The sequence below is a fragment of the Podarcis muralis genome, chromosome 9 (assembly GCF_964188315.1).
Source record: "Podarcis muralis chromosome 9, rPodMur119.hap1.1, whole genome shotgun sequence".
Taxonomy (NCBI): Eukaryota; Metazoa; Chordata; class Lepidosauria; order Squamata; family Lacertidae; genus Podarcis; species Podarcis muralis.
Genome location: NC_135663.1, coordinates 29,595,879 through 29,878,050, shown reverse-complemented (window position 1 = coordinate 29,878,050; position 282,172 = coordinate 29,595,879). Strand labels below are relative to the sequence as shown.

At 41.6% G+C, this 282,172-nt stretch overlaps 4 protein-coding genes and 1 non-coding gene across 12 annotated transcripts; 1 reads left to right on the top strand and 4 right to left on the bottom strand.

The window, feature by feature from the left end:
• Positions 1 to 56,704: 56,704 nt before the first annotated feature.
• Positions 56,705 to 64,655, bottom strand: SPRY1 (sprouty RTK signaling antagonist 1). 4 transcript variants are annotated; one of them, XM_077934019.1, is made up of 3 exons: positions 64,490 to 64,653; positions 63,121 to 63,919; positions 56,705 to 59,012 (listed from the first exon to the last, which is right to left on the bottom strand). In XM_077934019.1, exon 3 carries the CDS (start codon positions 58,955 to 58,957, stop codon positions 57,995 to 57,997), a length of 963 nt encoding a protein of 320 aa, XP_077790145.1. In that variant the 5' UTR covers positions 58,958 to 59,012; positions 63,121 to 63,919; positions 64,490 to 64,653; the 3' UTR covers positions 56,705 to 57,994. The 4 variants fall into 4 exon arrangements, with proteins under 4 accessions (XP_077790145.1, XP_077790146.1, XP_077790147.1 ...); XM_077934020.1 differs by lacking the exon at positions 63,121 to 63,919 and having other exon boundaries at positions 64,490 to 64,655; XM_077934021.1 differs by lacking the exons at positions 63,121 to 63,919; positions 64,490 to 64,653 and adding an exon at positions 59,555 to 59,706.
• Positions 64,656 to 71,129: 6,474 nt separating this feature from the next.
• Positions 71,130 to 219,797, bottom strand: AFG2A (AAA ATPase AFG2A). 5 transcript variants are annotated; one of them, XM_028744673.2, is made up of 16 exons: positions 219,665 to 219,797; positions 217,020 to 217,144; positions 215,335 to 215,492; positions 214,205 to 214,263; positions 212,685 to 213,326; positions 210,647 to 210,776; positions 210,288 to 210,344; positions 208,243 to 208,366; positions 207,596 to 207,851; positions 196,646 to 196,800; positions 194,666 to 194,875; positions 191,466 to 191,519; positions 189,158 to 189,237; positions 175,297 to 175,423; positions 101,371 to 101,535; positions 71,130 to 73,863 (listed from the first exon to the last, which is right to left on the bottom strand). In XM_028744673.2, the coding sequence occupies exons 1-16, from the start codon at positions 219,666 to 219,668 to the stop codon at positions 73,687 to 73,689; spliced, it is 2,523 nt and encodes an 840-aa protein (XP_028600506.2). In that variant the 5' UTR covers positions 219,669 to 219,797; the 3' UTR covers positions 71,130 to 73,686. The 5 variants fall into 5 exon arrangements, with proteins under 5 accessions (XP_028600506.2, XP_028600507.2, XP_028600503.2 ...); XM_028744674.2 differs by having other exon boundaries at positions 219,675 to 219,760; XM_028744670.2 differs by lacking the exon at positions 219,665 to 219,797 and adding an exon at positions 218,189 to 218,679.
• TRNAA-UGC (transfer RNA alanine (anticodon UGC)) lies at positions 164,941 to 165,011 on the bottom strand. Its single transcript has one exon. It is a non-coding gene; the product is annotated as a tRNA-Ala (tRNA).
• On the top strand, positions 219,754 to 232,407 carry NUDT6 (nudix hydrolase 6). The gene is given in 6 exon segments (XM_028744678.2): positions 219,754 to 220,006; positions 220,655 to 220,679; positions 220,681 to 220,853; positions 222,897 to 222,952; positions 229,675 to 229,729; positions 232,011 to 232,407. Coding segments are annotated over 6 exon segments (954 nt in total). The 3' UTR covers positions 232,403 to 232,407.
• FGF2 (fibroblast growth factor 2) lies at positions 229,101 to 254,120 on the bottom strand. Its single transcript, XM_028744681.2, has 3 exons — positions 253,485 to 254,120; positions 234,525 to 234,628; positions 229,101 to 233,046 (listed from the first exon to the last, which is right to left on the bottom strand). Exons 1-3 carry the CDS (start codon positions 253,669 to 253,671, stop codon positions 232,861 to 232,863), a joined length of 477 nt encoding a protein of 158 aa, XP_028600514.1. The 5' UTR covers positions 253,672 to 254,120; the 3' UTR covers positions 229,101 to 232,860.
• Positions 254,121 to 282,172: the final 28,052 nt, after the last annotated feature.

The window sequence follows — 282,172 nt, the reverse complement described above, 5'->3', positions numbered from 1 at the left end:
TTTCATTGCCCAGGAGACAGCTGTTTTCAAGGCCTTTCTAAAGTGGGGGAGGGGGGTTGTAAACAACTCCAAGGCCTAGACAGGGGCACACAAACATTACCAGGCTCATCATCCTCATCCGCCACAGAGGGAAACAGCCAGAGCCTTCTCAATACACTTTAGGGAAACCAAAGATTTAAAAGAATCACAGAACTCGAAGCAGAGAAGAGTCAAAAGGACAACAGAATAAACTCTCATTGATTTTAGAAGCAGAGTTGGCCATATATTGACATTCTCTCTTCCTTTTTTTTTGTAGAGTCATTAATACACTTTGGCTCGTTATTGTCCAATAATGGCTGCTTCTTATGATCAAGGATAACAAAATTAGATACACAGCTTTCAAAACAACAACAAGAACAACTAGCTTTCTAAAACTGCAATCTGTCAGGATCAGACAGCTCCCCAGATTTTCTTCTTTTTCTGGGCACAAGAGAAATAGACAAGATGTTTTTGAATCATGGAATAGTAGAGTTGGAAAGGACCACGAGGGCCAACTAGTCCAACGCCTTGCAATGAAGGAATCTTTTGCCCAACGTGGGGCTCAAACAACCCTGAGATTAAGAGGCACATTCTCATTGTCATGAATGGCTCCGTGCCAAAATATTCCACCTGGAAAACAATCCGCTTCCTTTATTATATCATTTGCAAATGTAAATGTTTACTGATAACTACAGGTTATCAGTGCTGACATGGAAATTTTCATATTGGAGAAAATGAAGTATTGGCATTTCTTATGGCTCCATGCTTTACATCAATGGCCTTTGCAAACAAAATATATTGTTTTTATGAAATTTGCTGATGATACAAAGCTGAGATGCCGTATCATCAATATAGACGAAGATCTGGAAGTTTTTAACACATTAACTGGATGACATTATGGACTAATGGAACTGGGGCGAAATGTAGTACTGATGTCAATTTAAGAACTAGCAATGAGAACTGTTGATATGGAAAGGCTCAACAACTGAACCACAGAAGATGAAAGAGTCCTGGAAGTCTCTGGAATACTTTAGATATTCAAAAGATGGAATAAGAGGAGAATCACATGTGACTTCCACTTCCCAGATATCCAGTTTTATCTTAGGAAAAAGTGCATTTTACCCATTGAGATACATATGTTCTCTTCTTGCATTGAAATAATGCATATGGCTCTAATGCAACTATGGATGGTGGTGGTGATGATGACTATGTTATGCCTTCACAGTTGGAGGCAGTGATGCTTCTGAATGCCAGTTCCTAGAGGCTTCAGGAGGAGAGAATGGTCTTGTGCTCAGGCTCTGCCTGCAAGTTTCCCACAAGGATTTGTTTAGCTACTGTGTGAACAGGATGCTGGGTTATAGAAGGGCTGCCGGCCTGATCCAGCAGGCTCTTCTTATGTTCTTAGCATTCTAGTAAGAAGAAATGTCCAATCACTAGGGAAGTCATCAGCTTCAACATCCTCCCCCAAAACATTTGGGAGGACAGACAACTTTACTCAGAGAACCACCACATATCTGTTTTATGAAGGGGCCAAAACAGACACGATGGCAAATGTTCAATTCATAATTGCTTGGGTTTGTTTGGTTTTTAAAAATAAAATAAAAAAGCTGGTTTGGGACCGAGACAGGAAGAACTTAATGTTTCCCCACCACCACAGTCCTAATCCACATCAAAGGGCCCCCACAGCTGCTATTTGCATCCTGAGAAAAGCTCCCATTGGCACCCTTGCTTCTTTTCCATTGACATGCTCATTTTAAAGTTTTTTTTATGAAGAGGATTCTTGGAAGGATATCTTTTAATGGTTTTATGTGTTTCCCCGTTGATGTATGTTGAGTGAATCTCTGGCTGCATTCAGATAGCACTTGATTCCGTTTCCCCAACATTTCCTTGCTTGATGCTTTCTGTGTTTTATGTGCTCTTTTATCAGGCATAAAAGTCACTTCTGGCCATGGCCTGTGGTCCAGCCTTTTTGGATGAACGTTCAAATTTCTGAACATCTCAGAAATTGGCACCATCGTCAGAGCTGTGATTCAACCCAGTTCTGCCCCATGCCTTTTAACTGGTTTAAAGGGAACAATCCATCTATTTTTCTGAAACCTCTTGTAACGCTCTTGCTGCCTGATTGGTGGCTGATCAAGGACTATCACCCCTGGCAGTTTAGAAAGCTCTTCACAAAGCCCTTCTGAAAAACTCAGTCAGTATCTCAAAGTTCTTTGGGGAGATGCAGAGCTGGAAGACGTTCACACTGTTTGGTGGACTTTTATCATTTATTTGAATAAACAGCTTGAAAAGAACTTTATCTTTCCTAGATATGATTTTTTTTCTGGAAATATTTGTGACCCTGAACCCCTTCTTTCTGTTTCAAAGTCTTGGCATAATGAACCACCCTTCAATCTTTCTTTAAGGGACCCTTTATTCTGTTGTAACGGCCTTATGTTGTAACTTTTACCTGTACCAGTGAATTAATTCATGGTTGGTTGGTTTTGTTGTTGTTATACTATAAACATTAATAAAATATCATTTTAAGAGCACAGCTGCTCAGCTGGGGAAATAGTATTTTCCAAGGAATTGTTAATTTCATTTCATTCTTCTAAAACATTTCTCTTTCTAAGTCAGGAAATTGCAAAACCAAACATTCCCTCCATTCTGGAAGATGCCTCCTGATGCGTCCTTCCCCTCACCCACAATCAAAAGAGCTGCAACTCTGGAACAGTATTGTAAAATTGCACTTTAATTAAAAGGAAAGGTAAAATCTCTTAAAAGTTCATAGTTTATTTTGGGATTAGATGCTCACTATCAAGTTGTGGCACATTCTAAACTCTGCTAACACAGAGCTGGGGAAAGTATATAAAACAAAGGATTTGAGAACTCTCTCTTCCTTTGAAAGAAAAAACCTTCCAAGCTTCAAAACTCTTCCTGAGGCCTCTGCATTTGACATGTAGCAATAGATCGCTGCTCTGAATCCTGTATGTCTGAGCCAATGTCATAAATACAGTATATGCTTCCTCCTTGCAAGTGAAAGAATGAAATCTAATCCATTGCAAATGACTTCACAGGGATATGAGGAGAAGTGTCATTTCAAACAAAAAGTCAGGCCTGTTGCATATTACATTGGTTCTGAGCACACTGCAGTTTGTCTTTTACCTGCTCATAGCTTTTTCATGGACAGCATTGGTGCAGGGCCAAATGCTTTCGCCAGTTGTCTGGTATCTATCCAGAATAGCTTCACTGAAAGCTAATCAATTCACAGTGGTTTAAGAGGCAGCACAATCTTGCCCATAGACTGCTGATCATTTCAACTCCCAGAACAAATTTGTAAAGGATAGGAAACACATTAGCAGTGCAAAGTAAATAACTAGGGTACAATTCCAGCACAAAGAATTACGTTGCCTTCTTACAGCATGTGCACAGCTTGAAGTGGATGCAGTATTTTCTTTATATGCCCATTAAGAGCAAAAAGTTGCTGTGACTGCATTTCAGTTGGCGATGAAGTCATTCCTGTGCAAGGTCTACCTGTTGTGAGGGCAGTTTGAGAAGCCAAGAGTTCCTGTGTTGAGGGGAGGAAATCCTTTGGCCATTCAAAGAAGAGGCTTACCAATAGCTCTTGAGTAACATCTACTTTTGCTGCAATTTAGGGTCCTCGCTTTCACATGAGGGAAACAATTTGCAAGTACAGTATATTACACTCTCTTTCATTCTTATAGTGGCATTATGAAATTAGCCATTACTCATATCAAAGTTGGGACACGGGTGGCACTGTGGGTTAAACCACAGAGCCTAGGACTTGCCGATCAGAAGGTCGGCGGTTCAAATCCCCGCGATGGGGTGAGCTCCCATTGCTCGGTCCCAGCTCCTGCCAACCTAGCAGTTCGAAAGCACGTCAAAGTGCAAGTAGATAAATAGGTACCGCTCCGGCGGGAAGGTAAACGGCATTTCCGTGCGCTGCTCTGGTTTGCCAGAAGCGGCTTAGTCATGCTGGCCACATGACCCGGAAGCTGTACGCCGGCTCCCTCGGCTTTGTTACATGCTGAGTTACAGCATGGCATGAGAACTAGGGTTTGTGCCAAAGGATGAATGAAAAAGTAGGTTATCCGGGGATTTTTCTGGTTTGAATCCACTGGAACACACCAGCTGCCTATGATTTATTACTATATGGAAACTCACTTAACAACTTGCTAAAATACAAAAACAGAATAAAACTATTAAGGATAGCTGGGCAGGGTTGACCTAACATCCTCCTCCATCACAGCCCACTGCAATATATTCTACATATATCCAGCATGACTTTTGGTCAGGCCCAGTAGCTCTCCTTTTAAAAACTGACCACTAGTCTCACTTTGTATTTTTATCAACCCCATAGACAGAACACAATTTCTGCTAACCACACAACATCTTAGGGCCCCATGGGAACATACTGTTCCAAAGTATACTTAACTGAAATCAATGGACGTAAACCAGCATAGAAGTCACTGGATATTGAAATCAGCCTCCGCTCATTCAGTATTTTAAAATAAAAAGATGTGAGACGAGCTGCATTTTGATGAGTCAGCCATATAATTAAGAGATTTTGAGGCGGACTTAATAGATCCTGCTACTAATTGCAATAACTCAACTCAATACCATTGGGTAGTTGAGTTTTACAAAATACTGCTAGTCCAGCAAACTGTTTTGCTGACTGCGCTGCAGGCTTCATTAACTGAACTGCAAAGCCTTTGATAAGAAACATGTACTCTGCTAATCACGCAGTACAGCCTTGTTCCCTGACCTCTAAAAGGAAATTGTTGCTTTTGTGAATATGTGGCACGCGCGCACACACACACAATTCACACTGTCAAGATACTGTACAAAATAAGCCTTCATAAATTTAAAAGTCAATGCATAAGACCTACAGTGCAATCATTTAGTTCCCTTCATTACTTGCCATGCAAACTTCTATTTTCTAGATGCAAAAACTGAAGGGAACTAAAATCAGTGCAAAAGAAGAAGAATGCACAGCAATTTTAAGCAAGTTTACTCAGACATAAATTCCACCGAGCTCAGATGGTTACAGCTATAATCCTATACTCACCCACTTATCCTTACTTCAGAGAAGTTATGTATAAGATTGCACTGTATTTTTTTTTCAGACTTTGGTTGCAAGGTACTGTGTATACTACCATACAGGCAACCTCATTTGGCCCCCAATCCTGAAGTTCGCCTACTCCTGACACAGGACACGGGGCTGGGAAGAAAGAAATGGAAGCCTAAACCCATGGATCCTCAGTCAGTGGTTCTTTAGTAAAGGTAAGTGTACCCCTGACCATTAGGTCCAGTCGCGGATAACTCTGGGGTTGTGCGCTCATCTCACTCTATAGGCTAAGGGAGCCAATGTTTGTCCACAGGCAGCTTCCGGGTCATGTGGCCAGCATGACTAAGCCGCTTCTGGTGAACCAGAGCAGCGCACGGAAATGCCGTTTACCTTCCCACTGGAGCGGTACCTATTTATCTGCTTGCACTTTGACATGCTTTCAAACTGCTAGGTGGGCAGGACCAGGGACCGAGCAACAGGAGCTCACCCTGTTGTGGGGATTCAAACTGCCGACCTTCCGATCAGCAAGCCCTAGGCTCTGTGGTTTAGAACACAGCACCACCCGCATCCTGGTTCTTTAGTAGCAGCCAGTTATTTTTATCTATTTGTTTATTTCATTTGTATCCCAACCTTTATCACTAAAAAAATGATCCCAGAGTGATTACATACATAAAATATAATAAAGTGATAACAAACAAACTTATTTATTTATATCCTGCCTTTCCTCCAGGGAACTTAAGGTGGCATACATGGTTTTCCCTCTCATTTCCTCCCTGTTTTATCCTCACAGCAACCCTGTGAGGAAATTTAGGCAAAGAGACAGTGACTGGCCCATAGTCACTCAATGAGCTTCATAGCGGAGTGGGAATTTGTACCCCCGTCTCCTAGGTCCTAGTGCAGCACTCTAACCACTACACCATACTGTCTCTCAAACAAGTAGAATATTAAGCAGTCTAAAATTCATAAATATCACAGCCTCACTATCTGCATACAAATATGAGTGGTCTATCTGATTTTATCACAATTGTAAGTCTCTCAGGAAATAATATGCATATGCATCTGACAGCCCCTCCAAACTACCAGCAATACAAACGTTGCCAATTTACTCTAATTAAAGCTATGCTGTGTCATATGTGCTTAAATGGTCGATCTGTCTTGAGGTAATTATACCTCTGTGTAGCCTTCTGTCAGAATTAAACTCAGATGGAAGACTCAGGGAACAGTCCACATTTGTTAACAATTAGACACTATCACATCTCCCCCCCCCCTCCCATATTCAGATAGAGCAAAAGATGTTTGGGTAGAGATGCTGATGAATTTGTAGAAGAGGAAACCAGATGGCACAACCACAACCACTCATCAATATGACTTTTTTTTCTATTTAGTGGTGCAGCGGCGTAATTTTAGACTCTAGACTTAATGGGCCTAGGACGGCCCCCATTTAGACAGCCATGTGTATTGCTTCAGTTGCGAAGCCCACAACATTTCTCTTCTCCATCCCCCACTGACAATCCATGTTTTACAACTGCTTCTACATTCCTGAGACGTCAAGCTTACAGGTCAAGCTGCTGCTTCTTTTTTACTTTTTACTACAACTCCAAGACTTACCGACTGGAAACAGGTACAAAAGCCATACACTTAAATAAAAGAATCCTGTGTTTTCCAGAAACTAGTTTTCTGAGCCCAGGAATTTGTCCTGACTATTTTCAGGACTGAGAGGTTTATTGGGTTTTCTGCTTCAGGAACTCAGGCGGGAACAAACTTGATGGACTTTTATTTCATAGCCGTTCTTGAGAATCACCAATTCCATTCAAAAGACCCACCTGATTAAATGAATTACATGAGTAGTCAGAACTGTCAAGGCTCCCTGAAGCCTTAGCCAGCATGGCCAATGGTCAAGGCGGATGGGAGTTGTTCCCAACTTAATAAGCTCCAGATCCATGTTCCTTAACAGGTGACCTTTTCAGTTTCTATGGCCAGCCCATTTTGCCCATTCTTAATGTCATAGCCTTGTGTGAGCCTTACTAAATCTGGCAGGTGGCTGTTCGTGCTTTAGTCACAGCAGCCGTAAATAATTATTCCTTCCAGCACTGAATGCACACACATAGCATAGAAAGGCAAGATTATAGCTGACACTGGCTTATGTTAAAATTGATGGCTTCTGTCGTAGAGGAGCTGCCCAACCATTTCATTCTTTTTGTACTAATTTAGGAGCTCATTGCTGAGAAGATATTACCTGCATCTTTGTCATTGGAAGGCATATCATCTGGTTTAAAGACTCTTGCAGATGACCCTTGAGGCTCTGCAAGTCTGTTTATTCAGATCTCATCCTTGCCCTGATCCATTTTGGAGTTATCATATAAACTGAACAACATTTCACTTTCCCACACCGCTGATACTCCACAATTCTATTGCATTATATGGCTGTTGGATTGGCCTTTTGGAACATTATAGTCCAGCAAAGGACTTAAATTCAGAGTTTGGTCCACAGAGCTTGCTAGAGCTGTTGTTGGCATCCGTATGTCTCAACAGATGATGGAGTGCACCTGTGGGGTTGAAGTCGAACCGCTATGTTAGCAGCACCAAAGTGACCTTCCCAAGGTGCAAGCCTGGGCAGTGTGTATGGAGGCCCTGGGATGCCTGGAATACAAATCCCTCTCAGCGCCTTGCTGATGTGGTCCAAAGGAAAGCAGAGCAATACATTTGGCACCATCTTGGCTCCAGGAGTTGCCGAAAGGAGGCATTCAAGGCACCACCCAACTATTTTGGGGTAAATCTAGCATGTAGGAGATGATCGTGGTGGTTTTATTTTCTTTTTGACAAAGTGAACTCATTGTTTGAAAGCAGCTCTTTAAGGCAAATCTGCATTCATGGCAACCAACTGATGTATTGCTTTAGTTTGATTCATTCGTTTCATTAAATTATCCTGAGTTACCTGCAATAACTACGAGCAGGAGAGAGAAGTATATTTCAGCAGAAAAATCTACAAGTCTGGTAAATGTTATCAGGCCTTTTGTTTTGTCTCTCAAAGCATTCTCAACTTTGCTTTTCACGCCACATGAATGTTTTCAGTCTGCTCAACAACTATATTACTGGTCGTTCCAGTCAGTTGTTTTCCTACAAAACTGTGCTTCAGTCTTGGTTAATGTTTGCCCAGAAATATGTAATTGCGGACTTCCTCCTCATAAACCGTTCCAGAGTGCAGGCTGCCATCCTCCCATGCTATTATTATCTTGTGCCTCCCGGCTAATGTAGGGTGTGCTTTCGCACCTAGATGAAAGATAACCCTTTCATTCCCACATCCCCGAGCCTGTAGGATTACTTCCTACCTACTGCAGCTGCATCTAAACCTGCTGAATTGCAAAGATTAGAAGTGCATTTCTCATACCCTAGAATGAACATGATTCAGTGCTAGCATTACCCACATAAACAGGTGGCTAAATAGCTCAGTTGTGTGGTTCTGTTCTCCCTCTTTGAACTACCATATTTTTCGCTCTATAAGACACACCAGACCACAAGACACACCTCGTTTTTGAAGGAGGAAAACAAGAAAAAAAATATTCTGAATCTCAGAAGCCAGAACAACAAGAGGGATCTCTGCGCAGTGAAAGCAGTGATCCCTCTTGCTGTTCTGGCTTCTGGGATAGCTGCGCAGCCTGCATTCGCCCCATAAGACGCACACACATTTCCCCTTACTTTTTAGGAGGGAAAAAGTGAGTCTTATAGAGCAAAAAATACGGTATTTATGACTGGACTTAAGTCCTTCTGCAAGAAGTTGTTGCAACATTTGGCATCGTTCTGGAGGCCAGACTTACCACCTCCATTTCCACTTTCCAATACTGGTGCTAATATTGCCATTGGTGCTGCTTTGCCTCTTCGATTGACCCAGTGTTTACATTAGCAGCCATGCCACACAAGGCATTTGCATTACTCTATATCAGTCTTCACTAACCTGGTACTCTCCAGTTCTTTTGGACTTGAATTCTCATCAGTTCAAGCCAGCATGCCAAAGGGCACCAGGTTGGCAAAAGAAGCTACAGAGCAGTGTTTTTCAACCTTGGGTTCCCAGAGGTTGTTGGGCTATAATTCTGATCACCCTTAACCATGGAGAGGATTCAAAGTTGAAGATCGCTACCATGGAAGACCAAGGTCCTCTCCTGCCTTTTATCTCACAGAGATTATGAGTGTTATGAATCCATATTACAGCAAAAACTTGAAATTGTTTCTGACAGGAAGATTTTCTGGTGGAACAGGGCAAAGTCAATGCTGCTGTAACACAAGCCGATAAATAGGTTCAATTGGCTTTGGGAAGGAACCCAAATATTTTATCTGTAGTAAGGGATCTACCAAGTTTTTAAGTGCATCAAGAACAAGAATAACATAAAAGGTCCAACAAAAGAGTTTAGTAATTATAATATGAAAAGATTGCAGTGACGCCTTCCACCTTTAAACATACCTCCTATGTTTTGACCAGCAAGCTGTTTCATCCCTTTAAAAAATGTCAGTTTAAAGACGTTGAAATGGGTGTAGAAAAATCATATTAAAGGATTAAGCATCAAATGCTGGTGTGTTGATGTGCAGAAGAAATTCTTCACAGAAGAAATCATTGACTTTGCATTCCTAAGAGGATCTTTTCCCCTATAATAAAGTGTTCCGTTGTCAACAGCAGTTCTAAGTTTCATACGACTCTTGACCAAAGTCACAATTCAAAGAGAATGTCTCCTGAGCAAGGATTTGTGCAAGGGACGCTCCCTACCCCTTCGCAACGAAGTGGGAAGACTTTGCAAGAAACACTTTCTCATTGGCTATGCTCTCACACAGATCATGAGGCAAAAGTAAGCTCACTTAATAATACACTAGACGAACATAGATACTCGTTCTTGTAACACATGGGCTGTGTCCATATAATTATACAGGAAATTGTTTTTGAATAGCAAATGAGATCATGTCATCAATGGTGATGCAGGTAGTCATCAGTCTACTGCCTTTCTTTAATGTGCATAGTTATTAGAATTTGAAAAACATTGACTTTGAAGTTTTTTCCACACCTTAGAACAAGATGGCTTATCTGCTCAGTAGCAAAAAGTTTCACATCAGGCGCTGTCACTAAGTCACTAAGGTCTAACTGACGTGATACAATATACCTGTGTTGGGGCATGCAATTTATAATACCTCAGCTCCCAAACACTTCTGTTGTCGTATGTTTTGGCTTACAAACACCAAAAACCCGGAAGTAACTTTGATTTTCAGAAACCAAATGTGCTACGGGACTTCCGTTTTGAGTTTCCCTATTGTATTAAGGCTTCCGCTTTCAGTTTTCAGACATTTTGGAAGTCAAACGGTCTTCCGGAATGGATTACATTCAAAAACCAAGGTTCCACTGTATAAGCATTTCATAATATTTTTAAAACATATGAGCTAACTATGCTGAACAGGCAAACGTGAGCAGTGAAGGCTCCCAAAGTTCAGAAAATGGAAACATGACCCTTATTGGCAGGTTTAAATGCCAAGATCCCATTCATAATCAATGCTTGGGTGGCAGTTGGCTGAAAAGGAGGCAGTTGGCGAGATGGGCCAAGAAGTTGCAACAGCAGCAAAACAACAGTTCTGTGGGAAACCTTGTAAATAACCGTAAATAAATTTCCATTGTTAATGTTTTAGTAGCCTCCCTTTGCTATTTGGATAGGTGGAGGAATTCAGGAGCAATCTTCTTGTTGTGCGAGACAATTCCTATTTAAGCTGGAGGCAGCACTCTCAAGCCATATGAGGTAATTTTCCTTTCCTAACTAGTCCAGTCTTGCTCAGGTTCTACCAACCTGTGTTTATGGGCTTTTCTGAAGCAAAACCATCAAAGACTCCGTCATGTGGGTCCTCGGGCTGGACTGGCACCATGAGAGAGGTGAGATAAGTGCTAACAATCTACCCCTTAATTCAAACAACAGCTTTCTTCTCTTATTAATTACACTTCATGTCCTCTCCAACCTTCCCTCATTGGACTGGTTACTTGCTAGAGGGACCATATCTTATTGGCTGAGCATATGCTCTGTGTGCAGAAGGTCCCTGATTCATTCCCTGACATCTCCAGTTAAAGGGATCCGGTGTGAAAGATTTCTGACTGTAAAAGCACTGCCAGTCAGAGTCAATACTGGGTTAAGTGAACAAAGTGTCTGACCTGATAAAAGACAACTTCCTTTGTCCCAGTATGATCCACTTGTAAATCCACAGCAGAGCATTACACATTACAGTTTTGGCCTCAGTGTTCTACCTGCAAAATGGGAACAACAGTGGCATTGTGAGGGGAAATGAGATACAGGTTCTAAAACCCTTGAAAGTTTTTTTGGTTTTTTAAAGCACTTTAGGAGAGGTGGAGAACCCGTAACCCTATATATGGTACATGGTTAGCTCTGGATTTTTCTTCTCCCCTGCTACCAGCACACATCAGCTGTTTGGCCGCGAGAAGCTAAGAGGGGGAAAGGTTTTGATATCGTGAAAAGGGTGCAGCTGTAGCTCCTTTCTCTGCAAGAATATCAAAGCAGAGGAGAAAACATTTAAGCAGCGATGTACTAGATTTGTATTTCTTCAAAAAGTGTTGATGTTTTTCCATTGCATGCATGTAGCACTTTGGCGATACAATTGCATTTTGAAGTTTGAAGCTCTGAAGAACTGCAAGGTGGGGCTTGAGCCCAGCTCTGCATTCATGGTATTTGTGTTCTTCTACAGGGATTACCAAATTCTTTTGCACAGTCAGGACTTCACAGTCTGTGAAGAAAATGTGTTAAACTTGAGTGGGGTCACGAACGATTGAATATATGCCTTTGTTTCCACGAGAAACAGCTTTCTTTGCATGTATATGTGATTGTGTTTGTGTGTCTGGTGTGTCCCACCCACTTTTGGATCTGATCCCACCCACTACAGGAATTTGTCCTCAATACTTTTGCACTTGAGTAATGCATCCCTTGTCCTGAAAAGTTCCTCAACCCTGCACTATAGGAATGATTACTACTGTTGCCACTTCTTATCAACAAACTTATTATCAATCAATGCCAACATCTGCCTAAAAGTACTCTACACAATTGCAAGTGCTTTCATCACTTTGTAGCATTTCTGTTTAATTATCATGAAAATACAGGCAAAATTAAGAAACTCCAATTAAGTTTTAAAAGCTGAATTCTCACACTGAGGTCAGCAGATTTCCTTTGACTAGAAGATTATGCCATTCCCCCCCCCCCCTTTTGTTTATGTCCTGTTAGATCTCATGGAACAAAACAAGCTCAGCCTTCTTGATTGGAGTGCAGTTGGTTCATTACAGCATGGCATAACAACAACAACAACAACAACAACACCCTGGCCATCTGGCTGGGTTTTCCCAGACACTCTGGGCAGCTCCCAGCAGAGGACTAAAAACAGAATAAAACTTCAAACATTAAAAACTTCCCTAAACAGGGCTGCCTTCATATGTCTTCTAAAAGTCAGATAGTGGTTTTGATACCACAGGAGGTTGTGGTTTAGACAACTTGTACAGTCAGCCTCTGCAGGATGATTCACTCACTAGATGAAATACAGTGGTACCTCAGGTTACATACGCTTCAGGTTACAGACTCCACTAACCCAGAAATAGTGCTTCAGGTTAAGAACTTTGCTTCAGGATGAGAACAGAAATCGTGCTCTGGCGGCGCGGCAGCAGCAGGAGGCCCCATTAGCTAAAGTGGTGCTTCAGGTTAAGAACAGTTTCAGGTTAAGAACGGACCTCCGAAACGAATTAAGTACTTAACCTGAGGTACCACTGTATTCAACAGGTTGTGGGCTTCTTTTTCAAATTCTTCAGACCCTATTGACCAGTTCCTAAATTGGTGGTCTCACAACAGATGCAGTGTTTTAATGTCCAGTCTGAGCAATAAACCTCTTCTTTCAACACCAGCATGAAAAATATTGGCAAATGCATTTCAAAAAGAGAGTCTGATGCTTCTTGATTAAGTTATGTAGCTGAATGTGAGGTAGCATGGCTGTGTCTTTGACACTTTTTGTTCCCAACTTGGTTTCCATCAATGTGATTTTGGTGCACATGAAATTGGCATGGTACATACACAACAATGATGGCACAATTAACTATTAATATGCCAAAGGTGGGGGAGACAGGTGGTGGTGGCTGGTAGCAGTAGGGGTAGTTGAGAGGTGAAGAAAACACCACAAGGATGAAAGTGGGGTGCAGACAGTGCCAGCATGATATCCAGAGGAAATTGGGGCGCAGGAGATACAGGTGCATTTACATGGAAGTTTATTCTGTTTCCCCAATATTTCCCTAACTATTAATTTCTGTATTATATTTGAGCTTTCTAACAACTTAACAATCACTTCTGGAAAGTCAGCAGAACATAGTGGAAGTTTAGCAGTCATTTCTGTGTTAATTGGTTCCCAAAATAATAGGTTTGCAATGTCATTAACCCAGAAAATCGCAAGAGTAAAATGACAAAATTCGGGGCCGTATACCAGCAAGCTGTTCCTTCCTGCAGTTCTTATGACTGAATCATGGGTGAACTGAACCACACATGCGCAGAAAGAGTGAGGGAGTAGTGACATTGTCCAACGACATTCATTGTTGGGCCATACCACACTCACTGGTATAAATGAAATTTAGCGTGGCATGCCAGTACTGTATATTGCTCAAAAAGCAACAGTTCCATGACATAATGAAGTCTGCAGTGTGAAAGGAACATTAGAAAATGGGACAGAACTGCTAGCATTATAATCTGGAAAGCTAATGCAATACCCCACACCTGAATGCAGCAACAGACACACCCAAACACAGCCCCTTAAAATCCCCCACTTTTATTTTTGTATCTATCACAATGCTCATCCTAGTTCACAGCCAAGCCCAAAATAATTTGCATAAAGAACCAAAACCCAAACCTCATTAATGAGGTATTAGTACCATAAGAAAAAACATGTTCAGGATAAATTATTGTTATGAGTGTGGCAGGGAGGACATAGGCTGTATGTGAGATCCTTCTAACCCCTGGATCTGGAAAGTGTTAAAATATAAGCCAGAGTAGTTTCCTATGTAGAGGTGATAGCCTGGGTGATGGGCCATTACGGGAAACAAAGGTAAGGGGCTCTGTGTGAGAAGAAAAGCCTCAAGGTGGAGATAGAGTCAGAGAAACAGTTGAGAACAATGTTTGATTGCTGTTCGAATCCAAGGCTGCAGCTATGGGAGAAATAAGACCCAGGGCAGAAGTCTTGTTAGAATAAAAGTATAAACTCATACCAAAAAGCAGCCACCTCCACCTAAGGATCACGTTGTATATTGTGTAAACAAATCATATATCATAAAGACACCACCCTGAGTAAGAGCCTAGAACCCCTGGAACCTCTCACTCCTCGGAGATTGGGGTGACACGCAACATTATAAATACAGCATTGCTAGTGAAGTATTGCAGCATCTATAGAACGTTATACACCTAATGTCCCAACCAGTAAATCAATAAAATTGTTTGCTGGTTGCATAAGAACAGTCACACATTGTTTGCACAGGGAAATAATCAACATGAATTGCATCCAAGTATGAGACTTACAAAGGCACAAGACAGGATGTGAAGGGAGAGCCTGGGGCAGGGCAGAAGGGAAAAAAGAAAACATCAGTGGCTCTGAGGTAACACCAGTTTTCCAACTCGCAAAGTCCCTCAGCAGCCTTCATTCACATCTTGAGAAATGACAGAAATCAGGAAACATGACTTTGGGTCAAATGCTTTTGTCCTGGTCTATCAAAAACAAAAAACAAAAACCAGAATAATACCAGAAAATTACTGGAAACTGCACATTGAACTTTGCCACTGGCAAGGATCCCAGTCAAACAGAAATGTTAAAGTTCTTTTCCTACATGGGGCCTCCTGTATTGGGGTGTCCCTACAGACCTATAGGTGGTTGCAACAGGTTGGAGTAGGGGCCTTTTGCCAGAAAAACAAGCCCTGGCCAGTATTATTTCCTATTGCCTATCTTGTTTATTAAAGACCTATTTTAATTTATTTTTTGTCATGGCATGCCTGGCTTTGTTGAAATATGCTGAAGTCCCGTGGAAGGTGGGGGTGGGACCCTCCATAATTACCATGTTTACCCTTGTTTACTTCCAAGAATTTTGTTAAGTATTTAACTACTTTGAAAGAGGAGTAGGTCTCCCTGGCATACACATGCCTAATTAAATAAATAAAGATTAACTCTCCATCTGCAGAACAGCATAAAGCATGTAAACAAGAATTAGAAGTGGCCAGTTCCATTGCTAAGCGAAAGGTCTGGTTTCAAAGAATAGCTTGTGAATTCTGACACTGTTTCTACCATAGACAAGAGAAAAAGTTTGTCACCCAAACTTTTCTTAAAGAATAGCAATCAGAAACAAAGCATGCAGGAGAAGTAACGTAATATTATTAGCCTGTTCTAGAGTGCTCACTGAGTGCAGAATGGCAGTGGAGATTTTGCACTTCCAGATGAGAAATGATCAAAAGGCTGGCCCCTTTACAAGTCTGTTGTGTTTCTGTCTAAGAAAACACAATTTGCACACAAGCAAATAAACTGTTTCATTATAAAACTAAAGGATCGATGTGAACCAGATAAACTCCAAGTTAGACTGCTGAGGAAACAAACTTGCAGCTAAGTCTCAACACAGGTTAACCTCCTAGACCGAATCAGTAAATCACTCTGGATCCGCATCTTCCATGGTGGGAGTGGGAGAGGAAAGATTTACTTGATACAATTTTAAGGGCAAGTAGCTCATGCCATACAGTCTGCCACCTTTCACTGTTAGGACAATTAGGAAAATACAGTACTCAAAACTATCATCTGAAAACAAGCAAAGCAATACACTACTACCAGTTTTTATTACTCTTTTAAAATGAAAGCAATTCAGGGAAAATATACACTGCATGATCTTCCGATATACATTTTGGCAATGTTAGTTCTGCAGCAATGCTACCCTATGTCTATTTAAAAGCAGATCCCATTGAGTTCAGTGGGGTTCCCTTCCAGTAAAGTGGAAAGGATTGCACTCTAAGAGAGAGCTGAATTTCCCAAGTAGGAAAGCGGGGGACCTGGAGAGAGAAAATAAAACAAAGACCTAAAAGAACATAGGACTATATGTGTGAATGTTTTCACACTATTTATCTACCCTCAAAGCATGGCTGTAACCTTATCCATTTTGCTCCTGCTACATTCCAGCATCTACCATGATCAATACCACATTTTATTGGAATATAAGTTTCCCCCCCCCACTCACAATTTCCCCATTTGTAAGCAATATCATTTGTCAAGCTTATGACTGCTTCAAAGACAGTTTCAGCAAAAGTTCTAAAGATGGATCGCGTTTGTAGTATACTAGCATTGCAAGAGGCAGGTAAAAGCAACATAATTAATAACAGCAATTATTTTCAAGCTTTTTCTACAAAAACTGTGCTTGAACAATCTTTGTGTTTCTGTAGGGAAGCAATAAATACAATTTTGGCAAACATCAGGAATAGTTTTGGGTCGCCAGTATACTTTTAAATGCATTCTGAGGATCTATCCTTCCTTCCATTTGAGATGGACTATTTTCAGATTGTTAGATGGAGAGATGGTTCAAAGGCAATAGTTTTGCTGCCTGACCCTGTGCCTGTTTTTGAAATCTCTTTCTGCTTTTGAAATATTGGGGACCACTTATCCAATGACGAGTGAGATCTAAAGCAATATCTTCCGTTCTAAATAGAGACAGTCCTGTCACAAGGCTATTCTCTCTCTTTCTCCCACCCCCCTCACAACCCAATACAGTGGTACCCCAGGTTACATACGCTTCAGGTTACAGACTCCACTAACCCAGAAATAGTGCTTCAGGTTAAGAACTTTGCTTCAGGTTGAGAACAGAAATCGTGCTCCGGCAGTGCGGCAGCAGCAGGAGGCCCCATTAGCTAAAGTGGTGCTTCAGGTTAAGAACAGTTTCAGGTTAAGTCCGGACCTCTGGAATGAATTAAGTACTTAACCCGAGGTACCACTGTAGCAGGGAATCAGTGCTGTTACCCTATGGGGGAAAATTCAGCTGAGACCTAACAGAAGCAACATTCAGGGTTGGTTTTTATCCACTTTGCACGCTACTGGCAAGCCAAAGATTAGATAATGAAAGTGCCAAAAGATTAGCTTCATAAGGAAAGGAGAAGTATTTGCAGTTCTTCTTCCTAACATGCATGGCTATGAAGTGAAAGGCATGCCACAGCTGCCAATGCACTCTACAACTTCAAATGTGGTGCCTGGTCCAATTGCCCATGCAGGGGGGCAGCTGGGTACACATGCCCTGGGCCTCAGAGGCCTAAGATGGTCAGGAGGTTTTGGCAGGAAGTGGCTGCTTTTTGGTATGAGGTTCATACCTGTATTCTAACAAAACTTCTGCCCGGGGCCTCAGACAAGCTCTGCATGAGCTTGATTGCTGTTCCTCTCTCTGAGCAGTTGGATTACAGCTAGCACCTTTTACAAATTCATGTAATAAAACTTAAAGGGGAATGGGAAATGATTTAGCTTCCAAAGGTCGGAGAGTAAAAATGCAAACCACTATTAGTAGCAGTATTCTTGTTATTATTTTTATGTGTGTAATAGGTGTTCGCTAAACATAAGAAATCAAACTGGACTGGACTAGACTGGTATCATTGGTAAGCAGTTTTCACGGGCAGGGACCCACCTTCAAGCAGGCAGCCTTACAGAAGGGCCATAGCTCAGTGGTAGAATATTTACTTTGCATGCAGAAGGTTCCAGGTACAATCTCTGGAATCTCCAGGTAGGACTGGGGAAAATTCCGTCCTGAAACCCTGGACAGCTGCTGCCTGTCAGTGTAGACAGTGTTGAGCTAGATGGCCATTGGTCTGACTTTATATAAGGCAGCTTCCTATACTCTTAGGCAAGGGACGCGGGTGGCGCTGTGGGTTAAACCACAGAGCCTAGGACTTTCTGATCAGAAGGTTGGCGGTTCGAATCCCCGCCACGGGGTGAGCTCCCGTTGCTCGGTCCCTGCTCCTGCCAACCTAGCAGTTCGAAAGCATGTCCGGCGGGAAGGTAAACGGCGTTTCCGTGCGCTGCTCTGGTTCACCAGAAGCGGCTTAGTCATGCTGGCCACATGACTCGGAAGCTGTCTGTGGACAAAAGCTGGCTCCCATGGCCAATAAAGCAAGATGAGCGCCGCAACCCCAGAGTCGGTCACGACTGGACCTAATGGTCAGGGGTCCCTTTACCTTTACCTATACTCATAGTCACAGTAAGCAATATCCTCACTGTTCTTCCACCATATTTTATGTGCAATTGCTTCTAATGCATTTATTCATTGAGAACTGCAAAATTGATATGAAATACAGCGGTACCTCGGGTTAAGTACTTAATTCGTTCCGGAGGTCCGTACTTAACCTGAAACTGTTCTTGACCTGAAGCACCACTTTAGCTGATGGGGCCTCCTGCTGCTGCCGCGCTGCCGGAGCACGATTTCTGTTCTCATCCTGAAGCAAAGTTCTTAACCCGAGGTAATATTTCTGAGTTAGCGGAGTCTATAACCTGAAGCGTATGTAACCCAAGGTACCACTGTATACTATCTCCTCCATTATGCGCATATAAGGGGATTTTTTGAAAGACCTTTCCCTTTACGGCATTGGTTATTCTGCCAATATAATTTAGAAGATTTAGCAGATTGAGATTCTGTAGCCCATCTTAACTTTCCATTCCCGATTATCAAAGTGACCCCAAACACATGCAAAATGAGCATTTGGTCAGCATACCTTTTATTTTTTGCCAAAAAGCAATGGAAAATATAAGCATCTCTCTCACTTATCTTCCTAATTTCCTGAGTATGATATATATTTCCCCACATTGAGTCACATGGCCGGGCAACCAGGGAATCTCAGTTTCAGGGGCCTGCTCTAGCCTGTCAAAAGAATCAAATTACAAGGAATGTTGATGTACTTCTACACTAAGGAGAAATGGAGGGAAGAATGAAGAGGTTTTGTAAGACTTTCGTAGAGAGCACTTGCCCCAAACGTTGAAAAGAAGCCTTGCTGGCTCTTGTATCACCAGAAACAGAACTAAAATGTTTGATCCATTTTATATGCATGGATCCAAATATATTTTACTTAGGAATTGCATATCTCATATTTTATTTAGATTGAAAAAACCTACAGCACATGTAGCTAATTTTCTGCATTAACAGGCTGATATCCTGAAAGACTAATCCAGTATTTAAAGCAATGTCAGAACAGGAAAGGGTAGAAATAAAAAAAAGAATTAATCATAAAGACATAATACATGTTAAGAAATGTCTCTTGCTGGGAAATACAAAAAAATTCAAGGAATGAAAGGGTGCAAGCCAAATGAGGCATGTTGGAGCATCCTGTCATTAACCCATCTTACATATAACAACTTCAATATACACGTTTTCCTCAATTGCAGAATACTATTTATTTAGCTGCTATCATCTCAGTTTAATATATACTGGTAAGTATGGAACATCAATCTTTCAAATAGGTCAAACAATATTATAATGAACTAGGCACAGTTGATAGGCAAGTTCTAGTGAAAGTAGGGACGCGGGTGGCGCTGTGGTCTAAACAACTGAGCCTCTTGGGCTTGCTGATCGGAAGGTCGGCGGTTTGAATCCCTGCGACAGGGTGAGCTCCCGTTGCTCTGTCCCAGCTCCTGCCAACCTAGCAGTTTGAAAGCACACCAGTGCAAGTAGATAAATAGGTACCGCTGCAGCGGGAAGGTAAACGGCGTTTCCATGTGCTCTGGTTTCCGTTACAGTGTTCCATTGTGCCAAAAGCAGTTTAGTCATGCTGGCCACATGACCCGGAAAGCTGTGTGTGGACAAACGGTGGCTCCCTTGGCCTGAAAGCAAGATGAGCGCCGTAACCCGTCACCTTTGACTAGACTTAACAGTCCAGGGGTCCTGTACCTTTACCTCTAGTGAAAGTACAATTTCAGAGAGTACCAGCGATCTGTACTAAGGCAACTGCAGGTTATTGTGTCCTGTCTTAATATATACCGTATTTTTCACTCCATAGGGCGCACCGGACCATAGGGCGCACCTAGTTTTTAGGGGGGGAAATAAAGAAGAAAAAATTTATTCCCCTCCCCCCCAGCCCCAAAGATCAAAGAAGCCAAGACAGCCAGCAGGATCCATCGCGCTCGCTGTCTTGGCTTCGTTTTTAGCCACGGAGCTGGGGCGGGATACCCACCTGGATGACGTGGTGCCCACCACACATAAAGAAACAGTGGTACATCAGCTCCTTAAAAAGCCCACCCTGGATGCAATGGTGTGTATTAACTACTGACTAATACCCATTTTAGTGGGGGAGATGGGGGTGGCAGAGACTGTGGTCCATGAGCTTCATTTAGATGATCCGCAGCATGTGTATAAAGAACATTTAGATATTGAATTCTATGGAATTCAAACTGTAATACAGTAAAACACAATAATAAATAAATAAAGCAATAAAATACAATTAAAAGTCATACAGCATCTACCACAGTGCATTGCAATGGCTGCAACAAGCTGAAAAATCGTAAAAAGGTCCATCAAGACAATCAGCAATTTTCAAGTGGTCTATAGGAGCAGGAAGTTTTGGAAACACTGCCACGGGTCTTTCTGGTGCCATCTTAACAGAAGAGAAGGCAAACAGCAGCAATCTACCCTGCAGCCAGGCAACAGGTGATTGGGTTTGATTTTGCTTTGCTTTTCAGATTTTCCCAGCACTGGCAAAACAGGAAGCCACTCTAAAAAATGGGAGGGGTGGATTCTGGTTGAGGGAAACATCATGTGAATGATGTCCAGAAATTCTTGACTCAAAATTCATAGTAAAGCCCAGTGTGAACAAGCCCCTATTTTATATTCTGCTGATCCATGACCTACGGTAGTAAGGGGAAGGCTGGAGGGAGATTTGAATTAGGAATGTGTCAGGTTGCACCACACACTCTTAGCAACTATGCCAAACCATGCAGATAGCAAAAGTCAGTATAGCTTTAAAATCAAATACAGCATGAAAAAGTCCCATATCAATATCATAGATGGAGGGGGAGGCGGGAGAGTAGCCTTGCTACTTAATAAATAGGGTATTTTGTCTTTAGGATGGAAATGTTAGAGACCCATTTCTAAAGCACAGTTCTATGCACACTTGTTAGCAATTGACGTGTTCCCAACTAGCAATTTGCAATCAATTGTTGCTTAATGGTGATGGAACAAAAAGAGAGGGGGGGAGAGAATTTGAAAAGTGTGTATATATTTTCTTGCTCTCCTATACCCAAATACCTTGAGTTTTTCCATGCCAATGGCATTTGGCAATTATAATCACACAGTAAAATACCTAAGGTTAATGAGTAACCTCAAAAGGAAGTTACTTCACATAATGACAGCAATTTCTCTGAACTAAATGTTAATAATAAGGCCTGTAATACGGTAAGAAGGAAATGGTGGCAACTGGTAAATGGAACCCCGTTGCCTAGTAACAAGTCCTTAAGGTATGAGCTTTTCCCCTTCTTTCTTTATCTCTCTCTCTCTCTCTTTCTTTAAAAGCAGCAAGCAAAACATTTCCAGCCTGAGCTGATTGTGGAAGGTACACATTTTATAACTCCGGCAAAGTTCTCCTAAGCAGGAAAACAGTAGGAATGGCCTTCGTTTTATTAACAGCCAGCCCCAGACACTAGAAAAAAATTTAGTTAACAGTACAGTTTAAAGGCCCGCCTTAGTGTGTGATAATCAGTTTTAAAAAGACATGGTAGGAGACAAAGAAAAATAATAATTAGATCGCAAAAGTCATTTGAAGCCACTCTTCATGCAGCACTTTTGTGTTAAAAGCATTAAATAACCAAGCAAAGATGCAAAGGGCTGGATCGCACCCTTTTCAGAGAGACAACCAAAGGGTTGTGCAACCACCTGCACGTCAGTAAAATTTCAGGAGGCTGTCTCACTCGAGTCAGACAAACAATGCCCTCCAGCCACGAGAAGCGTGCGCTAAACAAGAAGCCACACTTTCCCCAAACTGAGTGCTTTTTAACCCTGCCAGCTGCTTAGTAGTGGCAAAGTGTTTGGGGTTTCAGGTGATACTGGGTGCTTCCAGATGTGTGGGATCTGTGCTCCTGAATCATTCCATTATTTTGCAGCGTCTCCATGATGTCATTGGCATCAAGACACCAGCCCATTCCACCACTTCCCTCTGCCCATTTCTGGGGAGGAGGGTGAATCTGAGAAGTAAAAAAAACCAAAAACCACCTGCTGGCAATAACCCATTCACAGTATGTTAACAATCAATTCACAGGTTTAGCTCTGTCTGGAAGCGATCTAGTCTGAAACCTTATACTAAGGCTTCACATTTTAGGGTTTGTTTTTTCCTTCTATCATGTCCTTCTACATTGCCCTAAGTTAGAAGATCTGGCATTCATGGAAAGACAATGGGTTGCCCGTGCAGAAGTCCAGCTCTTGGTAAATGGTTCAATGTGTTTCAGTGCCTGGTATCAGGGTGATGGGAGAAAGGTGAGACTAATTGTTGTTGTCGTTTAGTCGTGTCCAACTCTTCGTGACCCCATGGACCAGAGCATGCCAGGCACTCCTGTCTTCCACTGTCTCCCGCAGTTTGGTCAGACTCATGTTTGTGGCTTCGAGAACACTGTCCAACCATCTTGTTCCTCTGTCATCCCCTTCTCCTAGTGCCCTCCATCTTTCCCAATATCAGGGTCTTTTCCAGGGAGTCTTCTATTCTCATGAGGTGGCCAAAGTATTGGAGCCCCAGCTTCAGGATCTGTCCTTCCAGTGAGCACTCTGGGCTGATTTCCTTGAGAATGGAGAGGTTTGATCTTCTTGAATGCATATATTGCTTGTTTATACCCTAAAGACACAAGCCAGTCAATTCATACTGCAGAAAGGGCTACAAGGGTATCACATGACAGCAACTGTCCATTCACGCCTCTTTCTCCAACTGACCCTTAGAAAGGGACAAGCAAGACAGAATGCAGATAGCCATCTACTGTACCAAACATCTGCTACTCAGAGCTATGCTGCCTCTGAACATATGGCTACTGATTGACCTAACCGGCATAAGCATAGGCCAAGCACTGAGCTACATTTTGAAAAGTCACATTATGGTATCCTTCCTAGGCAGTATCAGTTAAAACCAAAAGTGGGGGAGGGAAAACATTTTTTTAACACCTCCCCTGTAAAAACAAAAATTCCCTGCATGTAGAAAACCAGCACACCAGGAAGAGGACTGTGTGAAGGAAGCCTTAGTGAGAGGTGGCGGTAAGCCCAATGAAGACAGTAGGTCGGACTTACTTCTGAGTAGATGTACATAGGTTTGCAGTGTTGGCATATGTGGAGTCTGTGCAGAATCTACTGTCAGTCATTGAATTGGATGGCCCTGGGTTCTATTTCTTAGAGTGAGCAATTATTCCCATTCACTGTCTCTACACTGTTGTTGTTTTGTTTAGTTTTATTTATGATTTGCTTCCCATGAGGCATTCCGACTTACAAAATAAGAAGAAAACTGCTAGATATGTTTTTAAAAAGTTAAAATAACTGCTTATATAAAACATTTTTAAAAATTATATACACACAAACATATATATACGCACAGAGTTTAAAACAATAATAGCACATATACATTCAAATCCAATACAGTGGTACCTCAGGTTAAGTACTTCATTCATTCCGGAGGTCTGTTCTTAACCTGAAACTGTTCTTAACCTGAAGCACCACTTTAGCTAATGGGGCCTCCTGCTGCTGCCGTGCCGCCAGAGCACAATTTCTGTTCTCATTCTGAAGCAACGTTCTTATCCCGAGGTACTATTTCTGGGTTAGTGGAGTCTGTAACCTGAAGCGTATGTAACCCGAGGTACCACTGTACAGATAGATATCTCCAATTAGAAGGCTTCTTGAAAGAGGAACCTCTTTAGCAGGCATCCCCTCCCCAAATAAAAACAATAGAGAAGGTGCCTGTCTGATTTATTACTGCAGAAGGTTTCAAAGGTAGGGGTTGTCACACTAAAGGCTCAATTCTGACATCTTGAGGAACGGACCTCTTGATGGGATGGTACCTGCTCCGGCCGAACACAGCGATTGGTTGGCATTGTATGTACAGTGATGTTACTTTTTTAAGTGTCTGTTTATATCTTTCGAACATCATTCCCTTTAATTAACCTGTTTCAAAATTCCATTGACTCCACATCTTCAGCATTCTTTTTCTTCTTACTAAAACAAGATGTTCAAATCCCTTTATCATTTTAGTTTTCCAGCTCTTTGATAATCTCTGGAAAACAAGCTAGTACAGTATGCACTACAAAACGCAATTTTCTAAAAGTTGGTGGTGTCTTTTTATCTAATGGCATTATGATACTTGCCCCCCCCCTCCATTTTAACCTTCAATCCCTTCCTAATTATTTCTGACAGTGAATTTGATTCTTGTTTCCCCCCCACCCCACCCCAACTGCTGAAGTGCCCCAAGCTGTGATTTTCAGTAAGCTGCCACTATCATAAGCTGTGCAGTGTTATGTCTACAGGAAGAATGTGTAGTTTCTCACATGTCTGTGTTTACAGGAAGTGGTTGAGTGTATAAGGGTTAAAAATATCACAAGAATACAACATTCTCATTGCTCGGGAATGAAAAGCAATAGATAACTTCCTGCATAAAAGTACATGAGAGTCAAGAAAAGCAGTGCAGATTTCACTCGATCAGCTTCCAATTTGGGGATTATTTTCCACCTTGAGGTAACCCAATGGTTTGGGCAGGGGTTCCTAAAATGTGGTCCATGGACCACCAGCAATCCACAAGCTACATACTGGTGTTCCAAGTAATGCGTCTGTGGATTTGTGGTTGAAGACAAGAGATGGCACATCCATTGCATTAAGTATCCATATTGATATTTAGTAGTCTTGCTAGAAGAAGAAGAAGAAGAAGAAGAAGAAGAAGAAGAAGAAGAAGAAGAAGAAGAAGAAGAAGAAGAGTAGTAGTAGTAGTAGTAGTAGTAGTAGTAGTTTGGATTTGATATCCTGCCTTTCACTCCCTTTAAGGAGTCTCAAAGCGGCTAACATTCTCCTTTCCCTTCCTCCCCCACAACAAACACTCTGTGAGGTGAGTGGGGCTGAGAGACTTCAGAGAAGTGTGACTGGCCCAAGGTCACCCAGCAGCTGCATGTGGAGGAGGGGAGACGCGAACCCGGTTCCCCAGATTACGAGACTACCGCTCTTAAGCACTACACCACACTGGCTATTGTTTCTTTTATTTCTTATATTGCCTCATGTTGTATTACAGTCTAAATAATATGGAATTCATCTTGTAATACAAGAAAATACAATGTATGAAAAAAGAAAAGGAGAAATAAAAAGACAATGTAGCACAGGACAGCACATTTGCTACGACAGGCTGAAAAATCATTAAGTGGTCTGCCAACACCCTCAGCAATTTTCAGGTGGTCTGTGTTCTGGAGAAAGTTGGGAACAACTGGTCTGGGGAATCAGAGTTTTGGGATAATCCACTCTCAGCATTAAGGCTCATTGGGTGACCATGGACCAGTGACTCCCTCCCAGCCTAAGCCATCTTATATGGCTCTTAAGAGGATAATGCGGTAGGAAGAGAAAAATCCCAACCCAGCCCTGAGTAACTGGAGGTGGTTGAGGAATAAATGAAACAAAGTGTTCTTAACTTTCTGCTCAGCCTGTGATGTGCAAGAGGCTGCATCATGTCATAATAGCACACCAAGGTTGCTTCATTGAGGGCCTCAGTTCCCATTCCTGTGAGTGACATCATGTTAGCTGCAGAACTTGGGAGCCGCAGAATCTAGAGAAGGTATGAACGTAAATACAGCTTACATGAAAAACTTCCAATTTAAACGTCTTAAGTAAGTACAGGTGTTTTGTGGTTGCTACTTGCTGATCTGGCAGCAGTTGTTAGTCATTTGATCAGAAGGCCCATCTGCAAAGATCTAAAAGATAAAAGCTTTGATTGTCTGGCCTTTATATTTGTCTGGCTCCTCTTCACTCATTCTTGCGAACTGACAAAGCTTCCAAGAGGCAAGAGAAACCTACCCAACCCGTGCTGCTTAACAGATGTGCAAAAACTGAGCTGCCGCAATACGTAGCTGATAGTTTGATTAACTGTTCCTGATGGAAATCACAGACTTCATACTCCTTACAGTTACAGGGTATAATTTCAAGAGGGGTTGTGTTTTTTTAAAGTTTGTCACAAGCTTTTCTCTGCGTGAGACTTGAGTTAGCTTACAAACAAACGAACACACTCCCCCTAGCCATCTTCCTGGCTGGGTGGAATATTCTTCTCCATATCTGGGGTGTGTTAAGGGTCTGGATGTGTGCAATGCCAGCTGTTGTCAGAGAAGGTATGGGTGGTCCTAGGACATCCAGGATCTGCACTGATCTCATCCCAACAGGAGGAGGAAAGCGTCTGAGGGGATTTAAACAGGTTTGCACTGCACATACTGTAGGATTCATTTTCTGAAAAAGTTAGGGACTCAAGAATCATGAGTCTAGATTAGAAGAAGCACACAGCCAATGCTGGAGAAAGGAGCACATGGTAGTTCTAAGAATCCATATGTCGGCACAGGTTCAAAAACCATGACCATCCTTGGAGTCCAGAAGGAAACCAAGTTAATAAGCTGCATACAATATGGTGCTATCTAGAACAGGTATGTCTAACATTGCACCACAAACAATGAATGACAAGTTGCTTTTGCAAACAGAGGAAGATGTGGCATTCACTCCTATTTCCCAGACAGCTGAGTGGATCAAGAAGTTAGTTCTCCCAATGGAAAGGTGTATAAATTGATATCCCCAAGGGTGTTGGGACCTGCGGTTTCATGAACATGTTAAAAAGTCAAATATGTGGGTGATACAAATGTGGTTAAAAGAAAAAGGAGCTGCAACAGAACTCCAAAAGGATCTTTCTGAACTGAGTGAATGGGGGATAAAATGGGAAACTGATGTGCATTGTAGAAATAAATAAATAAATAAATAAATAAATAAGGTATATACGCTCATGAGATTTGAACAGACAGTGACTGACCAAGCAGACACCTCAGGGTCCTATTGGAGAGACAAATGAAGATGTCAACCCAGTGTGTAGCAGCTATGAAGATGGCAAATGCCATAGGAGGGATCGCTAGGAAAGGGGGTTGACAATTAAATTCCCAATATCATAATGCTCTTATGCAAATCTGTTGTGCGACTTCACTTCAGAGACTGTGTACAGTTCTGGGTGCCTCAGCTCAGAAAGGATTTTGTAGAGTTGGAAAAGGTTCAGAAAAGGGCAACCGGAATGATCAAGGGGTTGGACAACACCCCTATGAGGAAAGGTTACAACCACTTAGACTCTTGGAGATTTGGAAAATATTATGCAGCTTAGTAATGTAAATAAACAAACCAACTAATGTTTGGGGATTTTCAGATGGGGGGGGAGAGAGATGAAAAAGGGGAGACATACATGATAGAGGATGTGTAAAATTATGCATGTTGTGGAGAAAGAAGGTAAAGGAAAGTCCCACTTCCTCTCTCATAATACCAGAACCTAGAACCATCAATGGAAGTTGAATGTTGGGAGTTTCAGGGTAGACAAAGGGTAGACTCAGCACATAGTCAAGTTATGGAATTAACTCCTACTAGATGTAGTGATAGCCTTATATTCTACGAATTTGACTAGTCTTCTTTTAAGGCCATCCAAATAGATGGTTGTCAATGGCCACTAGACACAACAGCTTTGCTCTTGGAGGGAACATGACTCTGAATACCAGTTCCTGGGAACTGCCAAGTGAGGAAATCACTAGAGGGCTTGCCATGGGCATCTGGTTGGCGACCGTGAGAAAAGGATGCTGCACTTAGGTTCAGTCCACGGGCAGTGAAGTTGCCTGCCTTCATGTGGATTGCAGAAAGAAGATACTGACCATCCTTGGTGGCACCGTCCAATAATAAAGTACTTTTATATAAAACCAGATATTTGGACCACCTCTAATGATCTCAAAATGTACAATTTGGTCCTATGACAACTCTACTGGGATACTTACAGTGGTGACTGGTCCCATTTGGAGTGGTGGAGTGCCAGGCATGGAGGCCAACAGTAGGTGGCGCCGGAGGCAGAACTGACTAATTCTACTTTTGCCCCCATCCTCATCTCTGTCAAGTTCCACAGTGGCAGCAATGTGAGAAATGCCACCCCTCCCTTGGACTGAAAGTAAGAAGGTAGGCCAGTGGTGGAGTGAGTTTGGTGGGGCAGTGCCCCATTTGCCCTAGTGGACCATTCTTCACAGGATACTTCTAGGAATCAAATGAACCCTAATAGCAAAGAGCTAACGGGGAACTTGTAAACAGCAGCATGGATGCTGATAGCACAAAAAGGTGGGATTGTGCTCCCTCAACGTTGAAAGAGTGGTTGGTAAAGTTTTGGATTTTTTAAAGAAATGGCCAAACTCATGAAATTTGTGTGGAGAATTTCAGGAATAACTGGATCTCATTTACTAAATTCATAAAAACTAGATACAATCTGGTTATTGACAAATGCATAGGGTATGTCTCTGTGGTAAATAAAAACCACCAGGATAACTGCAGGCTTTTTATTTAACTTTATTTAAGTGGTTTCCTTGTTATAAAAAATGAGTATCTATGTTTATATAAATACTGTATACTATGTACATTGTATTTATTCATTATTCAAAGTTTTATTACTCTGCTACTGCCCAATATTTATGGAATTTGCTTTCAAATACTTTTTTTTAATTAAAAAAAAATACACTATTCTTCAGATTATTTTGCCTTTTAAATAGTATACTCTTTTAATCACCACCTCTCTTTTGAGTATTGGTGGAAAGTTAATGTTTGACTAGGCTAGGCTTGGGCTCTATTTTCTCTCTGCATTGCTAACAATTCTTTTGAGTGACATCGAGTCTAAGCATAGTCATGGTTAAATGCATTCAACAACAGCTAGGAAAATGGGTCACTTGTTGACAGCTGACTAACCCCATTTCAGAGTGAAAGCACAGGATGTGTTCCAATGGCTCGACATCCGAAGGGATTTTTTTCCCCTTTCTTTCTTAAATAACTTACAATGCTTTCTCTAGGGAATGACAAATTTCTCATTTCCAGGACTTGTTAAAGCAGCCGAAAGAGCCACTTCTAGGAAATTCTCATCAGGCTTCAAGAACCAGCGGCCCTGTCTATTTTCACACACACAAATGCACAAATACTCTTTTTTAAAAAAGAGCCATTTTGATAAAGTATACTTGAATAAGAGTCCCTTGTAAGCTGAATCGACACCATTTCTGAATCAGCCCTCAAAAAGAGTCAGCAGAAAGCATTGGGAAGCTATCCCTTCCCCTCCACCTTACGTTAAGCATGCAACATCCTTAGTCAGTGACAGAAACAAAAGTGTTTATTGCACACCAATAAAACATACCCAGGCTCAAAACACGCATAGAAAGTGGGTGGAGAGGACCATTTCCTTCTTACTTTGCCCAATAATTGGGGGTCTAGGTGCTCATTTCCTTCCTGGAGGCCTCCTGTGGTCCCAGGCAGAAATTTAGCAGGTAACACTATTCTGAAAACCGCAACTTAATGCCAGGCAAAGCTCCACCAACTTGTTGTGTGTGCAGGTTTGCCAGGTTAAAACGCACACTGCAGATTTACTCCCGGCGGGTAAGGGGTGAGGAGCGGGGACAGAATGTGGTCCAGTCCAGAAATAAAACTTCTCGCTTATCAAGTTGGCCAATGAATTGTCTGCCCATCTCTCAGACAAAGACGTGGGTAAGGAAAGAATTCAAGGAGAAGGCTACCTTAAATGGTTGAAAGAAGACAAAATACCCCCCCTTCCTCATTTAAGACAAAAACAAAGGGGTTTTTTGCACCATCTGTCCATGTCTGTGCTCCCTCTTGCTCCACACTGAGAGGATTTGTGAGGGATTGAAGTGCACCTTATAGACTAAAAAAATCATTGGCGGCTGCTTAAGCCCTGTTTCCCAGACAATCCCCTTCCTCCTTCGTCCCTGCCTTCCTTCCTGTTGAGTGTTCTGCCTGACTAAACAAACTAAATGTGCCTAACTCCCCTCTTGCAGCAAGTGGACTTGACCGGAGCTAAAACCAACAAAGACGGATTCTGATGGGAGCTGCCCAAGCGCTGGGCACAGAGTCAACAAGCAGGTCTCATTGAAATGCTAATGAGGCCATGTACTCCACAGCACCTCCAGTGTCCTTAACTTTTCAACCCCCCCACCCCAGCCAACAGCAAGCGATTTACAAGCTGCTCTAATGACTCACTAGGCTAAGCCCAGTGGCCTAGACTCAACAGCTGAAAGGGTTTGCAGGGTTATCACATTCAGCAGGATTTCACAGCAAATCCTCCTCATCTGCCGTTATTTTGTTGTTGTTGTTTATTGATATACTGCTATATAATAAAAAATATACCAAAGCAGGTTACAGAAGGCTCTATTTGCAATCGCTTACTGCTCTCGCAAAGTGCCTAGATTTACTGAAAGGGTAAAAAAGTTAAAGGTAAAGGACCCCTGACAGTTAAGTCCAGTCACGGATGACTCTGGGGTTGCAGTACTCATCTCGCTTTACTGGCCAAGGGAGCCAATGTTTGTCCACAGACAGTTTTTCCAGGTCATGTGGCCAGCGTGACTAAACCGCTTCTGGTGAAACCAGAGCAGCACAAGGAAACGCCGTTTACCTTCCCGCCAGAGTGGTACCTATTTATCTACTTGCACTTTGACATGTTTTTGAACTGCTAGGTATCTTTTTGCAAACTGCTTCATGGCTGGGTCTTTTTTTAAAAAAGCAATCAAGGGGTGTATACATTTTATAAAATAAATAAATATATTTAAAATTGTGCTTCGGAAAAAGAAGGCATTCAGACACACAAAATAATCAGTTGTTTCTGGTGCCCTTCCATTTACCATCAAATCTCTCTGCATCTCTTGCAAATATGGTGAAATTTACCTCCCAAAGACACTGTGAAAAAATCCCGTTGCCATTCACAGGGACATTGTAGAGGGATTCAGCATATGCATGCAGCCAAATGCCCAGAAGTACGGATGTGTTGATTTCTTCTTTAAGGCAGTGGTGATACACTGGGCTAAGGACTTTGGATATAATATCCAACTTTCATCCTGGGAAAAGTTATGGAAAGAGGAAATAAAATTTACTGCATGCTGTTCATTGAAAGAAAATTATATGAAAATAATGCATTGCTGGTATCTAACACCGAGTAAAATTGCTAAAATGTACTAAACAAGTTCCAAACCATGTTGGAAATGTAAAGAGAAAGAGGGTACTTTTTACCATATGTGGTAGACATGTAAATTGGTAAAGGCTTTCTGGGAAATGATCTATAATGAGTTAAAAAAAATGTTTAAGAATACATTTGTTAAAAAACCAGAAGCCTTTTTACTAGGCTACTAGCCCAGAGATGGCAGGAAGGAGAAATACCAACAAAAGAATGGCAGATGAAACTGATGGACTATGCGGAAATGGCAAAACTGACAAGGAAGTTCGGAAACCAGGAAGATCAAGTATTTTCTAAAGACAGGAATACATACGTAATTTACTTAAAAGACCACTATAAATAGTTAAAATCTTTGGCAGGGATTTAAAGACACTTGTAATGTGGAATTGATTTAATCATAATTATGGTTATATAATAGCTAGATAAGGGTAAAAGATGCAGTAAATTTAATCTTAAAGATGGAACCCGTGGAGGGATGGAAGGAGGTGTAAGAGTTTGAAAGAACTCTGTATTTTAATGTTTGAAATCACTATGTTTTATATGTATAAAAACTTTTCAAAAACTTAATAAAAAAATTATAAAAAGGAAGAAGTGTGGATGTGGTTCAGTTGTGGATGCCCAATCATTGTACCTTAAGAAAGTTTTGAACCAAGAAGGTGCTGAATTCAAGACAGTTCAGTCCAGAAGGTACACACTTTGATTTAAAACAGCTATTCAAAAGTTGGTTTCTCATCCTGTCATGATGGGTTTGTTTTATTTTTTGTGCTTAGACATGTGACTGCACTCTGTAGCATCAAAGACCTCATGCATCCTTCTGTTTCTACCTCTTCCCCTCCTAAAGCTTGATCTTACTAGCTTTTGCATAGTTAGGTTTTTGCTACTGCTCTCAGGGAGGCTGCAAAAGACTTGGTTTGTTTTCAGGCAATAAATGGCAGCAGAATTTTTGCCCCACTCCTGCTATAGGACAACTGTGTTTGTTTTTAGCTATTGTAAATAAAGGTTTTTTTTTAATATTGTTTGTATGTGTGTGCTTTTAATAAAGGGAGAGAGGGAAGGAAAGATTTCTTATCTGTCTGGGTAAAAAGCATGGGGCTCATAGTAAGAATAGAGGTGGTAAAAAAAAAGTACAAAACTGGATCCTATCCAACAGGACATAAACCCAGAAGAATTGCTTGGTCTTGTGATATAAATAGATGTTATATAATAATTGTTATCTTCTCCAAAGGTTTACAGTCATACTCAGCAGCACTGCTCCAAAGTCTGAATGTAATGAGTTGTTGCTCTCACTTTCAGTGCAGGCTCAGTTGGGCGGCAATTCAATGCTCAAAGAGCCCCATGCTTTATGGAGTACCAATCTTTGTAAAGTCGTACCTTGGAAGTCGAGCAGAATCCATTCCAAAAGTCTGTTCGACTCCCAAAACATTCAGAAACCAGAGCAGCTTCTGATTGGCTGCAGCTCCCTGCAGCCAATCAGAAACCGCAGGAGCCCCGTTGGACATTTGGGTTCCAAAGAACGTTCACAAACAGGATCAATCGCTTCCGGGTTTGCGGTGTTCGGGAGCCAAAATGTCCAAGTACCAAGGCGTTCAGGATCCAAGGTACAACTGTATTCCTCAAGGAAAGATGTCAAATGGCTTTACCATTTGAACTTGGAGGTTGTTGCAGTTTCACAGCTATACAGGATTTAAGATGGCTATCATATGACTTTGCAGCACAATGGTATACTTTTATTTATCATGCATTTGATGACTCATAAGTATAACATGTTGGATACAATCCTTTGTTGTCATTTTCTTCTAAGAGACTCTCAGGACTACTCCTCTCAAAATAGTTAAAGGTAAAGGTAAAGGTACCCCTGCCCGTACGGGCCAGTCGTGTCCGACTCTAGGGTTGTGCACTCATCTCACTTAAGAGGCCGGGAGCCAGCGCTGTCCGCAGACACTTCTGGGTCACGTGGCCAGTGTGAGAAAGCTGCTCTGGCGAGCCGGCACCAGCGCAGCACACAGAAACGCCGTTTACCTTCCCGCTATAAAGCAGTACCTATTTATCTACTTGCACTTCAGGGTGCTTTCGAACTGCTAGGTGGGCAGGAGCTGGGACCGAAAGAAGGGAGCTCACCCCGCCGCGGGGATTCGAACCGCCGACCATACAATCGGCAAGTCCTAGGCACTGAGGTTTTACCCACAGCGCCACCCGCGTCCCTCTCAAAACAGTTACCCTTCCGAAAAGAGAGAGAGAAATTCCAGCGTACTCACAATAAGGAACAGATCACAGGTATCAGAATAAAGACTGGAAGCTTCATGAAACATTTTAAACAAAGGGGAGATGAGAAAGAGAGAGAAAGTCACACTTTCCCATGTAAATTACTTCACAACACTTTTAAACTACTGCCCTCCCCACATCCAAAACTGAACCCCCAGGCATTTGAAGGAAATGCCAGGGTCTCATTTGAAGGAAGGAGATGCAACAAATCCCCGGGGGGGGGGGGGACATGTGTTCTTTCATCACAGGGGGATAAAATCACATCTCCCGGAGATGTCCATCTTTCACTTCCTGTGAAACCCAGAAGCAAGGGTCACTTGCATTTCAACTCTTCCCTCTTTGTTTGAGCATCCAAAGAGGCCCTAAGCTTCTTCCAGAAGTGGAATTTACCCATAAATGTTACTGTACAATAGCTTTTACCTGACCCAAAACCCTTTAGATAGGTCAGGCTGTAAATCTCGTTAGCATAAGCAAAAGCAGGAAACGACGCTCCTAGCTGGAGCAATCCAGGAGGAAAAACAGCTCTGCCTCCGGATGTTTTATGGTGTGGCCTCTTATACCTTAACACACCACTATTAGCATATTGCTGCAATCACCAATGGCACTTTCCCCTTTAACTTCCCCTTGAATTGCCATCGAAACTCATCAAATGCTTCCAATAAAAGGAAGCTAGCCTTTGCTTTTACTACAGTGCTCGGCAATGCAGATAAATTCTGGGGCTCAGACACATTCTCTCTGCTGGCCCCCACTATCAAGAAGGGAAGAAAAGTCAGTGTGATTTTTATAGAAAGTGTACTCTATTGGTGGAAATACAATAAGGTTATTAGTTTGGGGGATTTGTTTGAAATGAATATACCGTAATATGAAATCTAGTAATATGTTGGGGGGAATTGGGGGAAAAGATCATATTTGCCAAGCAAACCAACTTATCTTATATCAAATGTCTTGCGCTGAAGGGAATTCTACCAAGTCCATCCTAACAAGAATCCCAGCATGGGAAGATCAGCCATGCTTCAACTGGAGATATATAGATGATATAGATAAAGATATGTACCAATTAGCAACTGTGCCTTTTGTTCTGGCATGATGAAACTGATCTCCCTGATATTCTTGCCTTGTGTGTCTTGTCTTTTAGACTGCAGGGACATCTTATATTTATTTATGAACAGGGCCTAGTTAATGCAGGCATCCTAGAAATAATTAACAACTATCACCATGGTGTTTTGCTTTTGTTTCTGTCAATCATATACAAGCAGAAGTGTTGAAAAGGGCCCCACCGCTGCCACCTGAAACTTTGGGCTAGATGAAGAAGGGGGTCAGAGCTACTGGTATAGTCCCCATGTTTAGGGAGGGTGTGCATCCTGTTTTACGAAGGATACTGCTCTGTTTGAAGGGCTGGCAGAGGGCCATCCTCTTTCTCAACCTCTTTTACAGGTGTGGGAAACCTTCTCCAGATGTTATTGAACTACAACTCCCATCATCTCTGACCATTACCCATGTAGCTGATGGGAATTATAGTTCAGCAACTTCTGGGGGGCCAATGTTTCCCTGTTCCTGTTTTATTTGAAGGGTGGTTTAGTAGAACTCCAGTTTAAATATTTTTTAAAAGAAGGGGGCCTTGAAGTTGCCCATACCTGGACCTGGACAGCAGGCTGAGAAAGTACCCATGGTCACTTTCCCACTGCGATGAGATGTATTTAGAAAGAAATTATGCAGCCCACACTTCCTCCCAAGGAGCCCATGGTGGAAAATATGTCAATGCTAAAACAATGTAATTAAAACTTCTAAAACCAGTTAAAACCAACCTCCTAAAAGGAATCACTTATTCTCAAAACTAAAGATTTCACGGTTACCAAGGACAGACCTTTCGGCCATCAAATCCCTGGGTAAACAGGAAAGTTTTTTTTTAATTTCCCTAAATATTAAGAATGAAGCAGAATGATGGGAGGGCATTCCACAAATGGGGAACCACCATAAGGCCCTGTTACGGGTCAGTCACTACCAACTGGGCAACCCCCAATGGCAGCACCAGGAGGCTGGAGAGAGGCAATTGGCTGGGAGAGGAAGAGTGGGGAGAGGAAGACTGGCTAGCACTCAACCCCCTGCCCTCTTGAAGAAGCTACCATCTCTAAGCTCATGTTTCTGGGAAGCATTTACCTCAGGATTAGGTTCCGCTGAGGTTGTAAGCCAAGCATAGGCAAACTCGGCCCTCCAGATGTTTTGGGACTACAACTCCCATCATCCCTAGCTAACAAGACCAGTGGTCAGGGATGATGGGAGTTGTAGTCCCAAAACATCTGGAGGGCCAAGTTAGCCTATGTCTATTGTAGGTCATCTGCCTGAGTGGCTGCAGCTGTTCAGGATACTCCCCGAGCCAGTGCACCTTCCACTGGTGCTGGGGAAAGGAGGGTATAAGGACAGCCTGATGGGGATAGTGGGGGTGAGGTATGAGGGGTAGGATTAAGATTATTAAAATGCCTTTTACTGGAAATGGTTTCGTGTGTGGCATGGTGTCCTTTCTCGGGGGAGCTGTTGTGTTTTCCTTTAGGCCGTTTCCAGGGTGAGAGACTGAATGTGGTCCAAGTGAAAAGTGGTTTCATGTGCCTTGAGTGAGAGTCCACCCCACCATGGGAAAATGCCCTTCTTGGGTGAGAGGCAGGAAGGAGTGTTTAGTCTGTGTCCCAGGTGAGAGCATTTGTTCTGGCTCAGTATTGTCTAGTGTAACTCTTCAGCATTTCACTGAAAGGATGCCTACACTTTGCCAGTGTGCTACATGCAACCCCATAGAGAGGGATTTCCCACAGGGCCAAGCTGACACCCTGCTATGGAAGCGGGGCAGGGGGAGGTGTTTTCTTAAAGGCTGCGTAATCCCCGCAATAATACAAAACACGCTGCCCTGCTCTCAAGCAGCTCCCATACATTCCAGTCAGATTGCACCCGCAGTTAATTATAAACATGCAAGATGAGGGAAGCCCTGCTCTTTAACTCAGCTTTCTCATAAACACACCACTGTTTCTTAAAGGCTTTTTAATAAAATGAAATTTTAAAAATCAAATGCACTCAATGATTATTATCATTATTATTATTATTATTCTTGAGTACTTGGACATTGGTGTTTTTCTTGAATCTCCTGCGGAGGAAGATGAGGCACTGCAGTGGCAGCAGGTGCAGTTTGATTCACAACCGAGCTGACCTTCTGTAGGAGCATGGCAGGAATTTCAAATAGGATTAGCCACCCCAGACAAGAAAAAGGTCACAGGACATTTCCACTGGAAATTCTCATGCAAATAGGCCTTTTGATACGCATGACGTTTTTTTTCCACACACATCTAATAGCTATGCATACAGAAAAAAGGAAATACTGAAACATGATGGCTAATGTATGTTAATCTTGTGAAGGTGTTGACTTCCCAGAAAAAAAGTCAGGCTGCCAAAGGATAAGGGCATCACAGACCCTGCCTAGAAGAGAGTCCTAGCAATATTAGGACCTTGCAGAGCTGTGCAAAGGAGCAGGGCTTGTGTATTTTGATTTTGATTTGTGTTAAGGTTTAAATTTTGGGGAGGGGGGGAATCCGTTTGCCTTAGTTTGAGCACTGTTGGAGGTCAGGTACTTGCTTTAAGATCTCAAACATTGCAGCAGTTACTCGGTGGTAAGGGAAAGAACTCAAAACATGCTGAGAGGCACTATCCTCTTTACTATTGTGTTGAAAGTAGAGTCCTGGGCGATTCTTGCTTTCTTCATCTCCAACAAGAACATGAGCCTTATTGGATAAGGCCAATCAAGTCCAACATCCTGTTGTCACAGTGGCCAGCCAGATGCGTATGGAAAGCCCACAAGCAGGACCTGGGTATAATTGCACTCTCCCTGCTTGTGATTCACAGCAACTGTTATTCAGAGACATATGGCTTCCAAAGGTGGAGACAGAGCAGAGCCATCATGGCTACTGGCCGTGTTTGCTAATGGGCAATGTTTCTGAGGAGAGCAACTGTGGCATTCTCAAGGCGAGGCAGCTCAACTTCTCTATCCAGTGACTGAATGGTGCCAAACCAAGCTAGAAGCAGGCCACTCCCAACAAAATGTCACTGGAATCTATTCTTTTAGATTAATTATGAGGTTGTATTGGTGTCGTGTTTGAGCGAGAGCACAATTACAGACACTTAATGTAAGTTTGAGGTAACTTGCCACAGCATGTACATGAGAGCTTGGTAAACCGAAGGCCTCAACTCCTCTTTGGGGGAATGGGGTGAAACTGGTAGTAGTCCATCCTTTATAAATGTTCATCCTTTACACCCCATTTGCTGTCTAGAACCCAAGCTATGCTGCCATCATATCAACTGTGTCTCCTTGGGATGAAGTATATTGGGTTTACCATGTTCTTGGGTTTAGGAGAGGACACCTACCAGAGGACACATTTCCTCTGAGAAATGCTGTGGGTTGAATCCCAGCTCCTCCCACTATCTATCCAAGGAAGGTCAGTAGCAAGTATGGAATTGGGCATGAGAAAAATGGTAGATACACCGAACATGTTTAGATAAACTACGTTTCCGAATCCCACCCACCCAGAAAAGTTCATGGCTGAACCTGAAGCTCCCTGAAGAGAGTGCCATATTCTTAGAAGGGTAAACCAATGAGTTTCAGTCTTTCAGATAAAGGCCTCACTCTCCCTCATCCCAGATGGATGTGTGCCTGAATGAATTAGTAATAGTGTGAAAGGAAGGCCTTTTTGCCACTTTGCCCTGGTACAAATTAAGCCACGACAGGGATGGTGTTTTATTAAACAAAGACTTTTAAAAAATAGTTAGGACTACTGTTAAAATTATGTCAGTTTGGAGTATGTTAGAAATTATTTTAAAAGCTATCATTGAAGATTACTGTTTTTCAATTCAAAAGCCAGTTAAAAGTAGGTCACATGATATAGGTTGGGAGAAGATCTCTGGTATGGAAAGATGAAATAGCATTGACTTAAACGGTATTGGCTTCTTTGCTCTGGCTACATCAAGGGAGATATTGGGGAGGGGGGAGACGCCTGTTGTCCAGTGTTAATTTGAGGACTCTATTTTTTAGGATGGAAGGAGGCCCTTCTCAACATGAATGAAAACATTAGCACAGGAAAATTTCAGAAGGGCAACTCCCTCTGAGAAAAGTCAGCCTTGGAAAGAAATGTGTACCATTTGAATTCACAAAACACTTGAAAGGTAATGATTCTTAAATTAAAATGGCAAATTATGTACCGGGACAAAAAGCTTTTTCCACCCTGATGGGTCTTAACAAGAGCAATAAACCATGTCTAACTGCACCAATATATAGCTACCATCAGCATATTGCTAAGCTACTGCACTTCTGGCTAAATCGGTTTCCTCTTAATTTGCCCTCATTGCTGAAACAGAGGGGGGAAATGCAACATAGTTTTTACAAAGCCTACAAATATGAAAGGGTGAAAAGAGCTGAGGGATGCAAAAGGGCGGGAGCTTATCCCTTCTGTACACATTTACTTATTTCACTGGGACATTCCCTATATTTCAAAATAAGGAAAAGAGCAAGCATTGCAGTAAAAGTTTGCTGCTTAGAGTACTATGTATCTCAGCCACTCTGCTTACTTTGTTTCCATACAAGGGTGTTTTTGGCAAAATATAAACTTGCAAGAGATTTCCAAAATCCACAGTTGGGCAATATACTGTATTAGAATTAACCAGAATGCAACAATATCATGGCAAGCTTTTGTGTTTTCCAGAATTTTTCATCAGGCAAGATATGGCACAGGGCAATGCAGTGGCATTCATTTTCTTAATTTGACAAGGAACAATACATTTGTTTACAGAGTTTTGTCTTATGTGACAGCTGAATTTCTCAACTTGGTGCTATTTGACACCTCCTGAGTTCACCAAATTACCAAGGATAATGGTTCAGTCTGGACCAGTCATTATTTTTTTATTTAAGTAAGCAGATTGCCTCTTTAAAGCCAGCTAATGCCATTTAAGCAGATGGTAATCTGCTTCCAGTTTGTAGAACATTTATTGAAGGGCAGTGGTATCCCTTTTGGGGGCTTGTTTGTTTGGCATAAACTAGACACAATCATTTGATTTAAAATCTGTTTTATAATGAGGCATCTGCTTTCACTTTATAAACATTAAGTCTTTGCTACAGGGACTGCAATAGACCAGGATGTGCCTTCCCCATCCTAGTACCCTTCCAGATGTTTTGCACTACAACTCCCATAAGTCTTAGCCAGCATGGCCAGTGACAAAAGCTGAAGTCCAAAACATCTAGAGGGCACTAGGTTGGGGAAGGCTAAACTATACTTATCACTTAAGGCTTGAGAGGACAGTAAAGAGCCTGTAGGCCAGACCTGTGACCCTCCAGATAACGTTGGACTACAACTTCCATCAGTACTAGCTACCATGGCCAGTAGTTAGAGGTGATGGGATTTGTAGTCCAGCAATGGAGGGACACAGATTCTCCATCCATGCTGCAGATGTCACAGTTTGTATTGATCTGGATGCAGGTATTACTGGTGAGGGGGTTAATGGAAGATAATCCAAAATTGGATGAAGATGAGAAATTAATCAATTGTTATGGAAGGACTGGGGAAATAGAAGAACAGAAGGAGAGAAGCAGATTTCAGAATGAAATAGGCACATTGATATTTATGTGCTTGAAGTACTTGTATTCCTGCCCTCTGCCTGGCCCTACCAGTCCCATGGCAGACCAGCCACCATCTTTACCATTAGTCCATGAAGACACCTCTGCACTCTCTTTTTACTTTACGAATTTGTCTTTTTCAAGCAAACCCAAAAGGGAGAGGAGAAGAGAAAAAGGGTTCAACTAAGCCAGATCTTTCCAAAGCACACTTACTTGGAATTTAGATCCACTGAAATTAATGAGACTTGCTTACGAGTAAATATGCAAACTGATTCTAAGTACGTTCTCTTCATTTTCCTTGCAGATTTTTTTTATTAGAACTCCTAACTCTTCAGAAAGGTGGAAAAGGCAATCTACTAGGAGGTCGCCATATATCTCCAAGCATGTGATTTTACTTTGCGATGTACCATTCTTTAACTCGCACGCATGATTTATCGTGGCCCACAAAAGCTGCTCTGCAATATTCCAGCATCTCTCTCCACCCCTTGCCATCCCACATGGAGCCTTAGCTGAACTAAAATTTTGCAAACCTTTACATTGTTCTTCCTGACACCGGATCAGCAAAGACAAAAAGCAACTGCCAGCTCAAAAGCAACCCGGTGATAGAGCCTGGTGCTATCTAATCAAGGGCAAAAGGTCACTTCCGAACAACTGGGCAATAAAAGATTATTTCCAGCCACAAAACAGAAAGACTCCATGGTGGATGCTTGAAAGAGGAGGGGTGGAAGGAGGGCAAAAGGGCTCCCGTCTGTGGGAGGAAGTGCATTGAATAAAGCCAGCAGACAGGAACCATCTGGCTCTGAGCGTGGTCTGTTCTTAAGAAGACAGAGAAAGCCCCCTCAGAGGGGCCAGTGACTCCATGCAATGATTCAAACTTTTGTTGTAATTTAAAAGCTGCTTTCCCAGGCACCAAGAAATTGAAAAAGACAACTTTCCCAACACAGGGTCTGAGGGACACGTCTTATCGCATGCTGACTGCAAGACACATCCCTCATTTTATATACAGCTCTTATTAAAAAGGTTGGATCCTGAGAAGTCAGTAAATTGGAATTCCTGACTGTTAAGAATCGGATAAGCATGAACACACATTATATTTTAAATTCAGGGATGGTCTCTTTGCCTTTCTCGCTAAAATACCCTTCCTGGTTAGGTGGCCTCACCAGATGAAAGCAAGAAAATGAAAGGAAAGATTAGCTAACTAGTTGCCTACAAAACAGCAGAATGGGAAGTATTTCCACACAAATAGCACTGAAAGTTCAGTAGAGACATATATAGTCACTTTACCTTGCTAAACAGTCTGGAAGTTCTAATCAGTTCAGACAGACAAATATTCATTCTTGAGGGCCCAAATATTCACAAGACCAAAAGTCAAAACCTTCACACCGTGATGGATGACTGTTCCCCCTACCTACTCCTACATGCACAGTTTGGGAAAGGAGATGGAAAGTCACTTAACCATTCTTTACATTGACAGTCACCATTGGATAGCAACAGAGGAAAGTTCAACTCAGAAGCTCAGCTTGATATGCATTCATTTCAACATAGGAACAGCTTCAGTGCAAGTCATGGCAAGCTTGAAGATTGGTTGGGGCCTAAACAAGAGTTACCTGCTGTCAGCAGGTGGATATTTTCTATATCTTTCTGTTGTGAAGCGGTACATCACATGGCAAGATGAGAGGGCTCCAACTTTAAGCACACGCTAAATGAGGCCTGAGGGGAATTTGTGACCCTCCTGATTTGTTAGACTCCAGACACCATCATCCCAGACCATTGGTCATTCTGGCTGGTGTGGATTTATTAAACAATATCTAGAGGGACACAGGTTCCCCAACCAGGGCTGCCTCTCTCCGTGTGAACCTACCTCTCATCATCTTCTGAGGTCCTTCTTCAGGTGCCTCCTCCACAAGACATCCAGAGAGTGGCAACATGCAAATGTACCTTTTTTTGCAGTGGCTCGACATTTGTGGAATGCTCTCCCCAAGGAGGGTTGTCTGGCACCTTCATTATACACTTTTGGGTGCCAGGCAAAATGGTCCTCTTCAGCTGATTGACATCTGATGCCCTTTTAAATGTGTGGTGGTGGAAGGGTTGTTTTTGTTCTTATTTTTATTATGCACTTTGTGTTTTTATATTGTCATTTTGTGTTGTGAACTGCTCTGAGATCTATGGATGAAGGGCGCTATACAAGTTTTAATTAATAATAATAATAATAATAATAATAATAATAATAATAATAATAATGACCAAGTCCTACTTCTCAGCAAACACATTTACAAAAAAGCTACAGTAAAAAATAAAATAAAACCCAGTTCCCTATGCACCAAAGGACATAAGCCAGTCACAGGATATCAAAGGGACATGGAAGACTTTCCAAATGTGAAAAGGGGGTGTTTTATTCTCTACCAACTTTTGGAAGAGGTGAATCAAAGAAAGGAGTTTTGGTCTCAGTTAGAACCTGTGGACAATGCCAGAAAGGGTATTCTGTCTTCAACTATACTATAATTGTATTGCAATACTTCCCAAAAAGTCCCCTTACACATGGCTACCGATTTATTGATTCCACTGAAAATCATTCTTTTTGAGGTGTTGTGAGGTCCTATGAAAGTTCTGCCTGTGGCAATGGCACATTCACACATCTGATGCTGCAGTCACCAGGCCATGGACACAAGGATGCCACAATGCCACATAAATTGTGACCAACCACACTGCCAGAATAAAGTACGAAGCAGGCTAGACTCATCTCACCAGAAGACGTCACCTTTATTCTTGAGAGCGCAGTTTCCATGGAAGAAGAACTTTGGGGCCTAAAACTCTGACAACATCCTTTCCAATTTTCTTTTCCCCCAGTCAAGCCAAAAACAATTTTGTTGTCATCTTATTTTTGACCAGGTTTTTACTGGGTGCTGTTTAAAAATTATAGATTGCCTAGCTTCTAACTCATTTGCTACTTCTTTTCGCCTTTCGGTCCTTGTAAATGGCAACTATTTTCTTATAAAGGGATGTGAGCCCTTGTAAGCTGTGGGACCCAGGCAATTGGCTCAGTGCAGCAGAGCTAAGTTATGAAACAGGAAACTGTGATGTCATGTCTAGTAAAGCATCAAAAAGCACCTTGTTTAAAATAGAAATATCAGATGAGATCATTACTTTTTTTCTTAACATATTCTAATTTTTGGCATAACACCCACCTATCTGAGAGTCATTGTAAAAAGAACACTGTAAAGACTACCCAGAATCCAACCACGGTGTCAAATATTCCTATGAGCATCACTTGTTTTGGCAAATGAGGTTTCATTGGAAAACATGAAAGGAACATCAGTTTTACATATAAGGAGCATATGCAACTCTCAGGAAGAACAAATGGTCTGAATTAGGATGGGCATTTGAGAGAAACCGAAAATCCTACCATACATTTAGAATTTTATTCAACTCGTATGTGGCCAATTTTATCATTGCCATATTTGAGGGTGGCGTGGGAAGAGAGACTAGCAGGCTTGACACTGATGGACCATGATTCTGATCTAGTCAAAGTGAAGCAGCATTGATTTCAACAGGAAGAAGTCTAGCGAGTGTTTAACTTTCCCAACACAATCAGCAGACCTTAAATATTGATTTCATTGGAAAAGTAAAACATTCCGGTTTACACCATTCATTGGATAACTGAAAGTTCTGTCCCTGGCAACCCTGAAATTGTTAGCTTGAGAGTAGATTATTGCTTTTATGAGTTTTAAACTGCTAAAAGGTTGCTTTAGCCAGGTATCTTCGGAAATGTATTTTGGAACATGCAGGTTAAAAATTGAATACATAAATAAAATATGGAAAGCTATGGGGTGGATCATAATCATGGTCCATCTGTATTGGTCATGTGATAAGCCCTCTCCCTTCAACTCTAACAAATTGTGTCAGCTGGTTGATGAACTGATGTCAGGAAGAACTCAACAAAGCACTGGATACCCAAATTATCCTGATTGGGGCCACAACTCTGCCTCACAAATTCTTCCAACATAGTCCTCAGTGAAAATGTATTCCCTAGTCAAGTGGTCTAAGGGAAACATTACAAGACAGGCTTTTTAAAAAGAGACTTGAAGTTTAGCTCCAACACCAACAGTCTTTGGAAGTTTGGTCTACACAGTTTGAATCTTGGAATCAAGTAGCTATGTGTGGGCACGTCACTTGCTAAAATATTGGTTTACTCTTTAATGCTATGGCTGAATTCAGCACACAGTTCTCCATTATCCTATGGCTCAGACTATGATAATCATCAATACTTTGTTTACTAAAGAATAATTAAGATAATTTGGAGAAGAAACCTATTTCATAAATTTGAGAATATTATTTTCTCTCTCTAATAGATTTCATGTAACATTTTTAAAATGTAAAATATTATCTCCCGCTTTTCTGCTAAAGCAACATTTGAAGTTTTATTTGGTTAGAGTATTTTAGGAACTTTGGTTTGGAAGCCCAAGTAAAAGAAGAAGTTAGGACTTCTATAGATTTGTTTGGATAGTATCACTTTAGGTTGCTTGCATACTGACAAGTTATATGAAGAAAAAAGATCACCATAGGCCAGATAAAATGTGGGCAACTAGGTTTTCACTTACCAGCACTGCACCATAGGTTGCCTAATGGGTGCACATGCCAAACAACAACACCTGGAAACTCTCTCTCTCTCTCTCTCTCTCTCTCTCTCTCATAGAAGGCTCAGGGGAGAAGTTTGCTTTCCCTGCCGAAACTGGAGGATTTATTGCTGTTATGCAGGTGCAGGAGGTCACAGTTGTGTCCTAAGAAGGAATAGGCTTCTGGGTGAAAGGACATTTACAGCTGCATATTTGGCACCAGCCCGGTCCCATTTTCCCCACACCAGAAAACAGCTCTTGTTTCCAAGAAATGCAGATGGTTTTTGAAGAACCAGTGCAGTCCAGTTCACAAAGTTATGGCTGATTCATACATGCATGTACATTATTGATTTTTTTTGGGGGGGGGTCACTTTTACTTCTGCAGAAATGACAGCTGGCATGTACTGATGCAATCAGAAAGTACTGTGATTGAGGTGATGTGCAAGTGCTGAGCGGGCCCATACACAGGTCAGAACTTGATGCTGCAGTCATTCCATGATGAAGATACATGCTAGTGGATCCCAAGATCTGGATTTGGTTGACCACGGTGCCACTTTTGCTGTGGACTCAATATGTAGCTTTGAACAACTCACTACCTGTTGTTATAACCCCTCCCTGTTGACATGGGGTGCTACTAGTAATTTAATACGTTTCTTTGAGGAACACAGTGAAGATTCGAAAACACTTTCTAAATACCTGTCTACAAGAAATGAGTGAAAAACTATTTCCATAGTACATAATTTCAACACCAGTTCACAGTGCTGTAAAAGTTCATCTGCTAACATAAAAAATATTCTCATAAGTGATAGGATTGTAAAGCATGTAACATGGTTCGTCTTCAGTAGACACAATAGCCAAAGGAACATAATGCTCAGTATCAGTCAACAGATTCTAAAAAAACCACATAAATCCTATCCACATTTTGTTTGAAATAAACAATACCCCACATCTCTTCCATCCCACTGTCATTAATACGAATGCTAGACATCATCATCGTGTCTAGAAGTCAACTTCCTTCATTTCAGAATACAAAGGTTTCCCAACCCCTAACAAAAAATACAACAAACCAAAACGTCATTTAAAAAACTAATTGAACAAAACCCTACCCTTACACGTATGTTTTTCTCCCTGAGAAGGTAAAGCAAGAGAAGAAATAAATCACATAAATCACATCTGACAGAAGTTAGTTATGCCACTTAGCACATGATAGGAAGGCACTCATAACCTGGTGATGTGAGCGTGGAAAAGATAGAGAATAGATGGACAGCAAAATCTACAGACCAGGGCCAGTGTTACAATCCAGAGCTTTTTGCCTTGATTTGGGTTCCCTTCCTTCAAGTTAATTTAAGAGAAAAGCTACTAAGGATGCAAGCCTAACTCCACTTACCCTGGGAGTGAGCCTCATTGAATTCAACTTTGAGTAGACATGGTTTGGATTGTGCAATTAGGAGTGTTCACTTCATTCTTTGCTACCTCTTTAAACTGAATAGCGTGCTCAAGTTTAAAACTAAGATTTACATCGACCTTTGTTGTGAAGCTGACACCACAGCTCTTGTCTCGTGAAGATGCAATAAAATTGCACGGAAAAGATAGGAGGATATTGAAAGAAAACATGATGGTGAGGAAAACATAGCAAAAGGAAAAAGGTGTTCAGCTTCAGGTTGCTGAGGTTGTTGATGCTGCAATGCAGGCCAAATTTTGTTTGTACTGTGCATGTCACAAATGGACAAACTTCTTCAAGCAGCACGTAGTTAAACCATGGAATTCACTCCCACGGGAGGAAGTGATGGCCAAGAGGATTGGACAAATTCTTGGGGGACAGGGCTACTAGCATCTGTCTTGGCCACTGTGGGAACAGGCTGGTGGAATAGATGAGGCATTAGCCTGCTCCAGCAGATTCTTCGTATGTTCTTATGACACTATAAAGGTAAAGGGACCCCTGACCGTTAGGTCCATCGCAGACAACTCTGGGGTTGCAGCGCTCATCTCGCTTTACTGGCCAAGGGAGCGGGCGTTTGTCCGCAGACAGCTTCCGGGTCATGTGGCCAGCATGACTAAGCAGCTTCTGGCGACCAGAGCAGTGCATGGAAACGCCGTTTACCTTCCTGCCGGAGCAGTACCTATTTATCTACTTGAACTTTGATGTGCTTTCAAACTGCTAGGTTGGCAGGAGCTGGGACCAAGTAACAGGAGCTCACACCATAGCGGGGATTCGAACCGTGACCATCTGATCAGCAAGCCCTAGGCTCTGTGGTTTAGACCACAGTGCCACCTGCATCCCTTGTCTATAAATTTTGGGTTTTATTCATCTAAGTGACTCATTGCGTAGCCTTGGGTCAGCCACCATGCCTAGCTCACCTCACAGGGCAGTTGTGTGGATAGAATTGTGAGAGGCAGAGGAGAACTATGCCATTTTATATCTTTCAGCTCCATGGAAGAGCAACAGGATGCAGAAAATAAACCACTTAAATACCCAGGACCAGTGGCTTTACCATTCAGTTCAACTTCAACAGAGGCAGCTGTGCAGGAACTCTTACACTCCAGTAGCATAGATGGAAGCCTGGTGTGCTGCGAATCTGTAGAGCCACAGAGGGCTAGAGATTGCTATCAACTCTTTAAAGCAGGGTCAGTGCTCAAGGGAGCAGGATTCTGGCAACCCTACCATTTGACAATCTCTTTGCTCCTTTTTTCAGAGGGTTACAAAGGACCACAAGTTGACCACAACTGGTGGATTTCAGAGTGTGAGGCTTCTCCCACCCTAACCATTTGACCACTGATCAGAAATACATTTTTTCATTAAGTTTTCAATATAATACCCAGTTATCTATGCAATGCTTAACAGTATCCAGCAACTATAAATAAAGTATATGTAAAAACCCCTATTAATGAATATACAGAATAGTAAATACTTTCTTCCCATACCTGATCAGCAAACAATTAAAAATGGGGAGTGGAATAACAGAGCACTCGAAAAAAGATATCAGATCAATGAACAAAGTTGCACTGCGTATCACTTTCTCTAATAGTGAATGCAGGTGATGAAAGCTGACTGAAATGCAGACCATACAGGGCTAAAGAGAAACAAAAGACAGATATTCACATGCTTGGAGAACCTCCCCTCCTCCAATGGAGATTCAGCATACCAATGAGAAACAGAAAATTAGAATTTAGCATTTTGGAGGAGTGTATGACTGGCAGACATTCTGAATAGGAACACTTCTGTTGAGTAAACGCATACTGCAACACCTTGTTGCAGGCCCCAATTGTTTAAGTATAAATTAGCATGTTTCAAGAACTTTTAAAAAGCAAACAAAAAAGGCTGATCGATCTCTTGCAGTTGTGTTGCGTTTTCCAACAAACTGCTTCACTCTCGCTTTTGCATTTGGGGTGTGCAAAATTCTATCCAACCTATGCTCCAGCCAGATCCGAGAGCCACATTTACTAAGGCAAAGACAGTGACAGCAGGAACTTACTGCAGCTTTTGAACTGGCATATAGAAGAGTCTTTCAAGCTTTTATCAGCTCTAAAAAAAAGGAGGGGGAGAAGGGAAGCAAACATTATCTATTGTTAATTACCTGTAAAGTAGGGCTTTAGCCACTTCCCCTGTTCCTAAGAGCTCTGAAGTGAAACCTGAAAGAAGCCACCCATTGTTTTCTATTGTGCAAGCGCCAGAAGCAAATAGGGCTCAGATTGCAGCTCTGAAAAGCAACAGGAAATTGGCGCACAGCTAATCTGCCCTGAACTATTCATAGTAACAAAAGGCTACATTCCTGCTAAAACATTCCCCATTAGAAATCCAAGGCAGATCTTGGAAGAACGACCGCAGAATAAATTTGTGGAAATAAAAGGTTTTTAATTAAAAGACTGGGATCCGGGCATAAGTTGCTCACCATGAAAGTAACATGTATTATGTATCCCCCCCCCCTCCAGCAGGGCTAGTCTGTTGCAGCAAAAACAACAAAGGAGTCCCGTGGCAACTTAAAGACTAACACATTTATTTATATGGCATAAGCTTTTGTGGACTAAAGCCCAGGTTGTCAGACACTTGTCGTTAACAATTGTCAAAGTCTTCTAAGATGCCACAGAAGGCTTTGATGCATTATGTATGCCTCATCGTCTTACAACCCCCTCCCCAAAAGCCAAATGTTCAGGAGCATTGTTATCTTGCAGGAGATTCTGAAGGCCAGACGAGCTGTGGCTCTCATAACTCCACCTTTTGGAGCCATCTAATAGGGCCAAGTAAGGGACGCGGGTAAAACCTCAGCGCCTAGGACTTGCCAATCACATGGTCGGCGGTTCGAATCCCTGCGGCGGGGTGCGCTCCCGTTGCTCGGTCCCAGCGCCTGCCAACCTAGCAGTTCGAAAGCACCCCTGGGTGCAAGTAGATAAATAGGGACCGCTTACTAGCGGGAAGGTAAACGGCGTTTCCGTGTGCGGCTCTGGCTCGCCAGATGCAGCTTGTCACGCTGGCCACGTGACCCGGAAGTGTCTCTGGACAGCGCTGGCCCCCGGCCTCTTAAGTGAGATGGGCGCACAACCCTAGAGTCTGTCAAGACTGGCCCGTACGGGCAGGGGTACCTTTACCTTTAATAGGGCCAAGTTCAAGCAATACAGAGAACAATTAGCGTATTGTTCAGTTATTCAATAATGAAACATATAGGTACAGTCTAGGTAGAGTCTTCCTTTCAGAAGCACCTAAGACGAGCCTGCCGCATTAGGCCTACGCCTCATATAGTCTAGCATCCTGTTCTCACAGTGGCCAACTCCATTTCCCACATGACAATCTGGCTGTTTTGCTCTCTCCCTGCAAAAGGGACGGGGAGATTGTGGGTATCTGGATGTTGCTGAACTACAACTCCCATCATCTCTGACCACTGGCCATGCAGCCTGATGGGGGCTGGGATTCCAGCAACACCTGAAGGAAGGGTCCATAGGATCCCCATCTCTTCTCTACAAGTGGAGGACGTAAGGTGAAGCCCAGTCTTCTATTTGCACAAAGGGAAACATTGGTCATAAAACACTCCGCTCTATGGGGATGATCAGGAACTTACCTCTCAAAAACTTTCAATGACAAGATGTATTTGCAATTGCAGGGCCAGTACATTGCTTAATTATCTAACTTGGACTGCAATCATGAGCACATTTACTTGGGGCATTTCCCATTTAACACAATGGAATTTTTGAGTTAGGCATGAATAGGATCAAGCTGCTAGCACTTCTAGCAATGCTTAATTGCAGCTGGCTAAACTATGTAGCCCAGGTAACTTTGAATCAATGCAGAATGTTTTATTACTTTCTGCAGCGCTCCAGCACCTTAACTTTCATCAGGTTCTACTTCTACACGTGAATGAGCAAAGCTTCGTGTGTCTCCATTTAATGTTCCTCTAATTTAGTGTGTCTTTGTTTTAGAAGGCTGGAGATTATTTATATATATATATATATATATATATATATATATATATATATATATAATCAGTGTTTTGCTAACTATACTTCTTGTTGGATTCATAACTTCATTACCGGACTCTTAAGGTTAAAGCAAAATGCATATATTTTACTATTTTAATGTGAATAAAGCTGTAGAAATGTGGCTCTAGAAGTCAAATGAACTGGCATTTATAAATCCTTTAGTTCATGTGAGCAAGCAATGTTCTGTTCATGGATAGCCATTTTTACCATTAACTTAGAACGCAGCATCTCATCCCAAGACGTGTCCTCTCAGAGAGTAGATTTATAAGAGAAAAGTATTCATTTGTGGAAATACATAATGTGGATCATTCTGTCACTATGACAAGATGTGGAAAATTAACTGGCAAAAATGAAGTATCTGATGGGAGAGCCTCTGTAAGCTTCAACTCTTCTCTTTGGGAGATAACTGGTGTCCCCATCTTCAGAACTGTAGCATTTTGGCTCGTTAAGAATTGTTCAAATGTTCACCACAGATATTTTAGCTGGGCAATCTTGAATAAGAACTCATCACATCTTGTCAGAGATCTCTAAAGGGATTTTCAAGCCATTTCTGTCAGGCCTCTATACACATTTCTTCAATTCCGCATTAATACCATTGTTATTAAAAAAAACCCACAGCAATTAGCCATACAATTTAAACCAATGCATTGTTGCATGAAATATATTAAGAAATCAAAAGAAAATACTTTTTATAAAAGGAAAAGGAAGAACCTAACAGCTTGGTTGCCTTTCATTCAGTGATCTCCACAGCTGGAAGGCAGCACCTATAAATCACAGCCAATAAGTTGATTCCGTGCATTATCTTCAGTCACTGAGCCTCAGGATGAATTCACACATCAGTTCTGAGAAAGTGATTTAGATGGATCTATGCAGAGTCAAGTACCTCCTGCAGCCTTCCTGTTATTGCTTCACCAGATACCCAGAGCGCAGCTCACCTCAAACCAATTATGCCACTGTGTTGCAAACTCTGTTAATACGCTCAGACCACATTCTCAACATGCTAACTTGGGTGTGTGAAAAAGCCTACAGTAAAAAGGAAATATATCTGTTCCATGTGGCTATTTCAAATGCCAGTTAATTAAAAAGTTGGCTAGGGCAGTTGTTCATTTCAGGAGAACTATTTTGCAAATCAGAACATTAATCTGTCAACCATATAAAGAGATTTCATTCCCATATCCGGCACCTGTCCTAGCAAGCTCATCTTACAGCTCTGTCTTTTCTTCAGACAGACAAAAATGCTAGCATTTAAAGCAGCAATGTGGAGAACCTGTAGTCAGGGACGATGGGTCCAGCAACTTTTGGAGAGCCTCAAGTTACCAACCTCTGATTGGTACAGCTAGTAAAACCATAAATTGACAATAAATAAATAAAATCCTAAATTATTTGCCTTTTGATAGACCTGAAAACCAGTTTGCAACCACCTTTTTTAAAAAAAACCAACATTATAGTAATACCAGTTTTGGTTCAAACTAAAAAGATCCAATCCACTGATTTAAATAGATGAAAGAATTCCCAATATTGTCAAAATATGAAAACTCACTAGCTTGGTTATTATCCACATTACCAGCATTTCATTTAACTTAGACCCATTGCAAAGTGTTGAAACAAGCTTCTTGGCAAAAATATCTCTTGCATGGGCTTTCTAAATAACATGCAAGTGATCAACAGTTATCAAGTTTTGATACTTACTGTTAACATGTGTTCAAGCCAAAGTGGGTTTCAGCAGCCCACCACCTCTGTATGGTTGCTGGAAAACCCAAGGAAGGAAGCAGGTGCTCATGCTAGCCTTGTTATCACTCGCTTGGAGGCTACAGACACCCTTTTCCTACAGGTGCCATGAATCAGCCTCTCAAAATTGGCTTCTCTCACCCACCTGAATCTATTTACTGATTTTACTTGCAAAGAATGTCTGTAACCACCAACACTAAGGAAAAAAATTATTGTGGCAGTGAAAGGCATAAATCAACAATTACATTCATAAAACAAGTGCAAAATTTAATCTAACCACTGTTTTATAGGGCTAGAAATCAGGTTTAAGTCCAATTCACATGACAGAAGAATTTCTTTCATATCCATCTTTTAATTAAGCTGAAAAATGCATAGAAGGCTGTATACATAACATTCCCATTCATGGGAACCTACACCATCTTAACCAGATATTGTGCTGTTGGCACTGGGAAAGGACTTTGAATACCACGATCACGTAACACCTTGTTTGTACTCTTCTTTCTTCTCACAAAATGTACTCATGGAGTCTGGTTCAAATTTACATTTACACACAGGAATCTGACTTCTACAAAATCAGACCATTTATCCATCCAATTCAGTATTTTCTGCACTACAAGTACCATTCTTGTAGCATCAGAATCTCTGTCATTCAAAAAACAAAACTCGATCCAAGACGTAGTTACACAGTGTCTCATTACCTACACTGTCAGAATACTTCAGTCTCTATTTTGTACCTAGTGGCAACATCCTTTGAATTATTTCCTTAATGAGACTTTGAGGCGAAGCCATATGATTAGTCCAACTGCCTGACATTTTAGTATTGACCAGCAGTGCTGTAAATAAACCCAATGGGCCACAGGAACGAGCTTGATATCGTTCCTCAAATGTTCATATCGTTATCTTGGGAAGGACTGAAAAAGGTTCCAAGTGAGTCTAAGGCTGGGGTAGCCGGGGTGACTGCCAGATGCTGTTGAATCACACACTGCTACATTTGATCTCAGGCATTAGCATTCTTGGTAGACACCTTAACTATACCACACAGAGCTAAGACACCTGCAGAACTCCCCAATAAATTCCCCAAGTAACCAACAGGGTATTTCATTACCCTCATGAAAATATGTGGGAGCATGCAAGATCTAAATGAATACAGAACTCATCATTAGACAGAAGAGCAGTGTAACTGATCCCCCAGCAGTGTGGTTTAGACTAAACATACTGCAAAGTATTATATTGTGCATACGAGGAGCTGGTTGAAAATTATATATAGCAACTACAGTGTTTGCACGTTATGTATAACACATAACAGTATCCCATTTGGGAGAAGTGCTAGTTCCCTGCCTGTGACAAAACAGTCATGTGCAACTTCAGCCATGTGCTGATTCCACCATTCAGCATGCATTAACATGTACAAGCTTCTAAAGGTAAAGGTACCCCTGCCCGTTAGGGCCAGTCATGTCCGACTCTAGGGTTGCGCGCTCATCTCGCTCAAGAGGCCGGGAGTCAGCGCTGTCCGAAGACACTTCTGGGTCACGTGGCCAGCGTGACAAAGCTGCTCTGGCGAGCCAGCACCAGCGCCGCACATGGAAATGCCGTTTTACCTTCCCGCTAGAAAGCAGTCCCTATTTATCTACTTGCACTTAGGGGTGCTTTCAAACTGCTAGGTGGGCAGGAGCTGGGACCGAACGACGGGAGCTCACCCCGCCGCAGGGATTCGAACTGCCGACCTTTCGATCAGCAAGTCCTAGGCTCTGTGGTTTACCCACAGCGCCACCCGCGTCCCTGTGCCAGCTTCTGGTGCTCCTTAAAAGCAGAGGCTGAAATAAGTGTCTGATTGTAGGCAAAGATCCATGCTACTTAGGCTTCTCTAGTTGCTTTTCCTGCTGCTTCCCACGTTCAATTGTTGTGAATAGCTCTAAGAACAGATCTAGTAAAACAGCTACAAACAAACATGCCACTTTAATAAAAAAAAACAAAATCAAACCAGGATCGATCACTGAATGCTAGGAATAAATTACCCAATTTGTCTTGGGTTAGTGGCTTGCTTGTTTTTAATAGTCTCTACAGTATTAGTTGTGCAGGAAATAAAAGGCAAACAGTCCATTGACCAAGTTACATAATCTGAAAACAATTGTGGCTCCAGTGTTCACATATGAATGTTCTGTTTTAGCCTAGCCTGTGCCTTTAAAAAGAAATAGAAGAAAGCCTGAAAACTAGCAGGTCCAATCCAAATTATAAGCAAATGAATAAAAAAGCAATGCTCTTAAAAACTGGTATATCACATAACTGGCATTGCTCAAAGTTCAATTCGCAACTGCAGTCATACCTTGGGTTACAGATGCTTCAGTTTGTGCATTTTCGGGTTGCGCACCACGCCAAACCTAGAAGTACTGGAACGTGTTACTTCCGGGTTTTGGCGCTTGTGCATGCTCAATCGCGCTTTGCACATGCGCAGAAGCGCCGAATTGCGACCCATGCATGGGTTGCGAATGTGCCTCCCACACGGATCACGTTCACAACCCGAGTGTCCACTGTACTATCCTAAATGCAACTTTTCACATCTATCATAGCACTCTCAAACTACATTTTACAATATTCATCATATGCACAAAGTACGGCATCTTGTGCATTTTGAACAGATACAGACAGGAGCAATAGCAACACAAAAGCAATCTGTATGAAATACCGTACTCCATTTCACAGACGAAACATACTGTGAGTATTGTGAAAACATATTCCAAAATGAGAAGTACTATCACAAGGGGGCACTGAGTGCAACAGTGAAAAATAGATGTGCAAGAAATGGATCATATCAAAAGATACTAAGAAAAAATATTACATCCTCCTCCTTTTCCTTGTGAAAGATAGATGATTTTATGAAAAGCAATTGGAGAATGGGGAAATGAGATGCTGTTTATTAGCCAAGTACCTTGATAAATTATGAGGATTATGGAGATTGTATTATGTTGCTGTTTTCAGAGATCTCTCCTCTTTCTATTCACCACCAAACAGATGATCAGTGCTAAAAGGAAGAGTAGATTTGGTCTCCTATACAAAAACCAAATGTGCTGTGGTGGCTGACTATGCTTATGTGGTTTTCAATGTTGGGGTTTTTCTCATCACCACAATCTCTTGTACATGCAGGGTCATATCTGTTTCCGAAACAGAAAACCACACACAAAATCCTGTATCTGCACTTACACCTGCTAAATTAGGATGCTTGTACAAAATGACAAGATGACATCAACCCAAAACTTTTAAGAAAATATCCATACTTTTACTAGATAAACTGCTCTTTTTCCCTTGCAAAAGGTGCAACTTTTAAGGTCAAGTACTGACATTACAGTGAGCCTTCTTACACAAACATTTTTAATAATCCAACAAAGAAAGAACACACTGAATGTGTCACTGTTGCTTCAGTCGCAAGAGCTGGACTCACTTGAATCTTCTACAAGACCGAAGATGGCAATGATCAAGATTTTGGAAACCACTGCTTAGCAACATATGCTTCCTTGAGAAACTTAAAATGAGGAGGGTTGTTTGTATCTATGGGCACTGCAGTTCCCACTAAACCTCAAAAGGTACAATACGACGTCCCAACTCCAGCTGTGGACAACAGATTAGAACAGTGCCAAGAGATAGACCGGCAGAGCAAATTCTGTATTAAAATTTATGTGGAACCATCTGGCAGCTAATAGCGGTGAACGAACAGGCCCCATTGGGCCACAAGAATTAGGGAAGCCCAGAAGCTCCTTCAACTACTGGACTTTATTAACACAAAGTACTTTTGTTATTCTGATTCTTAATTTTTTATTCAGATGCAAACTTGAAAATAGATGCATTTTCTTCAGCTGATATGCAATTCAATCAACTAACACGTTGCTGCTAAAATGGCACGATTGGCATTTCAGGAAAAGAAAGCACTTAAACTGCTGATGGTAAATGGAAGTTTCCATAATGTCTTCTGAGGAAGTGAAACAGAAGACTCCAGTTGCCATACCAAAAAATAGTAGAAAAGAGATTCAGCACCATAGGTCATTTTGAAAGCAAGGGTGGGGAACCTGTGACTCCCCTCCTCCTATCAGTCCCAGCCAATGGCCAAGGATGATGTGAGTTGTAGTCCATCATCATCTGGGGGGCCACTGGCTGCCCACCTGTGTTGTAAATACCAATGAGTGGGATGGATACAAGTCATTTGCACATTTCATGAAATTAGCAGATGCCAAATTGTGATTGGTTCGGAAGCTGTTCTTATTTTGTAGTACACTTATGGCCTGTAGGTTAAGTCAAACTTTTTTGGGGGGTGGGGAGCTGAATCACGATGGTCCTTCACAGACATAGGGCAATTTTTGCGATCCCATTTTCACACTTGGAGCCATGAGGACTACAAACTTTTAAAGACAATGCAAGAATTTGTAAGGAGTCCACAGAAACATCAAATGGGGTCCACATGTTCTCCACCCCAAACAAAATATATGAATGCTGTGAAATATCTCAAGAGTTAAAAACTTTTCTGAATTTTTTTTTAAAAAGTGATTAAATAAAACTAGAATACTAGCAGTGGTTTCACAGTCATGGAAAATAAAAGCAGCAGTACTCTTACTTACTAATACTGCTATTAACAACTTATTGTTATATTAAAAAATAAAGAACCCAAGAGACGTTTTCATTAATTATTATATTTTCTGCATTATAGTTTAACATATGTACTTTCTTCGTGTCATCCTTATTTTCGTTAAGTATTGGTATTTTGTTATATTCAGACAGGAGTACATTTTTGGAACAGTCCTTTGTAATAAATATCATAAAATAATAGAAATTCACATAATAAATATTATTTACAATAAAAAAGTTTTAACAGACCTTTGTCTTAAAAATAGTCAGAATTCAACTTTGTGTTTTTACATAAAATATACAAAAAGCACCACAATTTGTGGCTAAGGCAATAAAAACAGAGGATTAAAGTTATCGAGCACAGAGTAGAGTTAAATGTCATTAAACCACAGAAATAATAGAAGTGTTAAGAGATCCAAGAATGTTTACACAACTTAAAACTGTATACCTGAAGAGTATTACTCAGATGTGCAGAAATCAACAACTTTAGCATCAAAAGTAGAGAAAAAGAGGGGGGGGGGAGTGAAAACTTAGGACCTTGTACAAATCTGAAAGCTATAGAAACCAATGAAGGAAGCTGTAGTCATAGAATCATAGAATTGTAGAGTTGGAAGGGACCGCAAGGGTTATCTAGTCCAACCCCTGCAATTCAAGGAATCTAAGCTAGAGCATCACAATATTCTCATAGCATTTCTAGTGAAGATGGTGTGTGTGTTTTTGTGTGTTTGAAATCCAAGCTAGATAAGGCTTTGCAATACGGATCACGAAATTCTAAAAGAACTGTCGAGATGGGAGCAAAAGCCAGGATGGTTGCAATCTATAGACAGCAGGACTAGGTTTGCTAAGTTTTAACCCAACTATTTAAAAAATGCTTTCTTTTCTTTAAAGCTTCATAATTCAGTTCTTTCACACACACACACACACACAAATACTTTGAAATAATCACTTGGAAGCCACTAAAAATCAGTTAAAAATTGTTATGGAGGACAAACAAAAACAGCATCTTTGGAAAGTTGCTTGCAGAGCAGGCGGCTTCAGAAAAACCCAATTCCCTCATTACTTCTTTCAGGAATGGATTACTCACAAACCTAAAGACGACTTGCCATATTGGGAGATTAGATGCAAGTACATGGGCTACACTTACCCAAAGACCAAGGGGGGGGGGGGGAATCCCAATTTGCCTTTTGCTGAGAGAAGCTATGGTGTGAGAGGAGGATCATTTGTGCATGTAAGTAAGGGGGGAAAGATAAGGGGGAGCAGGGGGGGGCAAAGACAGAAAAGCCAGCCACAACCTGAACGACAGTCTGAGGAACTCAAGCTTCCCCCGCACCCCCATAAATCAGGAGGGCTTGCCTTGACCCCTGGAGGGGCAACTTTCCAGCTTACAATAAACTGTGTTGGAGTTCTTGCACCTGCAACCTGGGCGATTGATCCGGTCGTAACACCCTCTGCACAGTTTCAGGCATCCTTTTGCCGGAGGATAGCAGAGCAGGCAAGGCAAAACCAAGGCCATGGCTCCCATGCACAAGTACCTAGTCCAGCAATGCGACTGGGAACAAGAGCAAGGATTATCTGCGTAGGAGTCCCCTTCATCGTCGTTGGAACAGTGGTAGAAGATCCCTTTGACCAGGCACATGCAGGTGCTGTATTCCACCATGCTCTCCGCAGAGCACAAGCACTGCCGGTTGCAGGCCAGGCAAGAAGGCAAGGCCCTGGGTGCCGTGCACTCCCCACACTTGCACTTCCCGCACTGTTCACAGATAAACTTGTGCTGGGCCAGGTCCTCTTTCAAAGGACTCTTCAGGTCCTCCACGACCAGAGACGATGGCTTGGGCTGCGTCCAGATGGGCCTTTCCAATCTGTGGCCCGGCCCTGGCCTGCACGGGGGCGACCTCAGGAGCAGGCCCTGCTCCGAGGAAGCGCTGCTGTTACTTCCAGAACTGGCTGCGCTGCCGGTGCTGGTCGACCTGCTGAGCACAGGAGCCCTGGCGTTGTGTTGATGCAGCGCATGCCCTGGGTGGCTGGGCCGGTGCTCGTAATTATTATTCACATTAATCGGTATGTTTTCATGAGTCCTTTCGTGCTTCTCTTGCCTGGGAGCTGTCCGTGGGGCAGACTTCTTCACCACAGATGGGCCCTCCGTGTATTCGTTGCTGCCCCTGATAGTCTTGATCTGTTCTAGAGACAAGATCGTGGGGGGCTGGAGCTCTCTCTCATAGTCCACCCTTTGCCGGCTGTCCAAAGAAGGCTGCTGAAGGACCACTAATGAACTGCCACTTCCATGCTGACCTTGGGACTCCATCTGTCGAGATCTCTACTTCTGGCATTCACCAGGAACCTGGCATGCATCGGAAATCCTAAAAGAGAGGCAGAGAGAAAAACAGGAGTTGAAAAGGGAGAAGTAAGCTGCTTCTCCTAAAACGAAAACACACACACACACACACACACACACACAGCAGCAGCAGCAGCAAAAAATAAAAGACGCCACCCAAACAAATAAAAACATTTTACAGCAAGCCACAAATTGGCCTAACTACCTATTAACAATATCCCAGGGATGGAATTACACTGGCCTCGAGTAAAAGGGCACATAGCAGTTTAAAACAAATACGTATGTGTTATATGAGAGTAGATATTGTAAATAAAGCACACCGAAGATTAACTTACAGTTTAAGGAACGAAACAAAAAAATTTCATGTTTGCATAGCTTTTCTTTCCAAGCGTGAAGTTATGAGCGTTATGCATGCACATTTTATTCTTATAGTTATTTCATGCTACATCAAACATAGCTGAAGCTGCTTCAGGTACATTCCCCCTTACGTCTAACCACCGACTGCAACATAAAATGTGCTTCAAAGCCACATTACAGAATCACATTCATGCCCCCAAACTGCAGGACCTGTAAGAAGTTCTTGCCCGTTTTCGCTGTCAAAGCCACATTCCAATACCAAGCCTGATTCTAAACTCAAATTCAGCATAGCTGCCCTTTTAACTGCTATTCCATGACGCCTGAAGCATATTAGCAATGGGGAAAGCATGTGAAGAATTTTTTTCTTTTCTGGGAGTAAATATCTCTTTCCAAAAAAAAATTTAAAAAATCAAAACAATCTAGCACGCTCATTAAAGCAAAACACCAGATGTAAACATCCTGTTACACAATAGGCTTCCAAGTATTCTTGGACCATAAGGCAGGGTGTGAAAGGAGGTGGTGGAGGCAGGAAAGGGTTGCAGCAGAAAAGATAAGACAAATAAAGTATGGCATTTAATCAGTTGTTTGGGAAGATTATGTGCACCTTCACTTGTAAGTGAAAAGTATGTTATCTGCTGCATAAAATAAGAGGGAGGGGAGGAATAGTTAGGCAGGATTCAAAATGGCGTATATGAGACCAGATAAGACATAAATGTGTGTTTTTTTCGTTTGAACCATCTTGGATCTCTTGGGACCACTATTGCAAGACACTACTGAAGTGGTCATCTGTTAATTTCTGGGGAAGCCTTTTTTTAAAAGTGACAATTTGCTGTTCAAAATATTGTTTCAAAAAGAGTGAAACACTTGATTTGAAAAATGTCCCGCACATTCCTCCCCTGAACAACACAAAGGGTTAATGTAATGTTACATGTAGTTCTATGTAACACACTGGGTATTTTAGCAGCAGTTTTACAGATCATACCAGCATGCGAGGTCAGCAGGACAAGTCCATTTTAGGCATAATGCAGCAAAGACTGAGTCTCCTGAAGGAGTTCATAACTGCGGAAAATTTGAGCCAGATAGCAGCTCACATGCTTAAGCGCTCCACACACCAGATGCCTTAGTTTTAAGATACTGCTTCCATTCCTTTATGGAGGTTGATTAAGGTGGGCCTCCAATATAGAACCTTAAATGCCATCTATTCCGACCCCCAATCAAAATAATAGTGGTGTTTATAAATAAATGTGGATCTGTCATTCAGTAATTAGACAAAAGGAAGTAAGGAAGCAACCAACATTTGGTTTCCAACAGCAAATGTCATGAAAACTGTACTGCCTCACAGATGAAGGACCACAACACCTCCCCACCTGTGTTCTTTTCGAAGGCATTTTAAAAACACCCCAAAAGAAATCATGCAGTAATTTAAAAGAGGGAAGAAAAAGTTTCTTTAATCATTACATTTGGGGAGGGGGAAGCAACGGGACTGCTCAGGTTCACCCCACCCCACCTATCACCTGTTCAAGACAAAGAGCTCTGCTCAACTCAATCACACCTTATCTGCCTCACACAAGTTCTCCTTTTCATAGGCTTTTATAAAGAGCACAAGAGAATTCTTTCTATTGTTGTCCTTTTTGAAGAGTCAGTAGCTTTGAGCCATTCTTTGAACCAGACTAGGGTTCTTGGGATGTTAAAATGTAGGGTGGGAACTGCTACAGAGCTTCTTAGGAGGAGGGTGGGATAGAACTGTTTGCAGCAAAAGTCACACACAAAAAACCTGCCAGGTATCCTATCAGTATTTCTTCCTAAGCAAATCCCAAAGTGTTCATGGAGCCTTACTCCAGAACAAGCAAGTTTAGGATTGCAGCCTTAATTATTCCAACAAAATATAAAGGCTGGACGCAGACAACACAAGCAGCAGTTCAGTACAATCCTATGGCTACAAAGAAATAAATCTTACACAGGGCTTACACCCAGGTAAAGTATACACAGGACTGCGGTCTGTGACAGCTATCTATATCTATCATCTATCTATCTAATATTCTTAACTCCCCACCCAAAAAAGGCTTCCTTGTAAGACATCAGCCCTGCGTTTCTATCAGCAGCCTTCTAACAGCAGACTTCCCATTTGAAAGGGGGGGGGGCGGGGAGGAGAGAGAAATGCTGTAGAAACTCCGCACTGAATGGACTCTCAAAGAGAAAATGAGAAAGCACCAAGGGCAGCACTGCCCACTCTGCAACCCGATCTCAACGGAGGCGATGAATGCAGAGCTGACAGAGAGGAAGAGGAAAAAGTTATGAATGAAAACAAGGGATTATTCCCCCCCCCCAGCCGCCTCCCCACCCACCCATTTGCAGGAGGAGGGGAAATGGCTGAGGTTACCATTACCTCAGGGGGACGGACTTTCCAGTACTTAAAGCTGCACTGCACACTCCTTTCTCTACCTTTCAAGACCAATACGAAAGTTGTGTGTGCTAGTTTGAGCATGCAGGGATTTTTCCCCCTCTCCCCCCTGGTGCTTTCTGAGGAGGCGGAGTGGAAGGACGGGGGAAGCCTTTTTATCTTTGTCTTACCCACCATTTCCTCCTTGCAGCCTCCACGCCTTTCTACTGACCTGCTAAAATCTCACTGAGACTCAAAAGGGGAAATCCCTGCCTTGCGGACTACGTTCAATGAAGCGCACACTCACACCACGAAGCAACAGCAATAGGGAATCATCTCACTACGCTCCAACCACCAGTTGCAGCTACCAGAGACAAACAATATTTTTGAACGCTTGCTGAAAAAACTGCAGATAATAATACTAAGGATAGCCGGAATTTCCACCTGCCTCTAGCACATTAAGAGAGACCATCTCTGCCTTGCAAGTGCGCTAGACCTCAGACCTTTTATATATATATAAAATAAAAATAACTATTTCACACAGATCCCTGAAAACTCCCACGAACTTGCACTGGCTAAGATGCAGCAGAGCTCCCTCCAGATACAGGGTGTTAAGAGGCACCTAATCCACATTAAACAACTTGAGAATGGGCAAGCAACCCCAGGTGGAATCTAAGCCCTTTGCGCACTAAGCGAAGGTGCAAATGAATGTCGATCACGTGGGATTCAAAAGCAAGCATAAATTCCAACCCATGCCTACACAATCCTCGAGTTAGACAATGCAGCCATAATTCAAGTCACCCAAGCCACACACTGATCACTTCTTTCTGTGTAAACAAGCCCGCAGATAATGTCAAATAGGTTTCATGTCATTGAAACGAACACCCATGGAAAGCAATGGATGTGTCAGCTGCCTCAGTGGGAGAATGCATGTAAAAAACAACACACGCACACACAGGGTCTCGCACCTTAAGCCAGAGGTTTTGAGGAAGCTAGTTCTCCCGCCAGAAGCACCTGGCAGCAGAGGTCGGTCCTCCCCCCTCTCCCCTGCTTTGATCCACCCGTGTCCTCGTCCCCTCTGGGCTTTCCGCAGAGTCCGAGCTTATTCCTTGCCCGCAGCAACAAGTTCAGAAATCTCGCCTGCGCGCGTTGCCGTTCAGCAGAAAGCCAGCCGAGCGGCGCCCCCCCCCCCCAAGCGCCTGGGGAAAGAGGACGTGCGTCGTGTGGGAAACAGCCTTGGCCGCCGCCGCCAGCCCCCCACCCCACCCCACCGCGAGGGGAAGAGGAGCCAGCAGGGCACCTGCTAACCCCTCGGGCTCCCCCGGCGCGAAACCAGGCGGCGGCGGCAAGATCCATATTGCGAAGTGGAGGCAGAAGAGGACGGGCGCAAACTTACGTCTTCCAAGGGCCGATCCGCGCGAAAGCACTGCCCTGCTAGGTTAGATCCATAGGGCAGCGGGGCTCCGGCAAGTCTCCACGCGCCCAGGCGCCGCAATCCTCGCTGGTGGCCCCCGAGACCCGCTTCTTCGGCGCCCGCCTTTCCTGCTGCCGAGGCTACGGAGCGGCCGCGACGCCCTCGCGCGTAAGGAAATCCGCCTCGCCGGCCCGCCAAACACCTCTCCAGCCGAAGCACGCACATTCAAGGGGGTGCCCTACACGCGCCCCTCCTCGAGCTGGTCGTCCATGAGCCGAGCAGGCTTTTCTCCCAGGAGCAGCGACAGGCGATCCGGTGCGGGAGGGGGGTGGAGGCTGGAGGGGGGGAGAAGAGGCGTCTCCGGCTGCCAGGTAAAAAAGGAGACCGAGCTGCTTTTGCAACGGCTGTCGCTCGCTCTGCAGCAATGCAAAGGCGCGCAGCTTGGAGAGGGTCGCCTGGAAGCAGCGGAGGAGGTGGGAGCGAAGAGTGTTTGCGAAGCGAGCTTGCTGCTGCTGCGGCGGCTGCCCTCCTGCTTTCCTCCAAGTTGGAGCTTTCTTCCCCCTTTTTTCCTCTCTCTCTCTTTCTTTCTCCCCCTCCCTCTCTCCTTTGGAGGCGCACGATTTCCCCTCCCAAGTAAAGCGCGCGTGCAGGCGAGCGAGTCCAACTGCTTCCTCGACTCCGAGCTCTTTTTCACCACATGGTCCTTCGCCCGCAGCAGCTCCCCTCTCCTCTTAGGCTAGCCGGGGAGAGGGAGAGAGAAGAGAACGTGCAGCGGGAACGCCTGGGAGAATAACAATAAAAAATAATAATTTTTTTAAAAAAACACACGATCTGAGCAAGGAGTTAAGAAAAGAAAGCACTGCAGGCACGAGAAGAGTGGATTCCATATGTAAGGGAAAGGGGGAGGGAGGCAATGGATTCTGCAAAAGCTGCCATGTGCTTGCTGGTGCAGACTGGTTGACAGTCTTGTTACACCACCAGCATGGCGGGGCGGGACGGGGGACAGACCCCGCGGACATAATGCAAATCGGGGGTACGCACGCACACACACGATCTTTGCACGAGGAGCAAACGATCCCCTTGCATGGGGCGGGGTGGGGGACTGCGGATTGCCGCGTCTTCTTCGCTCGAGGCTACTCGGAAGGTTCGCGGTGCACAACGCATTTAAGTCGCTGCATCGGACACCAGATCGCAGTGAAATGATACGAGGACGTGTTTTTGAAAGCGCCTTTTAAGCGAGCGGTGGGCTGCCTAGCTCAGCCGGTATGCACGGGGCAGCCAGCAGCACCTGAGCTACTTCCGAAATGCCTCGCGCAAAAAATAAGGGGGGAGCCCTCCAGATCACGCTTACCGAACGAACAGGTTCAGAGTCCTTTTGCAAAGCCCAATCGCGGCAGCTGGAGGTAAATCCAAGGACGCCTGCCGTTGTTGCCGCCGCCGCCTGCTGCTGCTATCCCTTCGCCAACTGCTCTGCGCTTTCGCGTTGCTGTTTCAGAATGAGCCGAACTGCACGGCAGCCTTGCAGCGCCGAGCCCCCACCTCAGCCTCGCGTCACGCCTCCAATGATGTCAATCTGTCACTCAGGAAGCGGACGGGAAAACCTGGGCTGGATTTCTCTCTCTTCCTCCCCCCCCCCCCCCACGTTTATACGTCTTGCTTATTCTTTCCCATTCATTCATGCGTTTACCAGTGTTTGTTTACCAGCCTTCTGCCTTTCTTTTGCATACCGCGAAAAAAGCGACGCAGACGGTCTTCCCCTATGGCGTTAGTCATTCACAGACTGTGGAAGGTTTATGAGTACAAAACGCAAACCCAAATCCTAAAGTACCTATTAAGATGACTTCACCCCAAACAGTTCTTTCTTGCTTATTCCAGTGACCTCTGTGTACTCACGAGTGGGGGGGTGTTCACCCTTTCCGTCAACAGAGCATACACGCCTATATTAAGAAATGTACTCCATTGAGTTGAGGCACATTTAAATCCAGGTAACTGGGTATAGGATTGCAGCCTTAATTATTGTGATTATAGAACCAGAACCTGGTCGTTCTTTCGAATTAATTTATCTAGAAAGAGCATGCAATTTATTTATTTATTTTATTTAAACACTTTATCTACTCCTTAACTACAACAGTCTCCAAGTGGTTTACAGAAATTGTGCTCTTATAGAACAATCATGTGCATGTTTACTCAGAAGTAAGCTGCACTATATTCCCTAGTAAATGTGCATGCAGACTTCTTGACATTTAATCCTAACCTTAAGGTAAAGGATCAAAATTGATACTGCTAATTTAAACAATAAATGTAAGTCCAATTAAATTATGTGAATATAATTTTGACTCATGAATGCTTTGCATGACAGTGCTTATTTTATTTATTAACTTTTTCCATGCCCTGGAATTGTACAGTTGTGTAAAATAGAATTAGATTTAGTCAAATAAAATTTGCTGCTCACAAATGCAGTAAAAAAAAAAAGCTGAGGTAAAAGTAAATTACCTGTCCAGCTTCTATATAATTGGAATAAGCACCATTTTGTTCTTCTACCCAGATAGCAAAATGTCTTGGGCCTGTCATAAACATCTAGCAATCCCTCTCAACTTCAATAAAAATCAAGCCCAGCCCTATTAGCTTCCTGTCAAATTTGATTGATATCAACGCAGTTTTAAAAAGATATAATTTTGAATCAAGATGGTGGATTCAGTCTTAAGAGGGGTCCAAATGCTTGCAGTTTGGAACAGTTCAGTGAACCATCTTCATTCAAAATGGCATCTGACGGTATCCAAACACAGGCCCAAAGTCGCTGCTCAATCTTCAGAACTGACATGCCAAATTGGGTGACAATATCTTCTAAGGTGTCCAAATCAGTTCAGTTTGGAATGGTTCAGTCTGCCGACTTGATTCAAAATGGTGCCCAACAGTATACAGTTATAGACCAAAATCTGCTCCTCCATATTAGCATAGTTTGGAATGTTTCGGTCCACTATCTTGATTCAATATGGGGTCCAATGGTATCCAAACATAGACAAAATCTGGCTCCTCCATCTTGGGAAATGTCATGCCCAATCGCGTGATGATATTACAAGAGATTTTTGGGTGCATAGAGGACAGACGGACAAGCAACCTTCCAAAATACAGTAATTGTGCTGCTGCTACTACTACCAAAGTCAGGGGTCACACTTTCTAGGGCTATAGAAATTTGTGACACGTTTAAGGACTGTAGATTTGACTGTACTTGTATTCGCTGGGAGAATGATGAAAGGTGGCTGCTCTAATTATAGTTGATAAAGGCACCAGAGGAAATCTATCATGACTGATAAATAGCACATCACTTCAAAAACAACCGAGGTAGAAATCTTGCCCATTTTTCCTCAAGCAGAAGCCACTCCCTGGGTGTGGAGTAAATTATCAAAGGAAGTGGGAGAGCTTTGCACTAATTTAAATAGATTGCTTTGTGTATGTTTATATTGTCCATTCGCTAGTGAAGACCTGGGATCTTTCTAATGAGGCTGTCTGGAACAAATCAGTTTACGGACTCTTATAACATGCCCTGCATCTCTTAGAACTGGAATGTCCATTATCCTTTAGGTGGTGTAATATGTCACTGTCAGTTGAGCAAAATCTCAAGGGTACCTCAGTGCTGTGCGTCTGTCTGTAGAGAGAATCAGGTTTGCTATTTTGGCACACCCCAAATTTGCCAATCCTTCTGATATTCTTTACTAATCCAAACAGCCAACAGAAGGTTAGCCCTTTCATTGTAGGTGCCACAATCCACAGAAGTCTCCTTCGTGTGCTTCTGCACTTGGAACAAGTCCTTGTCTGATGGTGATATAATAAATTTATTAATCAGGGATAGAAAACCAAGGCTGTTTTCTGTGGGCAAGTCCAGACAGGTGCTTTTTCTTGCAAATTGGTCACTCAGATCACATTTTTCTGTGTGCATGATTGACACATGCCCCTCCACACACTTTTTCACAGGTATCATTCTGCTGTTTCCCATCCACAACAGTGGGCGGTCCATGATGAAATATTTCCATGCTCTTTTCTAACCCCTCTCCTGTTACTCCTCCTCCACCCCCTGCTACATTTTACCATTCGGAGCATGTATGCAGGTGTTTCTGCACCTGTGCACACACACACCTTTAAAGTAATTTCCCCCCCACAGGAAGAGCACTATAGCACACATTAACAGCCCATCATTACTTTCATTTCCATTAGAGTTTTTAAAAATTTAAGTATTACTATAGAGGTATTGTGCAAGACTGATATTTTGCTATGCCACAATTCTGATAGCCATCGGTTCCGATAAGGAGATCTTTGGGCAGTTATTATCACCATTCTGACTTATGCACTGTGATTAGTCTCCAAGGCAGGCTTCCTCAAACGCGGCCCTCCATAAGTTTTGAGACAATTCCCATAATCCCTGACCACTGGTAGCTAGGGATCATGTGAGTTGTAGGCCAAAAACATCGGGGGGGCCAAGTTTGAGGAAGCCTGCTCCAAGGTAATTCCCCACATGTGTTGAAACCTTCACAGAACAGCACTGCCGAACTACGTTGATGAAATCCCAACATGTGCTCAATGTGCATCATGTGGAAATGGGCATGCTGCCAAGTTATGCTCAGGTAAAAAGCAAGTGGAAGTTTCACCCAATGAAACACCACCACACATGTGACAGTCCCCTCCCCTCCAAAACCCCAAAATTGTGCTATTGAGTTTTCACAACAGCAGTGGATGTGTGGATAGATAATGGATCCTTTTTGCTTAGCGGTTTTTCCCAGCAAAAGGAAATCTGGAATAAAAAGCATTTTGATGATGACAACATTCTATGACAGTACAAAACACCTGCACGCATGAAGTCCACAATAAACCTGCATCTGGAAGCACCTGTTGCCACAGCTTCAAGCTTGAAGAATGGTTTGTTTATTTAAATTATTTCTAAACTGCACTTTGTCCAATGGATTCCAGGATGGTGTAAGATAAACATAATCCATGATTCATTCAAATACAATAAAAACAGTACCCATGGGTGAGCAAATGCTACTTCCCTTTCTATGCTGCTTGTCCCAATCTGCTTAGTTCCTTCTTTCCAGACGACAGTCTCTAGCCCTGACTAATTATGCTTCTACTTCCTGTCCCCTCACCATTCTTGACAGCAAAGCAGTGACATCAGAACTGTCCTAACAGCAGCGCTGACAAACCCCTCAGCCTCGGCATATGTGTATGATGCTTCAATTGTGCATAAACATGTAGTATAGATTAAAGATTCTGCCCTTTTGATGCCACAGAAAGTGGGACATGATGATTGTTTATTGTTTGAACACTTGTGGCCAAATCAATGTAGCGCCGAATAGGCAATTGCATTTCCTCCTTTTAGGCATAGCCCTCAGGGAACAAGGCCTCAGCATTTTTCATGGGATCTGAAAAAGACAGTTGCCACATACCATATTAACCATATGGCAGGCACAAAGGATTGGTTTAAAGCTCATTAATGCCACACACACACACACACACACACACACACACACACACACACACATTGAAGGAGAAAGCTTTACTGGATTGCCTAATTCATGTTAGTCAACGCAAATACTTACCAATATTATTCATGGACTGGGATTCACAAATAGCAAATACGGGAATCCAGAACAGTTGACTTGTTCTATGAATTGCATTCTTATCACTAATGAAATTTGAATTTGCAGTTGACTCCTGGAAGGCAGAAAATCTTACAAGGATTTGGAAGCAAGGGGGAGAACGTTCAAGCTAAGGGCAGAGTCTCATGACTGGTTTTTTCCATTCCTTCCTTGTGTATGATGTGCAGGGTGAATGAGTTGCTAATTGCTGTAAATAAGGATTCATTGCCATAAGCACATCTGTCAGTTGATCAACACAAGGGCAATGTGGGAACATGCACATCTGGCGGAAACTACCACTGGTAGTATTTTAGTACCTTATTAACACTCCTTCGTTGAAGCAGTTCCTAGAATCAATATACAGATCTTGACTCATGAAAAGGAGAACTCTTAAATATGAGGAGAAGTTTCGCCCAAAAATACATTATATGATCACGTAGTTATGCATCTAGAAAAAGTTTACAATGCATTTGCGTGCACGCACAAAGAAACAGAGTCTCTTTATACACACAGGCAAGGAACATGCAGAGACGTACAGTTCCTCTCACACTCATACAGAAAGCTCTCCCTCCATCTGACTCTGCTGCAGCTGCCACAGCTATGGATATTGCTGGGCTTCTAATTTTGCATTACACATGGATGCACAGAGGGGAAGCAATGGAAAACTAGGTGGGTGTAAGAAATCTGACTTGTGTCTCCCTCGCACAGCAAAAGCACACAAACCAGCCAGGGAAGTCTGTATGCTTTTATCTAACCAAAGAAGAATTCTGATTATGTACTTCATTCACCAGTTTATATTCCTATAACTTCCATCAAAACCTAAATGTTCATGCCATTTATTTACAAAAAGTTCAGCTGTAACCTGAAGCTTCAAGTGAGACCACCATGGAAAAACAGACATCTGAAACTGCCCCTTCCCTTTTGCTGAAAAAAGTAACTACCTAGGGGTAAACCTTCCTTGGTTTTTTTAATAGTTGGGAAATAATTTACTGCACCAAGGATTTAGCCTCACAATGGTAATATTGTGGTCAAAGAAGTCAAAAGATCCCAAAGCATTTTGTAGATTTGAATGCTGAAGGTGGGCTATATAGGATTTTTCTCCTGATGACAATATACCCATAAACACCCTCCATCCCTTCCTTAATCTATCCCTCTTTTCCTTGCTAATTTCTTTTCACTCATGATAATAAGGGGGGGAAATCCTCCTGTTTTAGGGATTTATGCTCATCATAATCAGTGTCTTGCAAAATTGGTGCAAAAATAAAAATCACCCCAGCACTTGTGTTGTCTTCCAATTCTTTCTGGGAAATGAGAAGGCAGGGTGGGGCTTAACAAAGCTTTCTGTGGTCAATTGTGTTATCGAGGCACTTGGCACTACCAGCTGATTCTGACCTACTATTAATCTCTCAGGAAAATAAAACACTCCTTTGTAGTTAAAAGTCTAACCAGTTACTACTGTGCGTTTTCTCTCAGTAAAAGCAGCTTTCACACAAAAATGCACATAGTGAAAGCCTTGAATAGAATCAGACGGTGATAACTAGTTGTTTGAGTGTTGCTCAAAGCAAATCAATCAGTTTAAGCAATATTTCTCCTAAGTGACATAAATGCAACACATATTATCAGGCTTGTGCCTCTAAGCTCAGTGATGTCCAGAAAAAGGACATGCTACATGCTTGTGACAGTATCTCCAATACTGAGAATATGTAAAAGCGCATCACTGTTTTGACAGTGGTTTCAAAACTACAATAAGCAAACATCAAAACAAAATGCCATTTTGAAATATTACTTTGGGATTGTGGTTCTTTTATACCAAAGGAACACACAGAAAGATAGTGTAAGATCACAATTAACCAGTCTGGCAAATTCAACTGGGCAAATGCATCAAGACTATTTCAGTCTTTTTAGGGGGTGAAACTAAATCTTTGCAAATTTCTCCAGCGAGTGATCTTAAAAATATGTATTTGGGGGTGAGGAATTCAAAACTGCTATTATTTTTGTGATTGGACAACATTTAGGTTGATAATCTACCTTTGATTATAAAGCATATAAACTGCTTTCGGAAAACCAAATAATTTTATCTTCTGAAAATGCCAGGTAATGCTAAATACATACATACATACATACATACATACATACATACATACATACAACTGAGTACTTGGCAATCATTTTTAATTATTTCTATGCCATTTTACACACATTTTTCTTACAAAGCAAAACTAAATTATATTAATTTAACCAAAATATATTTTGAATTCCCAAGTCATGTTATAAAATTTTAGCACCCCTCATCTTTGGAATTAGAAAACTGAAAAATCCAACCTACCTCCAGGCATCAAAAAGAAAAGAAAAGAAGAATAGTTTAGCAGTTTCTAAATTAGTATTTATTAATTACACAAAAGCAAGATTAGGGTACATTGAAATAGTGCCTTTGGGTTTTTCCTTTTACTTCTTTAAAATAAATTCAGCGTTCGATGCTCCATCGTCATATTTGGAACAGTAGCTCAATGTCTTTTAATGGGGGGAAATGCAATTTAGGATGAGGGTGAAGACAGATGAAATGTTTTCAGCATGGTGGAAGTGGTTTGAACACATAATTGCTCCATTTGTTTTCAGGGCAGTGAAATGGGCATTCAAACCACATCCATTTCTGTCTTCACTCTTACAAAGCTCCTAAGAACACTTACATCAGTGCTGGTCTGTCATCTTTAGGGTCATCTTTGTTTTACTTAAAGGAAGTATTTTGAGTGCTACCCAAGCTTATATGGTCAAATGTATCCATGCAATACACACACACACACACACACACACACACCCCGTAGCCACTATTCCAATCTTGGAGAGAATATTGAACTTTCCAAGGTATGTGGTGGAAGTGGTGCTGAAACATTTCAGATGAATAAATTACCTGTTGTGTGGTGGGGGTGGAATTAGATGAACAATTTTGCAACTAAATGCTGAATATACATTGGGAAGATGTCTCTGGGAATGACTTATCAATCCTATGCATGTTTAGTTGGAAGAATATTTCACTGTTTCCAACAGGCTTAACTTCCAGGGTGTGCGTAAGATTACAGCCTCAGCATATGGTGAAAGTGCTGGAAAGGAGACAAAAGGCTGTATCCAATGCTGCAGGAGCAGTGTTTTGCAGGAGCAATGGGATGACTGCCCCCTCCTCTCTTCCCCCCTGCATAAACCCCAAATCCTCCAACCATCCGGAACTGGTTTTAAGGATGTGCAGAGCACTGTTCAGTCTTCCTTTGATGGAAGTTGCTGATATGGCCCACATAACTCTTAAATAGTTTTGTAGAAAATGGAATTTCAGGGAACTCTTTTTTGCTTTTATTGCACTTTGGTGGGAGGGAAATGATATACAAGTTTTAAGATGGAATGAATGAAGGTAAACTGCAAGATAAAATGTAAAGAACAGCACGCGCACACACACAACTCTGATATGAATTCCCATAGATGGAAATGTTATAAAATTATGATTAAAATTTTGGCAGCAGCAACTCAGGTATGATTGTTTTTTTACTTAAGGGCAGGCATGATGCCTCCTGCACTTTCCACCACTGCTCCAACTCAAGCCAGGTACATTTCAGGTTATCAAGTTTCACAACAGGAATTTGGAAGAAAAAGAGCTAGCAATCTTTGCCAAATGCAATGTCTCTATTGAGTGACTCACTCTGTTGCCCAGATTTTTCCTAATTTGGGTACAATAGTTGGTACCTGAAATAGACCTGATTAGAATGTAGATACTTAAGGCCCAGGATGAGTAAGAAATCCAAAATAGCCATCGGAGCAAGAGCAGCATGTGGGAGAGAATGAAAAAAGAAGAGGAGAGAAGTGTGCCAGCGAACCTACCTGACAAATTAGCGAGTTCTTCTTCGTGTAAAGCCTGCTGGGCCATCTTAAGGAGTGGCAGCAACAAACTAGGAAGTCTCTCTAAGCATGCACGTGCTCTGGCAAGTATGAGTGCATAAACATCTTTCCTGAGCTTCGTGTTCAGGAAGCGCATTGGGCTTCGTGACAAGTTACACCCAGAAACAGTGTTGGATTATTTGAACACCTCTCATGGAACTAGGGTCCTGGAAAAATCTGACTTCCTCTTCCCTTTTGTTAAGGGTGGGCTGTGGGTAGTGGTCTTGAGAGAATCAGGAGTAGGAACTGGGAGCCAGGAGAAAAGGGCAGTCAGGTTCTATGGTTAAACCAGAACGCAGGACCAGAGATCAGATCAAGCACCAGGATAATTCCACGTCCCTGGCTTATGCAGCACTATTGCCAAAAAACACTTGTTGTGGTTGGGCCAGGTGGACAAAAGACGAGGAGCCAGTGTGGCATGTCTTGTATCGGGAAGTTTTTAATGTTTGATGTTTTAGTATGCTCTGATATGTGCTGTGAGCTGCCCAGAGTGGCTGGGGGTATAAATAATAAAATAATAATTATTATAACACCAGGCCACTCTGCAGTGGGACTAAACTAAAGTTCATGCTGCTTCTGAAGCAGGAAGGTGTGGGAATTAAAGGGGGTTTAAAGAGATCTGATGAGCACCCTCAGTCTTTGGAGGCCAGCTATGAAGAGTTTAGGGTCCTTAGCCTGGCTATGGAGCATCCTTTTGGATAACCTGCCCAAACTTGTGGGTTCCTGAGCAAGGTTGGGTCAGGTAGGTCTCTTTATTTACTTATCTGTGGGGAGCGGACAGGGAAATTTCTGGGACACAGAAGAAAGGCATGGAGTGCCACATATGGCACCTGAATTCAAGTTCCCCCAAACTCTGCTTTAAATTATTTGTGTTAGTTCTAAAGCAGAGAAGGGGAACCTGTGGCCTCCATACATTATTGGATTACAGCTATTCAGCTTATAAAAGAGCCCATGGAGTCACATTATACAATGTACAATTGTTAAATAAATCAGTTTCTCAAAGTGAATGTAGCCCACTCTGTTGATGATAGCCGTCATAGAACTTCTGCAGAGAATCTGGAATTCGAGGAGTCACAATAGCTAAGGCTTGTTGGAAATGCCGTCCCATAATGCATTTTGCTTGTATATCTTCCTGAAGGGCAAGAAGCGCAGCTTCCCTACAAACCGCAGTTATCTGAAAAAGAAATATATGTATTTAAATAACAAGATTTATTGCTGGAACATTTTATCTGCTGAGGACTGGTGGCAGAGGACAGACGCAGAATGAAACAGAAGGCCACATTCATAATTTTCTTGAGTATCCATGGAAGCCTCTGCAAAAAATTGTTCCAAGCCTGGCAAAATCCACCAACAACACATTTACGTTCTGATGTTTGTTATTGCAGCACACACTGCCCTCTTATATAAATAAAATATGCATATGGCAGATGCTCAATTAAAAATACACCAACTGATGGCAAACAATTCATTAAGCATTCCAGAAACGAGAGAAAGACTATCAAATCATTTGTGACTTCTTTCTTGTCTCAAACTGTAACTTTAAAAAAAAGGTGGAGGGAAGGGGGAAGGAAAAGCATACAATTCAAAAAGAGAAGCAGGAAGGAAGAAAAAGTGTGGAAAAGAAGACTACTAATATCTTAAAGCCTGAGATGGGTTTTTAAGCTCTCTGGACCTCAGACAGCGGAAACAGCCTCATGTTAATGTCATTCTAAAGACACATTACTGTGGTGAAAAGCGCTTGAGGAATGAACAGGGGGACCACGATTTTCAGTGTAAGAGGGAAAACAGTGATTGATATTGACTGCACCCTTGTGTGTCTAAATGAAAGAGCCAGCTGAAATGCATTTGTCAGCCATTCAGTATATTTTCCTTGTTTGTTCACTTGCTGAAAAGACTTCCACCGCCCATGCAGGACTAATGGCTTCCAAAGTCTTTTAGTAGCTTTTTAGGGGATTTAGCATGTGTTTAGCATGCCTTCAGAGAAGAAGAAGAAAAAGCATGGATTTGGACATCTTTGTCAAGTTACTACAATATTGCTGTTAGTTCTGATCAGTGCTCTGCTGTTCTGCATTTTAAGTGAAGACGTTAAAGCAAAAAAGAAAAAAGAATCACACACATTGCCATCTCACAGGTTAAAGTCTATGTATGCAAGTTAACGGAGGGAGCGCAGCCACAGGAACCCATGCTTATTAGTTCCTAAACTCAGAAAACACCCCACAAAGCCTGATAATTTCTCAAGTAACACATAGAGTACCTTGATATGTTTTGCTTGTTTGCTCACTTGTTGTGTTTTTTTGACACCAAAAGGCAAACCTTTCACAGAAAGTCTTATTCATGAAGTTGCATTTACAACTCAAAATGAACATGAACATCAAAAATCAGAATTGTGTGTGAGCAATATATTCTTCCATTGGTCACATGAACTCAAAGGTCACATGAAGAACACTCACGACCAGCTTTTCTGCTACGTACTTCATGTTTCCAGTGATTACGTCAGGGGTTGTCAACCTGGGCCCTACCGCCCACTAGTGGGCGTTTCAGCATTCTAGGTGGGAGGTAGGGGGTTCTATGGCACAAGCGAAATCCTCCTTCCATTGAGCACTGGTGGGCGGTAAGGAAATTCTACCATCAAGAAAGATGCATTAGTGGGCGGTAGGTATAAAAAGGTTGACTACCCCTGGATTACGTAAACAGTGGTATAAGAAAAACCAGTAATCAAAACTTGGGAACTCCCAGAAACTGAGAACAAGAGGTACACAGTGTTGCAACACTGCATCTAGTCTCAGAGCATCTGTAACGGGATGATGGAGGTCTGCCCAGCAATCTAAGCAGGGGCATTTGAGTAACAATGACACATACATATCAAGCATCAAAGTATTTGGATTATTTCTGAGAGACTGATCCAGTGTGGCCTGTGATGCACGGCCTTCACTGGAGAAGATGCTAATGAGAAAAGGTAGTAGATGAATCTCACATGTAGAGCAAGATATTCAAGAGGGATGAAGCCTCAAAGTACAGAATGGGAACAAACTATGCCCTTGGAATAGAATGGAATGGAATGGAAATGCAGACAGCAGTGAAGAGCAGAGACATCTGTACTCCTATGCACTCTATCATGCACACTAATCCAAAGTACTGTGGATGACATGCAGCGGCACATGGCTTAGCACATGCAGCTGCCAGTGAGTGGTGGAGGCTCAACACTGCAGGATGCAGGCTGAACATGCAGCCTCAAGCAAGACTCTTAACCTCTAAAATTCCCAGCCAGGTGATTCATGCAGTTCAGCAAGCCTACTTCCCCCAGCTTGTAGCCCTGAGAAAGAGGCGGTTGCGGCCAGCTAGCAGCAGCCATCCCATGTCAGGGTCAGCAGTGAGTGGTGTGTATACATGTGGGTGAGACACAATGTTTGCCTGTCTGTCTCAAGACAGTCACATCCCACATGTCAGCATGCAGGCAGAGAGCAAAGGCGCTGCTTCCTGCATGTTCAATTTCTGAAATGCTTACTATTTGCTCATCTACAGACTGTAGCTTGGATCACTAGTGATCCCTCAACATGCATTTTCAGCTCTCGATGTTGTGTATTACCTGACTATCTTTGACACAAGCTAAGCCTCATCTGTAAAATGGGCAATTTTTTTTCCTGGAATGTCTTCAAAATGCTTACGTCTCCAGTCATATTAAGTGTATGTATACAATGGTTGGTGACAGGAACTTTACACACAGTCATTAAATGTGCTTCTTAGATGAGCATCTTCTGTGAATTTTGCCCATTAAAAATGGGATGCCAACCCTAAGCAGCATATTGAGCCCTGCTGTTGGGCTCTATTCAGGTGCCAGAATGGTTTATTTCAAGAATCAGCAATCCTGACTATCAGGATTCAGCCAGTCAACTATTTTGCAGAAGGGAAAACGCAACAGTGGTGATACTTGCTTTAAATGACAAGATCTAATATTAAGAATATGTTATTAGTGCCTATCATATTCCTGGGCATGTTTTGCAATACCAATCTTTGTGCACAAGCGCGCGCACACACACACACACACACACAACACTAGAATATTTGACACTTGACATTTCAACAGGACTAACATGTCCCAGCAAAAATGGCACATGAACAGGGTGCATCACACATCCATGCAATAGCAGTATAGCCCTAGTTTATATATGTATCAGTGGGAAATTTGTCATTTATTTTAGTGAGGCTTAGAAGACACCCGAGATGTTTTGATCTCAAATTATTTTCTAAAGTTACTAATGAGTAAAAAAGAACACACAGAATAGAGACCAATAGTAATATTTAGAGAGGGGGTTCTAATTGTGTCGATCATTTTCAGCTTCCTAGGTGAAAAATACTCTCAGGTATCAATTATTATACTCCTGAAGCCATGGACTGATAACCTAACAATTCATCTGCCAGGATGAATCAGATGAGATGAATAGCTGATTCAGCTTGCTTGAGTCAGGTCCATTGTGGTTTTAAGCACTAACTTTTTTCCAAAGGGCTGAAAGTCCTTTTCAGCTTCTTTGTATTTGAAGTGCTCCAAAAAAAAACTTTAAAGAATATCGAGAGACGGGGCGGGCAGGGTGGTAGTGGGGAGAAATGAGCTTCTGTGTTTAAAGTCTTAGGTATTTTTTAAGAGTGGCTTGGTTAATGCATCCTCTGCCGGGAACACCTGTGAACTATTGAATTTAATTGGGCTGCAGCTGGTGCAGATTGTATGTGCAGCGACTGGCAGCCCGATAAGCCCGTCTCTTACATTGTGTTGCATTTTCCTTTCCCTTTCATTCAAGCTTGTCATCCCCCCCACCCCCACCCACCCCCAGATGGTTACAACAGACCGTGTGAGAAAGGGATTAGGGACCTGGAGCAGATTGGCATCCTGTGGTGGTTTGTGAATAGTGCAAATTGTGGAGCTTTCCCGGATGACAACTACCTGCAAGGGTGCGGGCTAGCTTGCCGCACACACACTCCTAAGCACGTCTAAAAGTAGGATTAGAGAGTGGGAACATCAGCTTTCCCACTCAGCATGAAGGACCGTGAAAAGGCTTCAGAATTAGACCTTTCAAACAATGATGAAACCCCAAGGGTCCAATCTGAAAAGGTACCCCCCAACTCAAGTCTTTTCTGTGACTGACTCTTACTAAATCAGTCGTATGCACCTGCTTACATCACAAATAAGCCCTCATCACAAATAAACCCCAAATCCGACCCTGAATAAAAAAAGTCAACATAAAGGAGAGGAAGTTTAAGGCTGCCATGGTTTCTCTGGACAAGGAATTAGGAGGTCAAAAATCATAATTTGTTTCTTAAGATATCTCTCCTACATCCTGCTAAGAAACTCCATATAACCATTGTTTTAAAAAGCCAGCTCTAGCTTCTTCTTTCATCCCCCCCCCCCATTCCTGAGTCTTGGAGTCCATTGTCAGCAATATGCTGATGACACACAACTCTGCTTCTCTTTTACATCTGCAGGTGTGGCAAGAGATGCACTGGACCATTGTCTTGCCTCAGCAACTGACCAGATGAGAGTCAATAATACTGAAACTCAAGCCAGATAAGACTGAAGCATTGCTAATCGGTGGTTCCCTAGACTGGATGGATATAAGGTGGTCTGCTCTTGATGGGGTAACACTCCCTCTGAAGGAACAGGTATGAGACATGGGGATTCTTCTGGATTCACTGCTATTGCTTGAGGCTCAGGTGGCCTCAGTGGCACGGAGTGCCTTCCATCCACTTCAGCTGGTGGCCCAGCTGTGGCCCTATATGGACAGCAATACTCTAACTTCTGTTGTCTGTGCTCTAGTAACCTCTAGGTTAGATTACTGCAACACGTTTTACATGGGGCTGCCTCTGAAAATGGTTTGGAAATTTCAGCTGGTGCAGAATTCAGTGGCTAGGTTGCACAACTGGGCAAGATGCTTTGAGCATGTAACGCCAATTCTTCCTCGACTACACTGGCTGCCAATGGGGAGGCCAATGAATAGCCGTATGTCAAAACTGAGCCCTTCTATTTGATCTTACTGAACGTATTAAATTATTAAGCCTAGAGGAAAACACACATATAGGATCTCAGAATTCCATACCAGCTTTGAAGAAATACTGAAATTCTCAACAAAATAGTAGTAATTTATGCCCTAGAGCCACAACTGAAGGCTAAGTGACTTTGGGAAAATATTGTCATATGAACTTAAGTTTACAGCTTTCGCAAATATCACATGTACTTTATAAAAATAAGATCCGTTTTGTGTCTATATGTATGCTTATCAAATATCCACATGATACTTGTTTATCTCTACTGATGCTTATCTAGTTGTCATGTGTTTGCACAGACCCAGTAAATGAGAGACAGATGAACTGTGTTCCCAGAATTAACACATGGACCATGCAATAAACAGAGAAGATTATTTGTGTTAGGCTTTTTATGGGGTTATGCCAAATCCTTGTACACTGCATAAAGGGTCTTTTAGAAAGACCATGCTCATTCTCAACCATTCTGATAAGAATTAACACCCACAGGGTATGTTCTGAATGTAGCTACAAGCCTAGTTTCCTTTTCTTCTGTTTGTGATTTTTCAACTATACATGAAACCTTTCCAAGCAATATATTAAATGTAAATTCCAATTTAACATTTGTAACTACAAGCTCTAAATGCAGCTGCTTTCCAAAACATACTGATTTGATACAGATCCCATCATTCTGGCAAAGGCATGGCAGGACTGCACCTTTAACAAAAGAATTCTGTAACAAAAACAAGTTTGCACATGCTGGGATGGAATATTTTTAAACAACATGCCCTGCCAAGTGCTAGTTTCAGCTGTATTTGTGGAACATAACTGCATACATGCACTTCAGAATGAAACTCAGTTTCATTTCTGGAACCCATCTTCGGAATAATTATTTTGTTGAGAAAACCTCTACAAATTAATCCACACATTCACTTGAATACCCTTCTGTTATCTCTAGTACAGGCACATTTATATACCTGGACATATAAGCTATTGTGTGTACTGTATGTAGGGGGGTATCACTTTCAAGACTTGGCAAATCATAGGGTCATATATCTCAGCACTCAAAGGACCTCATTGGGAAATACTTGTCAGCTGTGGTCAGCACAGTTCAAGAAGATGATGACTGATAGAGTCAAAGGCAAGCTGAAAAGATGACAGACTAGAAGGCAAACCATATTTTGAAAGACTGCAGGAACCAAGTATGGTTAAGCCTATGGTCAAGAAGATTAAGTGGTGACACTTTAAATAAAAAAGAAAGCAGAAGTTAAAGAATTGAAGTGTCCAGACAACAGAAGAATAGATTTATGTTCTCATAAATTCTTATTCTTAAAATAAGGTCATCAATGCAATAAGTTGCTTAAGGAAGCTATACACTTTCTCAGCCCAAACTTAAGAAGTCCTATCACAGATCTTCCACATCTTCTAATTTGGCCATAACTCTTATTTCCATTGATACAATGTGTCAGAAATTAGAGCTAATTTTTAGAGATAACATTTCCCTAAATACCAGGTTGTACACATACTATATTGATGGTATTCAGATTTTGGTGAAAGTTTGTGGCCAGAATAGGGACAGAGAAGTGTCTCCAATTTCCAACTTGCTGGAGATTTTGGGTGGTTATAGTGCATGTGTCTTTTTCCAAGGAATTCATAAAAGAGTTGCCAGCTGCAGGCAACCATCCAAAACACTTTCTGGAAAGCTGAAGAGCAGGAAGATTTCCATGCTCTAAAATCATCACTGCCAGAATAGATAATGTTCCCTCTAAGAGATGAAAGTGGCTGATTTTCTGCATTGGGTTATGAGCAGAAAAATGTGTTTTGGCCACAAGTTTGTATGCCATGATAAGAAGCACAACACCCCCCCCCCCAAAATGTGGAATAACAAATACAACTCCAACCCCCTACACCATCACTCTAAAGGCAGGAAAGAGATAGCTAAAAGATGGATGGCAACGTCAGTTTTTCTTCAGGGTGTAAATCAGTGGAAATAAATGTTTTCTGCTATTAGGGGACTTAACAATTTGTGTGTTTTCTTTGCACAGATCTTAGCAATTAAAGAATTCTTATAATATAGCTATTAAAAGAATGAAGACGTACGGAGGGAGGGGGCTGAACTACTAGATTGGCATGTGGATTCTAAAAAACTGATGCATCCATGCATGGCTTTGTCAAGAACAAACTCTGTTTATCTTTGTTTTTCAGTCCCCTACCTTGTCCAACATACACAAGTCAGACAGGCATAATACCAGTACATTTCCAAGACTGTATGACGTTTGTGTTATTTTTGTGCTAAAGAGATTTGACAACATCTTTGAAAGGATCAAGGGGATCAAGCTTCAGAGTTTCTGTTGGCTTCCTTCACACAACAGTTCTATATTTACTCAGATAGGAATGTTAAAGATAGGTACATAAAACCAATGGCTTATCTGTATTGTGGATTTTATGAGAAATGCAGTGCTATGATTCTCCAAATATGAAGTGTAGCCCAGACCATTAGGACTGCCATGATTTTGAGTTCACATGGCCTTCCCTATGAAGCATGAGTCTCGTAAGCTCCATCCTTCTCATTAAGCTAGATTCTGTACTTGGAAAATGTGTAGTCATCAGACAATTCTTTGCACAGCTGCATTTCTTGTACTGTGGTTGCCTTGTAGCATCCATCTCCCAAGCTAGAACCTGGAAGAAGTAAAGGAGGAATAGGAGGATTGGGGAGGTATGAGGAGGTCCGGGAAACAAGTAAATGAAAAATAATGTGATGAAAAGATTGATTGTTTTTAACTATTTTTATTTTGTATTTTTTCTTTTTTTCTTTTTCTATTTTGCAATGTAAAAACCCTAATAAAATTTTATATATATAAAAAAGGAGGCTTGGAGAGAAAATGAGGGTTCCAGTTCTTTGTGCCTACCCTAATAGCTTAGGTAGGATTAACAGGGAAGGGTTCTGGGTGTTTGCTCTTTTCCCACAACCATTTCCACAACCCTACCTAAAACCATACAGGGAAGTGTACAGCTACCCAGGGAGGTCACATAGAGGCAACTCCTTGGAGGTGTAAGGAGATTAATTATTGGATTCCTTCCCCTTAGCTTTACTCACCATGGAAGAAATGTAGAGGAGTTGTTGATAATTATAATAATGCTATTATTGCATGGTTATGAATGTGGAGTTTATTGTATTGTCTTTACCTTGATTTTTTTTATTGTAATTTGTAAACCACTTAGATTTCTGATGAAATATGAAGCGGTTAAGTAAGTTAACTAACTTAAGAATAAAAAGAAGAAGTGACAGCAACAGCTATCCGGTTTCATGAAGATACACTTAAAAATGTCTGGCTTGTAACTAGTATAGGGCTCTTGTGAAAATATCAAAGAAGATAAGCAAATGACACCGAGAAAGACAGAGCAGATAGGGGAGAGAACATGACCAACTGAAGGGAAGTTCAATAGCATTAGCATTTAGAAGCTTTTAAGTGTAAACATAAAGATAACTCAGATTTGCAGTCACCAGATTCAAACACAGGAATAATTAGAACTTCAAAATGCTAAAATGCTCTGCTAACAAACACGATGCATTGGTATCCATTGCTGCTTTCCTCCAAAGATTTAATGTACTGTATAACATTCTGGATTATTAAAAAAAAAACCTCCTGAAACTAACATTTTCCAGTTCAGACCATTATAGAGGAAGAAAGCAGGGGGATCTTTCACCCCAAAACATATACAATATTAAAATTTCATTGCCAAACATATATGTGATGTGCTTTCCACAGTTAATTTTTAATTTCCTGACTATACCGCATGTGAAATTTTCAAATACTTTTGGCACTCATTTCATGACATATGTGCACCTTATTGCAGGAAAGCAGAGTCAGCCCAATATGGAAGCCTCCAGACTAACTGAGCAATCCCTGTGACTGTAAATGTTTCAAACTGAGTTTCAGGAAACGGCAAAACGTTACAATCCAAAAAGGATTACAAATGGAGTATAATGGTTGCCACACTCTTCCCAAAATCGGCTCCACAATAAGAGAAGGCAGGTGTTTTAGCCAGCTTACATACAAAACTGATGATTTTCTGTTCGTGTTTATAAAAGCCACAATTCATAACTGACAGAAGGCTGTAAAACTTGGCACCTTCCCTCCTACAAAAGATTTTCCCCATGTATTCAATTTATTTTGCTTTACTTTAAGTCACCCTAATTATGCCAGCATCTTCAGCTGATGATTGCATTAGTCCTGAAACAGTCCCTAAACAAATGAGAGCTTTGACTTCCATTGTTAAAAGTCCTGCTTCCAATTTTTGGAGTAGGAAATTAAATAACTTACAAATGAAATACTGGGCTTAGGACCAAACATTTGAACATTGCCCTGTCCTCTTCAGAGCAAGGAGGAAGCGGCTGCTGAAGAAGGGACAAGCCAAGAGAAATAATGTTTAACCTCAGCCCCATGTGAAAGTGATTTGAGATAATCGAAGGAGTCTGCAAATATGCTAAAAATGGGACCACATACTAACAGAAGAGCTTTACCAGGAAGTGAGAAATGCACTGGACCCTTATCTTCATGAGAGCAATGTGGGGAAAGTGCTATGGCAGGAGTAGCAGTGAAGAAATCTCTTTTTAATTTAAAACTACAAGATCGTGATAACCTGTCAAGTCCTTTTCCTGTGTCAAGGCTTGGTATACAAAGCAACATGGATTTCAATTACAGGAATGAAGGCTGCATTCCTAAGCACACATAAAAGCATAAGAAGAACCTGCTGGATCAGGCCAGTGTACCAGACAGTACAGCATCCTGTTCTCACAGGAGCCAACCAGATGCGTGTGAGAAATTCTCAAGACAGACCCAAGCACAAAAGCACTCTCCCCTCCCATGGTTTCCAGCAACTGGTATTCAGAAGCATTATCCTACTGACTGTGAAGGCAGAGCATAGCCATTGTGGCTAGTAGCCACTGAGAACCTTACCCTGCATGAATCTGTCTAAGCCTCTTTAAAGCCATCCAAGTTGGTGGCCATTGCTGCCTCCTGCGAGAGTCAGTTCCATAGTGGAACTAAGCACATAGCTGTCAACTTACAGATTTGAAAATAAGGGACCAGCAGCCTCAAAAATAAGGGATCAGCAGCCGAAATAAGGGATTTTCAGAGTACAGGTTTGTTCAACTTCCGAGCCCCTCCGAGCCAAAGACAGAAAGCCCAGCCAGCAGCCAAACAAAGCCTCAAGCGGTGGTTCCCACAGTGCAGCAACCCGGCAAAGGGAATGCAGCAAGGAAAACCACCGTCACCTCTCCGCTGGGAAGCGCTGAGCAAAGGCGAGTCCCCAGGCAACGCGGCCGACTTGATCGGCACAAGGCATGCAAGCTGCACCCCCCAGTCATTCTTAGACTCCTTATTGGGTGAACAACGCAGCCAAGCAACACATTTGGAGACTCCCTCCTCCCTGGCCAGCAGGGAGGGAGGGAGAGGAGCTGCTTCCTTTGAAACCCGGGAAATTTATGGGATATCATCAATCCGAGACAGCAGCGGGACACGGTGCTGGAATAAGGGAGTTTCCCGCCAAATAAGGGACGGTTGACAGCTATGACTAAGCATTGTATGAAGAAGTGCTTTCTTTTATCTGTCTGGTATCTTTCAACATTCAGCTTCATTGGATTTCCATAAGTCCTACCGCTCTCTATCAATTTTATCCATGCCGTTGCAAACTTCTATCATGTCACCTATTACTCACCTTTTCTCTAAACTAAAACATTCCATATACTGAGAAATACAACCCATTAAGTTCCATAGGACTTGTTTCTGAGGAAACACACACAACGTTACACGGTAAGCTTATTTTTTAAAAAGTTAGACTAATTTCCATTGTTGAAGAAGTTTTCAAGTTTTCAAGTTACACAGGATGTTTTTAACACTCACGTTTTACATGTGAAAGCCACAGAGCCTGATATTCAAATAACACAAGTTCAGCCACCTCGTGTGTGTGTGTGTGTGTGTGTGTGTGTGTGTGTATTACTTATTTATTTATTTGACTGAACAGGATTTCATAGAAACATAGAATCACAGAACTGCAGAGTTGGAAGGGGCCACAGGGGCCACCCAACTGCCTGCAATGTATGAACCTAAACACGCGGTCCAATCTGAAACCATACTGGACCCTGCTTAGCTTTGCAAATGTGCTAGCCATTTTATTGCTGCACCACCACTTAGTCATCAAAAGCTCAGTTTGGAAATTAAAATTACTGATAAAATCAGATGCTAGAAACAAGTTAGTCTAAGTTTTGTTTTTTTTAAATGTGAATAAATTCAGCAGTTTTAAAAATATGAATTATAAAGCACATGCCAAATTTTCATGACTAGGTAAGACTTGCTTAAACAAAAACGTTCTTAGCAGGTGCCAAAAGCAGTACAGCAAAGGTGGCTGAATAGTATCAATGGACAGAAAGTTCCACAGAGTAGGTACTGCCACACTGAAGGATCAGTTCCTTGAAAGTGTATAACAAACGTAATATTGTCACTTATAAATACTTGCTATTGTAACCTAATTGGGAATCAGATTCCCTTGTTGATCTATCGCACCAGAGATCTATATACTACCAGTAGTAAAGGACAAAGTGGTGGGGCAGAGGCTTCCCACAATGACCAAACAGATGGTTCTAGGAACACCATAAGTAGCTTTCTGTCTTGCTTTAGCTCTCAGAGCTTGATACAAAGCAGCCCATTGGATCCAAACTTGTAGCTGCCAAATAGCACAACAGATGTGGGGGTCATATTCTAGCTCTATTTTTTTGCCACCTTCAATCAAAGGAAGAGACTATCATAATTTAACAGTTAATATTTTTCCATACGGTACAGAGGACAACTTAAAAACCAAACATATATAGTAGCCAAGAAAGAAACCATCTGGGCAGATAACAGACCTGAATTTTAATGTATTTTGGTCTACGATGGTATCAAGCATCCAGGTCTTACAGGGTGATAAACTATCCCCACCCCCGAATGTTTCCACCATAAATTCATTTACACTAATGCCTGTAGATAAGCTGGCCCAATGTTGTTTTAGTATTCAGTTAAGCAGCAAATAATTCAATTTTGCTTGTGGGAAACTATTTCCTAAGTACCTCCTGCTACACACTGTGCTAGCAGTGGTTGTGTAAGAAATTAATTAAAGTGTTCCTGTTGCAAAACGTTCTGGAGGATGAACAAAAGCACAGTGAAATGCAAGTAAACAAAGGAGGGTAAAATATGCTTACCAAATGTTCAATTTTTTGGCTGGGCTATATACTAATTTTTGCATTAAAGGCTTCCATAATTAAAAACAAAACAGTAGCAGCAGGAAGAGGAGGCAGTGCAACCAGCAGGGATAGGCTATCCTCAATTCAAGACCTGGGTCAGGATCCTAAGAGCTACTAGCCTGGGTCCTATCCGCTCAACAGCCAGGGCATCCTGGCTGGGGTTTTTGATTTTTTAATATAAGCATCTAACCATAAGGATGTATCATAAACTAGTTTTTAACAATTCCCTCTATTTGGTATGGGCTGCTGCTGTTCCAAGTGGGCAGGATAATCTAGTTTATGGAACAACTTGCACAGTTCTTTGGATGTGTACCCCAGGGAACTTAGCTCCACCAAAACAGGCTTCCCATGTGGAACCTAGACTGTGTAGTAATGGAGACATCAAGCTGTTCACGCTTTTAATTAAATTGAACACATTGTTACATTTTCTCAGAATATTTATTTACTCAGAAAAATAATGTACACACACACACACGGTTCATCTGGAAGCTGTATCATTTTTCTGGTTTCATAAACATAGGATGACAAGTTTGTACTCATTAGTCAAAGTACTGGAGGACTACTGCTTTTGCATCTGGGCATTATGAAATTCTTTGTTTACATGCTGTTGCTTTGTTTATAAGGTGTAGAAAGAGTACTGACTTATATCAGGGCATTGTAACATTTCCTCCATTACATTCTGTTAAACATTCTGTTTAACCATCTGGCGTGGCAATTTAAAAGAACAAGGATTCCAGAATCCATTTCTTTACTACAGAATGTATGATCCACTGGCACAGTGGGATTCATTTCCAGATAAAGGATTACAGGCAGATTGCTTTCTTACAAACTTATCTAAACACTGTCTACTCCACAACATCAACACAATATTTGATGAGTAAAGCTGTTGGCAACACTAGTGCAACATCACAAACCATTGTGATATGGTAGGGCTGCAGGCAGTGCCAATTTTGAAATCCATAGTAAAGTTGGGATTAGTACAGATTTCCAAACCAAAGGTGACATTCACATGCCATTTCATTTGCTACACTCCCTGCATGATGAAATTATTACGTAACTTCAATCTACTTTAAAGCTCTTTGGGATCAGACAAAAGATCCATCTAGTCTAGCATACTGTTCCCCACAGCGTTCCACCAGAAGCTTCTAGGGACATGAAGGCAATCTCACTTTCCCATTGTTGACAACAGCAAGTGGTACTCAGAGAAGCCTTTGATTCTAGAGGTACTAATATTATTTATTTGATTTCTTACTTCCGTTTACCACAAGGTCCCAGGGTGGGTTGCAGCAAATTAAAATACAGTATTAAGATCAGTTTAAAACGAATACAGTCGAAGCAATAGAATGGGCCCTGAAAATATATTGTAGCATATAGCTATCATGAATTGTAGTCACTGATAGGTTTATCCTCCATGAATTTGTCTAATCCTGTTTTAAAGCCATTTAAGCTAGTGGGCATTACTACATTTTATGGCCTCAGTGTCTGTAAATTTTAAACTTTAGTTTTGTGTTAAATTTGCATTAATTTTGTATTATACATACATGTACTAGATAAAGCTAAGCACTCAATGGGTAAATTAGAATATGTTGATAAATCTCTCCCACTGCAATCAATGGTATGTATGCCCAGTTTGGGTTGCCTCTTCTCCATAGTCTCTACTGTGCATAGGATAGCAACATAAGGCAAGCTTTGTTGAAAAGCTCCCCACAACCACACCTAGGGAGGAACTACATATCTTGACAAAGTATGTTCCCAAACTTGTTTCCTGAGATAATGCAAATGGAGAAACATTTGTACAGAATAAGTGGTAGATGGGGAGCTTAACTTTATCCAAACACGCCAATTTCCCCCTACAAATGCCATCCAGAAGCCATTATCTCTGGTCTTGAAAACCAGGTGGGGAAATGGGCTTTTTTGAATGCTAAATTGGTGGGTACAGGAGAGTTAAGAGCACACACATGCTGTCAATTTTCCCATTACAAGACAAACAAACCCAGAGTTAGCAACCCCAATCCTTGTCTTGAAATGTGCTGTTCTACCTCTGCTTTATTTACCTACTTTGTGTATGGTAGTCATACCATATGCCATAACATAGCTTTATGCAAACAGTGTATGCAAACTCCACTTTAAGTTGTTTGAACTTCATTGTTTATTTCCTTTTGCCCACTCTAACCCACCAAAACCAGACCACTAAAAAAATGTACATGGTTAATGATCTTTTATAACCTTCATATTTATATCAAACTAATGAAGAAATATATGACTGTAGAAGCCTATGTTGAAGTGGTACTGGTGCCCTCTGATTTTTAAGTGTTAAAGCTTTTAGATGGATATACTATCTTAATACTTAACAGTGATGTGTTAAGTGGAATGGGAGGGTGTTCTTTCCACTCACTTTATTCCACCATACAACTCTTTGGAGATCTATGGGAATCTCCCTTCCAGTTTCCTGTCTAGGATGTATGCTCCTTTACTTCTTCCGTAAGAGAAATAATGTTTGGAGCAGCCCATTTTGCAACCAACCACTTTTGTTCCAAAACATAACCACCTGCAGTTCCTTGTTACTGGGTGTTTCATGACCCATGATTAAATTGGGATGATCTGCACAGGAATCTTGGGTGTATTCAGGGAGTGTGTTCCATTTTCACTTCTCATACATTTACATGACCCACCATGTCTGTGTTGCACTTTCCCTGATTTGCCCAATCAATACTACGTGCAAAACAGGATTCAACAAATATACCATTGTGAAGACTAGGAATGCTTGCAGTAAGTACAAATCAACACCTGCCATTCTGGTTCAGAGATAAATGTATTTTTAAATGGCATTAGTAGTGCAAAGCATATTTTTGAAAGATTCCTATCAATTGCAATTTTGCAAGTCAATTCATCAGATCAAGCATACAACTAGTTTCTCTAAAACATTCCCTTTGCTATTTTGGAATGACCCTTCTTGAAATCAATGGCACATGTAAGCACTATACCAAGCAGAAGTAGGGTGGAGAAATATAAATTGCAAGAACCAAATATAAGTTGCATGAAGAAGAAGAAGAGTTTGGATTTGATATCCCGCTTTATCACTACCTGAAGGAGTCTCAAAGCGGCTAACATTCTCCCTTCCCTTCCTCCCCCACAACAAACACCCTGTGAGGTGAGTGGAGCTGAGAGACTTCAGAGAAGTGTGACTATCCCAAGGTCACCCAGCAGCTGCATGTGGAGGAGCGGAGACACGAACCCGGTTCACCAGATTACGAGTCCACCGCTCTTAACCACTACACCACACCAAAAATGTTTCTTATTCTTTCTTATGCTGTTGCAGCAACATAAACAAAATAGTTCCAGTACGTTAGCTTGTCAGAAAACAACATGCTTCTTAAACCATATGGCTATTATGATGATGTTTGTAACATGTAGCCAAATCACACAATTTAACTTGAGCAATTGTCTACATTGTATAGACTTCTGGCAACTAAAAATATTGCTCAGATGTTTTTGAGTCAGTTTACACTAAATAATTGATTACATAGGTATGGTTTATTTTAAAGCATTATTCCTCATCATTTCAGAATTGCATCATCAGGTAAGCACACAAAAAGCTGCCATATATATACTCTTGGCAAAATAATGCTGCCATTCATACATTTCTGGCTCTTCTACAATCTCACATCTGAAGGTGTACATGGCCAGAATAAATATAAATGCTTCAGTTTTACTCATTCGACTGAAGTATTCAGAATTGAATTTAATGCACCTTAACCAGGTTATAGCTTTGACCAACCATGCAGTTAAACAGATTGAATGAAATATTGAAGAGTTAACAGCCACTTATTAAATACCCAAAATGGGGTTTATTTTTACTGACTTTCATTGATTTTGCTGTTGTAGTTGCACTATATATGTGTAAGCCCCTCCTTAAAAAGGTTGCATAAAAGTATTTTAAATAAATAATAAGCATATTTTTTTCTCTGTGTCCACACTCCTTTGGGTTCAAATTGTAAACCTGGGTACTTTTCTCTCACATTTAATGTCGTTATTCATATAGACAATGGGTGAGAAAAGCTCTAACATGATGAGAACAGCTGCCTGCTTTTGCAACAGGAGAGCCTCTTTCTCTCCTGTTCCTGGCACCCCCAAAATCTATCCTGGAAGTTGAGGGTCCCTTCTGTGCAAATTTTTGGGGCATGCAGGGGGCTGGAAGCAGGAGAAGAGAAACCGGAAATCTCATTGTGCATGCAGATTTCCGTTGTGCAAGCAGTCACAATTGGATGTCGCCCAATGTTATTAAATTCTTTTCTGGTTTGTTTTCTTAACAAACAGTGAAGTTATATGGGCAGTCACCTGCTTTAGGAAGTGTGCTTTGTGAGCCCAATGTATGAACTCATTCTGTACTGTACCGCAGAACAGGAGGAGCAGCAGCAGCAGCAAAACAAAGATGAATGACTGCTACCAAACATCAAACTCAGAATGCAAGCCTGTCTGTTATCACAGCTCTAATATTAGTGTGTATATTTGCTTCTGCTGCCAAATGTTATCAGTGTTGTCCTGACATGCAGGGAACAACCTGTTCTACACGGATAATAACTGGGTAGGAAATGGCTCCAGTTTATCTTTGTGACACTCGTAAGGTAATTTTATCCACCGTGGATATCATAACGTAAATGATGATCATTTGAAAACACTAGGGATACTTGGGTTTCTGACAAAACTAAAGCCCTATCTTCAATCAGAAATGAGCAGGAGGATGTGGTGGTAGATCTCAAAAATGCCTTGGGTTATCAAAATATTTGAGGTATGAGACATGCACACCTGTTCTGTTTTGTATATAAGTCTCTCAGAGCTGAGGGCTCAGGAATAATATTGAAAAAGACAAAGTGGAGAAGATCTATGGCTTTCAAATTAACTCAGAATTGTCAGTCAATAGTTTGAACTTGATTTTTTAAAAAAACAATGCCTAAAACCACGTAAGTAATTGGGTTAAAACTGGGAAATCAATAAAAATAATTGGCAAAAAAGAAAGGAAGAAAAGGGGGCAGGGCATAATGGGCTGTGAAAGGTGGAGCGGGCATATACCGTATTTTTCGCTCTATAAGACGCACCAGACCACAAGATGCACCTAGTTTTTGGAGGAGGAAAACAAGAAAAAAAATATTTTGAATCTCAGAAGCCAGAACAGCAAGAGGGATCGCTGCACAGTGAAAGCAGCAATCCCTCTTGCTGTTCTGGCTTCTGGGATAGCTGCGCAGCCTGCATTCGCTCCATAAGACGCACACACATTTCCCCTTACTTTTTACGAGGGAAAAAGTGAGTCTTATAGAGCAAAAAATACGGTACATGCTCCGCCGATGCGTGTGGAGGTCAGGAATGTAACCTGGTACAAAATGGCAGTTGTCTGTACCACATAATACTACTTTTAATTACTGATATTTATTTTATGGGATAAAACGAGTAAAGAAATTAAGGCTTTTTTTTCAAGTGCATTGCAATTAAGCATATCCTTTCAGACAAGAGAAAAAGCAGTACTGGCTCTAGTGTGGAAGCCCTGATGAAATGAATGAAATCTGGCAGAGCTGCTCTTGGTGGATGGTGGCCAATATGCACAACCAGAATGCCTTCACAGTGGATGAATCAGCGATAAAAGCTGTGGTTCCACACACCTTCACCATTTCCTAACGCTAAATATCTTCATATCATGACTTTAAAAGCTCTGCAGACATGTTACATTTGGCTACAGCCTCTGTACATGCAGGAACAGCCAAGTCCAGTCAGGAAGTTTCTTAACTTGAAACGCTCAATTAATTACTGCAATATATACAGCAGAGATTTATGGCTTATCAGGGAAGAAGTTCAAAACATAACATCTTTTGTGACAACCAGATCTTCATTTTTTCAGAAAATAATTATGTTCTAGAAAGAGTTTATCTGAATAAGGCAGATGACTGATTAAAAGGCAGGCCTTAAGAGGATGAACAGATTATAAAAGACAGTATTAAAAATGAAAGCCCACCCCTCTCTCAACGAACCATCTAAACTAGCTGGCGTAGTTTATCACATATCAGAGGACCTCAGGGTAGTTTGCATAATTTTCCACATACTCATTTAATCCCAACAACAACCCTGTGAGGTAGGTTAGGCTGAGAGGCAGTGAATAGCCCAAGGCCACCCAGTGAGATTAATGGCTAAGTGAGAATTTGAGCCTTGGTCTCCCAAGTCCCTAGTTCAGCACTCTATTACACTGCACTGGCTCTTATAATCTCATCCTTTAGAAGAAAGGTTAGTACACTGGTGTTTCAATGTGTGTGTTTGACTGCACTTTACAGCTTGCCTGTCAACAAATGGTGCCAAAGCAAATTACAAAAAATGTCACAATTAAAACAGGTACAATTAACATTATAATAATAAAATAAAACCACAAAACAGCCCATAACTGTATGGCTTGATCACATGGCTTATTGTTTGATCTTGTTGAACTTTATTGCTTGAATAACATGAAATGATCTGTTTATTTTAATGAAGAGCCATAAATAAATACCTATGTGGCTTTCAGCTGACAGTGTCAACACATCCGTGAAAGGTAGAAGTATGAGAGCCCAGAATATGTAGAAGTTACTATCTTATACAAATATACATGTTTCTTTATATGCAGCACTTGGCCCTTGTGACTGGGAATTTCATTCAAACTAATAATCCATGTTTTTTTAAGCAAGCCAATACATATTTTTTAGCTTTGACTATACAATGAGGCTGAGACCCCCAAAGTCCCACTGATTTTATTATCCTTGTTTATTATTTGTACATTAGACTACCTCTAATGAGGAAGCCCAAGAGAACCGTTTGGTAATTTGGATGCAGAACAAAGCAACCTGATTTCTGATAAAGGGTGTGTGTGTGTTTGTGTGTGTGGGGGAGAGTAATGTAAATTGCTTAGAGCACATTACTAGAGCTTCCTTATAAGAATTTTTTAAATTAAGAATATGTCTTTTAGCCTATCACTAAAAAGCTTGGGATACCTTCTTTACAACTCCCAACAGCAGGTGCTTGACCAAGTGAATAACATACAAATAATGGTGCCTGTAGTCTATAACACGGAATAGTCCAAGACCAAGCAGTTTCCCAGAAACAATACTAAATCTTCATTTTTGTGTGGGCTTTTGGTTCTTGGTTTTAAAGTCAATATAGCACATATGTATGCTCTTGCTTGCTATCAAGCATATACTCTGCAAAGCTTGTACTTCCAGCACTATAAAAAGCGGCAAGTTTTCCTGATTATTTGGGTTACCTAATCTAGCATAACCATGATTTATAATCAGGTCCTTGTACCTAAAAAATCCCTGACAGAGACAAATTAATTTATAGCAGACCCTCTTCAAACTACAATACACACCCAGCACTTTGGGAGAGGGGATGGACAGACTGATTAACTAGGCCAAACTGGTACCCAGGAACTATCTATTGTAGGACCAAATTAGAAGGCAAAACGACAGACTACTGTTGTCACAATTTCTAGCTGAAGCCAGTCAAACATATCATCAATGATCTATCTATAGCACATCCTGAAAAATGATACTTCCCTTTCACAGGCCTTGAGTGGTAGCACCGTACTTGCTTACTGACAGCCCTCAATCTAAAACTGCTGCTCATCACCACCGCCAACAGGTCACATAACAGAGATATGGACCCAGGGACTATAGGAAAGAGATGTCATATTTGTCTACCTACTCTGGCATCAGGACCTTATAATATGCTCCACAGCATCGGGCATTTATTCACCTGATCATCTTCAGTGTAATATATGGATATTATTATTATTATTATTATTATTATTATTATTAACCTTTTCCACATATGGGATTCAAGGTGGCTTACATATAAAAATAAGAACTGCTAAGAGCATAGAAATAACAATAATTAAAAAACAATTAAACAAATATGACACCAGAAATGACAGTAATCTAAAACTGATGGGGGGTACATTTCAATCTCTCCTGGCAATGTGTTAAGTGGCTTTAGAGTGGCAATTTTGGAACAAAGGAACTTCAAAGGGCAACTGCAATGTGAAATCAATTGAATTCATCAAGAGGGTCAGTGGGCTCATTTGTGGGCTCAACTGAGACAAAGGATTATTAGCACATTGTGTGCGTTAATTGCATTATCAATACCAGGATGTATTGTGTTATCAAATGTTTTGTGAATTACCACTCTGCTTGTATAAAGCAGAGACAGTGATAATTACTCAATTTTCTCCATTTTATTTCCCTCAATTTTCTCCATTTTATTTCCCCATTTACAGTTTTCTCTTATAAACACGCCATATAGATAGATATTGGTATTGAGATACTGTAATTCAGGATAATACTTCATGCATCTGATGAAATTGGACTTATGTTGTAATAAATGTTACCAAAAAGCTCTTTGTAGTTTTCCCGACAGATATGTTTCCTAGAAAACGTTCAAGGAATGAGGCCCTACAAACTTCTGTATCATGCTTGTGCCACTGCAGATGACTTTACAGTTTTTCCTATTGATTAAATTTCAGCAAGGTAGACTTTGTTAAATTCATTGTTTTTCAGCAGGTACAATGTACACTTTTCTCTCTTTTTGCTTTTGTCTTTTTAAAGTTTGAAAGTTTAGTACAGATATGTTTGTACTAAACATAGGCAGTTAATTTAACTTTTCTTTCAATGATATTCCTTCTAGATCCTTTATCATACTTCTAGATTTCTTCTGAATTCTTTTCAGTTTAAGAGCATGTTTTTAACAGAACTGGGGTGCCCACATCTAAATAGTACTCCAGATGGGATCCCAGAATTGCCTAGCTGGATTTCCATTCTCTTTCTGAACTCTCTATTAAATATTCTATTACCTTCCACATAAAAATAAATTTGGTTACAGCAAAACCATCTCAACTGGCACACTGCCTTCAAGAGAAAAAATGGATTTCTATTGAACATGTTTATGTTCTGATTTGAATTGTTTTTACACATCAAATATAGCATGATTAGACACCGAAGCAGATCATTTTAAATCAAGTATCTATAATGATAATCTGTAAAGACAGATTGTGGGAAAGACCCCTGGTGCTATCAAGCTGGGCTGGATGGAAGCAGCTAGATGGCTGACTAGGGTGTTAGTTCAGCATAAACATCCTATCTAAATTAGCCTTCAGATAGTTACATAACCTTCAGGTAGTTATATAACCTAATGCCAACAAGAGAACCTAATGCCAACAAGAGTAAGAATGCAAAGCTCAGGAGTAACAGGATGTCAAGGAAGTGGTAGAGTCCACATAAAATTGCTCCTTTAAAAAAGGGGAGGATCTTTTTCTAAAAACCTTGAATTTAATAATGAATAATGCATGACTAAAAACTTAATTTAAAATAGTGTAAAATAACTGATGGGAAAGACTTTTCAAAATGAAGTCCCAAGAACTAAGGTTCCCACCACACCCATTTTTACACCTTGGCCATGCCCACTTTGACATGAGGACCCTGCAGAGTTGATCATGGGTTAATGTGGCTCTCAGTCTGAAAAAGGTTAGCCACCCCACCTACCCCCACAACATAAAAGTGCTGCATGCAGAAAGCACCAGGCATTTCACTATTTGCTACAAGAACTAAGATTACGTTAGTAACTATATTTTGAAGAGAGTAAAACTGCTCCCAAGGAGCATGCAAAATTCTCAAGGCTGACCAGTGTAATTTGATTTGGGTTTTTTTTTAATGAACTTGATAAAATAAATATTAAATCTGCAACTTACTTAAAAACAATTAAAAAACCAGCCTGAGAAAACAAACAATAGCAACTTCCGAAAGAGACCATTTCCTTCTAGAATTAGATTCCCAACTGCTTATAAACAGCAACATGTTTTTCCTTTACTGGGAACCACTGCTAAGTCAGAGGACAATAAAGAAGCATGGCCCCAGGGAAGACTGGGACGGGAGGGAGGGGGAAGGGGAAGCACAGCTGGATGATAGATTGCTACTTTCCGACTTTCTTTTGTAGCCTCTGCTAAGTGACAGCAGCTCCCGTGGTGCTGGCGACACACTTCCTTCTCCTACATTCTACACAGAAGAGTTTTTGACAACTTTATGTGAACAAATGGAGGACGGTGGGGAAGATGGAGGAGATATAAAATTAGTAAACAGCAAGTGAAGACCTGTGAAAATCCACTAATGTGTATCTCCTCCTTTGCAGTACAGTACTCATACCAATTCCATATTCTCAAGCACATGCAAATATGTGCACATGCATATATGCACCTGGTGGCTAAGCATATTCTCCAATAGGTTTCTTGACCAGGGGGGTAGGGCGTCCAGTTTTTTTAATAGTACGGAGTTCAATTAAACAATCTTATAGGGAAATCCCTCACCTTCTGGCCTGATTCTGCTAACTCAGAATCTGGACCAGGATACAAGGATGTGGTCTCATTTTGCCAGTTTTGGGCCATTCCCCCTCCAGGGCAAAGAACTCAGTTCAGTGTTTCTCTTGTCTTCAGGACTGGGGGGAAAGGGCAAGTGTATCCCCTCTCTCCTTCCTGGATAGCTGACTGCTGCCTCCTTCACCAGTGTGCATATAACTGGAAGAGGTTCACATAATTCCATTATTACTTGACACTAGTGGTGAGGCGTTCGGGGGGCAGGAAAGAAAAGTGGCGAGGCAGTCTCAGTTCTCTGCTGGCATCACACATGCATTCTACAGATACACATCAAGCAAGTTTATCAGCTTCCTATCCATTTCTTTATAGTACAATGACATGTCAGAAATTTGAGCTGTTGAATGTAAGATACATTCAAAAGCGCACCAAGGCCCACAAATTTCTTAATGCTTCATGTGTGAGAGAGGCTGACATAATGGATTATAATAAGTATTGTTATACTACATTTTTCATGTGCTAACTGTGTATGAACAGTCAAGGCTGTGTTGCAAATGTAACCGAGAGTGAGACAGTCTGAGGCCAAGTATGTTTACTTAGAAAGTCAATGGGGCTTTTCCCTAAAAAGATTGTAAGCTACTCCTGAACCAGAATGGAAATATGATACAGGGATACTTCTTTGGATGTTTGGGGGTGGGGGTTGTAGTTCCCAAAATAAAAGAATCCCCAGTGCTCAGCAACAGGCATGTTTGCCTATGAATTTTGCAAACAGGTTGTATTTTTCTCCTTTACTTTTATGAAACAAACAACGAAATGTAGTAGAACTCTGTGCAGAGTCATTTCCACTGGTAAAACTGTCTACATTTTCTTTACTGAATGTAAGAGGTGGTTTAAATCAGCAGCGTCCTTCCTCGCGACTTACATTTAATCAGATGTGCTTTAAGATTGAGATGAGAGTTGAGCTATGCTATACAGTACAATATGACTTTATGGCAACACAATGATGCTTTCCTGACATCAAATAAGCACATGGTACAGCATGAGTGAAAGTTGACCAGCATTTTGTTGTGCATGCTGTGTGCCACCCTTGTGAGTTATTGCTCGGCAAGGAAGATAAAATTTACACCAAGTCCTCTAGGTATAAGTGATAGATTTATAGTTTCTACTCACATTTAATGTCTCTTTGGTAAGCATGGTTATACGATATGCCATATAACATGATGCCAGCCTTGGCTCTCACACTATAAACTGTCTACCATAAAGTTAAGACTGTCTCACATCTTAATTTTCCATAAACATATGTACCTCAAAGAGATGCACTATACTAGAAAGCAGGATGTTTCAGTTTTTATTGTTCTCAGCAGAATGTTTCACACACATGTTCGACCTGTTCATGAGAGTTGTCTTTATAACTACTTCTGAATTTAAAAAGGAATTTGCTTCAGAATTGGAAGGAGGAGATGATAACTAGGCTCTGGTTTCCAGAAATGTTTAAATGCTAATTTCTTTCATAGAACTCTTATAATTTATTCTATATATTTCCTCCACAGTTCGAAGAGAAAAGATTTAGGACAAAGCAGATCAGTCGTCCTTTTAATTTGAAAAGAAAAATGATGTAATAAACTTCTTTTAAAAGTCAGATTTAGAATAAGGATCAGCATACGTGCTTATTAAAAGAAGGAATCAAGTCTCTATTCTGCCAAGACATGTTTCATCTAAACTCACCCTTTTATTGTAGATAATGTATGATAATTATAATTATATTATCCTTTCCGGATAAGAGAGTTTCCGAATGACAGAATTAGCAACCTGACATCTGTCAGGATTCACATGATTTCATTTTTACTTGCAACAAACAGTTCTTTAGGGCTTCGTGTGCAATTTTAATTACAACACCAGAAAGCAAATTAAGAAAGCCTATGCTGAGCTTTATAGAATAAGCAGCGCCAGTTTTATTAAGACAAATTCTGTGCAATTTAAAGCTGGAAATTACTAAGATGAAGCGATCCCTAAGAAACATACCACTTTCCCTAAAATATCCATTTTAAAAATACACTAAAAATATTTGGTTACTCAGGACTTCTCGACCCTGAACCTTGTGATTAAGCAAAGAACTACCCAACATAATCCTGTATCATTAACACTACTTCTAACCTTATTTGCAAGAATCTTTAGAAATTCTGAAGGCTGAAAGTAAGCTTAAAACTTCTGTTCATTGGCATAAGAACTATTACTTCATTTCAATTGCTGTTTCTGTGGACAGATGAAAGGGCGAGGAATGTAAAAATTAAACACTGTAAGGTGATTTATGCTTTCTACCTTTTCATTAGCTCATCATCTTCTCTAATGCTTGTTCCTTCAGTGGAAAGAAAAGGGGAACATTTGTGCTCAATATCCTGCTGCAGACTTGTTACATCAAATGTTCAACTCAAAGTTGATCAGAATAGGAGAACAAGGTTTCTCTCCCAAATGAAACTAGAGATTATAGGTAGCAAGGAAACTATTAACAGACACACTATGAGATACAGCTACTCCTCTGTTCGGAGGACTGAGGGTAGAATTGCCTGCCTCTGACTTCCATGGCAAGTTATTTCTTGTAAATAGGCTTTCTTGTCTAAGCTATGCAGCTATTACTTTTAAAAACTACTTTCAAAGCTAGTCAATGAAAAATCTAAACATGAGGCATAACTAGGATTTTCTTTTTCTGGGATAGATGGCAGTCTGCTTTGGATACTATGTTTCCTCACAATCTTTTCAGAAGAAAGCAACCTAAGTACAGTACAATATTGGACGAAGACTGTTTATTTGGGATGTCAGTTATATTGGTATTTTTTAAAAAACTGTTAAGCAAACAAATTAATTTTCAGCAAGTTCATGCTACTTGAATACATTATTCTAAAAAAACAACAACACCACAATCACCTCTTTACTAATTCCATAATATTTGATTATTCTGAAAAACTGCTTTCACTGAGCAAAATTTGGTAATCATTTCAGATAAATATTGACTGATTATCACTGTATACTCTCTTACTTACATGGATGTATCTGTGGAAGAATGGGAGGGGTTGCTGTTTATGACATATATGAAAAATGAAAAACAGTAAGGTGCATTAAAAATAATAGTTCAGCACTGCATGAATAGTAAAGTATTTGCACTGCTTAGAACCCCAGTGGGTTGCAATAATTCTGTTTTTTGCTATAAGTGGTTGCCATAAATCAAGTATCATGAAGTTATCAACTAAAGTGATTCCTTTTTGCTGTAAAATGTAAAATGGTAATGCAGGGAACTAGAGGTATAATGAGATAAAGCTTGTTAATGAAACTAGGCAATTGTCTGAAAAGCTCTTCTAAAATGCTCTAAGAAATGGCTATTGTGGTTTTCATATACTGTAAACATACACACACATATAAATATTGTGTTATATATAAATCTAGTGAGACAATTCCTGGGTGTTAGTCGCAGATCTATTGGCCTCTGTCACCAACTCTGAACAACAAATGGTAAGGTCAATCAGTACATATATACCATATGCACACACATTAAATATAGATCTACCCACTCACTGTGATCACCGGATAAAGCCCTCTTGGTTGTTCCTTGTCCTGCGAATAGTCATATTATGACCACCTGATGACAAGCTTTCTTTGTGGTGGCCCCCTTATGGAATGGTCTCTCCTGGATATCTGGCAGGTGCCAATAGTACAGATACTATATTCGCTAGTAAAAAAACTTATCTGTTCACTCTGTCCTTCCTGGATCTTTTATATGTTATAGTCATTTTTATTGTTCCTTAGATAAGGCAGATGTAAATCTTTATACTCTAATGATGTTTAATGTGTTTTAGTGGATTATATTATTTTCTATATTATCTTGGTGACACCTGGTTTAAAGATGGATTTTGCATGATTTAAATAAAGAAATATGAAATCAGTCTAACGAGTAGGGATTTAATAATGGTAACTCGTCTGTTACTGCTGCATTGGTCATCTTTTCATTTTGTACATCACTGTAATCCAACAGACAGCTGTTCTCTCAGAGCACATCTACATATGACTGTCTCACGTTCTCAATTCAGTGGACAACCAGAATTATACAAAGCAGCTCTTGATAATACACATAGCACAAGTAGGGTGCCACAGGGTTCTGACCTGGGCCTGTTGCTGTTCAACGTCTTTATAAATGACTTGGATGAAGGAATTGAGGGGATGCTCATCAAATTTGCAGATGACACCAAACTGGGAGGGGTAGCTAAGTATTTTCTTGATTGGGTCAAAATTATTAACCACTTGCACAGCATAAATTAACATGAAACTCATGTGGAAATCATCGTTTGCTATGGTCCTTGATCTTTCAGCGCAAATCACAACACGCACACATTATTTATGTAATCTGCACACAGGTATCACAGTGCTACACAGAAATGCTTTCACTATAGCTTTTGGTTCTTGTTTTTAAAATGTGTGACGAATTTCTACAGGCGTACCTAGGGTCCCTTGTATCATTGGCAAGGAGCTGTATCGGCGCCGTCACCCCAGAAATAAATCAATAGCCACCTTAGAAATTACTATTTTATGTGATCCAGCTACTCAAAGTGTTTGCAATGCAGACAAGGTGAAGAGGAAGGGCAAAAGAATTTGCATGTCTTTGTGCCACAGTGCATGGAGGTTGGGAAACTTCTCCCGTATTTGATCTCGCCCTGACAGCGGTGGCACAATACCACACACATACTGTATACATCATACATGCCATAGTCTGATAGGTGATTTTTGCATGCCATCCCTCCACAGCCAGTTCCACCAACTGCTAGGTATGCTTCTGATGTAGATTAGAAAGACGGATCTGACCAGCTGACTGCACGGCCTTGACAGCAATTTGTTCCTCTGTATGTAAAATGCCATTTCACTTATGATGTTATGAGGAGGAACACAAACAAGATGGTAAAACACAATTACAGGAAATCAAACATATAGTAATAATTATTAGGATTTCACATTTTCATATGGCACTGCGTTCTTACCTCTGCTCCTGAATACTTCTGTGTTTGGTGGACAAGCTCATCCATGTGGACCTCCTCAGACACAGGCATGGCAGAAAACTGGATTTTAAATATTTCTTTACGAGTAGCTGCATCAGGAAGAGGCACGTATATGATTCTGTCAATTCGACCAGGTCGCATCAAAGCCTAAAGTGATTTAAAAAAAATAATTTATTGGATCAGAAGGAAGCTGACAAAGAAAATGACTTACAGAATTATTTTCCTCTGATTAATTGTTACAGCAGCTTTTTGACATAGGAATTAACATTGCAAAAGTTACATAAGATATAATGCGCAAGTGGCCACTGAGTTTCCGAAATGCATAACAGGAAGCTGATTTGCACAGCGGCTTTCTAGTACATATACTGAGAGCAAAACAGACACCTATAATTTGCATTCATCTTTATGTGCCTTTTCTAATATTTGCATCAGGTAAGTAACACAGGAGGAAGTAATAATTGTAACACCTACCACAGGGTTCCTGCTAAAAAATGCAGCCCATGCCACTTTCTCCATAACATATAGGCCCAATTATTTCTTTGATTGTTAAAAATTATCTGAGCCAGTTTTCAGAGGTAAAGAAAAATGTAAACAAACACGAATTTATTTGCATACAGTATAAAACAATAAAGAATAAAATAGTACCATAAGTAAAAACAAAAGAGGCAGTCAAAATACCAAAGAGACGACCTACTGATCAACTTTAAAACTTGCCTCGGTAAATAAATGAGTTTTGACATGGTGTCACCACAAGGTGCATGTCACCGTCCCTACTTAACATTGCAGACTGCTGCTAGCTGGAAGTGCACAAAGCATGATGGATGTTTCCCCACTCCCGTGCAGTGACTTCTTATGAACACCAATCCTCATTGAACCAAGGCCCAGTACTAATGAACTCCCAGTGACACAAGAGTTGCTGCGACACTGTTCCGTCCTTGGAAACCCCAGACAGGTGATGCTCACACAAGGAGGAATTGCAGCACCATCATATCTAGCATGCTTGTGTTCACAGGATACAACCATGTTGCAGTAGCTCTCTTGTTGCTGTAATAAAATGAATAGGGAGCCTTAGGCCATATATTTAAAGTATTCTTATGCCACTCTTAAAACAGTCATGGCTCCCCATGCTGAAAGCTGATAGGAGATCCCTCCCAAAACTGCTATTCCATGCACCATTAACCAACTACAGCTCCCAGGTATTTTTTTGGGTGAAGCCAAGACTCTTGTAAGAGTAGTACAAGTGTGGTTTAAAGGTATGGTTTGAATATTACCTTAGTTGTCAAAAGAAGTGCAGCTTATGGGCCATCATGTATTGGACAATGCACATCAGACAATATACACAATACACATGATATCCTTTTAACTATGTTTAACCTTGTGGAACTGACCCCACAGTGATGGCACAATTGTCTGAATCCTTCCTTATTAAACTTTATAAACAATATGAAAAAATATGTTTTAATTTGCTGATAAATATTGCCATCTTGTTAAAAAACAAACAACCCCACATCCACAACAGCTTGCATGCAAATTCAGAATTTTAAACACATTTTCAGCTGGATGTGTTTAAGGCACAGCACGTAACCCAAGTTGTTTTTTATGTTATAGTTTTCCCTTGGGCAGTGTAGTTTGAGTTCCAGTTGACTAGAGATATTGCACGGTTGTCCTGGGCTCTCAGCCAATAAGACTTTTCCCAGCCTGATCATGTCAGTGAAAGTCACGCTGAAAAATAGTAGGAAGAAGCTTTCCTTCCTGCACAGCATTGATCAAGTTAACACCCTTCCTAGTTTCTTTAAAAAGACTTTTGTGAGTACTCTGGGGTGGAAAAAATGTATTGTGCATGCTAAGAGATGTCCTGTTATTTTTAAAACAAAAGCGCACATATTCTCAGCTAAGGAAACTATACAGCAAGTTCAGTGCAGCCGCCCAAAGGATCATCAGAGTGTTTCCTTAAAGTCTCAACAAGCTAGGAGATATAACTGCCAGCTCATTGTTCAGTCAAGTCACATTTATATCAGGATGCTGCCTTGGAATTTTTAAAATTTTGGCACGCATCCAGTATCCCTTTAGGTGCACGCAGTAGGCATGCACGCTTTTTAAAAAACATCAGCAGCAATTCAACATGGCTTATGGCAAAGGCTATTACACTCTCCTGCTTCACTCTCTTAAGATTTCTGAATATAATTGTGGGGCGGGGGCAGGTTTGTGTGCACACATTTTGTTTTGCATAGCATCTAAACTTGAAGGTGTTAAGTTGTGGGTGAACATATCAGACGACACAGCGATTCTTCAAACAGCTCTTCTTTATTCACAGGCCAGAACTGAACTGAACTGAAGGGTTCAGCCAGCCTGCTTATATAGAGCTCCACTAGAACGCAACAGTAAATAGGGACCGCTTATTAGCGGGAAGGTAAACAGCGTTTCCGTGTGCGGCTCTGGCTCGCCAGAGCAGCGATGTCATGCTGGCCGCGTGACCCGGAAGTGTCTCCGGACAGCGCTGGCCCCCGGCCTCTTGAGTGAGATGGGCGCACAACCCTAGAGTCTGGCAAGACTGGCCCGTACGGGCAGGGGTACCTTTACCTTTACCTTAGAACGCAACAGTAACCACTTTCTGTAACTATCCAATCACTGAACGTCACTTTCAATCCCTTATTTGCATATATTGACCTGAGTGAAAACTATCTACAGTATCCCCCTGCTGGCCCAGGGTGAGAACTTCAGTACATAACAGAAGGATTGGGGGGAGGGTCACTGAATAGCTTTTATTTTCCTTTTCAGGGGGGAAATTGTTGTCTTTCACCCTCCTCCTTTCCCAGATACTTATAAAAGGATATGGACGGAAGCAGCAGTGCCCGCTGAGTAGAAATCAGGGTGAGCCACAGTAGGTGGAGCCTGATTTAATGAGAGGCAGAGCAAACTAATTCTAGTCTTCTCCCCAAGACTTGTTGAGGTTGGTGAGGCAGTGGCCCCCCCCCAATGGATCAGCCTCTATTGGAAGGGATGGAGCATTCCAATTCCAAATCCAGTACAGTACAGATACTAACTGGAATAAAAAGAAAATCCACTTTGAAGGCTTGTTGAAGGAGTAAAGTCAATAGGCGCTGAAAAGACAAGGGAGATAAATGGCACCCGCCTTAAATCTAATGGGAGGGAGTTCCAAAGACACTGCCACACCCTGATGCTGACATAGTGCAGAACAGACCTCTTGATAGGATGGTATCTCCAGGATTCCCTCTCCTTTAGAAGGCAGTGATCAATTGGGTATATAAGGGATGAGATGATCTTTCAAGTATCTTTTATATTGAGGAGTACAAAATATTTATAAGAAAACATATTTTGGGCCTCCCAACTATGTTCCAGATTTAGAAGCTGGTTTATTTTCTTCCAGAGAACCCAATGGGAATAGCTGAGAACTGAGTCGGCTCCTATTTTCTTGATCCCATTTTTTCATCTGTTTAATTGCTCTGTCTCCTTGCTTAGTAAGAGCCAAACAACACACCATGTTGGGGTTCCACAGTTAATATATTAAACGCAATTTTGCTATGCTAATTAACAAGTTCTAATTTTGACGAGGGGTGGGACGCGGGTGGCGCTGTGGGACGCGGGTGGCGCTGTGGGTTAAAGCCTCAGCGACTAGGACTTGCCGATCGAAAGGTCGGCGGTTCGAATCCCCGCGGCGGGGTGCGCTCCCGTCGCTCGGTCCCAGCGCCTGCCAACCTAACAGTTTGAAAGCACCCTCGGGTGCAAGTAGATAAACAGGGACCACTTATCAGCGGGAAGGTAAACGGCGTTCCGTGTGCTGCGCTGGCTCACCAGATGCAGCTTGTCACGCTGGCCACGTGACCCGGAAGTGTCTCCGGACAGCGCTGGCTCCCGGCCTATAGAGTGAGATGAGCGCACAACCCTAGAGTCTGTCAAGACTGGCCCGTATGGGCAGGGGTACCTTTACCTTTACCTTTTAATTTTGACGAGAGCCATGATGTGATTGGCGTGTGTGTGTGTGTGTGTGTGAGAGAGAGAGAGAGAGAGAGAGAGAGCTTTTTGCTCCCATCATGATTACTTTACTTCAGTCCCCCGCTCAGCTGCTATTAGGCACAGAGGGGAAGATGCAAGAGCTGTAGCTCAGTTGTAGCGCATCTGCCCTGCATGCAGAAGGTTTCAGGCTCAATTCCCAGCATGTCTAGGTAGAGTAGAGAGCATCCCCTTTCTGAGACTCTGGAGAAGCTGCTGCCAGTCATTGTAGGTAAGTATGAGCTTGATCTACCAGTGCTCTGACTCTGTATAAGGCAGCTTCCTGTGTTTCTAACCCAGGTAATGTCTTTTGCTCCACAACTGATGGCAGCTCCAGAATATATATATATATATATATATATATATATATATATATATATAGAGAGAGAGAGAGAGAGAGAGAGAGAGAGATTCAGATCAGGGCTATGGCATGGGAAGAAATGCCCTTTCCTCATCATATACCCCTGGGGTGGCTTTTACGTTGCAACTCCCAAACAAGTAGTTTGTATGATGAGAATGTTAGGAGATTATGACCAATAGAGAGTGTTGGGAACTGACTATTTTAGACAGAGACAGGAATAGAATTATTTTAAAGAATCAGGCTGTACAACATTTCTGTCATGTCAGCCTTGCTCAAGACCTGAAGCATTGTGCAAACTGACAAGAAAAGACTTGATGTGTTTGACAGCAGGTGTTCGGGAAGAATCTGCAGTATCAAGTGGCAGTGCTTTTGTAAGGCACAGTCAACAAAGCAGAAACATTTTACATGGCTATTACCCAAAAGTATTAATAAAAGATTGGCCGGCGGGGGGTGGGGGTGGGGGGAGAAACAGGTGGCTTGATGTTCCTAGCAAGATTTGACAACTCAGAAGGAGTGGATATTTATCTGAAATGAGTCCAAGGAAGGGCAGATTGATGAGATCAATGTAAACAAATAACCACTATGGTGGATTTATGTGCATCCAATAGTTAAATGTGATTTGTTAATATTATTGCAAAGCAGGTTATCACAGTGGACCAGAAGAGTAAGGGTCACAAATCATGCACTTAGGAAAGGTCTCCAAGAGTTGGGTTTAAAGAAATAAACAGAGCTGGGGAAGAGACAAGAGTGCTACTTAAAACCCTAATGAAAATTGGCTGCAATCCTATGCATAGCTACCTAGGAGTATGCCCTGCTGAAAACAGAAGACTTATAGATATGTCTAGGATTTTGACGTTATGTTAATGGTGTGCTACTGCTGCTTCTCCTCTCCTGTAGCGTTATTTTGAAGGAGGAATGGTGAAGCACCTCTAACATCAAATAATGGATGAGTGAGGACTTATTATTTACTGATCTGGTATTAAGCAACAGCACACACAGGCTGGTGAAGCACAGCAGACAAGCAACAACTAACACAGATATGGGAAGGGTGAGAGTAAGAAAGAAGGTACAAATATCAAGGCACATATTAGACAGATGAGTTCTTCTTTTGCCCTTTCAGTGCCTGTTGAAGACATTCCTCTTTGAAAGAGCTGTTCCAAGTTGAGATTTTTGAAATACTATTCAGTATCTGTACTGGATTTGAACTGATTATATATGTGTATGTTGTTGTTGTTTTAAATTATGTTTTTGTGTGCGTAATCGTTTCAATTGTCTTTACAGACGCAAATGTTTTAACAATTTTTTTAAAAAATGCAATCATTCTATGTATTGTAAATGTGTATTATAAATTTCTTTGGGACAGCTCATGGGAAGAAATTCATAAATCAAATAAATAATAACATTCAAACAGAGGTGGTGGTGATGTCACTGAATCAACATGGCAAACTGGGAGCTTTCCTCCCAGCTCTGCAAAAACCTTTTGAAATGGCCTGAAAATGATGACGAAACCTGCCACAAGATTTAATACTGATTTGTTATAACCCAGAATGCTCAAGGTGCAAAGAAAATAGATAGTATCAACTACTCAATCATTAATTTAGCGCACAAGGCCTGGCAGCCCAAAGTGACTCTAACAACCTGATAATGGCACCAAAAACTCCCTAGGTTGTGGAAAGAAGATCTGGTGCTTTTCAAATGTATTTTTGAACAATTTAAGAAGGAAATGTCTGCTGACATTCAATCCATTAAAAGAAAAGGTAGAAAGCATGAAGAATTCCATTATAGAGATAGCAAAAACCACAAACAGCATTCAAACAGCATGCTAATGTTTCCTTTTTGAGTCAGATTAGGGTAGCCACCCCAAACTTAAGCCCCAGATGTTGTTTGACTACAACCGAAATCACTCTTTGAAGAGTCAATTTAACTAGAATAGGGCAGTTTTAATCATTTTAAGATAATACCGTATTTTTTGCTCTATAAGACTCACTTTTTCCCTCCTAAAAAGTAAGGGAAATGTGTGTGTGTCTTATGGAGAGACTGCAGGCTGCGCAGCTATCCCAGAAGCCAGAACAGCAAGAGGGATTGCTGCTTTCACTGCACAGCGATCCCTCTTGGTGTTCTGGCTTCTGAGATTCAGAATAATTTTTTTTCTTGTTTTCCTCCTCCAAAAACTAGGTGCGTCTTGTGGTCTGGTGTGTCTTATAGAGCGAAAAATACAGTACCAAGTGTGGAACAGTTTTAATAATTTTTAAAAATAATATTTTAATTAGTGAATTTTTATGTGCATTATTTATTCATAAAATATGCTGCTTAGTACAACAAAATCCAAGTTTACATAAAAACATTCAATCAACTTGAACTGAATGTTGAAAACAACATTAAATAAAACTGACTAAAAACAAGATAAAAACTATATATCAGAAAAAAACCCTGAACAGTGCACATATTCCTTGTTTTAATTTCTTGATCTGTTTGTGTATTATTTAGTAATTTATACATTTCTTTGAGTATTTTTTAATTATTTTGTAGAACTTCTTTATCTAGTTTTGATATTGTTTTCAAATCCTCTTTCCTTTATATCTTTCTCAAAAGTCGCTTTAAGTTGAAAATATCCCAACCAATTTATTCCCATCTTTTTTAATTCTTCTTATTCTTTTAATCTGGGATTTTCATTCACTTCTTCCACCAATTCTTTATATGTTGGCCATGATGTTTTTGCATTGTTTTTAAGTGTGGAGGTTACCTCTAGTGGGGAGATCCACCACAGAGTTTATTCTATAATTTTCTCCTTTGTTCTATAATTTTCTATAATTTTCTCCTTTGTTCTCTCGATACTTCAAACAAGGCCTTTCTCACTAAGTGGTTCGTAAATCTTTTGTGTACTTGTATTTTCCCATAAATTAAATAGCCATGCCATCCATAAATTTTATCCCAGCCTTCCAGTTCCAAAACCTCCGTATTTTTCAGTAACATCCACTCTTTCAACCAGCTCCAACATGCAGCTTCATAATATCTTCTTAAACCAGGAACTGACATTTTATTATTTTTTATATTCTGCTGGAAGCTGCCCAGAAACCCAGCCAGATGGGTGGGGTATAAACAAAATAATAATAATAATAATAATAATAATAATAATAATAATAATAATAATAATACTGTAATAATAATTCCACTAGTGCAACACCCATCCTTTGCCCCATTCATAGCACAGCACAACAGTAAAATAAAATAGACACATTGGATCAGCAGAAGTGTTGAATACTGTTGTGCACTGGTATACTGGTATCCACGTGTGCTATTGCCTGCTTAACACCAATAGCCTGCACAACAATCTCTCCTTCTTGCATTAACATAGTTACATTGGACCTCACCCTGAGTACAGGTAACTCACAACTTACATGCATTTAACTTGTGCACGTTCAGCTTTATGTGCTTGGTATAAATAAATAAATAAATAAATAAATAAATAAATAAATAGGTGTAGAAAGGGGGTGGGTGTCTGGGGGGAAACCACAGAGGCACCCACCCACCATTGAACTCAATGTGTTTTGACTATTCGTGATTTTGGCTTTAGACGCAATCCCCAGAATGTAACCCCTGAATAAGTTGAGAGTCGCCTCTATAGTAATGATGCAATCCTTTACCCATTTATCTGTGAGTAACTCCATTAAACTCCATTAGACTTACTTCTGAGAACATCTAAATAGGATTTCACTGTAAATTTCACTTCCCAGCCCTTGACTGCAGTTGTTGGCCAGATAACAAATCTATCCCTGACTTCTAGTAGAATTATTTTCAGTAAAGTTAAAATTAGCTGAAAGGGGGCCAGGGGAGGACTCGATTAACAGGTAATACCCTTTAAAAAGTTGCACATTTACATATGAGAGTCTTCTGGTCTCCAAGCAAAGAACCGCTAAGCCTCAGGAATGCTTTATTATTATTTTTTTTTAAAGCAACTTTTGAGGTGGGGGTTTAAAAGAACCCCTTTAAGAAAAGATAACAATTATATGTAATGAAACCTGGAACCAGACTCTTCTGGCAATTAATCACCCAGGAGCCGTTGCAATCCTGCAGGCTGTTTCTGACAGATTCCGAGTTCTTTACAGGAATCACCAGGGATAAGATGTGCCTGGGCTGGCTTCTGACAGCGACTGCTCATATATAAAGTGCTCAAATTTTAATAATAGGGGGAAAGATACATAGACACGCAATATGCATAAGTGTGTGTGCATGATCACGCACTAAAATTGTTATCCAAACTCCAGAACAACTGTTTAACTCATATTGGGCAAGATTTAATTTTTTTTAAAGAAATCTTTTCTTAGCAAAATACAGCTCTCCATCACTTAACAAAGATACTTCCTGTTTTCAAGCAGTTTGGAAGGCATGACTTCCAACCCAAATACTTAGTTTGGCAAGCTCTTACTGTGTTGATAGATGCTTTTATAACCACTTCATTCCACCTGAAGTTTCAGTACAAAAGCAGAGTCCTTCCACACACCCACTTTCTCCTTCTTGGGGTGGGGCAAGGGGGGAGAAGGAAATTGAAGGAATGTTATCACAGCAGTGCAATAATAGAGGTTACCTTAACACCAGCAATATGTGGACATGTACCTTCACAAAATGACACATTTGAAGGAGAAAAATGACATTATTTGCAGGTAAAGAATGAACAGCAGATCCTAGAGCAAATACAAGTATTCAAAGGAGGACTTGTGCACAGCCAATGACTTTAGGCTTGTAAATTAAGATGAGTTCACTGCATACAAACCCGTCTCCTGCTCAAGCACTGCTAGAACACAGGACTGTCTCCTCACAGAAGCAGAAAAGGTCTTTAATTAACACTTCTCTTTTCACAAATCCTTTTCTAATAAACACAGACACAATCAGAAACCATCAGCCTTCTTTCACTGATCATCTGCATCTCTCTGTTTTGCCCAATCTGAAATCAATGGGTTTGTGCCAGTAAATGAAGATGAGAATCAAAATGTGGTTTTAAAATCCCAGCTATAAACATATGACTAACTCATGTAAGTTTAAAAAACAAAACAGACAGCAGCCATTCTTGGCAATCCACTTGACTTGCTTTGTTTGGCTTCCTATGTTCTCATTCTCTCTCCCCACAACAAAGGAAGGAGAAAATATGTGATTCCTGCTTTTCTGAAGGAGTAAATTTACAGAGTAAACTTAGCTGAAGAACACAAGGAAGAGGAGGAAATACCAAGCAGATTACAGGGAAAGGCAGGTGATTTACAAGACGGAATAGCACTACAGGACAGAACCAAAATATGCCGAGAACTGTAAAGGTAAAGGACCCCTGACAGTTCAGTCCAGTCGTGAATGACTCTGTGGTTGTGGCACTCATCTCGCTTTACTGGCCGAGGGAGCTGACGTTTGTCCGCAGAGAGTTTTTCCAGGTCATGTGGCCAGCATGACTAAGCCACTTCTGGTGAAACCAGAGCAGCGCACGGAAACACTACGTATTTACCTTTCTGCCAGAGCGGTACCTATTTATCTACTTGCACTTTTTGGTGTGCTTTTGAACTGCTAGGTTGGCAGAAGCTGGGACCGAACAACGGGAGCTCACCCCGTTGCGGGGATGCAAACCGCCGACCTTCCAATCAGCAAGCCCAAGGCTCAGTGGTTTACACCACAGTGCCACCTGCAGAGAATGCAGAGAACTGTCGAAGGGGACAAACATTTGGAGTCTCACTACAGTGTGTTGTCCAGGAGAATTAGCCATCACTTGGTTACTGTTTACTCTTTGTACAGATTGGTAAAGGGGCAACCCCAAGTTCCTCTACTCCTGGTCTTCAAAAACAGTACTTTAGTTATGTCCTAACTAGATGCATCCATCAAAAGGGTGAACATTCAGGGTTTTGGCCCTAAAGTGGCTGTGGGAGAAAGGGAGCCCAATAATTTGGCATATGCTAGGCACAGCCAACGCATACTTGGACTACACATTGCTGTGTTGTTGGACTACAACTTCCCTTATCCTTGATCATGCTACCTGAGGATGATAGGAATTGTAATCCAAAAACATCTGGAGTCAACCATATGTTGCCTATCTCTGCATACACTCTTAAATCAAACTCCTTTTATGTTCAGCGACCAGACTAAATTCCAGAGAGACTTAATTTCCGCAATCCAACACATACATAACACACCACAGGGATTATTATTAAATGTGCTTGTACCTAGCAGGGTAGTCACATCTCCAAATGACTTGAAGTGGCACGTTTTTACAAGTCAACAGGGCCACTACTTGGGGGTAGCTAAGTCTAAAAAAAGACCCAGTTCTAACACTCATTTTCATTCTGTAACATAATTCTTCTGGGAATGGTACAAACACAGGAGCTGCTTGTCAACTGTTCCCTTCATCGCTGAATGATTCCAACAATGCTTTGCATGAGAATTGTCAATAAAACTACCTTGTGAATTGACCATAAGGTACACAGGCATGACATCATTTATAACTGGAAAGCCAAACATTGGGATGGGAACTGGCAGCCTTGAGACAAAGCTGTCCCCCAAAGGGGTTGGTCACTTGGACTCACAGTTGTTCAGCACAAAAGTGAAAGTAGAATGTGAAAGTACAGCAACTTTGGTGGAATCTTGTCTACCACTTTTTACCTGCTTGTAAAAGTGGCTCTCTGACAAAACTGGACACTTACAGAAGTCCCAACAAGTGTGTAAAACAGACACAGTTACCAGATTCCTGAAATACTTTTGGACTTTTTTTTTTAATAAAAAAGCTTCTAAATAGCAACTTCATCTCTTTCAGAGTATTGTTTGTGAAGGATAAAAACTTTCCAAATGGAAGCCTACTGAGGTCCAATCCAGACAGTACATTTTTTGTTCATGAGAACATTCTCACTGTCCCTGGGTATGTACTCCCATGGACAAATGTGATGAATAGACACAGCAATCAGACACAAAGTCAGCAAGTTTTTCTAGTTGCCAGGATCAGAGTGGTTACTGCTAATCACTCTGTTCACATACCTATGCTTGTCTACATTAGTTGGTGTTTGGGGACAATGAGAACTGTTTGCACGGGAAACAGCTGTGAAAGTCCTGAGATTTCTTCCAAGTCTCAAAATTATTTTCAAAGGCTATTTTGCACATGTGGGGAAATATTCCTACTTCAGGAAAAATGTGACTTTAAAATGTAGTTTGTATACATTGACTCCACTGACATTATAAGTTTTACAAATTAAAAGTATTAATAACAAAGGTCATCAAGACCTAAAATAAATGGAAGAGGAAGGAAATCCATGAATTCCCACAGAAACAATTACTACTAGATCAGTGCTACCAAAGTTCTTCCCACAATAGCAATACATCTGCAGAACAGAAACCTCCCCTGATTCTGATATCTGCTCTGGGCACAGCTGTGCGCAATTCTGCATAACAGCTCAAGAATTTCACAATTCAGCTGGTTTCATAATTTTTGCAAGATTTACTATCCCACTTGACAGCCATGGGATTCTCTGCGAGCAGAGAAATTCCCAAGACAAAAACATTGGAACAAACACCCAAATGCTGCTTTTTGTCCTGCTCACCTTCCTCCCTGCGCATACCAACTCCCTGTGCACAATTCCAGCCTGTCATTGGCCACACAGTACGTCATATTTTATTTCAAAGGTGGAAGTCTTGGTGACATCAATTCAATCATATACTCAGGCCAAGCGGAACTGCTGACACTACAGCTGTGCATAATTATGGGGTTCTGCCTTGCAAATAAATCTGGACTTTGCTTATTGTCCTTACTTTGTTTGGCAAAAGAGAAAAATTAGATCTAAACATGCATAGCGCTCTGCAGCATGCCTACACCTTTAGGGTTCCCCTATTTTCAAAATGATTTGAACTGCTTCTAAAGAGATGACAAATTTTTAATTGCATGGTCCAGAAGAAAAGAAAAACAACTTGCTCCATGTGAAGGAGTTGGTTAGCATATGGTAATTATTCACAGCATTCCCCTTACACACACTCGCTCACTAACACCACAACCTTGTTTCATCTGCAGCTGTGGAATTTCTTTTTCTTTTTCTCTTTGCCTAAAGAGAACTCTTCCCTCCACTTCATAAGCCATAAATCTGTTGAAACAGACCACTTGGGAAAAATCTGCATTCCAGACAAAAGGGAAAGAGGTATGATTGGAAAAGGGATTGGTGAGCGTATTTACAGCTCACTCTGTAGGGCTATTAACCAAATCTTTAATGGCAATCACAAAACATACTATAAAACAAAGTTAACACCACTATTCCAAGTGTATACCTACTATGCAACCGTATATTTTAACCTGCACAAGGAGAGAGGCATGAGAAATCATACACTACACAAAATATAAAGTATGCAACTTACAACCATTAAAATCAATGAGTGTTTTGGAGTAGACTCCAAGCAGGATGTGGCTTGCATCCAAATTGTAATAAAGTCATTGTTATGATACTAGGCACTTTGTAACTTCCATCCACAAAGACCAGAGCACTTCCAAAAGCATCAATTAAACCTCCTCTAAATAGCTGCACTTTTTGATGCAGACGGAGATGTAAAATGGCTTAAAATGTGATCCTAAGCAGCATATAACGGAAGTTCGACTGAAATCAATAGGACATTCAGTGACTTAATGACTATGATCCAGAAAGCATGTTGCATGCTACAGAAAGGCTTCTGTTAATGGCCACTGTTGACAAAGTAATCCAGATTACCGTGTGCTTCTCTGGCCCACAGTGGAAGACAGGAGTGTCTGGCGTGCTCTGGTCCATGGGGTCATGAAGAGTCAGACATGACTAAACAACTAAACAACAACAACAACAACATTTTAATAACATTTGTCCCATTTTTGTTTTTGTTCTAAATCTGACTGGCAATAAAAATATGCAAAACTTAGTTTTCTGCCACTTCCTAACTTCTAAAATTAACAAAAAGTACAATATTTAGGTGTCGTTGTTTTTTTAAAAAAGAGAGAGTTAGCATAATTCATTTCTGGAATTGTTTCCCAAATTTATAGTTTATTTCGTTAAATTTCAATAAAACAGGTTTAAGAGGTAATAAATACAGCAAAAGCATTTAATCTCTAAGCATGAATTTAAACAGTACCTGTGGCCCCACATACTCTTAATGTGAAGTAACTTAAAAGCAAATCCACAGGAATTATTGTCAAACAATGGCATGATTATCAAAGCAAGTAATTTTACATTAATTGCAAGTTGTAGAAGGCAAAACACATGCAATTTATTCTGCCGCTCTTCCAAAATAGTTTTCATTCAGGAATGCCAAATAAATGGACTTAAAACACAGCACGTGACTATACAATTACATAGGCTCTTTATAGGTGCCAAGTATGTTGCATCACACCTATACTGAAATCCCCAAAGGCTCCTGTCTTGAAGGAATTAACTGGTCTGTTAATCTAAAGAAAATCTTTTACATGAATCCAGGAGCTGCATTAAAAAACAAAACAAAAAAAAACCTCTAGGAGTACAAATCATGGAATTTAAAATCAATATTATTTTTAATGCTACCTTTTCATTTCAATTCCAAAAGCATATCCAGACATTCAAAATAAAGGCGAGGAATAAATTTCAAATCTTTGACCAAACAAGATGTGATAGCAGAATTGCCAAAATCATGTCAAAAGGGAGAACACAGTTACATAGGAAGTTGTCTCACATGAAGTTAGACCACTGGTCCATTAGCACAGAATTTTTTACAGCAAACCTCCTGACCTAGTGCACTCCAGATTTTTTGAGCTACTCTCACCAACTGCAGCCTGCATGACTGGATTGTGGGAGCTGTCAAGGATTATGAGAGATGTAGCCCAAAACATCAGGAGGACACCAGTTTAGGAGTCTACACTGCCTGAAAGTAACTTTCTAGGGCTTCATATAAGGAGTCTTTCTTATTTCTATGCTAGGAACTGAAACTGACTACACGTCTTGTACAAACTGCTAAGCAGACCCACCCTATAAAAGCAACTATCCCAAAGACGCAGATGTTGACCTACTACTAACACTTTTCTGAGGGGGACTGATTGCCTCCTCCCTCCTCCCATTTAAATGTGATTCTTGGCTAATAGAGCTTTTATTCTGCAGTGGAACTAATGCCTACACAATCCTCCAAATAAAGTTTAACCTGCCTTCCTGCAACTAGAGCTAAAGAGTGATTAATAAATGCATTCACAGTCAGAAAGTTAAACCCTATCCTAAACAAACAGAAATGGGAAGTTCATGTGGAAGATGAATTGACAGAACAATGCATATCCTTTTCTATTTCTTTTATAAGCACCTTATTTAGTCCCTCAAGGCAAGCTGCCCAGCCTTTCTTATTGTCTGAACATGTTACCGTGAACACTTCAGTATCTTCCATATATAACACAATGAGAGGTTGTCCTTGGCTAGTCTAACACAATTTTGGAAGCAGAGACTGGGATACAAGCCAAACACTTAAGGCAGAATCCTGAACACATTAAAGCTATTCCCACTGCTGCTTGAAAACAGATATGAAAAACTTTCAGAAAAATATCTACACACTGTTTCTCCTTCAGACCAGTAAGGCTGAATACCTTCCTGCGCTGGAAATTAAGTGTAGCACAGACCATTCAAAAGGAAACTCTATGGCAAGCGTCCAAAGTGAAGGTATAAACATTCTCCCCTAGAGTTTATTGGAGAACAGTGATGGAGAGTAGGCTAATTTGGTCAGTGTAAAATTATTGGGTCACTGGCAAAGGATGGAAATGGGAAGCTGTTTAGGAAGCAGTGCTCAATACAGAAGAACAAAAGTAGTATGGTTTGATGTGGTGTGATCTAAAGGCAAAAACCTTGCGAAAAAGTTGGGGGGGGGTGGCCCCTCATTTTGTCACCCTATTAGAATTTGTTCCTTAAGATAACAGAAAAATGACACACACCCCTTAAAACTCCAGTCAACTTAGGCTTCTGAACATTTCCACATCACCTACATCATGTTTGATCAAATTCATCTCATTACCTTCTGCACCAACATTTGGGTTTTTTTTTTTGTACTTTTACAACAATAAACACTACAAATCCCATGGTGCAATGTGTCATGAAATACAGAATATCCATGTTCAATAAGCATAATATGCAATATCTTTATTTATACAGTGGTACCTCGGTTTTCAAATGTCTCCGTTGACGAACATTTTGGAATTCGAACACCGTAAACCTGGAAGTAAATGTTTTCATTTTCGAACGTGCCTCAGGAGTCAAACATGAAACACGGCTTTCATATTGAGATTTCCATTTTGAGGCTTCTGTTTTGAGTTTTCGGTTTTCTAACGTTTGGGAATAATCTTCCAGGATGGATTACGTTACACTGTATTACATTTATATCCCACCTTGATCTTCAAGTAGCTCAAGGTGGCACATATGGTTCTCCCTCTACCTATTCAATCCTAACACCTTTTGAGGTTGGGTGAAGAGGCAGTGACTGGCCACCCAGTGAGCATCATGACGGAATGGGGATTTGAACCCTTATCTCCTAGAGTTCTGATACAAATTTTAACATTCCAGAGAAAGCAAACTTTGTGTTTCCAGTTCTGACAGTGGATGCTTGGTACAGGGAAATTTAACCTGTAAAATTTATTTACACTATTTAAGAAATGCGTTTCAGCAACCCCTGGGTGGCTTTAAAATAGGATTAGACAAGTTCATGGAAAATAAGGCGACCTCCACTACTGGAGATGCTTCTGAACACCAGTTGCTCTGGAGCAGGCTTCTTCAACCCCGGCCCTCCATATGTTTTTGGCCTACAACTCCCAAGATCCCTAGCTAGCAGGACCAGTGGTCAAGGATGATGGGAATTGTAGTCTCAAAACATCTGGAGGGATGAGGTTGAGGAAGCCTGCTCTGGAGCATAAGTGCAGAGAGCGCTGCTGCACTCAGGTTCTGCTTAGGAGCTTCCCAGAGGCATATCGCTGGCCACTGAGAGAACAAGACAATGGGCTAGATAGGCCTTCGGCTTGATCCAGGAGGGATCTCCTTATATTATTATAGGAAAAGCAGTAGCAATCAGCAAAGCGCAGCCATGCCTCCACCAACTGAGTCACAGCTGCACACTGCGACAGAGAAGGGGAGGGGATGAGGCATTTTCACCATGACAGCAGGAGCACTGGATTGGCTCTGCCAGCACATTTGCCCCCCTGCATCCCATGCGTTATGTAGCAGTGGCTCAGCCAGGAGGAGGTCAGGTGAGTGGTGCAGCCTCACTGCACCGCCTGATATGGAGGAAAAGCAATACCTCTGCAACTGAATGGTTTCATATAATCTAAGCCAACAAAACAAATAGAAAATACAGAGATACACTACAGATGTACAAGGAAATGATCATTAGCAGGAAAAATTGCACTCTGGAAGGAAATATTTAAACTGCTATTTCTTAACAGATTTTCCTGACATAGGTGGACCCAGAAATAGAGTAGATTTCCCATGCCAGATTTTGGACGGTTGGGGTGAATCCTTGTGATTCTTAAAAGAACACAATGTTCAAGCTTTATAATGGTAGGATGCTTCTTTTACCCTCCACCTTAACTATAGAGATGCTCCCATTCCTGTATAATTTTAATTTGAATAGCTTAAATCCTGAAGGCACTTATACGATAGCAGAGTTTATAAAGAAATCTAATCCAATGAAATGCATTCAGTTTGACACACAAAACTTTGAGACTTTAGTATTCATTTCCAGGGGGAAACTTAACCCTCATTTGCATTTAACTCTTAACGTGATGTACAGGGGTTAACACAGTTCATTACTTTTCCTGGTAACTTTGGAAGAATGTCAACATCCAGCTACCTTTGCATAAGCATCAAAACCGAAAAAAGTTAGCTGGGGGGAAGAGATAGTGGGTGTGGATTAACAATGGTGAGTCATATGAACACCCCAAGCAAAAAAGTGTTGAGCCTTTGATGAGGTATGTGAAGAATGAGCCGCAAAGTAAAACATTTCTCTGTGGCCAGCATCTTAAGAGGTGGAAAGGACATGCACTCATTTTTGCATTATGCTAATGAAAAATAGCACGCAAAACTAAACATCAAGTTCCCTTATAAGCTACAACCCAATGCATGCTTTCTTGACAGAAAGTTCTAGGAACTTCCAGTACTAAGCTTCGGCATTAAAAAAAAAAAAGTCGATGAGCAAACGTTGCCAAAATTTAGAATATTCTTTAAACCCAGCCTTGGTGTTTCCTCCTCAAACACTGTAAACTTCCAGGAAAAATGTGATGGAAAGATTTTCTACCATAATAAAAATTCAGAATAAGCTTATTTGCCTAAAAGGCGATGACAAAAACATCACATACAATGACAAAAAGGCACAGAATAAAAATAGTGTCTAATCTTTAAAGAACAAAACCACATTCTACTGAACATGCAAGCAATTGTTGGAATTAAAGTGGAAATCGCTGCTGCATTTTAGCTCCATTAATGCCACCAGAAGAGACAGCAATGAAAGAATAAACCTCTTTGCATGGAATTTTGCATATGCAGCAGAGATTTTGGATAAGGACTATATTCTACCCTGCTTTAATAAAAACTATTTCAAACATGGAAGCATGCTTGTCTTGCTCAAAAACATCTAAAGCTTTCAAAATGATGCATGATTGGAGCACAGAACAAACTACAAGAGATCCTAAAAGTTTTAGGTGAAAATTTGTACACCAGTTGACCCAGGGGTCCGCAACCTAAAGCCCATGAGCCTCCCCCAAACTGAGTGGCCCGCTCGGTGAGTCCCCACCCGCTGCACTAAACCAGTGCAGGGACTCTCTTCCACGGCTCCAGAAATTGCTTCTGCGCATGCCCAGACGCCGAAAATTTCACCTGCGCAGAAGCGATTTTTGGTGTCTGGGCATGCACAGAAGCGATTTCTGGAGCCGCGGACATGCACAGACGCGATTTCCAGCACTGCACCGGTCCGGCCCACGGAGGATCTCCATGGGAGTGATCATGCCCATGCCCAGTGAGCCTTGCCGACCCCTGAGTTGACCTCTTGTAAGGAATTACAATTGAGGCTGGGTAAGCTCAAGGCTAACACCAATGCTATCTCCATCATTATTATGTGTACAAAACATATATGATTTTATGTACATGAATTATTATAAGATTAAAAAGCCCCAAACTAAGAGCATGACTAAAACACACACAAAAAAAGCCATCAAAAGGAATTGCAATACTGTTTGATGCTTCTCTTTTGGCAATGTGCCTCCCCCAATTTCTTAGAGGAAAAACAAATGTTTCTAACTACACATGCATATTTAAACACTGAGGATCAGCAAGGTCAAACCCAGTTCCATGAATAAATGTCAACAAGCTTAAGTTATGCACTGAACATTTCTTCCAAAATCATTTACATTTTTATCTCTGATAATTTACCCATAAGGTGAAGCCAGATTACATGTATCATCTTCCAAGTAATGAGTAATTAGATACACCACATAAAAGAAAATTCGTACACAAGAGTAAATCCACTGAAATCTTCAGTTACTGATGTCAATTGATTTCAGTGGGCAGGCTCTTGAGTCTGACTAACAGCAGATATCACCCTAGGTCAGGAGTGGGAATCTGCTGGGAGTGGAACTCAAACATTATCTGAAGGGACACAAGTTTCCCATCCCTAGGTGTTTTGCTTTGCACGTGAAAAGGGTTTCTGGTCTTCAGCTCAATAGAAATGCAAAGCACTTCTGGTGCATTTCTGCCTCTAATTAAGAGGCTTCTAAAAATTGCTATTAATGGGTAAACATGTATTTTGTGAACTGTAACAATTCTAAAAAAAATTATAGGCAATACCGTATTATGAGACTGAAGAAAGCAATTCATCAGGCTCTACTATGAATCCATTTTCATTATGTAACTTGGACTTGTGAGCATATTTCTCTATGTCTCCTTAGCCAGAACTCTGTAGATTTCTTTCTTTAATTTGCTCTAAATTTTCTTAAGGTATCCAAAGAACTGATGTGAGGAAGGGTGGTTCTTTACATAGATTTTCTAGTTTTCTCATTGCTGCATTTCAAAAAACATTAGCCATCGAAGGTGGTCCATACATGAATCCATACAAAGGTGGGGGGGAAACTTACCTAGATTTTAATTCAAAACATAGCATCATAGACAAACTGATGGATTATTCGACTAACAACGGCTATTAGCTATTATTACACATAGAGCAGAAGTGAGTAAGACATTGGAGTCCAACAACCTCTGGATGTATCATAAGAGCAATTTAGCATGAACCAGCAGGGTTCTTATGCTCACTTGTGGATCAGAGTGGCTGGGGAAACGTAGCCAGATGGGCAGGGTATAAATATATTATTATTATTATTATTATTATTATTATTATTATTATTATTATTATTACCTACAGATGCCCATTCCCATCAGCCAGTATGGCCAATAATCAGGGATGATGGGAGTTGTAGTCTGGGAACATCTGGAGGGCCACAGGTTCCCCAACCATGATTTAGAAGAAATGCAACTCTGAAAACCAAATGCTACAATGTAAACTTCCTGTGAACTCTGTTTGGTTGCTGTTGCTGCACTGCAGCAATTTTGGAATTACCCACCGTAGCAATTCCCATTTACGCCTAGGAACGTGTTTTAGATGTGAATTAAGAGGCTTCTCAAAATTGCTATTAATGGGTAAACATGTATTTTGTGAACCTATAACATTTATGTGTACATATATACAGGGACACATGTTCATGGCTTCTGTTTTCCAAGCCTCAACAGGAACTGAACTCCCTCTCCGTCCCCCCCGCCCTTTATTTTTTACATAGCAGAAAACCTCACTAACCTCTCCCATCTCTGCATACAAGGGAACATGAATTCTCAGGTGCCTGGAAGCCACAGAAGTTTGGCAAACTATTTGGCTCCATTTTAAATATTATGCTGATTACACAAAGCATAGAGAACAAGTTCTACTTTGTAAATACAATTAACAACTGTTAAATACATGCCATTGACACTCAAATGTCTTATTTTAACAATTTAATCTCTGAGCTGTTTTGGGATTCTCTCTCTCTCTCTTTTAACCAAATAAGGAAATAAATGATGAATCTGCTGCCTTATCTTCTGCCTGCTCTCAAAACACACATAACAAAGTTCCCAAAAGGAGGTCAAGGCTTTGAGAAGTGGAAGCTCACAAATGGGCTCAAAACATGTGTTAAAACATCTGAACAGGTAACTATTTTCTGAAAAGGGAGAGAGAGTGAGTCAGGTTTTCTTAGTGGATCCCAACTTGGATATTTCGGTCAAAGAGCTCATCACCACAATCCTTCCTGTGGCTCCAAGTTGCTTCATAGTAACCAGGTTCATAGAGAGAAGTCTTCCTTTGACTTTGACAGAGCAAATCTAAAGGCTGAAGTCCATGCTACAGGTAAGATCCAGGAATGCAATTTGTGAGTGACTGGGCATAAGGCAAAGGAAGAAGATGAAAATGGAGCTGGTGTGAGGATTGATAATGTATTTGAAGAGATCTAAGAGCTATGATACATTGCTATCAATAAGCAAAAGGGGTAGATACTGGTAGCAGAGAAAAGAGAATAATAACATCAGCAGTCAACAGATAAAGTCAAGGCAAGATATGATGCAGCTGCTCATAGCAATACTTTTTTACACAGAAAGAGTCACATTCATATGTCAGGAACAAAAAAAGGAGTGTACTTATTGCTGCCCTATCCAAAACAGTATCTCCTGAGGCTAAAGAGTGAGGAGACCAAAAAGGCCTTAGGCAGGCGGTCTATTGCACTTGTGGCTCATTCTGAAGGCAAGGTTGAGGGCTAAGCCACAGCACACCAGAATTCAAGATGGGAGGCAATCACATCTTCATGGGGCAGTGCTTGTGGGTCTATCTCCTGGCAAGTGGAAGATAGCTGCTTTAACCAAAAATTATGCTCCTGCTGCCAAGGGATAGTCTTAAAATCATATTTTGGTTTCAGTGTTGTTTCCAAATGAATGCTCACATGAACATCCAAATGACCACTCTCAAATGTGTGACCTTAATAGCACAGTTATGCCCTTTGAATGAGGGTCCCCACAAAAACTGCCACTGAGAGCCCCCTGATCAGGCCTAGTATCTTAGCATGGGTGGGGTGTTAGGATACTTTAACCTTTTGTTGTTATAGTCCTAATCTGCATCAAGGGAGGTGGGGGATTTGCATTACAAAAAAGAGGTCCCATTCATTTTAATGAAACCTTTTTTGCAACAAAAATTACCTGCATGGAGGCCCCATTGAGGACCACAGAACAGCAAATGGTTTGAGACCCCTAATGCACGCATATTGGGATCCAAATCCAAACCAGAAAGCACACTAGCAATTTGTGTGTATGGCGGAAATCCTGCACTCAAGAACTAAACAATTAAGAATAATAATAATAATTTATTATTTATACCCCGCCCATCTGGCTGAGTTTCCCCAGCCACTCTGGGCGGCTCCCAATCGAGTGTTAAAAATACAGCATTAAGGTACTGTATAGCCTGACTGTGCATTACTTTAAAAAACCCTAAAACTTCCATAATGTTGTACCTATACTCAAAGGTTAACTATAATTTATTTATGGATGACCTATTTTTCTGGTATTTCTTTTTGTTGCCTGACAGTGCACCTGCCCAGTCTCGCTAGTGGACCACTAATTCTTACTGAAGAGCTATAGATGAGGCATCTTCAATCTAGTGCAACTCCCATTATACCTGATCATTGGCCCTGTTGGCTGTGGCTGATCGAAGTTGAACCTGAAAAACGCCATGTTGCTGAAGGCTGCTTCAGATGTATGGAAATCTAGCTCTGGTGGTGGACTTGTGACTTGTAGGAACCTTCTACTTTACTATCAATCCAGTCCATTTTATGAAGTGCAAACCAAAGTTTTATAACAAAGGAACAGCTATGCTACAAAGCACAGCTGTATTATTTCCTGCTGACAAAATATGAACATGGGATCAGGCGTTTATAAAAATTAAACCCCAATTAGCTGCAGGCACTTTACATGAGCCCTAAGCTATCTTCTGGCAATACAGTCAGGTGAAACACATACTACACCCCCTAGATAAATAGAGCTGAGTGAAGGAGTGAAGTGAAATTGCTGACACTTCTGGGTTTGAAAGGAGACAGCCACTGTGTTCAGCTCCTTTCCAGGTCAGACTGGCTGTCGCCACTAATACTGACAGGAAAAGTGAGCAAGATGTAACTTGGGGAATGCTTACAGAGGGAGATAGGGCCAGAAAAAAGGGGAAAGACCAATGTATTGGACCTGCAGCACCCACTTTTTGTTCCTGTTTTCGATGGAAAAACGAAAGTTCTTATATAAAGCCATTCACTTAGAGTTCAACATTAGCATAGGTTTCAGATAAGGCTGTCAGGTCTTCTGGAGTAACTCAGGAGGTAAAGCTTTAGTGTTTAGTGGTGGTGCTTTTTAGAACTGGGGATAAAAACTGACAGTGCCTAAATATTTTATATATATATATATATGAAGAATTCTGAGGTCTCCTCTATTTTATATGCAGTGCACAATTATTCTTTTACATATGTTTACAAAATACCTTATGGCTTACAATAGCTTCTGAACCATTTAGCGCAGGGGTCAGAAAGCTTTTTCAGCAGGGGGCCACTCCACTGTCCCTCAGACCTTGTGGGGGGCCAGGCTATATTTGGGGGGGGGGTGAACGAATTCCTATGCCCCGCAAATAACCCAGAGATGCATTTTAAATAAAAGAACACATTCTACTCATGTAAAAACATGCTGATTCCCGGACCGTCCGCGGGCCAGATTTCGAAGGCAATTGGGCCGGATCCGGCCCCCAGGCCTTAGTTTGCCTACCCATGGTTTAGCGGGTTTATTGCAATCAAGCAATATATACATTTCATTAAATCAACATCCAGCATAATTTTAATTTTTCTTTTTAAAATTCCCGCCCATGCTACTTTGTATAACATCTAGCATTATAAAGAGTTCTGGAGAACCAGAAATACTGTCACTGTTTTGTGACATTTCGATTGCTGAACTGAGGATTTCAAAATACATTAATGACACTTCTCTTGGTGTGCACACCTAGGTTACTTTCTCCCCCCAGAGAGACACAGCTGAGCACAGAAAAACATTCTGGACAAAGAAGTTAAACTTTGGAATGAGAAAGAAGGTTGGGGATGGGCTCTCGGGGGGAAGAAAGCTTGCCTAAGTTTTGGCTTCCTGCCCTGACATTTCAACCTTTCCCCTTGAGATCCTGAGAATTAAACTCCTCAACTTTTGAGTCAGATCCTATCTGCTGAGGTCATTAAGCTTTTCTATATGCTGCTTGTAGGGAGGACCAGACCTCAGTGATAGAGAATATGATTTGCACACAGAAGGTTCCAAGTTCATCTCCTGATAGGATTGAGAATGACCCCCATCGGAAACCCTGGTGATCTGCTGACTCTCACTGTAGCTAATACTGAGCTAGATGGACAGCTTCCTATGTTATCTTCAGCATTTGCTATGTGTGTCAGATCTATGCCAGGCAATTGCACAGAGAGCTCCTTCCTTCTTGCCAACAGAGAGCTCGCCAGTATGTGTGTGAGCGCGTTGTGCAGGATGGCTGGATGGCTCCCCTCCCTCATGCTGACAAAGAGCTCTCCAGTATGTGTGTGAGTTTGTGTGCATGCGTGGGATGGCTCCCCTTCCCTCGAGGATGTGACAGGGATGCTGCCCTGTGCCTATCAGAGACCGGATCCTAGCCTGCACCCTGCTTGGTCAAATGGGGATGCAGGCTGAGACTTGGGCAGTGCCAGGGGGCGAATCCGAGGGCTGACCACGGGCTTCCCTGGATCTGCCCCTTGCCCATTTAAGCAGCCCACATCTGGGACAATCCCTCTTCCTTCCCTTGCCTGTTTCCAGTGTGGATCTCTGTAGGTCTCCTGCATTATGACTTGTTGTCATTTAGTCGTGTCCGACTCTTTGTGACCCCATGGACCAGAGCACGCCAGGCACTTCTGTCTTCCACTGCCTCCCGCAGTTTGGTCAAACTCATGCTGGTAGCTTCAAGAACACTATCCAACCATCTCGTCCTCTGTCGTCCCCTTCTCCTTGTGCCCTCCATCTTTCCCAACATCAGGGTCTTTTCCAGGGAGTCTTCTCTTCTCATGAGGTAGCCAAAGTATTGGAGTCTCAGTTTCAGGATCTGTCCTTCCAGTGAGCACTCAGGGCTGATTTCCTTCAGAATGGATAGGTTTGATCGTCTTGCAGTCCATGGGACTCTCAAGAGTCTCCTCCAGCACCATAGTTCAAAAGCATCAATTCTTCAGCGATCAGCCTTCTTTATTGTCCAGCTCTCACTTCCATGCATCACTGCTGGGAAAACCATAGCTTTAACTATACGGACCTTTGTTGGCAAGGTGATGTCTCTGCTTTTTAAGATGCTGTCTAGGTTTGTCATTGACTAGTAAGGTCTCAGACCTTGCCTGGGATCTCATCCTTCCTCACCTGTCTGCTTCTTGTATCCATGCTGCATCGTGCCAGCAAGAGAGGAACAGGTGTCTCTCCCTGTTTCTGCATTTGCCGGGCTTCATCGTTGCAAGGGAGCTTGGGAAACTGAGTTCCCTTGCATGGTGAGTAGTTCCTTTGTGAGCGCTGAGGATCCTGGGAAACATGAGTTTTTTAGCCATTTGGGGCTTTCTGTGTTTGTGTGAGGAAAAGTTTTTCTGTTGGCGAAAAAGCTGTTTTTTGAGGCTGGTTTTGTTTGCTGCTTACATAACGTGGTCTTCAGTAATCAAAGAATTCAGGAATTGGATACCAGCACTATTGGGGCGTTTGTTGATTGTTGGTGCATTTTAAAACTGAAGCCACGTGGGGCCAGGAGGAGGGCACTGGTTGGGTTGTTATTTTCCTGTGCCTTCTGGGTTGGCATGCTCTTGCTAAAGTTTCCAGGGCTACTGCTTTAAATAATAAATGAAAATTAATTAAAAGGAATAAATAATTTTTTTTTGAATAATCATTGTGCATTTTAAGTTAACAAAGAGGGTAATTGAGCCATTGGTGCTTCAGCTTCCTTATGTGGGGCAGGTCCCATCCTCCATTGGGGGTGGCATTGTTTTGCAGCAAGGTTTGATTCTGAGGTGGTTTGTGTGCAGCTTTGGCTTGCGTGCAGCTTTGGTTACTGAAATGGTGACGCAGGTGGATGAATGGTGACTAACAATGGATGAAGGCATGTATTTTTTAAGAAATCTTGATAGGTAGGGTTAAAGGAGTGGGTAAAGGAGTTTGTGCAGTGTACAGTTTTGTAAGTGCTTTTATGCAACTCTCTCCCAAGAAATCTCTAAAAGTTTCTGTTGTCCCCTGTAATAAAAGTATTTGGGCAGTGCTCCCCCCAAAAAGGTTACCAAATCTGATCACCCAGGTCAACAACTTTGAGCTGAACCCCCCAAAATAGGGGTAGATCACTGCCAAATTTTAATTCTGAAAGTAGATCACAGTCTCTTGGAGTTGGACACCCCCGATCTATGCCATCCAAGGTAGTGGTGAGGATTGGCTGCAAAGAGATAGGATCTCTGAAGCAATCAATAGAAAAGCAATTTGGTTCAGAAGGCTCTAGAGCAGCTTTACCCAAACTGGTGCCTTCTAGATGTTGGAAAACAACTCCCATCAAAACAATTACACATGATAGGATAGGATCACACCACCACATGTGGTGGACCTGCAAAAAAGTGGCCATGTTCCGGGAGTTAGTATTTGGGGAAGTTCATGCCATAACAGGACAAAACAGTGTTAAATCCCTGGAGCTGGTTGTACTCAACTTTTACATGGGTGATAACATGAACCTTCATTTCAAACATATTATGGGTCAGTTATTGATGACAGCTAAGCTAGTAGCAGCAGGCTATTGAGAATTTCTGGAAGGAGCACCAATTGTCATATAGTACAAGAAAGCATAGCAGTTAGTTTTGGTAGAAAAATTGACTAACAAATTAAAACTTGTGAGGAGTTTGAAATGAAATTGTCCATAGCTACAAACATTTTAATTGGAAACATCAGTTAATAAACTTGTCATCAAGAATGGATTGTGAAGCCTGTACAATTTATTGTACAGACTCTGTCATAAGAACCTTGAGACAGCAGAAGCAGGTCAGTTATTACTATGTATCTTCCTGGATTGAAAAAAATATTTTTATAGTTTTCTCATGCTACAGATAATCAAAGAACAGTAAAACAAACAAACCGTTCCCTGCCCTCAGCAGGAAATGAGATTATAGATTACCATGAGGCCAGCAACCCTTAGAACGACATACTTCCAGTCATTTATTCAAATGAATAAGCAAATTATAAATTAAAATTACACTAGTCAGAAATTTTGCACTGTGAGGGAGGTTCCTTCACATTGTCTTTTGCTGTATGCATAATAAAGATATACCAGTCTATTGTAAATATGTCACTCTCTGCAGATATGGGTCCAAATTTGCAATTTACTTATTTCATTCCTATCCTACCTTTCCTCCAAAGAGCTCCCCCTCCCATTTTATCCTTCCAACAACCATGTGAGGAAATCTAGGCTGAGAGATAGTGCTAGGCCCAAGGTCACCCAGCTAGCTTCATAGCTGAGTTGAGATCTAAGCCTGATTCTTCCTGGTCCTAGTATGAGACTGTGACTACAACCTCCCCCCCCCCCCCCCCCCCGCTAAGGTCTCATTAGCTGGATTTGAGCAACCACTTTTAATGAATTCATTTTCTCCTTGACTTCCAATGAGATCAGGGACATTGATTTTGTCCCTCCTCCTCACTTTATTCTCACAACAGCTCTGCAAATTAGGATGAAGAACAGTGACTGGTCCAACCCATTCAGTGAACTTCAGGACAGAGTGCTAATTTGTTACCAGTCTACCTTTCTATCCACTATATCATACCCTACAACATTTCTGCAATGAAAACAGGGACATCCCATTCCAAAATGATAATTTTACTGTTTATACCCCACACATCTTACTGGGTTGACCCAGCCACTCTGGGCAGCTTCCAACATATATAAAAACATAATAAAAGGTTAAACATTAAAAAACTTCCCTATACAGGATTGCCTTCAGACAGCTCTAGGGTTGGATAGCTTCATAACCTCTAACATTTCTCCAGTGGAAAAAATGGACATCCTAAGGAAAAGTGGGACATTCTAGGATCAAATCAGAAAATGGGATGGCTTCTCTAAATCAGGGATGTCCCTGGAAAATAGGGATACTTGGAGGGTCTGCTATATCACACTGACAACATCCCATTTGTAAATTTCATAGGGGATACTGTGACACAACTCACATGCCATTATACACTTGTAATGCTATAGAAATACACATATTTAAAGCAAAAAATTGATGCTGAGATTTGAGAAATGGTTAAACCACTTTCATCAACCTCAGATAAGTGCAATTTCCAGTACAACAGGTTCTTTCAAATATGAAGCCAGTTCACAACAATTTTGCACTGTGTAAGAGGAAACTACACTTCGTGGGGTGTAGAATCTGGCTCTTAATCGTATTTATTTAGCATCTTGAGAATTAGGGTCACAAGAAAATGGTGAGCCTTTGCCAGCTTCTGAAATAGACGCTTTAAAAATAATCTCACAAAGTATACAGAACACGGACAACTACTTGATGCTGGCTTTAGTCTGCCATTCTTATATTTCAATAGCCTACGATCAAAATGCTGTTAGCTTAAGACGCGCTAAAGCTCTAACAAATTCACTTGTTCTCAAAAATCATGTAAATGCTAAATTAAGGTTTGTGCCTTACCTGACATACCATATAATGTTTCTTTGTTTGTTTATATCCCACCTTTTTGCCAGAACTGAGAATCAAAGTGGCTCGCAAAATTAAAACCAACATGTATAAAACATGATTATTTTTTGCTAAAAACATATAAAAGACAATAGTTAAAATGTAACAAAACTTTAATAGAATTAAAGCAATGTAAAAACAAATAATGCAGATAGTAAAAACAGCACAACACTATTAAAAGCCCTTTCCTTAAAAACAGTTCCCAAAAGACTGTTGGGATAAAACAATCTTCGACTGCCAGTGGAAGGACAATGAGGGAGCCAGTTTAGCCTCTCTAGAAAGGGAGATCCAAAGTCTGGGAGAAGGCAGAGCAAGAAAGAGAAAGAGATAGCGTGGTCCTGCATTCATGGACATATATACTCTTCCTCCTCAAAATTACTCTTCAAACTACTTGCTGAGAAAGTCATAGCTCCCTGGAGCTTAGATCATGACATTCACTGTGGACAAGTGCAGGGTTGAAGTGGATGCACCTAGTTAGTGCCTGTACTGAACACACCCACAAATCTGTGTAGGCCCACTGAAAGGCGCATGAATATGAAGAGTGGCAAAGATTCCCACTAAAACCAAATGGAACGCAAAGATGTGTAGACCAAAAGCCAGAATTTAACTGTTGTGTGTCCTGCCTCAAAGATGACTGGATCTTTCTTCCCCTAATGTTTGTCTACTGTGCCTGCCTCAAAGGCCTGTCTAGATTGGCCTCTTTCCCACCAGGCCTGCGAGGCAGTTGGTTGCAATTATAGGCATCCCCACACTTAATAGTAACATTATTAAGCCTAGTTGCTAATTGTGAAACCTATGCATAGTCTACTTTAACAGTCTAAGGAAAACATTTTACATCACATCTCTTAATGGCAAGTGATAGCATTTTATATTTATTAGTTTATTATAAAATGAATTAAATGTGACTTTACGATAAAAAGCTACCACTATAATTTATTGATTTCAAAAGTAGTTGTAGAGATTTTTTAAAACCCTAAATATTAACTTTGCTGTGCACACAAGCTTTCTTTCCATCTGACCCAATGAACCTCTACTTGTAACACTATACCAGAATATGCCTCCACTCTGTGTTTTAGTCATATTAAATGCTTTACAGATTTTAATCATCTATTCATTGGCTGCAAAGTAAATATTATATCCCTTTCCTGTAGGCAATCAGATACCACAGTGATTTAATGGAAAAACATGTTGGTGCTTCATGCAAAAGGTATCTTTGCTGAAAATGGATTCTTGCTTGAATGAGACTTAGCACACCACTCAATAATACTGCATGGCTTTTGGAAACATATTTCTGAAGCAAATTAATTAAACTGATGTGAAAAGTAATTGTCCAATAGGAAATCAGGATCAATGCTAAGTCAGGAACTTCCTGCCTGTAGCTACAAAGGATTCTACGTTCATTTTTAAAATACTGTGCCAACTGCACAAACATAATACTGTTCCTCCTGCTTTGCTTACTCATTTGCAGGAAGAATTTGAATACTTTTTCCTGAACAGATAATTTAACCAAAGCTCATTGTACTGTGTGTGCACACAAGGATTATAACTTTTTGACTTTTTTTTCAAAAACAAAAAAGATTTCCTGTATCATAAAGGGTTGAACTTTTGCTTACTGAAAAGGGGATTAATTCTTCTCAGCTGTGAAAAAAGGTCACTCCCAATTGAAAAGTTGGAATCACTATATGGACCGCTACTACTCATAAGTATTAACACCTTTAAAAGTTTTATGGAACTGTTTAGAACTTTTACAAATGCCTGGAACTTCCTAAAACTGTTCAGAACGTTCTAGGAGAATGCCGATATTGGTCTACATAGAAAAAACACGCAATCAAAGTGATGCGGGAAATTTATGGTGCTTGGAGCAGAAACAAAGACAAACGGCAACCTCGATTTATTCTAAGCCATAAGAAGTGATGTACAATGCACAAAAGATTGTGCAAGTATTAGCAAGCTGTATTTTTCCTGTATTATAACCCATGCTATGCATATTACATAATACATTATACGGCTACATATACAAAGATAGATTTATTGATTTTGGGGTGACCTTTTTCAAAAGATTTGGAAATCACATCTCATTCCTTTGTTTTTAGGCAAAAAACGAAGCTACAGAAACATAAGGTTGTAAAAAAGTTATAACCCTAGGGCACACGCATATGCATGTACTCTCTAAGAAAGAAAACAGTTTTGCCCCTTTAATTTCTGCAGAAAGCCATGAGTGATTTGATGTGTAATCAGCAATTGTGCTACTTAGTGCTATGCTCAACTTGTATATTTGTGAATGAAACGGATTTTACTAAAATCTCAATTTCTGCCTCATTCAAAAGAAACTAAAAGTTTCAAAAGGAAACAAAAACTGAAGTACCTGAACTTCGCACCTGGAGAAGGTGACAAAACACTCGGCTTGAATAAATTCATACAAGGTAGAATTTAGATCTACTCAGAGTAGACCCATTTAAGTTAATTAACCTAACTTAGTCATGCTCATTAATATCAATGGGTCTACTCTGAATATAACATGGTTGGATGCCACTCAATATGATTTAAATAGCCATTTCAGCAGATTTTTAATACAGTATGGACGTAGGGAATGAGGAAAGAGATAGCTGCACCCTGTCGTTGTCTGATTATGTTTGTTCACCTAGAATTTAGGTCCTAGATAACCAATATTCTACCATTTGCATTCATGGTAACGAATGCAAAATGGCAGGTTTCTGCTATCCATATGTATCAGCTTACTCCCCTCCCCACCCCACTTTTAAACTAAAAAATAGCAGCTGTAACATTTAGTCCAGGTTTTTCAACCTTTCAGTAACAGTTCTACTGGCAAAGTATCAAGACAAGAAGTAACCTTCCTAATATTTTATTTTAGGATCACCAGCTTTCTCTCATTCCTTCAGTGATCATTGAAGAATTTTTCTGCATTTCTCCTTTTGGTTACAGACTAGCGGCTCTATTACACTATAGTGAATAGACTACTTTGTTGTATCGTTTTTCTATCCAGATCTGAATCTTTCCTGCGTATGTTTAACAGGCAAAGTAAAGGGTTTGAAGGCTACCTCTAGTCTTCCCTTTCCTCCCCCACTGGCCAGACTTCCTTCCTCTGATTAATAGAGGTGGGCTAATAATACCTTCATTCACATTGATAAAAAGAGATCCTGTGACAGCAGACATTATTCAGATATCCTTACAAATGCAAAAACACACCCAAATGCCTTGCCTTTTGCAGCTAGATTGTCTACATTTTTCACACAATTCCCATAAAATTCTATGCATTATAGTGATAATTATGCAGGATGAATATAAAATGAGGAAATGGAGGAAGTTCTCATTCCCAAATTCTTTCAAGTAACCTCCTCCCTCCCAGGATTAGAATTTACTTTTCTGCTTTAGATAGTCTACTCCTTCTTAGTTAAATATAGAGAATACACAGCTTACACAATGTTTCATCTTCCTGGGAAGCATGCTTCTGTGTCATGAAGCTAGACATTATTCCAGAAGTGACTTCCTAGATTCAGAGGAGTAAACTTCTCTCACAAAAAGCCTCTAGACAGTACACTGCAGAACCTGGGCTTGCTGAACACTACTCCCATGCCCTCAGGTAAGTAATATAATTTATTTTAAAATGAAACGAGTCTTAAAGACCTGATCTCAGTTTCAGAGTTAAAGGCAATGGCCTTTCCACCATGCACAAGTGGAAAGGGCTTCTGTGTAGGTGGTTTTCACCTCTGACTGCAACCACATGGCACACAGTGAACCCCACTACACACACACACCCTGTACCAGCCTTTTTACTGAGCTACTGTTCAGCAGCACAAAAGAGTGCCGTTGGAAAAGGGAGAACGAGAAAAGCACCAGTGCTCACATAGTATCCCTTTGGACCCCAGTCATCACCTCCACCGTAGAAGAAAACAATTGTATGGAAAAGCCCTCAATATAACAACAAAAAGCACAGATATCCATTAGATTGCCACAGACAAGAGAACAGAAGGGATGCAGGGCCAACAACTTTTGGCTTCTCTTCTTCTTGAACTTTTCCACATTGGCTGGTCATTAGAAGAACCTGTATTAAAATTTGCTTATTTCCTTGCCACCATCCCACACCTGTGTTCCTTTTCCCCAATGTCTTCAGAGATCATAAGCCTGGGGGCAGGGACTGTTTTGTCTGTCATGTTAAGGAACATGGCTTTGGGAGCCTTCTTTAGCTGAAGACCAGGATAAAAATGGACATAAATAAAAATAATAGTAGCAGTATGCACACTAATATCTACATTGGTAACTCATAACATCAATAAATGTTACTATTTTCTACTATATTCTACTATTTTCTACAATAACATTCTACACAAGTTATTATTTTCTACAACTGAATGTAGCAGATATTTTAAAAATAAATTGCTTAAAATAAGACAGGAGTTCTCACCCTACAGTCGCTTAAGAGCAGGTCAACTGCATTTAATTTAGAATTACAGCCTCAGACAGGATCTATTGTTACTTCCAGTTCTGATAAGCACAAATCAGTGATAAGCAAACTAGCAATCTCCTGGCTAAAATTAAGGCTCATTGAGTATTGGAATGTGTGAGGTCCTCCTTTTAACATCCCAATTTACTTGGGGACATTTGAGGATGACATTCTTGTGTCATTTGACCCATATGGGAGGAAACAAGGGTAGGTCATTAGTAGCTACTTGTATTTACAACCCTCTGTAAAAGACAATGAAGACAGGAAGCTTTCCGCTGAGATAAAGGCTCACAATTTCCAGCTAAAAATAAACAAGCAGCAACAGTCTCATCTGCTGGGAACTATAAAGGGAGACTGCAAGTGCCAAACTGACAGTAAAAGAATGCTCTGGTACACCCAGAAGGAACTGGGCCATAAAGCAGTAATCCTAGGATCAGGGTTGTCTTGTCATTAATGTTGGGAACTAGAGCAGAATGCACAAGAGAAAAGAGCTAGAGTTGTATCCAATGCTAGCTATATTCAGAGTAGGCCTACTGAAATTAATGAACATGACTAATCTCAAAGGGATTATTCTAAGTAAAATTTAGCTAGACACAACCCCTAGTTCACAAAGCAGATTTAAAATGAGATAAAGTGAATATATGCTTTTTCTCACATTCTTACTATACTTGTTGCTAAATCCCTTCTTTCTATTTCGTTCTTTCTTTCTTTCTTTTTTTAAAAAAACCCAATAAATTATTATTTTTGACCTGGGGCAAGATTTTCAAACATTTATTTTTCCATATGGCCATTAACCCAACTTGGGCAAATGCAACCAAAATGTTATGTCAAGCCTGACATTCAAATGTATGTGCCTTCATTAGTGCTTTGTGATGTCTACATGTTGACTCTGCCTGCTTATATATGCTGTTCTTGGATGCTCTTCCAATAAGCCTGGAACTGTCCTTCAATGTGCAGTGCTTCATTATGTGCCCTTATCACTCTCCTGCTGGCCAGCTGAAAGTAAGAGGGGCATAAGAACATGCTGTCCTCTTCAGCAACACTCCTCAGTTGATTTGTTATTGTTCGTCTCCTGACATTGTGGTGTAATATACAATTAGCAGTATCATAATCAAAGGAAAGCACATGTATATATAAATAGAAAATGCATTTCAAAACTGCATATCAAATAGTGTATACAGAATAGCAGCTATATCACCAAATAGGGAATAATTATTATGTTGAGGTGAAACCCCATACAAAATCCTGACCCCCACCATAAAGCAAGATGTCAGCTTTGTTAACTGATTCTTGTTTCTTATTCAAACTGTCCCTAGATTATAAATGACACAAACTAACGAAGCAGCTGTTGTAACTAATGCCAGTGCCACAGTTGTCCCTTCATGCTTGCCATTATCTCTATTTGTGGACCAAAACTCAAACATCATCTAGTGCTGTAAGCAATACAGCCTGTCGCTAGAGACTTCTGGCCATTTATACACACTAAATTCAGGGATACAGTGCTGAGGCAGGCATCCTAGGACAGCATGCAAATGATCACATTACTTTCATACCCAAGGGGAAATTTGGGCTTCTGCTTCTTGAACCACAGCTCCCCACACCACGGAGTACAAAACTTCTGAAACTGAAATCTTATCCCATTCAAGCCTAGTTTTTCAGATAAATGTTTACAAAAATGCATTTGGCACCTAGTAAAGGTAAAGGTACCCCTGCCCATACGGGCCAGTCTTGCCAGACTCTAGGGTTGTGCGCTCATCTCACTCTATAGGCTGGGAGCCAGCGCTGTCCGCAGACACTTCCGGGTCACGTGGCCAGCATGAAAAGCTGCATCTGGCGAGCCAGCGCAGCACACGGAACGCTGTTTACCTTCCCGCTGGTAAGCGGTCCCTATTTATCTACTTGCACTCGAAGGTGCTTTCAAACTGCTAGGTTGGCAGGCGCTGGGACCGAACGACGGGTGCGCACCCCGCCGCGGGGATTCGAACCGCCAACCTTTCGATCGGCAAGTCCTAGGCGCTGAGGCTTTAACCCACAGTGCCACCCGCGTCATTTGGCACCTAGTCTGTTTCAAAATACCTGCTATAATTTTTATAAAAGCCATAGTTGAGGCATAATGCTTTCTATTACAAAAAGATTCCCGTGTTTAGATCTTTGCCAAAAGCTGTTTGCCTGTCTTTGTTCCTGAAACTTCCCATAAATTTAAACCATTTAACTCTTTTAAGAACACATACTTTTCCAAATATTTCTAAAGCAGTTTAAAAATAGTAGTTGAAGACACAGGGATCGTGCCCTAAGGTTAGGAAGACATCAGACTTTTGCTTTTCTAGTGAAAACTCACACTTGAATAAATTATGCTGATGTCTCGGGTTGACAGAAGTGGTACTCCAAAACATCTGGAGGGCACGCAGTTGGTGAAGGCTGGCATAGAGTCACTGATAACATTTGCACGTCATAGTAAACCATAGTTATGGGCTTACTGTGCATGGGTCAACTGAATCCACCTTACTCCTCACTGCTGCTAACACAGGAGAGAAACAAACCACAATCCCCAGCTTCCATCCCTCTTACACTAATTCATTCATCTTCTCGCCTCCTTTAGCACACCAAGAAAAATTGGATGCACAGGAAGCTCCTCTACATCCAACCCAAGATTTCTAATATTCATGTCAAAACACATTTTGGTTTCAGGTATGGAGTTCTGTTTGGTTTCTTACACAAGTTGACCTTTTTGACATACAGCATATATTTCTATCCACTTTAAGAGAAAAGACTATCTCAAAATTGTCCATATACACAGCAGTTAAATGCCCCAAATCCCAAAACAGGCAGCATTGCCTTGCTATGCATTACCAAGATCGCTCTTTAGAATGGTGCCTGTATTGCACATGACTCTGTCATGAGATGTGCTGATGTGATCAACCCTCTTTCTAAAGAGGGGTTACAGTAGATTCATTTCAATTTAATGAAACAAATGCCCAAAGGAAACCATTCAGACAAAAAATCATTTAGAAAAGGTTGTAAAAGAAAGTTATAGGGGGATGGGTTAGTGTCAAGCTTATAATTAACTGCCAGACTGAGCTAGGAAAAAATGGTGAAATATACAGCTTATAAGTTTTCACTAGGGACACAGAGACTTAACTGCAGTCTGAGATAATAACAGATGCCTGTATCATAAATCACAGGCACTTCAGATGATCCTATGCAAAGTCCACCAGAAGAATTAGATGACTGACATCCAGCATAAAATTATGAGCAAGTACTATTTATTCAGAACTCAGATTTATGGGACGCGGGTGGCGCTGTGGGTAAAACCTCAGTGCCTAGGACTTGCTGATCGCATGGTCAACGGTTCGAATCTCCGCGGCGGGGTGAGCTCCCGTCGTTCGGTCCCAGCTCCTGCCCACCTGGCAGTTCGAAAGCACCCTTAAGTGCAAGTAGATAAATAGGTACCGCTTTATAGCGGGAAGGCAAACGGCGTTTCCGTGTGCTGCGCTGGTGCTGGCTCGCCAGCTGCAGCTTCATCACACTGGCCACGTGACCCGGAAGTGTCTTCGGACGGCGCCGGCTCACGGCCTCTTGAGCGAGATGAGCACACAACCCTAGAGTCGGACACAACTGGCCCATACGGGCAGGGATACCTTTACCTTACTATTTATTACTATGAATTCAGTTTGTATTCCAACTACTCTACTGGAGATTTGGCACAGCGCACTGGCAAAAAGTCCTTAACAATGCTGTATTGCATTTTAATAAATGTCAACAAGCCAAAATTAAGATACAATTTCCAGTATTCCATTGCTTTTAGGAGATGCCAAGTTGGTAGAGCACGAGACTCCTAATCTCACGGTTTTAGGTTTGAGCCCCAGTTTGGGTGAAAGATTCCTGCATTGCAGAGGGTTGGACTAGATGATCCCCGTAGTCACTTCCAGCTCTAGAATAACACCCAATCTGAAATCTTGATATAATTACATTTATGATAAAACACACAAATTGAATTGCTGGATAGGCCAAGATTTATCAAGTGCCAAAACGCTTTGCAACCATTTGTTCCTCAATCTTCGTAGTGATGTAGCCATTCTCTAGTTTCTCCGCATTATGTAGTAATCAGACATATATTCCCTCTGAATGCAGGCATTCCATTTTTAGCCATTTAATAACTTCCTATAAGTCTTGGGTGAAAGCCATGTGGACCTAGAGTCTTGTAACTTTTTAAATTTCCCAATTATTTCTAAAGTGCCCTTTCCTGCCTCTGTATGACAATATACCTGATGTGCTACCAGTGGGGGGGGGGGGGGGACCTGTTTCGAAAAAAGTATTCCACCAACATCTACTGGTTTTAGTGTGTAGCAGTGAGTTATAAACTTCCTTGACTTCCTTAAATCTATTTGATCACAATTTGATCTGCTTAAAAAATTGTTTCCAGTACCACAACATGTAAAATTCGAAGGAGAGATGTTATTGCAACTAGCTTTGATCCAGTGGTACTGGAATAAATGGAAAAAGCATTTCTGCATAGACAAGATGAAAGATCTGCACTTCCCACCATTTCCACCTCCTCTATCTGAAACACCCAGCCCCATATCCCACGAGATCCCTAGGGTTTCCCAATTCTTAAGATTCACTTTTCAGGAGCCACAAGGGTCTGCAGCACTGACATGGGGAGGAGGAGGAGGAGGAGGAGGAGGAGGAGGAGGAGGAGGAGGAGGAGAAGGAGGAGAAGAAGAAGAAGAAGAAGAAGAAGAAGAAGAAGAAGAAGGGGGGAGGAGGAGGAGTTTGGATTTGATATCCCAATTTATCACTACTCTAAGGAGTCTCAAAGCGGCTAACATTCTCCTTTCCCTTCCTCCCCCCCAACAAACACTCTGTGAGGTGAGTGGGGTTGAGAGACTTCAAAGAAATGTAACTAGCCCAAGGTCACCCAGCAGCTGCATGTGGAGGAGCGGAGATGCGAACCCGGTTCACCAGATTACGAGTCTACCATAGTTACAACTATAAATCCATTACCCCATAGTTCTAATCCTCAGGATCCAAGCCACTGTAAGAAAGAACAAGGTAGGAATGAAGGAAGAAATACAAGACAATTCAAAACCAACTCCTAGGGGATGGGGAGAAAACAATCCTGCACCTGTTTAAGTCTCTTAAAAATTAAAATCATGAAATCTGGACAAAGTGAGTAAAAGCACCAAGCTTTAACTATTTTATAGAGCTAAGTGAAATTCAACAGACTCTAATCTGAACAAATCAATAATAATAATAATAAATTTTTTTTGTTTTAATAATAATAAAGGTACTCTAGGTGGAAATAGCAAATTAAGATACTGTTCCCCTTAGGTATGGTTAATTGGTTTACTATTCTGATATATCATCCAAGTACTAAGGAGGGGGGAAATAGACTCCATTTTTTAAAGAACATTTTTAGTAAACATTATTATTTTTTTAGCTAGCAGAACTTATTAAAATAGAATTTTGCTGGGGCTTGTTGGAGTTCTAGGTTGTTTTTAAATTGCAAAGATCTTGTCAGTTTAAAGACAAGTCAAGTTCCCACATGAAATATTAATGTTCTCATTTTACATTGGTGGGCAAGTTTTATTCCAACATGCCGCAACATGCTGCCCAGAGCGCTTTGCTCTGCTGGAGAAATGCTTGATTTTTTTTAGATCAAGATTTGAAAGCAAAAGAAAAATGCTCACTCGTGTAGGCTACTGGACAGTAGGAACTAGATTCTCGATATATTTTAAGCGATCTGGTAGAGTCATTGTTCAGTGCACTGCAAAAAATTCATTCAGAACACATGGTCCTAGGGAACAACCTATTAAATGGAATAGCACAGTAGCTGTATTGTCAGCTGCTTATTGGACACAGAAGGCAGGACAAGAGGGGGGGAAATAGTATTATTTCAGTTTTCATCCAACAATATCTCAAATGATTAGGGAGAGAGTTACAATTTAAGAACAGTAAGTCTGTTTATCCCCCAAAATCACATACTCTGAGAAAAGTCATATTAAAATGTATGAGCTAGTGAGCATACAAAAACTGCCTGGCTAACAATAACCAGCAAAAAATTCCAGTAATACAAGCCACACAGTTCCTATACATCAGCGTCTCTTGTATTGAATGACAAATGGAAAACTACCACACTAAACATCTACAGACTGCTGCAATACTTTGCAATGTGCAAAAGCAGAAAGTCTCAGATGCACCAAGTCATACACACCAGACACACAAGATATAGAAAACTGTTGAAAATGCAGAACTAACTGAATAAATCCAAATATCTAGGACTGTGCAAGAAACACATACCTGGGCCAGGGCCACTGAGAGCAGGTTCAGGTCCTGGTGGGGGAAAAATCCTAATATCCTAATGACTAATATCCATAAGCACACACACAATCGTTGCTAAACTTGTATGTACTGTATCGTTCACTCTATAAGACGCACCAGACCATAAGATGCACCTAGTTTTTGGAGGAGGAAAACAAAAATAAATAAATATTCTGAATCCCAGAAGCCAGAACAGCAAGAGGGATCGCTGCGCAGTGATCCCTCTTGCTGTTCTGGCTTCTGGGATAGCTGCACGAAGCCTCTTCAGGGCAGCAGGATAAAGGCTCCCCCTGCCCCGAAGAGGCTTCACACGGCTAAGCCAGAAGCTAGAACAGCAAGAGGGAGCGCTGTGCAGCGATCCCTCTTGCTGTTCTGGCTTCTGGGATAGCTGCGCAGCCTGCATTCGCTCCATAAGACGCACACACATTTCCCCTTACTTTTTAGGAGGGAAAAGGTGCGTCTTATAAAGCGAAAAATACAGTATAATACAACACAATGCGTATCACACAATAACTTTGTTGTATTCACATAGTGTTCACTTATGAGAACATACAAATATGACTGTGCATAGTAAGATGAGACTGCACTGTCATACTGTCAAAGCGCATAAGTGAATGTTCATATAGAGACTGAAATACTAAAAAAAATACTGTACTCCGTTCATGGCACAAGTTCACAAGCAGTTATTCAGAATTATGAGCGCATTGAACATAAAATATATATTTTGTTAAGAATTATATTAAACTATAATTATATTCTGTTCCTAATATATAAGTAGTTCTTTCATTGATTAGAGTTTATATTGGCTGAATACTAACAAAATTCAGTCTACTATTATTATTTTCCTTGAAATTCACCACTTTAACAATGGATATAAAAAATATATAAATAATGATACTACTGAGACATACAAAACGTATGCAATATGTGGTCCCTTTCTGGACCAATGGGCCACAATAATTTGCATCTGCTCCCTGCTCACCAGCCCAAATCTAGGCTTCTTTGTACAACACATCCAGATAAACAGGATAATTCTGAATTAAAATTCAAGACGTAGAGTCATTTATGTCCCAGTGTCAGTTTGTTAATCTGAAGAGGTAATGATCTCAACTAAAATATGAATAGGGTGCAATTATGCATTTTAAATCAAATCTAAAATGAATAGTTAGTCCTACATACATAGGAGTAGAGTATTACCATGTGACATTATACCTTTTTATATGGTTAGTTTCACCTGCTCTGATTGCTTATTGGTTTCTGATGTGAGGTTTTCAAATGCCTTTTTTGGTCTTAAAAGACAAGATACCAATATGCATCATACTTTTGCTCATGGAAGCGGGGCCAAATGGCTCCAATTTGAGATCTTTGCTATATACTGTTTATGGACTAATTAGCCTATTCCCTAAACTAAATGTTCCATGAAGTACACATGGAAAATTGCCATTAAATGGCTAATCCTAAAATCCAGCACTGCAGCCAGAAAGAACAGAGCCTGTCTAGGAGCTGCTCTAGCACTGAAGTGTCATGAAAACTTGTGCTTTGAATCCAATACAACCTGCCAATCAATACAGCATGCAAATGGCACATATCAGCATCAAGTGTGCAACTTCATAATAATAGTAGTAGTAGTAGTAGCAATAATAATAACAATAAATTTTATTTATACCCCACCCTCCCCAGCCAAGACCGGGCTCAAGGCAGCTAACATCAGGTATAAAAGCAATTGATTAAAATACAACTTAAAAACAGGATTAAAGTACAACTTAAATTGCAGCCTCATTTCAGTGGAAGCCCAGATCAAAAACTGTTTGGGGGGGAGGGGAGAAAACGTCAAATCTTCACCAAGGCCAACTATCCAGACTGGTCCTACATGGGCCAGAAAAAAGCCAGGGAAGTCCCCAAATAGGGGTTCCGCCACAGAAGGAAAGGAAAGAGGAGGGGGGATTAGGCTGATTCCAAGCCAAAGGCCAGGTGGAACAACTCTGCCTTACAGGCCCTGTGGAAAGAAATCAGATCCCGCAGGGCCCTGGTCTCATGAGACAGAGCGTTCCACCAGGCTGGAGCCAGTGTTGAAAAGGCCCTGGCCCTGGTTGAGGCTAATCTGACTTCCTTAGGGCCCAGGACCTCTAGAGTGTTGCTATTTATGGACCTTAAGGTCCTCCGTGGGGCATACCAGGAGAGGCGGTCCCGTAGGTACGACAGTCCTAGGCCACAAAGGACTTTAAAGGTCAAAACCTTTAAACCTGACCCTGTACTCCACCGGGAGCCAGTGCAGCTGGAAAAGCACTGGGTGAATGCGGTCCCATGGCGAGGACCCCGTAAGGAGCCTCGCCGCGGCATTCTGCACCCGCTGGAGTTTCTGGGACAACTTCAAAGGCAGCCCTTTGAAGTTACAGTAGTCAAGCCTGGAGGTGACCATCGCATGGATCACTGTGGCCAGATCAGGGTGGGAAAGGTAAGGGACCAACTGTTTCATACGGCGGAGATGGAAAAATGCCGTCTTTGCAGTAGCTGCAACCTGCACCTCCATAGAGGGAGGCGTCGAAAGTTACATCCAAACTCTTGACAGAAAGCACTGGCAGAAGTTGAGCCCCTGCAAGAGATGGGAGTTGGCCCCCCAAACCCATGCTGTCCCGACCCAGCCAGAGGACCTCTGTCTTCGAAGGGTTTAACTTCAATCGGCTCCCACGCAGCCATCCAGCCACAGCTTCCAGACATCTGGTCAGTGTGTCCAGGATATACCTTTGGAGCTACATTAAAGGCTTGAATGAAAAGATGTGGAGCTGTGGTTTTATCAGAACTCTCTCAAAGCACCTGGTTGCAAGGGTGAGAACAGGGAGTCCACAAATTCTCACCATACAAAGTACTATAGTACATGGCACCAATCAGCCCAGTTTAGATAAGCATCCAAACCAGTTTAGATTATTGGAAACGTGTCATTCCTAGAACTCAATTCCTTCCCCTCCCGTCTTATCCTCCTTCATCAGAAAGAGGGGACAGTGAAAGCTTCTGAACAAACCAGTGTCACATTGCATCTGAGCTCAGGAAACCATGGGTTTGTTCTCACTAAAGGTAGTGAAAAGTATTTGTTCATTTCAGTTTCACATCACTCCCATTATACAATTTCCCCTGATATCATTTACTTTCATGTTATTTCACTAATAATATATCATTTTTTGCACACACTTTACCTCCTGCATTACTTACGACGAACCTCTACGCATTTTTAGGCTCATTATACTTTTTAGTATTATAAAGTCCTATTATATAAGGCCCCTTTTATACTTTTCCAGTGTTTAATTTTAAAATCAAACGTTGAGAGAAATAATTGCAGCCATTACTGTTTACAGCTTTGTTTAGTCTTGCTTATGTCAGGAGATAAACACAACATGTTATACTTCCTGGGAAATATAAGCAACACATGCAAAACAGTACAAATAATCTAAATATAAATCAACATTAGAATCCTTCATTAAAATTATTCCATTACTTAATTAAAATGTCACCAAACACCAGAAAGTGCTGCCAACCAAGAAGTTACAAAAATGCTACAAGCATTATTTACGGAAGCAATCGCATGGCATTAGCCCCAAGAGCTTTAGGAAATGAAGTTAAACCAAATACATTCCACAGTGCACTCTTGTTTGTCCCAGCTCACTGAATCTACAAAGTGTCAGCCAGCGCAGGATTAGTGCAGGCTCTGTAGTCCACAGAGCAGATACAACTGACACACACTCAAAAGCCATGGTTTACAAACCAGATGCCACCTCCATGCCCTTCTTTTATCCTTTTTCTGTTTTTTTCTGCATCTCACAGCACTTCTCACCAATCACATCAGCACAGCTTCATCAGTGTTATGTTTTTGATTGTGTACATACTAGGGGACACTGATGGAGGCATCACATAAAAAGGTGTTCACACCTTGACTAGAGACCAAATTAGGAATAATTTAAGGACTCCAATCAGTGTGAAGTTGGTTTGAGAAACAACGCATGAAACAGTAGGGCGAAAAGAAAAAGTAGAGGATACACATGCATTTTGGATAGCCTAACATGAATTAGCTTACTAGCGGGAAGGTAAACGGTGTTCCGTGTGCGGCTCTGGCTCGCCAGAGCAGCGATGTCACGCTGGCCACGTGACCCGGAAGTGTCTGCGGACAGCGCTGGCCCCCGGCCTCTTGAGTGAGATGGGCGCACAACCCTAGAGTCTGTCAAGACTGGCCCGTACGGGCAGGGGTACCTTTACCTTTACCTTTAACGTGAATTAAAAACCCAACATTGGAAATGAAGTGAGTGCACAGTAAATGGGAGTATGAATGCAGCCCATCTCTCTCTCGCTCTCTCTCTCTCTCTCTCTCTCTGGAGAATATTCTCCACTCTTTGGCAGCTCCTAAACTTACTTGTTTTGAAATAAGCCTTGTAATTTTGCTGGAACTGATTTTCATGTGACAGCAGCCTTATTTTAATTTCCAGTTTACAATTTAGTCATAATTTGTATGTGAAAAGTGGTTTTCATTCAAGTAATCACAGGAGTTCTCCAATGAGCAGGGGGACTTGCCTCTGGCTCGCCCTATGGCTTCTATTGGGTTAGACAGGTTCTCAGAGAAAGCTTAACACTCTCTCCGTCAGAATTCTAGAACCAAGGGTCACCCAATGAAGCTGAATGGCGGAAGATTCAGGACAGACAAAACAAAGCGCTTATTCACACAGTACATAGCTAAACTATAGAATTTGCCACTGCATATAATGATTTAAAAAATTGGACAGCTTTAAGAGGAAATTAGAAAAAATCAGAGGACAAGGCTATCAATTGCTTCTAGTAACGATGGTTATATATTGCCTTCAGGTTCAGAGTCAACATGCCTCTGAATACTAATTGCTGAGTAAGAACAGTAGGAGGAGGGCTATTGCAGTTTTTGGGCTTCCCATAGGCATCAGAAAAATAAGATGCTAAATTAAATACAATCTGATCCCAAAGGCTGCTTTTAGCTTCTTTTTAATAATGTTGATTTTGTTCAGGAAGCCCAAGACTCAAATCACTGCTCATCTATGAAGCTTTCTGGGTTGACAGTGGGCCACTTAGTCACCATTCCTCAGCCTAACAAACCTAAAGAAATTATTCCATCAAAGCTGCCCTTTGAAAGCAACTGGGGGTACAGGTGTACTAAATAATAAAATTATCTCCATTTTAGTTATTCTGCCAATCACATCCATTGCAACAGTATGCAGCAATGTATTTCATTAAGTTCTACCATATGCAATGTTTTAAAGGTCATTATACTTGAAAACCTCAGGCCGCATTTAATCAGCTAAAATGAAAAGACCAGAAGACTGTAGAATATTGCATCTTGCCTTAGTTTCCTCCTTTTCAAACTACATGATGGAGTGTAAAGCAATGCACATCTTGCTCTACTGAAAGAGAAGTGAACTCTGGTTCTCCCAACAGCTGACAAGTTATGTATCCTCTCTCATCACTACCACATTAAGGCTGAAGTTGTCACATCCATCAGGGTCTTTCTGCAACATCTGTCAAAAAGCAAGGCATTTATTAACACTGAACAGGATCGGCTTAGCTGGGCCTTAAGCTAATGGAAGTACTGAATTGTAAACAGGTAGTGCTCTAGGACACAATGTGTCAAAGCAGCAGAATTTAAACAATGATATGTAAAAGAAAATGAAAACCTAATCACCTGGAATTAGACTCTAAACCATTTCAGAGCATCAACCCACCCCTGCCCCCAACAGAAGGAGCAATGCTGAAAATTTATAGCCTGACACAATTGACTGAAGAAGCAATGTTATCCATACCCCCATATGCTGAATTATTTTAGGGAAATGAAGGGTTTATCACAAACACGTGTTTGTAGACATGAGAGGGTTCACTCAGTGGCGTAGCATGGGTTGTCAGCACCCCGGGCAAGGCAAGTAATTTGCGCCCCCTAACCCGTGGATTTGCGCCCCCTAACCCGTGGTTTTGCCCTAACCCCAGATGTTGCGGCCGGCCCCCCCTGCACCCCACACGCTACGCCACTGGGTTCACTGGACATTCTGGGTTACGTGCTATAGAAACTGGAATGCCTGAACAATATATTGTGCGAGTTTGGAAAGAATTTCCCTATAAGTGGAAGTGTGCTAACCAAGGCAGGTAAAAACTTGGGTGGCAGGGGCAGTGTCAAACCAAATGGTAGGGATCTGTACTGGTTATGCTGCTGGATGCAGGTGAAGCAAAGTGAATTTGTATACACCTGATGTATGGAGATGTATTGTAGAGATAGGCTTCATACAGGTCCACTGAAGCCAGAAAGATGTCATCCTTGCTGACAGATGCTAGGATTGACTTTAGAATTTACAATCAGAAGCGTCACTGCTTCACACCCTGGGTTAGCCATTTGCGGTCTAGTATAGCCCACACATCCCTGTTTTTCTTGGGTACTATAAAAGAATACTGAGTAAACCTTGGGTTGATGCAGTTTATTGGGGTTGAGTTTTATGAAACCTATTTGGATCAGATGCTAGACTGATCAACAAATTGTAGTGTGCTTGGCTGAGTTCTTTGACTAAAGCGAGCTAGTGAATCCGATAGCTGGTACAGTCTTCCACAACATAACCCTTGGATACTGTTTCTAGTAAGCAGTGATCCGAACTGGACCTTTGCCACCCTGTGGTGAACTGGAGAAGGCATCCTTCTGTCATGGTGGGATGGCAGGCTAATGCGCCATCACATACACTGGGATCTCTTTCCTTCTCTGGGGAAGTTGCTGAACGTTAAGGGTTATGGATTGTGAGACTGTTGAGGTTCTGCCAGCCAGCCTGGCCTGTTACTGTATAGTTCTGATCTGTCCCCTGCACTCTACAGTTGACTGGAGGGCTTCTAATAACCAAAGGAATACAGTGGTACCTCTGGTTGCGAATGGGATCCGTTATTTTGAACGTCTGCGCATGCACGAGTGGCGAAACCCGGAAGTAACCTGTTCCGTTACTTCTTTGTCGCCGCAGGACGCAACCTGAAAAGATTTAACCTAAAGCAAATGTAACAAGAGGTATGACTGTATAGTGTTCTGGTCATCTTCTCTCGCTTCTTGTGCAAAGAGGTACGTTTTCTTGTTATCCTTTGTCTCTACTAGGTTTGCTTCTAGAGGCTCTAGAAACACTCCCCCCCCCCAAAAAAAAATTTTTTTATTAGTTTTCCACATTTATAACAAATAAAAGGTAAAGGTAAAGGTACCCCTGCCCGTACGGGCTAGTCTTGCCAGACTCTAGGGTTGTGCGCTCATCTCACTCTATAGGCCGGGAGCCAGCGCTGTCCGCAGACACTTCCGGGTCACGTGGCCAGCGTGACAAGCTGCATCTGGCGAGCCAGCGCAGCACACGGAACGCCGTTTACCTTCCCGCTGGTAAGCGGTCCCTATTTATCTACTTGCACCTGGGGGTGCTTTCGAACTGCTAGGTTGGCAGGCGCTGGGTCCGAGCGACGGGAGCGCACCCCGCCGCGGGGATTCGAACCGCCGACTTGATGATTGGCAAGTCCTAGGCGCTGAGGCAAGTCCTAGGTGCTGAGGCTTTAACCCACAGCGCCACCCGCATCCCTACAGCGCCACCTGCATCCCTATTTAGCGCCACCCGCATCCCTGTTTTGTTTTGTGTGTTTTACATGTTATATTTGTTGTTTATAACAAATATAACATGTAAAACACACAAAACAAAACACATTACAATACTAAAAGAAAAAAGAAAAAAACCCACATATTCTTTCTTATATTCATTTTAAATTCCATTATTAAGTGGCTTCCACAGCTCTAGAAACACTTTAGTTCTGATTAATGGAACTCTGGCAAGGAGAGCCTGTGGACCAGACTCTTAAAGCCCTTCTCCAATAGCACAGCCAGGTGTTCTTGCATGCTATTGTGTTAGGCACCATCATGCTAGCACACTACTGCACAGCACCCAATGATAAGTCTGCTAGGAGTGTTGCTGAGATGATGGTCTTGTACAACCATACATGTGGTTACCATACACATGTCAGCCTCAGCAGATGCCATGTCTTTTCCAGAGAAAAAGATGTTGGTTGTAGCTTCTCAAATAGCAGCTAAAGAAGCAGGCTATCTGTATGAGAAAGCAGGACAGCAGAGTATATCCATGGCTTCCTGACACTCCAGCTAGGATTTTGAGGCAAGTATACAGGAAGCTCTGCTGAAGCCAGTGTTGCCTATTCCTCTTTAATCACTTTATCAAAGACTGCCGCAAAGGGGCATAATGGATGGTTTATTGCTCCCTTGTGGGAAAGCTGCTTTTGCACCCTTTGACAGAGGAACTGAATGGCTATCTCCTTCCTTCTGATTATCATGCAGCTCCAGAAAAAAAAGTGGAGATGAGAAAGGTTTATAATACCCCAGTACAAAAATAATAATCTCACCAATTTCTCTTCTAATTGGGGTGTGTGTGTGTGTGTGTGCTTTAAATGCATGCTTTGATGTTATGAATGTATGAAAATGATTTATCAGAGAGGAAGCCAAAAAGTAAAACCAAGTCACCAAAAATACTTGAGGGCAGAATGCAATAGTAAAAAAGAGCCACAGGCAACAAAGGAAGCTGTAATAAGAACTTTTCAGATGAATTCTAATTAATAGTTTTATTTTCTTTTGTGAACTTCAGTGTGGCACCAGAACTACACTTGAATTACAACTTGCTCCCATCTGAAAGTTTTTTGGGGGCTTTCATCCTTGGAAGCTCTATTGCAGACACAAAGCCCATGCAGGATTTCATTTCACTATGAATTAGTGTCTAACATTGAGAACGCCTTTCATCATCGGCTTGTATTGCCTTCAGGTGCCTATAAATTCCTTTCTGTCTTTGTGTAGCACTTGTCTATCAGGATGTGTCATCAGTTTTACTGCAGGCAAGAGACAGACACACCTCTTCCTGAGACACAGACAACACAACAATTACCACAGCCACTTCGCCTTTGCCTTTATCATATCAGTTCATCATCAGCTGCTAGTCACCCAAACCTTCCAGGATCTCTGCTTAAGTGATGCTGCTAACTCAACATGAAGCTACTGAAGAACCTGCAACAGTATCATCTGTCAAAACATAGAATGGATGAAAAATGTAATACAACTCCAGTGTCAAGTTCCTATAAAGGTAAAGGTACCCCTGCCCGTACGGGCCAGTCTTAACAGACTCTGGGATTGTGCGCTCATCTCACTCTATAGGCCGGGAGCCAGCGCTGTCCGCAGACACTTCCGGGTCACGTGGCCAGCGTGACGAAGCTGCTCTGGTGAGCCAGAGCCGCACACGGAAACGCCGTTTACCTTCCAGCTACTAAGCGGTCCCTAGTTATCTACTTGCACCCGGGGGTGCTTTCGAACTGCTAGGTTGGCAGGCACTGGGACCGAGCAACGGGAGCGCACCCCGCTGCAGGGATTCGAACCGCCGACCATGCGATCGGCAAGTCCTAGGCGCTGAGGTTTAACCCACAGCGCCACCCGCGTCCCTAATCAAGTTCCTATAGTAAGCAATTAATATAATCGAAAGCTCACTGCAAGCAGAAGCTCCCCGTTGACTCCTAGAAAGGGCAAATGAACAGATATTCCCCACTGCACATCAGGACATGCCACTGGAGAAGAAAACACTGTAGAAGTAACTGCATTTGTTTGAGTGCTGTATTTAGTCAGATTAAGAAAACCAGTTAGTTTCTACCAACTCTTTAAAAATGTGGTAGTCATAGAACTGCAGAGTTGGAAGGGACCCCAAGGATCATCTAGTCCAACCCCCAGCAATGCAGGAATCTCAGCTAGAACATACACGGCAGAAGAGCATCCAAACTCTGCTTAAAAACCTCCAAGAAAGGAAAGTCCACCACCTCTTGTGGGAACTGTCATCATTGGGAATTTCATTTGCACAGCTCCCATGAGTTCCAATGGAGTTCATGCAGGAAAGACTCCCAGCAAATTGCTCCCTGTTCAATAGTTTTCAAGCAGCTTTGTGTTTTTAGGAGACCAGTTCAACCACAAAAATCCCTGGCCAGTTTAAGGTTTCCATGAAGCTGTTTCACAGCGTTATTTGAAGCTTCAGTTTAGATTACTGCATCTTGGTACAATTTCACATCAAGTAGAGGCAGGAAGCACAACAAAGGACATCAAATGTATATGTAAGAAAAGCTTAAGGGATGCTCAGTAGAAAAATGCAGTTCCACAGTACTGAGAAAACTAGCTGCTCTAGGCCTTCTAGTAAGCTGCCAGAGCATTCCAGTTGCTTTTTTTTTACCATGCATCTTGACCCAATTACAGCAAGGCAGAGAAAACAGTAAGGTACTCAGGCAATAGAGCCAGCTAGTGAAGAAAATTGGTGCAAGGGGGCCGGTAGGCAATGACTGAAATGTTCACCTTAGCACTTTAAGCTCCTCAAACCAACGACTCAGCTGACACCTAGCATGCCCTTTTCACAGCAGCAGTGGAATTTTCCTATAGTGCAACAGGAATAATGCAGCAAGTCCGCCTGAGCCACACAAACACCCACACTGAATGCAGTTGGCACTCTAGCAACTGGGTTTTTCCTGCCTTCTCTACTGCATAAATAAACTAACCTACAGCATCAAATGATTTTCTTTTCTAAACCCATTCAGCCTCCAAGCCGTTAAATCCCACCCAAATGTGTATTTTGCCTTTGCTTTGTTTTGTTCCCCCCCCCCCACCAGAGCTTTGATTCTGTTTCATAGGAAGGAAGTGATGATAAACAAATCAGAGCACAAAGCTCTCTAGCGCTGGCAGGCACTTTCAAAGCTATTGACGGAAAAAAAGCTTATTAAGCACAAGTCGTCTTCCTTTTACAGTCTGCCTCCCTAATCAGGATGCAAGGAAGAACTAACTCAGTAGTTCCTCACAGGGGGGGGAAATACTATAGGCATGTTTGATTACCAGACACAATATAGTCTGTCACACAGGCTGCTTGCCTGCCACTACCTCTCATTTCTTTTTAAAGAACTGAATGAGTCACACTGAAACAGTGCAACGGCAATAGCTAAAGGAAGGAGTGCTGCTTCCTTTACATTTCTTTAAAGCTGCATTCAGGCACATTTCTAACCCCAGGATTGTGCTAAATACGGTGAACATATAAACTAAGGAATATGCAGAGAGACTTGGCTTCTATATTCTAAGGAAGAAGGATACACACATAGCAATAAACACAACTTTGTTAAGCAGCCAAAAAAGTAGGAAGATAGGAATTTGCTTTATGCATATTCAGATCATTGGTCCAACTGTCTCAGTACGGTCTACACTGAATGTCAGAAGTTCTCCAGGGTTTCAGAACTCCACACAATTCTAATGTATTTACAGCAGGGGTAGCTAGCTACAGCCCTCAAAATCTGCTTGGACTCTAATTCCCATTACTCCTGATCACTGGCTACACTGACTGGCTCAGTCCTACTTAGAAAGAACATCACATTGTGAATAGGAAAAGCCTTTCCTATTCAATGAATAACAACTAATTTCCAGTAACTAATATGCCTTCATAGGTCTTTCCAGCTGTAAATGAAATATCAGTAATCATGAAAATTCTGGCATGTCACTGGAGGAGAGCAACTCAGATTATCGAGTCACTGCCAGTTGTAATGTATTGATTGGGCACAAGAAGTATATGATCAGTGATGCTCCTGTGCAGGTACACTAAAAGCTCCACCAGCTCTTCTGATGTACAGGCCTGAGAAACTGAATCTCATCATGTAATCTAGATCCTCCATAGGCTACTAATGCAATATGGAGCCCAAGCATAGGCTAGTTTTGTTCAGTGGCTAGTGCAATACCATAGCTATATTGCTGAGGCTGCATTTTTAAAGGTTCAAGTGAAATCATAATAATACACTCAAAGTCTGGTCCTATTTAGAAAGAGAAAAAGCAGGGGAAATGAAACATGAATGAATGCGTATCATGACAATGAACTTGTGTGGTGGTTAAAAGATTACATTTTCAGATAAGGAGGCCATATGAAGAAGTAACTGATGCAAAATTTCCCCTACCAACTGCGTACCCTGAATAGAAATTTCACAGAGAAATTATGAGCAGTATTATAAAACTTCACAACTTGGATTGTGTGAAGTTTTGTGGTTCAGTAGAGAGAATGTAGACTTGGAACCTTGGTGTAAATCTCTGCTCAGTCACAAAATCATTAGCAGCCTTGGGCAAGCTTTACACCAGTAAAAATAAGGATAAAAGTGACCTACTTTTTCAAGATTGTTTTAGGGATTAATATTAAACAGATTATAAAGCCCCTGAAGACTGAAATTCAGTGCATAGTTACTAGCATTAAGACATCAGGCCTCAGTATATTTTGCTGATCACTTAAATGTAGTCTAGAAATCCTGCAGAAAATGTAAAAAGTAAGAGTAATGATATAAATTGTAGAAAGTAATAATGATAACTACCAGCAGCAATAAAATGATATGACAGTGCCAAAACCTAAAACACTCACAAAAATAAATAAATCTAGCAGTGCCAGGACTGGCACATGTAGGTAATTCCAGCAGAAACAGTCATTTTTCAGAATTTTTTCCTGCAAAGTTTCAGACCTCATGTAGCTCAAAACATGTGTGTGTGGTTATACAGTACATCTTATTATGGAGATAATACAAAACAAGCAGAAATTGATCAGTTTATTACACATTATGATTTTTAATGGTTTTATTTACTTTTCAAATTACTATTACACATTATGTTGAGCCACTGAAGACCTTCTTAATCTACTTAAAGTTGTCTGTTTCTCTATTTTGAAGCTCTGAGGACTGTACATTGTCTGACTTGCATACACAACATTCTACACACGATTTTTACTGAGCACTTAAATTATCTTGTCCTTACCCATTTACACAGTTGCAAAGTTTGCCGAGTTTCGTAAACAGATGCTTTAACATACATTGGCGGAAAGAGGGGAATCAATAGTTAATATAAAGAACAACACAGAGGAAGCAGCAGCTTACAATTTTAACTGTCTGTATTGAGATGCTCAGAAAAGGCATCTTAGAAAGGATGATGAAGTCTAATTTGAAATTTAACACATTTTAATAAGAAGTTTGTTCAAATTACAGGGGGGCAGAGGGTGCCTAGATTTTATGAGGGCCCCATTAGCTGCCATCTTTAAACAGATTATAGGAGGTCCATGATCAGCAGGATTCAGCTTGTGAAGTGTGGAAATTTCATTATGGCACATCCTACTTTCTCCTCAACAATTCAAGCTGAATAGGGAACCTAAAAGCAAAAACCAAGTCCATAACTTGATGACCTCTTTGCCATTAAAGCTATGAATCTGAGGCACGCTTACCAGAGAGTAAACTTCTCTATTAAATTTATATTATGCCTTTCTTCCTAACTGCTCAAGGCAACATATATAATTCTCCTTCTAACTGTATCCTTGCCTCATCTGTGTGACGTATATTTGGCTCAGAGGCAGGAACTACACAAAGTCACCTGGTGAGTTTCACAGACCAGCTGTAATTTGAACATTTGATCCCTTTACATGGTTTTGTATGTATAGTGGTACTTTAAAAATAATAGCAAGTCACAATACATATTGATTATAGTTTAGTAATTATTTATTATAATTGTTAAGTGTGAATTTCTTTTTAATTATTCTTCGCTGATATTTAATTTCATTGTGTGATATTCTATTCTATTCTATTCTATTCTATTGTAATGGATTATTGACTATTACTTGATGTGTTGTTTATTTTAAAGTTATGTTTTTATTATGACTTTTTCTGTATTGGATCAGATTGTTATAAAGTGTGTGTGATCTTTGTTGTTTCTTCAGCTTGTAAGCTGCCTTGCATATAGTAATACAGAAAGGCAGTATACAAAATAAAAGTGAAATTAAAAAATGAAATGAACACGGTTCTCATTAGTTCAACCCTCAACTCACTTCACTATGTTGACCCTCATTGAAAAAAGTGGATTTATTTCTCTGTGCGCATGTGTATGCATGCAGCTGTCTGTTTGAAAACAACCTCCTTCCCCAAATCTGAATTTCAATGAGGCTTCTGTAGGCACTGGACATTCATTCATTCATTTTATCTGTATACCACCCTATACCTGCACATGAAAGATGTGGGTATGTGCTGGTGTACGTGCATTGATGTAATTATGTTGGCTGTGCTTGCGTTCCTTCAGCCAATACAAGGGGTTGTTGGGTCCCCCTGCGTAGTGGAAACCTAGAATGAGCTCCTGAGATGCAGCACAAATCTTCCCAAGCACCTCTTGCTTGGTGATTACCTGGAGCAGAGATGGTGAATCTGTGGGAATCCAGATATTGCCAGACTCCCATCAGCAACAGTCCACAGAACCAATGGTTAGGGATGATGGGAGATGTAGTCTAAAAACATCTGCAGGACTGCAAGTTCCCCATCTCTGTTCTAGAACCACCAAGAGACAGGATGACTTTAGGAAGGAAGTTTAGGAAAGGAAGTTTCAACCAACCATCGACACTGAAAGGGATTTTTATTTTCTGAGAACAAAAGGGTTGGATTGGGATTTGGTGGGCTTCTACTTCTGCATTTCTAATTTAAAAGAAGACGATTGCTGAAAAATACTAATTGGTAGGTATCAGATAACAGCTCACAAAAAAATACAAAATGGCATCATCAGCCCTATATAACAGCTACTTTACTTAGAAATTAGCTTGCTGTTGGGAATACATCATGATTTTGGAGTGCCTTTAATACCTTTACCTTTTTGCTACAAAACCTAGTAAAGAACAGACTGTTTATATGCAGGGGGTGGGGGTAACCAATCTGCTCTTAATCACATCTATCATTTAAAAACAGACATGAGAAAGAAGGCTACCCCTTTATAATTATGGACCTTGATAATTACCTGGTGGTTAGCAGCAGATCCATTCTCAATGCATCTTCCTGTGTCTTTCCCTTTATAATGTAATCTAATCTCCTGGCTATGCTTTCATCTGGCACCCAGTACTGCACACTGTTTATAAAACAACAATCTCATCCTGGGTAATGACAGAACAAAGGCAAAGCAAAGCAGCTTTTGTAATAATGCAGCACTTACCACTTCAAAAGTGGCTAAGTTGGTATAATTTAGGTTGCCTTCCCCTCCCCGCCACTTTTTGTTTTAAACAATTATTCTCAATGGGAGACCTGTTCTAAAGTCAGCCCTGTGCTGGACAGGATTTTCAACATAGTGGTACAATATATTAATTACTCTAATTAAGAAGTTCAGGAAAATAAAAAACTAGCATACATAGGAAATACATAATATGTTGCTTTGCTAGCAGTTGTCTAACATTGTATTCAACTGTAATTTTTAAAACCCGTATTCTATATCATTTACTCACTTTCCAAGGTTGCAGGAGCAAAACTAGTGGTTAGAATTCACATAAGCCAAGATATTAATTATGTACAAACTTTTATTTTAATTTATAGTCTTTAATTTATAGTCTCTTCCTATTACTCTTTCCAACTTCTATTTCATTCCTCTTGGGCTGAATTTCTTCACATCCCATTGCTACTTTCACTCATTACAGTGTTTTCTAATTTGATAACACACTGCCTGATTAAATATTATAAGATAGGAGCATAAGAAGGTGAGAAAGAAAGGCCCTCAGCTAAGACTCCAATTGACGGTTTGCTCCTTGCCTACCTGATCTTTCTCCATTACTGTACAGCTTTTCATTATTGAGACAGTAATATACTGGTGCCTGAGTTTGCTTGTTTTGTTCATCCTGCACATCCCTCTTTCCTTTTGTGCTGTGTCTGTTAGATAATAAATCTGTAAGAAGGGGCTGTTTTATTTTTATTCTTTTATATAGAGTCTACAATATACAAGTAAATGACCAACATCTAGAAACATCAGTCCTACTGAAAATAATGCAAGTACTTTATTGTTCTTGCTTTAGAAGTTCATTTACTTTCCATGGGATTAGGAAAAGATACATTCCCAAGGGGATGATGTTTACAGCTAAAGAGCTATAATAAATATATTGCCTTGATTTTTCTGCTTTACGTGAGTCTTTATTAATATAAGAAGTTAAAATTTAGTTTTTCAAGGGTATTTAAAGTTAACCCGGCCTATGTGAACAAGCTGCAACGATTTCTGACCGCCGTCTCTATTAAAATACATGTGAATGAGTTGTCTGGCCCAAAGCACATGGAAATCTTGTGTGATAATGAAAAACATGTATTTTTGATTATTATTATTAAATATTTATTTATTTATTTTTTTAATTTGCAGAAAAGATCCATGAACAACAAAACAGTCAGAAAACCTATTCGCTGAACTTCTTAAAAGTGCATACTTCTTAAAAGTGCATATTTCAGACCAAAATTGGGTTTTTTGTTTTGTTTTTTTGTTTTGTTTTTATTCCACAAGAATAATTTACAAGCTCTCCTGTTGAGGTAAATCTATACATGAAATTAGCCCCAGGTTTCAGACCTTGACAAAGACAACTGAGAAGCTTAACAGCAAGTAAAAACACTTTTGTACTATGGTAAGTTATCAAGCCATGGCGTTAGCATCTGTTTTAAAATCACTGCAGCTTGTAATTCCCTTAGGCACTCTTGCAGAAAAAGTAAGGCAGTTCATTCCTCCTCCCTTTTCTTTCCCCCTCAGCCGAGTTCCGTGAGGAAGTTGTCATGACACAGAACAGATGTGAAACGTTGACTCAATTAAAACGCACGACTTCCCATGAAATGCTCATCACAGAGAAGACCGTTTACATTGTCTTCTGTCATGAAGATTGGCAGGAGGTTAAAGGAGCCGTGCCACATTCTATCAATCGAGCGCTTAGCACCAAATATTCTCTCTGTTCCTCTAATGCAAAGAGAACACATACACACATTGTTCTGCCACAAGTTCCCCCCTTTAATCCATTTCCGACATCAGAGATGACATCAGAGATGAAAATACTGATTAGTGAAATGCCTTTTGCAGAACAAAAGCAGGTACCAAAGAGAGATAACTGCCTCACGAATATGTAGCTGACAAATTGTATTTGAAATAAATAATGCTCCAAATCAATCAATAAAACTTATTTTCATTTCTGTGAATTATGCAGCAACAGAAATTTATTGAAGCATTTATAAACTGCCTCCAAACAAAAATGTTCCCAAAGTCATGCACAATACAGGTTTCTAAAAGCAATATGTATAATAGGAAAAAAATGTGAACACACCAAATCCTACAAATGTCAAGTTACACAATTTCAGTATGTATTATAACATAATACACACCAAGGAAAATCCACTTAAAAGGGTAAGTTTTCAATTGCAACCTAAAAGCAATATGGATATGCACTTGTCTAATTTCTATTGGAACGTGATTCCAGAGAGGTGCAGCTACAACACTGAAAGTTTAGGGTTTCCTCTTCTCCATCCCCCACTCAGCTCTGCTCCAGAGGCTTTCCGAAATCTCTAGAGCAGATTTTGGGGGCACATGGGGACTGCCAGGAAAAGGAGGGGAAAGCTCCATTTTGCAACGGAAGACTCTCAATGTAGCGGAACAGGAGCACCATATACTGCTCTATATTTTTAGTTGATATCAAGAGTACCTTTAGAGAGCAAACAGTACTATTAGCAATGTTTCTATGAGGAATGGAGTTGCCAAGCAGGGATATTGGGGCAAGGATATTTCCTGCTATTTGAGACATAAGTCCTAAACCTTTTAAGAAGCAGAATCTCTTGCATTACAAAACCATCAAAGTCCAAATTAAACTTGTCCTGGCAAAAATTCTCCTTGTGCAAGTGGGGCAACACTTAGTGAAACCCACAGATGAAATTACAATTTTCTCAGGAAAAGGTTCATGAAGGTACCAAAAGTCTGTGCCACATTCATGACTCCAAAATTAATGAACATATAATGATAGTCTGAGCAAGCTTGTTCTCTCCTGCTCTGGAGGGTAGGACCCGAACCAAAGGAGATTCTGACAAAACATTAGGAAAAACTTTCTGACAGTAAGAGCTGTTCAACAGGACACAGAAGATACTTTTATTCCACCCACAACACAAGTATCTCTGTGGAGAGGATACAGTGGTACCTTGGGTTAAGTACTTAATTCGTTCCGGAGGTCTGTTCTTAACCTGAAACTGTTCTTAACCTGAAGCACCACTTTAGCTAATGGGGCCTCCTGCTGCTGCCGCACCGCCGGAGCATGATTTCTGTTCTTATTCTGAAGCAAAGTTCTTAACCTAAAGCACTATTTCTGGGTTAGCGGAGTGTGTAACCTGAAGCGTATGTAACCTGAAGCTTATGTAACCCGAGGTACCACTGTACTTGAATTGACAACGCACAAATAAATGTATTGCTAGTGTACTGTGCACTGCATATGGAACTTAATAAGAATGTACCACTGGACAAGTTACTGTAGTTATATGTTGTTCTTGTATTTACATGAAAACCAATAAAAATGATTTGGAAAAAGAAACAGTGGAGGTTGTGGACTCTTCTTCCTTGGAGGATTTTAAGCAGAGGCTTAAAATCTCTGTCTTTGACATTTTAGCTGAGATTTCTGCATTGCAGGGGGCTGGACCCTCGGGATCGTTTCGAACTCTACAGTAAATGTTTTTAGTATCTACACAATACTGAATTGAGCTCAGGAACTTCTATACAAGGTTATCTACACTTGTGTACCACAGTAATTTGGTAGGGCTTTTCAAAACACACGGTTTTGGATTTTTAATTTTTATTTTTTATTTTATTTAGTGAGCCTTACCAACCTTTTGCAACTGCCAGGCTTGAGGGGAAGCTAAGTCCTGAAAACCTCACGTACTTGAGGCTGATGATGTTTAAAGGCTCTCCTTGGCAGACAATTAAGGTGTGTGAGCTTTGAAGAGTGAACCCCAGTTGACTACTTGGTCAGATGCTTGGAGCCTTGCTTTTCTGTTGTTTATAATCCACACAACACTGCTTTGAGCTCTGGTACTTTTATCCATAATATCATATATTTATGCAATGTTTCATTTTTGGGGAGGAAGGCACTTAATTGTTTTATTATATCGATACAAAATTCAACACACGTTTTTAAAAATATACTCTCATTTAAAAAATACAGTATCTTATTTAGCATGCGCTCTGCCTCAGAGAAGCAGACAGCTACCCTGGTGTATCTTTCCTTTCTAGCAATGAACAGATGCTTTCCCACAGCAGTGTCCCTGCTTCCTGCAGCAAAGTTATACTCATTCATTACTTGGGAACTGTATATACATCACTGTGCTCAGTACTTAATTTTGCCAAGCTTCAGCCCAGGCATCTGTTTTCAATGTCGGTCCCGGAACATGTGTGGTAAAAACAGACAAGTGCCTCTACACAGGTGTAGAGTTCACCTGTCTCACTGGGCAACTACCAGAGAGTTTCCACACATCAGGGATAATGGCAAAGGACTTTCAGATATAAAGAGGATATTTCCAGACATGACTGGACCAAGCATCTCTTTTCTTGAAATTAAGCATTGTCTGTGTTGGATGAGGACCAGTATGACTACAATGCAAAGAATAAACCAGGGACATCATTTCAGATGGGAGAAAGCCCAAGATATGTCCCACAATTGATGAATGGAAGATATAACAAAGACCAAAGGCTGACCTATGGATACAACCACAGCTAAAATATGAAAAAGCAAAGCATTTTTAGAGCACTTGTCAATTATCAGTTTCATTCTTCATATGATATAGCAATATTGGCAATGCAGGAAAAAGCAACCTTTCAAAAACAAAGGGATTAATGTCTCCCAAGCATTCCCAGTCTACAGGCACAATAAGTATTTTATTAAAAGTATTTGTCAGCTTCCCATTGCAAAGTAGTATCAGAGAGAGGCACATAAAATTAAAAATACAATAAAGAACACACACACCTCATATTAAAACCAGGTATAAATCTAAATGTGTTCATTTATCCTCTCTAGCATGCTAAATTTAACGACCTTGAACTTTATATCACTCTGGAATGATTTGAAGATTTCAGGCACATTTCCTATAAAAATATTTTCCCATATTGCCTTTTACTTGTAAAACAAGTCTTTTCACCTCAACATTTGTCTAGACTAGAGCAAGAAAGGCTAAGACACTTGAGTCCTGGTCTAGATTGGGAAGTGCCTGTTTATAATGAATACATTCCTGTGCTTAACTGATATCTAACTGACCACTAACTGCTAGTTTTGTTCAACGGAAACAAGAAACTATTATTGTAACAGTCAGGAAAGAAAGAAAATGAATAAGGAAACGGAAGTATGCCAAATTTAAAGACATTTCAAATAGTGCAGCTGTAGTGCTCATTGATAATCTGCTCTGCCAGCTGAAAGATGTCCAACCCATATTTTGTTCTCCTCCCCCAGTTCCGCTGCCCTATTGTGCTCAAATGAAGCAGATGATATCTAACAGGAAAAAAGTTTTCATCAGCTTTTACAGAGATAGAACAATTAAATCTATAAAATATTTGTAATAAAAGTTCAATATTTCCATAATATAAATCGTTCATTACACATTGCTACTAAGATGCAAATTTCTCTCTGCTAGTATGTTTTCACAGTGGCATAGGATAGCATGAGAAATTGCAAGTGCTGGACTTCTGTGGTCCCAGATACAAGGCAGGAAGTAAAATAGCTAAGCAAGGTACTGAAAAAGGGGGTACAGAGTTGGGCTAAGGGCTGCAGGTGTTGTGTTGCAGCCAAGGGAGTAGAAATAGTGCATCAAATGATATTCAACAAAGTTTCTAGGCCTTGGAGCAAAGGTGATCGGGCAAATTTAGAGGGGGCACAAATCTCCACCATTAATCATGGGCAGTATGCCATCAATAATCAGAATAAAATTTTCAGAGGAAGAACAGGCCAATGAACAGGCCCATAGCTAGAGGCCAAAGTTAGCAAGACATCTAAAAGGTAAAGGTAAAGGAGCCCTGACAGTTAAGTCCAGTTGCAAAGGACTCTGGGGTTGCGGCGCTCATCTCGCTTTAATGGCCGAAGGAGCCGGCGTTTGTCCACAGTTTTTCTGGGTCATGTGGTCAGCATGACTAAGCCGCTTCTGGCGAAACCAGAGCAGCGCACGGAAACGCCATTTACCTTCCCGCCGGAGCAGTACCTATTTATCTACTTGCACTTTGACGTGCTTTTAAACTGCTAAGTTGGCAGGAGCAGGGACCGAGCAACAGGAGCTCACCCCATCGTGGGGATTCGAACCGCCGACCTTCCAACTGGTAAGCTCAAGGCTCAGTGGTTTAGACCACAGCACCACCCGCGTCCCAGCAAGACATATAGGAACAGTCTAAAGACAAGCCAAAATCCAAGCTGGGTAACAGCTGAGTTAAGGAATCTATATCATAGCTCAGGGCTGGTTCACCAGTTTTGCAATCAAAGGGTCGCAGGTTTAACCACCTGCCTGAAACTTTGGAGAGCTACTTCCAGTGTATCTGCTAGGGCTCCTGAAACCTCTCTCTTCTTCAAAATTGGGGTGAGCATAACAATATGTTTACCATAAAATACCATGGGTATTTTAGACACATAAAAGTAAACTTGCAGGCGCACTTTTATACGAAAACAAAGATTGATTTAAGTAACTAATTAAGTCAATGAATTCCAAGCACATTCCTCATTTATCTTGCAGCCATTTATCGTTAGCCTTCTCCAGCTAACCTCATTCTAGGAAACAGTTACGTTTAGACAGCTCCCATAAATGAAATGTTTATTATCTTTAGAGGAAGTAATTTATACTTTTCTTCCAAAATGACAAAAGAGGCTATGGATAATTTCAATGATTCAATTTACGTTTTGCTCAGAGTACAATAAAACTAATGCCCATCGAAAGCAAGTAAGTCTCTAAAGCTAAGGATGTTCTTTTAAAACCAAGAATGTTTTTTAAAAGGCATTAACATCTGGATGAGCTGGAATAGCTCAGTCAGTAGAGCATCTCAGGATCAAGAGTTCAAGTCCCATGTTGGGCAAAAGATTCCTGCATCCCAGGGGGTGGGACTAGATGACCCTTGTGATCCCTTCCAACTCTACTCTTCTATGTTCTTTGTCTTACCTATATCAAAATAAAACTCTCAACTCACCCGACGCCCGACAGCTATTCTGAAAGGTTCTATCAACACAATTTAGACGTGACTTTTTAGTTTAAAACACAGAGCTTAAAAAGAGGTTTATAGCCTGCACGTATGCAGAGGCTCTGTCTGATCATATTATATTGGTTACATATGTCAGTTCACAGTGAGGAAGCTGCCAAGCTGGGGATTGTATCTGGTGAATAGCTGAGATTCCCCACTGAGGTTTTATTTGTTCCTTGCTTTTTAAACAGAGAGGATACAAAATTAACATTCAACTAACACTGGCTGTTCAGTGTTGGATACCTGAGGACAGGTTAGATGTTGTGGGCTACAGTTTCCACCACTCGTGACCATGGGCCATTACTGGCTGGGGCTGATGGGAGTTGGAGTCAACCCCAGCTGCAGGGCACCACAGTGGCCACCCCTATCTTAGGAAGAGGCTCCCTATGGCCATCTAGGTGCTGTGGTTGAATTTCACTGAATAATAGAAATAACCTGTCATGTATCGGTGGTACAGCCAAAGCCAGAGCTATCAGCTAAAAGGGAGAGAAAAATGCAATGTGTTGTAGCTGCTGGGGGCCTAACGAAAAGCCTCTACGTTGGATTATTGACATTACCAACATACTTAGTACATGAGACTAGGCCAGTACACAGCACGAGTTATGTTTGTCATACGGAAGAAAAATCTGTTGAAAACAGAACAATTTTTGATAAAGCACAAAGGCCGGTGCAGCAGACTGTACCATCATAGGCATGAAAAGACTTTCAATTGCTACATGAACTCGCCAAAATGTTAAACTTGTCTTTCAAGGGCCTTCTTTGAGTTCCTTCACCCAAAGAAAGTGCCTCCATTTGTAACACGCTCTCCCCAGGAAGGCTTGCCTAGCACTAAATCTCATGTCTTTCAAGCTCCAGGAAAATACCATTTTTATCTCACCAGGCTTTTGAACTACACTAGCTTGGTGAAACCAGGGGTGGAAACCTGTAGCCTTACACTTGGACTCCCAACTCCCAGCCCCAGTCAGCATAGCCAGTGATCAAGGATGATAAGGTTGTAGCCCATCCCCAATACTCAGCTACACCATAATGATTTGCTCTGATATTTTGCTGGGTCAGTATTCTTATTTGTTTTGTATTGTTTTGTTTAGCTTTGTTGTCAAGCAGTGATCATAAGTCACCTCAGGAGGTGCCATGATGAAGAGTGGAGAACTGAACAAATAAAATTGACTGATGAATGCATGTGCTGTGCTAAAAAATAAGATTGTTGATGCTGTGTGCATACTTGACTCACTAGCTTGTTTAATCACTCTAATCTAAGAAACAGTGGTCAAAATGATACATCCTCTTTTTCAATGGAAGGGGATAATAATAATGCTGCATTAAAATAGATGCCAAACATTTTTTAAACCCCTTAAGACAATTGTTTAGAGCACTTTTTACATTTTTAATGCACATATTCAATTTAAAATTCACAGGTATGTTACAAAAATACAGTCAATTCTTTTCAAAATGTGGACAAAAATGACTGATGAACAGTAAACATTTTCTTCCCTCCACCCCACTCCCCCCGCCACTTTCAAACCAGCGTAATAAAAGAAGAGAAAACAAATATACAAATGTCATTTCCAAATCATATTCTTATAAAGTTTCAAGGGTATCATTTATGAAGCACAAAGATTTCCTTCTTTAGCAGTGTTCCAAACATCACTCTATTCGTGTTTAGCTCAAGACGTGAATATACTTGCCTAGAATGTAAGTGAAGTATTTACACAAAGGCAGCTCTTTAGAAACCTTTTATTGTGAACACAAAACAGGAAGTACAGTAATACATGTTAAATAACTCTTAGTGTAAACTGTGCTGTTAGTTTAATATGCATAACGTTAACCCCTTAAGGTATAATGAGATGAAACATGCGCAGTAAATACCTTGACTCATGAGGAAAATCTACAGTATTTCCCACAGTTTTTTTCATTTTAAGTAGCGTACATGACCCAGCTAGCAGAATGGAAGTCTGCTGAGCAGAAGGACTAGCAAACAGTTTGAGAGCAAGCTTGAGATGGTGTTGCTTCTGACAGGAGTAATTTCCAGAACAGGAAAAAAAAACCAAGAAGCTTCTTTGACTACCGTGGTTAACTTAGAAAGCAGCATTTGATATCAAGACCTCAGACAGAAAACCACAATATCAGGACCCCAGTGGACTACTATACCACTATTTGTTTTGCATTTTACAAAAGAGCAAAATAAATATGACAAGGTGAATTTGCATCAATGAATTTTTGTGGTACTTCAACTCTTCAGATATATTACGTAGGTTTCCCACTTCTTTCAAGCATATTCCTGGGGAGAATGCTTGCATAAACCATAAGCTGCTGTCAGTGCTGAGTTTATGTCTTGCAAGCACACAAATCATACAAGTCAAGGCCGATGGGAGTTGGAATCTAAAACATCTGAACATAGGAATGTAGAAAGCTGCCTAGTTCCAAGTCAGACCACTGGTCCACCTGGATCAGTACTGTTTGCACAGACTTGCAGTGAGTGTCCGTGGTACCAGGCAAGAATATCTCCTAGTCCCTTCTAGACATGCCAGGGATTGAACCTGGGACCTTCTGCATGCAAAGCAGATGCTCTACCACTGAGCTATGGCCCTTCCCCATCTGGAGGGCACCATATTGTTTATATCCTTTGTTTACCGGATCGGGATTATGCCCAAACAGAAATGTCTACCAGGATGTAGCACTGAAGGTCTCCTCTGACTCCATGTACAGCTTTTAAAGCTCCATGTCTCCCACAGACACACCTAAGGCCATTTTATTCTCAAGCAGAAAGAATCGGCAATGGAGCTCCATACTTCTACAGCTCAACCAAGAACTGCCTTAAAATTGCATTACTCTAAAGAGCAAAGCATTCTGTATTCGTAGCTAGATAGGAGCCAAATTTCCTCTCCTCCAACGTAAAAGTATATGCATGTATCAGCTTACAAAGCCCAATGTGTTTCGACCCAACAAAGATCCCCATCTGCCTTACCTGACATAGTATCTCTCAGAATTTCTATATGCACGGTATCTCCTAAACTTCTAAACTCTAGCTGCTTAAACTGAAGCTTGGCTTGACTGCCACCTGCTGATACTTTGAGAACTGCTTCGATGCCCAAAACACCAGAATGGTATGTCCTTTCTGTAATTACCATCAGTGGTAACTGAAGCAAAAAAGCCCACATTTTATCACTTAACATTTCACATAGAGTAGAACAAAACTGTTGAATAGGGAAGACCATGTTTAAGTGCCACAGAATTGTATTCTGCTACTTGCTTTCCCCTCAATGAAACATTTTGTAAATATTAACAATAATAATTTCTGTTTCATGTCTTTCCCAGACTCTTTTTTTAAGAAAAACAGGAAAGGGGGTGGCGTGGGGGGGGGGGGACAGGCCAAACATCACAGTCTGCCTAAATTCCAGTTTCAGCCATTAGTACAAACATGTCTTAACTAGTATTTCTTTGTAGCTATTTTCTGTTAAAAATAAACTGGTTTAAGCTATATAGGCCCACAGATACTGGCAAAAGACTACTGTACAAATAAATGAAAGCCTGCGGCTTACCTCCTTCGCTGCAGTTATGGGGCCCTCTCACTTAGAAACATGTGCTACAGCATCAATGTTTGCTTTTCATGGTGTTACAACTGTCCTTCAAGATCACTTGGGGTACTAAGACCCTTTTTCACCCCAAGGGTATGATTTGAGATGGAAAAGCATTCGGAAACGAAAAAGTTGCTTGCCAACAAAATGTTTCTGCATAAGTGCAACAGAAAAATTCTTTGAGATGAAATGCAACTAAGCTACACAACGTTGTTTGAAGAAGTTAGCATTCTGAGAACTAGGCACACTTTGTATCTACACGCTTTTAATAAAAGTTAAATGGCCATTTTTATAAGTGCAGTAACATGTTCCAGGGTGTGTGCTTGCCAATTACGCACACCTCGCGTGTTGACTGATGAACACACACCCTGGCGTGTGTTCTTGCTTACATAGCCCACGTGCTGGCTTGTTAAGTAATGGAATAAGGCTTGCCTCACCAACTGGCTGAAGCTACCTCTTCTTACTCTGTAGACTTCCACAGAACATGTACTGGTGCTGCTGAGCACTTCATCTGAAAAAAGGCTCAAGGGACAAATTGCTTCCTTAAACCTTCCTGTTCGTGCCCCGCATCTGGCAAAGGAACAGTCAAAAGCCACTGATAGCTCCTAATGTTTTTGAGCATCAGAGGAACATGGTAAACTATTACTACTTTGCAATGTGAATAAAATGCCTTTTTTTGCCACGCCTGGCAACAGGGTTTTATAGCAAGATAAAACTATTAATCTCTACACTATCGTAGAGAGGAAGATAATATAATCCACTTAAGACAGAAGTACAGCTGGTTGAGGGACTAACCTGAGATTGGGGAGTCAACCTATCTTGGCTAGGTTTGCCTTAGAGCAACACTTGCCTGCCATGAGCACTCATAGGACCTTGGTTTGGAACCATCCTTAGCTGCTATACGCGTGTCAGCTGACCTCTGCCATGTAAACATTTTTCAGGAGTTGACCTTGGGAGAGAGCAGGTGGTGATCAGCTCTCCAGCCTAGACCATTCAACTGCTGAACTACTTAACTGTTCTCATGTGAGCTACAGATTACAGATTAATTTACACTTATACAGAGAGCTTTGTTTTGGGTGCCAGACCGTATTATCTTCCAACCCTCTTCTCCAATATCTATTCCAAGCATTTCCCCCATTTGATCACATGAGATGATTTTATTATTCCAACATCTGCTATATGTGTAAAAACAACAAAAACCAGCCCTGTATTCACCAAGTCAGCCTCTTGAAACAAGCATTCAAAGGTTATGTGTCCAAGTAACTTACAATTTTAATATATTATTATTCTTCACAACACTTTGTTTTCACAAGTATTCTAACCATGTTAGAGGGGTTCCTGGTGACAATTTCTATAGTCTCCCCAGTTGTTATGGTATAGGCTTAGATGGCAATACAAGAACAGGCCTTTTCTGTGGTGGATTCCCAACTGTGGAATGCTGTCCCCAGAGAGGCTCACCTGGTACCATCATTAAATGTCTTTAGGCGCCAGGCAAAAACATTCCTCTTTACACAGGCCTTTTGCTATTAAATAATCTATGGCCTGTTAAAGCTTGGAGGGCTGTTATTATCGTTATTTTATTATGCTGTCTTGTTATTGTGCTTTTTATTATGTTTTTATTATGATGCTCTGTAAAATGTGTTCTCAATGTAGTAGATCTTTTGATAAAGGGAGGTATAGAAATAAATTAACAACCACAACAACAGGCATTTAAGATCCCTCTTAATTCAAAGTAAAGTAAAGAAAGCTTGCACTGAAAAACTGAATCTGTTTCAGGATTTGCCCAGCTAGTGTCTCAGGGAGACCTCCTCTGAGGAAAAGGTGTGAGACCTTGTGCAGACCTCCAGTCCAGCTGAGGACATGGAAGAACCCACAGCAGTCCTAAGGCAGCCTGAGACCTTGATAAATGCATGTTCTCCATTTTCTCCCCTTAAGTAAAAGTATGCAAAGAAGGTCAATGCACAGCTAAACTGCAAGTTTTGCCTTACAGCTGTTTAAAGCATCCAAAGTGCAATAGGGTCCCAAAAAACTTCATACAGTACGTGCACCTGCAAATTTCATGAATTATTTCTCGCATATTTGCAAGGAACACAACTCTTCTGACATATTTCCTCCTCTGCTTTATTCTTCTTGCAGCATATCATAACTTGCTGCTTATCTGCATTATGTTCTATTATTTTTATTTTCAGTCCTTCTTACGAATTATTAGTAAAGGTAAAGGTACCCCTGCCCGTACGGGCCAGTCGTGTCTGACTCTAGGGTTGTGCGCCCATCTCACTTAAAGAGGCCGGGGGCCAGCGCTGTCCGCAGACACTTCCGGGTCACGTGGCCAGCATGACAAGCTGTATCTGGTGAGCCAGCGCAGCACACGGAAATGCCGTTTACCTTCCCGCTAGTAAGCGGTCCCTATTTATCTACTTGCACCCGGGGGTGCTTTCGAACTGCTAGGTTGGCAGGTGCTGGGACCGAGCAACGGGAGCGCACCCCGCCGCGGGGATTCGAACCGCTGACCTGACGATCGGCAAGTCCTAGGCGCTGAGGTTTTACCCACAGCGCCACCCGTGTCCCTTACGAATTATTACTGGATTGTTTAATTTAGTGTATATTTATCAATATGAGATGTTTCCATTACACTACTGTTTATTCCTGGGTAAATGTTATTATGCTAGTGAATATAAACTTGAAACATGAACATAAACTTTTGAAGTTGTGAGCCGCCTTGAGAATTGTTTACAGTAAGAAAGGTGGCATATAACTAACTGATGATGATGCCAGCTAATTAGCAAGGGTGGTAGAAGACCTGGTGGGGAACCCAGAGTCTACACAGAAGCACTCATTTTGTTGCTAGTCTCTTCAAAAGGAAGGGTCTCTCAGGAGGAGGAAAAAAGACAGAGCCAATTCAGCCATGAGCCATCAGCAGATGGATAGCAATGGGAGAACTTACGTTGCTGCTGGAATTATACTGGAATAATAGCTCCCTACCTCTGTTCCAACTGTTTAAAGGCTCGAACAGTTTTTTAAAATGCTTGTAAATAAAGGTGAAATTCACCTGTTAGCAAAGGCAACCTTTCTTTGTCATAGAATTCCCTGTATGCACTCACATCCTCATTGAGACTTGAATTCCTATTTCACTGCTGAGTAGCGAGCAGCAGAAGATAAAGCAAAATCAATACAAGTACATTCTGACATCACTATTTTGCCTTTGCACTGCTCCAGATGGAAGAACTTGTTCTCCTAGGAACAGCCTGGTATCTCAAACAGAAATTCATAGTGGAGCAGAGATTGGAAAGCTGTAGCCCACAGATGTTGGGGGACTACAATTCGCATCATCTAACTCCAATCATCCTATGCTGGCTGGGGCTGATGGGAGTTGTTGTCTGTCATCTGGAGTCTTGTGGGTTGCCCACACTTTTAGCAAAGTCACCAGAATCAGAGAAAAGTAGGACTAAAAGAGGCAGATTTCATCAGGTTCATTGACTCCCACATAACCAGCTCCACCTAATAAAATTCCTTCTTTTGTACAACTATTAATAGTGTAAATGTCTCGTGACACTTTGCATCCAGTCACCTTAGAAGGCTTAGAAGCAACATAAATCAATAGGCCTTTTCAGAAAGCTTTATGTAGACTGCAACAAAATATTTTATACGTAAGCATTTATCTGAAAAGTACATTAATATGTTGCTGTGAGAGGTGCTTTCTGCTCTGTTTTACTATACAGTGGTACCTCGGGTTACATACATTTCAGGTTACATACGCTTCAGGTTACATATGCTTCAGGTTACACACTCCACTAACCTAGAAATAGTGCTTCAGGTTAAGAACTTTGCTTCAGGATAAGAACTTTGCTTCAGGCAGCAGCAGGAGGCCCCATTAGCTAAAGTGGTGCTTCAGGTTAAGAACAGTTTCAGGTTAAGTACGGACCTCCGGAACGAATTAAGTACTTAACCCGAGGTACCACTGTACTTGAATTTAATTTCATATAATCTCACTCACAAATAAATTCATTTATCTGTATATGCTTTTATGGAGAAAAGCAGCCACATTTATCCAAGTCTTATGGTATGGCTGTGAAAGCTTACAAATGCAGCCCAACAAGTTCTTCTACCACCTTGTTTTGTCTGGCAGATAATAAATCTAAAGTGAAAAAGTCACTGTGCTCTTCAACTGTCACCACAAAGAAGGGGGGGAGCGGGGGTAGACAACAACTCAGCAGCCTCAAGGCTGATTTACCACACTCTCTGTACCTTCGCAATTGAAGGGTTGGAGGGGGGGGTTACTTCTGCACACCTGGAAATATTTATTTACTATGCTTAAAGAAAGCACCCTGAAAATTCCACTGGAAACAATTCAGACACCTTTATGAATGTCAGCATACAATCAATAAATAAGGAACACCCTACAGGCAAAATTGTTGCTGATGTCAATAACACAGTGCTGACAGAGTTCAGTGGGGCCATATCACAACCAATAATATTTCTTGTCTCCTAGCACACTCCTTATTTAAATTAAGGAATTGTCTAAAACCTGCCTTAACTCTTCCCTATTATTCAATTAGACTATTCTTAGTCTATCAAGATGCTGGCCCTCATTGTTCCTGGAAAGCTTCCAATCCCAGTTCAAAAACAGGTGCTGATTTTGCTATTTAAGACCTTAACTGTCAAAGACCTGATTACCTCACACACCAGTTTCTAGTATGAACCTGACTCCTCACAGAGGTAATTTACAAAGGCCCTGTTCCACGTTCCCCCCTCCATCAGCCCTACTGATGGATGGTGACATGAGCCACATCCCCCACAGTGGTAGCATCAAGGTTGTGATATTTGCTCAGTTTTTAGTGCCATGTGAAAATATTTTAATTCAGAGGTCATGTCAGAATCAATGAATTTCTGTTGTTTACACACACACACACACATACCGAGTCTAAGTTTAACAGGGTTTCTAAAACATTATAAACTAGTTTTCTGACATTCAAATAAAGCCAGGCTGATTTTATTTAAAAAGCAAGCCAATAAACATAAAGGAAACTAATACTAAATAAGAATATGAGAAAAATATTTAGTACTTAAAAACAACAACAACCCAGTAAGAACCTTGATAGGCAAGATTCTTAGACTTTGTGAAGTGCATAATACTTTTAAACACAACAATGACCTCTGATTCTTCAGAAACAACAACACTGCAATTAGAAGGAATGATGTACTGCTCTTTGTGCTGAAAGTTGTGATGCACACAGACACATTATAACAAACTTCCAGCTCTAAATTCCTTAGATGAAAATTACCAAATACAGTGTTACCTCGGGTTAAGTACTTAATTCGTTCTGGAGGTCCGTTCTTAACCTGAAACTGTTCTTAACCTGAAGCACCACTTTAGCTAATGGGGCCTCCTGCTGCTGCCACGCCGCCAGAGCCCAATTTCTGTTCTCATCCTGAAGCAAAGTTCTTAACCTGAAGCACTATTTCTGGGTTAGCGGAGTCTGTAACCTGAAGTGTATGTAACCTGAGGTACCACTGTACTCAAAAGGGTGAGATGTATTACCAAAAAAAGGAAGCCATCACTTCAGGGAAAAGACAAAGGTCCTCAGACCCTAACTTCACAAGCTTATCACATAGCCTGTGGCGTCCCACTAACATCATAAGCCACGTACAGTGCAGCACTGCAACAATGAGGTGAAGATACTGTGGCAGAAACAATCACCACTGTCACATGCAGTTAGTGGCGCCATTTTACAACGCTGTTGCACGACACAGAAGTTTGAAGGCAGAAAGCAGGTGGCAGCCAACAGACAGCTCACACAGATGGGTATCACAATGAATTACCAATCATAATGGTATACAAATCCAAACTGCACACTCTTAGAACAGTAGTGTGTCACTCCTATTCTCTGTCAAACACTTAGTTTAAGTGTTACACATGTTACTTCAAATTCTCCCAACATTGCTTTGCGGTCACAAGGATACCTTCTAAAAGTCACTCTCATGACTAAAGGAGTGAAAAGGGAGTGAAACAATTTCTTTATGGGTCTGCCTGGGAGGTTCATATTAATATGTTTTTTATTCAGGAGTGGCATGGGCATATTCAGTCTATAGCTCTGCTGTGAAGCTAATTTCATTGCTATATTCAACTTACAGGACCACTACCATGACAAAAAATTATAAAAAATAAATTATTCCTCACATCTCATGCAAATCTGATGATAAAATTGTCCTGCAACCAACAGCACTTAATACTGCATTTACCAATCAGATGCAAGACGGAAAAACCCAATAGAAATACATAAATGAGCATCATACAATAACCACAATTTGTTCCAGACGAAACAAATGCTGAACATGTTTACAGCTTCAGATTACCTGATTTATGACAACTTCAACATGTTGCCAGATAACTTATGTATTGAAATTCTTTCCCTTTCCCTTTACTAGTTCACCCATAAAACTTGAATATTTGAATTTCTTTCATAAGCCTCCAGACGGGCAGAACTTTGATGTTTCTCAAAAGGAAAGACTGCTTTTTCGCTGGAGGCAAAAACTTAAAAACTTGTTACTGATTCTGCCAAATCACTCACTTTTTATTTTTCATCAAAACTAAACTACTTTTAATTAACACTAAACTCCACTAACACAGCTCCACTGTCTTTTGGACATTGGATCAGCACCAGATAAGAGTCTTCCAAGTAAAATCTAACAGGTCTTTTTCAGAGAGAGGTTTTTAATTTCATTTCCCACCTGTGAATGGCCTCTGCAGAGAGGATGTGAGGTGTAGCTTTGATCTTGAACTTTTTCAAAAAAAAATTGTGTTGGTTAAAAAAAATGATTTAGAAACATTTGTTATGGGTACAGAGTATAAAGAAATTTAAAATACACTCCAAGACAAGAACCATTCACTTATGTGATATTGGAAGTTGCTTCTCCTGCTTCCATCTAGTGGTACGGTTTGTATTGTATGCACACCTTTAATAACCAATATTTTTAAACATGCCAATAATGAAGATTGTTGTTACTATACTGGTTCCAAGAGAAAGAGGAATAAATAGACATGAAAACATAATGGTCCCAGCTGGTGACTTCAATTACTCAGAACACTCCATCATTCAGAAGTGTTACAAATACCAATATTTTAGCCTGTTTGAATTCAGCCATTTACCGCAAAGAAATTTTAACTCAAATATGAATGAGAAATTAACTAGCAGCAGTTGATAAGCTGATGTAATTAACCCTTGAGATTTAAATGTGTTGTAACATTTCATTTATCTTTTCACAGAATATCTCTTAGGATTTAAAAGCAAGCTAAATACAACACATACTGGAATATGTATGCGGGTGGTGCTGTGGTCTAAACCACAGAGCCTAGGGCTTGCCGATTGGAAGGTCGGCGGTTCAAATCCCCGCAACGGGATGAGTTCCTGTTGCTCGGTCCCTGCTCCTGCCAACCTAACAGTTCGAAAGCACGTCAAAGTGCAAGTAGATAAATAGGTAGTGCTCCGGTGGGAAGGTAAACGGCGTTCCCGTGCGCTGTTCTGGTTTGCCAGAAGAGACTTAGTCATGCTGGCCACATGACTCCGTCGGCCAATAAAGCAAGATGAGCACTGCAACCCCAGTCATCTGCGACTGGACCTAACGGTCAGGGGTCCCTTTACCTTTACTGGAATATTAAATTTCATACCATAATAAGAGGCAACAACTTTCCTTTGAACCAACTAGAAGAAGCAACCTTTCTATATTTGATCCAATTGACAGGGCAGCAGAATGAGAATTTTCAACTCCTGGTTCAACAAATTAATACCAAAGCAGACACTAAGGAAGAATTTCCCCAAAATGTAGGTACAGTACACTGTGAGAATTTTTTTTGATAATGCTACTAGCATGTGCACAGCACTACCCTGATTCTAGAGGAGTCTATTCTGCTATGCAGATGACAGAAAAACCAACATGATGCCCCTAATCTATGAAGCTTGGATGCATGGACACAGTCTGATGTGGATATCCACTGTTTTACATGCAAGTACATATATTTTGCATTTTATTTCAGGATGAATATGGTTTGGTTTTAAATGAAACCAGATCTAAACTCTGGTCATATTTTTCATTCACTATATTCCCCCCAGTTTCTGTTCCATGCTACACTGAAGTTTCTCACTGGTAATGAAACAAAGAGCACCATGAATCTAAAGACAATATAGCACACTGACACTACACTCTCTCATTAATCTTCATTTGTCCAATCACATCCTGTCATTCTCATGCAAATAGGGCACTTGAGGATGCAACTGCTGCACACTGCTGGGATGAGCTGTCAGAAACACCAGGGTGCTATCACAAACCACAAACTATCACTTCATTCTCAGCCCTTATGCTCTAGGCATCCCAGCTAATGTGTTTGACACTCAGATCTCACCCAGCAGGAGCTAAAGCAATCCAATTCTTCAGCTACACACACATTACTTCCTGTTGTGAAACAATCACAGAGTTCCCTGGGGTTGTAACAGCTTCTTCTGTTCTAGCCTGCCATTACAAATAGATGCCAGAGGTATTACGGATGATGGAAGCCAAGAAATGGACATTCTTGCTGGTAAATTTCTGTTTCTGTCTTACGGAAAAGGGCACTCAATTCAGGGAGGGCTAACAAGCTATCACCCTCGATGTCTATGAAGGTTCAAAGTTAGGAGATTGGATGCAATTCTAAACAAAAACACTTTTGAGAGAACAAAGACACTTTGTACAATTTGCTTAAACAATCTCTGAATGACTACCTACAATTTTATCTGTCGGAGGAAAGCAACCATGTATCACAGGCTAGGTAACTGACTGGTGTGGGAGAAATTCCCTCCTGCCTATGGAAACAAAATTTTCCTTTCACCCCACATGGACTGGAGATACGTATTTAGTTCTGAGGTTTCAAGATACAGTACTTCCAAGGCTGGCTAACTCTACAAAATGGTCCATTAATCCTGAAACAAAGGACCCCAAGATCCCAAGCAGACCAACTTGCTCAAAGCTGTTCCGGCTGCAGCAAACATCTCTATCTTACTGCCTTGTGAATGCATAGGGGTCTTAGTGGTCAGTTTGCATATTGCTTTCAAAAAATGCTGAAGCAGCAGCACTGGTGGAGCAAACCATGGTTTCTTCTGAAAACCAGGAGAACAACTGTTTTTGTTGTACTTTATACAAAAACACTTTTTTAAAAATCCAGTACTTTACAAAGATGTTTGACTACAATTGACTGCAATCTGAAAACATTTCACTTCCAATAAAGTAGTTTTAACAAAAGCAGGGGCAAGTGCCCAAACCTCTTACCTTGTCTATCATATCTGGTCGGTTTGTCGCAGCCAAAACAGTCACATCCTTTAGCTGTTCAATCCCGTCCATTTCTGTCAGCAGCTGTGCCAAGACACGGTCTGCCACGTTCCCAGAACTTGAAGAGCTAATGGAAACACAAAACGAAAGCCATAGTAGTGGGTGCTCATTTCTTAAACACTACTTGAGCTTGAGGACCACCTTCCCTCGTAGGCAACTTTCCAGGGGCTGCATGCCACTGGTGAGAGGGACTAGAGGAAAAACTGGGCAGAGCAATGGTGTGGCTCTTAACCTTTGTCCAGGAGAATAAATTCCAGGCATGCAAAAGTCAAATGTTTCTACAAATGCCACATCCATCCTCCTTTCAAACAAGTAAGAGGCATTGCCACTGTTCAAGGACACGTTTGGCTAGGCAAAAGCACTCAAGCGAGTGGCCTGGACAGCATCCTAAGGGCCAAATAGAGATGCTTGGAAGTTCTATTTGGTCCCTGAGCCAAAGGTTCTCCATCCCTGTGCTACATTAATCTGATGAACCAGCTTTTCCTTATTTGCTACGTGATCAAGTCAAGGATACCCTAGTTCCTTTCCACATTCTGAAAGAGGAAGTTATTGACAGATCATGAATTTGTTGATAGTTTATTTTTCAGCAAAATATCAGTGTAATTGACTCCCCCCCCCCTTTGCCCATTATCACTAATGGCTTGGATGTACTTAAACAGAGCTTACCAACAAGAACACAAACATGAAACCGATTTCTTAAAAACTGAAGCTATTGTTTTGGGACCAGTATCCTTTTCCTGCAACTCCCGCCAACTTGGCTACCAAACACCAACAAAACAAAGTATGTCAGAACTTGGCAAATGATTTATTGTGGCATTTGCAGGGGTTGATTTCGTAAAGATGTATTGGCAACATTAAAACGCTGCTCAGACAGTGCTTTAGTTTCTGCCACCAATGCAGGTCATCCAACACTGTAAGTGAAATGAAGGCCTTTTACAGATTCATTTCTTCCACCTTCCCCAAGTAAGACCAAACTGAGCAGTGGCCAGCTAACCCATAAAACCAACTTCTTATTAATTTTGCACAGCTGTTGCTCCAGATGTTAAATACATATGTTGTTTTGAAATCACCAAATGGTTAGGTTTCAGAAAGAAAAGACATTTTTCTCCTGGAAGAGATTTCAGAAGTTAGCCTATTTGTGTTTTGTGTGGGGGTTTTTTTTATTAACTACATGTGAAAAAGTGAGTTCAAAAATGCAGTTGGGTATTTAATTATAACTTCCACATTTATTACTTTAAATATGTAATAGGTACAAAATGGCAGATGCAAAGCTTGTTTTACAAGATTGATCCTGCTGACATATGAGCTTTTTATATTTGCTTTCACAAGAGTCTGTTCCATTTTATGAGCCCTGCCCTCAGTAGCATTTACAATTGGGTCTTGTGCAATAATTGTCCTAATTTTGATTTATGGCATAGCTAATGTGGGGTGCACATGGGGCAAAACCAGGGAAGTGAATAGCGCAGCTAAGATACACTCTTGTCTTCTCATATTGACTGTCTCTTATCTACAAGTACAAACTCTGGCAATGACACCTGACAAAATAAAACCTTCTTGAAACATAATCCCAAGCAGGCTCACTCAAAATTAAGTCTCATTGAGTTCAATGGGACTTGCTCCCTAATGTGAGTGCAGTCTTAATTCCCACTGGTTTCAGAGGAGACACATGTTTAACTCGCCTACAGAACAGAGAATTAAGTCATCAACTTTAGCTGGATTGCTCTCTTACTTTGTTCAGTGGGTGTTATCTACATGGATAACCAACCCCAAGAAATGCCCTGGAAGAGTGCAGTTTGTTCCAAAAGCTCCCTTGAACAACTGTTGCTAAGTGGAGCTGAAAATTTGGAACAGGTGGGAAGTGGGAATGAAGGAAAGATGACAAATACTTAGTCACAGAATTTAGTATCCAGATACTTGCACATGTCAAAACTCCCAATTGGAAATGAATCAACTAAGGACCAGAAAGGAAAGGAAACAGAAAAAGTAGAATTACTTTCCTTTTGCATATGCTTCCGGAACCTAAAATGCAATGTTTCGTGTGTATTTTGGTTGTTTTCCAAATAAGCATTTACCCTGTACTCCTTTGCTGTACAAGACCCCTGCCCACACTGATATTAATATAGATTTAAGTCCTCCATGTAGCCCAAAGCTGCCGTGCTTTCCTTTATGCATGGAACTCAGCTGTCAGATTACACACCATATTTAGCATGACTCCTACAAGTAAACAAGCCCTTTTGGCTTAACAGGCTATCCTATAAAAATGCAGACAGACAGACATTTATAGCAGGAGATTTCTCCACCAGCTGCTCCAGAACTGCGTCAGCAGCATGTGTGCTCAGATGTTTGAGCTCTGCATAAACTGTTAATCTGAGGGGTGACATACAAGCATGTATTTTTTCCATTTTCCCATGATTTCCCAACAAGAATTTCAAATTAAAGCAGGCAATGCTCATTAAGGCTGTCTCGGTTTTTGACGCAAGCACAACTCAGATACACAAATTATGTTTAACCTTTCAGACCCATTTATAAAACCAGCATCCAGCCAATAAGCGTTTCTTCCCCACCACTGCCAGCTGACCTGTGAACCATGATATCATCCCACCATTACAGAAATAGTAATCAGGCAAAAACTGATGCAAAACAGTTTCCTGTCAACAAACCCGACTGTATGCCAAACAGAACGCCAATGTTTGTGAGGTGTGCACATGTGCCTGTTCACCTGTCCAATGACAGCTGTCTGAAACTTAGGGAATCAATAGCAATGACAGAAACAAGCTTTTTTAAAATGGTTACTACTGAAGAATGGTCAGGAGCGCAAGACTTAAGAGTGAAATGATATGAGCTTCCTACAGTGCCTTTAAGGTAAAATACCAACTCCAATTGCTGTCTATCTTGTACATTCAACTTTGTGATTTCACAGTGTTTAAAAAGGAAAAAGTTGTAAAACTTTCATGGCACCTATTTCCACCCACAGTTTTGAATAAAGAGTGATTTTTCATACCTCCACTTTCTATAGAATTCACAATAAAAGCAGGTGTAATAAACTGAGCCAAAATCATTAGATAATTACACTGACACCCATACTTAATGAAAACAGCGGTTGCTACCTGGAAAATGCAACAAGCTGACCACCTCTTGGAATTGTTTACAAGTAGCAACATTTATACAACAGCATGCTCTTGCATTCTAGATTAACCTGCTTCTGTCACCAGTCACTAAGGAAATTCAAATCATCCATAAAAGTGCACTGCAAGACTGGGGGGTGGGGCCATTACTGCAAACAGTAATGACAGGGAACCCCAGGCCTAGGAGTACTGTGGTACTCCAGGTCCCTATGTCTGGCCCTCTAAACTCTTCCTAAGACACACCCACCCACTAGTTGGAATATAAAAACTAACGTACTGTACAGAGGTAACATTTATGTCCACTGCTCCACCCACTTATGCCACTGTCCTCAACCACCACTAGCAAGTGGCCTTTGGAAGGTTTCCCAAAGGGCAATGTAGCTTAAAAAGGTTCCCCGCCCCTGATTTAAAAGCTCTCCAACAGTTATTACTGTGAGTATAACGGAGTTGTTCAGGTATGCCAACTTCACAAGTTATACTTAACAAGTGGGTTGTCACCCCTGGGAGACTGAAGGTTGGATTTAAGGAGGGAGTAATTTAGAGTAATTTAGCATGGGACGCGGGTGGCGCTGTGGGTAAAACCTCAGTGCCTAGGACTTGCCGATCGTATGGTCGGCGGTTCGAATCCCCGCGGTGGGGTGAGCTCCCGTCGTTCGGTCCCAGCTCCTGCCCACCTAGCAGTTCGAAAGCATGTCAAAGTGCAAGTAGATAAATAGGGACTGCTTTCTAGCGGGAAGGTAAACGGCGTTTCCGTGCGCTGCGCTGGTGCTGGCTCACCAGAGCAGCTTCGTCATGCTGGCCACATGACCCGGAAGTGTCTTTGGACAGCGCTGGCTCCCGGCCTCTTAAGCGAGATGAGCACGCAACCCCAGAGTCGGTCACGACTGGCCCGTACGGGCAGGGGTATCTTTACCTTTACCTTTAATTTAGAAGCAAAACAGGGCCAACAAAAAAATAAGAGTGACCTTTACACAATTCATACATTAAAAGAAAGACACAAAGAACCCCAAGGTGGCCTGACAAGGACCTGTGAGCTTCCACGCTTACAGAACCTAAGTAGTAGTTGAGCCCAGCAAGAAAAGGGAAGGACTAAACTAAGGAACCAGAAGTCAGACATACTACGTGAGGGTTATCAATTTTATAGTTGCTAAAGCAGTATGAGACACAAAATGTTAATGTCTCAACTACTCAGAAGATAAATTTTTAACTACCAATCCCCACAGAATCTGTTTCTCAAGTTGTATGTAGAATTTCTTTGAAGACCATCCACAACAGCTGAGAGCATAAACTGAAACCTTAGTAGAGTCAGGGCCCTTCAAACAGAGTACTTAGCAAGGCCTACTAAAGGAGTTTACATACTTCTGATTAAACTGAATTATTGTAATACCATGGGGGATACTTTAATCTCTGGAAGTTTAATAGATTAAACTGAACCTGAACATCTTCCACTCTATTTCTAATTGCTCCCTAAGCTACACCCAAGCAAGTTTCTGAAACACAGGCAGAAGAGGAGTACAGCGGTACCTCGGGTTAAGAACTTAATTCGTTCTGGAGGTCCGTTCTTAAGCTGAAACTGTTCTTAACCTGAGGTACCACTTTAGCTAATGGGGCCTCCTGCTGCTGCCGCACGATTTCTGTTCTCATCCTGAAGCAAAGTTCTTAACCCGAGGTACTATTTCTGGGTTAGTGGAGTCTGTAACCTGAAGCATCTGTAACCTGAGGTACCACTGTATCCAATTTGCACTGCGTGAATGTTCCCTAAGCCCAAGGATATCTGGTTGTGAAGTGCACTTTTCCATCCTTCTGTGGTACTCCTAGATCTGTTTTTGGGTTCCCTCTGAGGCAGATTTGGAGGTAGAACAGGGCATGTGCAGGGCGAGAGGGAAGTCCCACAGCACAAGCAGAAATCCTTGCGCTTATCGGGGCACATTAGTTTAATGCCACCCATTATGTTACCATCATCACGTATGTTTCACAAAATACCCCACAGGTGCCCACAATAAACAGTGCCACAGTTGCAAAGAAGATGCTATCTGGGGTAAATGCTGAGAAAATGTAGTAACAAAATACTATAATCTGTAGCACTGAGAATATATGACATCCTAGCAGCACAAATGCAACCGTGTGGGAAGCTGTGCGGGTTGTGTGCAGAAAAAATAAAGCACATCTTAATTTTATTACACACACACACACATACACACACAGGTCGCACCTGCACTATACATTTAAAGCAGTATCGTTCCACTTTAAACCGCCATGGCTTCTCACAAAGAATCCTGAAAGCTATCTAGAAAGACCTCTAGTTCCTGCACAGTTACAGTTTCCAGAGTGGTTTAGTGGAACTCTGGAAATTGTAGTTCTGTATGGGGAAATAAGAATCTCCTAATCACCCTTTAAAAAAACCACAACTACAGTTCCCATGGCTCTCTGAAGAAATCACAACTGTTTGAAGTACAGTGGTACCTCGGGTTACATACGCTTCAGGTTACATACACTTCAGGTTACATACTCCACTAACCCAGAAATATTACCTTGGGTTAAGAACTTTGCTTCAGGATGAGAACAGAAATCGGGCTCCAGCGGTGCGGCAGCAGCAGGAGGCCCCATTAGCTAAAGTGGTGCTTCGGGTTAAGAACAGTTTCAGGTTAAGTACAGACCTCCGGAACGAATTAAGTACTTAACCTGAGGTACCACTGTAGTATGATACTGTTTTAAATGTATTGTGTGGAAGGGGCCACACACAAGTAAAAAATGACTGCAACACTTTTATTTCCTTCGTTTTACAAATTCCAGTGAAAATGGATCTTGGAAAAAACAGCTTTCCAGAGTATTATTGGGTTTTGGTTTTTGTTGTTTTTTTAAAACTACCTTTACCCTTTTAAAACAAGCTTATCCTCTACAGTTTATACCTTCAAATATCTAGAGAAATAAGAACAGTAGAGAGAAATTTGGCTTGCTCCACTTCTAATACACATTGTACATTGTCCTTGAAAATCATGTGTATTTTATGGTTACCTGAAAATGATTTTTAAAAACCTCAAGCAACTTACTTCCAGAAAAATTATAACTCCAACACACATCTTTTGACTAGTATTCCTAACTTCTCTAGAAGTTTCTGAGGTAAAACATTCCTAAAATACCAAACCCCCTGCCTGCCAACACACTCCCACACTAAAATCACCACAATCACACAGTATGAAGAATGTATTGAGTCTGACATTTCTGTCAGGCTTTCGCAGGAGGAAAGCTGTCAGCAAAGCACACCTGCCAGGTCAGACTTTTCAGTCCAGCTACCATGGTTGTAATTAACTGTCACACTGTTTTATTTCCTTCCTCTCACAAGTTCTGGTGAAATATGTTTTTGGCAGGACAAGGCTTTCCAGAGTGCTTGTTTTCAATAAAAGCAACAATCAAGATTACCAATTGCTATTATGGGCATCTGCCAAGACAGTTTCTAAAAACCTATTTTGGCCTTTATTGTAACATAAACTCACACTTTTATGAATGACTATTTCCTCAAGTAAAGACCACAAGACTAATCAACTCTACTCAACAATAAATTCCTGATCTGTATTTAAAGATATAACAACTCACGCTTTACAAGTAATAGTATACATGTTTTCTTCCGCATATGTACCAAACACACAGTACATATGAGTAATATGCCATACAACTAGGTAAGACATACCTATAAATTGCTCCAGAAACTTGGAAGGGGCTCCTCAGTTATCTTCTACTGTATACAAAATGTTTTTATACACAAATTATATTTTGGTGTCATTGTAGCGTGTTGTATGTATTACTGGTTTGGGGGCATGGGGATTTTTTTTTACTGTTTTAATTGTGGTTTTATATGCTATTAGTTATGCATTTCAGCAGTATTATTTTTTTTACTGTAAGATTTGCATACTCCTAAAACCTACATCCTGTGTACATGTAAGTAACAAATGCATGTAACAAACTTCATTCACTTTAAGTATCAATAAACAAAACAAATGCATTAATGAAACAAGTGCATTAATCGTAAAATGTGAGGTTGCTTAAACAGTAGCTTCATTAGGGGTGTTGACATGTTATATTCAATGATAATACAACCTCTCTACGTAACAGTTGAGTTGTACAGTTATTCATATGTGACATTCAAAAGAATGTAGAGTCTGTGTACCAGTGGTTACAGTAACTGAGCTGTACAAATAATATTTACTGTTTCACAAAAAATAATTGTACATGCATAGGCAGTTTGCACCTGTGTTCAGTGTAACATGTAAACAAGCCTTATAGCACGATTCTGCAAAGGGATATAAGCTTTGTATTTATAGTGCAGTGCTTATGCACAGTGAAAAAGATAACCAGTTTTAATATTCCAATATTCAGCTTGCAGCAGCTGTCTTTTAGAAAGAAACTTGACAGCACTTTTCCATTTCCTTTCTTTATTTCCCCCCTTCAGCAGTTCTCCTTCTGTGCATTCCTGGAAGTTAATCAAGCTGAAAACTGTAATCAATCATGCCGACTGTAGAATCAACTGAAGTTTAATCTGGACGTACTTCAGACTACAATGTGGACACAAGCTGGATTCCTCTTACAGCAGAATATTATATCAATATTTAAATACAATACCAGGGATTGCTGGTTGGAATTTTAAACAAAATCTAAAATATTTATCCAGTCCTATACCCAGCAAGAACTGGTTTTTTTCTCTCTCTCTGGGTCTAGGGAGTCATCAATGCTTCACTGGGAGAGGGGAAATACCACCTGTCTTGAAGAGGCTGTGGAGTGCCCCTCCTTAAGAAGGCCTCCATGGACCCAGAAATGCTAAATAACTATCACCCAGTGGCTAATATCCGCTTTGGAGGCAAGCTTCATTCATAGTTGGAGGAAACTGAGAATCTGGATCTATTGTAGTGATGGCACTGAAACTAAATTGGCCACCCTGGATATGACATTTGTCAGGAGAGAGAGATGGAGAGTGTGCAACCCTGGTCATTCTTCTTGACCTTTCAGCAGCTTTCTTGACCATGGTATCCTTTTGGAGCGGCTCAGAGTGCTGTATTGCAGTCGTTCTGCTCAAACTTCCAGAAAGTAGTTAAGGGAGGCCACTGTTTGACACCACAAGCATTTTCCTGTGGTGTCCCACAGAGTTCTGTCTTGTCACCCATGCTATTTAACACCTCTTTGAAGACACTGGAACTCAAGATATTGGAGTAAAGTGCCACCAATATGCAGATGACAGCCATCAATCAGGAGAGTTGGCTAAGGTGCTAGACTGTTTGGAGGCAGTGATGGGCTGGATGTGGGCCAACAAACAAGCTGAATTCTGAAAAGGCAGGTGTTTATGCGTTCCACATTATTGAGTCAGAACCTCACTTATCTAGCACTAGGGCTTAGTTGTTTGTTGTCATGCAAGGATGTGCATCTAAACTGAAGTAGAAGCTACTTTTTAATTTGTCCTTTCCACCTGAGTTAAAAGTGCTTCAGGTGAAGAAAAATATATAATTACCTTACTGGATATAGAGTAAGTGTTTCACTGTAGCTGTAATGTTTGAATTTAAGTCACAAAATTGACACTTACTACATATTGTTTTCTGGTGCCGATTACTTACAGCTAAACCTGTAGATTTTACCATAGATTTTGGCCTTTGATTATTTTTCTTTCACCGTTCAGTCACTTCATTTTGCATGACCAAAGTACCAGATAAATGTCCATGTGCATTTAAAGTATAATCAAAAGTTGTTCCCTAAATGGCTACAATTTTGAGAGCACAGTGGTTACCTTCTGTTCACACGCTTCCCCTTCTTGGCCTCAGAAAGCAAACTGGTGCCTTATATAGTTCTCTTCCTTCAATAATGTACAGCAAAGCACTGACTTTTTAAAAAGGAATTTAACAGTAGTGTTCTCTCCAACCCACAATTTTTCATGCCTGAAACTGCTTATAAAAAACAAAAAGGAACAAACATGTCTATTGCCTAAAACTCCCCACAATCCTACATGTATAAACAGCATCCTATTTCCAAAGCACGTAGATATCCCAAGTTCAGCAAACAGACTGTCTGGACTACATTTACAGAGAACCATGTTCATTCATCACCTTCAAGTTTAATTACCAAGCCATTTCCTCTTGGCAAAGTTTACCGGTCAGTGGAATTAGGTTTTACATGGTCAGGATACCAAGGAATTACAAGTACCCATAATTCTCTGCAGCTGCACAATTTGTTAAGAATCTGAAGCTTTGAAAAGGAAAGGATTATTTAGGAACAAACATTCCTTCTCGCATACAGTTGTATCTGGAACATTCATGTGGACATGACCTCAATGCAGACGTCTTTTATGAAATAATGCCAAGAAAAGGCAGCTAACTAAAAGAAACCCAATATTAGTCAGAACCACAGAGAAATAGGAAAGGCATCCATTTCTTCAGTAGTACAGATTGTTCCTTATTGTATATTTGGACTGTGAATTGGCCAGTTTCATTTAATATATGCCAAATTCACCACTACTTTCAGAAGATTTATTAAATACTGTAACAAAGACTGCCAAAGTGGTTCTACGATAGTCAGCAGGAACAACCACAATGTCTCAAAACAAAACCTCTCATTTTATTTGCTCAATTCCACTTCGGAAATCAGTGACACAGCCTTCACTATTCTTTATTATTAAACTTGGCAAATAACATACAAATCTTCTCGTACATTCTTTAGTCCTCCCACCGCCATAGCAATTTCCTTCACTTCCCACCCTCCTTTAGCTGTGGTTTCACCAAATAAGAGGTAGCTACTATGATGGAGATACAATCAATTCTTATAGAAATCGCAAGCTAGTCCTACCACTACCCACAGCCTCCAACAACTGTTTTAATGTTTTGTATTTTGTGGATATTCAAGGCACTATCCAACTAAACAGTTCCACTACCACAAGCACTTTTGGCTGCACAGTGGAACTTTCCCTTACTGTTCTCTCCCTATGTGCCCCCACCACCCTAAATCTGTTCCAGGTGTTTGGGATATCTCCCAGAATATATTTGGGGGGCATGCAGATGAGAGGAAGTGCTGTTGTGCAATCAAAGGTGTTTGTGCTAGTAGAAATCGTTCTGCCCAGACGCTGAGGTCCAGAGCCGAGGGCCTTATGGCGGTTCCCTCATTGCGAGAAGCAAAGCTACAGGGAACCAGGCAGAGGGCCTTCTCGGTAGTGGCGCCCACCCTGTGGAACACCCTCCCATCAGATGTCAAAGAGATAAACAACTACCTGATATTCAGAAGACATCTTAAGGCAGCCCTGTTCAGGGATGTTTTTAATGTATGACATATTAGTGTATTTTTGGTCTTTGTGGAAGCCGCCCAGAGTGGCTGGGGAAACCCAGCCAGATGGGCGGGGTACAAATAAATAATAATAATAATAATAATAATAATAATAATTATTATTATTGAAATGTTTAGCAGGATACTGCTCTGCTATGCACTATGTTATACACTATGTTGTTTATGTTAGTATAGTGAAACCATCCCATGGCCTTAGGACAAAGGGTGGTATACATTAAATTAACAAACAAAACGAGCACTTCAGGGGTGCATGGGGTTACTTTAGGGTCAGGTAACAATCTTCTACAGAAGTGCAAATAAGGGCCAAGCCAGTAGCAGCATTATGCTGTATGCCTATTTTTTCATTCTGTTTCAATTATACATGAAGTGTATGTAGCTGTTTCTTGATTTACATTTTTCTGCCCTGTATATGTGCAAAGGCAGCTGATATACAAATGCTATTCTGCACACAAAAGCCACCTGCAGTATCTTTCATTCCAATATTTTTACACAAACACTGCCAATTAATAGGCTAAATTATAACCAGAAGTAGTTATCTGTAGGGAAAGGGCACAGGGCGTTTAACGACAGCAATATGTTCTGTAGAAAAAGCACAGGGGGACTAGGGAGACAATATCAACAGGTGTTTCCTTGAAAACCTCAGTCTGGTTATAGAAGAGGAAATGGATCTCTGGAGCCTGCAAATCGTTAGCATCTCTAATGCATTTGCAAATTCCTACTGTGGAAAATCAGCCTGTAAAAACAGGTCATTTCCAATAAGTGCCTTGTCTGGTTTCCTACACCATTTAATTCCAGATGAATTTTATGAGAACTATGTTACATATTTTACCTCCCATATGGTTCACATTTGACAATAAAATATTTGTGTCCTGCTCTGCTCTTTTCTATGCTCCAAAAAGCAGATGTCTTCAATGGAACACTGAAGGTCACACCTCCTATCTCCAATGGGCAGGCCAAGGCTGTGTTTTCTCCTTCTCCATCAATCTCCAGATAAGATGATGGTTTGGGAAGTGCATCTAGCTAGAATGGGAACATTCTAAATTAAGGCTCCAATGAACATACTGGACAAAACTGGCCATTTTCATTTTTTTCTTATAACAGCCTTTTCACCACATTGCACAGCTTCAAAATCTTTATTAGAAATATGTACCGTATTTTTTGCCCCATAGAACGCACTTTTCCCCCTCCAAAAATGAAGGGGAAATGTGTGTGCGTCCTATGGGGTGAATGCAGGCTTTCGTGGAAGCCTGGAGAGCGAGAGGCATCGGTGCGCACCGACCCCTCTCGCTCTCCAGGCTTCAGGAAGCTATCCGCAAGCCTTGCAAGCCCTGCGGGAGTTCCCGCGGGCTCACAAGGCTTGCGGGCAGCAGCCTGCAGCCCGAAGCATGGGGAGCCCTCCCGAGGGCTCCCCGTGCTTCGGGTGAGTGTCTGCAAGCCTTGCACGCCCGGTGGGAGGTCCCGCCGGGCGCGCGAGGCTTGGGGCGGCAGCCGCGGCTGGGGGGGAAAGTAATTTTTTTTTATTCATTCCCCCCCCCCCAAAAAAACGAGGTGCGTCCTATGGGCCGGTGTGCCCTATAGGACGAAAAATATGGTATTTGGCATGTTTATTCCTGTTTGTAATTTCTTTAATAATTAGTTTAAACATGTTTAATAGTGCCCTGGAGAATGGCTAAAAGTTTATATAAGTGTCATAATAAAAAAAGGGCAGGAAACGAATATAGCAACATATAACGAGACTCCACAGTCAGATTGCAGCAAAGGGCAGAAATTACAGCAACTGGCTAGTGTTCTGTTTCAGTTCTATGCTCACGTCAGATCTGACAATTTAGCTCTAAAATTTCGCTACTGCTAACGCAAGAGGCTACTGTTCTGGTAACTCTACATCCCTGTCACACAAGCAAATTACAGCTGGAGATGTACAAAGCAGAAAGATCTTATTATTGTTGGGTGAAATCCAACATTAGTCATATTCAGAGCACATTGACTTAGTAACTTAAGTCCATTGATTTCATTGGGTACACATTGTGTGACCTAGTTGGATATCACAACATCATCATCATTATCAAATAGTTCTGGAAATGCCATTCCTTTACTTTAAACAGCATAGCATTCTTCAGATGCTGTGGACTCCTACTTCCATTAGCCACACCAATGGATGGAAGTGATTGGCATGTTAAAACACTACATCACTACATCACGAGGCACTATGACAGACAGGCCCTAGGTCTGCCTCCTGGTGACCCAACAACCAGGGAGAAATGGTGAGACCAACAACCAATCAGGAGAGAATGTGTGGAATTTAAGTTAGACCATAGCAGTTTAACAGTCAGATAGAAACTTTCCATCTGGGTGGGCAAATTGGTTCTCTGCCTATCTGAGTGGGCTCAGAAAGCGATTATCCGTCAGTAGGCACAGAGCGCGAATAGGCTCTCAAGGATTGTCTATGGGCAGACTATGCTGGACTATCTGAGAGGGGTTAGCTAGGGAACTTGGCTTTGATTCCCTGTGGGGTAGTTAAATCCTAGAAGGGGCTGGGTGGGTGTTGCTGCTTGGGACACCGATATCCCTGCTAGGTGTGAAAAGTCTACCTGAGACTTGGTTTGACAAAGAGTGTTGTTTAAAAGTTTCTCTGTAAACAGTGTCTTTAACAAACTTTTGTGCCTCATGCGTGAAACCATCAAGCGTTAAATGTTTGTAGAGTGGAATTAAATAAACATACAGTTTGGGATTCTGGTATATGGCCATTTCCTATTCTAATGAAAGTGCAAGGCAACATCCTCATGACGTGCTCTGACTCCAAGCTGAAGATCGTGAAAATCACATTTCCATCGCCAACACATGCACACTTGCATGCCTGCATGTAATGCATGATCAAGGATGCATGCTTGGTTACAATGGAGCAGAAGTATGGGTAGCCTTCACCTGTGACATTTGCCTGATCCAATTTCCCCCACAGATGCTATTACCCTAATGGAAGGCAGTCAGGGAAACAGTCTTTCCCTGTGGGGTTAACAGTCATTTCATGGGGGAATTTCAATCAGGAAAAGAACACCAGGGTGGTGGGGAAGCAGGGGTGGGAGTGGTCTCCCCCAGCACCACTGTTTCAATAAAAATCAATAAAATTAAGATCATTCTCTTTGGCAGTCTTTAAAAGCAAGGGAGTTTTAAAATGTTTACTGAAAAGGAAAAAAGTCACTGCTGAATTACTGCTAGGTCTTGCAGAACACTTATATCCCTAATAAAATGAACTAACCAATTTCCATCTAAATATGCAAGAGAAACAGATACAAAAGTCAACTTCTTGTTCATGTGAAAGTACAAAGCAGTAACAGATCCAGAACCTTGTAGATAATTTTTCTTACCTTCCCCTTTCTACAGCCAGGGCATCTATTTCATCAAAGAACAATATTGAGGGTGAAACAGCTCTGGCTTTCCTAAAGATCTGGCAAAACAAAAACAAAATAATTGTCAGATGTCCAAAGAAGTTGCATAATCACAAATAAAGTTGTTACCCTTGGTTTGCCTCTAATATCCAGGATAGGTTGCAATATCAAGATAAAACTATAATGACACAACCTTGCATCATCTAAAATGTCCAACTGATGGACTGCACTTTTGTAGACTGTGGAGGTAACCATTTCAAATAGCATTGTTGGCATCCCTCCAATTATTCTCTAAACAGCAGGAAAAAAAATTGTGTAAATATGCTTTAACTGAACATATACTAAGCATATCTGGGGATTACTATTTTAAATGTCTTTTAACTTTTTAATACTATCAGTTGGCAAAGGTAAAGGTAAAGGTACCCCTGCCCGTACGGGCCAGTCTTAACAGACTCTAGGGTTGTGCGCCCATCTCACTCAAGAGGCCGGGGGCCAGCACTGTCCGGAGACACTTCCGGGTCACGTGGCCAGCGTGACATCGCTGCTCTGGCGAGCCAGAGCCGCACACGGAAACGCCGTTTACCTTCCCGCTAGTAAGCAGTCCCTATTTATCTACTTGCACCCAGGAGTGCTTTCGAACTGCTAGGTTGGCAGGCGCTGGGACCGAACGACGGGAGCTCACCCCGCCGCGGGGATTCGAACCGCCGACCTTTTGATCGGCAAGCCCTAGGCCCTGAGGCTTTTACCCACAGTGCCACCCGCGTCCCTATATCAGTTGGCAAAACCTTTTAACAATTAGCCAAAGGATGTTCCAGGCTCACCTGGTAAAAACAAAATAGTTGCCAGCTGCTACAGCATTAACAGGATAATTCCTATCATTTTAAAATTGTCAAACAAAAACTAAGCTATGGAAATGTTTCTCCATTCCATTAATGCAACTCGTTTAACACAAAATATTGAATTCCATTCTACCAAAACAGCACATCAGCAGCATTAGAATAAATGAATTATTAGGGCAGGATTCACATAAGGATCCCCATCAGCGGAAGCCGTTCCACTTGTGCAGTGGGGCTTTTTTTCCTTTCCTCGCCTCCGTATTGGGCTCAGGAAGGTCATGAGAACCCTCAAGACAGCACAGGGGAGGAATGAGGATTGTTCCATCTGGCAAGCTGATCTGCTTGTGCAGACATAATGTTTGTAATAGTGCAATGTTGAATTCTACCCTTAGTATGAATGACTGCTTACAAAATCCTTTGTTGCCAAATAATAATTTTGACTATACAGTCTGCAGATATCAGTTTTAATTAAACAAGCAGAGTATACAAACAATATGTATGTACACTGTAAGTAATACATTGTAGATATGATATATAATGTACTAAAAATATTTAATGGGAGCAGCATAATCAGGTCAGTGATTACAACAGCATTCCCCCCAATCAGCTTGAAGAATCACTGTGGTCACAGCTGGCAGCTGCTGTCACTATCCACCTTCTTTCTCCAGGCATGTGGCCCCAGTGATAGCTTGGCCTCCCATATATAAGCCCTGATCGATGTAGGCCATTCTGCAAATTACATCTTTCAACTCTACAATTCCCTCCTGTGAAATGACATTGTTGCTGTTAAGAAAAAGATTGTAAAAAACACCTTTCAAATTACAATTAAAGTCCTGATCACAGTAAACACACGAGTTAATTTAACCGAAACCAGTGTTTCCCTACTCCCACTGTGTAAGGCACCATGCTGCCTCACACCATTTCCTCAAACTTACCTGGCAGCGAGGTCTCACTCTGGAGTCTCCAATACTGTACACCCTTCAGTGCTTTAGTAGCATCCTGGGCACAATGCTCCATTGGAGGCATGTATCCATTCAAGCAATATCCTAGTAAGATAATCTAGAAGCGAAGATTCCCCATCGATCATTGTGCCAAAGATAGTGCTATGAAAGTGCCAAAGGTCTTCAGTGAACCCACAGCAAAACCATCCTGCCGCAGGCCCCTGGTAAGTTTGGATAGGAAAAAGAAGGGGGCAGAGTGGAGAACACCCTCCACTCTTAGCAAATTCTTAGCAAATTCATACACAAGCTGACTTCATCATATCAACATATGGCAGGAAGCAGTGAAGACTGCTATAATTCAAAGCCTGTGAAAACTAGTTACTGCAAAGCAATGACTGCATGATGCAACAAAAAGACCCTGCCTATAATGTAGCAAAACAGACAGTAAGTTGCATTATACATCCCTGTACATGTGCACTTAATATTCCAGTTAAATTAATAACACCTTACCTCTCTGACTGCACGTTCAGATTCTCCAACGTATTTGTTCATCAATTCAGGGCCCTGCATGAAAAGAGTCACATACATTTTCCTTATCCCAAACACAGCTTTAAAGAAATCGGTCATATCACATAGAATTCTACCTTGAAGAACTTTTGAATATCTACTTAATCAGAGATAAACCCTATAATACAGGGTCTTCCAAGGAGACCCTGCAGGATGTTCCATGATTAGCAAAGGCCCTGGCTCCTGGGTTGCGTGGTGCCACACACAAGCCCCCTCAATCCTGATGACTAGTGATTGCCACTTGCGTGACCACATCTTCTCAGTGATAGCACCTACCACCTGGAATGCCTCTGCCTTCAGTAAATTAATGAGGCAGAGACAGTAATGACCTTCCTTTTTTTTTTTTTTTGAAATTGTTTATATTTGATTTTACAAATATAAATATATAAGCATACCAAATACACATCCATATAAATAGATTACTCTGAATCTCAAGACTCAGAGATTCAGACAGTAATGACCTTCCAATGCCTCCGAAAAATATACATGTTTACCCAAGCTTTCCTGGACTCTTAATTTTTAATTTTCCTGTTTTGTGCATGGCTGCTTTATTGTGAAATGCAGTTGCGTTTTGTTTTTATCAAGTTATCAGGAGACTTCATTAAAATGTTGTTGTATTTTTATTATTTTTATGTAAACCGCTAAGAGATTAGTGTAACATTTGAAATAAATCCGTGTGATTGTGGAAGTAAAGAATGAAACACCAACCCAGGTCTGCATTTTTGGTGCAGCTCATTGGATAGTTAAAGCTACATGCCCTATTCCTGTTCTCTTGCACTCTGCTTAATAAATGAGTTGGCAGCATGGAGCTCAATATGTGCTAAATTTTTATGTCTATTACTCAATCAGCACAGATCACAGAGTGACATTTCATACTTCTGCTTACTAAACAATAGCTAAAGGAGGATCTGCCAAAAAACCTCATCGGAACACTAACCAGTTTCCTTCTGGGGATTCAGTGATGGTTGCTCATGAAGCAGAGCAGCAAGATTTCCAAGCCTCATTAATCTATTTTAACTGCTGCAGCCAGGAGGAAGGAGAAAAACGGCGGAGGAAATTTTAACTGGAAAATATTTTGACGTACTTGACCCAGATGACAAACCAAACTTAAGCACATGTCAAGGGCAAAGAGCCACGGAACGGAATCCGAAGAGGGATACAGGACATTAGAAAATATGCCAAGATGAAGTCAGAACTCTGACAACATTGTATATTTTTGTAATCATTGCTAATCAGGAAAAAAAGAGAAGCTAACACTGAAAGGATCTTATTTAAAACAGAAAATAAGGCACCGAGAACATTTTCTACCAAAAAACCTTCCACCGCAATTGGACACATTTACTAAATACAAATAATGCGTTGGAGTCACTGACTCTTCTGCCTGCATAAATGTTGTTCTTGCTCTTTTGAGGCACTACAAGTTTTGCCAGCTAGTTTCTAAAGTATTCTTAAAATCCAGAGAGTGCTAGATCATTTGGCACTCCTGTACGTTTAGAACATCAGAAAGGCCTAATTATTTAACACTTCTCTTTTATGGATTGATAGCCCGAGGTCAAGCAACACATTACACACAGTTTTCATATCTTGTAACTTGTTTTTAAACAAAAGCAGTTTGGCAGTGGGTGTTCTTGTATGGAGAAATAGCAAAGGAGTGCTTTAACCTTCTTCCTGTGTACTGTTTTTCCACTCCAACTCCCTGCCTCCCAACCAACTGCCAAGGTTTCCAATTATGTTTACACCCCATATACACCTGGAATCCTATCACAGGAGGAAAAACAGGGGGAATTCCAGCAGAAAAATAGTAGAGACAGGAAAGGGTTAAGGGTCCTCCCCACTTCTCTGCACAAAAACACTTGCTTCTGTTTATAAAAACTGGCAATTAAGGGGTTGTTACTCAGATTTGCATGTAGCCTAGTATAACCTATGAGTGGAAATTATTAATCCCATCTAAGAACACAAGAGCTCTGCTGGTTCAGACAGAAGTCATATCTAGTCCAGCATCTTGTCCTCATAGTGGACAGCCAGAAGTCTACATGAAGTCACGAGCACAACAGAACTCTGAACCACTCCTGTTCCCCAGCAACTGGGGGGCTCCATGAATCTGTATAACCCCCCCCTTTAAAGCCACCCACCCATGTGGGCTGCCATCCCTACATTTTGTGTGTAGCCAATTCGACAGTCTAACTATGTACTGTGTAAAATAGTTAAAGGTAAAGGGACCCCTGACCATTAGGTCCAGTCGTGGCCGACTCTGGGGTTGCGGCGCTCATCTCGCTTTATTGACCGAGGGAGCCGGTGTACAGCTTCCGGGTCATGTGGCCAGCATGACTAAGCCGCTTCTGGCGAACCAGAGCAGCGCATGGAAACGCCATTTACCTTCCCGCCAGAGCGGTACCTATTTATCTACTTACACTTCATGCTTTTGAACTGCTAGGTTGGCAGGAGCAGGGACCGAGCAACGGGAGCTCACCCCGTCGCGGGGATTCGAACCACCAACCTTTCAATCGGCAAGCCCTAGGCTCTGTGGTTTAACCCACAATGCCACCCGCGTCCCTTTTGTGTAAATAGTTAAAGAGGGACAAAGCCAAGTTTCTGCAATTAGAGGCAACATTTTAGCTTACTGCTAATTTTAATTATTTGTTGAATGTTTTAAATAGCTGTATTAAACAGCTTTTACTGATAGCTTTACTGCTTCTGTGAGATGCCTTGAGGTTTTTTCCTTCACAATCAAATGGTATATAAATTTTGTGAAATAAAATAAATTAATAAACAATTGAAAGCTGTTCACACACTGAGTTGTTGCATTCAACTATGTTCTCATCAGAGTAGACCCACGAAACTTAACGGACCTAAATTAGTCATGCCCATTCATTTCAATGGCTCTACTCTGAATAGAAGGAACACTGGATACAGGTAGTGCTTCAAAATGCATCAGTTAAACAGGAAGGTGCAAGTGACTTGCTTTTTTTTGTCCAAAGTAGGACAAAGGAGGGATGCCATGTGCTTCCAGTGCAGAAACAGCTCCCCCATCTCACTTCAGACAGAGGCCAACACAAAGTTACCAAGAAGCGCAGGTGTATCAGCATGTCTTGTTCCACACGTATCCTATAATGTCCTGCCTTAAAACTAGAAATGCCATTTACCTTCACTGCCAAGAAATTCAGCCCACTTTCATGGGCCAATGCCTTTGCAATCATGGTTTTTGAGCATCCTGGAGGTCCATAGAGTAGCACTCCCTTTGGTGGCTGAATCCCCATTCGAATGAAAGACTCGGGATGCTTCAGTGGCCATTCCACTGCTTGTTTCAATTTCAGTTTGACATCTTCTAGCCCTCCAATGTCTGACCAGGATACCTGTAAAACAAACAACCCCGTCATGAATCAGCAGGAGATTTTTTTGTAGAGTAGAAGATTAGAAGTATTCCACTCACACACACAAAAATTGTAGCTGTTACAAATACACACGATTTAAAATCACATTCTACAAGTGCTGCACTAAAAGGCTTCCATTGCATTTACAGAGATGATGGGGAAATATGGCTTGATGCCTTAAAGCTGCTCAAAACTCAAAACTATTTTTGCACTGAGTGGAAAGCAGACATAACTGAGAGAAAGAAGGGAGGTGGTAACTGGTTATTAACAGAGTTCAGGATGGACATGGTTGATCTGAATAACATGAGGTGAACTTTTAAAATAACTAGATTCAGGTGGGTAGCCGTGTTGGTCTGACGCAGTCGAAATAAATTAAAAAATTGTGCAGTAGCACCTTAGAGACCAACTAGGTTTGTTCTGGGTATAAGCTTTTGTGTGCATGCACAATTCTTCAGAAGTGTGCATGCACACAAAAGCTTATACCCAGAACAAACTTAGTTGGTCTCTAAGGTGCTACTGCACAATTTTTAAATTTATTTTAAAATAACTGTACTCATTAGTCATCTCAGTAACTAACAGCCCACCCCTTGGCCTTGCCCACCTTCACCTCCATACCTTCTTCTAAGTCAAACCAGAAGAGGAGAGCAAAAGAATCAGGTGTTTACTATACAGTGGACGCTCGGGTGGTGAATGTGAACCGTGTGGGAGGCACGTTTTCAACCAGCAGCGTTTGCAACCTGCAGCGCCGCTCATGCGCATGCATGGGTTGCGATTCGGCGCTTCTCTGCATGTGTGACCGCTGAAACCCGGAAGTAACCCGGCCCAGTACTTCCGGGTTTTGGCGCGTCCACAACCCAAAAAAATGCAACCTGAAGCGTCTGTAACCCAAGGTATGACTGAACAGTACTGAGGCTTGTGAATTAGCAAGGCCTAGTTCAAAAGCACATCAAAGTGCAAGTAGATAAATAGGTACCGCTCCAGCGGGAAGGTAAACGGCGTTTCCAAGCGCTCCTCTCGTTCACCAGAAGCGGCTTAGTCATGCTGGCCACATGACCCGGAAGCTGTACGCCAGCTCCCTCGGCCAATAAAGCGAGATGAGTGCCGCAACCCCAGAGTCGGCCACGACTGGACCTAATGATCAGGGGTCCCTTTACCTTTAGTGTCAGCACACTCAGGCAGCTGCTGCAGGCCCAGCAGGGTCTACCACTAGTGCCTGCCTTTAGAAACAAAACAAACAAACAAACAAACAAACAAACAAACAAACAAACGTCCCGAGGGCTCCAATCAGCACCAGAAATGTGAATCTGGGAGTCACTGCCATTTTCAGTTTCCCACAATATTCCACTTACCAGAGCACTGCTGCCATCGCTATGTCAGCCTGTCATGGAAAACGAATATCAGCGTCTGTGAGAAGCCCCAGCGAACCTGGAGCCAACCCCAAAATTAACAACCACCCAGGGCAGAAGATTCCTGAGTTAAAATGGCATTGCAGCAGCAGCAATAAATCTCTGCCCTTCATCAGTAGATCAGGATGGTTCACAACGCAAAATTGCAGTATTAAAAACCACAAAACACATAATAAACTCAAGAACAACAACAAACCAATAATACCCCCCCCTCCCACAACGCATATAAAGGGCACTGGATGTCTCCCTTGAGCTACAATTGTCACCAGACGGTGACTGCTATCAAGTATGTGGCTTTCCTATGTTTGAATAATTATTTCAGAATATTGTACTGGGCAAAACTTACTTTTGGCACATCAACTGCCACTTCCCTCATGGCACTGGGCCTGACGTCGTTCATTGCCTGCAGGAAGTCGCTGCGAGTAATTATCACTGATCCAGACACATCCTCATCCAAGAGGTTTGCTTTCTCCCCAAGTACTCTCCGTAAAGCATACAAGCCTGCACGTGGCACAGAATACGAAAACACGGCATCAGATTATCGCTCTCCACAAATATATGGCGTGCCACGTATGACATAAAATAGATACACCCAGGGATAAGGAGAATTCATTTGAATCCTCATTTGAAGTAATCAAGCAGGGAAAGAATATGACAAGTTTACTATATCTCAATAATGTAAGATTACATTCATATAAAATAATTGTTCCTCTGTGGGACGAAAACATTAAGGAGATGAATACAGATGAATACTGGCAGAATTTCTTAAAGATCATGTAAGCTAGGCCCTGTAACTAACACACAAACACACACACACACAGACAGCCTCACATCAGCCTTTGCTCACAAGCTTACATAGCAAAGGGAGAGCGAGAATATATGAGGGCCAACCTGGAGCTCTAATATAATGTTGCCTTTCCCATGTGAAAAAAAGATCAAACTCATTTGCTTTTCCTCAGTGGCAGCTGGTAATATTTTGACTTGGTAGGGCGGCAAATTTAAACCTTGCTGTTTTCATCGTAATAGGATTTGCATGGCATTTATTTAGAAAACTGTGCCTTTACCTAGCTGCATAGTGCCACTGTCACCTCTTTTTAAAAAAACAACAACACAAACTTCAATTATTCATTGCACATCTATGGGCAACGGAAGAATTTCCATGTAAGATGGCCCAAGTATGATTCTCAGAAAAGATTAGCTCCATACCTCTTATGGAGCCACACCACAAAACGTTAAGTGTTTGAATTCATGTGTTGATTACACCTACACAGGCATTGCAAAAAAAAAAAAGCTAAAGCAACACAAACCTATAAAATGTGGAGAACACTTGCTTCCAGTTGCATGTGATTTTCCTGCCCTCGATAATCAATATAACTTTTTTATTATCCAAAACATTTACTGCTCTAATTAAAAGAACAAAGTTCACCAAGCAATAGACAAAAAATGATTGCTTCATTTAAAGTAGGGCATATCAGAACATATTTGCAATGCATGCTTTGGTCCTGAAAATGTGAAATAATAATCTCTGCTCACATGCAGAGTCTGTCAAACTAGCAAGTAATCGTAATCAAGTCTCTTATGTCTGGAAGGGGCTGGAGGGAAGAAGAGAAGCGAAACAGACATCATAAAATGTCGCTCTCAATATGGAACATTCAACAATATGCCATATGAATTGCTAACGGCAAAATACACCAATGACCTTTAGCATCTAGTGTTGTTACGCATTTTCTTCATATAAAGCAATATATTATCTTCAAATTAAGTATACTATAATGTGGTATAGAATGAATGATTGCTGTTCCTAGGTTCAAGAACACCAACACTTCCAATTAAAAGAATAAATCAGTTATTTCACTGAGAAAGTTAGCCTGTGCATATCCAAGATCTTTGCTAGAGACAATGTCCCACATTGTAAGAGAATTTAAAAGTTAATCCGTTTGTTTAAAGCAGCAAAATATTTACTTGTAGTTTGATTCACTGATAAAAAATAATGACCTCTTCCGGTCTTCATCAAGTATACCCTCCTTATTTCCAACCCAAAACCTTTCAATAAAATATTGTATGCAGAAAAGCAGCATTTAACAACTTGTCCCATTTCCCATTACATGACGTATCTTTAAAAAGGAGTTCCTGTTTTTTATCTGTAGCTACTCCATTAAAAATATCCAGGAAAAACACAGTTCCTATTAAGCACCGTCACTGCAAGGGCCAAGCAAGAACACTGCCTTCCCCTGTTGTCATAGTTTTACAAATCAGCAATAAAGAATTGCAGTCTTAAAACAGAGAGAAAGATAAGCAACGTCAGAACTGTCCAAAATAAAGCTTGAATCCATTAAGCCTTCTAATGATTAAGATATGGGTGTGTGCACGCCGTGCTACAGGTCAGCGTTTAATTGAAAGAATATTTTACAATAAAGGAATAATGAAAGACAGATTGAAAGCAAGACCTCAGTTCTTCCTGTTTCCTCTTGTTAGCATCATTTGTTCCTGCCCTCCCCGCTGATCCTTGACCTTAAAAATTGGTTGCATTATGGCCAGGAAAGGATAAAGTTAGTACCTTGCCAGGAAGATAAATATATAGCCCTTTCTTTAAAGGCACGTTAAAAAAGAAAAAAGACATCCAGATTAGGGCTTCTAATTTGTAAGATTGCACAAGCCCTGAGTAATGAACTCAAAACGCACATTTTGTTTAAACTGCAGCCCAGAAAATAGTGAACATCTGGCCAACACAAACGAGGTTTTTCAGATAGGGTTTGTTGAAGCACGTTTTGGATCAGATGCATCCTTTACCTTCTATTGTAAGTTGGCTTTGAGCACATACTTCTGTATCAGATGGCACCTATTTCCAGTGGCTTAGTGAACAATCATGTTCTCTTACCACCAACTAATTATTTGACCTCCCTTGCAACTCTTATTCAAAACAAGTAATCATTCTGAAACAAGAGACTACCTAAACAAAACAAAACAAAAATCTACAGTATATGCTTTAAGGTTTATTATGTGGTTCATGTAGCCTTTGTAAAAGCAAATCACTGCCAGTTGATGCATTTACCCACATTCTTCCACTTGTGTGACCTGCAACAAAATGTTGCAGTGTGAAATATTATTGTCGTCCTCCATGACACTCCATTCCACAGTCAGCATTCCATAGCTATCAAACACTCTCAGTTCTCACTGGTTGTTTGGGGGGGTTCTCTGCCCCCTCTCATACATATATATATATCCTATTTCTGCAAACTATCAAGTTATTGATACCTCCCTCTTGTGCATGGGTGGAGCCATTTTGGTTACATAAGAAACACTCACAGCACATCAGAAATAGACAAATGACCTAAAATAATTGCTACCTAGCAACAGTGGAAGGCTTTAAGGGTGTAGCATAAGAGAACCTTGTGCCATCACTGCTCCTAGGACAGCGCCCAAATTACAACAGGGCCAGAGGCACCCCATGTTGGAAATGTTTTGCCTGCTAAAATATGAGAGACCCCCATCAGTATTGGCACCCCAACTAGCTCTTGGGAATACACTTATCTGGACAAACATTCCCCTGATCTCCTGTTTTAATTAACTGTTGTTTTGATGAGATTGTTTATTGTAGATTATTTAGTTGTGGGTGGATGCTTATTTTTTTTTTGTTTTGATGAAATTGTCTATTGTGTATTTTAATTATGTGTGACTATATTCTTTATCATCTGTTTTTTACTTATAAACCACTTACAGAACACTTCAACAAGTAAGGAGCCTATTAATTCATTACCGTATTGGCCGTATTGGCCCAAATGTAAGCCACACCCATTCCATTTTACCATATGACTGTTTCAGCAGCGAGATCGTAAAAGCTGATTTTTGTAAGGTTGCGAGTTTAAGCCGCACTTTTAACTTTCCACGATTGACCTTTGGGGGGGAAAGTGAGGCTTATATTCAGGCCAATATGGTAATCAACAACAACAACCATCTTTCCCTTATAAGTTATACATTCTAAACTCATGAAGAATCTTCCTGGATCAGATCAAAGGCCCATCCAGTCCGGCCTCCTATTCTTATGGCGGCTGACTAGGAACTATAGGAAGCCCACAACCAAGACCTGAACACAACAGCAAAAACCACATCACGGCATTCACCACCTACAGAATAAGAAAAAGGAAAGTCTACTTTGTCAGACAGATATTCCTTCCTGGATTGGAACATGCATGGGCCACCAAGTGAGAAGCACAAGATTCAGGAATTTGGAAATGAGGAATGTCTCCTGAATATTAACATAAATAAAACAATTTTCAGGCACCTAACCTTTTATCAACATCAGATGAACCTTCGAAGTTACAAATCTGTAATTCAGATTTAACAGAAGACAGAAAACTGCAGGATTTTCTAGCCTGGCATTTTCTGCTCTAACATTCTATTAATTCAAATATCTGGATTCAAAATGGCATGCAACATGTCAGATGGCTGTTGCGGTTGCTCAAGAGTAACCAGGCAGGACTCCAAACCTGTGTTTTACAGGTTTTTAATTTGGTGCAAACTATTTACAGTGAAGAGCCCCAAAGCTCATGTCTGGCTCAATCGCTAGCAAAATCCGGGAGTGGTCTTTTTTGGGACCTCCCCCAACATAAGAGTTTCATTACCCCCAACCTTCTCCTTCCCTTTTTGCGCCTTAGGCTACTGCGCAGGATGGGCGATGGGAAGGGCGTGTTTCCCTTCTGTCCGCCTTGCCCAGGAGCGGTGTTAAGTCTCCCACAAGCATTCTCTGGTCCTTGCACCTCTTCCCCACTAGAGGTGGGGCTTTCCTCCTCCCCGTAAGGGGAACTGCTTCGCAAGATTTTCGGAGGCTCCCTGTAACACAACTCCCCTTCTATTCCTCGCTTCTGAGCCAATGGCAGTTCCCAGACACAACAGCAACATTTTAAACCACACAAACAAGGGAAGGGTTGTCAAATTTCTTTTCCCTAAACAATATGAAATTATTATTATTATTACAAAGAAATTAAATTTGCATATCTGAAGATCTCAGGGCAGTTCACAGCAAAAAAGAGAGAGAATGCAAAATGTATAATACGTAAAACCAAACCAGAACCAGAACAATAACCCCCCTCCCAAAAACACATTTAGAATGTTAATCAGCCCAATACCTGGTTGAAGAGAAACATTTTCACCTGGCACCTAAAGATATGCATCAAAGCAGCCAGGCAAGGCTCCCTGGGGAGTGCATTCCACAAATGGGGAGCCACTGCAGAAAAGGCCATGGTGCCATTCTCCAGACCTCTCATGGAGGAGGCACACAAAATTAGAGTTGTTCCTAGAGAATTGTGTGTATAAAAATGAATTTGGAAATGTTGGCTATATTGACTTGTTCTAGGAATGTCAAAATTACAAACCCACTGAATGAGAAAATGCCATGTGCCACCTCCTGGGTTCCAGGTTCATTTCCTACTTTCTCAGTGAAGGCACTTCAGGCAACGGGGATTAGAGCTATAAGCAAATACTACCCTATACTGGGGCAGAGGATAGGAAGATGAATGTTAGGCAGTGTGGTTCATTTTATGTATGATCGCTTTAAAGACATGAAACCTAAGTATTCCTTGTCTATATGCCAAGTTTATTAAGTAAAAGCCTGTTGAGAATGTGCGCATTACTCAGACATTTTAAACACGGGGAAGGGATGTGTGTAATGTTACGAATTAGCTGTGAAAGCAATACAAGATTTATCCTGTTCATACAAGTATAACCCTCAGGTCCTTTGCGACCTATACACTGCAAGTTCACTTGGCTAAACTGCTACATGGAGGCACATGTAATTTACAGTCCTTCATGAACAACCTCGAATTTGCTGAAACATGCCTGTTGGCCTAAACAGATGTTATGGCAAGGCATAGAAGGAGAAAGCAGATTGATTTCAATTCCAAGAGTTTTATTACACAGGAATTCTTTTCCACAACGATGACTGTACACACTTGCTTTATTTGCCAAGGCAGAGTGTCAGGAGAATTATTATTCTCAAGTCTAAAACTATTCACAGCTGGAAATAATTGTAATTGAGAAGAACCAATTCATTAACAGAACACTAGTTCTAAAAGTTAACCTAAATAAAATATAGATTTAGACTTAAAAGAATATATAAAAGTGCAATTTTCTCATTCAGTGGGTTTGTAATTATGATGGAAAGTGTTCTTATAAAAGGCCAGCATTCCCCACAGGCCGATTTTGACAACCTGTCAATCACCTGACATCATAACAACATCAGGTAACTGATAACTGTCAAAAGTCCCCTTCTGCAGCACTTCTGAAATGCCAGACGACCAGCTGGCCTTCGGGAGTTTCAGAAGAACAGTACAAAGCGCTTCTCACAGAAAGCTAACTGACAGGGGCAGATATGAAGAGGAAAAAGAAGTTATCAGCCAAGATTCAAGCAAACATGACTCAAAATATATAATTAGATGTGTGTGAGTCTAATTAATACAACATTTGAAAACATATGTGGAACAAATGAATGAAATGGGAAGACAAGAGTTCCACTGTGGAGCTTATATTGACGAGCAAGTATATTTAGGATCGCAGCCCAAGTTTGACTTCTCTTCGTTCCATCACAGTGTCCATTTAAGAAAGGGCTGGGGGGATTGTTTCTGGATGCAAGCAGAAGATCAGCATGTTCCATCTTGTTTTACACATGTTCCCTCAAGCATCAACATCCAGATGTAACTACTTCTACATAAAAGCAATTACTCCAAACCGATGTTCTTAAAAATAACCCACAAGCATATGTTACAGCTTTGGTCAACAAAAGCCATTATGCCTTGCATGTGGACACACAGGCAGTGCTGTATCAGGATGTTACCTCCTAGGAGAGAGAGAAAAGTCGATTGTTCACTTCAATTTCAAGATTTAACAGGTCTTTGCCAGATTGTGAACAAGCTACCAATAATTTGTAGAAGTCATTTCTATGCTTGTGGTTTTATTTGCAAGTTATACAAGCACTCATGTTCCTTGCAGCCAGGATGAAGATTTATAAAACATCATGAAGGACAAAAAAAGCATATTTTAAGCCCATCCCAAGTAATTGCCTAGAAACAACTTGGCAGTTTCTAGCAATACTTACTTTCAGGGGGTCTAAAATTTGTTTTGTGCTTGTTTACTTAGAAGTTAAGACCTACAAAGCTCAATGGGACTGCCTAGGATTTTAAACTTGGGTGGATCTACACTCATGGTTTTTAACATTAAGGGAGGATAAGGAATGGTTTTGATAACATATATGGACACATGACATCCTAGTTTTAACGTTCATGATGCATCATTAAAATGTGACACCAGAGGGCGCTGCAGAGCAACCAGCAGCAGGGAAACAGCATTTTGATGGGGATAAAACAGGATAAAAAACGCTTTAATTTACAAGCATGCCCTGTGACGTTTCAGAACGACATATGTAATATCGTTCAATTAATGCTAAACAGGTCAGTGTAGATCCAGCCCTTGATTTCAGTTTTCTTTAGTTAGTGGTGGTGGTAGTAGTAGTAGTAGTAGTAGTACAGTGGTACCTCGGGTTACATACGCTTCAGGTTACATACGCTTCAGGTTACACAATCCGCTAACCCAGAAATAGTGCTTCAGGTTAAGAACTTTGCTTCAGGATAAGAACAGAAATCGGGCTCCGGCGGCACGGCAGCAGCAGGAGGACCCATTAGCTAAAGAGGTGCTTCAGGTTAAAAACAGTTTCAGGTTAAGTACGGACCTCCGGAACAAATTAAGTACTTAACCCGAGGTACCACTGTAGTAGTAGTAGTTGTTGTTATTAAGGTAACATATATTGTTTAGCAGCAGATAGCACAACTTGTCCCCCTGCCACTTGATTTTGTCCAGCTCTCAAGCCCAAACTGATTTTTGAACTCTGGGGAGGTTAAAGGACAGTTCAGCAGTTCTGTAAGGGGAACAAACATCCACAAATGTGCAGACATGGAACATGTGCAGACATGGACTAGCATACAAAGGGAAGTCCCTGGAGAGGGCAGTCAAAGGGAAAAACCAACCCGAACTTTGCAGATGTACCACAGAACAAAAGCAATTCTCAGCACGTCATTGTGATGGAGCATCTTCCATACCCAGCTGCAACCTCAGTGTTTAAATCATGCGCAATTCCTTTCAGTATTTGAGTCTGTAACTTTTTAAGAAGTCTGCACAGTGTAGCCAACAATATCTTTTAAGATAAGCGCTAGCATTTTTCAAGCCAGCATTCCCATTCACTGTAAACAAGATGACCCTTCTCAGTTCCTGAAAAATAAATTTACATTCATAATCAATCCTGCCTGAAACTTACAGGCAGCCTTAGAAGGATAAATTTATAAGGAATTGCTATATTTGGAAGCCTATGTTGCTAGGCACTTTAAAACATTCAACACTGTTTATTCCACTTATATCCTCATTGCCCAGCTAACATGCCATTTGTTATGCTGTTTCTGAAATACAGCGGAGGTCTCCCTTTGTAGCATCATAAACATTTAGAGAAATAAAACTCTCGTCAGCTTCTACCAGAATGGCCAGTGGTCAGGGATGAAGGCAGTTGTAGCCCAAGAACATCTAGAGGGCACCGTGTTGGGTACCGCTTCCTAAGGAGAGCAGAGACATACTACCACATAGTGGTAGCAACTGTTTAGACAGGAGAAATCAGAGCATTCTGAAAATATTCCAACCCAGTAACTTTTCAGAACAAGTCAAAACAGGAAACAGTGGAAAGCTAGGAAACAATTAATTCCAAGAATATTTTCCCACAATGCATAGTACTGTAAGTTAATACTGTCTCTCCCCCACCCCACCCCATTAAAAAGTGTTGTGGAATACACATCATTTAAAAAGAAGAAGACGACCCAAGCTTAAGAAAGGAAGCAGCATTCTTTTTAGGTAAGGGTATCATCTCAATCTTTTGGAATACTTGCCTTTCAACAAAAGATTGTACTCAAGGCGTTCAGAGCTCAGAGAAATGCTTTGGAGAAGACAATACTCTATTTATGGTGAGACATGCTTCCCGTAAAGGACCCAGAAAATTGAGTTTCCCAGAGGGAATAAGGTAGAAGAGGCAGAGGAAAGTGAAATGTCTTCTTTGACAGTATGTTACCTTGCAATGCACAAGTTATCTTTCAGTAAGAGATTTTATTTGAGTATGGTTTACTGTAGTCTTGCCTTTTACAGGAATTCAAGAAAAGAAAATCAGAAATTTCTGTACGAAATCAGAAAAAATGCAATTAAGTGAAAGTGAGATATTCCTGTCCCGAAAGGCCAAGTAAGGGAGAATCAACAAAAATTATACCTGGATACAAAACCACTGCAGTAGTATATATAACAGCTCTTATCAATCTTATGGATACAAATGGTGAGAAGGGTTTTGTATAGAAGGAAGCTCATTTTATTTAAAGGGGAAAAAATGTTTGTTTTTAAACATTATAGTGAGATATATCACCGCCTAGTTATGCAGACAATGATGCTTTGCTCCATAAATTCTATTTTATAAAGCAAATCTGGACAAATCTATCCAATGACTAAACTGGCTTTTGAAGGAAGAACACCTTCTTGAAGAAAACATTCTACAACAAGCTCTATTAAGAAACTTTATCATCTGTATTTTTTTTTAAAATGGCAGGAGACTTCGTATTTTATAACAGAATACACTAATAGTCTAGGTTTACAAAACAGTGAAGCAAGCTATACATACAATTGTTTCAGGTTCTTTATTATTTTAGTTACAGATAGGTAGCCGTGTTGGTCTGCCATAGTCAAAACAAAACAAAATCCTTCCAGTAGCACCTTAAAGACCAACTAAGTTAGTTCTTGGTATGAGCTTTCGTGTGCATGCACACTTCTTCAGATACACTGAAACAGAAGTTGCCAGATCCTTCTATATAGTGAGAAGGTGGGGAGGGGTATTACTCAGAAGGGTGGTGGGAATGGGTGATTGGCAGATAGCTGTGATGAGCCTGTTGTCGTCAACAGGCTCATCACAGCTATCTGCCAATCACCCATTCCCACCACCCCTCTGAGTAATACCCCTCCCCACCTTCTCACTATATAGAAGGATCTGGCGACTTCTGTTTCAGTGTATCTGAAGAAGTGTGCATGCACACGAAAGCTCATACCAAGAACTAACTTAGTTGGTCTTTAAGGTGCTACTGGAAGGATTTTGTTTTGTTTTTATTATTTTAGACTCTTAAATTTAAATATTCTGTTCATAGAGTTGTAAGCAATTTCTTTCAGCTAGTGGATGTGTTTAGATTGGTTGAAACCATTATTCTACCACTAGATGTCACCCTAGTATAACAATTGATGAAGAAAGCTCACAAGAGAAGGGCTCACTTTTTAATACCAAAGCTTTGCAAATATGCCACTGAAATTATTGAAGTTATTGCCATTCGTAATAAAATACTGTTAACTTTACACAAAATAAGCAGTGGAATTTTATGCACATTCAATCTGAAGTCAGTTCCACTGAGCTCAATGCGACTTACTCCTAATTTTCTGATTCAGTAATCTATAAGCTTACATACTCTTCAAATCAGCATAGTACCGTATTGTCCAAAATAAATATATCCACACCTATTTTTTTATTTGTACCACAGTCTGCTTAATTAGAGGGTTTACACTAGCAGTCTGTTGGACACAAAACAGAAAAGTCCAGAAAAGTCACGTGAATTAAATGTCCCGTAAAGAGAATTCAAATGTTAAGAAGGTTGTCAATTGTTGTTGTTTTTTTGATAGATGATCTGCTGTTTAAACAATCAGTTAAATTTAAATACATTTGCATGTCACAAAAACCAGACAACAAATGTCTTTTTTGCAATATTAAGGAAGCATGAGCAAATGCACAACTGAACAAAGTTTAAAAGTTTAAAAGGAAAGGTAATATTTAATGTATAGTATTATTTTTCACTGACTATTACAGTACAGTGGTACCTCAGGTTAAGAACTTAATTCGTTCTGGAGGTCCGTTCTTAACCTGAAACTGTTCTTAACCTGAGGTACCACTTTAGCTAATAGGGCCTCCTGCTGCCGCCCTGCGATTTCTGTTCTCACCCTGAAGCAAAGTTCTTAACCCGAGGTACTATTTCTGGGTTAGCGGAGTCTGTAACCTGAAGTGACTATAACCTGAAGTGTCTGTAACCCAAGGTACCACTGTACAGTAAACACAATCAAAATGACCTCAACAAACTGAATAATGAACAACCGTTCCTTCTTCAGCCTTGCTTATTAAAATTTGTCTTCACTGACAAGAACTACACACTCATTCAGCTAATTATTTGATATAAAAGTGTTCATAGCTCACCTGCTTCTTTGCACACCGCAGCTAGGTCTGCTCCTACATATCCATGGGTGCTGTCAGCCAACTGAACCAGCTCTGTTGCCGTCAGTGAATGAGGAACCTTGTTCAGAAGCTTCTTGAAAATGTCCAGTCGGTCCTGAGCGTTGGGAACCCCAATTTCTATCTCCTTATCAAAGCGGCCAGGTCTGCGTAGGGCTGAATCCAGAGCGTGGGGGCGATTAGTGGCCCCAAGTACTAAGAGTTGCCCTTCATTGCCTTCCTGAATGACCAACACAAAACAGGTTCACTGTAATTCAGGAACAATGCGGTATAATCAAAAGCACTGTGCTTTGGGATTGGAGATTGAGGTTTATATCTCCACTCAGCCATTAGACTTAGCTTTCAAGCTAAGGCTGAAATTCTATGCATACTACCCTGGAAATATGAAGTGCTTTTCACACTTATTTACAGAATACCATTACCTTATAATAATTACAGATGAGGACACATAAGATTTATGAGCCCAGTCCCAGTGAAAAGAGGCTTTATTTTTGTAATATGTAAATTTACCAACTCATCGCCAAAGAATTCCACAGGAAGGTAAGTTGTATGAACACAACCATTTTTTCATGCCCACCCCAAAGCCAGCAACTCCATCGTAGTTTACTTACTGATCCAATGCCATCCATCAGTGTCAATAAGGATGCCACAATTCTTTTCTCAACTTCATTCTGTGCCCCTTCTCTTTTTGGGCAGAGTGCATCGATTTCATCAATAAATATAATGGATGGGCGGCTGAAAAGGAAATAATGGAAAGCAACACGTCTCTTGAAACAGGCACATTAGGAAGACACAGCCAGATAGATCTCATCAACTCACTCCCTTTAAAGCACTGAAATGGTTATTGAAATTCTGCATCGGCTAGTTAGAATACCAAATCATGACACGCCTCTAGCCATATGAAATGTTTCGTAACATTTCATGACCCCCCACAAATGGGGCAAAGAACTGAAGCGAAGTTTATCTCATGGCACAGCCCAAAATATCCTGAAGTATGAAGGGAAAACATGTATACAGTTTCCCCCAAAAGGTGGCTTCTCCCAAATGAAATATGGGAACTGCAGTTCATTTTGAGTCCCAAGTGTTGTTAGGAGAACCCCAATTTGCTTCCCAGAGCCACAACTGCCAGAGTGGTTTAACCACCAGTCCCTCTTCCCAGGGAATTCTGAGAATTGTAGCTCTTTGAGAACTCTCAGCACTCTTAACTACCAACTCTCAGCTCCCACCTCTAAACAATCCAAGCTAAAATGCAACAGGTAAATAATTTGAGACAAGATTATTCAAATGTCAAAGGCTCGGACTTTTCTTATGACCTAATGAGAAGACCTAATAATCAAAATACAGGGCAGAAATCTTACCTGATAATAGGCCAGAATTCTAGCATAGAGTCATACCACACATGGGACAAAATGATTTGAAGCAAAAGAACCAACAGCTAATAGAATTTAATTTAGTTAATTAAATGAATTAATTTAAAGTATTTTTGACACTTTTGATTAAGTAGTCTATATTTTTTTCCAAACTAATAAATGCTTGTAAAATGCCAAGTTTTATTTATCAGCATATGTGTAATAAAAACAAGCCAATAAGTTCCAAATGAATTGGATGAAAAGTCTTTTGTTCAGCTTTGAAGTTCTTAGCCCTTTTATCAGAAGGATTAATCAACATCTATTAGTCATGATGGCTGTACAGAGACGGTATACCTCTAAAATCCATTTTTATAGTACATTTGAGTGTTCAAAGCACTTCACGTATTCTTATAACAGCCCTGGAAGTTGAGTATTATCATCCTTAGACTGAAGGTGATAGGACTGAAGCCAAGAAAGAGTGGCTTGACTAAAGCTGCCAATTAAGTTCCAAGCAAAATTCAAGTGGGTGATTTCTTGGACTGTAGCTCAGTCTTCTAGCCACTATGGTACACCAGCTCTCATAACCCACAATATTAAACAGAGTTATGCAGAGGCAATACCCATTTTTTTCATGGGATGACTTCCAAGTAGATACGTACAGGATTGTTGTGTAAACTTCATAAATACAGAGATACCTGCAAATTCAATTCTGGTCTAAAAATAGTATGAGGCGTTGCTTAACACCTGAACAAAGAGGCTTCAGGTATTTATTTATTTTTAAATCATTTTTATTGGTTTTCCAATAAAAACAGCGGCTTCAGGTATTTTTAACTCATCTAGTACACAGTCCTATGTAACAATAGTGGGGAACGTCAGGCCCAGCGTGTGTGGCAAATGTGGCCCTCTGCGACTCTCTATCTGGCCCCTGGGATATGGTCCTTCTTCTGGTCACACTTCCTCTCTCCTTAGGCCATGCCCCTAATCAGCCTTACTTTGAACCCTCCTTGAGTGTTTCTGCCTGGCTGGAATGTGTTCTTGAACTCTGATAATGCCTCTTCATTGCCTGGAGAGTGGGGTGTGAGAGTATGCAGAAATTCGCCTAGCGCACAAAAGTAACATTCACAAGCTTTGTTCTGCTTTCCCCTCCGGCCCTGGTCACCAGACAAAATTTCACAAGCCTCTAAGAATTCACAGGCTGTAACAGACTCTGGGGCTCGAACCAGGAATCTCATGTCCTGGGCTTGGAAGCTAACAAACTGAACCATTTAGAATAAAAAAAAAAAGTCCCCCAAAGATCACAAGCATACCGTGAGGAGGCTTCGGCAAATATCTGTCGCAACTTGGCTTCACTTTCACCGTAAAACCTGCAACAAAATCAAAAACCATTTAGCAGCTTATTTTGGTCTGTTTACAAAAACCTGGGCATTTTATTCACGCAGTTCTCCCCATGGGCACATATACTTAAACGCTGTATAAACGGTTTCATATAAACAGGTCATCAATCATTCCTTCACTTCTCTTGACGGATGCAGAAGTGACTTATTTTCCAAAAAATACTGCCGCTCTAAAGTGGGTCTTTGTTTTGTTTTAAGCAGGTACAAAACAGCAACTGTAGCTGGAGGGCAGGAAAAAGCAAAGCAAGGATAAATAAATTAGGAAGACTTACTTGCTTATTATTTCTGGGCCGTTAATGGTGGAGACGTGAGCCCCAACCTCATTTGCAATTGCTTTGGCTATCAGGGTCTTTCCTGTTCCTGGAGGACCATAGAGAAGCACCCCTCGAGGAGGTGGGATTCCTTTAACGAGTCAGATAGAAGAGGAAGAGATCACATTTCATGGACTGGCAGAGATTTTAAAATTAATAATGATAATGATAATGATGCAACTACTCCTGTAGTGACAAATACAAATGATTCTGAAAAATACCATTAACTGTATATGAAGACACTAGCATCTTGCAACTTTTTGCAATGAGATCTCCCACACCTGCAATATTTCCAAGTACGTATATCAACGGGACATTTCTATGAACAATTTTAAACAACAGCTGTACATTTGAGCCTTTTGAAAATGATGTCATTAAAAAGCAGGTCTGCCTCAACTTTTAAAAACCCTTTAAGATATCAAATCTGCTATCTTACTCTTTCCGGTACAGTGGGCCCTTTAGTTACATGCCGCTCTGGATACATAACTTTCGGGTTATGAATGTGGCAAACCTGAAAGTGTATACTTCTGAGTTTCGCCACATGCACATGCGCAGAAGCGCTCAATCGCACCGTGCGCATGCGCAGGAGCGGCGCCTCTGCCTACAGACTTTTCAGATTGCGGTCGGACCCCTGGAACGAACTTAATTTGTATCCGGAGGATCCACTGTATTGGCAACACAGTACGCTGTGGGTAAAAGCCTCAGCGCCTAGGGCTTGCCGATCGAAAGGTTGGCAGTTTGAATCCCTGCGGCGGGGTGCGCTCCCGTCGTTCGGTCCCAGCGCCTGCCAACCTAGCAGTTCGAAAGCACCCCCGGGTGCAAGTAGATAAATAGGGACCGCTTACTAGCGGGAAGGTAAACGGCGTTTCCGTGTGCGGCTCTGGCTCGCCAGAGAAGCGATGTCACGCTGGCCACTTGACCTGGAAGTGTCTCCGGACAGCGCTGGCCTCCGGCCTCTTGAGTGAGATGGGCGCACAACCCTAGAGTCTGTCAAGACTGGCCCTTACGGGCAGGGGTACCTTTACCTTTTTTACTTCTAAAAGCAAGGTTAGGGTGCTAGGGTTGAAGTTGAAAAGACAGTTCATAGAATCATAGAATTTGTAGAGTTGGAAGGGACCATGAGGGTCATCTAGTCCAACCCCCTGCAAGGCAGGAATATTTTGCCCAATGTGGGGCTCAAACCCATGACCCTGAGATTAAGAGTCTCATGCTCTACCAACTGAGCTATCCCAGCTGCTAGGGAATAAGTGCTATGGCAAACAGTGAGACTTAAACAGGAATAAAATTGCTACAATCCTATGCACACTTACTTGACAGTGATACCCGTTGAACTCAATGAGACAGGCTTCCAAGAGAACAGGGACACAGGATTGCATTGCAAATGTTCTGAAACCTTACAAGCTTCCAACACAATCCAGCCAAAGTTCATACTGGAGTCCCATAGATTTTCAACGGGCCAGGCACATATTTAATTCTTCTACTGATATTGACAGTGCGGTCCTAACTCTGCCTACTCAGAAGTAAGTTTTATTTACTTCCAGTGCTGGGCACAACCGTAGTACTTACAGCCTACATATCAATGTTACCTTACAACACTGTACAATACAGATTAATATTTATTTTTTTAAGATACTAAGTATAGTTTAAAGATAGTGTTAATTACTAAAGCCCACTGAAACACAATAAAAATGTAATAGAAAGTGAACTGCAATCCTGATTTTACAAAATAAAGATGTTAAAACACATTAATTATTGCAACAAAATGCATTGCCATCCACACACACACCACATTCTTAAGCCACTCTGCAAAACCTTAAACAGATTATTCCATTACCTAACATGCCTGAAAAGGTATAACAGAACAGCAAGTAAAATCAGTTATAGGCAGCAGGAAAGATCTATCATCAGGGCAGAAAGAGCGCTGCTCTTTGCAGGGGAAAGATATGCAAATATTTAATAACAAGTTGTTAACAAGACATCTAATTCACATCTATCCTACCATAACTTCTAAACAGGCCAGGCTGCTTCAGGGGAAGTTCAATCATTTCTCTTATGGTTTTTAGCTGGTGATCGAGTCCACCTATAGAACTGTAAGTAACCTTCGGTTCCAGATTACATTCTTCTGTTTCTTTAGTTCGAGGTTCAACGAAACTTATCCTAGTCCTTGAAGATATGAAGTAAAATGGCTCAGAACTCAATGATGCTCCTGTTTGACTAGTCTGCAGTAACCCTTCAGCAGGAATGCAGGCCTCGCCACCTTTTAACTTGGTAGTTTCAGGTAGAGGAGTGGAGGCTGCAACACGGTCACCAAATAACTGCATCTCTGTTGAACCAGAAATCTCTTCCTCACACACCATGGTATCTATGGAGCCATTAACTGATAAAGTGTGATCCACCTGCTTGCATGGAGTGCTGGTAGATGTTCCTTCTCGACTATCTTCAATGAGCAGTTTATCAAGTTGCACAGATAAGTCAAAATCACTGGTATCAAGTGACAGTTTCTGTTCTAGCATCGAAACGGGACTGTCCTCCATTTCCCGCAGAACCCCGTCTGTTCCTTTCACCTTTGTAACCATCAGGTTGCAAAATCGGCCATAGAAAGTGATTTGCAGGAGGTTTCCTGGTAAAACCACCTTTCCATCTATAAGAAACAAAACAGGAGATCTTAAAAACATCACCATTTTTTTCCAGCAGTTCGTGTTTAAAAGATACAGTGTAAATAAATGCTTCATTCCAGTTGTGCGACAGAAATTCGGGAGAGACTCCCGCTGGAGGAAAACCTTATTTTCCCTAATTCCACCTTCCCACCAGCACTGCCTTCCACTCTGTTCTAAGAGATTCCCAGCCTTCCAGAACAGCTTTTCAGGTGCCACATGAGGAAATTGGTAAAAGCTGCCCCCCTGAACCAAGGTTGTATAGTGGACAGAGTTCCTCCCATAGGTAGTCTAGAATCAAACACAATGTCTTACCTTTGGTGCAATATGTGTAATTTATTTCTGTATATTAGTTTTGCCTTCTCACAGTGTTATGCATGTGGCTATCAGATGGAATGATGATAATATTGTTTTTTAATTGTATATTCCCTTGCTATTTTTCTTATTCTCAATAAATAAAAGCTTTTTTAAAAAAAAATTGGGAAATGGAAAAATAAAGGAAGGTGGAGGAATAAAGGGATTTGAAATATAGGCAATGGTGTGGCTGAAGTGTGAAGTTTCAAATCCTCTGAATTCTCCCATTCTTTCTACTACCATTAAACCAGAGTCATGTATTGACTATTTGAAGACTCAATCCTTACCTACAGAACTTTTCACATGCTGGGTGACAATATGGGAGAAGAAAGGAAATGCAGTATTTTCTGTCAGTTTTTACAATTATAAACTTTAGCACAGAATGTATCATTTAGCATTCCAAAGAGAAAGAAAGAAAGAAAGAAAGAAAGAAAGAAAGAAAGAAAGAAAGAAAGAAAGAGGTGATTAGAAGGGCATAATACACCAAGAACCAATAGATTAAAACCCCTACCTAGATTTCTTAGGAGACTGGCAGTCAACTCGTCCACATTAAGGCAAGCATCTTCACTCCTGGAAACGTGTGGGAAAATTACAACATGGCACTATATTACCCACATCAATAAGAACCGATGAATAGAAAGTTATTGATAAAGCAAGTGTAATTCAAGAACAACCATGTGTAGCCTAGCATAAGAAACTAACAATACACTCATACACATGTCTACTCAAAAGAAAGTCTCACTGACTTTACTGTGACTTGCTCCCAGGTCAGTGAGCAGAGGACTGCAGCCTAAGTAAATTTTCTGTTTCCGTTATACAGTATTAAAAAAAGGTAGTTATATTGATCTCTCTTTTGCATAACATGGGAAATGCTGGTTCCAAACATATAATATAGGATGGGGTCAACTTCCTGCGTTCTGGCTGTGTGATAGGATTTGGTGCTGTCAGAAATGCAGTACAGTCATACCTCGGGTTAAATATGCTTCAGGTTGAGCATTTTCAGGTTACACTCCGTGGCAACCCGGAAGTAACGGAACGCGTTACTTCTGGGTTTCGCTGCTCACGCATGCGCAGGCGCTCAAAATGATGTCACGCGCATGCGCGGAAGTGGCGAACCATGACCCGTGCATGCGCAGACGCGCAGTCGTGTGTTACGTTCTACTCAGGATGCAAACGGGGCTCCGGAACGGATCCTGTTCACATCCAGAGGTACCACTGTACCACCATGAGAGAGATAAAAGGTTGCAGCGGTGACACCAAAATACTGCATTCCAACTCCTGTAACTCCCTTGTGTCGCCCATTAACAAAGTCAGCTTGCACCCTATGCGTGTCAGGTATATGAAATCAATATGCCCAACTCTACAAATCTACCTTTGGGAAATACCTCTTGGAACAGTTCACAACCCTACATTCAACCATAGTTTAAAATAGACAATGGGCTGGATCCAGCTCACATGTCCCACTAGCAGACACTCATAAGAGGACTTCCACTAGTGTCATGGGGTTCCCTTCCTCCTTCCCCCTGCATGCGCCCCCCAGGCGGCTCTCAAAAGCCGGAGAAACCATAGGGAGGGGTGGGGTGTGTGTGTTCTGTCTCGGCCATTGGAAGACTGGAGAAAATGTATATATTTTCAACGTACCTCAGCTTCAAATGTACGTCCTCTGCCTGCATAACAGCACCAGTCACAGGCTCGACGATGACTGTTTCGCCAAGTCCCACTTTCAGATTTTTTTGTGTAATTCCACTTAAACCAATTTTTCCACCAGGAAAGCCGGCAACAGGCCATGCAGTACAAACCTATCCAAAATATAACACACAGAACCAGCAGTTAGCAAATCTTAAACTGCTCCTCTCAATCCTCAGGTTTTGGCGGGGGGCAGTGAGCACAGGGGAGGGACAAACAGGGGCAAGGAACATAGCTCACAAAATGTCCCAGGTTCAATCCCCAGTATCTCCAGATAGATCTGGGAATGTCCCATCTGAAACCCTGGAGAGCAGCTGCTAATCAAAGGAGACCATCCTTAGCTACATGGACCAGTGGTCTCACCTGTTAAAAGGCAACATGGGAAAAGACAAGAAGCATTTGGTATATATTCCAGGTCTCTCTCTCTCTCTGGTTTCATTTGGGCTCTCTTGGACCAGAAGCTGCGAAGATGCAAAAACAGCACTGGGCTGCTTCCCTTTTTTGTGGGTAGGAGATGCAAGGGCCGTGTGATTCCATTCTGGATGCAATGGGAAATTGCAGTTCACCAGAAAGGCCACAACACTTCCAAGAAATTGCTTCAGAGACCAAGTTCCATCATCTCTTTCCTTCCTTCCTTCTCCTCCCTGTACCATCACTTTCCACAAGCTCCAGGAAATCATAGTCCTGGAGATAATAGCATAGCCTTTATTGCCTCTAGTACAGGAGAGGGCAGGATCTATTGAGAAATCTCTGGCAATTTGCAATAGGCTCCTATTTGTTTAACAACAAATTCCGTGTCAATTGGTAGAATTGGCACTACTACACGTGCCACATAATGCCTGATCCATGTCTGTGAGAATCTGGTCGTTTAGTGTGGCAGTACCTCAACTTTGGAACTCCCTGCCTATTGAGATCAAGCAGGTGCCTTCAATTTACCCTTTTCAGTGCCTTCTGAAAACATTCTTTAGACTAGCCTACCCACAAAGTTGAGGTCATTTTAATGTTTTAGTATTTTAGCTTCTGTAGGTTTGAAAGTAGGGCTGCAAACATTTTTATTTTATTGTATTGCCTTATCTTTTTGTAAACTGCTTTGAGGTTTTGTTTTTTTAAATAATGTAGCAATGTATAGATTATATGAAATAAATGAATAACAGCAGTGACTGGACTACTGTAATCTGCTCTTTGTGGGGTTTCCCTTGGAATTGTTCTGGAAGCTGCAGTGGTACAGAATGCTGCAGCGAGGTTTGTTTGTTTGTTTGAATTTATACACTGATTATAAACAACAACAACAACCCTCAAAGTGGCTTACGAAAGTTAAAACAGTAAAATCAAGCTGACTTCGAAGCCCACTTAACTCAGCCCATGGAAATGAAGTTCAACAACATCTGGAGGGCGAAAAGTTGCCCACACCTAGAGAACTTCATAAGTTCTGAGGGACTGATCACTTGCTTAAAAGCATCACACCCCAATATCAGAAATTTCTTTCTCAACATAAAGCTTATAAATCAGCCAAGCCTTCTCCCAGGAAATCCCATGGAAGGGCTCAACGCATATTTTAATTGCTTCCCACTGATTTAGCATAATCATTTTTCCACCATCACCACCACACTCCAACAATTCAGCATGAAAAGAATCATCACCTCTTGTTTTCCATTTTTACTGGTGAGCAACACTGGTCGGCCTATGCATATATTTGCCAGTTTCATGTTGTTGAGGGCCAGCTGCACAAGAGATCTTCTGTAACTTTTGGGGACTTTGTCATCTGCTAAAATTAAAGAAGAAACAACGTGTGCTGTGATTTATCATTTGCTCAAGCAACAATTTCTAGCCATGTAAAATCTGTTCCTCACCCCCAAAGAAAAACATTACTATGAGTAACAGACTGCGTTGTCACAGAAATCATTGTGTCTAATTTTGTATCAAAAGCTGTTTACACTATTGGCCCTCACAATCACCCATAACAGGATATGAAAGTGCAAAAATGTTTATTTAGGCAAAGAATCAATATCTAAAGCAAGCAACCAGAAAAACTCTAGGACAACATCCCAAATATTTCTGTGCTGGATACATGTTCAGATTTAGCTACAGATGTTTGTTTTAAATAGACATTGGCTGTGTTTGTATGAACACATGCAGTATAGCCTTGAGATTCTTGGAGGAAAGGACATCAATCTGGGAAAATAAATAAGCAACCTGCCTCTCCCTCACTTGTCTCCACTGAACCACTTTACAGAATTGAGACTTTACAGGTCATAACGAGTAGGAATGTGGATTTTTCCACGCACACACATCTGACACACACCAAAAGGGGGAAGGGAGTGTTTTCAAGATACCAATGAAGAAAGACTCCTGCGTGTTAAACCGACACATTTGCAATCACCCTATAACTCGTGTCGGAGGCAACACAAAACTCGAGTTGCTCTTTGAAGTTCCTCTTTGGGAACTATAGAGCGGCATAGGAATTTACAACACGCTCAACTTCAATGATGGAAGTTCTGCATCCCCATTAAAGAAAAGGAGGATCGAGGACAAAACTGCAAGACAGAGGGAAAGTGTGGCATAGCTGAGAAAGCATTGAACCCAGACGGGGTGGGTTCATTTGCATGGAGCTCAGCGAGTGATCGTGGGCCAGTCCCACTTTCCCAGGGTGGCTGTGAACAGGAGCAGGGAGGGGCATCGAGGATGCAAGCAAACCACGCTTGCTTGGCTAATCGCAGTTGCTTTAAACAAGCTCCACATGCGGGACTCCGACGCCTCTGAGGAAAAGCGGTTCCAGCTGAGTCGCTTAGCTCAGGGCTGCCAGCCTTACCTTTGCTCAGGAACTCTGCAGCAGCCAAGCTCAGCCTGCCGGGAGCCTCGTGAGCCGCCTGCCCCAAGGCAAGCGGGGAAGCGGCGTCCGGGTGGGGAGGCCGCCCCTTGCTTTTCCTCCTGGAGGAGGAGGACATGGCACCGGGCAGGAGGGGAGCACGCGGGAGGCGGCGCAACGGAGCCGGAGATGCTTCTCTCCCGAGGAAGGCCGGCGCCGCCCAAAGAGGAGCTGTGCTTGCAAGGCGGCCGAGCGGCGCCCCGCGCAACCTCCCACTTCCGGACCCGATCGCGAGCCTTGGTCTCCTCCATATGCGGGGTAGGAATGGTGGAAGCACATAGGCGCCAATGGTAAAACCCATACAATAAGGGTCCCTTTCCCCGAGACGCTTTGAAACAAAAATATAAAAAATAAATAAATGTGTGACTGTTGTTTTTTTTTAAAGGAAGTTAGTGCCAGGGATCTGCACATCTTTTAAGATGCGCAAATGGGAATCTTTTAGGGAACTATTGACTTGAATCCTCTCAGCGCCGCCCCTCGACTCCGCCTCAGAGGAAAGCTACCTTGCATCTCATAGAGTTACAGAAATCCTACACAGCCCAACTACAACAAGAACCCACCCACAGCACAGGACTCAATATGGCTAACCTGACCCAACAATACCCCCCACCCCACGCAAACAAATCTCACTGCCACCGGCGTAGCAACCCTCGCTGACGCCTGGGGCGCCCAAAGTGGTTTGAGCTTTTTTCTACGAGCGAAGCGATTGTCCCTCTATCGCTGCAACTCTGACCGCTTTGTCAACCGAGTTCGATGCCATGCCGGAATTGTCATTCGGAACTGCTTTGGGACTAAAGAGACCCGGCTCTTGAGCCACGTCCCCTAAGAGGAAGGTAAGGCTCCCTCGCCGCAGCTGCGACCAACACTTGCGGCCGCCAACTGAATTTGGGTTTTCACTTTAATTTTAAGCGGCGCTGTTGTTTTTAGCCAGCGATCAACGAACTAGAAAGCAAGTCCCGTCAAACTTCACTTTTAAGTCAAACACGCGTAGCGTTAAACTGATAGTGGTTGTAAAGCGCAATTCTGCCCCTAACTCGGAAGTTCAATAGGGCTTATTGCCAGTTAGGTATGCATATGATTGCACCCTTTTAATATGTCCACTTAAAATTAAGTCCCATCGGTTTCAAGGTAAGAGGGTGCAGGACTGCCGCTTTAGAGTGGTTTCACCTCCGCTCTCATCGCTTCACTGCTATTCTCACGTTACTTTGCCACTGCACGCCTAACCGCAGTTTACATCATCCATCTCTCTCTCTCTCTCTCTCTCTCTCTCTCTCTTGTAACAGCGGATGCAATCAATTAAATAACTAAAGAAAGTTTAATATCCATCCATATCTCTCTCTCTCTTAACAGCAGAGACGCGGCGAGGCAAAGCGAACCGCCCCTACTTCGCTTTCCAGGAGGACGCGAGCAAAGCTTTACTCATGACTACCGGAAGTCTGCGCCATTAGCCTTTTCCCCGTTTCCTATCTCTGAGGCGTTCGCTTGTTGCTGTCGCCGGAGCTGCCGCCATGTTAGGGGCCGGGTGGACGGCGCGGGGCCGGCGCCTCTTGCCGTTGGCTTGCCGGCTCTTGCAGCCTCGTCCTCCGCGCCGCGTTTGCTCGAGTGGCCGCCTTCGAGGTGACTCCGCCGCCGCCGCCTCTGGCCTGTCCGAGGCCGGGCTGCAGCCGCTGCGGGATAAGTTTGGCGGGCTGAGCGTGCGCCTGTCCCAGCTGCGCTCCCCGGAGAGCCTGGAGCCAGAAACCTTCCGGAGGTGCCTGCAGGGCAAGTCATTTTGCTGAGCCTCTGGGGAGACTGGCGCGTCTTTGCAGGGTCGGCGCTCGAGGAGCTGCCTGGCAGACCACAGCTCGCTCATTTATTCTCCTTTTTTCCTGGTGGGCGATCAGCTTGTTGGTTGCGCAACACTGTCCAGTCATATATAACGATGATGCAACCTGGATTTGCCGATATAGGATTTAGAATCCCCCCATGCCTTGTTTCATCCGAATCATAGCTTCATATCCTGGCTTCCTGCCCAGTCCGAATGGAATTAATTGAATCCATATTTAGTTTTCTTGCACAACAAAGGAAGGAGAAAAGCAACTGTATCTTGCAGCCAAATCGCCTGGTTTTTTTTGTATCTCTGTACAAATACAGCCAGTGTGATTAATGCCAGCATTTAGCTTTCAGATACAAGGGATCATTCAAAAGGATCATTCATTTTAGCAGATCATTCATTTTAGCTTGTGCACATATTTCTTTTATCACTGAAGCAACCATAGCTACTACCCCTTATACAGTATATGGACATTGTATATATAGAGGGCTTGATGAGGCAAGTGACCCTCACTTGTTCCAAGCCTCCAAGAGCTAGCGAGCCCCACCTGGCCAGCATAGACATCAGTATATTATTCTGTGCTTCTCTCCTCCCAGATTCTATCAGGCAATGGAGAACAGAACGTAGCAGTCTGGCTGCATGTTCCTATTCTACAAAGCAGATTTATAGCTGTGGCTGCAGAGCAAGGCTTTGCCTTCCACCATGCAGAATCGGACTCTGCCACACTCACCCTTTGGCTAGCAGAAGGACACAGCAGGTTACCCCATTATGCTACTCATCAAGTAGGAGTTGCAGGTGAGCTTCAGAGAGAGAGAAACATTGTGTATTGTTGTCTGTGTTGGTGCTAACAGTGGCTAATAATAACCAGAGTTGTGGATCCCGCCTCAATTCACAAAATTTTCCAGACCACAAAAAGTTGGTTTAGGATTGTAGCATAGCTAAATCTGTAGAGGGCAGCAAAGACAAAAAATACTTTTTGATTTGTTTTTAAGGGCATGTTTGAGCATGTTTTTGAGCTTATGGGGAAAACAATAGTTGTACCTTGGAAGTCGAACGGAATCCGTTCCGGAAGTCCGTTCAACTTTTAAAACGTTCAAAAACCTGCAGCCAATCAGAAGCCCATTGGACATTCGGCATCTAATAATAGTTAAAAAACCGGAACAGTCACTGTTCAGGTTGGCGACATTTGGGAGCCAAAACGTTCAAGAACTAAGCTGTTCGAAAAACCAAGGTACGGCTGTACAGTAATTAAAACATGGCTCACCCACCCAGGTCTCAGTGATACAGACCAAATCAGCCTCCTCATCCACAATCAGATCATGACTGAGGGAAGTCTTATTCAAAGCCAACCTGGCATTCAACAGCAGCAGCCACCATAGACCTGAGAGGTATCTGAAAGGACAAGCACAATTTCCCAGGTTGGACATGGGGCTGGCACATTGCATAGTCACTGGCTGCCTGTGCTGTGTGCCTGTTATCTGGCCTCCCCACACCCTACCTCTCCTTACTTAGAACCACCACAAATGAACATTTTTTGTATCAGTACCTCACTCCTGCAGGCTATTTCCATCTCCAGATAACTGTAAGAGCCTGCCTCTGTCAGGTGAAAATATAATGCTGAAAGCACTGTCAGGGTATGCATGTCAATCTCAGTTTCTTAAAGAAACCCTGTTGTCCTCAGTGATTTTTGAAATATAATGGTAGTTAGATTTGCCCTAAAGCACTTACATTTCAAACAAACACTACTTCCTGCCTATTTCTGCAGTAACTCAATGCACAGGAAGGTTTTAATAATAACATACTGTATGGTTATTTTTTGCACAAACTTTTTTACAACACAAAAGTAAAAAGGACATTATGATTGAAACCAAAGTAAAATGTCCGCTGAGTCATACACTTCACTATGTTGTTAAAAATAGTATTATGCTTTCAATATGCTCTGGTAACCTCTAGGTTAAATTACTGCAACGTGTTATATGTAGGGCTGCCTCTGAAGACTGTTCAGAAACTTCCGCCGGTGCAGAATTCGTTGGCCAGATTGCTCATTCACACTTAGTGTCACAGAAATCTGAGACTCCTTTTGTAACACAAAAGCCAAGCACATTCTTAGCAGGTAACTTCCAAATTAATCTGAGCTTTTGCTTTGCATCCTAAATAAGATTCCACACCAACTAGAACGCTGCCAACCATGTTCCAGAAGGGCAAAGTCATATCATTGTATGGCATAGGCTGGAAGACGTATGACTAATTTCCTAAGGAATGTCCTTTCAGAATGTTACATCAGGGTTGCTGTTTCATTTATAAACCATTCCTCCCACACATAAAAGTGTGATTAGTTTATTAAGCGTGCATATGGAAATACTTTTGCTTTGGAGTATATATGCCTTCATAAATGTAATCTCATTGTCCTTCAAAAATGCAGGATTAAAATGGAACAGGCAGGCAGCCCACGGAAGTCAGTGGCTAAGCATGCATTCAGAAGCCACTGCCTGTCCATTAAGAGGCTTTAAATTTTGGGTAACGTGTGCAGAGAGACAGAGGGCAAAACTGATGCAGAGTGGAAAGATCAGACACACGCAGGCAGATTTTGACAGGGTTGTGGATCATCAGCCTCGTAACTAAGAAACATCTGAGCCACTTGTTTCAGATTTGGGGAAGTGATCGCTATATTGGTTTCGTCATGAGAGATGGCATTTCCAATGGTATCTTTTCTCTAAAGAATCACCCTTAATTTCCACCCTCTCCCCTTAAAGAACATCCAATGCTTTGAATATAACATTCGATCATTGGTTCTTCATTAAAAATCAGAGGATACAGAAAATATTCTTTCTCCAACAGGTGCTGTATTAGATGTCCACACTGGGAAAGTATTGGTCGTACAGGACAGGAATAAAGTAAGTCTTTCACATTATCTAGAAGAAATAATTTGGTGCTGGAGACATACTTCCGCTTGCTGGAAGGTTTTGGCACAAGATCCGTGCATTGCACGGTCTCGTGCATAAGACCTTGCACACCATCTCAAGATGTGTCCGTGCTTAGCACCTGCGCTAAGTCTTCCACTTGCTCTTGCACAGCATTTTGCAGAACAGTGCCACCACCAGAATTTCTGCCTCTGGCCTTTATCAAGATCCAGCCCTTTGACTTGAATGTAGTGAATTGTATTAACAAGCCTGTTTGCCTTTTATATCATGTAATGGTTAAAAGTTAACTTTATTCACTTCCATCTGTAGTGACAAAATGACAAAGGCCAATACTTTTGAGTGTAGATCATCTCTGTGATCATTGTTTTTGTCAATGATTAGTTGGGATAGCAATGGTCTGGAGTAATACTTTTTCATCAGCTAACTATATTTAGAAAGGGTAATTCAGTTCTGGAAGTTCCTAAACAATCTGTACAAAAGCTCACTATGAGTTTTACTGGATTTTGATGCTGGCATTTTGCTTTTGCTTTTCCTTTTAAGTCATTGATGTTATCTTCATAATCTTTTGTTTGAACTTAAGGCTTGAGTGGGTTTTGTTTTTTCAGTTTGTGGAGCCTTCACACGCTCTTTATTTGGTGGGTTGAAATCCAGCCATTTGTTAAATTAACAGATAATCAGCAAGTGTACATTAAAAGTGAAGTGTTATGTATTCTCACTCCCCAGTGTCCCATTGACCACCACAGTGGAACACTTCTGAGTAAGAATGCATTAGATCAAGTTGAACATATCTTGTTTGTGCCTTTAAATGTTTCATAGCCATTATGGGATGTTACAGGGAGTAGATGGGTTTGGTAGAATCTTGGATGGAAACTGAAGAAAAAATTAAACCATTAAATTGCAAGGAGCAGCCTAATTTCTCTTGGTATTTTGGGGAAAAAAGCAAGCTACATTTGAGGTTTTAAAAATAAGCTACTGGGCGTCTGCTGTAATTTGTTTGAAGAGAATTTATTAAAAGTTTTAGCAGAGACAGCAAGGCAGCCAAAACTGGCAGAGTAACTCTACTCTGTACAATTCACTCTGTAAGCAGTAACCCATGTTGAATTGTACATGACTTAAAGCTACAATGCATGAGTCAGTTGCATTGGCATACATGTGTTGAACCTAATTTAGACCTATGGACTTGAATGAGATTATTATTATTATTATTATTATTATTATTATTATTATTATTATATTATACCCCACCCATTTGGCTGGGTTTCCCCAGCCACTCTGGGCAGCTGACAACACATAAAAAATTATAAAGCATCAGTCATTAAAAATTTCCCTAAACAGGGCTGCCGTCAGATGTCTTCTAAACATAAGATAGTTGTTTATTTCTTTGACATCTGATGGGAGGGCATTCCACAAGGTGGGCACCACGACCGAGAAGGCCCTCTGCCTGGTTCCCTGTAACCTCACTTCTTGCAGTGAGGGAACCGCCAGAAGGCCCTCAGTGCTGGACCTCAGTGTCCGGACTTAATGATGGAGGTGGAGACGCTCCTTCAGGTATACCGATGTCTTATCAGCCTTATGGCCCCTACAAGAAGAAGAGTTTGGATTTGATATCCCGCCTTTCACTCCCTTTAAGGAGTCTCAAAGCGGCTAACATTCTCCTTTCCCTTCCTCCCCCACAACAAACATTCTGTGAGGTGAGTGGGGCTGAGAGACTTCAGAGAAGTGTGACTAGCCCAAGGTCACCCAGCAGCTGCATGTGGAGGAGCAAAGACGCGAACCCAGTTCCCCAGATTACGAGGCTACCGCTCTTAACCACTACACCACACTGGCTCTCAGTACAATATTACTGTGTTGGGTTATCTTGGGGCTGAAAGCAATGTAACGTAGTCATTGTAACCCACGCTCAAACATCAAGAGATACCCACCCATCATGAGGTCGTTTGATGACGTACTCACATTAGTCATGCAGAGTCAGTGGATAGCAGTGGCTGAACCACCCCTTTGCTAGGAAAATGGGGCCAAAGAGGAAAAGGATTGGACTGACATTGCAATCACAACTGCCAGCACCATAGCCAAGAGGATTTTCTGCTATGCAACCGGAATAGTTGTAGTTGAAACCAGGTAAAGCCAATAGCCATGATCAGGTGGGGCAAATACTAGGGCCCCAGAAGGGCCCATCACATGCTTATATGGCCTGGCACTATAAATAAAGGTTCTGGGCCAGACAGCTACATTACCACTGCTTCTCTTGCCCCAAAAGCTTCTGATTGTCGCCCCCAACACACACATCGGAGGTGGAGCAAAGGAGTGTTGGGCATTGGGTAGATAATAGTGGCTGTGGATTCCTCACCCCATACTTCTCTTTATAGTGCAGGACGAAGGAAGTGCAAGAGCATGATGCTTTCAGCGCTGTCGCCCATTCCCACCTCCCAGTAAGCTTTGAGGGGGCCCTACCCGAGCGAGGGTATTTTGTCTAAGGCTCCATCAAACCGGGTGCAAGCACCAGCCATGATTCAGCAGTGTTAGGCACCCTGGCCCTTTGGGGTTGTCAATCATGGGGTTTAAGCCCACTTATCCCCATGTTATACTGTGACCACTGTGGGTTCTTTTTCAAACAGAGGCGTGTTTCGTCTGCGACATCGTGATGCATTTATAGCCCCAGCACAGCAATAAATTACGCATCTGAGCTGATAACCAGAATAGACCACTATTCATGGGACTCGCCAGATTATTTAAACTGCACATATACACTTCGCTGCTTGGCCTCATAGCTGAAGCTGCCAAAGCACAAGTGTTAGTTGTGGTCGTGGTGGTTTCTGTAATGTGGAACTGGAAGGCGGCCACTGAATATCCATCACACGATAATTGCCTCCACTCACTACAAATCTAAGGTAGATATGAATCAATAACTTGGTGAATTAAACCTCCATCCTCTTAACAGTTTGAGGATCCAGCTATGTATCTTAAATTCAGTGGAAAGTATAGCTGATGAAAGATACGTTAAGAATGGCATAGAAATAATAAACTGAAATATAAAACTCTTAAGAATTTTATACCATATCTTAAAACCATTTATTACCTATACTAAAAAAAATGCTGGGATAGTTAAAAATTCTCAGTCAGCAACCAAATTATATATACCAGGAAGCATTTATTTCTATTGTTTTCTATAAGGTCTTGCTTATTTTCAGTTACCTTCTGATATTCTGGTCGAATAATTGCTTTTTCTTCTTCTTACCTGTATGATTAGTTTTTAACTCACACTAGCTATACAGCACATTTAATTAATGGAAAGGCAGGCATTATATGCTTCATTTGTAATTCAAAAGTTCAAGGACAAATCCTCCAATGTAGCAAGTAATGTAAAACTGCCTGCGTTTTGACAAATTGCCAACTGTTAACTGGCTACAGTTATACAGTTTGCAGCACAGGAAAATTCACACATCCCAATTTGGAAAAAATAACACTTTTTTTCTGGGTATCTGATGGGTGATGGAGAATATAATATTAATAGATTCAAGAAATAACAATTCCTCCAAAAATACGTTTTAAAACACTTTTAAGCGAGGGAGAGCGAGTTTATGAAGAACCATATTGTACTTGTTAAGGATTTGGCTTTCTGCCTTTTAAAAAAAAGTTGGTTGAAATTTGCCAGCAGCTACTTTTAGATTCAGAAACAGTGTGCTTAGAAACTTCACAGCACTTTAGATTCCAGTGGTGTGGCCAAATGTATTGAAAGTTCAAAGTCTATGTATTTGTGTAACGGTGACCTGCACTGTGTTAAGAGCTGCACATGTGATGTCATGGCTGAGGAGCATTAAAATGCAAAACAGTTTCCAGCCATGAAAAGCAAAGTCTAAACGCCCATGAAACAAAATAGGTTACCCGCCAATTGGTTTTATAGGTAAATTAGTGAAGAACCCATTAATATGCTGTGAAGCAGGGGTGGGGGAGTCTCTCTGCACTCTGCTTTCATACCCTCATCTCAGCCAGTGTGGTGTAGTGGTTAAGAGTGGTGGACTCATAATCTGGGGAACCGGGTTCACGTCTCCGCTCCTCCACATGCAGCTGCTGGGTGACCTTGGGCCAGTCACACTTCTCTGAAGTCTCTCAGCCCCACTCACCTCACAGAGTGTTTGTTGTGGGGGAGGAAGGGAAAGGAGAATGTTAGCCACTTTGAGACTCCTTCGGGTAGTGATAAAGCGGGATATCAAATCCAAACTCTTCTTCTTCTTCTTTTCTTCTGATGGGACAGGCAATTTTCTGTAGTATGGCCCCTGTTGCATTATGGAAGCCAGAAGGTCACTCTCTCTCGCACACACACTTGCTTATCCCATGGGGATGCATTGCCTAGAGCTGAGGTGGGGACCTCTTTTGAGCGCCAGGGTTAATCCCCCCTTGGGCAACATTATTATTATTATTATTATTATTATTATTATTATTATTATTATTACCCTACCCATCTGGCTGGGTTTCCCCAGCCACTCTGGGCGGCTCCCAACAGAATATTAAAAACACGATAAAGGATCAAACATTAAAAACTTCCCTACACAGAGCTGCCTTCAGATGTCTTCTAAATGTCAGATAGTTGTTCATTTCTTCAACAACTGCTGGGAGGGCGTTCCACAGGGCAGGCGCCACTACCGAGAAGGCCCTCTGCGTCATTCCCTGTAACTTTACTTCTCGCACTGAGGGAACCGCCAGAAGGCCCTCAGAGCTGGACCTCAGCTGAACAATGGGGGTAGAGACGCTTCTTCAAGTATACTGGGCCGAGGCCGTTTAGGGCTTTAAAGATCAGCACCAACACTTTGAATTGTGCTTGGAAACGTACTGGGAGCCAATGTAGGTCTTTCAGGACCGGTGTCCTTCAGGACCTTTCAGGGGTCATATGTAGTTGGGGGCAGAGGCAAAAGAAAGGGATGCAACTCCTATTTTTATCCAATAGGCTACATTCTACCCATGCAAAAGCCAGACTCCTGTCTCTTATCTGGGCAAGAGGCATGATGATGGTTCAAGGATACATTCCAGTCAAGTGAATGCACAGCAGAGCTGATGGGGTCTTCATGGTCTGGAGAGAGTCCTGAGAGCCAGATAGAGAGGTCTGAAAGCCTGTGCTTGGCCTGCAAACTGGAGGTTCCCTGTCAGTCGCGGTACTGCTGCAATAGAACAAAATGAGCAGGGGCAGGGTGGTGCAGAAACCCCTCCCCATGCACAGTGTCAGTGAAATAACTGAGCATGCTCCTCTCTCCCCAACCCTTGCTCATACTTCGTGGCAGGAGCCTTCACCATGACAGGGAGAGAGCATACAAAACACTAGAAATTAGCTGCACTTAGATCCCATTGAAATCAATTGGACATATCATTCACAACTATACAATGGTTGGTTTCAGTGTGGGCTGTGTGCAACAAACTGGATCCAACTAATTGACTACAGAAGTTCTAGATTCAGGTAGGTAGCCATGTTGGTCTGACGCAGTCGAAATAAAAGTAAAATAAATACAAAATTGTCTAGTAGCACCTTATAGACCAGTGATGGCCAAACTTGGCCCTCCAGCTGTTTTGGGACTACAGTTCCCATCATCCCTGACCACTAGTCCCATTAGCTAGGGATGATGGGAGTTGTAGTCCAAAAACAGCTGGAGGGCCAAGTTTGGCCATCAGTGTTATAGACCAACTAAGTTTGTCCTGGTATGTACATTCTCATTTTTGTTCATTCGACCTTGGATGCAAAAATGAAAATGTACATACCAGAACAAACTTAGTTGGTCTATAAGGTGCTAGTGGACAATTTTTTATTTTTATTTTTATTTTTTTGACTACAGAAAGTTTTCCTTCTCTTACTGTGCACTGACCAAGTGAGTTGGAAGGATACTACTGCTTTAGGAAACACTCAGTCCCCACCCCCCTCCCCATAACCACATATTAATCTGAAGCTGGTCTAGCAAAAAGGAGAAAGATAATCAGAAATATGTAATGCATTACTCCTGGGGTGCAACTCAAAACAATGCATTCAACATACCTGTACTTCTTTGAAACGAATGTCATTAGCAGTAGGTATCACACCATGCTGGTAAAAAACCTTTATCCATTTTGGTCTTTAAAAATTACACAAGCACATGATTCATCAGATGGCACACAAGAACTTCAGCTTTATTTTTCAGCTTCATAACCAAAAATGATGTGGTACGCATTGGTTATTACAGACACAAAAGAAAAATTCATAGCCAGTGCAGTATAGAACAGTACTACAATCAATCACTGTTTAGAAAATGTACTGGTGTTTGCAAACATTGAAGTAGAGTATACATGATTAAATATTAGATTACATAGGCTCCAGTCCAACAGAGAGTTAGGTACACTTAAGGTCATAGGCTTAAACTTGCCTAACTCAGGATTGGATTGTGGCTATAGAATATAATTACCTATAGCAGCTTTTAAAAACTGTTAATGAGCAGCAATGTTGCAAGTATAAACCATCTAACAGTCATCAGACAAATCAGTGTATGTTTTCTTGCAATATAATAGACATCTACTATATGCCTATTATATTGCAAAACACGTAGACACCTAATTGTATTTTGGTGATCACATTTGCAAAAACAAAAGAAAGGACCAGTCAAGAGAGGCAGCAATTTATTTCTGGTGTCTTATCGAAGGAAACAGATTAACCATATGGTTGTTTTTATTCCCCTGTTAAGACAAGAAATGCATGGAAATTTCCAGGAGGATTGTCTGAACCCGGTGAAGATATTGGTAAGTACTTGGCTATTTCGGTAATTACATAAGGTTGGTCCTTCCTCACCTCCCAAGTCGTCAGGCCTGCAATTTCTTTGAAACCTGTTGAAGGCAAATGGGAACTTCTGGCTGTAAGTAGGTAAAATGACGAATCCTATAGCACATCAAAATTGTTTGCATCCTTATTCCTAATAAGTAATTTTTCTTAATTTATATACACAAGGCATGGCATGATTTTACATCTAAAAGAATAACTCAGTGAAAACTGTCTTAATTTACTAATCTAGTCATGACATACTTAACTTAGTATTTCGTCACACTGGAAGCATATGTTGATTTCAGTGAAACTGCTTTTTTGGTTAAGTGAGCATACTTTGTAGCCTACCAACCTAGGCTACACCCTTACCTGGGAATAAGTTCCACTGAACTCAACAGGACCTATTTCTGAATAGATATGTTAATTTCACAAAATATACTTCGTCTGCAAGGTGGAAAACAATGGTATGAATCAACATACTAAAGACAGAATAGCAATTTGGTAGCACAGCAAAGCAATCAGCCAACATTTTGCTAACGCATCGACAATCAGCATGTACTGTGCAACTCACATTTTGCTATATGGCATGGATTATGTGCAGGAGTAACTCCTATTTAAAATTTACTCCTATTTAAAATTCACTATGTTGTTTCTCAAGGTTTGTGGTGCCTTTGTATCGGATGATATTCAAGGCAGACTGTTGCAAATTTTGTTAAATGATATGAACGTTATAATGTCATTATTTTAAAATAAATGTGGCTGCCCTGACATTGTAGGCCAAACCATGGTTTGCAAACCTGCTTCTAACCCAGCCAAGCTTCTAAAATGGTTTCATGCTAAATACAGCTAGGAAAAATGTTTGTGCAGAATTAATGCTAACCTTAGATATCTCCAGACTTGAAAGAGAGGGGAAACAGCATACGTAGGAAGGGAAGAGTGTCATGATCACCAATCTTTTAGAGGGAATTAAGCAGCCCCTGTAAGGCAGGCTAGGGGAATTAATTTAGAATCTTACATTTTAATATCTGCCAACTTCCTTGGCCTCAAATGAAGGAAACTCAGAACAGGGAACAAACTCAGAACAAATGGGGAGCCCACTTGAACATTTGAATGGGAGACATAACTCTAGGGCCATAAATTATCTTATACCTTGGTTGTCAAATGGAATCTGTTCCGGAAGTCTTTTCGACTTCCGAAAATGTTTGACAACCAAGGTGCGGCTTCTGATTGGCTGCAGGAGCTTCCTGCAGCCAATCGGAAGCTGCTGAAGCCGCGTTGGACGTTCAGGTTCCAAAGAACGTTCACAAACCGGAACACCCACGCCCAGGGTTTGTGGCGTTCGGGAGCCAAAATGTTAGAGTCCCAAGGCGTCCGGGATCCAAGGTACGATTTTAATGTCAGTAATGCCATTGCTAGATCACTCTTAAATCCACAATGAACTCTTGCAATAACAGGCTACTTACTACTTGGAAGGAGTGGCTCTGTCTTCCACATGTGCTAATAATTTTAAGTGCCACTGTATAACCCATTTATTTTAGTTTACTTATGGACATTGATACTGTATATCACCCATGATTAAAACCACAAAGTGATTAATAATTACGCATAAGACATATACCTAATTTCATAATTCCTAATTATGCATTTGCTGGACTGGGCTTTTTAAAATTATTTTTAGAGCCACAAACACATTTCCAAAATGTAAGTTTTACATATCAGAAATTAAGAAATTTATTAATGCTGCCTTGTGTTTTGAAGCTCTGGGATAGCTCAGTCGATAGGGCATGGGTCTCTTAACCCTCAGGGTCGTGGGTTTGAGCCTCATGCTGGGCAAACTATTCCTGCATTGCAGGGGGCTGGACTAGGATGTTCCTGGTGGTCCCTTCCAACTCTACAGTTTTATGATTCAGGTCGTACCTAGGATTAATCATAAATGCAGTAGCTCAGTTTTTAAAAGGCACAGAAAACTTTGACAGCAATTGCTTTGTTTGGGGTAAGGTGGTTTCATATACATTGCATTTCAAATTAAAACACCTGCAATAGTGCTTTTATAGTATCTACAACCAAAGTATTTTGTGGAGATGGGTTTTTCTGGGGGGGGGGGGATATATTTTTCACTCAGTCTAACAGAGGGAGGGGTGGTGCTGTTGAATGCATGTTTACCACAACTGAAAATCTAATGGCAAAGCAAGAGAGAAGATGGAGGAGAGAATTACAGTTAATGCTTTTAAAAAAGGAACTCTTTCTTTTCCTCCTCCTTAGGGAACACAGCAGTTCGAGAAGTTTTCGAGGAGACTGGCATTAAGTCAGAATTCAAGTCCCTCCTAAGCATACGGCAGCAACACAGACACCCGGGAGCCTTTGGCAAGTCGGATATGTACATCATCTGCCGAATGGAGCCTTCCTCTTTCAAAATCAGTTTATGCCAACAGGAGTGCCTGAGGTGTGAGTGGATGGACCTAGCTGAGCTTGCCAAGACGTCAGACACTACTCCAATCACCAGCAGTATTGCTAGATTGCTTCTTTATGGGTATAGGGAAGGGTTTGATAAAATTGATTTAACCATGAGAGAATTTCCATCCGTGTATACAGGCCTTTTCTATAAGCTGTACCACAGAGAGCTGCCAGAGAATTATAGAAACATGACAGGTTAGCAATACATTTAGTGTTGTTGTTTTTTGGCTTAGAAAAAAAAAATCCCTTGTGCTAAAATATACGTATATTCTGTTCCAAATTAAATTCCCTTTTCTACCTTCTAAAAGGATAATATATATTATTTCATTTGAAATGCTAATGTTTCTCTAGCTATGCACATTTTTAATCCCCCTTCATCTTGAATGGCCCAAATAATATATATTTTTAACTCTACCCCCAAACCATTAAGTTGGAAACAAGCGTAATATTCAGTTGGTGCATTGGTGTTCGAGCCTGACACATTCACATACACACATATATGGTTCCAGGAATTAAAACACTTAGAAGGCTTAAAACATAACACAGTTCTACAATCAATCTGCAAGTCCTGGCAAATATTTGGTCACATTTTTCTGTCTTGTGGCAAAGCGGAAGTTTACCACTGCTGTAGTATATTTTATAGACTCTGCCACTAAAATCAACTCTTGGCAGACATCGGAAGGAAAAGGATAGCTTTCTGTCCTCGTCCAGTTTTTGGTCCGAGTTTGTACTGCCCAGTTCGTTTCAGTGCGACATACCAATCACTATGTTTACGAGATCGATATGTATTGTAGTTATTAGATTCCAAGCGTTCAAAAAAGAAGCATTCATCTGTTATGTATTTCTGAAAATGAAGGAAGAAAACATTATTCATAGTCTGCTACCGTCACGAAATAGTCTAATCAGAAGTATTCACACCCATTTAGCAAAAAGGATAATACGCATATACAATCAGAACACTATTTTACTTTATCTTTGAAGCTCCCATAGGTAACACGCTTCCACACCCACATAAATGAAAACTTCCAAATACTACTTCCAAATTAGAGAGGTAGTTTACAAAAAGATTCAACACAACAGCCTTTTGTAAACTAGCTGTCTAATTTCCTGATCAAAGGTCAACACTGCCTTATGTAATAAGGAATGGAAAATATTTAGTTTTTATACACATTAAGCGTCCACCCTTAATAGAGATAAGGTAAGTGAGTCTGCAGACTTACACACACTTCCTTAGGTGTAAATTCCACTGAAATCAGTGGCTGCATTTACATGGAATGCTAAACCAAAAATCCTAGTTCAGTAAGACAGGATATTTATTTAATTAAATTTTGTTTACTGCCCTTCATCCGTAGATCTTAGGATGGTTCACAGATACGCACTGTGTGCTCTTATAGGAAGCCCTCCTCTAGTTTCTTCACACAAGCAACTAAACAAGCCAGGATTCAGCACTCCATAATATGCAAACCTGAAGCTTCAAAACAGACCAGGATACGAAGCCATGGTTTAAACTGGCTTAATATCCTGGCTTGTTTTGAAGCCGTTAACAGTACTGTCCATGGAGGCGCAGGTCAATTCTGTATCCAGGGCAGCTGTCTACCAACTCCACCTGGTACGCAGGCTGAGACCCTACCTGCCCGCGGACTGTCTCGCCAGAGTGGTGCATGCTAGTTATCTCCTGCTTGGACTACTGCAATGCGCTCTACGTGGGGCTACCTTTGAAGGTGACTCGGAAACTACAACTAATCCAGAATGTGGCAGCTAGACTGGTGACTGGGGGCAGCCGCCGAGACCACATAACACCGGTCTTGAAAGACCTACATTGGCTCCCAGTATGTTTCCGAGCACAATTCAAAGTGCTGGTGTTGACCTTTAAAGCCCTAAACGGCCTCAGCCCAGTATACCTGAAGGAGCGTCTCCACCCCCATCGTTCTGCCCGGACGCTGAGGTCCAGAGCCGAGGGCCTTCTGGCGGTTCCCTCATTGCGAGAAGCCAAGTTACAGGGAACCAGGCAGAGGGCCTTCTCGGTAGTGGCGCCCGCCCTGTGGAACGCCCTCCCATCAGATGTCAAAGCGATAAATAACTACCTGACATTCAGAAGGCATCTTAAGGCAGCCCTGTTCAGGGAAGTTTTTAATCTGTGATATTTTACTGTATCTTTGGTTTCTATGGAAGCCGGCCAGAGTGGCTGGGGAGGCCCAGCCAGATGGGCGGGGTACAAATAATAAATTATCTTTAAAAAGAATCTTTAAAAAGCAATAAAGGCATTCCATGGCATCTAGCTCCACCCTAATATGAGAGAGAGAAAGAATAGCATTTGCTTACCAGTGCTAACAACCGGCCATCTTCATTCATAGAAAGGAAACGGTTTGCACACACACCTTTGATTGACACGACTCCTCTCTCTTCTGCCTGAAGCAGCAATTTGACTGGATAGGAAGAAAGACAATGTCAATGTTCGAATAATTCCCACAAAGTGTGAGCTGTCATCCATGGGTCACTCTGAAGGGCAGCTGCAACGGCTTTGAATAACCCCAACCATGTGACCCAACCTATTGCACTATAGAATTCAGAAATAATAATAATAATAATAATAATAATAATAATAATAATAATAATACCACCCGCCCATCTGGCTGGGCTTCCCTAGCCATTCTGGGCGGCTTCCAACACAATATTAAAATACTGTAATGCATCAAACATTAAAAGCTTCCTTCACATTTGGAACTTCAAAACTGCACACTTAGTAACTGTAACACAATTCATAATAATTTGTACCAAGTGTTGAGCTAACACAAATATGCAGGGCATTTACATTTTACCTCCAAGACAGTTCAAAATGGCACTAGGATTCAATCTCTACAATAAGTACAGGAGAATCACCACTTATGTGGGGGTTCTGTTCCCGGCTGCTGCACACATCACCAGGATGCACGCAAATGGGGATCCCCCTGTTCCACCCCACCCCATTCTTGCCCTGCCCCCGCTCCATCACCTTTCGGCGTCAAAAACGGCACGCTTGTGCACGGCCATGTGAACCTCGAACACACAGGAGTGGGGAATTGCCTGTAGGTGATTTCAGTCAGAGTTTGATATTTTAGTGTGGCGTCACCTACACTCCTTGCCTATTGATACTAGACAGGCAGCTTTCACTGTACATTTTTCAATGCCTGCTAAAAACATTTTTGTTTAGACAAGCCTATCCAAATGCTTAAGAAAGTTGATGTGAGTTCTGATCTGCTTTCAGTCTACTGCTGTTATTTCAACTTTTCAAATGACTTAAATTTTATTGTTAATCCTTCTAAGTGACAATTTTATTGCTTTATCTTTTTGTAAACCACTATGAGGTTTTCTGCAATCAAACTGTTTGAGAATTTTATGAAACAAATAAACATAATCATACAGCAAACAAAAAGCATTAGATAAATGATTCCTGTCTCTCTGCATTTTCCTCCCAAAGTAGTTTAATGTATTTTTTTCTGTATGCTTTTCAAAACCTGCCAATACTTGATGGAGAAGATCCTAATCATTTATCCTGGAAAACAAAACTCAGAACTAATCTATTTCATTGCACCAATGTTTAAATTGCTAAGGACACTTAACGAAAGCAAGGAAAGAAATCATCTTACAATTGTATATCACTTAAAATAAAACAGACACTCTACTCTGAAATATCTTTATAGCCTATTTTCCATTTTTTTCCATGTACTACCAAAGCTTGTTTAGTCATAACAGGCTCTTAAAAGTGATTCATATAAACTGCTTCCAGACCATTATAATAAATTTGATCTTAAGAACTGTACCAAAATTTACTGGACATAAAATATTTGTTGCTGCTACTTAAACTGAATGCGCTCCAGAAATTTGAAATGCAATCTTTGCTACTGACAAAACTGAAGATGCAGTGCACTTTACCAAGGAGTAAACTATAGTTAGGTAAGTGTACCTGCATCTTTTCCCACTACAGTGGGAATGTGATTTTGATTTGGACAATAGTCAATGGACAAGCATGATTTTCTGTTCAGCACTGTGGCCTCCCCAGGCTGTTCCCCCCCCCCCCGCCTTAGAAAACCATCCGTTCTTTGCTATACCCATCCTATGTATAATATATTGTTTGCCCCATGGATACTGGCTTGGGAATTACTTGCACTTTATACCTTATATAAAGTAAGGATGTAATGAAGGCACAGACGCATCTTTAATACCAATCTGAAAACCTGTGCCCAATCAATAAAATTGTGATGGAGGAGGGAATGGGAAAATTTTCTTCTGGATAAGTCCGGACACTTCCGTATATCTATTTAAAGGGGAGGGGTGCACATGTATCAGTCCTAGCATCTGCCTGGACCTAGGGGGGTTTCAGGAGGAAGCAGAGCACATTGCCCTCCCCTGATCTTACCCCAAAACATTCTGCTGCTGTACATCCTTGGGCTCTGAGGGTAGGGAGGGAATGGTGCTCATCTACCCCTCCAGAGATTCACGATGCTCTTAAAAAACCACTTGCCAACAAAGATGTGAAGACACAGTATCAGTACCTTCATGGACAATTAAGATGATACGAACTTAAATGGGCCGGTCATATATGATAAACTTTGTGTGGATTAAATAACACTGTAACTTGGCTAATGGGAAATGACTTTGGTAAGGTGTGTTGCATCCTCTTCAGCTAAACAACAGCACTATTGAGAGACAACCAAACCTCAATATTATGAAACATAAGACTTGCAAATTAAAATTCCACTGCATCCTCAGATGAAGTTACTTGCAGAGATGGTATTAAGTCGTAGAACCAAAAAGCAGGTCTTGAGTTTGGAAACCGAAACCCATTCAATACATAAGATAATATTTTGAAACTCAAGTTTGTATTAACTGTTTAACTCAAAAAACCATTGCTTTTGACAATGTGAAAGAATTATAGCTATTTGTTTACTGCCAGCATAAACAGTACCATGTAGTTGCCAATTTTTTCAGAGGAAAAACAAATACATGACCAATTGAAAAAGCAAGCTATTTAAACAGTGGAGAGAAAAAGGTGAAACTCTAACCTCTACCTTTGCTAAGAAGTTAAAACGATGCCCTGTATTCTGCAAACAACATTCTACAGAAGTGTGATGACCAACTTTATTCCGAAGAGTCAGAAGCAATATTTTTACACTTAACTGGGGGAAATATTATATTTGGCCTATATTTTCTTCCTTTCTGCCTTCTTTAAAATTCTCAGAGTCTTATGGCACGAATCCCTTCTGCTCATATACTGACTAGATGTATTATCCAAATGGATATATTGAACGCCTCAAAGTATGAGATAGCTTTCAACGTGGTTTAAAGTGGAGCGCTTTTAAGTTTGTCCTGGCCAATCTAAAAATGTCCATCAGAGAATAAAACCATACTTTCATACCCACTTCCCAGAGTCTCACTTTTGTAGAGCAAGATGTTATTTCATTCTGTATTAAAAAAAAATAGTATTTTTAACATACAGTCTGAATGCCAAATGGAAGTATAGGCCAGCATTATAATGTATTATAATGAGAATAAATAGAGTGTCAACAAAAGCTACTAATTATCAGGTGAGAGTATAACAAGAGGACTGTTCACACAAAACTAAGGCATGCTTTGTTCAACTTAACTTATTATTATTTATTAAATTTCTATACCACCCTTTATGCAAAGATCACAAACTATTATTAGTTTGAATGTGCAAACCCAGCCTAGCTTACTAACCATAGTTGGTTTCCTCCCACCAAACAACGAAGCCATGAATTTCTTGTTGGTTTACAAACCATGGCTGATACTAAGTGTAACTAGAACTTGGTGTTCTGTTTGAACCCAACAACCTTGCTTAACCATTCTTTGTTTGACCACTCCATTCTATGGGACAAGAGCACAAGGCAAAAGCAGCTGAAAAACAAGCCGAGCTTTGGAGAAACCAGCCACAGCTCGCTTGCTAGTCTGTAAGATGGCACATGGTTTGTCTAACTAATGGTTAAACTAAGTCATCATTGGAGCCAAGTGTTTTGTTGAGCTAGGGCTCTAGCATATATTAGACCAGGCTTCCTCAACCTCGGCCCTCCAGATGTTTTTGGCCTACAACTCCCATGATCCCTAGCTAGCAGGACCAGTGGCCAGGGATGATGGGAATTGTAGTCTCAAAACACCTGGAGGGCTGAGGTTGAGGGAGCCTGTATTAGAACAAAGCAGAACATGTTATATTAATGAGCCAAAGATTAGAACGACTTTGAAGCGGATGTGGCAGGGACATAAGAAGTGGAAGGGGAGAAAAGGGGACATCATAAATATTCTGTGGAAACAGAGAATTGGATGGTTGAGGTGGATGGGCTGTAGTGGTAAAGCACTTGATTTGCATGCAGACAGCCCCAGGTTCAATCCCCGTTGGTGTAGACAAGACTAGATGGACCAATGTCCAAATCAGCAGCTTCTTCTGGGTGAATTGCAGAAAAGGCCTCCCACAGTAAGTGCCCCAATGCCCTTAAAGATGGGCATATTGGGCTACTGGTCACCTGGTGACTGAACAGCAATAGGTGCTTGGATGCATGTTTTACATTCAAACTATGAAAGGATCACTCAGAAGGAGTGTGACTATACTATGTACTGTATTTACTTCAGTACGTCTTTACTTGAAAGATGAATGCTGTCTCTCTTAAATTAAAGGAAACCCGAAGTTACTTGATTTTGCATCAGCTTTCCAAGTTATAAAACCCTTCTTTCAGTCCATGTTTTTCTATATACAAAAAAGATGTACAAGGATACAGGTGCAACAGACCTTGTACTTGCATTATACAACAGAATTTATGTGAAAGGCCTCATTTCAGGGGAATGCTAGCAGATAATTTGGGATTAGCTGGCATATCCTGCAGTGGACCAGTGCTGCTTAATATAGAACAAGCTTCTGAATGAAGAATGGGAGCTGTTCAGTTGTGGTTATTTTCTGCTCAATGCCAGCTTTAATTTTTATGCATTACATAATAGTGGGAAACACTTCTTCTGGCTAGTACAAATGACATAATGCATGTAACAAATGCACTTATGCTTTAGTGTAGCTATTTCTTTTAAAAGTATTTAAAACTTAGCTGCAACAAGTTGTCCCTCGTGTTATAGAGGCCGTGTTACAGAGGCAACAAGTTAGTTGTCCCCCGTGTTTCAGAGGGCTGACCGGCCTCAACCAGAAGTTGGGTGCTTCGTTTCATGCTGTGGAACATGTTTTCATCAGAGAATCGGAAGTGATCTTTGCTTTTCACATTTTAGGTGACTCTTAAAGATATACAGTACTGTTGTACTGTTTTATTGTTGTTAGCCGCCCTGAGCCCGGCTTCGGCTGGGGAGGGCGTGATATAAATAAAATTTATTATTATTATTAGATACTGTATATATATTTTGCCAACAGGCCTATGTAGTTGTTAAGAAATTTTGTGGAGAAGCTAGTCATTTTAATGGTGGTTTTGTAGTGCTTTTGATAACCTTTCTATGTATAAAAACACACTCTGAATTGTATACTGGTTATTTCTGTAATGGTTCTAACAGCACAATCCAATGAATGTTCAGTTATAAATGAATTCCATTTTGTAGAAAGAGGCTTACTCTTTAGTAAGTGTGTGGAGGACTTTGGCCTTATAGCACAATTCTACACCTATCTACTCAGAAGTAAGTCTCACTGAGTTTAATGGAGCTTATTGCCAGGTAAATGGGTATAACATATGGAATTGGGTGCATATTTTTTCCTGGAAGTAAGCCTTATCAAACACAATGGCACATGAAAACAAACATGCATGGGATTGCTTTGTAAATCTGGTAAAAGCAATCAGTACATATTTTGTTTCCAAAGCACCTGGTTTATGAATAATGTTTAAGGTGGTGGCACTGAAAACACTGTCTCTGGGCTGAGAACCAAAATGCCTGTGACATTTATACCGAGAATGAGTTTCCATACAACTCCTACTTCCTGAGGCGAGGAATTAATGAATTGTCAAAAACACGAACAACTTATACATTGTTTTTAATGGCACTCATATATGCCTACCTAGGAACCCTTCCCTTTTCATTCAGTTTTGCTAGCTCTGTCCTTCAAAACCCAATGCATATTGTGGCACATAAGGGGGGGACAGGCACCTAAGGTTGCAATGAGACTTACTTCTGAGTAGACATGCATAAGATTACACAGCGAGATTCAAACCACTACCTGCATCCTTAGCCACAGCTATGCCTCCATGATGGATTTCTCGTTTTGATAAGCATGGTTATTTATTTATTCCAATGTATATCCTGCCCTTCCCCACCAAAGAAGGCATACAAAATAGTTTCAAAAATATAATTAAAATAAAAGAAAGCATATTTTAAACTTCTAAAAAATAATTTCTTGGTTGCCAGTAACCATATCTTTCAGCCAGCAAATGGTAAACAGGAATGTTTTTAGATTCTTCCTGAATGCTAATAGTAAGGGATACAGCTGCACCTCACAAATGGGAAACTGCCCCCGAGGCCGTATCAGAACATCAGAATCACAGCAATATAAACTGGAGTCCAATATAAACACAATCCCTGTACAGCTAGTTGTTCATTCTCCCACCCAAACCCCACACAGTTAAAATATTTTTATACAAGCCGTTACAAAAGCTTAGTCCTTTTTAAAACAGTTTTAATCCCACAATTAGCATTTAATATTGTCAAGCCTAGCTGCCTCCCTGCCTCCCCATCCCTCATCTTTTTTTTAGTAACTTCTGTAGTAATTTCCCTCCCAAATATTTGATTATCAAATAAGATTATCAAATAAGAGATTATTATATGCAACAAATCAAAATCCAGATAATGTGAGAAAGCAAATAAAAAGCGTTTGAATCTTACAAGGAGAGCAAAGAAGGTGAAGAAAAACCATACACACCATCTGAACTTTTACCATCTCTCTAGCGTGCAACTAATTTACATCAACTGACAAAATAATCAGCAAAACACTTCAGTTTACAAGAAGGGAGTTTGTGTACTCACTGAAAAAACCCAGGCTGCACGTCCCTGGATCAATGACTACCATTACTACCATCTCTGCTACGGAAAAGGCAGTTGCAAGCCAAGAGTTCGAGGCCCATCTCCAACATATTTGCAGAGGCCCTCTAAGGAAAATCCTTTCATGAGGCCCCTGCGTGACATACACTGCGGTTAAGTAACTGGGCCAAATGCATATAAGTTAAATCTTGCTCCTGCACATTCAACTCAAGAGCACAGGAACAATTAATTGGGAGTCTTCTTTGCCTGGTACTAGAAAGCAGCTAAACGTACCTCCAAGAACTAATATACTCAGGGAAGGATGCTAAAAGACGTGAAAGTTGGAACCGAACTCAATGGGACTCACTCCCAAATAGACATGCATAGGATTATGCTGGAAAAGACACTTCACACAATATAAACATACACAAATAGGCAAAAGGGCTCGCCAACCATAGTCTGTGTAGTGCTTCCAGGTGAAGCTTTTAACGCAACCCAGTCATTGCTCTCCCACTATAAGTGGCAGCAGATAACTTTCTACACTTCAGCAGCAACAGCATTTTTAAAATATGCATCCTGCTATGTTCTGTTCATAAGGGACGCAGGTGGCGCTGTGGGTTAAACCAAAGAGCCTAGGACTTGCCGATCAGAAGGTCGGCAGTTCGAATCCACGCGACGGGGTGAGCTCCCGTTGCTTGGTGCCTCCTCCTGCCAACCTAGCAGTTCGAAAGCATGTCAAAGTGCAAGAAGATAAATAGGTACCACTCCAGCGGGAAAGTAAACTGCGTTTCCGTGCGCTGCTCTGGTTCGCCAGAAGTGGCTTAGTCATGCTGGCCACATGACCCGGAAGCTGTACACCGGCTCCCTCGGCCAATAAAGCGAGATGAGCGCCGCAACCCCCGAGTTGGCCACGACTAGACTTAATGGTCAGGGGTCCCGTTACCTTTTATGTTCTGTTCATACTGGTGGCTGTAATACAGCCACATTGATAAGCAGGGCCGTCTTTAGCATATGCCCCGCCAGGGTGCAAAGATCCGCCCAGCACCCCCAAATTTAGTGCTGCCCACATCTACACCCAAGATATACTTCTCCACGGTTGCAGGCGAGGCCATGGCAGTGGCGTCCTGCTCTTCTGAGTCGTGCTGCTGTTACCCCTCAAGAACCAGGCGTCCGAGCTCTGCAAAGGGGCGCAGCTTCACATCCAGGTGCTTTTAAAAGCTCCCCAGGAGGAGGAAGGAGAAGAAGAGGGACGCAGCAGCCACACTGACAGTGGGCAAGAGAGCAACGTCTCTCCATGCAGGGCAGGACACCGGGGAGGAGAAAGCAGCCAGGGTGGAGGCGGCAGCAGCGGCCGGCTTTGAATGTCAGCTTGATCAAAATTATTTATTATTTCATAACAGGTAGATAGTTAAGAGCTTATGCGGCTTCAGGGGCGGGCACCTGGCACGCCCCCAGAATTTGGTGCCCAGGTGCCCTGCACCCCTTGCAGCCCCAGGTAAAGACGGTCCTGTGGATAAGTAAGAGACTGGGTGTCAAATCACATCATTTCAACATGTTGGGTTTTTAAAAAAATGTCAATTGCTTCATTTGTGCTAAAGCTTTTTTGGTTGTTTGTTTAAGAACTATTATTATATGACTACTTTAATCATGTTTAAAGCAAAAAAAAAAAAAAAAAGCGCATTTTAGCAGAATTTAAAATATATATATTTAAAATATAAACATCCTGCTAACATGATGCTTACCAGAAGGGTAATGGTGAATCTAAGATGTGACAATTGGGTTCACTACCCGAAATGTTCCCAGAACAAGTCAGATCTTTAAAAATGATGGGGGAAAGCAGCACAAAGGCCATCTATACCTGCAGAGGTTGCTTTGCTGTTCCATTTTACAAGCTCTCGGAACAATCAGAAGAACAGGGAAATTATAGGAGAAGATTTAATGATGACATATAGATATGTGATTCAGCCTTACATGTTAGGCACACACGCATAAAAAAAGATGGTTGCCGTGAGAAGAGGATGCTTGACTAGATGTGCCACTGGCCTCCAGCACATCTAGCCTCTCATGTTCTTAAAAATACAGTTTACAAATTTACAGTTGCAAAGTTGTAATCTGTCACGAGGCCTAAAAAATGGACACACAGGAACCTGAAATAAATAAGTGATATAGATATATAGCTTTCTGATCTCAGAAAACTTAGGGAGAACCCTAACTTATAAGTAGCATAAGTCATTAAGCCTGTCAGCATCTATTTTCCTGTTCAAACATAACACAAATAGCACATTATCAACAGCTTGCTATTGGCTAAAAGGTAAGAGACTGCAGTGAGAGGGGCAGGGAGAGTCTCCAAAGCCATTTACAGGCTCCTAAATCAATACAGGGATGCGGGTGGCACTGTGGTCTAAACTACTGAGCCGCTTGGGCTTGCCAATCGGAAGGTTGGCAGTTTGAATCCCTGCGACGGGGTCCCAGCTCCTGCCAACCTACCAGTTCGAAAGCATGTCAAAGTGCAAGTAGATAAATAGGTACCGCTCCGGCGGGAAGGTAAATGGCGTTTCCGTGCGCTGCTCTGGTTTTGCCAGAAATGGCTTAGTCATGCTGGCCACATGACCCAGAAAAACTGTCTGCAGACAAACGCCGGCTCCCTCGGCCTATAGAGCGAGATGAGCACCTCAACCCGAGTCATTCGTGACTGGACTTAACTGTCAGCGGTCCTTTACCTTTTTAAAAAATAAATACAACACCGAAATATGCCTCCAAAGCAGCAAGAAGTCACCAGAAAAGTTGGACCATCAGTATGCTTCCAGCAACCAACTCCTGCCGAGAGGCTATCACATTCTCAACCAGCCACAGCCTCCTAACACATTTCAAGGGAAAGGTTAAGACTATGATTCTGTTATATAATCTGAGAGACTAAAAAGGCAATCTACATGTTACCCATGAGTAAATCACAAATCTCTTAACGTTCTTAAAAAGAAAACCCCTGTGCTGCAGATGCAAGAGACTGCAAATTTGCTCATAGAAGCAATGGAGAGGGGCTTATAACCCTTTCTCACTGCACAATTTTTATGATCAAGGATAAAACGCTCACACCCACACCAGGCTGCTTAATTTCCAATGAAGAAGGGACACAGATAACCCCAGCAGTCCAATGAGAGAAAACAGACAGGGGTGATTTGGGGGTGGGGGCAGAGGAAGACTTAGTACCCCTTTCCCCCAGACGCCTAATGTGCTCTAAATCATTCCCACTGCCTCACTCATCTTCATAAGGATTCAGTAGTGCCCCAATGCTAATTTGTGGGCTTTGCTTACATCGGGTTGTATCCAGCATAGCGCTAAATTAAAGTCACTCAGTGGCATACTTGCTCCACTGGCTTTGCACCAGAGAGTGCAGAAGCAGATTGCTGCTAACTTTGTTGTGCAACAGACTGTGCAAGGTGTTACACGAGTTTCTGCTAATGCAACTACTGTGTTAGATTCCTCTGTTGTACAACACTAAAACTCATTCATCTGCTAGCAGAAGAGACCTTGCATTAGCAGACAGCAAACGCTGGATACAGCCCAATATTGTTTAGTTAGGCCTAAGGCTCTGGAAAAAGAGTAAATAAAGTTAGGTGTGACTAGAAAATTTACACAAAACTGATACAGAAAATAGAATGCAGGTTAAATAAAACTGATGTAGGTATCTTTGATTGACGAGAGCTTAGGTTGCCTAAAAGCAAAAAAGGAGGACACTTTTAAAATGATTTACAGTCATACATCATGTTATGTTTGCTTCATGTTACGTTTTTTCAGGTTGTGTCCCGCGGCGACCCAGAAGTACCTTAAAGGATTACCTCCGGGTTTCGCCGCTAACGCATACGCACAAGTGCCAAATCGTGCTGCGCACCTGCACAGATACGGCACTTCTGGTTGCGGGCTTTTCATGTTGCGAACGGGCCTCCAGAACGGATCCCTTTCGCAACCATAGGTACCACTGTACTAAGACACTGAATCTGGTGTAATGGAACTTAGGAAGTGATTCAATGGTCCCTAGGAGGATGCCCCAGAAGCCACATATTTTGGAGGTTACCCTTCTCTACGATCAGAGACAGAGATGACTTGACCACTGCACTTCACTGTTAGGATGAAGCCACTTTCTCTTTCGAAGCAAGAAATGTGGGGCATACATTATCTAAATATATATGTAATAAATAGCAAGTTGAGAAGCTCAGAACTGATGCCCTACTTTACATAGGATACAGCAGTATTATTATTAATGAACACAGTGCAGCACCTTAATGAAAACATAGCTGAAGATGACACCCACAAATCCATGAGTGAGATAAACAAGGTGATCTATTATTTTTGTCATCAAGCAGTCATGAGATTGCATTGAGCCAAACAGAACTGTTATTCCTTTTTTAAAGTGTTGTTGTTTTTCATTCTGTGATTGCATGCTTACTAACCAAAAGTGAGTTCTGATTTCGTTTGGTTATTCACATCAAAGGCACAACAATACTTAAGATTCCCTTGCAGATGAAGAGCAGGATGCCTTGATTTGTTCATTTTTTTTGTCCTTGCAGCAGCTGCAGCTGCACTAAACTTCAACCAGGAACCAAATCTAGGATCCCATGAATAACTGCACTTTTGTTTGGTACACAATCACCTTTTTGCTTCCTAGGGACAGCAGGAGAGCAGGGAGCCTTAGCGGAAAAAATGATCAGAGGAGAACAGGTTAAGCAGTCTCTCTGCCTCACTATTCATTCTTCCAGTCAAACTGGCAGCCTCCCACAATCGCTTTCCTTTAAAAAGAGAGAGAAAGAGGCATCTGCTGTGTAACATCAAGCAAGCAACTAAGGATGACATTTTCCTGGGAATCTTACAAGGACTGGGGGAAAAATGACAAGAATTGTAAAAAGGGTTAATATAAGAACTGGAGAAAAAAATGAGGTAGAAAGGAGATGGTAGCTGTAGAGAAAGAGTAAATTCTAGTTTCTTCTTTTTACAAAAACGGGGTGGGAATAAATGAAAGAAGGCAAGGTGGACCATGAAAAAGGCAATTTAAAATGAGAGAGGACAGAAGACGGAGTGAAAATTAGCAAAAGGAAAGGGAAGTATTCCAACAGAACATGCTTCAGCACTAAAAATGGTGAGAAAACAGGACGGTTTTTAGTGAGAGAAAAAATAGGAAGTTGAGGGTGCAGGATGAGAGAGAAAAGGAGGTTTTTTATTCATCACCTGGTAAGGTTCTGGCTGCAAATGTTAAGCGTTAGAAAGCCAAAGGTGGAAGAGACATTATGGAAGCCTAAAAGTGGCCAGAGTGGTTCCCTTGAGATATTGTTAGACTACATCTCCCATCACCCCCAGATGACACAGGCAGCGGCTAGGGATGATGGGAGCTGTAGTCCAACAACATCTGGAGGGCACCACATTGGCTAGTCCTGACCTAATAGCCATGCACTATTCACTTGAGAAAGCAGAGTAAAGAATATGAGGAAGAGTACTATTACAGCATAGAAAATATGAGTGATCGTTAACCTTTAGCCATGGGCCCTAGGCAGAAAAAAAAAGGATTGTAAGGAAGGGATAGAATAGGAAGGAAGTGGGACCAAAAGAAATAATGACCCCAGTGTAAAAAGGTAAAGGTACCCCTGCCCGTACGGGCCAGTCTTGACAGACTCTAGGGTTGTGTGCCCATCTCACTCAAGAAGCCGGGGGCCAGCGCTGTCCGGAGACACTTCCGGGTCACGTGGCCAACGTGACAAAGCTGCATCTGGCGAGCCAGCACAGCACACAGAAACGCCGTTTACCTTCCCGCTAGTAAGCGGTCCCTATTTATCTACTTGCACCCAGGGGTGCTTTCTAACTGCTAGGTTGGCAGGCGCTGGGACCGAGCAACGGGAGCGCACCCCGCCGTGGGGATTCGAACCGCCGACCTTTCGATCTGCAAGCCCTAGGCGCTGAGGCTTTTACCCACAGCTCCACCCGCGTCCCTGACCCCAGTGTAGGCACAACCAAATAGCTTGATAATGAAGTCAACGAACCAACCTGGTTAGAGTAGCAGGCTTTTCTCCAGAAAAAAAAGCCTCTGAGAGAAATGTATGAAGCAGAATTACAGGCTACCTAACTTTTGGTTACCTAACTTTTCCTTAAGAAAAAAGACATCCTCTCCTGAGCAGGTAATCAGCACTGTCAAACCGGACAGCACCAACCATATGTTCAACACTGCATGGGACCCTAATCCATAAACAAGCATGTAAATGGCTCCAGTTGCTGAAAACAGGAATCAAGCCATGTTTGTGAACGTGAAGCCTCTATGATGTTAATGTACTATCTTCTATTAAACTTTTTGCATTGTAATTTTCATTTCTGAACTATGTTGCAATTTTAAATGAAAAGTGGTGAATAAATGGCATAAATACATAAATGGGGCACACAAGTCCAAGTCCAGAAAAAAGGCCCATGCAGGACAGTTGAATTCCAAATATGAACTATTGTTGCTGAGTGCAAGTGATCTGTCATATATGAAAAACCACAATGTTTACTGTCAGACTCAAATCAAGGTTCATTGACCGTTCCGCATTATTAGTTTTGTTTGGGTTTTTTAAAAAGCACTCTCAAATATATTTTAATTGGATATTAATACAAAACATTTCATTTAAGTGACATCCACGCTGCTGGTATCTGTCTGTCTTGAGAGACAATGGAGTGCACCTCCGGGGGTGAAGTCAAACTGCTGTGTCAACAGCACCGAACCAACTTCCCTGGGGCACGAGACTGGGCTGTGTGTATGGAGGTACTGGGTTGCCCAGATGACAAGACCTCATTCTGGGACTTGCTGATGTGGTCCAAAGGAAAGCAGAGCAATATGCTTGACACCAGGTTGGCTGCAAGGGCTGCCAGAAAGAGGCGCACAAGGCACCATCCAACTGTCTTAGGGACTCCACTCTGGATGTGTGTATGGTTTGCTCCTTAGCCTTTTCTTCTCACAAAGATATCCCGCAAGGCAGCGGAGGTTTAGGATCAGAGTTCTCCTTCTCCTAGATGGGCTACCTTCCCAGGTTGATGAGCCCCATTCCCACCCACCCACTCATGATGCACATGCAGAAACCGCCTTCTTGACCACTGGACCCACTATTGGTCTCATCCACTGTCTTCACATGCAGGGGAAGTCCCGAACTCACTGAGGGTTTGAGACCCGTCAGCTACCCTCACCTGCTTTAGAACACTTCTAAGTTGTCATTATTTTTAGGGGGGATGCAGTCACCTACCAGCAAAGTCAGGTTGTGTAATTAAAACTGATTTTGAGTTCTTGAGCAAAAAATTGCCCCCCCCATTGGATTTTTTGCAAAAAAATAATAATGAAAGTTAAGGTGAAACCACTGGAAAGTATGGGGGTAACATTTGTTTAACATGCAACATTGTTTAACCTTCCTGCAAACAAATCAGAATGAATGCCTGACAAATAGCCATTGCTGTCTAACCTCCCTATAAATTTTGTGCAAACAAATCAAAATGAATGCTCAACAAACAGGTCACTGGAAATCAACACTAGTTTCCCTCAGGCTGTACTTTATTGTTCTTTTCACACATGGACACTTTTCCTCATATCCCTTGCTGGGGGTGAAATCTAGCCGAGTCATATTTTCTGATAACCACCCAGAATTCTTAGTTATTTAGCATAACAGATGATATAAACTTTTTCCAATGCAAGTATTGCCTCAGGGCAACCTATACTGATAGCCCAACACAAAGGAATCTGATAGGAAACAGATAAAAATATATTTAACACAGAATACTGTTAGTGTAGATTACTTAATCAAACTTGAGATGGAAAAATATATTATTAAGCCTCATGCCACTCTGCGTACATTTTACCAAGTAACAGTGATGCCAATCTTTCAGAACATGTTAGGGATGGCCACATACAAAGCTGAAAAAACTTGAAAAGGGTAAATGTGGAAGAGAGAGCAGGGGAGGGAAATGGGCTAGAATATTTTTGTGTGTGTTTCTTGTATCGTATGTGCAAGTACCACAGAACCCCGTGCTTCCACTTTTTGGTCAAAAAGAACAGCTTTGAGGACAAAGTAATATATCAATGTGCTGAGAAAAACTCTTGCTCACAAAGGAATGAACCATTAGGTCAATCTGTGCTTTTAATCTTCAGCACATACTAACTTGGAGTGATGCAAGTTACTGTAAGCACATCTCTTCTAAGAACTAATCCACTAGTGAGTACTTATCTCCCAGAGATCACTTGTTTCCAATATACAGCTTAAATGCATCTAAGATTACAAATAAATATTTACAGGCCTTGCAACGGGGTGAAAAGATTATGAATAAATGATATATTTAACACGCTCAAAAATACAAATATTATCCTTTATCATAAACATGAGCAGTGTAAGTAGAGTATTATGCTTTGTTCTGTAATCCATTTTATGTAACCAGTGTAGGGGGAAATGTAGTGAGGAAATGAAGTTAACACATATGAGGGCATATAATCAGCATGAATGTTTTAGCACTGCTCTGTATTTTAATACTTTTAATGTTTCTTTGTATGGCTGAATATAGATTCAGCTTAAATCAGCTGAATCTTTCCCCAGACTTGTTTCTGATAGCAGAAAAAGAACTTTCCAGAACCACATTTTCTGTTCATGGGAATTAAACTGCAGCAAGTGTAATGTCTGAAGGACTTAATGCACAGATCTCCTCGGAATCCCAGCCTGAAGCTAGCAAATTCATATATGACTCACAAAGATACATAGATCTTTCCAACCTTAACCTTTTGTCACAGAAGCACCCTACAACTATACTTGTATGAACAAAACTGATATTAGTAGTAGAAGAGCAACACCCAGGAGTATTTGCACATGCAATACAAGAAATACAGTATTCACCCACCTGACTACCAACAGCTCCAAATCCACATTAGCTGTTTGTGGCCACAGTGATGCTAATAACTGTTCACCCAGCTTCCATTCCCTAGAAGCTGACAGATGACATACTTACCACCAAGTCTCAATGCACAAGCGAAGGAAAGACTGCTGCCTAATACTCTGACAGTATCCCCATCTCTTCCCCGTTGACCCACTGATCGCTTCCTCCTCTAGGCCCCACCCCCAGGAGTTATGCCCCCAATCCTGGCCACAAGCAACTCCTGTGATTGGCTGCTCAGAGGCCCCTGTCAATCAGAGCCCAGCTGAGTCAAGAGCCCTTGCCAACATTCCTTTGTTCCTAATCCTGGAACCACCTTGAGGCTATGAATTTCAGAATACATGGTGCTGTACTAATCTACTTAATATAAAATTAGATAGAGCAATACTCTGCCTTAGATTTAGACTTTCCTTTTGATTGTGTCTACTCACTGTTTCTTCTATGGTCCTAAATAAACTTCAATCGAATTTCTGGGCTATACTGGTTTCTGGACACACTCAGAGGCTGTTTATTTCCCCCACCACTAACATTACTCTGCTTCTGATTTAAAGTGCTTGGGAGGTCTGGACAGGTGACAGGCTGAAGTTAGAATAGAATCATAAAGGTGGAAGGGACCATGAGGGTCATCTAGTCCAACTCTGTGCAGTGCAGGAATCTTATTTCAACATCAGCAAAAAGAACTTGAACTCACAACCCTGAGAATAATTGCCTCATGCTCTACCGACTGAGAGACTTGGAATACAGCTGACCGTCTCCCTACACTCAAATAAACCCCCTTAAGACAACTAAGAATCCTGAACGCCTTATTCAAGAAGACAAATAATCAGGTGGCAGCAAGAAGGGAGAGGTGCAGGATGGGACACCCACTGTTTGTGAGCTGAACCAGAGTGCATGCGGTGTTAGGAAAGGAGTAGTACCTCTAGTGGGGGACACGTGATGCTCCTTCTGTGATAGTTTGTCCACCTTTGGTCCTCACACTCTACTCAGCTCATCTGTGGCTCCTAGAAGCTGTCAACATGCAATGGCAGCCACACTCTGGGAAACGGCTTTGACTAGCTGGCTAAACCAGATGAGGGGAGGCAGTGGGACTCAAACCCTTGCTGAGTTAGGGACTTCCCCTGCATGCAAAGACAGGCTCCAGTGGGACAAGCGGACAAGACCAATAGCGGGTCCAATGGTCAAGAAAGTGGCTTCTGTACAAGCTGTAGAGAGAAGTGATTCTGATCTAAACCTCCACTGCCTTGCGGGATGTCTTTGGGAGAAGAAGAGGCTATGGAGTAAACCCTACACAAATCAGGAGTGGAGTCCCTAAGATGGTTGGATGGCGCCCTGTACGCCTCCTTCTGGCAGCTCCTGCAGCCAAGCTGGTGCCAAACGTATTGCTCTGCTTTCTTTTGGACCACATCAGTGAGACCAACATGGGGGGGGGCTTGTCACCCCCAGAGGTGCATGCCATTGTCTCTTGAGACAGATGGATGCAAAGAACACAGGAGCAAGTTTACCAACATTACCTGACACATTCAGAAAGTCTAAAGAATCCATTAAAAGGAGTTACACTAATTCCTAATAAAATGTAAGCAGACTAGCAAGAGAGTTGATGCCGCATTTTACACGCCACAAGTCTTCTTGTGTTACCTACACTGATCCCAAAATAAATCTGTGTTAAATGTGCCATTAAGTCATTTGCAAATATGAGAAAACTGAGGCAGACGGAATCCCCATACCATTAAAAATCACTGTATTCCAATACAACTGGGAATTCTAAAATTACAGGATTCTGTGTTGAAAGCAGATTTTGCAGTCAGTGCACTCCAAGACATATGATGTTCCTCAACTAATCTTATTATCATTATGAATGCCAATTCATAATTGGCATTCATAACCCTGAAATTCAAGTGCACCTAATAAATAAAACATTATATCTGCATGGAACAATGTTATAAGAAAACATATTTTACAATTCACCCAACAAATCAAAGGAGGAAGCATTTTAATATTCTACAAACATTAGAATCCAAAAACTAGCTTTCTTCTTTTCTGTTCTTTTTAGGTACAACCTTCTTCCCCCCAGTTTCATGAGTTTGTCACCTCTTTTTACCAGTTTGCTTTATTTCTGAATAAGCTTAACACAAAACCCTCTCATTCTCAAAGCAACAATTGTGCCCATGACCAACAAGCCTCTTTGCAATAATGCTTATGGAATGGAATAAAGTATCAGGAGCCAGGGCGGGAGCGGCAAGTTATACAAGCCTTGGGATGAAAGAGATTCTGTGCTTTGAGGAGCATGTCTGGGATTGTTGGGAATCCTAGGACTGGTGCCCATTATGGGTTGCAGACACTCAGAGGACAGGTAAGGGGCTGCGCTGCAGTCAGTGTGGCTTTGTGCATGGCATGAAAGGCGAAGGGAAAAGATACACAGATGCTACAGGAGTGTGCATAACGCAGTGCCAAAATAAAAATATAGAAGCAGGGGCAAGTGAAAAGATGAGGTGAAATTACAATACATGAAGAACAAAAATGGTTCAAAACTAGGACTGGTTACGTAGGAAGGATCTCAGGTGGTGTCAACAGCTGAACGTGAAGACAACAGGGAATTCCATCTCTGCTGGATGTAACAGTTTCTGAAAGCAGTGGACGTATTTCCAGCAATTAGGGGAGAAGTGGGTGATGGATGATGTTAAATAATATTAGTGCTAGGTAAGAGCAGGGAAGCTCCTATGGATGGGGATCATGTATTTGGCTGTGGGAACCATAACATGTCGGTTGTGTGTGTGTGTGGAAAGCTGCAAGCAGTGGTAGATATTAATCTGACAACTGGCTTAAATTTTTTGGGGAAAAACCCACTACCCACCAGATACAGTTCCCACAGCCAGTTCTCCCTGCATTCCTAAACACAGCTGGGAGCCAGATGAATTGAATTTAACCTAGAGATTTGTTATATCTGCTCATCTGCCTTTTGCCCATGGATGGCCTTCTTTTTAAACCAGAGGCGAGGAATCTGTGACCCTCCAGGTGTTGTTGAGACTTGACTTCCAACACCACTGACCACTAGCCATGCTGGCTGGGGCTGAGGGAAGCTGGGAGTCCAAAATCTAGCCTGCCACAGGTCCCCCATCCCTGCTTTTCTGAATTTTAAAAATATTTGTCATCGTTATCGTGGTGTTTTTGTTTTTGTTTTTTGAACCTTCATAATACCCAAAGATAACCTTAGGAGATATCACCTGCGCGAAACCACAGCCAATGTTCTTTAAATTAACTGACCCTCGGGGAGTTTTAAAACATGGAGGCGCCTCACTCTGGTTTGGGACCGAGGCTGAGGCCAGCGGGGCCCCGTCGGTTTGTGAGGGCAGAGGCGGCGGGCCGGTCGGTACTTACTGTACGGGTCGCTCTTCTCCCGGACTCCATCCACTCTGCCGTCGGGGTTGATCCTCAGGAAGAAGCCGCCGTTTTTGCAGTAGAGCCGCTTGGGATCCTTAAAGTGTCCGGGCGCGAAGGTGCCGCCACTGCCTCCGCCGCCGTCCTCGGGCATCGCGGGGAGGGTGGTGATGCCCGCCGCAGCCATCCCCGCCGGGCCCGCCGCTGCCGAAGACGGCTCCCCCCGGGGCGCCCTCCCGCGAGCGCCTCGCCGACGGCCGCGTCCCCCCAGCCTCGCGCCCCGGCAGCCGCTTCTCCCTCGCCCGCTCAGCCTGGCCGCCCGACGGCCACCTCCGCGGGGAGGGCCGGGGCTGACGGAGAGGCGAAGGCGCCCGCTCGCCCGCCTTCCCTCGGGGCTCCCGGCCCAAGTTCTGGCAAGTTCGTCGCCGGAGCTGCGCAACGCCGAGCCTGGCGCCTCCGAGAGACCTTTCACCGGAGCCAGCCAAGCCTCTCCGGCCCAGCACGCCGGGGAGTCCTCTGGCTGAAAACTTGCTGCTGCTGCCGCCCAGTGCGCGGAGAGAGAGGGAGGCGAGGAGGCAGGCGAGGAGGCGCTGTTGCAGCTTCTGGGCTCGCCAATCTGCGGCCCCTCGACCAGGACTGATTATTTACTTGTTTGTTCCCTCCCCTCTGCCCCTCCTCCGGCCTCCCACCCCTATGTGTCTCTTTGCTGGGCCGGTTCTCTGCCTGCCGTCCGGTGCGACGGGGGAAGGAGGTGGTCGATTCTGCTGCTGTTGGAAACTGGCCGGGATGGGGAAGGGGGGAGCGCCTTCCCTCCTCCGCATCCCTCCGTGTAACTCTAGCCTGCCCAAAGAGCGCTTGCACAATGCAGCCGCCGCCGCTTCACCCGGGCCAAGTGCTGCTCGGCTCCCACACAACAGCGCTCTCCTTTTCCCGCCGCGCCGGCCTGCGCAGTTGCAAAGCGGCACAAGTCGCCGCGCACTTCCCAGGATTTGCAGCCGCTGCTCCAAAAAGGCGCGGAACAAGGCGGCGGGGCCGTTGTAGAGGTGAATGCACCGAAGGGAGACTCAGGCGCCCCCCCCCTACCACCAAAAAATCCCGCTCCTGCCCTGGATAGCCAGCAACCTCCCTCCCTCCCCTCCTGTCCACACACGAAGAGCGAAGCAGCAGCATCAGTTCCCTGGATCCACCGTACTAGCAGGAAGCAGGTGCGTGCAAAAAAAATCGCAAATCGCACAGTGGACTCAAACAAGTAAACTAATCGCACTCCGCGCTAAAGGCAACGCACAAAGATTAAGGTTACCAGATTTTTTTCAATGAATCTGAGGACACTTTTCAACTTCAATGGATTTTGTATGGAGACTGATTAGTAAATTTGGGGACTGTCCCCTGGAAACGGGGACATCTGTTAACCTTAACATAGACTGCTAGCTCATTTTGTGCTCTGAACGGAGTATGAACTACTAGTCTCAAAATGGTAACGCATGGGAAGAAGAGTCTTTCTGAATCTCCCAAGTGATACAGCCCGAAGTGAGTGAGGCCTGCGGATAATTCAAGAAAGGGGAAAGGATGGGCGTGTGTTGGATATGGCGAACGCCTGGCTAGCACCCCCACAGTTATGGCTCTGTGAAAAGCCCATATTTGTACAGTCTGAATGTCATGTTTACAGCATCATAGTCAGAATTAAAGTTCAGAAGTTCTTTTTAACTCTTGCATGAGCATGGAATACCCTTACCAAGGAAGTTTATCTTTCCGACTCCCACTGTAATACTTCAAAGAGTATTTGCCTTGCCTTGCCTTGCCTTGCCTTGCCTTGCCTTGCCTTGTTTAAATAGATTGGAGAGCTGGTGGCTGTCTCTCTAGCTGGAGAACTGAGGACTGGACTGGCATTGCTTACGCTTGAATTTTCTTATTTTGATCACTGTATATTTATAGTCCATTATTGGTTTTTATTGTGCCTATTAACTTTATTGCTCACTGCTTGGAGTGCAGTGGATTGTAAAGCAATTTATAAACGTGACAGATGGTTAGATAGATGTCCTGGCTCCTTCCTTCCTCCCCTCCCCCCTTCCTTCCTTGCTTCAATTCCTGAGATGAGGAAGTGGGGAAATCCATAAAGGGGATCCAGCCGAGTCATTCTTTGTCTATTCCAAGTTGATAAACATTCAAGTAACACTGAAACATGCCCGGGCAAGATCTAGCTATCCCACATTCCCTTAGTGGGGAAAGGAATCTCACTCAGATAGTTGGAATCATTGGGTTAGAAAGGATCCACTACCTATCCAAATTTCACCAGATAATGGTCCAACCATGACAAGTGAGTACATACCAGAACTTCAAATTCTGTTTGGAAATGAACCAGCATATAATGTAGCTATTTATTCCTTGGTGGTCATTTAGCTGGCCTCACCCTAACCTACAGCTAACAACTTAGCAGCAGGATTTTGGACAAAATGACATCTTTGAGAGGTCGCCTCATATGCAATATGCTGCAGTGATCTAATTTGAATATTGCAAGACCATAGAAAAGTGGACCAGCTGTCTGTTTTTCCCCAAGGCATCAGGTGGTACACCAGCCAGAATTAGTAACCAGGGATTAATGCCACATGGGCACTCAAAGGTATAGGTTCACCCAAAACAGCCCCAAGATGTGAACTTGACCCTTCAGAAGCAATGGAACCCATCTATATTAGGTTGAACATACCACCTTCTCTGGTTCCATCAAACCACCTCCCAACAATATTTCCTTCTTGTCTAGTTTATATACGAAAGCCAGTTCCCAACATTCTGTTTTATTTTCCTTACATTCTAAAACACACTTCCAACATTCTCTCCAATGTTTCCAAAATCCACTTTCTCTCTAGCCTACCCTCTTCCACCCCTCCAAAACACACCCCAGAGGCATTGAACAGGTCTAATGCCACCCCAAGAATATCTTTAAGTTTACCCCTTTATTTTACCCTGCTTTGGAGAGTCATTATCATGCATTCCTATATGGAAAAGCAAAATATTACCTTGTCAGAGAATGTTGCAGTGAGAGTAAAGCCTGCTCACCATTCCTGATGCTGAGTGACACCAACAAAACGGTGGGAAAGGAGACCATCCGTGTACATCTGCAGGCCACTCCAGATCTGCAGGGAAATATGTTTCAGGTGTTCTTTAATCATGGAATCATAGAATTGGAAATTTGGAAGGAACCCTGCGGGTCATGTAGTCCAACCCCCTGGAGTACAGGAATCTAGTTCAACCCCCTGCAATGCCATCCAAACTTGGCTTAAAAGCCTCCAATGAAAGAGAGTCCACCACCTCTTGAGGGAGTCTGTTCCACTGTCTAACAGCTCTTACCATCAGAACGTTCTTCCTGATGTTTAGTCGAAATCTCCTTTGTTGTAACTTTAATGCATTGGTTCAGGTCCTACCCTCCGGAGCAGGAGAATTGAATGGGGTGGGGGGAAAGCTAAAGAACAGAATTGGTTAGGGATGTTGGAGCCGGTGTACAGCTTCCGGGTCATGTGGCCAGCATGACTAAGCCGCTTCTGGCGAACCAGAGCAGCGAACGGAAACGCCATTTACCTTCCCGCCGGAGTGCTACCTATTTATCTACTTGCACTTTAACGTGCTTTCGAACTGCTAGGTTGGCAGGAGCAGAGACTGAGCAACGGGAGCTCACCCCGTCGCGGGGATTCAAACCGCCGACCTTCTGATTGGCAAGTCCTAGGCTCTGTGGTTTAACCCACAGCGCCACCCGCATCCCAGTTTCCCTGTTTACTAAACACTAAAATAGTGTTACGATTGCTGAAATGTTTTCATGATGGACTGTTTTTAATTTCTATTTTTTCTTACCTTTTATTACTAAAAGGTTCATTATGGGAATGTTAACGTATTGCTCAGAATGTGGCTTAGCATTTCAGAATGTAGGCAGTGAAAATGAATAAATGAATGAATGTATCAATATGAATTTCCTGATATGTAAACAGACAGTGCTGCTTAATTACTTTATAGATCACTACGCTCTTTAAGGATGAATGCTCATTCATAAATATCAGAGGGTGTCACCTCTGAACCCCACCAGCTCTCTGTAGCTTTGAACCAGCATTGTGCAGGAGTCAGTGTGTTGGACTAGGACTAGCTACTCCCAGGTTCAAATTTCCACTCATCCACGAAGCTCATTAGGTGACCGTGGGCCAGTCACAAACTATTCTCAGCTTCATATATTTGTTATGATGAAAAGGGGAAGGGAGGAACATGCACACTGCCTGAGAGCCTGGCAAGAAATATGGGGTGTAAATGTATCAAATAAATAAATGCTCAGTCACAAAGAAACACTGGTAGCAGTAGGGCATGGCTCCTTTTCCATTCACAGTATGCTGGTATGCTAGCTATCCTTCACCCTCCTGTAACCAGTTTTTTGTTGTTGTTGTTGTTTAGTCGTTTAGTCGTGTCCGACTCTTCGTGACCCCATGGACCAGAGCACGCCAGGCACCTCTGTCCTCCACTACTTCCCGCAGCTTGGTCAAACTCATGCTGGTAACCTCGAAAACACTATCCAACCATCTCGTCCTCTGTCACCCCCTTCTCCTTGTGCCCTCCATCTTTCCCAGCATCAGTATCTTCTCCAGGGAGTCTTCTCTTCTCATGAGGTGGCCAAAGTACTGGAGCCTCAGCTTCAGGATCTGTCCTTCCAGTGAGCACTCAGGGCTGATTTCCTTAAGAATGGATGCGTTTGATCTTCTTGCAGTCCATGGGACTCTCAAGAGTCTTCTCCAGCACCATAATTCAAAAGCATCAATTCTTCGGCAATCAGCCTTCTTTATGGTCCAGCTCTCACCAGTTTTATATAGGACATTAAAATACACACCATTTCTCACTCATAATTCTCAAAGCTCACCTCTCAAAGACGGTGAGCTTGCTGGGCAATCACAAGGCCAGGTTTTGTACTGGACAGAAAATGTCCAATCGACTTCCAAAATGCTGTGCCAGTCGAGAATTTGGCGTGTATTCCTATGAAATGGACAAAGGCCAAATATGCAGTCATAGTTGCTTGCAAGAAATTAAGGCTCTTCTGGAACATGGGAAGAGCTTGTATCGCCAGAGAATGTTATGATCCAGAAACAATGGATTCTCCTGTAGATTGGTTCAAACCCAAGACTATATTAAAACTGCATGTTTCTAAAACCAGCAACAGAGGTTCGTACAGAAATGTAACCTGGCTTGAATTTGAACATCCTAATAATAAAATATATTGCCAAACAGCAACAGTATACATGGAAGCCACAATATTCTCTCGTTTTAAAGACCTCTTATTAACCGTCAGTGTTGTGAATTTCATTAAAGTGCCTACTGCTTAAGATGGACATGTAAGGACATATTTCTTGCCCTGGCCTGGTATCCATTAAAGACAAGACAATGTTTTCTTCCTGGAAGTGGCATCTTGTTGTGCAATGTTCAGACCAATGTGTAATGCTTTATATAGTATAGAAAAGTGGTTCCATTGTTTCATATCATGCATATGCTATGATATATGGAGGTATACTGTAGCCTAAGTATCCATGAGATAATATTCGTATCTTTTTATTTATTTATTTACTGGCAGAAAGTACCCAGTGTTGCTTGGGAATTCTAAGAAACCAAAATATACTAAGATTCATAAATTGATAATGTAATTTGTTAGCATGAGAGCTGGACCATAAAGAAGGCTGATGGCCAAAGAATTGATGCTTTTGAATTATGGTGCTGGAGGAGACTGTTGAGAGCCCCATGGACTGCAAGAAGATCAAACCTATCCATTCTAAAGGAAATCAGCCCTGAGTGCTCACTGGAAGGACAGATCCTGAAGCTGAGGCTCCAATACTTTGGCCACCTCATGAGAAGAGAAGACTCCCTGGAAAAGACCCTGATGTTGGGAAAGGTTGAGGGCACAAGGAGAAGGGGACAACAGAGGATGAGATGGTTGGACAGTGTTCTCGAAGCTACGAGCAGGAGTTTGACCAAACTGCGGGAGGCAGTGGAAGACAGGAGTGCCTGGCGTGCTCTGGTCCATGGGGTCACGAAGAGTCGGACACGACTGAACGACTAAACAACAACAAAGTATTGTAGAAGCCCATGTAACCCAAGTCAAACTGGAACACACCCAATCGCTGTTGTGGTTGGCACCTGAAAGAAACAAAACAGAGAGGCAAACTGCTTTTTATGTAGAGAAGAAGGAGAAATAAGACAAGAGATACATAGAAGGAATATATCAGTGTTTCCCAACCGTTGTTCCGCGGCACACTAGTGTGCCGCGAGATGTTGCCTGGTGTGCCGCGAGCGAGTCCAAAAAAGGTTGGGAAACACTGGTTTCTCTTTCAAAAAGGAAACGTGGGTTAAAGCGGCGCCGCCGCCTCCCACTCACTTTCCTGCTCTGGCTTCCCTAACAGTTTTCCGAGTTGCGTCACTGGATCCAGCCCCCTTTTCCACATGTGACACGGGGCTGGAGGGAGGGAAAGAGGGCTTTACGTCGCGCACAAAGGCAGCCTCCTAGAAGCGCTCTGGGCCGGCGCCGTTTCGCCGAAGGCGCCGGAGGACCCCCACCCTCAGCTCCTTCAGAAAGGAAGCCCCGCCCCTCGGCTCCCTACGCCGCCAGGCAGCTCAGCTGACTGACGAGGACGTTCTGCGGCGGCGGCCGCCGCACAACCACCGCAGTTGCTGGCAGCGTCCGCAGCGCAATAAGTAACAGCGCCTGGTGCTGCCAACTCTTTCTCTCTCTCTCCCGCCCCGCCCCCAAGCTCTCGCGTGCCCCGCGTCAACATCGCCGCGCGCAGCTTCCCGAGCTCGAGGCCAGCCGCTGCACGCACGCGCCGGCTCGTCATCGGCTCCGGTTGTTGCCTTTCTCCGCCGAGGTCGGTGGACCCCGAGCCTAGCTTCCTTCCTGCACCCCGCTTTCCGAAGACCGCACACCAGTTGGGCCAGTACATATTCCCCTCCCGTGACTGGAGCGGAATAGCCCTTTCTCTTCTTCCCCAACCCTTGTCATTGGAGGAGTCCCTCAGTCCCTCGCTTTGCTGCCTCCTCCCCCCCCACCCCCAAAGCTTGGAGGTTCCCCGGCAAGGGGGAGGGAAAAAAATTGAAAGTTACACTTTCGTGCGTCCCTCCCGGCTTGACGCTGCGCGCTGACGTCACAGGGCTGTAATGGTGGTGTGCCTTGAGATTTTTTTCATCAAACAAGTGTGCCTTTGCCCAAAAAAGGTTGGGAAACACTGGAATATATTATGTTTCAGGGGGGAAACCCAACTTCATGTCCGTTTTTAAAAAAACAGAAGAACCTTAGACACTTGGGCTTTCCAAGGGAAACAAGGATGGTACAAGTTTTCATCAACACTTAGGAAAAGACATCTCTATCCTGGCATGACACATGGTATTCTGATGATGTGCCTTTTTTCTTTCTTTCTTTCTTTCTTCAGCGCTGCAAAAATAAGCGGAAAATAAGATGTTGTCATGATTAAAAAGTAGAAGCCAGAACAGCATTGCAACCAGGAAAACTGCTGCCAGTTGGTCTACAGGCAAATGGTGCCTCTGGGATGCACATCTCTGGGGCGGTGGGGGGGGGGAACTGAGATCAGGGACAGCAGCAGCAGCTGCCCCGAGGTCTCCCAAGGAGAGGGGAGAAGAGAGGAGGAGGCTGCGGGAACACACCACAAGGGAAGGTGTTTGAAAAAGGGTGAGAGGCTGCAGGCAAGGAGAGAGATAACGGCTCCTGAGCCCCACAGGGGTGCAGCAGAAAGAATGTACAGTGGTACCTCGGGTTAAGAACTTAATTTGTTCTAGAGGTCCGTTCTTAACCTGAAACTGTTCTTAACCTGAGGTACCACTTTAGCTAATGGGGCCTCCCGCTGCCACGCAATTTCTGTTCTCATCCTGAAGCAAAGTTCTTAACCCGGGGTACTATTTCTGGGTTAGCGGAGTCTGTAACCCGAAGCGTCTGTAACCCGAGGTACCACTGTAGTTTGTTAAGGGAGCCATGGACTCAAAAAGGTTGAAAACTTCTGCCCTATGAAGCAGAATTAAATGTATTCTACAAAGAGAGGATTCCCCTCCACTCAAAATATTGTGATAGCTAGGCTTAGACTAACCCTTGGCGCAAGTTGCACAACAGGACTCAAACTCATAATGATGGCTGAGCACATCAGAGTCTGTGGTTGTACTTGGTGACATTTGCGGTATTAACATACGTATACTTGTTTTACATTGTGAGAGCTTTTCATCATGGTGGGGGAGCATAAGCAAGCCCAGGCAGTTATGTGTGTTCTGGTATTTGGCACAACTAATAAGGGAAATTAATTGTGATATATATATAAGGAGGTGGTTGGTTGCTTTGAACCAACTTTTTAATATTCAATGCTAGGTATTGCGCTGAGGGAGAGAGAAATGGCAGCTGCTTGATGCTGAGAGCAGCTGCTCGGTTCAGTGTTGCTGTCACTGGAGAAGCCTATGCAATGGAGAGGGATTGCTGGAAGCTGTAGCACTGCATAATTTGACTGCTGTACATCTAGAAGCACAAACTATGCTGTTGAGTTATTAACTACGGGTAGCACAAACTATGTTTTTGTGTATTAAGTCTGAACCCAGGCAATGAAGCTTTCCCTTTGGAGCTACATTATTGCCTTTGGTTTGCATAAGAAAAAGAATACTGTATGCATAAAATGCTGTATGCACCTAAACCTAAACTGAAAAGAAATGCAAGCTCAAAAGTTTAATGATATGCATATAAAGCACTAGGCAGCAAAGGAGGTTCATGACCAGCAGGCAGGCTTTTTACTGGCCTATACCTACAAAACAAATATGCAGAGATATAGCTGGCCGATTGCCAGCCTATCAGGAATTGGTTAGAGTGGCTTGTCTGCTGATCAATCAGCTTCATAAACTGACCCACATCTCCATAGTGCTGCAGCCTTTTGAGGTGGAGCAATGTCCCTAGCTGTGGTTTGTCAATGATCTGTGAACTCAGACATAACAACAAACCACAGTTAGCATAAACTGTGGCTTGCAAATCAGCTTCAAGCTGTGGTTTCCAGTCCTGGTTTGTTAGCTCAAAACAAACCAGTGTTTGTTGGCACCATTTAGAATTCAAATATTAAAACAAATCATGTCTGAATCCAGCTATTATGTCTCATAAAGGTGACCAAATACCTGGGAAATTAAATTTGTGAATATGGTTATGAATTTGGAAATAAGGCTTCTCGATTGCTTGCCCCTGCTCTTTTTAAAAGGGCAACCCAAAAGTCTTATTAAATGTGTTCACAATGATAAAGGTGCTTTGTGTTAAGAGCTAAGGCCATTAGGAGGGCATTTGCTCATTTCTGCACATCTTTGTATTCATTTGATAAATTGCTGGAGTCATCTATTGATGATTTTCCATCTAAAGTACATCTCGACAAATTGTCAGACAAACACAGGAATCTTTTAAATTGCCTGGTGACAGAGGAGGAGGTAAAAGACTAAATAAGGGAAAGGCTCTGGTTTCTGATAGGTTTTGGTGGGACTTCAATAAAGCATTTAGGGACTAACTACATTTCTCAACAGGGACGCGTTAAACCACAGAGCCTAGGACTTGCTGATCAGAAGGTCGGCGGTTCGAATCCCCGTGACGGGGTGAGCTCCCGTTGCTCGGTCCCTGCTCCTGCCAACCTAGCAGTTCAAAAGCACATCAAAGTGCAAGTAGATAAATAGGTACCGCTCTGGCTGGAAGGTAAACGGCGTTTCCGTGCGCTGTTCTGGTTCGCCAGAAGCGGCTTAGTCATGCTGGCCACATGACCTGGAAGCTGTACGCTGGCTCCTTCAGGCAATAAAGCGAGATGAGCGCCGCAACCCCAGAGTCAGTCACGACTGGACCTAATGGTCAGGGGTCCCTTTACCTTTACATTTCTCAACAACATTCTCAATGGAGACCCTATATTCCAAGGGGAAATACAAAGCTAAATCAGACATTGTGAATAATGAATGTTTGGATGGGAAATGCATGAAGATCAAGGCAGCAAAGAGCAAACTGAAATTAAATGAGATTTGACAAGAGTGCTGGCTGACACACCCTTCAGGCTCTGTATCCTGCAAGACTCTTTAAAAATAAGAACTATCTGAGCAAACGAAATACTCTTTCTCTAAAAGCAGTCAGGACAGCCCTGAAATTTTTATAGAAAACTGAATGACTCTTTTGTGTGGTTGCCAAATGCGTTAAGTCTAAAACTTTACTCTAAAAGAAATTGGCTTGGTGAGGAGAGAAAGCCCCCAGTTAAATATTAGCTTTATAGTATATTTTGCTATAGAATGGTGTATAAGGCTGGACATGTTTTGCTGCTAAAGCTATCTGATTTGCTTCTTTTCTTAACCAATGCTCATGCAAACAGCTCAGTTCTTAAACTGCTCTTTGAGTGTGTATATGTTTTTGGGGTTTTTTATACTGGGGCTGCATGAGTACTCCTTTTTTATTATATACTCTAGTATTATGCTTGGATTACGGACATACAGAATAATTGAAAGCACACTTCCATGGCCTCATGAACATATGGCTCTTTGCAGCAGGGTTAACACAAGAGAAGGCAAATAATAATGTAGAAAGCCCAAGGAGAGGAAAAGCCTGGAACCAAAATGTTTGCAATTAGCATCATTGACTGCACATGCTGGCTACAGTTCAGTCCTTGTGTGAGGGGGTACAACAAAAGGGTCGCAGCTGTTTAGTTCAGTCCCAAAGCTAATCGTTTGTGATTTTGCAATACTGGCATCGTCAACACCTCTGTTTGCCCAGCTGCTGTCCCCCAGGGAAACCAGCACTTTACCACTGAATCAAACCAAATGGCAATTGGGTTTTCCATGGATTGCAGTTTGTTCTGATTCAGCAGTAAAGAGCATGTTTTCCAGGGGGAAGCTATGGGACAAGTGAAAAACCACTCGGACCCTTGCCTAAAAAGCACGAGACAAACAGAAAACCACTTGAACCCATGATTTCTAGGCACGGGGCAAGTGGAAGTGTGGAGGAACCCTCAATCTTAATTAAGGCTCAATATTAATTAACCCTCAATACTAATTAAATAGCTCCTCTGGCAGGAAACAACACTCACCTCGAGCTGTCTATTCTGCAGACAGCAGAGCTGAAGGCCAACACACCCTGACCTCAGACATTGGCCAAGAGAACAGGAATCTGCCTCATAACGAATCACTGGTCCATCTAGCTCTGTATTGTCTAAACCAGGCAGGTCCAAAGTCTGGCCCAGGGGCCACTTCTGGCCCCCGGGCTGGTTTCAAACAGCCCCCCAGGCAATTTTGAAAAAGCAATCTCTTGTGGCCCCAAGCACCTGCCCACCAAAGCCATTTCCTTTTTGTGGGCTTGCCACGAGCTCTCCCCTCTGTACAGGGGGCGTGGCTAGCCCCCACACCATTAGGGAGTCCCCGGTTGCGTCACTCCTTGGGTTGACCAATGTGGTCGGCCGGGGGGGAGGCGGGCGTAGCTAAATAAATAAATAAATACTATAGTACATGTTCAGGATGTTGATGCTGCAGTGATGGCGGTGGGAGAGGGGCGGCCGCTGCCTTGACCCAGTGCTGGATTTATGTATAGGCTAAGTAGGCTGAAGCCTAGGGTCTCTAAATCTAGGTGGCCTGCCCTCAACCCAGTGCCACAGTCTCCCCTCTCCGAAAATTGCAAACCCAAGACTTCAAGCAAGGCAGGGCAACTCAAGCCCCTAAATCTAGCGGGCCTCGTCAGCCTGCCCACTCCCCAGTGCCGCAGTCTCCCCTCTCTCAAAATTTAAACACAAGACTTCATGCAAGGACAGGGCAACTCGGGCCCAGCAACTATGAGACTCAGGGCTAGCCATTGGGGCCCAATTTGAGGCACTGGGGCGCAACTTGAAATTTTTTTTGTAGGGCCCCAGTTCACAGCCAAATCTGGCCCTCTTTGAAAAAGTTGGGACACCACTGCTGTAGAGCTGATAGCCAGGCCTGCTGCAACAAATAGCTGTGCAAGCCTTTGGGAGGCAGAGACATGAGAGGGCAGCAGAGGAGTAAGGGAAAGAATGAGAGACAGAGGCCAGTGTTGCCCACAGCACCCCTGATCACCATTCAAGGCACCCCAGGGTGCCCACAGCACACTGTTTGAAAACCACAGTCATTGAGGTTCTTTCCACCTGAAGATGGAAGGAGAAGAGGGTGGATTTATCCCTAACTACATGTACATTTAAGAACTTGCAGTTTCCCTCTTCTTTTTGTCAAAATCAACTCATTAGCCATTAACTACTTCTTAGCATAAGTGGGTGTGGAAGTTGGCTCCAAATTTCAACAATTGCAAATGCTGAGGTAGTGGATCCAATGGACAATAATTTGGGGAAATTCCAGCAACACCACCCATTAATGTCTTATCTGGGACAGAAAAAAAACTATTATTCTGTTGCTTCAGTAAGACATGACCACAGCAAGACATAAGGTCATACACAGAGTCACACTGGTGGATTAATAATCAAGGGATTGGGTTCACCTCTTGTAATGGAAATAGAACTAGGAAACACAGATTAGTGTTGAGTGGTGACTGTTCAGTGTGGATGGGCCCACCCAAGTGGTGTGAATGACTTAATTCTGCTCCCTGGGTTCTTTCACAACCCACATGTAGATAAGAAGCTATCAGGGCTGTGGAACCTTTTCACTGCATGGAACAAAATAATAGGGGGGGGGGGGGATGAGGCAATAAAATATTTATCAGTTTGAGAACCAGCATGGTAACGTATCAAACCAAGGCCAGGTAAACAAGGCTCTGGTCTCTGTTTATGTGCAAATTACTGACTCTATTAAATGGGAATAATATTGATCTCTAGCAGGCAATGCTTTGGGGGAAAGATCTTGGTGCTGCGACAATAAATGTATTAATATAGGCTCTGTATTTGTTTTGTTTTTATTTATTTATTGCATTTCTATCCCACCTTTTCTCTAAAGAGCTCAAGGTGGCATACAGGATTCTCTTCCTCCCCATTTTATCCTCAAAACAACCCTGTGAGGAAGGTTAGGTTGAGAAACTGTGACTGGCCCAAGGCCACCCAGTAAGCATCATGGCTGAGCAGAGGGTTGAACCCTGGCCTCCCAGGTCCTAGGCCAACGCTCTAACCACTACACCACACTGCTGCATTATGCACACTCCCATTTACACTACATCCATTGCACTCCCACTACTAGTTTGGGAAGCAGTATTCACATGGTGTTAACCACAGTCCATATCTATCCCATACAAGGAACAAGGTTATTTTTTATTTCTTTAAGCTTGAGTGCGTGCTCGGCAGGGCAATTGGGGGTTGCGGTTTGGCTGTGATGGAAGGTTGCAGTTTGGTCGCCCCCCAAAAATTGCCCTACCTTGGAGGTCGTCTTCCCAACGAAAGCTCAACAACTTCAAGGTCGTCGTCCCCCCCTATGTGATTTCTTAATTTTGGGTTTTAAAAAGCAGCGGTCATCTTATACATGGGGGCGTCTTGTACATGGAAAAATACAGTATTTCTTACACCCTTGCAACATCACCATTATTATTATTTCAGGTCAGTTTTGTGTTGAGACTTGGCTGGACAGTTCAGATAAGTAATATTTGGCAGGATGCAGACTGTACTTGGCCCGTGGCCCACCAATGACATCGGAAAACTGATGCAACATTCCCCTCCAAGAAATAAACAAGCCTTGCCCACAGCCAAGTGTCTTGAACGGCACAATGCAGATCTGAGGGAGCAAAAACTAAACCTTCCCACAAGCTGTGAGGTAGATCAATATAATTATCCCCATTTAACAGACCAGAAGTTAAAACTGAGGGACTGTCTGTAAAACCTGGCATGATCATTTTGTGTTAATTTTAAAGGATGAATGAAGATGAGTCTGGAGGAGCTATGGCAACACAGAAATCTAAACAACATACAAACCTCTCGACCTGGTTCCCTATAAATGTTTAGGACTACAACTTCCATCGGTTTCAGCCAGGGTTGTTGGGTATTGTAGTCCAAAACATCTAGACAGAACCAGATTGGGAAAGGTGGCTTTAAGGCTATAATACAATAGCTTGTAGTAGTATTTTATGAAATAAACTATTCCTTTTACTTTGCTGTCTGTTTAATTATTGTATCACTTCTAATTCTTGGCAATCAAAGGTCTTGTAACAGGCAACTATCTTTGCAGTTTGGTTCAAAACAAGATAACGTTGAAAACTGAAATACTTAAAGCACTGGGAAGCGTTGATAAATATTCTGGTATGCTATCCTCTCAGCAGGAAATTGATAATCTCCTTATTTAATTAGATTGGTTACCACACCACACCAAAGGTTTGTTCCACTTTGAAAATCAACGTGTCTCTAAAAGTTCAGGAAACAAAGATAAGACATCTCGTCCTACGAAGTTTTAGCTGTTTCTTTCTTGAAAGAGGATGGTTTTTAGAAATGAAACAAAAACAAAAGCACAACTGTATCTCTGGTGCCACTGGAAAGATTTCAGGCAGATAATTAATTACACAACGGACTGTAATTTTGTCCAGGTTTCTTGAGGTCTCTCTGTACCAGTAGCACTTGCTTTGCAACATCTTGGAACATGGCCTAACCCTGTGTGCTGGGGATGCCTTTATTGGGCCCCAGATTGTGTGGATTCATGGAAACAATTCTGAAATAAAGTGAAAACAAACCGGAATGTTGTGACGTTTTCACTTATGTACTGTACTCTCTATTGTGAGGGCAAAACTAGTTACCAAGGAGGAAGATACTTTTTCTCTTCTTCTTGCCATTTGAACACACTGACCATTATTTTATCTTAGCAATCATTGTCAGCTTAGCCAACTAAAAAAGAAGGAAGTTTTGCTGTGCTGTGTCAAAGGTTAAACCTCAGGCTATCTGTTTCACTTCTTTTCCTGTGTGTGAAATCCAATTCGAAAAGTTCTCCAATGTGGGCTTAGATGTAGGAGAGACTGTCAGCCCCTCATCCCTGCTCAGGGATAGTCTACTTCCTCTTTCCCTACTGTTTTGATAACAGTAGGAAAAACTAATATATATATATATATATATTTTGGGGGGGAATTATGTGGTGGGGAGACTATGCCTGCTGGCCACCACCACCCATGTTGGGCCCTGGACCCCATCCCCATATTAGAAGGCAACTTGCTGTATACTAGGAGTCTACCCTGGCAGGTGGAATCTTGATTGTGCAGCCCCACTCATCCCAAACATGCAGAACTTAGCCATATGGGTGAACGAACCAATAGCATTTTGGTGCTCTCCCTATGTGAATGCTGCCAGATTAAAAAAATAGAAAAATGGACCAAACCAAATACCTTTTCCCACCAGTGGGTTTTGACAATTTTGCTTATGGAACTGTAAGCATTCATCAGGTTTTCTCTGAAATTTCAGGCACTCTCAAATTTTGTTTCGGATTGTCAGCATTCACATGTGAAATGTTGGCATTCACCAAATTTCAGAAAGTCACTGTAACACGTGCTAATAATTATGACTCAACCAGGGACAAGTTATATACCATGAACAGATGACACTCATGGAAATTGTGAACAGAACACACTTTTTCTGAACACATGTTTTCACAATCTTTCAGACCCCATTTCCCTGGAGTGGAAGTGACTGTTCATCATTTAACGAAAGCACAAACATTTTTAAAACAGATGTGGTCAGGTGAAAAGAGATGAGATTTGAAAGCAAAAAATTTTTGGCAGAAGATGGGACACGCAGTCAGAATCCTTCTCTGAGCCCTTGAGCGTATCAGCTGTACTGTTCGGCTTGCTCTACAGCATCAAGAAGCACAGCCATCTCTTTTGATCACATGGACCGAACCCAAATTATTTTTATTCTATTCCCATTTATATCAGACAAGGCTTGCTGGATTGAGCCAAAGGCCCATCCAGTCCAACAATCTGTTCTCATAGTGGCCAGATGCCTATGGAAAGTCCACAACCTTCAGGATAGCAGTGAAACAGAATTTGTGTTATGTTAGTCCAGGAACTATAGTGTTCTGTAGTCCTCTTGTCAACTGCACAGTGATATGAAATCTCCATCCACACACTATCCCACACAACCCACATGAAAGCAAGCTGGCTACGCATGAGAACATTCAGAGGACTTCTTTCCCACATGCTGAACTCGGCCCAGATCCACTCAAGCCACACATTCATTGTGCCAACTGGATAAGTCATACCCTGGAGCCAGCATGGTACCCTTTAAACGTTGTTGGACTACAATTTCCTACCATCCATCAGTGCCAATGCTCAGGGATGGTGGGAATTTTAGTCCAACAACTTATGGAGGACATCGTGTCATCTAACCTTGCTCCGTGTGAAGAAAATTAATGCTTCCCTAGCCACAGCACATTTTCCTGGCCAATGTAGTTGAAAAGCTAACAAGTTTTTGCATCATACTAAGGCCGATACTCAGAGGATTTAGTAACGAATAACTGGAAGCGGAAATATTTTGGGCATTATTTTCTGGAAAACACAAAGGACATTTATTTGTGGGGCAGGATTTGAAATCTTCCAAGTTCATTGACATTTAGATGACTTCAGTGGGATTAAAAGTTTTCTTAAAGACTACTTGATGACCTTGGAGAGAGAGAGAGAGAAATCACACACAACACTAGAAACTGCCAGAGTTGGTATGCGCTTAAAAATAGTTACAAGTCATTGGAATTCAGTGAGAAGATGTTGGAGAGAATTACCAGAAAAGACTGTCCCAAAAATGTGTTAGTGGTGCTGTTCAGGGAAAGATGTAAAGAAAATATTAATGAATATTACACAATCGTGTAGAGACAACCAAGCATGGAATTTACTGTTCCTTGACTGGTCAGCAGAGGAGTATGAAGGACATTTATTATTATTATTATTATTATTATTATTATTATTATTATTATTAATATATTTAGGCCTTAATTTACTGCCCGTCACCATACCATAGTAGTTACAGGGTGATGTCCAATAAAATGCAACAATACATAATAAAATCATTAAAACTAATTCATATCAAATACACACATAACTAGTATAGTGTCAGTATCAAGGCAGAACTGACCACCAATTTATGGAATTTAATATGAGATTGTTTTTTCATCATGGAAATCTCAGTAACTGACCAGTTAAATGTTGCATGTATTAGTTCCGACACTGCTTTTATGGTAAAAAATGGAGGTGCCAGTACATATATCTTAATAAAAGTCTTGTGGGTGCCAGCACAAACTGGATGCCATGGGCAGGAAAAAAAAAGAGAGAGAGAGAGAGAGAGAGAGAGAGAGAGAGAGAGAGAGAGAGAGAGAGATGATGGAGTCGCCAAAAAAGCACTGAGCTGTAGCAGACAAAGCAAAAGCAAGAAAACAGTTTATTTCTCTTTACTCATGCCCTTATTTACTTATTCAATTGGTCCACCATTGGTCTTTTCACTTGCTTCTTTGTTGGCACATCCAGTGCTAGTATTTATTTTCTTTTTAGCATCTTTGAGCTTGAGATGTTGGATAACTACATGCCTTAAAAAAACAAAACCCAATTGTCTATTTCCTGTATTTTTGATTTTCAGCTGTCTATAGCTATTTTGCAGATATAACAGCATTATGATTAAAGTCCATTTGAGAGACTGCAGACAAGAGAACTCATGCTCATGCATCCTAAGGAACAAGCTATAGAAAGCCCTCACCTACTGGTTCCCTGTGAGAGTGGAAGCTCTGATGGGTACAAGGAATACTGCGATGGAAAGGGTAAACCCATGCACGTCAATTAGGAGCACAAAGCTGCCTCCTTCATCAAAGCAAGCAAGTAAGCCCTGACAAGCACTAGGGACAGGGCTTTCTCAACCCATGTATGCTATGGAACCCCATCCCAAGGCATGTACACAAGCTGTCCCAGGCTTTGAAACCCCACAGGTTTGAACAGATTTTCATATAAATGCTTTCTTTGGTTAAGCTGCTGTTTTGTTTACTTTTTACTTCTGTAGCTTTGGGAATGTAAATATCCCTGTTGATGCCAACACGTGTTGTGGGTGGAGAAATCTCCACTCTCATCACAGTGCGGGCAGAGGTGGATTTAGGACTACAGTTTGGGCGCACTGGGCGCACAGCTTTGTGTGCACTGCAGGGGACACCACAACTGTGATTTAGACTGGAGTGCAAGAGGTGAGAGAGGGGGGCAATTTGGGGTGTGCACAGGGCGCCACTGGAATTTGAGACACCAAGGTCTGCCACTGTTGGGGGAGTGAAAGGATAACTCTCCCCTCCCTATGCTCTGTCTCCCCAGTAAGAATTATTTTTGGAAAAACAAGAAATGTAGATGCATATCAAGTTACCATTAGGCATTTGTCCCATTTGCACCAGAGAGACAATCTGGGCTCACAACATTCCTCCTTTCCTTGGAATGTTTTATTTTTATAGAAACATGAAGTCATTTTGATAGAAACATGTTTCATATAAGATAGGAAATCCCCCTGCACAGAAATATGCCTTGGAAGAATGAACTTGTTACATTTTTATATCGTTTATTCAGTGAATGCATTTTGATGTTACTTGTAAGCCACCATGGAAAGACTTGTATACTGAAAAGCGGGATATAAATGATTATAACTGCATTTAATTAAAAACCAGTGGAGCAGTCATTCGAGAACATATAACACTAAGCAAAGGCATGCATCGGCAGGAATGTTTCCATCTACCTTCCAAAATTTAAGTTCTGGCAGGTGCTTTTAGTGGGAGAGTTGCACAGTTCAGTTACTGTCAAAACTTGAGAGGGTTCAGGGCAGGAAATTAGGGGTCTTGGGCCTAGCCTGTTCATCTATTTTAATGTATGTTAGACCATTAACTCTGCACGGTTAAACTCTCTTTAATATTTTTCATTAAAAAAACAAATCCCAGAGAAATCATTTTTGTTAAAAATACGTCCATTTCCTGGATTAGCCTTTGCTACCCTCACTTCTTAATTTAGACTTGGTTTTCGTTCCAAGATCAAGAATATTTTAGTCATTTTTAACCTGGAATTTTCCTTTTCCCCCCAGGTCTCCAACAGGCTGGATTTCCCATCATCATTACCATCCCCTCCAAGAAATGCCTATCTTGTCATTTTTTCTTTAGAAATCTTTATCCAATGCCTGAATATTTTGTCTTCTAATCCCATAAATACTGGAAGGGAAAACAGTGTCCAGAATGGTATTTTCCAGCTATTCTGTTCAGAACAAGAAACATAGATCTGTCCTGTGAGCTACGGGAATCTAACCAAGGAATCTTGCACCTAAAATGAGAGGTTTTGAGACTCAAGCCCCGTTGGAAGTTATTCCTTATGGTAGGGGTAGCCAACACAATTCTCTCCAGATGTTGCTGGCCTCCAGCATCAACCCCAGCCAGCGTGGCCAGTCGTCAAGGATGATGGGAACTGTGGTTCAACAACATCTGGAGGGTCCCAAGCTGGCTCCTCCTGCTCTATAACATGGAAGGCCAACCCCATATTTATCTGTGTATGTGGGGGCAGGGTTTGGCTACGGTTTCAAAACAGTAAAGGATAGGTGCAGACACTGTAAAAAAATAATAATATCTAAATAATTCTATGGTTTGTCATTAGGCCACATGTACCAATGAGCCTTGGCATAGAAAACAGGTCCCTGGGCAATGCTATGGGGAGGCCTAGCTCAAATTCTGGGCTGCTTAAAACATCATCCATAGGAGAAAAGGGGTTGAAAAGATGCCTTATCTGTTGCTTGCCTACCAGCAGCATTCCATAAACTAGGCACATTTGTGCATTATAGTTTCATTTGCTCCATGGTGCATCTTTAGTGCTCCTAGAACACATACTGCTGGCAAAGGTCCGTATAGTTAAAGCTATGGTTTTCCCAGTAATGATGTATGGAAGTGAGAGCTGGACCACAAAGAAGGCTGATTGCCAAAGAATTGATGCTTTTGAATTATGGTGCTGGAGGAGACACTTGAAAGTCCCATGGACTGCAAGAAGATCAAACCTATCCATTCTGAAGGAAACCAGCCCTGAGTGCTCACTGGAAGGACAGATCCTGAAGCTGAGGCTCCAATACTTTGGCCACCTCATGAGAAGAGAAGACTCCCTGGAAAAGACCCTGATGTTGGGAAAGATGGAGGGCACAAGGAGAAGGGGACGGCAGAGGACGAGATGGTTGGACAGTGTTCTCAAAGCTACCAGCATGAGTTTGACCAAACTGCGGGAGGCAGTGGAAGACAGGAGTGCCTGGCGTGCTCTGGTCCATGGGGTCACGAAGACTCGGACACGACTAAACAACAACAAAGAACACATACTTTGTGTTATGGAGCAGCCCCCACCTGATCTCATAGGAACTCGCTATCTATGTAGACTTACTACTATCACTAAGTGCCAGAACTCCTGAACTGCAGGACTCCATACGTCACTTTCGGGGCCCTTTTTCTTGTTTCATCACTCATTCAGTCTTGCTCAAATTTCCACCAAGATGCTTTATCCACAACCACCCTCTGAAGTTTGTTCTGAGCAACTACATTGCTCAGAACTTTTAACAGTCTTAGGCTGCAAGTCTGTACTCACCTAGGGCTGAGTTCCATTGAATTCAGTGGGACTTCTGAGTAGCCATATTTAGGTAGGATCTGACTATAAAGTAATTTTTAAGGGCCTCTGATACAAAATAGCATAAGCAAGGAGGGAAGTAATATATATGACGCAATAATGCAGACTAATCCTTTTATCTTCTTTTCCACTAGCTAGATGCTCCACTAGAGTGATTGACTTCAATAGTCTCTAACTCACGCAAATATATCTTCTGCCCAGTTACCCATTCAATTCAAGGGAAAAAGAAGATATGTATCTACATTACTTGGGATACTTGGTGTTGCTGGGGTGACATGGAAAGCTCATTTAGAGCAAGAAACTGCAAAGATAGAAGTTTTATAAAATTCACATCCATCTGATCCAAATTTAAAGCAAGAATTGGCTCAACGCAACATCACTCCAGATACACTTTCCTGTCCAATGTGATAAATAATTGAGTGGCAAGCAAACTGAAAGATGATAGTCATGTGGTTGTTGAATTTGCTCAGCACAAAAAAACCCCAGCCCTGTTGACATGTCTTTGGTTATACTAGCACAATTGTAAAATCAGAAAATGGAAAAACTCTAATATTTATACTAAATCATGTATCAAAACATGAAAATTTCCACTCATGAAAAATGGCCCGGCATATTTATAATGGGTCTTCATTAGATGTAAAAGACAAAACTTCTGTATAGTCTTAGCAGACTGGTTGTCTGACAGACAAACTATTCAGTATAGAAATGTGGCAAAAGTTAGATTTGTGGCTTGTTTTTTTGCACCATCATATAAAAACAAAGCATTTTCTGCATTGTCAACCATAACATAAAATAGTTTTAGGAGGTAGTGATATAGCCAGAGATATAGTCAAATCTTCTAGAAGGAACATAACTTGAGAGAGGAAAATAACAGGACCTAGGTATTTGGCACTAATTGCAGATGCCCACATTACAGTTTGAATAGCAGTATTATTTTGGGGCTCTCGCCTTTCTAAAAGTTTTGAATGTCATCCAGTGAAGAGGATGTTTTCACCATCTTTAGAATTTTGAAATATTTTTTTTCCAACCTCAATGACATGGTGAAATATCGCAGAGCAAATTATGATGTAATCTTCCAGTTGGTAGCATTTTGCATTTAAAACGAGAAAAGCAAGAGTCCAGATAGTAATATAACATTAAATGAAAACTCTCTGTGCTCTGTGAGCTATTTCTGTCAGAACACTAAACCATGGTCTGGTGAGACAGGAGCCATCTGCTTTACCCTCGCCTGTTGCCCAAACTAGTATTTTTCGCTCCATAAGACGCACCTGACCATAAGACGCACCTAGTTTTTAGAGGAAGAAAGGGGGAAAGCTCCATTTTTGGGGGGATCAGCTCACAGTTGTGCAGCTTCTTTTGCAAAGCCCCTTTTTTGAAGATCAGCTCAAAGTTGTTGAGCTTACTTTGCAAAGGGAAAAAAATCCTGTTTTTAAGGGGTTCAACTCAGAGTTCCGCAGCTTCTTTAGGAAAGGGAGCCGTTTCTACAGTTTCCAGACAGATAATCTAATCAGCTAGTCACATGTCACTGGGGAAACAAACAGCCTCCGTCTGCAGAACATTCAACAATGGAGGCCTGGGCAAGGGGGCGGGACCAGAAAGAGAGTCAGCAATCAACCACACATTCACTCCATAAGACGCACAGACATTTCCCCTTATTTTTTAGGAGGAAAAAAGTGCGTCTTATGGAGCAAAAAATACGGTGTGTGGTTTCTGGCACCACCCAGACTCCCCTCAACTTCCCTGTACCACCTTTTTACTCTGTAAGATGTAAGACGCACAGCCCTGAGCTGAGTTTCCGAGGCATGTTTCTAAATTCCATTTGTTCCTTCAGCTCCCACAGATATACCTCAATATTTTTCATCTCTTAATATCTCATGTCCCTTCCACTGGTGCATTTTCTGTATGGGATTTCACTCTCAGTTCAATCTGAATTGTGACTGCTCTGATAACTGATAATAAACACTAGAAGGAACACAGATACGAAACATTTTTTTCATGCAATTTTAGGCTTTGTTCCAGTGTTAATTAAGCCAGCTGAGAGTCTAGTAACACTATTTGTATGTGGAGACGTTATCCTTCTCAAGGACCAAATGTAATACATCCTGAGCTGCATTTCTTATTAGTAAACATACTAGGAATTAACTGGGTTATTTATGCTGTTCTGTACAGGAAGTGAGCTATTTATTAAGATGTACAAGATGTTTGCCCAATATATATTGGTAGGCTTGGAAAAAACATTCTGAGGGGAACAGAAGAGAGTTTAGCCAACATTAATATACTTCACCCACCCTCTCCCAAAAATAATTTAAGCAGATGGTCCCAAGTTCAGTCCTGGGCATCTCAAAGTTGTGCTGGGAGAGACTCCATTTTGAACTGCTAGAGAGCTGCTTCCAGTCAGCATAGACAGTTCTAAACAAGACAAGCCAATTATTTGACTTGGTACAAAGCAGCTTCTTTTATTTTATGTCCCTATGGTCAGCAAAGCCTTCTTCACGCTTTCTTGCTTTTCCAATAGAACTTGCCCTATCAAAATTTCTTTGTAGATAGTAATTTCACAGCAAAAATATTTGTGTGCGTGAAAGAATTTGCTATAATGTGTCACCCAGCACCACATAAGTCACAACAAGCCCTGCATTTGCTGCTAGATCACTTATATGAACGAATTTGACAGGAGTTGTCTGCCATTAGATTAAATGCATCCAAATTATCTGACTTTTTAAGATAAATTATTTTGGTGATCTGATGTACAAGCACGATAGACCTGACCCAACAAAACAGGAGGAGTGGAGAGTTTCTGAGGATCTCGCTGTCTGGATCCAACCATCCCCAGCAATGTATGTCTCTGCATAAACAGTGGCATTCTGTAGATGTGGGTGACTGGGGGTTGACTTCCCAGGAGTTGACCAGAAATTGGGATGGGAAAAGACAGCTGAGGCACAGGAATAAGAAGGGCATACTTGAGAGGAGGAGGACCGGCTATGGATTAAGCATGGGGCTTTTGAAGAGGAACAGAGGCCACTGAGAACTACAAGCAAACCAGGTGGCAGAGATGGCAGAAGGAGGCCTCACAGAGGCTCTAGCCAAGGTTTCTCTACATCAAGGGATGAAGGGATCCTGACGGATCCAGTGCTATATCACCCATTTCAGCTGTTGCAGTTCAGAACAATAGGAGGAAGGAAGAAACAGGAGACAATGCTCTGGGGGCGAAGTCAACAATTGGGCCTGATACTACTATAGCCAAGACAAATCTATAAACTGTGGCACTGCACATTGAGTGCTGGTTTATCTTTAAGACAAAGGGAACTTCAGACCAAGAAGTCAAATGTGGCCTTCCTAGCCTCTCCATGTGTGGGAAGTTAGCAACCAAACCCAACAAATGCATATTCTTCCTAGTTAGCATGAGAACAGGCTAACACCATAGAGCTGTATTGCTGATATATAGGTCCTCAGATCATAGAAATAGAATTGGTAGAGCGGGCTTTATGTGATGACATTTCAACTCCTCTCCTACAGATGAAATAGCATATGGTACTTCCTGTTTGTTTGTTTGTTTGTTTGTTTGTTTGTTTGTTTCTCTCCTCCTGTGACCAGCCATGTTGCCAGCATGACTAAACCACTTCTGGCACAACAGAACACTGTGACTGAAGCCAGAGTGCACGGAAACACCGTTTACCTTCCTGCCGCAGCAGTACCTGTTTATCTACTTGCACTTATTCGGAATGCGAACTGCTAGGTTGGCAGAAGCTGGGACGGAGCAATGGGAGCTCACTCCGTCGCACGGATTCAAATTGCTGACCTTACGATCAGCAAGCCCAAGAGGCTCAGTGGTTTAGACCACAGCGCCACCCATGGTCCTTTTATACTGCACATATAAGTATTTTGCCTGCATAGTTTTTACTGCTACTGTTGCTGCAAACGAATGCATGATTATAAAGTAAGTAAACTTTATTTTTTAAAACTTACTTTACAAGTTGTCACCTGATTCTTTATTAAGCAGGGTAAGAAAAGGGAGCCAGCTTATTTCATAGGTCGACATGCTCAAAACAAGACTTTAAAGGCTGGTTCCTATGCTTTTCATTTTGCTGCCAAGGATGAGATTTTGAAACTGTTCAACCTGCACATGTGGAAGCCTGGAGGGGTAAATTGCAACTAATATACCCTCTCCTACTCATTAAAACCCATCCCATACTGTGTGGCTCTCAGGATTCTTGCCGAGCTATAATTTCTTCTCAGTCACAGCCTCTCTCTCCAAGGCAATACTACTTACCAGTCCTTCTAGAATTTTATTGCCTAGGTGGAACGTTTCCTTGAACTCTACTAATGGCTCTGGCTTGCCAGGATCGACAGCAGATAGGGGTATGTGAGTGTGTATAAAACTAGCCCACTGTAGGAAGGTAAAAATTGCATGTGTTGTTCTGCTCACTTCTACCTCTGGCTTAGCTACCACTGAAAAGTGGCCAAGAAAGAATGTCATCCTCAGTTTGAAGAAGGTTCCCCACTCCTGCTAAGGCACTGACCAATGCTAAGGCATTAACTCAACCATGGGCAAAACAAGCTATGTAATACATAAAGGAAACCTTTTGATCAAGAACACTAAAGAAGAACTGAATACAGTGGTGCCTCGCAAGACGAAATTAATTCGTTCCGCGAGTTTTTTCGTCTTGCGAATTTTTCGTCTTGCGAATCACGAATTCCCATAGGAATGCATAAAGTCACACATACTGTAAAGAGCATTTCAAAAATTGAAGGAACAATAATTTAAGTTTCTAAACATGACAGAAAAACATTTTAAAATCAACAAAGTGTACAGTACATTTTCTAAGACTCTGGGGGACCACTCGAAGAAGGCTCCTCTTCCACTCTTTGCTTCTTGCTGAAGAACCTGTCCATGGTCTGCTGCTTCATCCACCTTTTCAGCACCTCCCTGAAAGGTGACATGACCCTCGTATCAAAAGTGTTCACAAGGTCATGTGCCACGTGCTTGTCAGGGTGGTGCCGCTGTGCAAAAGCCTGCACATCCTTCCACTTCAGGCAAATGTCCCTCAGTTCTTTGGAGGACACCCGTTCCTCAGTTGCTTCCTCCTCTTCCAGCGAGGCCTGCTCCTGCGCAGCCTCTGCCTGCAGTTCCACCAGCTCCTGGGTGGTCAGCTCATGGTCGTGCTCCTCCACCAGCTCGCTGATGTCCTCCTCTGTGACCTCCAGGCCCATGGTCCTCCCCAAGGCAACAATGTCCTGCACCACTGTTGACTCTGGTGCATCAGAGTCACTTGGTGCCACACAGTCCGGCCACAGGCTGCGCCAAGCGCAATTCAAATTTCTCTGGCTGATCCCGTTCCAGGCCGTGGTGATCATCTTCAAGCAGGTGACGATGTCAAAGTGGTCCTTCCAGAATTCCCACAGGGTGATGGTGGTGCAATCAGTCACCTCGAAGCATCACCTGAAAAGCTCCTTGGTGTAGAGTTTTTTGAAATTGTCGATGAGCTGCTGATCCATCGGCTGGAGCAGTGGCGTGGTGTTAGGCAGCAGGAACATGATGCTGATGAAGCTGAACTCCTCCAGCAAGTCCTCCTCAAGGCCTTTAGGATGAGCAGGAGCATTGTCCATCAGAAGCAAAGCCTTCAGCGGCAGGTCGTTGTCCAGCAGGTACTGTTTGACAGCAGGGCCAAAAGCATGATTTACCCAGTCCACAAACAGCACACGTGTGACCCAAACCTTACTGTTGGATCGCCACATGACACTCAGCCGCTCCTTGTTGACCTTGTGTTTCTTGAAGGCCCGTGGGTTCTCCGAGTGGTACACCAGCAGGGGCTTGATCTTCAGGTCGCCGCTTGCGTTGGCACAGAAGAGCAGGGTCAGACGGTCCTTCATGGGCTTGTGGCCAGGCAACTTGGCCTCCTCCTGTGTGATGAAAGTCCTTTTGGGCATCCTCTTCCAAAACAGCCTGGTCTCGTCGCAGTTGAAGACCTGCGGTGGAACGTAGCCCTCCGTCTTCACAACCTCCAGGAACTCCGCTGCAAAGTCTTCAGCCGCAGAAACATCAGAACTGGCAGCCTCTCCATGCCAGAAAAAAACACACAAGCTTCCAGATTCTTGCAAACCCCTCCCCAACTGTTCCCCCAGCCACCCACCACACAGAAATTCAAATCCAGAATTTTTTTAAAAAAACAGCAGAGTGCCCCAATGGTCACAAAAAATCATAAAAATGCAGAAAAAAACACACAAGCTTCCAGATTCTTGCAAACTCCTCCCCAACACCAAGTCCTTGAATTCCAAACACCCCAACCCAAAATCCAACCCCCCCCCCCAAAAGTTTTAAAAGCTTAACTTACCAAATGGCTGCAAAAGAAGTTTTGGAAAAGCTTCAAAAATCACCAAAGTCTTTAAAAACCTCAAAAAAGGCTACTATGTACACTGCATTCTATGAGTTGCTCCTCGAAGTCAAGTCACAACTGTATTAACGGTGTTAAGAAAAAGGAAACAAACTTGCAATATGTTTTCGTCTTGCAAAGCAAGCCCATAGGGAAATTCGTCTTGTGAAGCAGCTCATAAAACGGAAAACCCTTTCGTCTAGTGAGTTTTCCGTCTTGCGAGGCATTCGTCTTGCGGGGCACCACTGTAATTTTCTTTCTCTGCTTCTAGAATAAAACTTCCTACACTGAAATTATATTTTTAATTCTTCTCCTAATCGAAGCTTCTTTAGAAAGACCGTTCTCTCCAGAAGATGAAGTAAAGGCTGTGCCCTCTTTGGAGTACACTAAAGTACTTCAGATGAATGTTCATTTCAGTTAATTAAAATAACTGCTCTTGGGAAAATCAAAGTACTTATTTCAAATTAACTGGTGTACTCTGGCTAACCTTTCAGCCTTTGAAAGCTTGCCCAGTTGTTTGCTTAATGATCAACACTGGAGACACACACACAAAATCCTCTGGAAAATGGAAGCACAAGAAATTCAGTTGTGATCATCTGCTAAATTATGCTCCTTGTGTGTGAGAGGAACAGGACCTAACTTTTTTTCCTAGTGAAGATTTATTAAAAATCATGCATACTGTATATTCCCCCCCCCCAAACTGGATAACTAATATAAAGAATCATTAATCAATGCATATTTATAGAGCTGGAGTTTTGGGGGTTTTGTTTTTGTTTTGTTTTTTACTAATGGAGCATAAAAAGTAGATGTGAAGTGAGAACTTTACACTCAGAGTGTAATTGTATCCTAGGAACCATTTAAAGACAGCTGCATTTTTAGTAAGCCTTCAGGGTTTAATTGGTAGCTTAAACAGCTGAAGATTTAACTGATTAATCTGCATGGACCAATTTTAATCAGCTAGTCAGAATGTTTAGAGAGGACATCCTTATTTGTATGCTGTTTTCTTGTGGTACGTTACTGATATAAGGGGGGGGGGGCTGCTCTTTTTCCCTTAGGAAAAGGTTAGGCTGACATTTGGGTTTTAAAAAAATGTGAACAAAGACTTGTGTGCACGTTCAGATATTGGTCAGACATAAGGGGGAAAAGGATGGAGGGAAATAATTTAGAGATATATGTGTGAGTGTGGCTCAGCTCTGGCACCACAGCAAACCATGGCCAAGAAAGCTTCACTTTAATCAGTCTGGATTGGCAAACTAAAGTCAGAAACCATGGATTGAAGTGGATTTTGCATTTAAGTGTTGTTGTTGTTTTGTTGTTGCTACTGTTGTTTGGCTTGGTAAACCATTGATATGATAGTTGCTGCCCTACGGAAGCCGCTGGATCAGTGAGCAGAGAAAGAATGACACACAAAGAGTTCTAAACCAGGATTTGGTTTTATGTTTGGAAGCTTAAGCTACAGTTGGCACAATTCTGGAATTCAATCCATTATGCATGTCAGCTAATATGGTGCCCTGTAGAAGTTACTGGACTCTCATCATCCCAAGTTGGAGCTGCATCTGGAGAGAGTCCAGCAACATCAGAGGGGGGACCAGATTGGGGGCACACTTGATGTGTGCAGTAGATGGAGTTTTGCAAGGTATAAGAGAAAGAAAGAAAGAAAGAAAGAAAGGAAGAAAGAAAGAAAGAAAGAAAGAAAGAAAGAAAGAAAGAAAGAAAGAAAGAAAGAGGAAGTGTTTATTGGAGGGAAATGG

Bases quoted from the DNA above. Each gene is read 5' to 3' on its own strand.
- AFG2A (XM_028744670.2), bottom strand. From the start codon at position 218,546: ATGGGTTTTACCATTGGCGCCTATGTGCTTCCACCATTCCTACCCCGC. The intron at 189,238-191,465 runs GTAAGGTGTTAT...TTGTTTTGCCAG, and splicing joins CTGAACGTGCAGTCAGAGAG to ATCTTTAGGAAAGCCAGAGC. The intron at 175,424-189,157 runs GTAAGAAAAATT...TGTTTCCATTAG, and splicing joins CTGGCTGTAGAAAGGGGAAG to CTCTTCAAGTTCTGGGAACG.
- FGF2 (XM_028744681.2), bottom strand. From the start codon at position 253,671: ATGGCTGCGGCGGGCATCACCACCCTCCCCGCGATGCCCGAGGACGGC. The intron at 234,629-253,484 runs GTAAGTACCGAC...CTTCCTATCCAG, and splicing joins GGAGAAGAGCGACCCGTACA to TCAAATTGCTGCTTCAGGCA. The intron at 233,047-234,524 runs GTAAGCAAATGC...CTTCATTTTCAG, and splicing joins ATGGCCGGTTGTTAGCACTG to AAATACATAACAGATGAATG.
- SPRY1 (XM_077934020.1), bottom strand. From the start codon at position 58,957: ATGGAGTCCCAAGGTCAGCATGGAAGTGGCAGTTCATTAGTGGTCCTT.